Source organism: Lagenorhynchus albirostris, chromosome 6, assembly GCF_949774975.1.
Source record: "Lagenorhynchus albirostris chromosome 6, mLagAlb1.1, whole genome shotgun sequence".
Taxonomy (NCBI): Eukaryota; Metazoa; Chordata; class Mammalia; order Artiodactyla; family Delphinidae; genus Lagenorhynchus; species Lagenorhynchus albirostris.
In genome coordinates this window covers 42,569,343-42,857,700 of record NC_083100.1, presented here as the reverse complement: position 1 = coordinate 42,857,700, position 288,358 = coordinate 42,569,343, and the positions used below count along the sequence as shown (strand labels likewise).

The 288,358-nt window shown below is 39.6% G+C and overlaps 1 protein-coding gene and 1 long non-coding RNA gene across 4 annotated transcripts; both read left to right on the top strand.

The window, feature by feature from the left end:
- The first annotated feature begins 74,613 nt into the window (after nucleotides 1-74,613).
- On the top strand, nucleotides 74,614-173,656 carry NABP1 (nucleic acid binding protein 1). 3 transcript variants are annotated; one of them, XM_060151383.1, is made up of 7 exons: nucleotides 74,614-74,740; nucleotides 79,297-79,378; nucleotides 166,057-166,195; nucleotides 168,817-168,888; nucleotides 170,476-170,551; nucleotides 171,214-171,280; nucleotides 172,257-173,656. In XM_060151383.1, exons 4-7 carry the CDS (start codon nucleotides 168,827-168,829, stop codon nucleotides 172,424-172,426), a joined length of 375 nt encoding a protein of 124 aa, XP_060007366.1. In that variant the 5' UTR covers nucleotides 74,614-74,740; nucleotides 79,297-79,378; nucleotides 166,057-166,195; nucleotides 168,817-168,826; the 3' UTR covers nucleotides 172,427-173,656. The 3 variants fall into 3 exon arrangements, with proteins under 3 accessions (XP_060007366.1, XP_060007365.1, XP_060007367.1); XM_060151382.1 differs by lacking the exons at nucleotides 74,614-74,740; nucleotides 79,297-79,378 and adding an exon at nucleotides 165,214-165,758; XM_060151384.1 differs by lacking the exons at nucleotides 74,614-74,740; nucleotides 79,297-79,378; nucleotides 166,057-166,195 and adding an exon at nucleotides 167,192-167,320.
- Nucleotides 173,657-186,245: 12,589 nt separating this feature from the next.
- On the top strand, nucleotides 186,246-210,943 carry LOC132521714 (uncharacterized). Its single transcript, XR_009540944.1, has 3 exons — nucleotides 186,246-186,418; nucleotides 186,701-186,848; nucleotides 210,845-210,943. It is a non-coding gene; the product is annotated as an uncharacterized LOC132521714 (long non-coding RNA).
- Nucleotides 210,944-288,358: the final 77,415 nt, after the last annotated feature.

Genomic DNA, 288,358 nt, shown 5'->3' with positions numbered 1-288,358 from the left:
CAGGGAAAATCCACATCACCTACAAAACTCAGCAAAATGGAGGAAGGAAATGTAGAAAACAAGCTCAGGTCTATTTATATATAAGAAGGTTATTATACATAAAATATCATTTTAACATGGTAGAAATATATTATACTTCAAAGATCACAGCATCCCTAAGAAGCTGTATTAGTTTTCACAATTCTTTTATGACAATACTAAAATATCCCTAAAGATAAGAAGAGATAAGGTTTGAAAGTACATTCCAAGTACATTTATGCCTTGATTTTTCATGGATAACCCATATAACAAGTGTTTTGCTTATGAATTTGATTATGGAAAAATTACAGGGCATTACAAATGAGAAATAGAACTGTCTAGCTAATTTTTAAACATATGCTGTGATAGTGAGTGCATAGCAGACCACCTTCCAAATCAAGCCCCAAATCAAATGCATTTTTAAATGAAACGAAACATATACAAAATATTCGTTTCATATTGGACAAGAAAATAATACAATTAATCCTTCACCTTTGGTCTTTTTGTCAAGAATACAATTTTTTCCTTTTTCACAAAGGGCTGACAATTGACTTCTTCCATGGTTGAATGCAATTACCAATGAACAAGCCTGTTTGTCATTTAATTCAAGTTTCTCTCTTGCCCATTTAAAGACACATACCAAAAACTTTTCTAAAGAAAGCTTTCAGCTTTTCTTCCCTCAGGATTGCTATTAATAAGCACATCAAAAGCAAGGGAGATTTGAGCTATTTTAAAATATGCAACCCACAGTAATGAATTAATCACCACATAATACTTAAAGCTTTGATTATTCGTACATGAGAGCTTCCATTATTAACGATTGCTTATGAAATTAATCTTCCTAATTTCCATTATGATTCAAATTAACTTGATTTGTTGGTCTCATGATTCACATTTCTATCAACCTCTACTTTTAATTTCTGAAGCATGAAATGACATAAAATGTCTTTGGGGGAAAAACACTTAAAATTAAGATTTTACTTTGATGTACTAAGTAAATGAATTGAGTTAGATGAATAGTAATTGAACTTTGTTTTCATTCACACACTGTCCTCTGGTGTTTAAATGTCTACATTGCACGTTAAAATGAAAACCCAACAATGGAATGCAAAAAGTTAATCTTGCACTTGGGAAGGTACTTTTATCTTTATGTTTGGTCTAATAATTATCTGCCTTATTGAGACTGTAGGTAAATGGATGAAATATTCAAATAACATGATGAAAACTAAGCGCTTTCTAAAAACACAAACTAAAGGCTTATAGAACTCACATTAGTGATGATAGGATTTAGACTATCTTTTTGAGTGCATGTGGAGATTTCTTTTAAAGTAAAATCACTCAGTACTAAATAGTTTGCTTCATTTCCTTCCCTTCCCCTAGATTTTCTCTTTAAGACACTAGTGTTTTGCCTAGAGGTTTTGACAAAGAAGGATTTAGTGATGATCTAGTGCAGGCATGAGGAGCAATTAGGCCTCAATCAAGGTTTTGTGCTTGTTTAGGAATAACGTAATTCTAATAAATATCCCCCAATTGCTTTAACTGAACATTTTTTCCCCCAGTATCTTCTGTCCCTTGATTTGAAGTGAAATCAGGGTTAAAACTTTCTAAATGCTCTTTGTTTCAGTTTATTTTAAATATCTTTTCGGGCTTCCCTGGTGGTGCAGTGGTTAAGAATCCGCCTGCCAATGCAGGGAACACAGGTTCGAGCCCTGGTCCGGGAAGATCCCACATACCGCGGAGCAACTAAGCCCGTGTGCCACAACTACTGAGCCTGCACTCTAGAGCCCAAGAGCCACAACTACTGAGCCCGTGTGCCACAACTACTGAAACCTGCACGCCTAGAGCCCATGCTCCGCAACAAAAAAGCCACTGCAATGAGAAGCCCACGCACCACAATGAAGAGTAGCCCCCTCTCGCCGCAACTAGACAACGCCTGTGTGAGGCAACGAAGACCCAATGCAGCCAAACATAAGTAAGTAAGTAAGTAAGTAAGTAATTGAAAAAAAATCTTTTCAATTGGCTGGAAGCTGGACTTGTGGATTTAATTTTTTTTATTGTTGCCTTTCATTTTTTGAGCAGTCTTTCCCCCCATTTTCTTCTGAATGATGGTTATTATCATGTTGCTTTTTCAAAGGTCATGAATCTAATTTTATTTGTTTGGTAGAGTCGACTGACGAAGCTCAGTGAGGTCCATGACCAAGATATGGGAAATGATTAATGATAAATGTCTGCCTAAGGGAATTTATCTTTTTATTGCAGTATGTTCACGAAAAGCTAGTCATTCCAAGTAATTAGCATGATGCCATCAGGGAAAAGCTACTTTCTGGGAGCAATGTGTTTTGCTGATAAATCTATTTTCCTGAAGCTGGAAGAATACTTCTCAGACATATCAATGGGAGCTTCCCTCCTCAGGAGCAAGGGTGAACCTGATGACCTCTTAAGTGATTGTTGACACTAAGAACCTGTGACTGAGAATGTCCTTTTGTAAACTTCCCACTATAGGGCAGTGATGGATGTTACCCAGCAAAACCCGATCTCCAAAACAGGAGTTTTCTCTTAGAGTGATTTATATTCTGGAGAATTAGGATAACAATCATTTGATGCCATTTCTTGCAGTAACATAAAAGGATTTATACATTTAGAAAGGAGTGCATCTTACAGATCACCTGCTTAGATGTAGCACAGCCCTGCTGGGTACATCCAGGGCACTCCCTTTTTGGAGGCTCATGAGGGCAGGGAGCATGCTTGGCTTTGCTCACTATCAAATCCCCTGCATCTAGTAAATATTTCGCATGTAACAAACATTTAATAAATATTTGTTGGAGGGAATGAATGCGTGAAAGTTGGCATGGTAAAATTCCAAGCAACCAAAGGATAATATTTTTAACATTGTACCATTGAGTGTCTATATCTGTCTATCTATCTACCTATCTATCATCTATCAATCTATCATCTGTCTCTCGTATATGTGATCTATCTATATCTTGTACCGAGGAAAAAGATTACCTTGAAATTTGTCAGGAATTAATATTAATGGCTTAATTTTTGTAAATAAGGAATCTGCTTTAGAGAGAGAGAGTCATCAAAGATGTTTAAGAGGTAAGTCTGCTGACTGGCATGGCATGGTGAGGTCACTATGGTTTGAGGTCTGGTCCTAAGCTTGACAGATTCAGAATCTGGCTAATGTGGCTCAATCACTGATGTAACTACTATCTCAAAAATTACTACTATTACTGCTGCTGCTGCTGCTACTGCTATTAAGTAACATTTATTAAGGGTTAGTCATGTGCCAGGCTCAATGTCTTAAATGCCTCATTTAGTCCTCATAACAACTACCTGATGTCAATACTATCATTGCTCCCATTTTTATAGATGAAGAAACTGACATTCAGAATGGCTAAGTAATTTTCTTTAAATCACACAGCCATAATCTCCTTTGTGAATGGGAAGTCCCAGTCCAGTGACTCCCTCCTGCTCTCCATACCCATTGGTAGGCCATGTGATATGAATCTCTGTCTGGGACGGGGCAGGCCTGCCAAAAATTGAATCTTCCTTTTCTCCTGGACAGTCCCTGGCTTCTTCCCTGCCACTGCTGTAACTTCCCGCCCAGTACTTCTGGGAAGAGCAGGTGGGGAGCCTGTCCTTTAGCAATGCTGTGGAGAATATGAGTTGGATAATTCGGATAATGTGGCTTGCCAGATACTGGGTATCTGACGCCTCAGCTTGGCATCCCCAGTAGGAATGTGGAGTGGCTTAAATCTGGGTCTGCCTCTATCCTCTCTTTGTCTCCTACCACTCAGGAGTCCCCCGGGCATACCCACCCCAGGCCTACTGCATCAGGAGCTCCCCAGGTTCGGGTCCAGAATCTTTAAAAAAAATTCCCCCCAGGTATTCAGGTCAGCTAGATTGTGGAAACACAAGCTAAAGTCCTTGAAATCCAGGCCTGAAAGAATGGGGTCAAGGGAGAGTGGAGGTCTCCTCTGAAATCTCCACCTGGTCTCTGAAATCTCCTTTTGTGATGATGGACACCAGGAGGCTCCACTCCCTTCAGGGAGACCAGGCCTCTCCAGGCTTATTTGGTACAATGCCATTAACATAAACATTGCTTCAGAGGGTACCAATGGTCGCTGAGTACTTACTATGTGCCTGGCACATCTAAGTGTTTACAAGTGTTATCTTAATGAGTCCTACCTAATGCAATAGGCCTGGGGTGAATGTACTTGGGGCACTCCTGAGGGGTAGGGTTCAAAGAGAGGATAAAGGCAGACCCAGATTTAAGTATAGTAGAGTAATTATACTGAGATATAAAGACTATAGATAGGTTTGGTTAAGGAGAGAAATAGTTGTGAGACAATAAATAATGAAACAAAATACTATTGACTTACTTGCTTCTTCTTTAACTTATGCCCCCTGCCCCTCTGACTTTGAGAACTGTCAGGGCAGGGACCATGTCTGTCTTGCTCACTCACGTGCATATTTTAGTGCACAGCACATAAGAGGCTCAAAAATATTTGTCAGATGCATGAATGAAAGGGGAGTGAAATGCTCACTTCCACCGATAAAAGTTTATTTTCTGTGAGAAAATGGGAAGCCAAATTACGTTCAGATTCAGAGCAAAGAGTTATTTGGAAGGCATCGTTGACCGGTGGTACCACACCATGGTGCATTGTCTAGACTATTTCTGCTAAAAGGGATCATGACCCTCTTCCTTGAACAGAAGTGAGTTTTTGTTTTTTTTAAAAAAAATAAGTTTTAGGGACTTTCCTGGCAGTCCAGTGGTTAAGACTCCACGCTTTCACTGCAGGGGGGCACAGGTTCGATCCATGGTCGGGGAATTAAGATCCTACATGCCATGCAGTGTGGCCAGAAAATAGAAAAAAAAAAGAAGTTTTATAGAAACATAATTTACATGTTATAAAATTCACCCCTTCAAAGTGTAAGATTTTAGTAGATTCACAAAGTTGTGCAGCCATCACCATTATTTAATGGTAGAATATTTTCATCACTCGAAAAAAAAATCCCATACTCATCAGCAGTCACCCCTTATTCCCCAGTCCCCTCAGCTTCAGGCAATTACTAATCTACTTTCTGTCTCTATGGATGTGCCTATTTTAGATATTTCATATAAATGAATTGATACATGTGAGCCTTTTTGTCTGACTTCTTTCACTTAGAGCCATGTATTCAAGGTTCATCCATCTTGTGGCATGAATCAGTACTTCATTCCTTTTTATTGCCATATAATATTCCATTGTATGAATATATTGCATAAACATAGCCATTCTTTACTTGTTGGACTTCTGAGTTGTTTCCACTTTTCACCTATTATACATAACACTGCTATGAACATTCATGTATGAGTTTTTGTGTGGACATACATTTTCATTTCTCTTGAGAGTATATCTGAAGGGGAATTATTAGATCATATGGTAACTATGTTTTACTTTTTGAGGAACTACTAGACTATTTTCCAAAATGACTGCAAATTCCTATAATCCCACCAGCAATGTATGAAGCTCCCAATTTCTCCACGTACTCTCTAACACTTATTATTGTCTATCTTTTTAATTTTAGCCATCCTAGTGGTTGTGAAGTGGTATCCATTGTGGTTTTAATTTACATTTCCCTGATGACTAATTATGTTGAGCATTCGTGTGCTTATTGGACATTTGTATCTTTTTGGAAGAATGTCTATTAAGTTCTTTATCCATTTTTCAGTTGCATTATTTGTCTTTTTATTGTTGAGCTGTAAGTGTTCTTTATATATTCTATATACAGGTTCCTTATCAGATATATGATTTACAAATATTTTTTCCCATTTTGTGCATTATCTTTTTACTTCCTGGTGGTAACCTTTGAAGCACAATAGTTCTAAATTTTGATGATGTCCTATTTATCAAGTTTTTCTTCTGTTGCTTGTACTTTGGGGTTATATCTAAGAAACTATTGCCCAATCCAAGGTCATGAAAATTTACACTTGTTTTCTTCAAAGAGTTTTATAGTTTTATCTCATACTTTTAGGTCTATGATCAATTTTAAGTGAATTTTTATATATGGTGTGAACAGAAGTGAGTTAATTCATGGAATTCTTTCTTTTCGAATCTTCTAGGCTCAAAGAAGACCATTCTTTTTAAAAGTTTACATGATCTTTCTTCAGATATTGAGAAGGCTGCAAATCTTTTACACCAAGCCCCAATTGTTCTTTCTGGGACCTGCCCTTCTGGTATGTTGACCAGAGAGGTAGCCTACCTTTTAGAGTGAGGTAGTCTGTCTTTTGCAGATTGATAATCATATTCACCATGTGTTGACTCTTTGAGAAAAACTGTGGGTCAGGTTCTTTGGGGTGGGGTCATCTAACAGAGGTTTCCTATACATTGATCATATAGAATAGATTGTTCTGAACTTCTGGTCATGGTAAGAGTTTATAATTTAGTAAAATATACAGCTTTGCGTGAATTCAATTGAAAATCAAAATAAAGATTTTGGTAGCCCTTTACTTTTCAGGATCTTAGAAGAAAATTTTTTGTTAATGTCAACTCAAGTTTGTGGCTGATAGTTAGGGGTTTAACAGGATAACGTTTACCTTGGCACTTGCAGAAATGTGTGTGCTTTCTAACCAGGTTACAATTTTACTCCTGAGGCTAACTCATGGTGATGTAATTATCTGGTGAAGGCTTCCAGGTCTGGGCTTCCCAAGACCCTTGGTGGCAAAGACGAGGCACATGTTCCTTTTAATTGCTCCCTGAATTACAATCTAAAGAGCTAGAAGACGACAGTTCACGGTAGACAATTCTCATTCGGTAACTGAAGTTTCCCAAGTCAACAAAGCATAAGGTCATTAGTTCTTAGAGGATGGGAAAGGGACATTTTCAAAATGAAATCTTACTTGTTGGGAGTGGGTAGAAATCAGGGACCAAGTTAGCTTGTTTTCTAATTACAGTACTTGACTGATTTACATACACAATGGCATGGTGGTTTTGCCGTTGGACTGAGGATCACTGAGAAGAACAGTTGTCTTCAACTAGGGTTAAAATAGGTTTCTTAAATTTATGAAAGGCCTTCCATCATCATTATTTTATGTTCCAGTATCCATACTAGTGTTCACATTAATAAATCATGTTGTCTTCTCTTATATAAGTAGATACAAATAGACGTCAAAACAGAAGCATGCAACATGATATATGGTTCAGAAAATAGTTCAAAAACACATCTGATGGTTTTCAGACAACCAACTTGTGATTACCTGAGCTAGGGATCGAAGTGGAAATATATCTTAAAAATTCGCAGTCTTTCTTTCAATTAATCACCTGATTTTTTAAAATGTGGCTTGCATGTGGATTTGCCATAAAACTAATGAAACTTAAGTTTTACAGTCCTTCGTTTGCCAGAGCCCTGTCTAGGCCCTGTACCAAATTTGCCTGTGGAATTTCATATTCTTTTCTTTAAAAGGAGTCTCCAAAATGTTTGTTTCAGGTCTTACAAATCTGGATTCACCCTTGTCTAGGTTAGCTATGCCTCCTTTCTTTGTATAGGCTATTTTTTTAGTTGCAAAAACAAATGGCTAAATGCAGGTGATTCCTAAAATGAACTATTTCTTCAAGTCATATAAAGAGATGGCAAAGAGAAAAACCCCAGATTCTTGTATCTTAAAAAATTATCTCTATTTATCCATTGACTTTTATTCTCTTTTGCTTCAAACCCACAATGTATCACTGAGTGAGCAGCTGAGGTCTAATGTGTTTAGTGGTTGAGAAGTTTGGTTCTATTCTTGACTTGGTAGGACTTGTGGAAAAGCCAGTTCTACTTTTCTTGGTGGCTCCACAGATCTGCTGTGTGGGATGCTGCATTAGAGAGATCTGGATTTGGCTTACCTAAATGCCATGTCATGTCTGGCTTGTAGTTTTTATGTGTGTAAAACAGGTATAAATGGCTTTCCTACTTCAGAGATTTCAGATGAAGTTCAAGAGGACAGATGCTATTAAGAAGACAAGATGATTGGAAAATTAAGGGGCTTCTGTGTAAGCTCTGGGAGGGTTGGGCTATATCTGTTTTCTTTATCTTCTAGCCCCCAAATTTAGTACAGGGCCTGGTATATAGTAGGTGCTCAATAAATATTGCAGAATGAATAATTATATGTAGCTGGCCTTGGTTATTTTCATTAATCTCATGCGTTAGTTAAGATACCACTAGCTGTTTCAATAGTAATCCCCCAAATCAATGGCACAACACAGAAAAAGTTTATTTTTTTTTTTATGGAAAAGTCAATGGTGGGAGAAAGAATGATAAGTGGTGGGGGGACTATGAAGGGGCCCAGGGCTTCAACATCCAGCCAGCTGAGGCAGAAAGTGAGAGCACAGAAGGTGTAGTGGGCCAGGTCTGGAAGTAGAGTGCATCCTCTCACATTCAAGATAAGAAGAACTCAAGTCACTTGTCTTCAACTTAGTGCCAGGGAGGTTGGGAAATGAGGTCCCTGACTGGGTAGCTGCTCCTCAGAAACATCTCTGTCCCAGGGAAGAGCACCACAAGGGTGGCTGCTGCACTGTCATAGAGGATCTAATGAGAGAGCGAGGACAGGTGATCCCAGGCAGAAATGATGCGGCATGTGGCCAGAGAGGAACAAGACAAAAAAAGTTCCCAGAACATCAGTTAGAGAGGAGGAATGGAAACACAGTAAGGATACAATTCAAAAATAGAAGCAATTAATGTGAGAAATGTCCTTCGATCCCTTTGTATAAAAACAAAGCAGCATGCTTTAAAACCCCCCTCCATGTATGTGTCTCTCGCCTACATTTTTCTCCTTGGACTAAACCTTCCATTCATTTTCCATGCTTCACTCTGCCAGAGAGACTATGAAAGCCGTTCAAAAGCAGTTTTCGGGCTAAACTTTGAGTAAGAATGCTACACAATACTAAATCTCCAACATTCGACTCATTCCAGTTTCACCTTAGTGATGTTACTCTGAAAAACTTTATGGCTATTAAAAAAAAAATACAAGCACCACTTAGTTTTTTAACAGCTTGTCATCCATTAGCGATAGAATTTTTTTCTTTTTCTGTTACTCTGCCAGTGACCTAGAAGTCTCTGAAATGAAATGAATTCCTAAAGAAGGAGGTCCACACACCAGAGCAAAGGTGGCAGTCTACCTCTTCGAAATCAAATTGTGCTGAAGTAGTTGCGAGTCAACTTCAGCGAGAAACAAACTATTTGAACAATAGACTTAATTGACTTGTGTTTATGTCTTTCATCTCAGCAGGTGTGAAGTCCCAGGGCATCTGCAGATACACCTGAGCTGAGAACCAGACCTGCTTCTAGAAGAGTGTGAAGAATGACTGAAGTGTTAAATAAGGCCATGATGGTACCGGTAGCTCTCCCCTGCTGCCTTCTGGGAAGGCTCCGAAGGGAGGGGAGATATAGGGCTGTCTCCTGAAGCTCTGTCTATTGTATTTCTTTTCATTTTAAAAGAGCATTTAACATTCATAGAAGTGCAGTTTGGGTTGACTTATAAGGAGGACTCTCAGATACATGCTGCTTCTAGATGATACAGGGAATGCCAGGAAGGTGAGGGCAAACTGGTATATACGGAAACCCAAATCAAATCGATCCCTTTCTTATTTCTAAACTGATTGAGAGAAATCCCTGCTCGTACAATAAGGCACATTTGGGAAAATGCTTCAAGAGCTTCTTCTGGTAAACAGAATTAAACACTCTTCTCTCTTCGGTTATGTGTTCGCAGTTGGGCTTACCTTCATTAAATGTCCTTTTTCTCACACTTTTAAAGTGTTTATTGTAATGTGTATTAAATATGACAATAAGATACCTGGGGACAGATACTACAGAGCACAGAAATAACTTTTTTTTTAATATGCCATTTTCTTTCTTTCTTTATTTTTACATCTTTTTTTAAAACTAATTTTTAGACGCAAGAGGGAAGAGATATGGGAACATATGTATATGTATAACTGATTCACTTTGTTATAAAGCAGAAACTAACACACCATTGTAAAGCAATTATACCCCAATAAAGATGTTAAAAAAAAAACAACTAATTTTTATTTATTTATTTATTTTAACATCTTTTTTGGGGTATAATTGCTTTACAATGGTGTGTTATTAGTTTCTGCTTTATAACAAAGTGAATCAGTTATACATATACATATGTTCCCATATCGCTTCCCTCTTGCATCTCCCTCCCTTCCACCCTCCCTATCCCACCCCTCCAGGCAGTCACAAAGCACCGAGCTGATCTCCCTGTGCTATGCAGCTGCTTCCCACTAGCTATCTACCTTACGTTTGGTAGTGTATATATGTCCATGCCTCTCTCCCGCTTTGTCACAGCTTACCCTTCCCCCTCCCCATTACCTCAAGTCCATTCTCTGGTAGGTCTGTGTTTTTATTCCTGTCTTACCCCTAGGTTCTTCATGACACTTTTTTTTCTTAAATTCCATATATATGTGTTAGCATATGGTATTTGACTTTCTCTTTCTGACTTACTTCACTCTGTATGACAGACTCTAGGTCTATCCACCTCATTACAAATAGCTCAATTTCGTTTCTTTTTATGGCTGAGTAATATTCCATTGTATATATGTGCCACATCTTCTTTATCCATTCATCTGACAATGGACACTTAGGTTGTTTCCATCTCCGGGCTATTGTAAATAGAGCTGCAATGAACATTTTGGTACATGACTCTTTTTGAATTATGGTTTTCTCAGGGTATATGCCCAGTAGTGGGATTGCTGGGTCATATGGTAGTTCTATTTGTAGTTTTTTAAGGAACCTCCGTACTGTTCTCCACAGTGGCTGTATCAATTTACATTCCCACCAACAGTGCAAGAGGGTTCCCTTTTCTCCACATCCTCTCCAGCATTTACTGTTTCTAGATTTTTTGATGATGGTCATTCTGACTGGTGTGATATGATATCTCATTGTAGTTTGATTTGCATTTCTCTACTGATTAATGAAGTTGAGCATTCTTTCATGTGTTTGTTGGCAGTCTGTATATCTTCTTTGAAGAAATGTCTATTTAGGTCTTCTGCCCATTTTTGGATTGGGTGGTTTGTTTTTTTTGTTATTGAGCTGCATGAGCTGCTTGTAAATTTTGGAGATTAATCCTTTGTCAGTTGCTTCATTTGCAAATATTTTCTCCCATTCTGAGGGCTGTCTTTTGGTCTTGTTTATGGTTTCCTTTGCTGTGCAAAAGCTTTGAAGTTTCGTTAGGTCCCATTTGTTTATTTTTGTTTTTATTTCCCTTTCTCTAGGAGGTGGGTCAAAAATGATCTTGCTGTGATTTATGTCATAGAGTGTTCTGCCCGTGTTTTCCTCTAAGAGTTTGATAGTTTCTGGCCTTACATTTAGGTCTTTAATCCATTTTGAGCTTATTTTTGTGTGTGGTGTTAGGGAGTGATCTAATCTCATACTTTTACATGTACCTGTCCAGTTTTCCCAGCACCACTTATTGAAAAGGCTGTCCTTTCTCCACTGTACATTCCTGCCTCCTTTATCAAAGATAAGGTGACCATATGTGCGTGGGTTTATCTCTTGGCTTTCTATCCTGTTCCATGGATCGATCTTTCTGTTTTTGTGCCAGTACCATACTGTCTTGATTACTGTAGCTTTGTAGTATAGTCTGAAGTCAGGGAGCCTGATTTCTTCAGCTCCGTTTTTCGTTCTCAAGATTGCTTTGGCTATTCGGGGTCTTTTGTGTTTCCATACAAATTGTGAAATTTTTTGTTCTAGTTCTGTGAAAAATACCAGTGGTAGTTTGATAGGGATTGCATTGAATCTGTAGATTGCTTTGGGTAGTAGAGTCATTTTCACAATGTGGATTCTTCCAATCCAAGAACATGGTATATCTCTCCATCTATTTGTATCATCTTTAATTTCTTTCATCAGTGTCTTATAATTTTCTGCATACAGGTCTTTTGTCTCTTTAGGTAGGTTTATTCCTAGATATTTTATTCTTTTTGTTGCAGTGGTAAATGGGAGTGTTTTCTTGATTTCACTTTCAGATTTTTCATCATTAGTGTATAGGAATGCCAGAGATTTCTGTGCATTAATTTTGTATCCTGCTACCTTTACCAAATTCATTGATTAGCTCTAGTAGTTTTCTGGTAGCATCTTTAGGATTCTCTATGTATAGTGTCATGTCATCTGCAAACAGTGACAGTTTTAGTTCTTCTTTTCCAATTTGGATTCCTTTTATTTCCTTTTCTTCTCTGATTGCTGTGGCTAAAACTTCCAAAACTATGTCGAATAAGAGTGGTGAGAGTGGGCAACCTTGTCCTTTTCCTGATCTTAGTGGAAATGCTTTCAGTTTTTCACCACTGAGGACGATGTTGGCTGTGGGTTTGTCATATATGGCCTTTATTATGTTGAGGAAATTTCCCTCTATGCCTACTTTCTGCAGAGTTTTTATCATAATTGGGTGTTGAATTTTGTTGAAAGCATTCTCTGCATCTATTGAGATGATCATATGGTTTTTCTCCTTCAATTTGTTAATATGGTTTATCACATTGATTGTTTTGCGTATATTGAAGAATCCTTGCATTGCTGGAATAAACCCCACTTGATCATGGTGTATGATCCTTTTAATGTGCTGTTGGATTCTGTTTGCTAGTATTTTGTTGAGGATTTTTGCATCTATGTTCATCAGTGATATTGGCCTGTAGTTTTCTTTCTTTGTGACATCCTTGTCTGGTTTTGGTATCAAGATGATGGTGGCCTTGTAGAATGAGTTTGGGAGTGTTCCTCCCTCTGCTATATTTTGGAAGAGTTTTAGAAGGATAGGTGTTAGCTCTCCTCTAAATGTTTGACAGAATTCGCCTGTGAAGCCATCTGGTCCTGGGATTTTATTTATTGAAGATTTTTAATCACAGTTTCAATTTCAGTGCTTGTGATTGGTCTGTTCATATTTTCTGTTTCTTCCTGATTCAGTCTTGGCACGTTGTGCATTTCTAAGAATTTGTCCATTTCTTCCAGGTTGTCCATTTTATTGGCATAGAATTGCTTGTAGTAATCTCCCATGATCTTTTGTATTTCTGCAGTGTCAGTTGTTACTTCTCCTTTTTCATTTCTAATTCTATTGATTTGAGTCTTCTCCCTTTTTTTCTTGATGAGTCTGGTTAATGGTTTATCAATTTTGTTTATCTTCTCAAAGAACCAGCTTTTAGTTTTATTGATCTTTGCTATCGTTTCTTTCATTTCTTTTTCATTTATTTCTGATTTGATTTTTATGATTTCTTTCCTTCTGCTAACTTTGGGGTTTTTTCGTTCTTCTTTCTCTAATTGCTTTAGGTGCAAGGTTAGGTTGTTTATTCGAGATGTTTCCTGTTTCTTAAGGTAGGATTGTATTGCTATAAACTTCCCTCTTAGAACTGCTTTTGCTGCATCCCATAGATTTTGGGTCGTCGTGTCTCCATTGTCATTTGTTTCTAGGTATTTTTTTATTTCCTCTTCGATTTCTTCAGTGATCACTTCGTTATTAAGTAGTGTATTGTTTAGCCTCCATGTATTTGTATTTTTTACAGATCTTTTCCTGTAATTGATATCTAGTCTCATAGCGTTGTGGTTGGAAAAGATACTTGAAACAATTTCAATTTTCTTAAATTTACCAGGGCTTGACTTGTAACCCAAGATATGATCTATCCTGGAGAATGTTCCATGAACACTTGAGAAGAAAGTGTATTCTGTTGTTTTGGGATGGACTGTCCTATAAATATCAATTAAGTCCATCTTGTTTAATGTATCATTTAAAGCTTGTGTTTCCTTATTTATTTTCATTTTGGATGATCTGTCCATTGGTGAAAGTGGGGTGTTAAAGTCCCCTACTATGAATGTGTTACTGTCGATTTCCCCTTTTATGGCTGTTAGTATTTGCCTTATGTATTGAGGTGCTCCTATGTTGGGTGCATAAATATTTACAATTGTTATATCTTCTTCTTGGATCGATCCCTTGATCATTATGTAGTGTCCTTCTTTGTCTCTTCTAATAGTCTTTATTTTAAAGTCTATTTTGTCTGATATGAGAATTGCTACTCCAGCTTTCTTTTGGTTTCCATTTGCATGAAATATCTTTTTCCATCCCCTTACTTTCAGTCTGTATGTGTCTCTAGGTCTGAAGTGGGTCTCTTGTAGACATCAAATATACGGGTCTTGTTTTTGTATCCATTCAGCCAATCTGTGTCTTTTGGTGGGGGCATTTAGTCCATTTACATTTAAGGTAAGTATCAATATGTATGTTCCTATTCCCATTTTCTTAATTGTTTTGGGTTTGTTATTGTAGATCTTTTCCTTATCTTGTGTTTCTTGCCTAGAGAAGTCCATTTAGCAGTTGTTGTAAAGCTGGTTTGGTGGTGCTGAACTCTCTCAGCTTTTGCTTGTCTGTAAAGGTTTTAATTTCTCCATCAAATCTGAATGAGATCCTTGCTGGATAAAGTAATCTTGGTTGCAGGTTTTTCTCCTTCATCACTTTAAATATGTCCTGCCAGTCCCTTGTGGCTTGCAGAGTTTCTGCTGAGAGATCAGCTGTTAACCTTATGGGGATTCCCTTGTGTGTTGTTGTTTTTCCCTTGCTGCTTTTAATATGTTTTCTTTGTATTTAATTTTTGACAGTTTGATTAATATGTGTCTTGGCATATTTCTCCTTGGATTTATCCTGTATGGGACTCTCTGTGCTTCCTGGACTTGATTAACTATTTCCTTTCCCATATTAGGGAAGTTTTCAACTCTTCAGATATTTTCTCAGTCCCTTTCTTTTTCTCTACTTCTGGAACCCCTATAATTCGAATGTTGGTGTGTTTAATGTTGTCCCAGAGGTCTCTGAGACTCCTCAGTTCTCTTCATTCTTTTTTCTTTATTCTGCTCTGCAGTAGTTATTTCCACTATTTTATCTTCCAGGTCACTTATCCATTCTTCTGCCTCAGTTATTCTGCTAGTGATCCCATCTAGAGTATTTTTAATTTCATTTATTGTGTTGTTCATCGTTGTTTGTTTCATCTTTAGTTCTTCTAGGTCCTTGTTAAAATGTTTCTTGCATTTTGTCCATTCTATTTCCAAGATTTTGGATCATCTTTACTATCATTATTCTGAATTCTTTTTCAGGTAGACTGCCTATTTCCTCTTCATTTGTTAGGTCTGGTGTGTTTTTATCTTGCTCCTTCATCTGCTGTGTGTTTTTCTGTCTTCTCATTTTGCTTATCTTACTGTGTTTGGGGTCTCCTTTTTGCAGGCTGCAGGCTCGTAGTTCCCGTTGTTTTTGGTGTCTGTCCTCAGTGGCTAAGGTTGGTTCAGTGGGTTGTGTAGGCTTCCTGGTGGAGGGGACTAGTGCCTGTGTTCTGGTGGATGAGACTGGATCTTGTCTTTCTGGTGGGCAGGTCCACGTCTGGTGGTGTGTTTTGGGGTGTCTGTGGACTTATTATGATTTTAGGCAGCCTCTCTGCTAATGGGTGTGGTTGTGTTCCTGTCTTGCTAGTTGTTTGGCATAGGGTGTCCAGCACTGTAGCTTGCTGGTCGTTGAGTGAAGCTGGGTGCTGGTGTTGAGATGGAGACCTCTGGGAGATTTTCACCATTTGATATTATGTGGAGCTGGGAGGTCTCTTGTGGACCAGTGTCCTGAAGTTGGCTCTCTCACCTCAGAGGCACAGCACTGACTCCTGGCTGCAGCACCAAGAGCCTTTCATCCACACGGCTCAGAAAAAGAGAGAAAGTAGAAAGAAAGAATTAGTAGAAGAAGAAAGAAAGAAAGAAAGAAAGAAAGAAAGAAAGAAAGAAAGAAAGAAAGAAAGAAAGAAAGAAAGAGAAAGAAAGAAAGGAGGGAGGGAGGGAGGGAGGGAGGAGGGAAGGAAGGAAGGAAGGAGGGAAGGAAGGAAGGAAGGAGGGAAGGAAGGAAAAAAGAAAGATAAAGTAATATAAAATATAATAAAGTTATTAAAATAAAAAATTATTAAGAAAAAAAGAAAAAATATTAAAAACAAACAAACAAAAAACCGGATAGCACCCTAGGACAAATGGTGGAAGCAAAGCTATACAGCATAAATCTTGCTCTCAAAGCCCACCTCCTCAGTTTGGGATGATTCGTTGTCTATTCATGTATTCCACAGACATCAAGTTGATTGTGGAGCTTTAATCCGCTGCTTCTGAGGCTGCTGGGAGAGATTTCCCTTTCTCTTCTTTGTTCTCACAGCTCCCAGGGGCTCAGCTTTGGATTTGGCCCCGCCTCTGCGTGTAGGTCGCCGGAGGGCGTCTGTTCTTCGCTCAGACAGGACGGGGTTAAAGGAGCCGCTGATTCGGGGGCTCTGGCTCACTCAGCTCGGGCCGGGGGGGGGGGGGGTGAGGGAGGGGCACGGAGTGCGGGGCGGGCCTGCGGCGGCAGAGGCCGGCGGGACGTTGCACCAGCCTGAGGCGCGCCGTACGTTCTCCGGAAGTTGTCCCTGGATCCCGGGACCCCGGCAGTGGCGGGCTGCACAGGCTCCCGGAAGGGAGGTGTGGATAGTAACCTGTGCTCGCACACAGGCTTCTTCGTGGCGGCAGCAGCAGCCTTAGCGTCTCATGCCCGTCTCTGAGGTCTGCGCTTTTAGCCGTGGCTCGTGCCCGTCTCTGGCGCTCCTTTAAGCAGCGCTCTTAATGCTCTCTCCTCGCTCACCAGAAAACAAAGAGGTAAGAAAAAGTCTCTTGCCTCTTCGGCAGGTCCAGACTTTTCCCCGGACTCCCTCCGGGCTAGCCGTAGTGCACTAACCCCCTGCAGGGTGTGTTCACGCTGCCAAACCCGGTCGTCTCCCGGCGCTCCGACCGTAGGCGAGACTCAACTCCCAACCCCGCCCGCCGGTGGGTAAGCAGACAAGCCTCTCGGGCTGGTGAGTGCCGGTCGGGCCTGATTCTCAGTGCGGGAATCTCTCCGCTTTGCCCTCCGCACCGCTGTTGCTGTGCTCTCCCCCGTGGCTCTGAAGCTTTCCCCCTCCACCACCCGCAGGCTCCGCCTGCGAAGGGCCTTCCTAGTGTGTGGTAACCTTTCCTCCTTCACAGCTCCCTCCCACCGGTGCAGGTCCCGTCCCTATCCTTTTGTCTCCGTTTATTCTTTTTTCTTTTTCTTTTGCCCTACCCAGGTACGTGGGGGGTTTCTTGCCTTTTGGGAGGTCTGAGGTCTTCTGCCAGCGTTCAGTAGGTGTTCTGTAGGAGTTGTTCCACGTGTAGATGTATATCAGAAATAACTTCTTGTCTAGTTGTGTTTTCAAGCTTGGTTTCATCCACTAATGATTGGGTTGTGAAATTCACTTGGGTTTCCTACACATTAAAAAAAAATCCAATCTACTTATTATTAATCTTACTAATGAGATCAACTGCATTCTAGGTCAATGATGAAACACTCAACTAATAGAGAAATAGCTTCCCCCTCAAATTTTTATTTTCTGTCAGAAATTTTGCTACTAATTTATGATATAGTTTTGGGGAGAAAAATATATTTGATCGGTAGAACTTTTTTTTTTAGTCATCAATTTTATACACATCAGTGTATACATGTCAATCCCAATTGCCCAATTCATCACACCACCATCCCCACCCCACCGCGGTTTTCCCCCCTTGGTGTCCATACGTTTGTTCTCTACATCTGTGTCTCAACTTCTGCCCTGCAAACCGGTTCATCTGTACCATTTTTCTACGTTCCATGTACATGCGTTAATATATGATATTTGTTTTTCTCTTTCTGACTTACTTCACTCTGTATGACAGTCTCTAGATCCATCCACGTCTCAACAAATGACTCTATTTCGTTCTTTTTTATGGCTGAGTAATATTCCATTGTATATATGTACCACATCTTCTTGATCCATTTGTCTGTTGATGGGCATTTAGGTTGTTTCCGTGACCTGGCTATTGCAAATAGTGTGCTGCAATGAACATTGGGGTGCATGTGTCTTTTTGAATTAGGGTCTTCTCTGGGTATATGCCCAGTAGTGGGATTGCTGGATCATATGGTAATTCTAATTTTAGTTTTTTAAGGAACCTCCATACTGTTCTCCATAGTGGCTGTATCAGTTTCCATTCCCACCAACAGTGCAAGAGGGTTCCCTTTTCTCCACACCCTCTCCAGCATTTGTTGTTTGTAGATTTTCTGATGATGCCGATTCTAACTGGTGTGAGGTGATACCTCATTGTAGTTTTGATTTGCATTTCTCTAATAATTAGTGATGTTGAGCAGCTTTTCATGTGCTTCTTGGCCATCTGTATGTCTTCTTTGGAGAAATGTCTGTTTAGGTCTTCTGCCCATTTTTGGATTGGGTTGTTTGTTTCTTTAGTATTGAGCTGCATGAGCTGTTTATATATTTTGGAGATTAATCCTTTGTCCATTGATTCTTTTGCGAATATTTTCTCCCATTCTGAGGGTTGTCTTTTCATCTTGTTTATGGTTTCCTTTGCTGTGCAAAAGCTTTGAAGTTTCATTAGGTCCCATTTGTTTATTTTTGTTTTTATTTCCATTACTGTAGGAGGTGGATCAAAAAAGATCTTGCTGTGATTTATGTCAAGAAGTGTTCTTCCTATGTTTTCCTCTAAGAGTTTTAGAGTGTCCGGTCTTACATTTAGGTCTCTAATCCATTTTGAGTTTATTTTTGTGTATGGTGTTAGGGAGTGTTCTAATTTCATTCTTTTACATGTAGCTGTCCAGTTTTCCCATTGAAGAGATTGTCTTTTCTCCATTGTATATCCTTGCCTCCTTTGTCATAGATTAGTTGACCATAGGTGCGTGGGTTTATCTCTGGGTTTTCTATCTTGTTCCATTGATCTAAGTTTCTGTTTTTGTGCTAGTACCATATTGTCTTCATTACTGTAGCTTTGTAGTATAGTCTGAAGTCAGGGAGTCTGATTCCTCCAGCTCTGTTTTTTTTTTTTGTTTTTTTTTTTGCGGTACGTGGGCCTCTCACCGCTGTGGCCTCTCCTGTTGTGGAGCACAGATTCCGGACGCACAGGCTCAGCGGCCATGGTTCACAGGCCCAGCCGCCCTGCGGCATGTGGGATCCTCCCGGACCAGGGCATGAACCCGCACCCCCTGCATCAGCAGGCAGACTCTCAACCACTGCACCACCAGGGAAGCCCTCCAGCTCCGTTTTTTTCCCTCAAGACTGCTTTGGCTATTCGGGGTCTTTTGTGTCTCCATACAAATTTTAAGATGATTTGTTCTAGTTCTGTAAAAAATGCCATTGGTAATTTGATAGGGATTGCATTCAATGTGTAGATTGCTTTGGGTAGTATAGTCATTTTCACAATATTGATTCTTCCAATCCAGTAACATGGTATATCTCTCCATCTGTTGGTATCACCTTTAATTTCTTTCATCAGTGTCTTATAGTTTTCTGCATACAGGTGTTTTGTCTCCTTAGGTAGGTTTATTCCTAGGTATTTTATTCTTTTTGTTGCAATGGTAAATGGGAGTGTTTTCTTAATTTCTCTTTCAGATTTTTCATCATTAGTGTATAGGAATGCAAGAGATTTCTGTGCATTAATTTTGTATCCTGCAACTTTAAATATTTTTAAATTTCCAGGGAGACAAGGTAACATCTGTCAGATACCCTACAAGCTGTTACTCGTTCCTTGTTTGGACCTAAGTATTTAATAAATGGAACTGGGAGGCAATTTCTTTTGGCTTAGGGAGTGCCATGAAAAGATTACTGAGACTCTGAGGGTGCCATGAACTGAGAAGGCTTGAGGACTTCTGGGCTAGGCCCTCATACCTTGGGACCTCAAGAAGGATATGAGCATGGCTGTCCCTGCCTTGCTCAGTCATTGACTGGGGACACCTGAGAAGAGTGTGACCTCAGTCTGAAGGCTGGATGGTCTCTAGTGAAGCTGGTAGCTGGTAGCTGTCTCACTAACCACAGCTAAGCTCACTCCCCCACAGATGAAATGTTCCACAAATGTTGGAAAAATGAATGACAACCCATCTGCAAGGCCAGGGGAGCATGGTCCCACGCTACACTGAAGGAACCACCCAGAACTGTTGCCCACATGGGCAGGGGCTGTGGGAGTAGTTCCCCAGAGGAAATGGCAATTTTAGAAAAAAGCAACAGTCAGCTGGTTGTTCCAGGCTGGAGGCAATATTGTTGTTCAGTTTGGCTAAGGCTGAACCTTGCCATGGGAGGCGGCCCAGCACCTTTTCCACCAGCCCGGCCATTCAGATGGGATTCAGTTCCTTTGATGCAAGCAGACATGGTCGTCAGAGGAATTGTTAGAGGGCCGCAGTTGGTGTTTCTAAACAATTTTATGGAGAAGGAGGAACCGTTATACAGTTCTAATACCTGTGATCCCCCAGAGCACTCCCATTCTTTAACAAGTCACTTCCCATTCGCAAATGTGTTACGTAGGTCTTAGTGTGACTATTAAGTCACCAGGCCCAGGCTTATGCATAAGCTTCTATGTGCCAAGTATTGTATCCCACTTGTGAACTGCCTCTTATCTAGATGATAAAAAGCAATTTCAGTAGCACTTAATTGGTTTGTGACCAGACAAGGGCCCTGGGTCCCATTTACAGAGCTTGGGCTGTATGCGTTGGCAGTTCTAGAAAGCATGCATCCTATATGTTCAGTCACCACCTTCAGTCACCCATTATTTCTGAGCCTGAAGGTGGGCAAATTCTCTACATGTTAAACAAGGTTTATGGAACTTAATCTAGCAAATAACTGAAAGAAGTTTTAGACAGCCAGAAGGTTGAGCTGTATTTGAAAAAGGTGCCAGATTTCTCATCTGGCCTCCGGTTCTCATATTTTCATTCCCCCTACTTATGGAGCCACATTTATTCATGCTCACACTTGTGCCCTATTCCCAAGCTCCTGTTCGCAAATTTTTCAAAATACTATTCTTTTTTATTAAATAGGCATGTTTCCTTGATTGTCAACTGGTCAGAGGAGGCCTCATCCTTTCTTACTTTTGTGAACTGGGATGTGATAAAAAGAGCCCTTACACACACATTACATCAGCTGTGTCATCAACTCTTGGAAAGTCCCATTCCTCTCTCAGTTTCCTACCTGTAAAATGAGGAGCCAGGAAAGGCCCTTTAAGCTTCTGGGAGTCTGTAAATTCCAGAGCCCTACCCCTGGTGTACTTCCTGCTCCCAGGAGCGTCTTCCTGCCCCTGCCTGGGGCAGGGCTCCCTTCCATGATAAATGCAAACTAGCACAAGGGCCCTCTGCTCAGCTGGTGACACCTGACCGTGTTTTCTGTTGACTCTAGCCAGTGATACTCAAGCTGCCTGTGAAAAAAAATCTATTTTTATCTGAGATGATGGACAGTAAATCATATGCCTGGTTTACAGTAGCTCAAGGCCAAGAGGAACCCTGCCACTTAATAGGAGATATTAACCTAGGGCACACACACCAATCTTTTGAGAGGAAACAACCCATACAAAAGATGGGCAGGGCAGAGTTTGTGACTTTGGTTAGCTTTCACTTGAGGGAGAGACTAATTAACGTAAAAATTAATTTTATGTGGCTATCAACCAGCGCAGAGTTTATATGCTGTAAGAGAATTATGGTAATTAGTGCAGCCAGCACAACAATACAAATATTCAGTGGCATTTGTGATTTCCAGCGGTGCCTTTGCTACCTGGGCATTTCTCCTTCTGAGTATCTGTTTCTCAAGAACATGGTTTTTAATAGCTTTGACTTGACATTTATGTCTTGAGCAAAACTGAAATGGGCAGCTGAAGACTAATTATGCTAAATATTCCAACAAGCATAATTACCAGCAATCCAGCAGGGGGCACCGAAAGCAATGTTTCAGTGTGTCTTTTTTTTTTCTTCTTCTTTTTTATTTATTAATTTTTTTTATCCTCCTCCCCCCCCAGCTCCTTATTTTAGGCTTATTTAATGGAAACTGATTGCCTTATTGTAATGATTCCTTTTTTGCATAATCTACACCACAGTAACCTAGAAGCATTTTTATTTCAGCATAATTTAAAATTTTGGTTTCTGCTCTGTTAGATTCTTTTTTAATTAATTAATTGGCAGTAATTAATTAATTTTTGGCTGCATTGGGTCTTTGTTGCTGCACGCGGGCTTTCTTTAGTTGCAGCAAGCGGGCGCTACTCTTCGTTGCGGTGCGCAGGCTTCTCATTGCGGTGGCTTCTCTGGTTGCGGAGCACGGTCTCTAGGTGTTCGGGCTTCAGTAGCTGTGGCACGCGGGCTCAGTAGCTGTGGCTCACGGGCTCTAGAGCGCAGGCTCAGTAGTTGTGGTGCACGGGCTTCGTTGCTCCACGGCATGTGGGATCTTCCCGGACCACGGCTCGAACCCATGCCTCCTGCATTAGGCAGGCGGATTCTTAACCACTGCGCCACCAGGGAAGCCCTCTGTTAGATTATTTCCAATCACAGAAGAAGCAAAATCTTGGCCTGAGCTCCAGCCTAGGAAGTTTTTGAGCAGAACCTCCTGATTTCATTTTAAGGGCCGCTATGCGGCATGCCACCCGGTGCCTTGCCCGGTACTGGAGTTAATTGCAGAGGGCCTGAGAGGGCGGGCACGCGTACTTGCAAATGTGGTTTCTATTAAGTCAACAGCGAAATTGAGAAACAAGCTTTTCACTAGCAAATGCTAATTATAATGAAAAACTCCTAACGATATACACAGGAGAAAAACATATATAAGTACAGCACTGTAATTTCCTGCAGATCATAGTTGGCAGCATTTGACTGAACAAGTCAAGGACCTTATAAGCAAGATTATCTAGAAAATCCCTTGCTTCGGAAGCCAAAATCCTTTAAGTCTTCAGTATTTAAATGCAGCTGTATTGCTGATTAGATGTCAGAACTAGAGCACACTGAAGTGCCCTGTTTAGTGATTAACTCAATGGACCAATTTTGCTTTCAGATACTTCTACCAAAGGAAAAATTTGCATACAAATTCGGAAACGACTATCATCTTTCTGGGTTATGCATCTTTCTGGCTATGCATCTTTCTGGGACTGGGGGATGCAAAACTTGTGAATGCCACAATAATCCTGTTCCACAAGTGTCTTCTCTCTAATTTAATCTCTTAGTGAATTACCTTTATGACCAAGAGTGTGGCAGAGGAACAGGTGGCTTGCTAGAATCAATTCTTGTTTTTTTCAGTGCTTTATTGATTAGTATCCCCACTCTGCTCTGCAGGAATCAGCGCTCAGAGAATGCTTTCAACTCTGTCATGGATGAAAATCTTAGGCTGTATGTGGGAGTTCCCCAGTAGATATGTATGTGACTTTTTTGCTTTTATGCTTATAACTAATCCACCTAGTGCATCATAAATTGGAGATATAATCTTAGCACTCCTCACCTTACAGGGAAATCCCTGTAAGTCTCAGCTTAAATTCTCCCTCCTTTCTGGATCCCTTGGCACAGGTAGACAGGGCCTCCTTTGCCATCCCACAGCACGTGGGCAGCTGAAGGGCAGGGATGGGGTGTGAAATGGTTTAACTGTGAAGCCCATACTGCGTCAGCCAACACGGGCATTCGTTAGCGACACCAGAACATGTTCCCTTGACTTTGGAGGCTCAGACTCAATTTGGAAACTGCATTTCCCACTAAAAAGACTGAGTTGAAAATAGAAGGAACCAAGAAAGAGACTAAACTCTAAGCTCTAAATCCCTGAATATATAAAAAGCCACAATAAGTGATAAGCAGCAGATGTTTATTAGAGGCATTAGAGGAAGCCAACACAGTTGATAAGGACTATATATAAAATCTGAACTGTGAGCAACTGCAGACACAGAGAATATTCTGGGGTTAGTAAAGAGGGGTCTGATACAAGGAAATAATCACGAGGTACACATAAGGGGTCAGAACGGCAGGTTCCCTCCTAACATTTCTAGGGTCCAGACAAGAGTACAACGGGAAGCTCACATACTAAATATTTTGAAACTATTAATCAGGTTTACAAGTTGATAAATAAAATATGTTATAGCTCCCTACTCTGATAAATAGGAAGGTCAGGTTGAAATCGAGACTTTGCATTGTCCTCAGGCCTATGACCTACTTCCTTTTCTTATTACTCAGGCTCCATCCCGCATAGCAGGAGCCCACCTGTATACACATGGCCAGCTTGCATATCCAAGCTCCAGCCACATCCCCTAACAAGAGTCACCCCTTGACCACACCACTGGCATTGGGGTTGTACACACACCATTAGCAAGGCCCTACCGTGGAGAGGACAGCCCAAGAAAGAAGTTTGTACAGCTTGGAAGTGGGCTCAGGGCAATTAGGAGGGGATTCCAGGGTCCTGGATACTGACAGAGGGACCTAGAAGGAGGCTTGGGCTCCAGATATGCCCCATGAGGTGGATAGGATGGGCTTTTCTAAAGTTCCGAGTCCAAGGCAGGGCCCTTTACCTGGGTCTAAGGCAGCATAGGCACGTAGAAGAGGATCTGTGGATCCCGGTGATGAAAGAACAAGAAGGATGTCTGGGCCAGATAAGAGTAGGGGCAGTTTCCTATGGCTCCAGCAATTCCTGGTGAAAGGAAAATGGAATTTCATGCAGTAATAGTACTCTAAGCTGTGCTGTTTATAAATTGGTATACACGGTTGCACATTAGTTACCTGTATATGGTTCTAATCCATAGGGTGGGTTCAGTAATTTACACTTAATCTTACTTCCTTGAATCAAAGGGTTGGGCAGATAAACTCCAGTTGACAATGGCAGTACACATGCTGGTACCCAAAGTGGGAAGACCAAGTAATCAGTCTTCTCTTGCAGATTTTAAATGTTTAATCCTATCTGGGCATGCTACAATTACCACAATTCTATCACAGTTACGGTGTAGGAGAGGTGGTGGGAACAATAAGGAGACTAAAAAGAGTGATCTATAATACATACTGTCTCTATGCCATGCTCTTTTTTTTATCCCCTCAATAAACCTGAGAGATGAGGTATCATTATATCCACCCTGTCTCAGAGAGTTGGAATAATGCCACACAGCTCATGTCTCTCGTCCTCTATTATGACATTTAAACATTATTGTATTTTTGTTTGTTTGTTTATTATTTTTTCCTTATGGACTTCTTGTATGTGGGGTCCATGTTTCCACCTGGTGCATTAGAGGTACTCCATAAACATTCTTAAATACACATTAGTTTCTGACGTATTTAATATTAATTATGTCAGTTTTTGAAAGCCCAGAAGGTAATGTGGTATAAAGACCAAAGTGTGAGTTAACAGACTGAGGTGTCCAAGAAGTAGGCATGACCAAGGCTTGGGGCTGTTAACAATGTCATTTCTAGTCTCTGGAGTAGTTTGGCAAGTTAGGCTTGCAAAGGGGTTCAGCCCATGCTGTGTTCCTGAAATGCAACTGAACTCTCTTACAGGATGGGCTGCTTGGCACTGATCTGCATGGGACCACAGTAGAGGAGCACATGATATCCAATTCTGTGCCGAATGGCAAACAAAAATGGGCAGAAGCCAGGAGCCTGAGCAGAAGCAATGTTTTAAGTTGACCCAGGAAGACACAGGCATGGATACAGGGTGTGAACTAACATGTGCCCCTCAGCAAGGGGGATGTCCTTTCTCAGCAAAGGGTAAGATGCAGTGGGCCATGTCCTGGCCCATCTGTAGTGAGAGCAGTTACATCAAATTGCACCATTTTGCCTATAAAGGAAAAGGATGTGTTTGTATTTCTTAGCCGTTGTGGCAGTGGACAACCTGTCTTCCTCGGGAGAGACTTCGATGAAAACTATCTGCCTTTTTACAGGTAATGCTGATAAGTAAACAAGTGGAGATCTGTTGCCCAATAGGCTTCTTACCATTTCCTCACTCCAATTATAATTCCCACTCGCTCTGGCAGGCTGGAGGCGCACAGAGTGGCCAAGTAGGAGACAGCAGAGAACGGGCTGCTCCCGAAAGGCTAAATACAGTGCTGGGCATGGTCATTTTCTCCTCCCAAGCTCTCACAGCAGATCTGTCACCTCTTGGGAGCAGTAAGTAGAGGGCAGCAGGACCTGGCACTGCTGGGGAATGGAAAGTTCCCAGCTCCCCCCAGTGGAAATTCCAGCAGTGATCTCTGAGTTATATCTTAACTGAATGACTTGGAAGAAGATTTGAATGCAGTGAGTTAACTAATGGCTTTAAGAAACATGTGTATCTCAGTCTGCCAATTTTTGCTCTGCAAAACAAAATATTTAAGAAGCAATGATCTCTTTCTAATGGGTTGTGTTCCTTATTAATATGATTGTAGGTCTTCTTTTTCATGACATTTCTCCTTCAGCCTCTTACCTCATGAGCTTGACATCATTTTTGCAGCAATTTGGGGCCCACTACCTGCTTCCAAATCTCATGGCATGTGATCAACTGATAGACTAAATAGAAATTACTAACTAAATTCTAAATAAATTTAGAATTTATTCTAAAAAGAATGAAAATATATAGACTCATCACCTAGGTCTTAACCATGAAACTAAATATAGCAGAGGGTACCGAAATAGAACAGAAAGTATCAACCTTGCTTTCCTTTTAAACTCATCACCTATTGCTTTTCACTGAGTGCTAGGGGCCAGCAGGGTCTTCCTGGTTCTCTTGAGATAACGTGCTATCCCTGAAACTCAGCTTGATGGATGAAACACTGTTCATGACATTTATTTTTTGAGAAAGTACTGGGAGAGTTAAAGGGCCCCGTTCCAGGGCAAGCACCCCAATGCTTTGTTAGCTCAATTGATAGTAACCCTTTCCAGTTATTCAGTATTTTCCCACTCTTTCCCCAGGAGCAACACTGCCCGGAGAAGAAACCAATCATTTAGAAGGTAAGAATTCAAGATAAAATATTATCGTTGACTTGTGAAAAGTTGGAATGCATTTCTGCTTGACTTTCTGTCATCAAAAACAGCATGAAAGAAATAAATTTTCCTTCCCAGTTGATCCATAAATATGTTTCTGTTTTTCCTCATAGTGACCAAGGGTCTAGAGAAGACAAATTCTCACTGTGGCAATACTTGGGCTAGTGGTTGAGGCTGAAGGCATTGTTTCTGTTTTAAACTTGGCTTGGGACATTGGTGTGACTGTAGTTAAGTCATAAGATTCCCAGCTTTTATCTTCTTCAGATGTTCAGAAATTTTACACCTCATGCAAATATGTACCCGGGAGGGAAGTTGCTCTCTAGTAAATGTTCCTTTACAGTATTGGATTTGGCTTTGGCTCCCGTGGAGCTGTTTCTACCATCTTTACAAACAGACCAAAGCTCTTTAAGCCTGTGCTGCAGGCTTTTATTCATGATTGTGATGCCTGCCTGCCTCTCCCAAGCAAGCACACCTCTCAGCCCTTCGCTGAGATCCACGGACGATACTCTGTGTTCGTTCCTTCACAGGATCACCAGCTGGTGATGTGCTTGGGGTCCAGTTATGGGCCTTGTGTGCCGAAAACAGGCTTGAACTGAAAACAGTCTCCTTGGTTAGGCAGCGGGTTTTAAGAGGAATATGAGTCAGGCATTCTTCTTTATTTGCTTTACATCATGAGGGATTTCTAACTCAGAAGAGCAGGACGCAAATAGGTCAGTTTACGGATGCAAGATTTTCTCATAGGATGATTTCAGAAGGAGCAGCCGGGTTTGCATGAGCGCTAAAGCCTTCCTTTCGCAGTGGCAGCTGTTGTTTTCCTTCCTGCCCCTCATTCCTTCTCCTCTGTAGGTGTGTGCCCCCATACCTCCCGTTTCCTAGGGGGAACTTCCTCTCCAGGAGGAAGAGTGATGAAGCAGTATCATCTAAGTTCATCCCTGCTCTGTAACTTTGGGCAAGACACTCAACCTGTCCAAGTGTCGGCTTTCTTACTTGTAATGTGAGTAATAATGCAGTTCACGGTGTGATGATGAGGGTCCCATTAACTTAATGCATAAACGGTAGCTCATATGTTAATAAGATTTAGTGTGATAAGCCAGTTTACTAACCTGCTGTTTAGCTGGTATTTGCCTGGAACAGGTGTCAGGAAAGGCCTGAGGAAGCAGGCTGTGTGGTTTCAGGGGTCAGCCTCATTGGCTGAGGGAGGTAGGCGTAGCTCAGGCCTGGGAAACCCGTCGTCGCCTTTCCTGTTGGCGTCTGTGGGGAGTTGCCCTTGGCGGGTCCCTGAACTGGAGCCCATGCCTCCAGGGGCCTTGGTCCTTCAGTGGCTGCCCCTCAGGGTGCTGTCCTCCTTCACTTTTCAATGCCACCCCACGAGCAATGTTTCTTTCTCTTTCTGCAGCAAGGGAACATCATCCTCCCTTGTTGCTCCACTGCTGTCCCACAACTTTTTAAAAAACTCAACTGGGATTCTGACTGTTTAATCTGTTCTTTGGCTGCTCAGGAAAAGGTCGGTCCCTTTTCCTTTCTCCATCTTGCACAGGGCTAGCACAGCTGGCTCCTTTCTTCTCCTTTGCTCTATGTCGTGTCAGCAGTTCTCAAAGTGTGGTCCCAGGACCAGCAGCCTCAGCATCACTTGGGAATTTGTTAAATATGCAAATCCTTGGGCCCCTCCCCACACTCTGTGGATCAGAAACTCTTGGGTGGGGCCCATCAGTCTGGGATTGAACAAGCGCTCCAGGTGATTCCAATGCTCATGTAGTGTGAGAGAACTACTGTTCTACATCTTTAGGTTCAGACTTTGTCTGTAACACACTTCTCAGGGAAGCCCCCAGAGCGACAGATACAAAGTCAGGGACTGTTGGGTCTGCCAAAAGCACCCATTGTTCCGCTCACTAGGCTGAGGTGTAGAATCCCATCTGGTAGGGATTCCCATTGGGCCACCATCTAAACTGGCCGGGACTCTACTTATTTCTGTCCTAACTGGCTTCTTGTCTTCCCTCTGCGTCCTCCCCACCTACATTCCCCCAAATCCCCCCTCTTGGTAACTTCGTCATCTCAAAATGAACCCAGCGATGCTACAAATGGGCTGCAAGGAACTTGCTGGACTTTCCTGATCAAATCTGTCCAGATTTTCTCTACATTCTTGGAACAGATAACCCCAAACATTTTTCCTCCAGTTTTATTGAGATATATCTGGCATACAGCACTGTGTAAGTTGAAGGTATACAGCATAATGACCTGACAGACATATATTGCTGAGTGGTTACCATAGTAAGTTTAGTTAACATCCATTACCTCATATAGTTACAAAATACTTTTTCCATGTGATGAGAGCTTTTGGAATCTAAGACTAGCAACTTTCAAATATACCCTACAGCAGTGCTAACTATAGTCATCATGTTGTACATTCTATCCCCAGTACTTATTTATCTTGTAACTGGAAGTTTGTACCACAACTTCCCCAATCTTTAACATGATATCCCAATTGCTCCAGTTATGGGTACCACCTGAAGCTTTTTTTTTTTTTTTTTTTTGCGGTACGCGGGCCTCTCACTGCTGTGCCCTCTCCCGCTGCAGAGCACAGGCTCCGGACGCACAGGCTCAGCGGCCGTGGCTCATGGGCGCAGCCGCTCCGCGGCATGTGGGATCTTCCGGGACCGGGGCACGAACCCGTGTGCCCTGCACCGGCAGGTGGACTCTCAACCACTGCGCCACCAGGGAAGCCCCACCTGAAGCTTTAAGAGGTTCTTATCGGTATTTTCCTGAGTGCTGAGTCCTTCACTCCTCATTGCTCTGGTCAGCATTGGAAATGTGGCTTCTCTTTCTCTGTTAGAAGTCTTCGGGTCCCAGGGAGCCCTCTTTTCTAGTCCCATCTCTAAGAAGAGTGGGACCTGGGAGCATCTTCCTCTGGCCTTCTTATCTGTCTAGCCTGGCCTCCAAGATCTCATTCTCCTTTTTGCATGTGCCCAAGATGTCAGCCTCCCTCAAAGAAAACAGCACTTTTTCCCCACCCCCTGGCTTGCCTGCCTTCTCTCAGTTTCTTCCCTTCTTTCAGGGCACTGGCCCTGGGAGGAAGTCTGACACGTTTTCTTTCTTTTCTTTTTTTTTTTTTTTTGGCTACGTTGGGTCTTCATTGCTATGCGCGGGCTTTCTCTAGTTGCAGCGAGCAGGGGCTACTCTTTATTGTGGTGCACGGGCTTCTCATTGTGGTGGCTTTTCCTGTTGTGGAGCACAGGCTCTAGGCACGTGGGCTTCAGTAGTTGTGGTTCGCAGCCTCTAGAGCACAGGCTCAGTAGTTGTGGAGCATGGGCTGAGTTGTTTCGCGGCATGTGGGATCTTCCCAGACCAGGGCTTGAACCCGTGTTCCCTGCACTGGTAGGCAGATTCTTAACCACTGTGCCACCAGGGAAGCCCTGACACATGTTTTTTTTATCCCAACTTTTAATTTTAGAAAATTTAAGACCCACGGAAAAGTGGATAGAATGGTACAACAAAAGTTTTTCTACCTCTCCACTGGACTCACCAGTGGCTGACATTTTGCCACACTTACTTTATCCTTTCTCTCTCTCTCTACACACACACACACACACACACACACACACACACACACACACACACACTTTTTTCCCTGAACCATTTGAGTGTGAGATACAGACACCCTGACAGTTTACCCCTAAATATTTCAGCTTGTATTTTCTAAAACAAGGACATTCTCTTACATAACCACAATATCATTATTATATACTATGTAATATATGTAATTATATTATATAGTGCATATATTTTAACTAATATATATATAGTCCCCAGTCAGATTACTCCAAGTATCCTCATAGTTGTATGTCATTGTGTCTCTTTTGTCTCTTTTAGTCTGGAACAATCCCTGTGACTTATTTTTAAATTTTTTCACTTTTCCATATGGTGGCATTTTTGAAGAGTGCAGGCCAGTTGTTTTGTACTGTCTCAGAACTGGGATCGGTCTGATTGTTTCCTCATGATTAGATCCAAGTTAAAGGTTTTGGGTCAGAATATTATATAAGTAATATTGTGTTCTTTTCGTACCCAAACAGTGGTGCAATCTGGTGAAATTCAGGTTACACGCAAATAGGAATGTATATTATGATCCCAGAACTGTAGAGCAGAAAAGAACCTCACAGCCTCATGTAGCTACCTCACGTTTCAAATGAATACACTGAGGCCCAAAGAAGTCACAGGCCCATCGCTGGACTCAGCTGGTGGCAGTTAGCTGTGGCTGGTACACCACGTGCTAAACTCTCCTGAAATGTTAGTCTTCACTTTCTTCGACTTTTCAGGACCCTAGTGCGTGTGAGATGAATCCTGGACATGTGGGGCAGTTGACATTTATACATACACAAGAGAGTGTTATCTCGAAGTGTTTTTCTTTTCCCTGCTTTGAAGTCCGGCAAATTCCCCTAGTGCCCTCTCTGAGATATTCAAGAAGCAACGAATGCCTGTTTTCCACAGGGAAGACAAGTTTTATGTAAAGAGTGGCCTTCTACAAAGCTTCAGAAACGCTTCTAGGTTAAGAGAAGCAGCAGCCCAGCGCTTTGGAGCTATTTGTATCGATTTAAAAGGCAGGTCTCTCCATTGACCTGTTTTCAGTGCTATAATCCCATTACCTTGGCACGATCCTCTGGAGTTGTGCTTTGTTTGGGGATTTTTAATTCCTTTATTTGTAACAGATCAAAAACTATCTGGCATACTTGATGCATTTGCATGCGGGATCTTGCTGCCTTCCTGAATGCACATGTCCGCATATTTCCCAAATAACCACTCCCAGTCTGCCCATCCCTCCCCATTGTATGTGGCAACCCTATTCGCAAGCCTTTCAACTCCTCTCCCTAGGAGATTAACTAATAACTCTGTTAATGGATAAAAAAACCAGGACTTTGTGCGAGACTTACCAGGCTGCTTTACGCCGTTGCGTGGGGCATCTCTAACAGACCCTCCAGTTTGGGTTTCGGCAGAGGTGTTTGGTGCACTGGCATGACAAATAGTTTTGAGTGTCGGGCTGTATCCCATAACCACACCTCCAGCACTGTTCTTCCATGTGGGACAATGGAACAGTCCCCAGGCTGAGAAGTGTGATGGGTAGTTTGAAGGTTCAGAACAGGGTTTGGCAAACCATGGCCTGTGGACCAAATCTGGCTGTTTCCTTTTTTATCCAGATACCCCAGATCTACTCTAACAATGGCTTTTAAATGGTTGGAAAAAAAAAATCAAAAGAAGAATAAATTTCTTGACATGTAAAAATCATGTGAAATTCAAATTTTATTGTCTATAAAGTATTAGAAACACCCATGATTATTCATTTATGTATTGCTTATAGCTGCTTTTGTATTATAAAGGCAGAGTTGAGTAGTTGTGAGAGAGATCATAGGCCCACAGAGCCTAGAATAGAGACCATTCATTCATTCATCAAATAACCACTAGGCACTTTTCATGTGCCAAGGTCTCTGCTAAGCATTGACGGTTGAAAGATGTGAAGAAACATCTCTTCCCTTGGGGAGCTCAATCCTTCAGGTAAAACAAGGTAAACAGAAAAATTACACAGTGATAGAGCTGCTATAGTAGAGATGTATGAAAAATACCACAGGAACACAGAGTAGGCAGCCTTTCTTGGGGGGTGAGGGAATGGGCAAGTAGCTGACATTTTAGCTGCTGGGGTAGAGGTGGGCTGCTCAATATTCCCACCACCTCACATAACCACTACCGTAAACTTTGTGGTATTTCTTACGCATGTTTTGTATGGTTGCATTTATAGCACAAATATCTTGTATTCTACTAACTTGTCACCTGTTATGAGTGGGAAGCAGTACAGGGTTGGCATTAAGCACCAGTGTTGGTATTAAACTGCATGGAAAGTCACTTCACCTCTCTAAGCCTCAATGTCCTCATTTGTAAAATGAAAATACAATGAAAACCTATCTGAGAGGGTTGCTGGGAGGGTTAGTGAGACAAAGCATTGAGTACACTTAACACAGGACCTGGTGGGTGACAGGTGCTCAGTGATGTCAGCTGGGACAGCCCTCCTTTTCAACTGTGTCCCATGGCCTGATGCTTCTCCTTCATGAAGGAATCTGCCAGATTGATGGGAAGTGGGTGGAAGTGAAAGACCAGGGATGGAGGTTAACTTGGTATCCAGCAAATTCAATGGATTTTACAGATTTAGTTATGCATATTTTACTTTATTATCAAAAGATTTGAGTCGGGTTACATATATAAAAACCAAACAATGGGACCAGGATTAAGGAGAGTTGACAAAGATGTTGTATCCCTGTTGTATTCCTGGCAGCAGCTCGCAGCTTTTGATGCTTGGTGAATGTTTTTTACTGAAAACATGGTATGGTGTTTCAGGTAATGGAAGGAGTTTGGCACAAAAAGAGCATGGGAGAAAAATGCTAAAATATTGGGTTTGAGCCCTGTTGTTGCTAAATGTGTGCTTTCTTGAAGGTTCTCCAGTGCCTAATCTGTAGGCAGTGATAAGCCAAAGGATTTGGACACATTTTATTTTAGCAAGAGATTTAAAAAGCATTATGTAGAACAGAAGGGGAAAATCCTGGAATTATGGAGAACCAGGTAGAAAGTTACAGGAATAGCCCAAGTGAGGAATAATGAAGTATAGAAATAGAAAGTGGAAGTAGAGATAGAGAAGATGGATTTGGAAGCAATTCCTTCAGTGGCTGGGCTGGTATGTTGAGCCAGGAAGAAGCTTCCAGACTGAGAAGCTGATGACACAAGAAGGAATTGGTTTTGTGGGCAAAGTGTTACAATCAATTTGGTTGAGTTTGGATTGCTGTGGGATGTGGATCGAGCTGCACTCGTGGACCTGGGACTTGGGAAAGGTCGGCACTGGAGATGTTGAGAGTCATCAGCACATGGGCGGGAGCAGAAACTACAGGAGTGACCTGGGAGAGGATGGAGTGAGAACAGACGAGGTACAGGACAGAACCTGTGAATGTCCACATTTAGGGGGACATGAAGGGATGGGAACTAATGAAGAAAGAATAAAGGAAAGAGAGAGTATCAATCAGATAAAGGAGGGGAGCCCAGAACTGAGGAGGCTCAAAAAGCCATGGGAGGAAGATTTCCAGAGGAAAGAGGGCCACCAGGACCCACAGCAGGAGGGGAGTTAAACAGGATAAGGTCGGAGAAGAAAACTTTGCGTTGTCAATTCATCAGGAACTGTCATGGATGGTCATTTCACCAGACTATTAAGGGCAGGATTCAGTTGATGGTGCTGCAGTGACTGAACAGGTAAGAAGGAAGCAAAACTGTCATCCACCTTCCTCGATTGCAGTGCTGACACATACAGTAATCCCCCTTATACATGGGGGATGTGTTCCAAGACCCCCAGCGGATGCCTAAAACTGCAGATAGTACCGAACCCTAAATATTCTGTAGGGGAGCAAAATTTGCCACCCCCAAATGTGTCTTTGGCATGCAGATTATTTCGAGTTGAAAACAATCAAGGCGCAAAAGACTCAGGAAGAAACTTTGACCTGTCCCCCTAGCTGTCTAAAGAATTCAGATAGAGGACCTATTAAGGGAATAGAGCAACCACCGTAGATAACTACAGTATGAACTAGGTGGGGTACGCAAGAAGGAACCTAGCAAAGTCTATTTGTTAAAATTCCTCTCTGTGTCCCGTTGTCTCTGCCTGGCCCAGCAAACATTGTCAATTGCCTTCCTCTACTTTGAAGTTCCAAACCCTGCACCGACATCCTCTTTGGTCTTTAGCTAAGGATGGTATTTAAAGTGGAGTTTCAGCCATATTAGCGAGTTACTCAGTTTTTCTGGGTCTCTCCCATGTCTACATATTATTAAACTTTGATTTTCTCCTGTTAATCTGTCTCATGTCAATTTAATTCTTAAACCAGCTGGAAGAACCTAGAAGGGCAGAGGAAAATTTCTTCCTCCCTGACAATACTGTTATATATACATACCTATGATAAAGTTTAGTTTATAAGTTAGGCACAGTAAGATCTTAACAATAACTAATAATAAAATAGAACGATTATAACAATATATTGTAATAAAAATTATATGAATGTGGTCTCTCTCTCAAAATATCTTATTGTACAAATTTAATGCCTTTTCCATCTTAACTAAGCACTTATCCCTCACTGTGGCAGTAACTGTTGCAGTTTGAGGTACAACAGCAAAAGTAGCATGAATTTCTGTTTTCTTCTTCACAATTTCACGGATAGGAGATTTGTTCTTACTGTAAATCTTAGCACCCTCAGCATAGGATTTTTTCTTTCCCTTTTAAGTCCAGAACTCTCACCTTTTCACTTAAGGGAAGCACTTTACAGCTTCTCTTTGGCATATCCAAGTTGCCAGCATCACTACTTTTGCACCTTGTGGACATTGTTATATAAAGTAAGGGTTACCTGAACACAAGCATGGAGGTATTGTGACAGTTGATCTGACAGCCAAGATGGCTACTAAGTGACTAACAGGATATGATGGACAAAGGGATGATTCACGACCCGGGCAGGACAGGGCAGGACAGAGCTGGACAGCAAGAGATTTCATCATGTTACTTGGAATGGCGCACAATTAAAAAACTTATGAATTGTTTATTTCTGGAATCTTCTATTTAATATTTTCAGACAGAGGGTGACCTTGGATAACTGAAAACCTCCCAAAGTGAAACCACCCATGAGGGGGGTCCATTAAAAAGTCAGATTTAAATATCAAGATTCACAAATTAGAACGAGCCTTCACCATAGCGCCTTCTTTTGCATCCTTGCTGGTCTGCTTATGCAGGGCTCCAGTTTGCAGTAAATTCCCAAAAGAGAAAAGCTTACTACTATCCTATAATGAAAAACCTAGGCCAAGCTACTTCCAACATAAACCCTATTAATGTATCACATTCCCAACCAGTAGAGGTTACACCATCCACATAAAATAAAGAGAAAACAAATGCTGTGGCTGTTCATGTGTAATTTAGAGTCCCATGTCTTTCTGGCCGTACATAAAGCACCACAAACTAGATACATTCATACTAGAATATCCCAGAGGAATGTTTTTTATTAGTCGGAACAGCAAGAAATAAAGACTGAGATAAATTTAATATTTAGCTCTAAATCTTTAGTTTCCCTCATTAGTCCGACTTGCCCGCAGCCATATTGCTGTAAATTAAACAGCTGAAGCTGGGGTGTTGCCAAAATGCACAGCCAGAGAAATGTTAACAGTTCTCTCCTGTTCTTACACCCGATCAAGTTAAAAACAAAGAAGTTATCTGTTTGCCATCCAGACAGGTCATTAGAAAACTCTCAACTTATTTTTGAAGTTGTCTTCAGCTCTAAGGTGGTCTTTATCGAAAGGGGCTGATGGAGCTAAATAGGGAAACCACTTTTGGTGGGGCCTCATCACTGAAGAGTTTCAGAGAAGATTCCTCCAATCAGAAGGTTGCCAAATTATCACTGCCCAAAGGAGTCAAGAAAATGCCGCTGACTAGTGGAAGTCAATGCAGATGCACTAACACTGTTGTGTGGAATGTCTCAGAAAAGATCCTGGAGGCTAGATGTCTCTGATAGGGGGCGCCGTGCTAGAGCAGAGGGAACGCTCCTTCAGGTGCTTGACCAGAACGAATTTGGTTTGGGGTGGAAATGGGGGTTTGGTCTTCTCTCCCCATTTATCTCATTAGATCGATCTTATTGATCAAGGATAGACAGTTAGCTGCCCTGATGTCTTCCTACCATACTAGTGACAGAAAACAGAGTTCTGGTTGAACAAATATTTATCAAAGAGTACAAACTGTTGATGAAGAATAGAGGAAGAATAGAGGAAGACAACATGTTAGCTCTACTTCGGCTTTCCCGCGGCTACCAGAATAGTGGTGCCAGAGACACACATTCTTTGATCCATCAGCCTCAGCAGCCTGGAGTTTTCAGTCATCATATTCTTAAACTAGGTACTCTTAAACCGAGTTTTCCCAAATGTGACTGCACATTTGAATCACCTGGAGAGCTCTAAAAGCTCCCAGTACGCCGGCCACACCCCAGACCGATTACATTATTATCTGTAGGGGTGTGACCCCGGCATCAGTGGTTTTTAATGCTTCCCAAGTGATTCCAATAAGCAACCAAGTTTGAGAATCACTGCAATTAAATCTCAATCCTGACCGCACAGTAGATTCACCTGGGAACCGGCCCAGGCCAAGCTAATCATCAGAATTTTTTTAAAAAGTTCCCCAGGTGATTTTAACACGCAACCAGGGCTGAGAACTTCTACTTTCAAGCAGTGACTCTCAGAGTGAGGTTACAGAGCCTGCGTTAGGATCAGCTACGTTCCTCATTAAACATGTCATTCCCAGGCCCACCCCAGACCTACCGAATCAGACATGGGGCTGCACCTACTGTACAGGCTCCCCAGGTGATTCATATCCTCACTAATGTTGGAGGCCCGCCCCCTCAAACCTCTTCTCATCTGGCCTGACAATCCCTCAACTTGTAGGAAGAGAGCTTTATTCTTTTTGCCCGAGGAAGACGGTTAAAATTCCTGTTGAAGTGCAAACACCGTGACATAATCTCCAAGATACATTAGGTGAAAGGAGCAAGATGCAGAATAGCCTGTATAGCATTTGCCTTTTAAAAATAAGTAATATTTGTATGAGTATATTTACATATGGGCGGAAAATCTCTGGAAGAGTACAGGTCAAGAGGTGCTTCTGTAGAATGGAAGAGGGTGGTTTGACGGAGGGGAGGACCTTTTGTAATTTGTACCGTGTACATATATAACTCCTCTATTCAAAAACAGTGTAACTAAAAATGTGAACATTCTAGGGGGAGAAGTCTCCTTAAACCTTGTTAGTCACTTATACCCCAGAGTGCATTATTTTATCAGAATTTTTTTTTCTGAACAGATTTTGATATGAGGAAGAACAATAGGGTATATGGCATAAGGACAAGGGAAACCAAAGAAGGTATGGGGAACAGGAAAGAATCTCAGATTCTCAGTCAGTCTTTGCCAACTTTACATATTTGCCCATGGTCAGTCTTGACCTTAACTTCTAATCCAAATGATGGAAACAAACTAGTAAGTATCTCCCTCTTCAGACACTGTGTTTGGAAAATAAACAGGGGCTTTTTGTCTTCACCAAGCTCTAATAGAGTAGGGGTGGGGGCAGGGAGGCCCTTGGCCACTTGGACCTTAGCAAACAAGCTTATACGAAATGCTGCCTCAAATTCCCCTTGTTACCACCAGGTGGCAGCAGCAATCCACTTCTGGTCTAGCCCAGGAGATGCTTAACTAGCATGGTTCTACTTGTTTACTCAGCGTCTGGTCAGGGAACTGTAGAAACTGAAACGCGAAAGAACATTTCTTAAAAGTTCTCCTAATGACCACATGTGCTGAAATGGAGGGAAAAAAGAAGAACAATGTATTAAGAACACTTACTATTCAACACAACAAATTTCATCTGTGAAGGGAAGGGAGCTAAATCATAACATTTCCAGACACCTACCTACTATGTGCCAGGCACTTTACTAAATGCCTTGTATGTTATTTCATTTGATCATCAATACAGACTTGTGAGCTGGATACCAATGCCTCTGTTTTACAGATGGGGAAGCCAAAGTGGGGATAGATTAAGTAACTTGCCTGAAGTTTCAGAGAAGTAAGACAGAGGCAAGGTGTGAACCCAGTTTGATCACATAAATCCATGATTTTTCCATTACTGTATGTCAGACCATCTTCTTTTATTGGGAGTACCAGGCACTGGCCAAAATGGCCTTGGAGGATGGCTTGGAGTTGGACCACAGTATGCTTGGGGAGGGGTGGATTTACCAGCCAAACAGCAGGATTCTGCTAGTGAGAGAATATGATTGTTGTTTGTGTACCCTCTGTTTTATGTCCCAGTACTTGCCCTTGACACAGGAGGTAAGAGATCAACAGTGCTTTCTAAATTTGAGCTGTCTGTATAATCAGGAGGAACCTCTTGGAATCAGAAGAGTCCTGACCTAGAGAGAGAATTATGTTCTAAAGAGGGGATAGAATGCTTTTTTCCCTAGAACAATATGAACCTGAAGTGAATGACAGATTTCATGCATGTCAAGTGGGAATGTTTATTAGTGGGAGGTTCCTCTGTACTTCTTGCCTTTGTAACTAAATAGTATACTTAAATCTCTACTTCCTATCTCTTGACTTATTAGGTAAGACGAAGAAATTATCTCCCTATATGTTCCTATATCTCTCCTTCCTATAAATTTCCCAATTTTGGCTGGTTAAACCCTTATTTTTATGTCCTCAAGGTTAGTAATTTACATTCCGTCCTACAACTGTAACGGAAAGTAACTGTGGTATAATTACATAGAGTATTTACCACAGGACTGAGCAGTGTATGGTCAGTAGGGAATTCTCTATGACTAACCTTGTCTTGAAAGGGGAATTCTCCCATCATCAAGGTCACATGGATTCTCTTCTCTAATGTGTTCAAAATAATACCATGTCTGGTTTAATTGCATCAGGACCACAACTTTCATGTAAATATTTTGTTTTTTTACAGGTTCTATTTGCCGTTTCTTATTTTATTGTTAGAAGAAAATAGGCTTCGTTTGTCATGTCACTAGAATATGGCCCCTTGACCACACCATCAGTTGGATGGTGCAGTGTAGTCCCTTTATGGGTTTGTTCCACATCTGTCACTGTGGGCTTTCTTTGTTGTGTACTGCTTGGCTGGTTTCCCTGTTTGTTAGATCTCAGGTTTCCTCCTTAACTGGATTTGCTTTTGTGTTTTGCTAAAATACATCCTTAATAATTATTTCAGAAATAGTGCATGAGGAATCTATTTTCCAAGGGTTTGCATATCTGGGATGTCTTCTTGTCACTCTTTTTTTTTTTTTTTAAATATTTTATAACTTCTAGGAGAAAGCTCTTTTTTTTTCCTGAGCTTTTAAATAAATTTATTTATTTATTTATTTTTGGCTGTGTTGGGTCTTCGTTTCTGTGCGAGGGCTTCCTCCAGTTGCGGCGAGCGGGGGCCACCCTTCATTGCGGTGCGCGGGCCTCTCACTGTCGCAGCCTCTCTCGTTGAAGAGCACAGGCTCCAGACGCGCAGGCTCAGTAGTTGTGGCTCACGGGCCTAGTTGCTCCGCGGCATGTGGGATCTTCCCAGACCAGGGCTCAAACCCGTGTCCCCTGCATTAGCAGGCAGATTCTCAACCACTGCGCCACCAGGGAAGCCCTTGTCACTCTTTCTTGATTAAAATTTCATAAGAAAAATGTTCTTTGATTTCCCTCTTAACAGTTTTTAGTATTCTGGAATGAATGTTAGTTGTGTCTTATAATTTCTACTGGAATTATTTCAGTACTATCTTAATATTATTTTAACAAAGGAGATTATACGAGTGAATTTTGGTCTTTAATGAGTCTTTGGGGCTGCATCCAGTAAGAAGCAACCACCTCCCATTTCTTTTACACCTTTGTAACACGAACTAGGCTTTTTTTTTTTTCTCTCTCATATGTTCTATTTTGTTACCCTGAAGGCTTCTGGAGGGGTTTCAAAAGCAATATTTCTATCATCATTTTGTGAGTCCCATTTTCACAACTCACTTAGAAGCAAAATATTTTATGAGAAGCTATGTTGGGTCCAGAACAAGTGAAACACTGACTGTCAGGCAAGATTTAGAAAATAGAAGCTTCCCATAAATTTAAGGCTAGAAATCCCATCTGCATAAAGAAAGACCCCTTAGCCCACCAAGAAAATGCCTATGGGCTTCTGAAAACTCCCTTCCTCTACAAAAGAGAGAAAATCATTAAAAGTTTTGATTTATGCCCCAATCTGTTGCTGTTCATAGCATAGAAATCTGTAATTCTCCTGCCAATGGAACTAAAATTGCTCTTAAATGGTTACAGTAAAAAAATGCCCAAACCAAAATATTTGCCGCATTTTTCTTTCTAGTGACCTCAGTAATACCTGAGTGGATATATAATTATTTCTTGGACATTACTTTGTGTTTAAACAATTACTTTGGGATTATCTAAAATTCACTTGACCATGAGTTTTTGACATTATTAGCTAATTACTCATAGACTGCATATCGTAGGCAGGTTTTGAGTAATTCCCTTGAAAACAAATATTCAAAAAGAGTTTTTATGTCCATTTAGGTCTCTTTCTTGAGCTGAAATAAGCAAGGCCAGCTGTGCTTCAGCCTAGAATCATAAAAGTGAAAGAATGTATACTGATACAGCCACTATGGAGAATAGTATGGAGATTCCTTAAAACACTAAAAATAGAACTACCATACGACCCAGCAATCCCGCTACTGGGCATATACCCTGAGAAAACCATAATTCAGAAAGAGTCATGTACCACAAGTTCATTGCAGCTCTATTTACGATAGCCAGGACACAGAAGCAACCTAAGTGTCCATCGACAGATGAATGGATAAAGAAGATGTGGCACATATATACAATGGAATATTACTCAGCCATAAAAAGAAATGAAATTGAGTTATTTGTAGTGAGGTGGATGGACCTAGAGTCTGTCATACAGAGTGAAGTAAGTCAGAAAGAGAAAGACAAATCCCATATGCTAACACATATATATGGAATCAGAAAAAAAAAGGTTCTGAAGAACCTAGGGGCAGGAGAAGAATAAAGACACAGACGTAGAGAATGGACTTGAGGACACGGGGAGGGGGAAGGCTAAACTGGGACGAAGTGAGAGAGTGGCATTGACATATATACACTACCAAATGTAAAATAGCTAGCTAGTGGGAAGCAGCCGCATGGCACAGGGAGATCAGCTCAGTGCTTTGTGACTACCTAGAGGGGTGGGATAGGGAGGGTGGGAGGGAGACACAAGAGGGAGGGGACATGGGGATATATGTATACGTATAGCTGATTCACTTTGTTATAAAGCAGAAACTAACACACCATTGTAAAGCACTTATACTCCAATAAAGATGTTAAAAAATAAATAAAAGTGAAAGATAATGGCTTATCTCAAATGAAGATCCAGCTACAATTGCAGGCCTGACCTGGCCACTCAGCCATGCACGTGTGGAGTTCTCTGTTTGAGACTGTAATGGTCAGCCCTGCTGAACATTGTTGCATCCTGGATGCAAAACAAAAGGGCTGTTAGAAGAAAAGTTACTTTTCTTGAATGTAAATATATCTTTCTCGAGGTTGGAAAATTGGGAATGATCTCAAGATGTCCATCTGACAAAATTTAGCCTGCGAAAGAGCCGCACCAGGCCAACAGGACCTTCAAGTGCATCAGGCACTATTTCTTCCTTGACGTAAAGCACTACTAACTCTTGTTTACCCACAATTTAACCAACCAGAAAGTTAAGGTAATCCCTTCTCCCCAGACTCTGTCTTTAAGAGAAAGTGATAATTAAGGTTGTGTGGTTTTAGGGATACATCAACACAATAGGATCACCTTGACTTAAGCCCGTTCTTCAGATGATGTCAGTTTTGTGTGACATTCCTGGTGGTGCCCCTAAAGCAATGCAGAAACTTGGGGGTACTTATGCCTCCTCAGCGATTAAATTGCAGTGTCAGTTTCCTAGTTGTATTGCACTGCTTTCCTGATTCTAACCGACTCTAATCATTCTGAATAAATTTAAAGCCAGAGACAGATATAGTGAGCCCCTATATACGTTTAAAATAATCTTTAAGAGCGTGAAAACTTTCCCTGATAAAACATGGCTTTTGACTCCTCCCACCTTCCCTACACAACTTACCTGTAGAAAATAGATAGATAAACAGATAAATGCATGAATCAATCGATCTGGCTGTGCATATTAATAAGATATAATGCAAGGAAAAGGTTGATTCAAGAAACCACTGAGATCTTTTTTTTCTTAGTCATCACTACTTTGTGTTTCTAAACTTCTTATGAAAATAACTCAATTTCTAGCAGCAGCTTGTGCTGGTAGAGGCAAGCCCAGATATACGCAGGAACTGCTGAGCCTGTGTTATGATTTGAGGGGTGTGGGAATTAAGTGAGATTTGAAGTGCCTTGCCTATCACTGATACACAGAAGGCATTCCACAAGTATCAATTTCTTCAAAGTCTAGCATTAGAATCAATCTTTGGATTCTTTTTTTTTTTCAGTCCTCTTTAGATATACTCAGCTCATTCTTTCATTCACATCTAGATTCTTTCACCCAGTATTCATTCATGGTTCCCTGTGTGTCAAGGCCTGTGTTGGGCATGGGGTTACAGTGGTGAATAATAAATCCCTGAACTCACAGAGCAACAAGGCTAGTGTCAGTGATACAGCAGAGACTTTTCCTCCGTTAAGAGGAAAAGGGCTTCCCTGGTGGCGTAGTGGTTGGGAGTCCACCTGCCGATGCAGGGGATGTGGGTTCGTGCCCCGGTCCGGGGGGATCCCGCGTGTCGTGGGGCGGCTGGGCCCGTGGGCTGTGGCCGCTGGGCCTGTGCGTCTGGAGCCTGTGCTCCGCGACGCGAGAGGCCACAGCGGTGAGAGGCCCGCGTACTGCAAAGAAAAAAAAAAAGAGGAATGAAGTCAGGAACCTGTATGAGAGAGGGGGAGAGGGTCAGGAAAATGTCCCAGATAAATAAAAGCAATTTTCAAGTCCCTCAAGCTACATCTCATTGTGGTCCAGAGCTGGCCTTGATGCTACCCTTGACTCTGCACCCAAAGACCAAGGTGAGAATGACATCCCTTCCTTAGCTCCGGCTCCAATCCAAGGGTAGTGATGCCAGAGGAATTGCTGCTTTAAAACAAAGAAAAAGAACAAAACAATAACCATAATGACATAAAAGCCTTAAAGCTAAAGAAAAATAAAATGTCATGATTTGTGCATTGTTTCTACAAAACTGATTTGTTCTGTGGTGGAAGATAGAGTCTGTCCTTGATTTCTACAAAACATGCAGTAATCGGTTATGTACTCCAGGGAAAAACTATTCTTAAGGGAGCAGGAACATGATGGATTCACTTCCTTGGTGAGGTTTATAATATGTGGCAGTTTTAGCACAAGCAGGTACTTGGTCTATAAACCGGGAGAGCACGGCATTAGTGGTGGCTTGTTTCGAAATGAAGAAGAATGCAGCTCTTCCTCTCACTCTGCTTGTGAGTCCTTCTGGGGATAAACAGGAAGATTAAGTGTTTTCCTGATGTTGTGTTTGCCTGTCACGGTAATGTGCACACGCCCCATTGCCAGCACCTTTACACAGCCCCACAGACCTGCTATTTTCGTCGGCAGGAGCTGTTCATCGCAGACCCAGGTCTCATTCTGTGTTGAATGGAGTCAGGGTTATTTCCGCTTCTTGTTCCAATGCTCCCTCTCAATTAGATGCTCTACGATTAGCTGCTTCGCAATTAGACACCGGATCCCTTAGTCCGTGAGCATCCAGTTTCTTGGTCCCCGGAGGCCATTTCATGTCCTCACTCCTCAAAGCCTGCTGTTCTGCTTGTTGCCATTTAAATGGTGCTAAAGAGAGCAGCCCTGGCAGCCAGCTGGCTTCCCGGAGGCCTCTGGTGCTGCTGAGCCACCAGAGACCCAAGTCTGGTCCTCAGATGGGTGTGTGGGAACACGAGCTGTCAACTCCAAAAGGGATTTCATTTTACAGGCCTGATTCATGTTAACTCATGTCATAAGAGACTGGCTGATAAGCTAAAATGCCAATTTCTGTATTTACCATTAGAAATGTACTTGCCAAGCAATAAATCTGCGTCAGCCACTCAGTTCGTTATTTGCACACAATTAAAGTCTGTTTGGGAAACCAAATTACGGATCACAAGGTTTCTTGGTGAGGGGAAAATGGACTCTCATACACTGCTCATTGGAGTGTAAATGGAGACAAGTTTTCTGGAAGGCAATGTTTTATTATGTGCAACTTTTACATTGAACAAGCATGATGAGTTCTTTATTTGCGTCTCCTCTCACCCCTTGAAAATTTATTCAGTGGTGGAATCTTGCCCCTGTCACTGTCTAAAAACTTGGCCGACCCCCTGACTTTTCCACTTACTCATATGGAATAGATTGGCCTATGATCAAAGTCACAAACACTGGCTCAATTCAGGAATGAAAACTATACAGTATGAGCTGTTAATCAAACTTTAGTCTTCAGTCTTCAGTCAGACTTTTCCTCCCCTCGCCCAGCTAAGGCCTACGGTTGCTGGGCCACCTATCTTTTGGACAATTATCTTGATCACCTTAGCATTCCTCTCTTCCCTTCTTTTTACTTGCTAATTGCATCTTCTAGCCTCTCAGAGGATGGAACATGGTGGAGGAAGAGGCTATTAAGCCTGAGGTAAGGGTCACCATGCTCCTCCCGCCCCCATCCCCATGATGGGGCCTCACATCACAGCTCAGCTGAAGATTCTTTCGTCATAAATCCACTTCCCCTTCCAAACTTTCAGCCCTTTCTGCCTAAGTGATCCAAGGGAGGAGGAATTGACTTTATTTTCATCCTTTGAAATTTTGTTCAGGCATGTAACTTTGGTGTAGAACATCATTGCAGTTCAGATCCATGTACTTTTAGTTTGTGTGGGTCTGTGTATTTTCTCAGACTGAATGCCTAGAACTGGAAAAGTTGTGCTCGTGGGTGCTAGTAACATGGTGGGTAAGAGCTAGGGTTCTGGAGTCTACTGTTTGCAAGTGTCAGGGTCAAACTTTTAATATCCTGTTACATATGCATTGAAAGCCTTAAAGATGTTCATAATAGTAGCAAACGCTTATTCTGCACCTACTGTATTGCACAGATGATTCCAAGAGCTTTATCTGTACTAAGAAGTTTAGTTTCTCAACAATCCTGTGTTATATATTATCATTATCTCCATTTTGCAGCAAAGAAACCTAGGCAAGGAAAGACTGCACTACTTGCCTCAAGTCATAAAATGATAAATTCCATCCAAACAGTCTGACACCAGAACCCACACTCTTGATCACTCTGCTTACTAATGCTCATGAACACAAGAATTCTAGTTCTAGGCATTTAGTCTCAGGCAATAGACGCACAAAATAACGTAGCTGGATCTTAATTGCAACGTCTCTAATAACTTGAAAAAACTGGGTACAACTCTTGCGTTTGATAGTAGGAGACTGATTAAATAAACAAATATGTTAATATGAACCCAAAGCCTTTAAACATGTATTTTAGAGGAGTATTCACATATAACAATTGCAAAAACTGCACCAGTAGTCAGCGAAATGCAAATGAAAGTAGAGTGGAAAAAATGAGAAGGAGACTTAATGTTCAGTGCTGGCAAGAACAGGCCACTTTCCTTCACTACTGATGAGAGTGGGAATTGTTAGGATATCTTTGCAAAGGAATTTGACCAAAACTTCTAATGTGCGTAAAAATTAGAAACGTGTAACCCTTTGACTAACATTATTATTTATGAGAATCTATATTACAGAAAGTAAAGCATGGACATCAGGCAAAAATCTGGAAATAATTGAATGTCTGTCAATAAGACAATGATTGATTAATTACGGTACATCCATGCTATGTTATATTAATGCAGCTTTTTTTTCTTTCTTTTTTTAATTGAAGTATAGTTGATTTACAATGTTTCAGGTGTACAGCAAGGTGATTCAGTTATACATATAAATATATATATGTATTCCCTTTCAGATTCTTTTCCATTATAGGTTATTACAAAATATTGAATATAGTTTCCTCTGCTATACAGTTAAGTCCTTGTTGTTTATAAAAACATATTCTTTTTATGTAAAGAATTGGAAACAATAAAAAAGAATTGTGACATAATCTAATCTATATAATTCTGCTTTGTACTATTATTTATTTATATTTTTAAACATCTTTATTGGAGTATAATTGCTTTACAATGGTGTGTTAGTTTCTGCTTTATAACAATGTGAATCAGTTATACATTTACATATGTTTCCATATCTCTTCCCTCTTGCATCTCCCTCCCGCCGACCCTCCCTATCCCACCCCTCTAGGTAGTCACAAAGCACCGAGCTGATCTCCCTGTGCTATGTGGCTGCTTCCCACTAGCTATCTATTTTATGTCTGGTAGTGTATATATGTCCATGCCACTCTCTCACTTTGTCACAGCTTACCCTTCCCCCTCTCCATATCCTCAAGTCCATTCTCTAGTAGGTCTGTGTCTTTATTCCCGTCTTACCCCTAGGTTCTTCATGACATTTCTCTTTTCCTTAGATTCCATATATATGTATTAGCATACGGTATTTGTCTTTCTCTTTCTGACTTACTTCACTCTGTATGACAGACTCTAGGTCCATCCAACTCACTACAAATAACTCAATTTCGTTTCTTTTTATGGATGAGTAATATTCCATTGTATATATGTGCCACATCTTCTTTATCCATTCATCCAATGATGGACACTTAGGTTGCTTCCATCTCCTGGCTATTGTAAATAGAGCTGCAATGAACATTTTGGTACATGACTCTTTTTGAATTATGGTTTTCTCAGGGTATATGCCCAGTAGTGGGATTGCTGGGTCATATGGTAGTTCTATTTGTAGTTTTTTAAGGAACCTCCATACTGTTCTCCATAGTGGCTGTACCAATTCACATTCCCACCAGCAGTGCAAGAGTGTTCCCTTTTCTCGACACCCTCTCCAGCATTTATTGTTTCTAGATTTTTTGATGATGGCCATTCTGACTGGTGTGAGATGATATCTCATTGTAGTTTTGATTTGCATTTCTCTAATGAATAATGATGTTGAGCATTCTTTCATGTGTTTGTTGGCGATCTGTATATCTTCTTTGGAGAAATGTCTATTTAGATCTTCTGCCCATTTTTGGATTGGGTTGTTTGTTTTTTTGTTATTGAGCTGCATGAGCTGCTTGTAAATTTTGGAGATTTATCCTTTGTCAGTTGCTTCATTTGCAAATATTTTCTCCCATTCTGAGGGTTGTCTTTTGGTCTTGTTTATGGTTTTCTTTGCTGTGCAAAAGCTTTGAAGTTTCATTAGGTCCCATTTGTTTATTTTTGTTTTTATTTCCCTTTCTCTAGGAGGTGGGTCAAAAAGGATCTTGCTGTGATTTATGTCATAGAGTGTTCTGCCTATGTTTTCCTGTAAGAGTTTGATAGTTTCTGGCCTTACATTTAGGTCTTTAATCCATTTTGAGCTTATTTTTGTGTGTGGTGTTAGGGAGTGTTCTAATCTCATACTTTTACATGTAGCTGTCCAGTTTTCCCAGCACCACGTACTGAAGAGGCTGTCCTTTCTCCACTGTACATTCCTGCCTCCTTTATCAGAGATAAGGTGACCGTATGTGCGTGGGTTTATCTCTGAGCTTTCTTTCCTGTTCCATGGATCGATCTTTCTGTTTTTGTGCCAGTACCATACTGCCTTGATTATTGTAGCTTTGTAGTATAGTCTTTAGTCAGGGAGCCTGATTCCTCCAGCTCCATTTTTTGTTCTCAAGATTGCTTTGGCTATTCGGGGTCTTTTGTGTTTCCGTACAAATTGTGAAATTTTTTGTTCTAGTTCTGTGAAAAATGCCAGTGGAAGTTTGATAGGGATTGCATTGAATCTGTAGATTGCTTTGGGTAGTAGAGTCATTTTCACAATGTGGATTCTTCCAATCCAAGAACGTGGTATATCTCTCCATCTATTTGTATCATCTTTAATTTCTTTCATCAGTGTCTTATAGTTTTCTGCATACAGGTCTTTTGTCTCCTTAGGTAGGTTTATTCCTAGATATTTTATTCTTTTTGTCACAGTGGAAAATGGGAGTGTTTTCTTAATTTCTCTTTCAGATTTTTCATCATTAGTGTATAGGAATGCCAGAGATCCCTGTGCATTAATTTTGTATCCTGCTACTTTACCAAATTCATTGATTAGCTCTAGTAGTTTTCTGGTAGCATCTTTAGGATTCTCTATGTATAGTATCATGTCATCTGCAAACAGTGACAGCTTTACTTCTTCTTTTCTGATTTGGATTCCTTTTATTTCCTTTTCTTCTCTGATTGCTGTGGCTAAAACTTCCAAAACTATGTTGAATAAGAGTGGTGAGAGTGGGCAACCTTGTCTTGTTCCTGATCTTAATGGAAATGCTTTCAGTTTTTCACCATTGAGGACGATGTTGGCCGTGGGTTTGTCATATGTGGCCTTTAATATGTTGAGGAAATTTCCCTCTATGCCTACTCTCTGCAGGATATTTATCATAAATGGGTGTTGAATTTTGTTGAAAGCTTTCTCTGTAATGCAGCTCTTTAAGTAATGAATTCGATCTTTACTTATTGACCTAGAGGAGTGTTCATGATATATTGTGTGAGAAAAGTTGCTTTCATAATGTGTAGAGCAAGACCCCATTTTGTGAAAACACACAATATTCTCTGTGTGTATGAAAGTTTGTGTAAGAGTGGAGAAAGCTCTGAATGGTTACAAATCAGGATATTAACTTTGGCTACCTCAGGTGGGTAGCATAAATGTGTTTGTGTGTGTGTGAGTGTGTGTGTGTGTGTGTGTGTGTGTGTGTGTGTATGCACCTTTGGACTGTTTCATTGGAATTTTTTAATTAAAGAAAAAAGAGTATTAAATGATATGAAAGACATTTATGATCTATTGTCAAATGGAAAGAAAAATATATATAAATCCCATTTTAAAAAGCAATCCAAATGGTATATGTGTTTATTAATGTGGGTGTAGAGAAAAAGACTGAAATGTTAACAGGAGATATTTCTGACTCATGGGATTTTTATTGTCTTTGATCTGTCTGTGTTTTCTGAATATCAAGCAATTAACATATATTAATTATATAAAGAAAAGGCTTTGTTAGAAATAAAATGAGGAACTGGTTTGTAAGGAAAGATAAAGAGTTAGAATTGAGTTTGAAGTGAATTTTTTTTTAAGAGGGTGATTGGTAAAATGGAGTCAGAGCAAAAAGTTGAACGACCTCAAGGATGGTACATTTGAACAGTTCAGTGCCTGAAAACATTTTCTCCATTAGAGGGCAACATCTCCTGTGTCATTAGTCAATAATCTTGTCACAATACATGACCTGCAAAGATTAGCGGAAGACCCAATTTTGAGATTTCTTTTGGCAATATTTTCTATCTAAAATACTCTGGCTTATACCAAACCATCTTTTACCTAGAAGGGGGAAGATAAAGAATTTGGAATAGAACCTTAACAAGAAACAAAGATGAATCCAGGCAGACTTGTGGACGCAGGACATAAATGGAGTGCAGGGGTGGATATGGACCGGTTGATAGCAGAGGAATCCTGACGCAGGGCGCCGCAGTCCTTAGTGTACTGTAGTCGTAAAGCTGTGGAACACATCCATTGAGAACAACAGAGACTAACGTGCATGTTTTGTGTTAAGAACTGGACTTGACTCTTTCCGTCAAAGACACATGGCATTTGTGCAATTCGTCACCTGCCATTTGCAGAACTTTGTAAGGTACATTTGTGGGGGGAGTCGGGGGAGCATATGTGCAACATTCATCAGGCCCTCATAGAATTAGGAGGGAAGGTGGTTTAGTACAAAAAATTCTTTTTATTTCTTCCTCATCTAGGTAATAGCCAAACCAAAGCTTCAGTTATGCAGAACCTCAGATCTGGATTTCTTTTCAGGATAAGGTTAGTACATGGAGAGAAGGGAGAAGAATTATTATAAAATTAGAGAAAGAAATTTAATGACAGGGAAAAATCCTAAGCTTCTTAGCCATTTAAAATTGTGGCTGAAGTAAGCTCTTATTGAGCAGACTGGATCATAAAACTGAAGCTGTGAAAGACCAAAGACGAGAATTCTTGTTTTTCTACAAGGATCCCATTCAGAAAGAAGACTGCAGTGTGAAAGGAGAAATAGATAGCAATTTACTTTTTACTGTCTGTGATGCCAGTTGTACAGTTTTGAACTCCATTGTTGTGGGGAATGTCAATGGTCCCTAAACGGTCCAGCATAACCGGGAGGTGATGGGTTTCGGTTCGGGGCTACAGTGCCGTTTATTGCAGCTATTGAGAGGTAGCGTTTCCGGGAATGAAATAATGGTGAAATGGAATGCCTTTTCTTTTTATGTCCCTTTTGTCTGATACAGTATTTTTAGTTGTTAACTCAAGGTTGAAATAGACCAAAATAAAAACCTGAAAATAAGAGCTTCAAGTAAAAATCTCTGTTTGGCCCATGCCAGATAGAACTGAAACCCAAACTTCTGGCTTTTCAACATCAATTAGAACAAGTGCTATGGAAGATGTTGCTAATTAGGCATTTCTGCAGAAATTTAAGACATGTAATCAAGAAATAATTATAATCCTAGAAGCTGATTTTTAAGGAGTGCTTCCTTGTTTGTGCTTACTCCTTCCCTCCTGTTTTGGAGGATTAGATGTGAATATTCCTTCAAAAGTCACTCCACCACCTCTTCTCCTTTAGCTCATCCTCATGTAGTCCACTGACTTTTATCTCTGGCCTCTCTTTGTCCACCAGGGCCTTTCCTTTTGTCCATAAACACACTCTAGTCTACTTCATCCTTTAAAACCAACCATCCACCCAACCCAAAAAAACCTTCCCTCAATCTCCAATGCTTTGAGCCTCCTATCTAAGTCTAACTTCACTAGAAGTGTAGTCTGAATTTTCCTCTCCCAGTGCTTTGTCTCTCATTCTCCCCTCACTCGTTTCCAAACTAGTGTTCATATTCATCTCCCTACTGAAGGTAAAAGTGACCCTCAATTGACAAATTCTCTTCCTTCCTGGGCTCTAGGGCATTTAAACGTTTCCATCCCTTTGTCTTTCCTGGAATTCTTCTTCCTTGGCTTTTGCAATACCAATCCCATTGCTCTCCCTCAGCGCTTGTTGGTTCAGTCTCATTCTGTTTGTCCTTAGAATCTGATGTTTTCCAGGTTCTGTCCTTCTCTCTTCTCTGGCTTCGGGATAATAAAATGTCATTTATTCATTTCAGGTATCATGATAAAAGGCAGGAATGCAAGATGACTAAAACATCACCACCTACTAGGAATCCTTAGACATAGTATCTATTGATGATAGTATCAATAACATCTCGTAGCCTCAATTTCCAGATGTCATAAATACCTAAGATCCAGATCTTCATTTGCAACCCTTCACTGTGCATCCCTAGCTGAAGCCCAACAAGACCAAAAGCAAACAACTCAACACCCCTCCCTCATTGCATCCTCCCTCAATAGTCCCTCCCATATTTAATGGCGGGAACATTCCTCTGGGATAGGCAAACTAGAAACCTGGGAATCATCCTACATCACTTTCTTTCAACCTCCACTTCTAATAAATCTCCAACTCTATCACTTGTCTAACAGAAAGATTGTTTAAATACCTGCCCTTTCTTCACTGCTTGGCCCAGACCTCCTCCTTTTGCACCTGGAAAATACTACAGAAGCCTTTGCTTTCCTTTTCTCCAAGTTCTGCATCAACCTCCAAATTCATCCTCCACAATGCTGCCAGAGTGCCTATTGTTTTTTTAATATTTTAAAATTATTTTTTATTGGAGTATAGTTGCTTTACAATGTTGTGTTAGTTTCTACTGTACAGCAAAATTAATGAGCTATACATATACATATATCCCCTCTTTTTTGTATTTCCTTCCCATTTAGGTCACCACAGTGCGTTAAGTAGAGTTCCCTGTGCTATATAGTATGTTGTCATTAGTTATGTATTTTATGCATAGTATCAATAGTGTGTACATGTGTCTCAATCCCAATCTCTCAATTCCTCCCCGCCACTTTCCCCTTGGTATCCATACATTTGTTCTCTATGTCTGTGTCTCTGTTTCTGCTTTGCAAATAAGATGATCTATACCATTTTTCTAGATTCCACATATATGCATTAATATACAATATTTGTTTTTCTCTTTCTGACTTACTTCACTCTGTATGACACTCTCTACGTCCATCCACATCTCTACAAATGACCCAATTTTGTTCCTTTGTATGGCTGAGTAATATTCCATTGTATATATGTACCACATCTTCTTTATCCATTCATCTGTTGATGGACATTTAGGTTGCTTTCATGCCTGGCTATTGTAAATAGTGTTGCTATGAACATTGGGGTGCATGTATCTTTTTGAATTATGGTCTTCGCTGGGTATATGCCCAGTAGTGGGCTTGCTGGATCATATGGTATTTCTATTTTTAGTTTTTTAAGGAACCTCCATACTGTTCTCCAGAGTGGCTGTATCAATTTACATTCCCACCAACAGTGTATGAGGGTTCCCTTTTCTCCACACCCTCTCCGACATTTATTGTTTGTAGATTTTTTGATGATGACCATTCTGACCAGTGTGAGGTGATACCTCATTGTAGTTTTGATTTGCATTTCTCTAATAATTAGTGATGCTGAGCATCTTTTCATGTGCCTCTTGCCCATCTATATGTCTTCTTTGCAGATATGTCTATTTAGGTCTTCCGCCCATTTTTGGATTGGGTTGTTTGTTTTTTTGATATTGAACTGCATGAGCTACTTGTATATTTTGGAGATTAATCCTTTGTCAGTTGCTTTGTTTGCAAATATTTTCTCCCATTCTGAGGGCTGTCTTTTTGTCTTGTTTATGGTTCCTTTACTGTACAAAAGCTTAACTATAAGATACTGATGAAAGAAATCAAAGACAATACAAACAGATGGAGAGATATACCATATTCTTGTATTGGAAGAGTCAATATTGTGAAAATGACTATACTACCCAAAGCAATCTACAGATTCAATGCAATCCCTATCAAATTACCAATGGCATTTTTCACAGAACTAGAACAAAAAAATTTACAATTTCTATGTAAACACAAAAGAGCCCAAATAGCTTAAACAATCTTGAGAAAGAAAAACAGAGCTGGAGGAATCAGGCTCCCTGACTTCAGACTATACTACAGAGCTACAGTAATCAAGACAGTATGGTGCTGGCACAAAAAGAGAAATATAGATCAATGAAACAGGATAGAAAGCCCAGAGATAAACCCACGCACATATGGTCACCTTATCTTTGACAAAGGAGGCAAGAACATATAATGGAGAAAAGACAGCCTCTTCAATAAGTGGAGCTGGGAAAACTGGACAGCTATATGTAAAAGAATGAAATTAGAACACTCCCTAACACCATACACAGAAATAAACTCAAAATGGATTAAAGACGTAAATGTAAGGCCAGACACTATAAAACTCTTAGAGGAAAACACAGGCAGAACACTCTTTGACATAAATCGCAGCAAGATCTTTTTTGACCCACCACCTAGAGTAATGGAAATAAAAATAAAAATAAACAAATGGGACCTAATTAAACTTAAAAGCTTTTATACAGCAAAGGAAACCATAAACAAGACCAGAGTGCCTATTTAAAAATACAAATTTGATCACATCTTATCTGCTCTAAAAGACTTCAACAGCTCTCCATTGTCTAAAAGTTAAAGCCCAGGTCATTTGTAAGACCATTCCTATTTTGCCCATAACCTCCTTTCACAGTTTCTTATCTTGCCTTTGCCCTTTACCGAGTCACTCTCATTGCAGCCACGTGTGTTATTAGATGTTCCTGGAGAGGAGAGGTTTCTGTCTTGGTTTATGTTGTTCCCTTTCCTCATGGTGCTTTTCTCCTATTCCCCAACATGGCAACATCCTCCTATGTTTCAAGACAAGGTCCAAAGCCTGCCTCTTCCTGAGGTTTTCTTTGACCCTTCTCAGGAAGAATAAAGCACTCCCTGTTCTCAAGTGCTCACAGAACTTTGTTCCCCTTTCTTTTTGTAGCCTTATCAGGTTGCATTCATAGATGTTTGAAAGTTATCTTATCTGCTTGTGGAGTAAGGACTGCTTCTCAGGCATTTCACCATCCCAATAGCCTATCATGGTCCAGCACTCAGCAAACTTATATTCCATGAAGGGAGGAATGAAAGATGCCTGCCGAATGCCACCAGGTCCAGGGTTACATGGCAAAGCCAGTCTTGTGTGGTGTGAGCATTAAAGCAGTATTTGTTCCTGGTTCCAACAGACCTTAGAAATATTCACCACTGCAACTAATCCTGAACCCTGTGACCCACAGGGTCTGAGGAGCAGAGCCACAAAGACAAGTATTTTGTCCACATGGGAGCAGCACACTCACTTCTGCAATGTGCCAGTGGTGCCTGGGTCTAGCCAGGTTTCTCCCCGTGAGGGTCTGTTTCTAACCGGAACTGCAGACCTCACTTCTTCCTGAGTTGAGTTTCTGAGGATCACGCTAGAAGCTAATTCTCCTTCGCCACCTTTTCCTGGGTTAGAGACCCCCAGACCAATAGTAAAAGGCCTTAATATTACAGTGATTAAAACAAAAAAAGTCCTGCGTGGGGGTTGATCGTAAATTGCTTGTTCCCAAGCACTGGAGTAAATTTAAATCACTCACTGTGTTCCTAAGTAATGAAGAAGCTTCCCCACAGACACAGCACCGTCATGCACCCGGATAGGAAATGCCTTTTTTTGCTGGGTCTCCAGATGTATGTGATGAGCCCTCGGGTTTTATGCTGGTTAAAGACAAGTGGGTGATTACTACCAGACTCATGCATCGTACCCACATCTCTAACGGTAATAGTAATCCTAACTTTTCCACAAGAATTTTCTTTCTGCCACATTCCTACTTTTAGTAGCAGGTAGCCACAGCTGTGACCAATATAACATTCCTTTCCACGTGTTTTTAATAACACCTCTTGAGTTAGTTTGTGAAAAGATTCTCAACTGAGACTTTCTTTTTGTCTTCTAAAGTGTTTACTACTAAAAGATTCAACTTTCAGATTCTCTGAAGACAGAGTCTAATTTAATGTTGCTACCGATTTCTGTATAAGTAGCAGTGAATGTCTATTCTTTAGGAAAGGTGATAAGATTCCACCAAGTTGATTGTTTCTGGATTTCGCAAATGGGGTGTGGTGGTAATGTGGGGAGGGGGAGGAAGGGTGATTATGCAAATACAGCCCTCCCCACAGTGGATGTGGGTCAGGTAAAACATGCACCTGCTGTTCGAGATAAATATTAGGAGCTGAGGAAACAGAAGTAAATGCCTTCTTCAAAAACAGAAAAACCAGACTAGGCGCCATGAGCAGAACTTGTTTCTAATATTTGTACTGTGATCGTCAAAGGTAGTTGGACTGACATCTAAAATGTGACACTAATCTGATCATCTAGGTAGTCTGAGGATAGTCTGAGTTTGGGGGAGCCTCTGTTCTATTTTCAGTGCCCTGAAGGATCTCCAAAATTGTTCAGCTAAATTTAGGTTGTCCGTTTAATTATCCCTTTGCCATCACTACGCCATTACTGCCTCTGAATGATGGCTTTGTGCATTTTTCACTTAAGGGTAATGAACTGCTCTCTTAATCTAGTCCCATCATTCAGCTTTGTTCCAAGGAGGTTCTTTATAGACAATTTCCATTTTAATCAGAAGTGAAAGGGACTATTGCCTTTAAAGTGGACCATCTGTGGGTTTACCAGGAATTTTATCAACTTTGATCTTTATTCAATTTAACTTTCTGCCGGAGCTTCCAGTAAAGCTCTTTTAAGCCTGCAGAAAGCAGAGCTCAGAGCTCAGGATGGAGGCAGTCGCCTGCAGTCCCTGTGCCAGTGTACACGCTCCACTCAAAATGAGGCCCCTTTTTCCTTTTCTGTGGTCCGCGGGCCTCTCCGTGTTGTGCCTCTCCCGTTGCGGAGCACAGGCTCCGGACGCGCAGGCTCAGTGCCATGGCTCACGGGCCCAGCCGCTCCGCGGCATGTGGGATCTTCCCGGGCTGGGGCACGAACCCGTGTCCCCTGCATCGGCAGGTGGACTCTCAACCACTGCGCCACCAGGGAAGCCCCCCACTTGCTTTTTTGAATCCCCATGTTGGAGGGGTGGGGGGAAGCCAGTTGGGAAGGTAAGAGGAGGGAATGTGTGGACACAGACTACAATATTGGTGTCAGTCTAGGTGAAAGTGGGAGCTGGGAACCTTCTTCTGGAAGAGCCTGGAGCAAGTCCTCACCATGACTCCAGTTTGAGACTCCTTTGTGCTAGCAAGGTCATGTTCAGTGGACACTGCTTTCCCTAGAGTCATAGTCTCAAAAGCCCTGAGGCCAGCCTGGGCTGAATGGGATGGACAATGCAGTGACATAACTGTGTGGGCAGGTCCAGGCACTACCCACTCTGAGACAGGACCAGGAGGCACGTGGGGAATATCCATGGTGGCTTTGGTGACTGAGGTCAAAGGGCTGGGCAGCAGGCAGAGTCTTCTGGCGCCCAGCTTGTGCAGGCCACAGCACAGGCCACAGGCTTTGCTCTTAGAGCCTCCAGATGACTTGTCTGGCCCTTGAAGTGGAGCAATTTCAGATGCCTGCAGACCCCTCTGTGTTTAATTAATACCCCCTGCTCTCTGTCCCGGGACAGTTGCTCTTCCTGGCCTCTAACTCATCCATCCTCTACACGTGGACAGGAAATCTTCATGGATGACCAAGCTTCCCCAAGCTCCTAGTCTGTTTCTTTTTTTCTTTTTAAAACAACTTTATTGAAGCAATTGATATACTGCAGACTTAAAGTGTACAATTTCATAAGTTTTGACTTACATATTTACCTGGGAAGCTGTCACTTCAATCAAGATAATAAACATATCTTTCACCATAAAAGTTTCATAGTGCCTCTTGGTAATCCCTCCTTTTTGTCCCCACCCCTAGACAACTACCATGACTATAGATTAGTTTGCATTTCTAGAATTTTCTGTAAGTGGACTCATCTTTTTTTCTTTTTCTTTTGGTCTGGTTTCTTTCACTTAGCATAATTATTTTGAGATTCATCCATGTCATCACATGTATCAATAATCCCTTTTTATTGCTGAGTAGTAACCCATTGTATGGACATATCACAATTTGTTAACCTGTTCAGCAATCATTCCTTTTGTTTTATAAAAATCATAAAGTATTAGAGCTATAAGGGGCTTTCAGATTCCTTAATCTAAGAAAATCATTGTACAGATTAGATAACTGAAGCCAGAACTACTTGAGAGTTTCCTTGGAGATTATTTAAAATTCAGATTCATATCTCTTCCTGCCCTTCAATCCCAGTGATGGGGTAGACCCAGGGTTCTGCATCTTTAACCATATACTCTGGTGATTCTAATCCAGATATGTGGCTAGTAATACTCAAGACAATGAACCACATGATTTAAATAATTTGTTCCAGGTCATAGAAGATTAGGAGCAAAGGCTGGATTTAAATCCAGTTTCTGATTTTTAAGTTCAGGGCCCCTTCCACTATATCATGGCAGCACCAAATCACATCTGACACACGGAAGCCTGACACTGTCTGCTGGCATGAATCACTGCTTTCTAATGAAAGAGAAGGCCACAGCTCTGGGATTCTCAGCTACTCTCATCTGCTTCCAGAAGAGGGCACTGGTAACAAATCCTTTATTTTATGTCTGTCTGCCTGCCTACTGTCCTTCCTTCCTTTCCTTTCTCCCTTCCTTCCTTTCTTCCTTCCCCTCCCCTCCCCTCCCCTCCCCTCCCCTCCCCTCCCCTCCCCTCCCCTCCCCTCCCCTCCCCTCCCCTCCCCTCTTCTCTTCCTTTTTTTTTTTTTTGCGGTACGCAGGCCTCACCGTAGTGGCCTTTCCCGTTTTGGAGCACAGGCTCCAGACGCGCAGGCTCAGCGGCCATGGCTTACAGGCCCAGCCGCTCCGCGGCATGTGGGATCTTCCTGGACTGGGGCACGAACCCGTGTCCCCTGCATCAGCAGGCAGACTCTCAACCACTGTGCCACCAGGGAAGCCCTTTTCTTTTCTTCTTTCATCACCAAAGTTGCAGACATGAAAAGGAATGAAGTGAGAGAACCATGGTATGGGGAATTATTTTGCTTCAATACAAAGATAAGGCCCCTAGAGAAATTTCTTGACTTCACCGCATTTTTTTTTTTTTTTTTTTTTTTTTTTGCCGCACCACATGGCTTGTGGGATCTTAATTCCACGACCAGGGATTGAACCTGGATCATGGCAGTGAAAGCCCAGAATCCTAACCACTAGGGAACTCCCTTCATTGCATTTTAATATAACCTTGCCCATAGATGTTTTCACTTATTTGCTTCTGGTGTCTAATTTTGTGACAGCCCTTTCTCTTAGTGACCGTCTCAAAACTGTAGGGATACACAGGACTGAGTAATATTGCAGAGTCAGGGATGCTGAAAATTTAACCAGAGCTGAAGAAACTTTGACCTTTAGGAACAACAACAATAAAAACTGTCATGCGAGCAGTCTTGCTCCTTACCTCTTTCTCCTGGGTTTCCTAGGGAATAAGCCACAAAGCCTCACTTGGCACATTTTCCCCTTTGGTTATTATAATTTCAGTTACTTTTAGTTACTCCAAACTCTGAAAATCTGAACTGAGAAAGGCCTGAACACTGACTTGATACCTAGTGGCTGAGAATGTTGCTTCTATAATACACAGCTAGCTAAGCAAAGATACCAAAATTGTGAAAAACCAAGCAGTAGCATATCAGCTGAAAGGAAAGGGGAGCGTGACTCAATCTTTCAGAAGAATGTAATTCATCTTTTTTTTTTTTTTTTTTTTTTTTTGCGGTACGTGGGCCTCTCACTGCCATGGCCTCTCCCGCTGTGGAGCACAGGCTCCGGACGCGCAGGCTCAGCGGCCATGGCTCACGGGCCCAGCCGCTCTGCGGCACGTGGGATCTTCCCGGACCAGGGCACGAACCCGTGTCCCCTGCATCGGCAGGCGGACTCCCAACCACTGCGCCACCAGGGAAGCCCAATGTAATTCATCTTTGATAGTGTTGGCATTTTCCTAACAATACTTTTATGATGAATTGGGTAGTTGAAATGTGCTTGCTACTTTTGAAGCCCTAGGATGAAAGTGAGCTTTTTCCTCAGTCAACATGATGAAGCAAGAAAGGGCTTTGAGAACTCAAAAACTTCCTTGGGCAGAATTATGAGAAGGCACACTGTGTTCCCAGGACCCCCCAACTCCATTCCTCCTCTTCGAGAACCTCTTCCTACCCTGTCTTTGTCAGGTATAGACATTCCATTGCTTTCCATATTAGATCCTTAGTGGGAGCTACACAGAGTCTTAAGTATCTTGTGCTGATTACATTTGCATTTGAACATTAATGGTGGGCATGAAGGGCTTTGTCTTTGAGACACAAGGTTTGGTAATGAGACAGAAGATTGGTAATTAGAAGTTCTAATCTGCGTTCATCTATTTATCGCTTGTAAGCCTGTGGGCAAGTCATTTAACCTTTATGAGTCTGTTTTCTCACCTGTAAAATGGTAATGATGATCATAATCTGCACATTTGTGAGTGGCTTTAGAGGTTAGAGATAATATGTAAAGTGCCTGACCCATGAATGGTAGTTAAAGGAATGTCAGACATACAAGTGGCAGACATGCAGGAGATAAAAACTTTTGGACTTTTCCTTTTGACAAAAGGACTTTTCAAGAACAATTGAAACTGGATGACCATCACGGAGAGTAATGGCCATCTACTCAATGAAGGTGCTTTATGTGTTGTGTCCTACTCTTTTATGTCCACCTAATTTGTCTAGATGTTCATTGTAATCATGGAGCTTGAGTGAGAGTCATAAAGCTATCTAGGTGAGTGCTGAATTGAGAAGGGACTCCAACATACTTATGAGTTTATCTATTTCAGTGTTGCATTTGAAACACAGTTATTGAACACAAACACATACAGAATGACAAACGCATTATTCCACGAGTCTGACAAGGAAATGATTCTCGTTACTTTATGGTCACACTTCTATGATGGTACAATTGTATTTTGCCAAAACGTATATCTGTGTTTATGCACATATACATGCTCCTTGATGGTCTATTTCTATACCCAACCCCAAATAAATACAATAAAAACTGTCTCCTTGCAATCCAGTTAGTTATTTCTTGCATGTGTTATGACAGAAGCATTTTCACTGTGATTTCTGTTCTTGGGTAATGAGAAGCTGTGATAGACATTAACAGAAGAGGCTTCAAGTGGAAAGTTCCCCCAGATTTTCTCACCGCCTCCCTCCAAATTTGATAAACTGTGATGTTTTTAGTCTTATTATTCTAGTGTCTGGGTGGAGATGTCGAGAAAGAAAAGATGAAGTGCTGGAATCTAAAAATGAGTAAACAGCTGTCAAAAGAAATTGTGAAGAAGTGTCCTAAAGCTTGGAGAAGGTTTGAAGAATTTATTCTTGGCACCATTGCCTATAATCAGTAATTAGTTACCCATTGAATTGATATTTGTTAAATACCTACATTTTAGATAAAGACAATTGAGACTGCATTAAGCCAGTGGGAAAACATATTGCAATATTCGCTCTAGAATAGATTTCTGTCTCTGGGAGTAGGTAGCCTCCTGAAGCCAAATAGTTCTTGGGAATCAAAAACCTAATTTGCCCCAGGAGACTAGGATCTCTAGACTTAGTAGAATGGTACAGTTGCTGGAACACCTGTCCATGGGCATCCGTCTTAGAGGAGAGGGTTTTTTTTTGTTTTTGTTTTTGCAGGCTTCAAAGCTCAGAAGAATTTGGAGAACAGCTCTCCAGGTACTGAACAACTATTTATCGATATTATGGTTGGACTCATTGCTGTCCCTGCCCTGAAGCTTTTGTTGAAGTCTCCTTCCAGTCAGTCAGCTCAGGGTTTAATCTGGTTAATCCCACTTGAGCACTGGAGTCCTTTTTTTGCTGTAGCTTTTCCAGTCCAAGGAGAAGGGAGACATGTTTAGATTCATGAGAGGTCTGTGTCTTCCAGCACGCTGCAGCAGTATCAGACATACGTGGCAAAAAAGAAGCAAACTGTTTTCCTTCTTCCATGGTTAGATGAGAAATGTTTGTAGTTTCTCCACCTCAGGTAAAGTTAAGCTGTGTATGTTTCTGCTGCGTGGCTTAACTGACTGCCAGGCATGCTAAGGAAGTTCATCAATGATGACAATCAGGTATGTCGTCATTTTCCTGTTTCTAGAAGTGCTCAGTTTGAGTAGATAGTGAGTACAAAGCATAGGGTTTGTAAGACCATGCCCCAATAAAACTCAGATTAGAAGGTTGTCTTTGCCACTACCTGGTAACCTCTTTTCCTATCAATCAAAATATTTGTAGAAATTAATGGTTATTTGAATTGCATTGGTGGCATGAGAGAGAGGTAAAGGGATGGTTTCAAAGATATCCAAAAGGTAGTCTCAAGAGGACTGGTGACTGTAGTCGTTTCCTGGGACTGCCGCCACCAACTTGGTGGCTTAAAACGACAGAAACTGTTTCTCTCACAGATCTGGAGGCCAGAAGTCTGAAATCAAGGTGTTGACAAGACTACATTCCCTCCAAAGGCTTTAGGCAAGAATCCTTCCTTGCCTCTCAGCTTCTGGTGACTTTAGGCATTCCTTGGCTTATGGCTGAATAACTCCAATCTCTGCCTTGTCTTCCCATGGCCTTTTCCTCCTTCTCTACCTTCTATGACAAATCTCCTCTGCCTTTGTCCTTAGAAGGACACTTGTCATTGGATTTAGGGACCGCTGAGATAATTCAGGATGATCTCAAGGCCACGTTCATATGTTTGGGGGTTAGGACATGGACATATCTTTTTGGAGGTCACCATTCAACTTACCATAGTGACCACCTGAATATGTTAGTTTGTTTGTTTGATTGAGGAGGTTCCAGTGAGGATAAATCCCAAGTCCCTGGTCTGGACAGATGGGAAGATTGAGGTAGCAAATACCCAGAGAAGGAAGACTAGAAGAGATGCTGTTTTTGTCATTTAGTTTTGGACACCAAGTTTAAGGTGAAGGATAGAGAAAGTAGAAACTTGACTTCACCATTTTGCCTCATATAAACACAGTCTTGAGATTTCCAATAATGCTGCCAATGTTATTCAATTAGCAGTCAAGAAAATAGATGAAAGGTTACAGTGTTCCTGATTATATTAGAATATTATCTTTGTAAAACTTTACTTTAAAAACACTTCAGGATAAACAGTATGATGTAGGAATGAAATTAATTTTTCATTTATATCCTGGCGGCAATTCGTTAGCATTTGAAGGATCCTGATCAGGAATCCACACTCCAGCCATGATTACCAGGCACTTCAAACATTACTATGGAAATCTGCACATGAGGATTTTCTAATTAGCATAAGAAATGTCAGAAATAATTTTTCACTGCTGAAATGGGTCATATTCAACATACATGTTGACTCTCAATTCCAACCACCCTTGCATGAAAACTTGTGGGAATCTGGCGAGCTCAGCCACCCAGTTCCTTTGGAGAAGCCCTCAGGTGTAGAGCTCATTTAGTCCTGGGTCCCACACTTCACAGAGCTCTGGCACATGATCAGAATGTTGCCATTATCACCATTAGAACATCATGGCGTCCACCTTGGAGGGAACCTTTCCTGTTCCCTCCAAGTGCCTGTTGGCAAGTCTGAGGACAGAGAGTGGGACTTCGCCAAACTTGCCAGATCAGGTTGACTGTTTTTGTGCCTGCTGGCTAAAAAATGTTTGAGTACTTGGCAGATTTTGGCTAAAGACTGATTTTCATCTTAGCCTACCACTTGTTAAGGAGCATGTGGGGAAGCTGAGGTGGACTCATCTACCTCCAATCCCCAGAGGCTATTGACCAAAAAGTTCCATTTACCAAAAGTCTCAGGTGTTTGTTAAATGTACGCCTTAGTTTGGATAATTTTGCAACAGAATCCCTTGGCCTTTGAGCCCAAATCACTGCAAGGACTGTTGACAATACACTCTCCAAGTATCCAAGGAAAGAGAGGGTGCCTTCATACTTGGGTAACGTGATGGGCTGAGTGATCTCTTCATCCATAATCTGATGGCAAGGGTCTGCCTAAAACCAGGTGTTGTATAGTCACTGCATAAAACATGGAACTCAATGACGTCTCTGATTGGACAGGTTGGATCCTCTGAGAGAAGTTCCCAAGTTCCCAGAATTTAAAATGTACTGACTAACAGTGGATTGCAGTGCTATTTACACATTAGGCTCAGTGTTCGATGAATATATGTGTGTATGTGTGTGTACTTGCATTCATGAATAGAAGAGTGGTGCACTCATCTGAGAGATTCTTCAGCCTTAGAAAGATCTTCTATATGTATACACACACACACACAAACACACACACACACACCTGAATGAGAGGAGATAGTCCTTCTGATGCTTTATAACTGATGATTCAACGTTGGAGGACTAATGAACGATTGCTTCTTGATATTTGCTTCTGTAAATGGAAAGTATTCTTGATGATTCAAGTAATAATTATTGCTGGAAAAACAATAACTTAAAAAATTCCATATGTTAAACCCATGTGATTTGAAAGAGTTTCAATGACACTTCAGCAGTTTAGAAACTACAAAAGGGAACAGTTCTAGTAACTTAATAGTGCTGTTGGTTCTGTGTATCATAAAATTGCCACTGAGTTCATACTTCTGAAGGTGTCCATAATTACCACAAACAAACGGGATTTACTGAAGAGAGACCGTGGAAATATTATAAATGTAAATTAAGGGTAAAATCTTTAGCTAAAACATTTTGTGTTTCTAAGAGTAAAATTTGCATATGGAAGAGAAAATAACTTTAATAAATGAGGGAAATACATCAGTTTTAGAGAAGACTGCAAGCAAAAAATTGTGCAATACTAGCTACCTACTTATAACTTTTAGCTACATCTTATTCCCTCTCTATTTTTGGTGAAGAAATTAAAGACTAGGCAGAAACAGGAAATTAACTGAGACTTTTTATTGAAATAATCCTTCTAAAGAAATTTATGCAATAACTTCAGGATAATCATTTGGAATTGGGACTTCTCTTGAAGTACAGCCAGTGAGTGTCACATAGCTACCCAAGTCTTAGGTCTGAAACTAAACAATCCAAGAGGCTCTTGGCCAGAAAGCCTTACTCTGATGGGAAGAGAAGAGGATGATAAGGAAGAGGAAATGGCCAAAGGGAGGATAAAAAGCCAGTGAGAAAACCTGATTCATTCCTTGTAATCATAGATCATAAAATCTTAGCAGCAGAGGTGACCTAGGAGTCACCTAGTTCTGTCCCCTCAACCACATTGCAGGCAGTGGTCACCCTGACCCGCCTCCACTAAGGCAGTGTTTACAATTCACACTGCTCTAACTGTTACAGTACTTTCCCTCATGTTGAGTCCAACTACCTCTCTTTAGATTTGAGGGGTCCTGGTTCTGTCCTCTGGAATACATAGGATAACTCTTCTCCCTCTTTGGCCTGACAACTTTTCAAATATTCAAAGACAGCTGCCATTTCTCTTCCCTGTCTTAAAATAAATAGATAATCAAGGGCAGTTATACATGTCTGAGGTTTTGGATGGCAGGGACATTCTAGGGAATGTCATACCATCCCTATCCAGCGATCTGGAGGCAACAACCTGACAACCCATAGAAGAGTCCCTAAGATAGATTTATTCATCCTCATCTCAGCTTTGTTTGGTCAAAAGACTTAGGAAAAAATAATTCTAATGCTATTTTGAATTCTTTGTTACTAGGTAAAAGTTGAATAAAGTCTGGGAGTCATGCATTGTGATATTATTTTTAAATTGCTATTTTCATTTATTATTAGCCCAGTTTTACACCCTTGGTTTTATGATGCAAACAAAAAATTCAGTGCGAATAAAAGATTAACATGATATTTTGGTAATGCTTAGACCAAACAACAAATGATTATTTTATATTTAATTTTTTTTTTTAAGGAGCCCAGAGACACAGCCTAACAGGGACTTGCAATTCGAATGTAAGATGGCAGGTATAGAAATCACCCAATCAACATTCTTTTGGACACTGACTAGTGTTGTATTTAGTTTCAGTGTACAGTAGTAGCTTCAGAGTACATCCAAGTGATGGTTAGTTACCATTTGAAGTACCCTTATTACAAATACACGACAGGAATGATAATCCAATATTGTAGAGACAGGACGCAGAGATCTGCATTCCCCCAGGAGCTACTCCAACACTTCAGCTAATTTTCTTGCTAATTTTTGATCAACACCAGAGATTTTTTAAATGGTTATATTACTAGAAATATGTGAATGTTTATTAGAAATGATATCTTTATTGATAAAATTAGTAGTGAAAAAGAAATATGGATTTGCTGAAAATATCGTACAGGCAGTCCTGCTCTTGCAGGTACGAGGTATAAGAATCTCACAACCCCAGTAACTGTAGCCTCCAGAAAGGCACTTCTGACTTCTGACTCTGACCCAGTAGGTTCAGATTTGGAAGATTTTGGTTATTTGACATCTATTAAAAATTTAGATAAATCCTGCCCCTATGACAAACCTTTCATTCAAGAGCTATCACAGCACCTAGAAGGGTAGAGATTTTGGACTTTGTCAAGCTCACAGAACAGCTTCTGTGGCTGCTTTTTGTGCCTGCTTGCCTGTAGGTAAGACGGAATTCCATCTGACACTTACTTACGTTGTATCATTCTACTTGGAAGCAAGGATATGGGAGAAAAGACTTATGACCTTCACTCACCTCTAGTTATTGAACATATGTTAGTTGGATTATTGTTCAAAAACCTTCACTCTCTGCCCCTAAACATCCCCACCCCCATGTAAGGAATATACTTTCCCATCCTTTGACACTGGGATGGCCACAGGACATGTTTTAGCCCATGTGATGTTCGCTTATGACCCAAGTACGGGCTTGAAATATACTTGTGCAGGAGGCTTGTCCTATCACATCTCTGCCAAGACCGTGAGAGGAATGTGCCCTAGGTGGCACTCAGGGACAAGGAAGCTGAGAAACACTGGGAGCCAACGGGGTCCCCAGTTGCAGCACAGAGATTGCCCAGTCATCAGCAGAGCAATGGCTGCAGACCCGCAGAGAAACAAGTATTTGTTGTTGCATACCGCTGAGACACTGTTGTGATTTGTTATGTGGCAGCTACTGACTGGCACACAAGGCTACATATATTTATGCACCTCCCCCCCCAAAAAAGCTAATAATCATCAGTGTCCAAATCAGATTAGGTTCTAAGCACTTGACAAATATTGCTTCATATAATTCTCATAACAAATCTGGGAGGTGGGGATTATTTTTCCTATTGTACAGATAAAGTAATCATGGCTAATAGAGATAAAACACCTTGGCCCAAATCACACAACTAGGAGGAACAGAATGGAAGTTAGCTCCAATCCCGACTGTAGAGTCCATCATCTCCCACTGTACTTCATTGCTCACTCTTACCAACTTGCTTAGATTGAACTGAACCTTAACTAAAGATGTATCCATGCACACAGCAAGAGGGACAAAAACTGAACCCATGCACCAGTGAGGGTCATTCACATGCACATTAAGTCATTCAACACTTGTTTGATGAGCACCTACTGTGTGCCAACGCATTGTGGTGTTTCCTGAGGATTTAATGATAAGCATGATAGACACCATCCCTGCCCTCACAGGGCTTACACTCTCATCTTATTATAGATGTGTTTATTAAATACATGCTTAAGGGGTGCTTTTTGTGGTGTAAGGATTATGGCCTCATTTTATACTGTGTGTATAAACAACAGCCCTAGACAAAGGAAACTCCCTATCTTTGACTGTCTGACTTTTAATGTGGTGATCACTAACTAGTTGGAATGCAAGTAACAACTACTCTCAGAAATGTATTCAACTACTAATGGTAAACCTGAGTTGTTGCTATCCAGAGTTCTCAAACGTTACAGGTCAAGGAGTTTGGGAAAAACAAAGTTACTCCTTCTGTTCCACAGGGAGAGGGAAAAAAGCAGTGGGATATTATAATTCTTATTAATAAACTTTATTAAGCTCAGACAATTTCTGAATTTTAGAATAAAAATAATTAATCTACTGAAAGAATGGTAAACCAGGAAAGATTAAAATTATAATTAAAGAATGGGAATAACATTTGGTATCAGAGGCATCTCAGCAGACTATCTGAACAGTACACTAAACAAAGTGAATTATTTCTACCATAATAATGGCATTTACTGTAATACAATGACACACAAGTAATCTAATTGCAACCTGCCAAGGATTTAAAAAAACACAGTTATAATGTAAAAATACAGGAAGAATAGATATGATCTGTATTTTTAAATGCTACTATATGGTTCAATTTTCAGATATCAGGATTTAATATAATAAGAAAAGACAGAGAAAATGAAAATTGGGGAGACTTTTGAATAGGTGCTTTAAGAAGGGGATTTGCAACCAAATGGAAACAGGCTGATTTTGATTATACTTTAATATGAGATCAAGTAAGGATGGGGTAAATCCAAAGTAAAACATAATTATAAGTTTTTGCATAATCCCTGGCAAAAATATTAAAGATTAGATCCCAGAACTGTGTTAGTAGCTCCATACAATTTTACCATTCACAGTTATCCACAGTACAATAAGCACTGTCGCAAAACAGACAAAAATATATTCATAGATGGAAGTAATCATAAAGGTATTTAATAAGATATCTGGATTTTAAAGTTTCACCTTCCTCTGTCTGAAATAGAAAAAAATCATAAATACAACTTATAATAGGAAATAATCTGTATAAACACCAGAGAGAGGGTGAGGAGACAGAATGCTATGAATTCACTTGTCAGTAGAAAAAAAAATTAAGTGCAAACTACTTTTGCTATGAAAAGAATGAACACAGTATGCTTTATACTAACCCTTGATTACTTTTCACAATATCTTTTGCATATATTGACAAATTCCCATGGATGGGAACACAGATAATGTGTCACAGAGATTAACTGACCGAATATTCAGACTAGTGGTCCTAGCTCCACAAAGGGTAAGAAAGATGGGCATCATTCATTCTAACATAAAAATAACCTTCAGTTGTGAACAGAAAAATCAACATTCCTTAACTTAAATGCTGACAATCGATAGATTTGCAGTACTGCACGTAGGTAAGAATAATAGCTTCATTTTAGGCGAGTATCTGAGATTTGGGAATATCTGATTATGAAGAATCTGAGGCTGGCCAACTAAGTGTTGATAGAAACTGATCATGACATGTGGCCACCGTCCATTCTAAACTCTCAGAAACCAACAGTGTGGTAATAAATCTAGTGATTATGGTGTGGTTTCTTTGTCTGTCTTTTTGTCTGTCTACCTCCAATACAGAAGCAGCTGGACTTACAGAAAATAAGCTTCTACTAAAAATCTTGATGGGTGATAAATACCATTTACCAATGGTAGATCAAACATACTTTTAGGGGTTGTATATTGCAGGAGTGGGGAGAGAGAGAGAGAGAGGGAGGGAGAGAGGGAGAGAAAGAAGAAGGAGAAGAAGAAGGAGAAGGAGAAAGAGGAAAGGAAGGAGGAGAAGAGGGAGGGAGGGAGAGAGAGGGCATTAGAATATATTCTTTTTAGAAATGGATTTAGACATTTTTAGAAATGAAATTTTAAAAACAAAAACCAGAAAGCATTGTAGGTAGGGAAATATAAGTAAAAATTGCATTCTTATAGTAATGTCATCTCTGAGGAAATTATTATTATTTTTTTTTATTTTGTGGTACGCGGGCCTCTCACTGTTGTGGCCTCTCCCGTTGCGGAGCACAGGCTCCGGACGCGCAGGCTCAGCGGCCATGGCTCACGGGCCCAGCCACTCCGCGGCATGTGGGATCTTCCCGGACCGGGACACGAACCCGTGTCCCCTGCATCGGCAGGCGGACTCACAATCACTGCACCACCAGGGAAGCCCTGAAGAAATTATTTTAACTTTATCCATTTGAAACTATTTTTCTGGAATATGTAATTAAATAATAATATTCACTTCTCATATTTCATAAAGGAAAAAGATACGTTATTTTATTATTGTTACTTTCCTGAATTCATTTTTAAAGATATTGACATTAAGGTAGAGTACTAGAAAACCTAGATATGGCTGTGAATTGATTATATTTTAGAAGAAGGTGTATTTTATTTCTGATTATAATGTTGTTACATTGTGGGCAGTATGGATCATTAGAATCATAAAAAGAAGAAAGTGACAAACCTATAATCCTTTCACACTGTTTATAGGTGTTACCACTTTGGCATATTTTCTTTCCATCGTTTTACTGCTCTCTTTAAAAAATATATATGTATTATATGTAATATTTGTGTCCTATTTTTCTTAATAGTACATCAGAAACATTTTCCTATGTGATTAAACATTTTAATAAGAATCATTTTTAATTGCTGTGTAATATTCCATTACATAAATGGGCTCTACCTTTAATGTTCTATTTATTTATACATTTATATTTGCTTCTTTCAGTGACCTCAGAATGAACAAACATATTTGCATTTCAGAATATTTGCTTAGCAAAGATCCTTAGAACTGGAATTACTGAGTCAAAGACTAAATGTTTTATACAATGCTATGGCAGACATTGGCTAGCTGTTTGCCAAACTTGTTTGATTTTCCTTCTGGGCACAGAGATAAAGTACATTTCTCAGCCTTCTTTGCAGTGATATGTGCACTTAAGACGGAATTATTTCCAAAGGAACATGAGAAGAAGTGATGAAATGATGTACAATACTTCCAAGTGTGGCCCGTAATCACCTCTCACACAATGCTCAGCCTCTCTCTTCCCTTCTCTGCTGGCTTTTGTTGAAGACAGTAAAGCATCTGTCAGGCTGTTTCTCAAGGACTGTGAAGCAAAATAGCATTTCCACTACCTCTAATTGATATTATATGAGTGAGAAATAAAATTCTATTATGTTAATCTATTAAAATTGGGGGTTTTATTCATTTTACTGCTAGCATAATCTTAACTAATAGGGATGTTGGCATTGGAAATGAGCTGCAACTCTAATAAAAACCTAAAAGATGTGGAATCGGCATTGGGTAGTGAGGAAACTAATATCAGAGGATGGGGAGATGGAGACCCAGGTAATACAGTGGTAAAATATGTGTTAAAACTGTCACTGGAGATAGTTTGAAGGCAGATCAAGCACTTACTAAGCCTGTAGCTCTAGGGGAAGAGACTGGAAAACAGAATTATGTGATGTGTGTTGGTCGTTACTGGCTTCTATCAGGCATATACTAGAAGAAAAAATGAGTCAGAAAATAGCTGAATGATTTTCAAGCAGAAATTTTCAAAAAATACAGAGAGAAAAGAAATTTGGGGCAGCAAAGAGTTGGAAAAGCTGACTGTTTCTAGATCCCAAACAATAGAAAATAAGGTTGAAAATGCTTTTAATTGATGGCCCCATGACAAAGACCAATTTAATTAAGGGCATAGCCTTCTCTGCCAAGACTCCCTTACTCTGTATGACCTCAAAGATGCTGGCAATAAGTTGCATGTATGTGAGAGAGGCATGAGGGTGAGGAAGCAAGGACAGACATGAGAGTTAATAATTATACTTAATAAAGAGTTTTGGGTGGTGCTCCTGGCATGTGAGACTGAGTGGTAAAAACATATTGCCAAAGAAATCATAAACCTGGAGTAAAAAAGCCTTTGGCTTCTTGAGACTTAAAATCGTTCTTGGATCCCCAAACTTGCATGAGCAAGAAATGCGCTGAAAACGCTCTTTGGTCCCACAGGAGGAGGTCTCCCACTTCACAGGAATTATGACCAAGATGGAAATGGACAAGGAAGGATCTCCCAAAGGGCAAATCCAACAACTGTGGAGAAAAATGGACAGAGAAGCTTCCTACGGAAAGTAGAATCAAGGTCAGAACAAAACACTTCTCCACGCTGGACGTAGGAGTTTTCAGTCAGCGTAAGTGCTGTAGAGCAGTGACTCCCATATCCAGAATCTTCCCTTTTCTGAATGAGAGGATTTTTTTTTTTGTAATTATAAAAAATGCTGTTTGGCAATAAAAAGAAATGAAGTACTGATAGTGTTACAGAACGGATGAACTTCAAAAACATTATGCTAAGTGAGGGAAGCCAGACACAAAAGACCACATACTGTATGATTTCATTTCTAGGACGTATGGAAAAAATGCACATCTATTGAGGCAGAAAGTAGATTAGTGTTGCCTAGATGAGATTGAGGTGGGAGTGAGGAATGATTACTAATGGGCCTGAGCAGCCTTTTGGGGGTGCTGGAAATATCCTAAAGCTGGATTGTGGAGATGGTTGTACAATTATTAATGTACTTAAAAGTCATTGAATTTTATACTTAAAACAAGTACATTGTAAGATATGAAAATTTATCTCAGTAAACCATTTTCTTTCATTTGCTGGTGAATATGGAAGAAAATAAGCAACTTAATACATGGTAAGAATGAAATTTGGCATAATCTTTGGAGAGTCATCTGGTAATATATACCAAAACTTCAAAAATTCAAATGTTTGTATTCTTTTACCCAGCAATTCCACTCCTAGGAATTTATTCTAAAGAAATAGTTGGGTACGTGCTGCAAGATTATTTCTTGCAAATTTGTTTACAATATTGAATAACTGAAATTAATTTAATTATAAATTAAATAATTAAATGTCTATCAACAGGGGATTGGTTAAATACATTAGAATATATCCAAACGTTGAAATGCCTACAAGTGTGGTTTTTTTTTTTTTTTTTTTTTTTGCGGTACGCGGGCCTCTCACTGTTGTGGCCTCTCCCGTTGTGGAGCACAGGCTCTGGACGCGCAGGCTCAGCGGCCATGGCTCACGGGCCCAGCCGCTCCGCGGTATGTGGGATCTTCCCGGATCGGGGCACGAACCCGTGTCCCCTGCATCGGCAGGTGGACTCTCAACCACTGCGCCACCAGGGAAGCCCCCACAAGTGTGGTTTTTACCATGGGAATCTTAATGTATTTTTGTGGAAAACTATCCAACAACAAGAAAAATGCAGTTAAAGTATGCTGTTTATGGTATGGACCCATATATGTTGACTAAAACACAGGGGTATAAAGGTGGAGGTTTTTACTTTTCCTGAAATGTGTGAATTTTTTCAGCCATCATACATTATCAGGAAAATAGCAACAAAACATAGATACTTTGGAAATAAGCTTATGTTAAAGAAAAATCTGATTAAAATTTCATGCCTTTGATATGTTTGTATTATAATTTTAATTTGAGTAAATTCAGGAACGTTTCCCCCCCTCCAGTTTGAAAATAGTTCAATTTATGTGCGTGTGTGTAACTCTTTTGGTGTTCAACGACCCATTTGACATACATTTTCATATTTTAATTTCTTTGACATTGATGAAGTAAATCTTATAATTCATTTTTATTTAATTTTTCCTATGGGCTGATTCTAATTAAAAGTACCATAAATAAAATCCGGCCTGTGTTCTGGAGGAGATTCAACTCTGCAATACAACACATAGAATCATTTTAACAAAATGTGCTAAAATAGTCTGATGTGGTTTGAAATGCGGGTCAGTCTTTCAGGTCTTATCCTTCACAATTACCTAAAAAAATACTGAAAAGGGGATGCTTAGAGGCTAGATTCCTACAAGGAAGTAAAGAATTTGTGAATATCCTTTATTTACGAAAGTAAATATTTAAGGAGTTTTTACATCAAATAGCCTGGGAGAAATAGATGTGACTCTAATAGCTCTTTCTTATACAGTAGTATGTTACAAACATATTTGCTTAAGGGATTTATGATATTTGTTGATAGGTGCTAAAATCCAAAGTAAAGTACTTTTCCGCACATCCTGTACAAATCTAGGATAGAATAGAGTAAATATGTCAGATTATGTATCACAGTTTTCTGAATAGATTAGAACTGCTATTTGGGGCACACTACAAAAAAAAAACAAACCCAATTATTTTCAGAGCACCCCTGACATTAAGCAGCAGGTAGCAAGCTGTGTGTTAGAAAGTAGTACTGCCTTGGGACTTCCCTGGTGGCGCAGTGGTTAAAACTCCATGCTCCCAATGCAGGGGCCCAGGTTCGATCCCTGGTTGGGGAACTAGATCCCACATGCATGCCGCATGCCACAAGAGTTCACATGCCGCAACTAAAGGAGCCCATGAGCTGCAACTAAGACCTGGTGCAACCAAATAAATAAATAAAATAAATATTAAAAAACAAAGAATGAAAGTAGTACTGCCTTTCAGGTTACTTCCAAAAGCAGCAAAAATAGTAAATTGGTAGGTATTCTAAGTTCCAGGTCATTGATAGAAAACTATGAATTTAAAACAATAAAACTTGAATTGAGAGGTGAACGACATTGTTTGAAACCAATGAATATTCATGACAATAAAAATAGATTGTGTGTATGAGTGGAAGAGAGAAATATTTGAATATGAAGTATGAAGCACAGGGCATTAACTGCCTGAGAAATAGAAAATACTGGGGCTGTTTGAGAAATAAAGCACTGAACTTTTATTTTACTTAATATAAGAAACTATTCCTTTGATTCTTTCTGTAAAAAGGAGAATTAAGGGCTTTCCTTGCAATTTAATACAAAACTACTTGTAAATTTTTAAACAGACAGTATTTAGAATTGTGTTATCATTTTCAACAGGTTACCATTTTCCCCTAGCTTAAATATCTAATTAGGAATGTCATATATTTTTACTTGGTAGTGTGTTGTAACATCCTATTCTTATTCCTTTAGATCAGAGGCTGTTTTTAAACTTCGACTCTTAAGCAGGAGAAGCATTTGCTTGAGAGAAAATCCTAGGCCCGGGGCAGCCAAAGGGCAAGGCGGCTCATGGTCAGTGTTACTGCCCTGTTTCCTTCACATTTACTTGCTCCCTTTCTTTATTGTTCTTTTGGCTTCTAGGGCAGTGGTTCACAGCTTTGGCTGCACAAAACCAGCATCTTTAATCACCTGGGGTGTTTGAAAACCGTGATGCATGGCCTCACCTCCAGGAAGTCAGACTTAATTGGCTTGGGGTGTGGCTGAGGCATCAGGGCTTGAACAAGTCTCCAGGTGAGGCTGACTTGCAGGCAGTATTGAGAGCCAGCGCTCTAGGCAGCGATTTTCAGACTGTGATCCCAGGACGCGCAGCAGAGCAGCACCAGGGCACATGTGAGAAATGCAAAGTCTTGGGCTCCACTCCAGACCTCCTGAGTCAGAAGCCCTGGGACTGGGGTCCAAACCTTCCAGGTGATCTAATGATGCGCGCTCCAGTTTGAGAACCCCGGCCTAAAGAAACGAACCTTCCACTGGTAAGAGTGAAGCAAGTAAAGAGTGAGTGAGGGAATGTGGCAGTTGTTCACCTATCTTTTTTCATCTTCAAAAGTGGCTGATAATTTAAGAGGATTTTGAAGGCTTTTTCCCAGGGTGGTGTTCCTTCACAAGTTTCACTGTGTAGCTGATGACATCACATTAAGTATGTCTGTTATGAATGTTTTTCCTGATTCTTCCTCTGAATTGAGTATTTTTAGGCTTGTCAGCTATCTGAGAGTAGACACTAATGAGCATGATGTCTTTAGCTGTACACAGTAGATGACCTTCCATATCGTCTGATAAATTGTGAAGACTGAATCTGAAAAGGAAATCTTACTGCTATCAAGCAACTGAGGCTGTTTGGTTTTTTGTTGTTGTTGTTTTGTTTTTTAAGATCCTGGAATTGTTTACTGTGATCATTGTAACTATAGGTCTAATTAAGACCTCTAATCAAAGAAATTGTTTGATAAATATAAATCGTAAGGGAACACTAAATATGCCATCTTTTATGTGGTAGAATCTCCAAATGAGATAAGCTTCATCAGTATTAGCACTGCTTGTCTTGAATTACAATACTTCCCTTTCTATATATTTTACACATTGTATGTTTCCTATTGCTATTATAACAAACGACCACAAATTTGGGTCAGAATCCTGTTATCAGTTTATGCTGGGCTGAAATCAAGGTGTTGGTAGGACTACATTCCTTCAGGAGGCTCTTGGGGAGAATATTCCTTGCCTTTTTCAGCTCCTAAAGCCTACTTGCATTCCTTGGCTTACGGCCCCTCCTCCATCTTCAAAACCAGCATCTTTAAACCTCTGACTCTGCTCCTCCTTTCTCCACTGTAACATCTCTTTTCTGATCCACGAGCCTCTCTCTAATAAGGATCTCTGTGATTACAGTGAGCTCACCTATCTAATCCAAGATAATCACTCATCTCAAAATCCTTAACTTCATAATATCTGTAAAGTCCTTTTTGTCATGTAGGATTCACAGATTCTGGGGATTAGTATGTGAACATCTTTGAGGGGCCATTACTTATGCAACACACATGTCAAGAGACAAAAAAAAAGTTAGGGAACGTGTTTTGATAAGATGCCCTTGGAGACTAGACTGTAGTGGAGAGTAGAAAAGTAGCTCCTTGGGGAGACCCACAAGGCAGTAAATTTCAAATTGTTGCATGCTTAAAAATCACCTGGGGATTTGTAAAAAAATGCATATTTCTGAGCCCTGTCCCCAGAGATTCTGATTCAGTGGTTTAGCCTGGGGATCTGCGCTTTACCCAAGAGCATGCTCACATCTCCCCTCGCCAGCAATGCTCCCAGAGGCAATTTGCTACAGATAATCACAGAACATAGGGAGAAGCTGCCAGCCGGGAGGTGGTGAAAAGCACAGAACCTGAGACAACTCTACAGCAGTAGCATCATTAACTCTGGGTAAACATCAGAATTACTGGGGGAACTGTTAAAAATACAGTTTTCCTGAGCCCCGCTCCAGGAGATTGCTTCCAGAGGTCTGGGAAGGACCAGGACCTGTGTTTTTGAAAAATCCTTCCAGGTGATTCTGACTAAGGACCATTGCCCCCACCTTAGTAGAATTCCTCAGTGTTCTTGGCAGTTCTACCTGATCCAGCTGTAGCCAGAGGAATCTCCTATTTTCCTGTATTCAAAAAACAATCTTACTGGCTAATATTCCTTTTCTTTGTGAGTGATTAAACTATGGTTCATGTTAAGTTTTTATTTTTGTGTCCCCAGTGCCTTTCTTAGAGCCTGGCACACAGTGGGTACCCAGTAAATGTTTTCGGAATAAATCAATGATTCTCAGACTTTACCCTGTACCATAATCACCTGGAGGCTTGTTAAAATACAGATGGCTGGGCCCATCCCCAGAGTTTCCAATTCAGTAGGCCTGGGAGGTGCCCAAGAATGTGCATTTCAAACAAGTTCCCAGGTGATGCTGGTGCTACTGGTCCGGGTACCACACTTTGAGATCACTGGAATAAATAGAATTTGAATTGTTAAAGCTCTAATTCTTCTATTACAATATGAAAATTTTTATATATAGTTGAGAGATTTAAAACTTTTCCCAGTTTTTGAATTGTCCTTAACATTTTTCATCATTTCTATTTTTTCCCTTTAAAAATTTTATCCTCTTGAAATTGAAAAAGAAAATCATATTTCTCCAGTAATAGCTGTCCTGTAATGTTTTATTGTTTATTTCTTTTCTGTATGTGATTTCTCTAGAAACAAAACGAAAATAGTTGAGTTCCTATTGATAAAGAATTTTTTTCAAACTTGGTCTTTAGCATTGTGGATGCATAATCTAACAGTAAATTATCTTTTAATCTGAAGCTTCAGTTTGATTTACACTTTTGCTTGTTTGGTTAGTTGATTTTTTTGGTCATATTCCTCAAATTGTAGGAAAATGTAAAGGAAGATAGTCACATATGCATTACAAGGCCAGTCACCACTGGAAAGACAGCACAATTAAGAAAGATAAGTACTATTGAGTGATTTGTCCGATTTGCCTGAGACTTGACAGTGCATACTTTTTATTATAGGAATAAATATAAAATTCATCCAATATATATTTTCATAAAATTTTATTTCTTTGGAAGAATATATGAATTTTCCCTATATTTATGCAGCTAGAGAACATCCATAGGGGATTGATAGCCCTTATATGTACTTTTTCAACCTAAGAAACCCTTTTTATGGGGCTTCCCTGGTGGCACAGTGGTTAAGAGTCCGCCTGCCAATGCAGGGGACACGGGTTTGAGCCCTGGTCTGGGAAGATCCCACATGCCGCGGAGCGGCTAGGCCCGTGCACCACGACTACTGAGCCTGTGCTCTGGAGCCCGCAAGCCACAACTACTGAGCCCGTGCGCCTGGAGCCCGTGCTCCACAAAAGAGAAGCCCCCGCAGTGAGAAGCCTGCGCACCACAATTAAGAGTAGCCCCGCTCGCTGCAACTAGGGGAAGCCTGCGCGCAGCAACGAAGACCCAACACAGCCAAAAATAAATAAATTTATTAAAAAAAAAATCCTTTTTAGGATTTAAGGATAGCGTTCCTTATTCATACAAAATTGTACCAGTATGCTTTCCTTGTAAAATACTCCCTGAAGGTTGGATCAGCCTTGCAGACAGCCTTATGCCTTTGAATCTGGGTGTACCAAGAGTTTCTGGTGGTGAAGTAATAAAAGGTATTGATTTTATTTATTATACTTGCATGAAAAGGCTGTTTAACCAGATTGATGGGATGGAGGATTACTAAAAATATTTTTATAGGGTTAGGAAATTTGAGTCTTGTATACAATGCTGAATTTAAACATATTGCTGGGCTGAAAGCAGGCATCTTATAAACAAACTCTTGCAATGAACGACTCTTGCGTGGCTATTAGTCGTCAATACATTTTTATTAAGTGGACACCATGTTTGGAGCACTGTGTTAAATCATCTTCTATCTCAAAAGTTTTCTTTTTTTGACTTTTGCATATAAATTGGTAAAAAAAGATTGGTAAAAAATTTTATTATTACCCAAAATAGGTATACTCAAGTTAAAAAATTTAAGATATAATTTGCATACAATGAAAAGCACAGATCATAAATGTTCATGTAGATTATGACAAGGCATGTACTCCTGTAATGCACATCCTTGTCAATCAAGACAGACATTTCCGTCACTAGGAAAATTGCCTCAGATCACTTCCCAATCAGTCCCCTTCCCTCCCATAAATAACCACTGATCTGATTTCTATCACATGCACTCTTGTGTCTGGCTTCTTTCACTGAATACAGTACTTTTGAGATTCATACCTCTTATGTGTATCAGCAATTAGTTCCTTTTAATTGCTGACTAGTATTCCATTGTATGAGGCATGGGCAAATTTCCCATATCCCTCTGTCTTCCCCAGTGGAATGAGAGTACAGACAGAATGTGAGGGCTATCCTTTGTTTCCTCCACTCCGCATACGCATACGTTTAAACCATTTTTCCTGAAAGTTCAAACCTTGCACTTCCTTTGTCAGTATCACTAGGGTGCCACTATGAGATCTGATCTTATTAGATCAGAATGTAAATACAGGGTAGAAGACCTGGTATTTCGAGCAAGCTCTCTCTATGGGATGCTGAACATCCCATATGAACATTAATGACTGACACTATTGCTTTAAGCAAATATTTTGCAAATATAAAGGATTAAGGAAAGGGCTAGAAGAATAAGAAACAGAGTGGCCAAATTGCTCTCAGTAATTCATGTTCATGGATTGAATAAGCAAATTTCCAAGATGATAAGAAGACTGTGGGCGGTGACAGGAGCTGGAGTCTTTCCTCAGGGGTGGGGGTGAGGGAGACCTAGTTAATTAGCATGGAAATAGAGAATGGGACCTAAGCAAGTCACTCCCCCTTTCTGTGCTTGTAAAGATGGGTTTGGGGAAAACAAAAGCGGAAAACGTGAGAAGGGAAGAAAGTGAGACAGTTGGTGGTGTCTCACAGGGAGAAAAAAACAGATTTCAGTTTACCAAAAGAACCAAAGCCTTTCCTTGCTTTCCTTCCAGATCACTCTCCTCCCACCTGCTGCCTCCCTGAGGGCTACCAACCTCACCTGTTTCTTCCTTGTTGTTGCCTCCCAGCAGAAATGTGAGTACAGCTCAAAATTAAATGAGCAAGTGTATCGGTGCCCCTGAATCACTGGTTAAAAAACGCAGCCCAAAGAAATGGGATCTTTTCTCTCAAGGGCAGAGATAAGGTGCTTAAATGCCAACATGATAAGAGCAAGATAAATAATAGCAACAAGCCTTGTGATGCACCCAAAAATGTCAGGCTGGCGCCACATGCTGTCCAATGAAGTGTTTTGGATGATCTAGGGGCTGGGAGGGGACTATATAATTTTCATTCATACAATTTATTCTTTTGAAATGACAAACTACTATGAAATGTTTCTATCACTTCCGTGAAGTGTCTGGCTATCTGGTGCTTGCAGTCTTGGCACAGACACTGTGCATAGATAAACATACGTCTCGTATTTCATCTGTCTTTGTTCAGCGCTGCTTGGGGCATATCTCCTCTGCTGCCAGCAGTCCTGGAGGGTGGGACTCAGAGCTACGCCTATGCCTATCAAGAGGCTAATGCATCCCCACCCTCTACTCACCTTGGGCCTTTTCTCCTCTCCTCCTTCTCAGGACTCAGCGGGGGAGATGAGATAACTGAGGTCATTCTGGCCATTATCCTTGCCAGAACTTTCCTCTTCCTCAAGGGAAAAGCTTTGGCCTAAACTTACATGCCCATTAGGTATTTTAGAACACAGGATGTTAGTGGAATATGGTCGAATAAAAATACAAAGCAATCTTCACTTTCATTATTGTCTTGATGTTAGTAGTAATACTGATATAGTTCATTATACTATATTTTATTGGTATTATTTTGAAGTTATTATGGTTATGAGTAAGTGATTATGTTTTTTTAAATGTTTAAAATTTTGAAATGTTTTAAAATTCAAAATGTTAAAACACCCCAGCTCTGTCCACTGAACAGATCCAGCAGCAATGACAACTCAGTAATAATGACAATGTTAGCACCCAAACTCTGGTCTCTGAATACTGTTTCCTACTGAAAGGAACCAGTGATTCTTGAAGAAATTGCTGATTCCAGATGTGGAATGGCAAACGACAAGCCGAGATTTGATCATCTTGTTATGCTAGAAAGCAAGGAAACTGTCCATTGGCTAAAGGTGGACAATTTTACCATCAAACGGAAGATGACAGCAATTGATTGAAACATACTGATTAAATAAATATGCATGAATTTATGATACTCAAAAGAGAAAGCCAAAGCAACAAGTACAACTCATTTGTCATTATTAGAGGTAGTCAACTCTGTACTCTGAAAATTAGTATTTAAAGGGAAAAAAATTGTCTTGATCTGCCTTTCCTGTGAAAATCTATTTGCAAGTTACAAAATAGCCCCAGTGGATGAGAGAATGTTTTCTTACAGAAGTATTTTAACTAACAAATGTAGAAGGAATGATAGAATAATTCACCATTCTGTAACATCTAATGGAATAATTGATTCAGGCAATAAACATTTATGGATGCTAAAACTAAGAAACTAAATATTAATGAGGAACTGGATATTCCAAGGGAGCCAAAAGGTCACCTTATAACTTTACAACTACCGATCAATCGGCATCTTTAAAAGGAGGACAAAGAGGTATTATGTACTTCCTCATGTAGTTTCACATGAAGTATTGATTCACAGGACCACCTGTGAAGTATCTGTGCCAAAAATGTTAACACTGAATCTAATCAAGTCTTTATAGCTAATTTCCAGTTACAGAAACATAGGTGATAGGAAACAAGTTGAAAAGAATCAGCAAAATCTGGAATGTTTTTCCAGACAAAAAAGAGACTTAAGAGACATATCAACTTAAACAGCAGCAGCAACAAAATTCCCTTATGTTAGTTAATTCTATACCTTGCATTTGCATATATATTGATATGTAAGCAAAGGACTGTGGTTGATTTTTTGACTGGTGTTGTGCTTCTGCTAACCTCTAGTGAAGACTATGGCTGGCGGGTGATTCCTGCACCCCCTCCCAGATTCTCTGCCCTCCCCTTCCTACCTCCATCAAAATCCAGAGGGGACAAGTTCATGAAACTAATAGCAAGTATAGGGGCATAAACAGACATAAATAGTTCTTACTCAAAATGGAGTTTCTCTGAGGCCATCATGGATTGGGGGGAGAGATCACAGAGTCAAATGCTGTAATAAAAACCAGATAATTTTGTGATCAATAAGTTATAATTACATATGTTGAGATAAAAGCAATCAAATCTCATGCTCAATGAATAAATCATTGGGCACTGTGCAGGACTGTGTTGCAGGGTTCTAAAAAGAAATTTCCCCTGAACAGTGTGTAGAATATTAATAGTCGATTAGAGTTCTCTCTTTAAGTGTCAAATATAGGTAGATCTAGTGGGAACAGTGATCCAAAATACAAACCCCATTTAATCAGCCCCCTCTGTTTAAAATTCAGAGCATGTTTTTATACATGTACAGGAGTGTGTGTGTATTTATCCAGTTTCATTGAACTTATGGTCATTCACACTGTTGGAATTATCCGGACTTGTTGTTAAAGATTTTATTTAATTGGATGAGTTTCTTAGTGAATCACAGCTAGATGCTAAACAGTTCCAAGATAGTGGTAGAGATTAAATATCCTTAAAAGGAATATTAGGGTATAGAATAAACTTAATTATGTAATAGACCATAAACTACCTAGATCAGTTATTGTTTCTACTTTTTCTTTTCTTTTCTTTTTTTTGGTCAGATTCGAGAATCTTATGAATATTGAAGATTCTCTTCAGAGAAAGATGTAAACATGTGAAAAATTAGTCCACAATTTCCGAGAGTTCCTGCCAACTCCCCATTGTGGCAGATTGCATTTTCCAGAGATGGCCATAATAATAGCTTCCATCCCACATGCACTTCTGCAGTGTAACTTGCTGCTCTCCCATCAAAAAGTAGAGTCTAATGCATCGCCCCTTGCTTCTATGAAGGCTTGAGTGATTTGCTGAAACAAAAGAATGCAGTGGAAGAAATATTCTGGGGCTTCCAAGGTTAGATCATTGGGAGTCTTGCAGCTTTTCCCTGGGACTTTTGGAACACTCACTCTTGGGAGTGTTCACTCACTCTCAGGACACTCCACCCCCTAGCATAGCCACCATGTGGTAAGGGTCACAAACTACAAGGAGAGGCCACATGTGGCCACTCAGGTTAGCACATTCAACTGAGCTCATAGCCAACAACTACTACCAATTGCCAGTCCTACGGGGGAACCATGTTGGACACTCAGCCCAGTTGAGCTATCAGATGAGTCAGCCCCAGCCAACATCAGATTGCAGTTGCATGAGAGACACCCAGATGGAACTGCCCACCTGAGCACAGCTGACCCACAGAACCATAAGTAATAATAACAAAATGTTGTTCTAAGCTACAAAGTTTTGGAGTGATTTATTACACAGCAGTAGATAACTGTAACACCCACAGACTCCTGTTGAGAACCACCCTTAGTGATTTATTGAGAAAAAGGAATAAAGTTAATAGATTGTAGTTAAAAATTCTTAGGCCCAGTAATTTACTAGCGGTACATTAGTATATCTTATGAAAATTACTACCTAGGATTTGAACAGTTTTTTTTTTTTTTCATTTACAAATCAGTATGCGTATACCTGGCTATTCACAAAGGGTTTTTCTAGTACAACCAGTAATTCTTATATAATACCTGGTATCATTTTACATTGGATTTGGATGATTCTCACATTAAATTTCTTCTCCCTTCTCTTTCCTCTCTCTTCCCTTCTGCTTCTCTCTCTCTCTTATCCACCCTGTTCAAATACATACAAAAACCACACATATTACTATATTCTCGTGTTATATGTGGTCAGTATCTCAAATCCTCATATCCCCAACCAACAGCTTACCATTAACACTCTTGATTTTAATACCAGATTTAATATCAGATAACATTGAGAAGAAAAACATTTTGAAGACAGTTGTTTCTATGCTTTGACCCAGAAATTCCACTTGTAGATATTTTTTTCCTTAAAAATAAATGGTTAATTTAGGTAAAGATTTAGGATGTTTATCACAACATTACATATAATAGGGGGAAAATTGGAAACAACCTAAATGCACATCAATAAGCTGTTCTATGCTACAGAATACTGTGCAACAATTAAATGAGGTAAAACTACTCATATTGACACAGAAAAATGTTTAGGATATACTGCTAAATGTGAAAAAAGCAAATTGCTAAATACTAGGTATAAAATTTTAATAAATAACAATAAAACACATATGTGTATGTATAGAAAAAGCTCTAGAATTACATACCATGCTGTTAACAGAGGATACCTGTAGGTGGTGGGACTATAGGCTGACTTCCACTTTCTATTTTCAACATTTTTGTATTGTATGAATTACTTTTGCAATACTAACAATTTTAAAAGTAATGTTTTATTTAAATGTTATATAAAAGGAAAAATGCATAAAATAAAATAGACTGTAGGCTTACATATTATTTCTAAAAATTTTCTTTCTCAGTGTATGAAGAAAGAATGGGGTAATGGTTCAGTGAATCATGTCCTCATCCATAAAACTTTTTTAAGGAATTGTCCTAATATATTAAACCTTAATAACTTGGCGCCATATCTCCTAACATTCATGACTTTGGACTTTCATTCCTATATATTATTTTTCAAATCTTACTAAATAGTTTTCACATGTATGTATTTTACATCCTCAACTGTATAAACTCCTTGGTTTTTGCCTTTTCTTTCTCTTATACAGTCTTCTATGACCAATAAATGCTAAGGACTTTGCTGGTTAAGGGGCTAATACAGGCGTCATCAAACAATGGCCTGGTGGGTCAGATCTGACCAACTACCTACTTTTGTACAGCCCAAGTGCTAAAAATAGCTGTTACATTTTTGAATGATTAAAAAAAAATCAAAAGAAGAGTAACATTTTGTGGCATGTGAAAGTTATGTGAAATTCAAATTTGTATCCATACACAAAGTTTTACTGGAACACAGACACACTTGTTTGTTTATGTATTTTCTGTGGCTGCTTTCACACTATATCAGAGTTGTAACAAAGACTATATGTCCCCACAAAGCCCCAAATATTTACTAGCTGGTTTTCACAGAAAAAGTTTGCCAGCCCCTGAGTTAACATTATGTGTGTAAGTAGCATCAGTTCTTTTAAAAATATCTGCTATTGTAGAGTGCCTTTAGTAGTATGGTAGATTGCATTGATTTTCTCAATTCTTCTCTGCTGCTTTTTTTTTTTTTTTTGCGGTACGTGGGCCTCTCACTGTTGTGGCCTCTCCCGTTGCGGAGCACAGGCTCCGGACGTGCAGGCTCAGTGGCCATGGTTCACGGGCCCAGCCGCTCCGCGGCATTTGGGATCTTCCCGGAAAGGGGCACGAACCCGTGTCCCCTGCATCGGCAGGCAGACTCTCAACCACTGCGCCACCAGGGAAGCCTTCTGCTGCTTTTGTAATAGGATTATACATCATATCTTTGTGCCCATGACATTGCAATGTCTCTCAGTAAAGTAGACCCATACACCCCTGCCCCAATGTTTTAGGCTTGGTCATGGTATGCTTTGGCCAACGGAATATTAGCAGATGTGATGTGAGCGAGGCTTTATAGGTGCTTGCAGAGTTTGGCCTGGATTCTTGAGTGTCTGTGATCTGCCATGAGGTAGCAGCCATCTGTCTAGGTAACTATTGGGCCCAGAGTGAGAGACTCACAGAACGTACCTGATCTTGAAGCAGAGTCAACTCAGTCAGTGCACAGACCCATGAGTGAGAAATGAATGTTTGCTGTTAAGAGTCGTTGAGGTTTGTGGATTCTTTATTATGTGGAAATCTGACTAATACTGTGGGATTCATCATTCATTAATTACGGTGATGTTTGTGTAGCTCTCCTATGCTAAACATATAGAAACTGGAAATCTCATTAGATTTAGAAAGCAGTGATATAGATTACCCCAGGTAACCAGTAAATGTAATATATTTTTACTGCTTTATGAGTATAGTCATAAGTTTGAGAAAAATCTATTTATCTTTTTCGCCAAGCTGTTCTAACGCCTTGAAATCACATTTTCAGTGGACTTATTGTCCAATATTATGAAAGCTACTTGGTTGATGTTAAAATGAACGAACTGAACGTCTATGGTTCTTTATTCCCCCACTGCTCTTGTTTGATGTATGATGTGACATGCAGTTGTACGCATTTCTGTATGTGATTTCCGAGTCTTGAAATGCAAACATATTTTTACCTATAAAATGGGAATCCTTTGTTGATATAAAATTTTGCTCTATTCTAAGCTCATATTCAAATTTGGTGCTATTTCCCATAAGCATTTAGAATCTGGTTATATTACTGAAGATGTATAATTTCCTTAAAGCAAGGTTTTTTAATAGTAGCACTATTGATGTTTTAGGCTAGAAAATTATTTGTTGTGAGTGGCTGTCCTGTGCACTTGACCACTTTAGTAGCTTCCCCAGCCTCTATACACACTAGATGCCAGTAGTGCCTCTCCAGATCCACTCCCCCCTCCCCACCCTGTGCAGTCATCAATGATCAAACATGTCTTCAGACATTTCTATATGTTTTCTGGGAGGTAAAATCACCCAGATGAGAACTACTGCCTTAAAGAGTGAGTTATAAGGCAGTAGTTTTCATACCTGGTTACATATTATAATAATCTAGTAAGTTTTTTTTAACATCTTGTTTTGAAATAATTTTAAAATTACTGACAAACTGCAATTACAGTACAAAGAACTCTCATGTCCCGCTTGTTAATATATGCCAGATGTGCTTTTTCATTCTTTTTCTACATATATGCATAGATGCTTTTTTCTGGATCATTTGGGAATAAGTTTCAGGCAGGATGCCCTCTTACCCCTTAATGTTAAGTGTGTATTTCCTAGGAATAAGGATATTCTCTTACATAATCACAGTATGAGTAACAAAAACAGGAACTTTAAGATTAATACAATATGAATATTAATCAATCCACAGTCCATATCCAAGTTTTGCCAATTATCCCCCAACATGACTATTTTTTTCACAGTCCAGACTCCAGTGAAGGACACATACTGTAGTTTGTTATCATATTTCTTAGTTTCCTTTAATCTAGAGAAGTTTCTCAGCCTTTCATTGGTTTTTATAACCTCAATATTTTTCAGGAGTACAGACTACTTTTTTTGGTAGAACGGCTCTCAACTTGATTGTGTCTGATGTGTCCTCGTGATTAGATTCAGGTTGTGCAATTTTGGCAGAAACATTATGAGAGTAATGCTGTGAACTTCTCAGTGCATCTCATTAGGAACCACATGATGCAGGTTAATCCCTTTATTGGTGATGTTAACCAGTCATTTTGTTAAGGTGGTGTCTTAGTTTCCTAGGGCCACCATAACAAATCATCACAAATTGGGTGTTTAAAACAACAGAAAAGCTTTCTCTCACAGTATGGAGGCCAGAGTCCAAAATCAAGGTGTCATCAGGGCTGCACTCCTTCTGGAGGGTCTAGGGTATAATCTTCCCTTGCATCTTCCGACTTCTGGTGGCTGTCAGCATTTCTCACGGCTGCCTCATGCCAATCTCTGCCTCTATCTTCACATGGCTTTCTTTTCCTTCTCTATCCCTGCCTTCTCCGCTTCTGGTCTCTTATAAGGACACTTGTCATTGGATTTAGGGCCTGAGTAATCCAAGATGATTTCATCTTGAGATCTTTAACTTAATTATATGTGCAAAGACCCTTTTTCCAAAGAAGGTCACATTCACGTAACCTCCTAATCCTGGGTGTTAGGATGTGGATCTGTCTTTTGGGGGCCACCATTTAAGCCAGTACAGGGGGCACATGCCAGGCTTTTTCACTGTAAAGTTACTATTTTTCTTTTTTCATTAACAAGTAATTAATGGGGAGGTACTTGAGACAATGTAAACGTTCTATTCCTCACCAAACTCTCACCCATTGGTTTTAGCATCTATTGGTGATTCTTGCCCAACTAGAGATTTTCTAATGGCATTATTCCTTCTACATTTATTAGTTGGCATTCTATTGTAAGAGCCTTTCCTTCCTTCCCTTCCTCCTTCCTTCCTTCCTTTTTCATTTCAATATAGACTTATTTTATTAATGGGTTATAATATATTATTGTTATTATTTTATTTTCATGCTCAAAATTTCCCAAAGGTGGCCAGCAAGAGCCCCATTAAGTAGGCTTCTGTGTCCTTGGACATGATCCCCACCATTCCTTGAGCAATTTTCTTTCTGGCACAAGAAAATGTTCTAAGCTCATCTTAAATGTTCTAAGCTCATCAAGCTTTTCTACCTTGGCCCTAGAATCAGCCACTTCACCAAGGATCCTTGGTTTCTTTTGGTGGGGAATAATATTTAAAAACCAAGATCTGGGTGTCTGAGAAGCTTTTTTAAATAAAAAAAATTTGGGCCCTACTTTCAAAGATTGTAATTCACAACAAGTCTTTGAGTAGGACCCAGAAATGTGAGTGTGTGTGTGTAAAGTTTCTGGTAGTTTTGTTGCATAGCAGTGTGTGGGAATTACTGCTCTAATACCTTTAAACCATGATTTAGTTCACACTACATTTTTCAGAGCACATTTTTTATCTAAAAGGACAAATAATTGCTTCATATCTTAATTACTGGATACCAGAAAACTAAGCAAGATAAAACCTACACTATCTGAAAAGAACATGCTAGATGTCAGTGATGAATGTCTGAGATGGAAAATGTGTTCCATAATGTAAAATAATTATTGATTACAAAATCGTCAACTTAGATTCAAGTCTAGATATAATTACAATCTCAATTAAAAACAAAAGTAGACATTTTACTTTTAAACTGCATTCCTCTGACTATAATCTCTCTCTGTCTCATACACACAAAAGAATGCATCACTTTGTGGGAAGGGGTGCAGGGAACACAAGAGTTTTCACAATGGAATAGAAAAATCATTTATTTCAGTATCTGTTGCCTGACTATCTTCAATAATTGATAACTCAGAGAAGGAACAAAATTACTTCAGTGAAGCCAACTGTACTGTTGAATAGTTATATCACATTTTGGTATTGAACATGAAAAAGCATTTTTCCCATATGAAATTTTGGGTTAATCTTTTTTTATTCCTTAAAAAAATAAGAGCATTCCAAGGAGCTAACATTTCTATATTTGAGAAAGAATTTCTTGTTCTATCTACAGGTGATCAGTATATATATTGAGACTTTGGGTCTGTAACTTTGCCTTTGGAAAAAGGAATACAATATACCTCCTCTTTCAGATAGCAGCACTTTCTTCCCCACTGAAAATCACTGAGGTAAATTAGAAGAAAATCCCCCATTGGAGTAAGAATTATAATTCTTATTATCAACAAATAATAATAGTTGTCATTTTTGAGCTTGTATCAGGAATTTTGCATACAATCTCTATTTTACAATAAGGAAAATAAGTATAGGTAAATGAAATAACTTGCCCAAGGCCACATAACTTGCAAATGGCCAAGCCAGGACCCAAGCCCAGTCAGGATAGGCTAGGTTATGTTTAATAACAAACAACCCCCAAATCTCAGCAGCTTATAATAAAAAAGGTGCAGCTCATGCTAAACATGCACCTTGGTTTTTTTGTGGCTCTACTGAGTTTCATCTTCATTCTCTAACCCCGCTGACAGTGAAACCTCTGTTTGGAATATTGCCAGGAGTTGCAGCAGAGGGGAAAGAGAGTATTGTGAACCACACAGTGGCTCTGAACCCTTCTACTTGGCAGAGAAACAGAATGGTTTCAGTGCAGCCAGCTGCAGCATTAAACAGCTATGTCACATTTTGGTTTTGAACATTGATAATTTGTATTTCAATGTCCAGAGCAAGTTATGGCCAAACTTGATGTCAGCGAGGTGGGGGAGTATAATCCTCTCACAGGTAGGGGCAGCAAATCTTTGCGAACTGTAACCAGCTTACCATAGACTGGTGTGCAGATGGCATAATTTAACCGTAAGCCAGTGTAGCAGTCCCCTGGTCTCAGCAATTGGTCCATATTGGTCCAATCAGAAGACTGTTGATTGATGGTTTGGAGAAGAGTTGACCTTGCTCTTTCTCTAATATGGGGCTGCTGCAACCTTTTTTCTGTCACAAGGGAAGAAGTGTGACAAAAAGCTGATATATGCAGCAAGGCAGGGTCAAGAGAAATGGAACCCCAGCACTGAGGACCTCATGAATCTCTGGAACAGCTCACCCTGAGGGTGGTCCAACCTCTGAACTTTCCAATGTTATATCCTAGTAAATTCCCTTAGGTTAAACCAGTTTGAATAAGAACTTCTTTTACTTCTATTTGTAAGTGTTAATATTAAAATCCAAGACCTATCAAAGTCCTAATCTTTGTCTTGGAAGAAGTACGTATGTGTATGTGTATAATATAATTTTGTGTAAAAACAATGTATCAACACTACGAAATTTTTGAACATAAGGAAATTATCCATAATCATACTAACCTAGAACGTGAACTATTAATCAGGTTTGTATGTGTTCTTTCAGTCCCTGTTCCTCCCATGTGCATTTATTTTTATATAAATTGTATTAAAACATACAAATCATTTTGTATCCTTACCTTTTCGGTTAAATGTACATTTGAATTCTTTTCCCACATTGCTACATATTATTATAAAGATCATTGAAATAGCTGCAAAATACCCCAGCAATTGGCTATCATACAGTATAAGTGAAAATGTCCCTAATCTTGGATATTTAGGTTGCTTCCAGTCTTTTACTTTACAGATAGCAGTGCCACACATACAGAAATATATGTGCGTGGAGAAAAATGGGAAGGGCATACACAAAGCATTCTGGCAGTGGATGCTTTTGTATGGGCCTCTGGGCCCTCTGGGCCATCAGGTGATGAAACTCACAGAATTAGGCAGGGAGTGGGCTCTGCCTACTGCATGTAACTGTTGTAGATACCCATGTATGCAGATCTGGTGTTACTGTGCTAAGAAAAAAAAAATGGCATAAACATCTTGAAATTTTTGCTAGAATGAAGAAGTCTGATTTGGAATAGTTGGTTAAAATTCAGAAGATAATAACTTGTAGGTGGAAGCTAGTAGGCTGGGGAGACTTGCAAACGTATTAGTAATAACAAGTTAGAAGTGAATGCTACTGAGATATATCAATAAATATTATAGGCAAAACCAACTTTTTTGTACTGAGGTCCTCTACTGGCCTGAACTACTCATGTAAATATGTCTGGCCAGTGTCCTCTGGGGAGGTTATACTGAACGGGGGCAGTTCCTTAGTGTCCACTAATAGTCTGTATACTGCCCTGAATGGGTCAGGTGGCTCTGCTGGCCTGGCCTGCTCACTGGCCTCTGAGGACTCTCATCTCTGGTCCAGCATCCCCCAGAAACTCCACAGCTCGAGTGCTTTCCAGTGAACTTGCGATGATATTTCCCTTGCTTGCCTGAGATTCATTTATATTTATATCTATCTGTTATAAATAATTAAAAGGGGCGATGTAGTTATTCAAGAGTAGCGTCCAGGCAGTTCTCCAAATCTGTTTATTTTTCTCAGTCTCATTTAGAAACTGGAAGACTGGTGGACCCTTGATTAGATGTTGAACTTTTTGGCTCTGCTTATCTTGGTCTGGAGGTACGGGGCCACAGCTGTAGATCTTGACACCTGTTTCTCAATCCAGGTTCCAAACACGATTTCTTGACAACTATATTAGCAAAAGTATTTAACCTGTGCCCACAGGGCCATTAAAAGCAGAGCTGGATAGTTTGTTTAGTGGATATGATTTCCTAAATTAGGGAATCCTTCTTTGGCAGAGTGCGGGCTGACTCAGGACAAAGCAACGTTACGTAGTGGAGCCATAAACATGTATGTTAGTAACTTCTGAGCAGAGAACAAAAGCAGGGCCTAGATCTTTGAAAGAAACCTAGTAAGAAAGAATCTCCAAACAGTGAAGCTGGTCAAGCAGAGGCTCACAGGGAGAGGCTATGGCATCTCCTCCAAGATGATATGAGTGTAGGTTGACCTAAAAGTGAGGGACCTGTAGTTCCCAGGAAGTGGGGGAAAGAATGAGGACCACCAATAAAAATAAGGCCCTTTTCCTTCTGACAGTCAGACAAAATGCAGTCTCTACCCACAGCCCTTACATAGTCACTGAGTGAATGAGCAACTGGTGTGATCACTGTGGCTGAAGTGACTAATTACTTAACATGTATCTTTGGCTACATTCTTTTCAAAGAATACAGAGAAATAACAATGTATCTTTTATTATGAATCTTTTTTAACATTTTCATTTTCGACCAGTGGCTTTGTACTATTTTAGACAATGCCTTAGAGTCTTTTTTTTTCTTTTTTTGGCTGTGCTGGGTCTTAGTTGTGGCCTATGGGCTTCTTAGTTGCAGCCTGCAGACTCTTAGTTGTGGTATGCATGCAGGATCTAGTTCCCCAACCAGGGATTGAACCTGGACCCCTGCATTGGGAGCCTGGAGTCTTACCCACTGGACCGCCAGGGAAGTCCCAGAGTCTTTTTTTTTTTTTTTTAATAGAACTTTTCTTCCAAAACACTCCAGTATGATGCCAAGTACATTTATCCCCCCACAATTCAAATTTGGGGTTATGCCAAAGCCTATTATAGGCTTTCCTTCTGATACTTGATCCTGAATACCTAATGTAGACCAACATATCTTTATTCTTTTCCAGCAACTGCCAAACCTTCACAGCAGCACCACATAAGCGACTTGTTTGTAAAGGTTTTGCTCCCAGCCTCTCTCAGGCCCTCAGAATGTAAGCTCCCTGAGGGCAGGCCACACCTATAGCATTCACTGGCTTCTCCTCCGTCTTAATAAGCACCGTGCTGGCTCAATGGATAATAAGTGCGAATGGATTTCCTGTATCCTATAGCTATATTTACTGAGAAAAAGGTTAAATGGAAGTAGAATAATAAATAAATGTTATCAGATGAGAGAACTTGAATGAAGTTCCCATTTAGTGAAATATGTGCTTAGCACACCAACAAGATGTGTGGCTGTTTAAAAAAGAGAGAGAAGCAGCAGAAAAGTCTGTAGCATGTTTTCTCTTTTCAGAATTCCCCAACCACAGTATATTATTTTGGATTTTCTTAAGAGTTTTTCTTGCACTCTCTAATTACCCTTTGAGGACCATCACTAAAGGATGAAGCTGGGGGCTTCCCTGGTGGCGCAGTGGTTGAGAGTCCACCTGCCGATGCAGGGAACAAGGGTTCGTGCCCCGGTCCGGGAAGATCCCACGTGCCGCGGAGCGGCTGGGCCCGTGAGCCATGGCCGCTGAGCCTGCGCGTCCGGAGCCTGTGCTCCGCAACGGGAGAGGCCACAACACTGAGAGGCCCGCGTACCGCAAAAAAAAAAAAAAAAAAAAAAAAAGGATGAAGCTGGCACTTCCGCTTTCTGAAATAGCCCTGGTACTTCATGGAGATAATTCTCTGGCTTTCAGTTCCTATTTGTTAACAGCCCCATGCACATCAAGCCTGACAGGCCATTTATAGCTTTTGGCAGTAGAGTGAGGTCTGTGCACAAGAATGGCTGATGAGAGAAACTCCACAGAGGGATTCAGGAGAGAAAGCAGCCTGGATTGTCTGGGAAAGGGCAGCTAAGGGAGCTGGTGCCCCGGATGCTTGCTAACGAGGAGGACAACTCAAAGAGAGCTATTACCAACCCACAGAGGGCCCACTGGCACATCCTCCTCCCGCATTCCTAGGTCCTCAACCCCATTGCCTGCCCAGCAAGTATTCTGTAAAGACAAAGGGCAGACTTGAGAATCATCAAGAATAACTTGGTTTGTGGAGAAAAGCAGTCATCACATAGCAATTACTCAGGGAGCAAAGAGTCTGAGTTTTATTTCTGAATGAAAATTTACTTTACGGTGGAAATATACTAGAACCACATGGAAGGCTTTTAAAATAACAGGCACATACACCTGTATATGTTAATCACTAGGGAATTTCCTTTTTGAAAAACTGTAAGTGATAGAATGTTTTCAACCCTACCAGGTAGCTCTAGTTATGATTAGTGAAATAGTGCTCATATAAATACTGTAAGACTTAGTAATGCCTTGCAGAATCTGATTCATTAGGGAGAAGTACTCTTTGCTATTTTAAGCACTTGAGTACATGTTCTCTGAGCAAGTCTACTGTCAGAGCAACTGATTTACCACAGAAAAGCAAGGAATTGCCTTAAGAAGAGCTTTTCCTTCCCCTTCATTTGGGAAGCTTTCCTTGGCTCTTAGAATTAAGTTGCATGATAATTCTGTGACAGTTAGAAAATTTCTGAAGAGCCAGATTTAAGGGTCATTTAGACGTTATGGTTTAACACCAAAGGTTGGGAGAGCATGCCAGTATGCCAGAAAAATAATGTGACAGATGAATGGGAAGATGAACCCTGTGAGTTTGCATAAATATATCCAGAAAAATTCAGATTGAACAAACCCAGATCAGTCAGAAATTTAAGGCTCATCAGGGTCTCCTTAATTTTAATCACATCATGGTTAATCTGATCCCACACGGAGTTATAAACTGCTTTACACATTCCAAAACAGTCAATCAAACAACCAAACAGTGGCCTGATAAAGCAATTTCCCATATTTAGACACCGCCTAAGGAGGAAAAAAAAAAAGTCCACTGGAGCAAATGTTTTAGTAGCTCACAATCAATGAACAAGGAAGCTATCAGCAAGGGGATAGGGGGTGGGGGACGACTGTAATGACTTCCATATAAAAATTAAGTTTAAAAAGAGCTAAAATTTTAAAAAGTTTAAAATTCACTGTGACACTTGAATTTTCTAAAGTCACAAAGTGTTTGTATAACATGGCCATAGATATTCACCAAGTGGAAGTATTAGATGTCAGAAAACACCTGACACTTAACTCTTTAAAAAAGGATTGGGGTGGGGAAGTAAAAGAAAGGATACACATCTGAAATCACTTATCTGAGACCCTTGGGGTCCAGAAATTTTTGTAATTTAGGACTTTTTTGGACCTTGGATAGGTAAAAATGTAAGTATACCATATCACTGGTAAAACCCTGAGTGTGGTCTGGGCAGCACCCTGTAATAAAACAAATTGACATTTCAGCAGTGAAATGTGTAAACATTCACTCTGATTGCGATCAATGAAGATTACAAATAGCCTCAAGTCAGTTCAGGGCCGGTTTTGTTGCCAAATGAGTTCAGGTCTGTTCAGGCCTTAAGGCCAAGCGAGTTATGAAAAGTCTTTCATTTTTCAACCTCTTTGGACTTCAAAATTGGTGGATAAGCGATGATGAACCTAGACTACTTTATGCAATGATTAACATACTTCTCTCTCTCTCTACACTGAATAAAGCTGAAAGAATGCACTGTTCAAAAAAGAAAATAGGTGAATTTAGGAGTAGTGGAGCTACAAGTTAGTGAAGGAAAATAGTAATATTTGGGAACACCTGCCTTCCAGCAGAATATCCTGTTTATATTTCTGATAAAAACAGGAAGCTGAGTAGATGGAAGAACTGTTCTGAGATGTGTTACAAGGATTCTAGTGTTATGTTGGTACAAATGTGGGCAATTAGGACATACCTTCACACAGTAGTGAGGCAAGAAAGTGAAATAGGAATAATGGGATGTCTAGCAATAATAGGTATGATTCTATGACAGACACATTTGTGGAAAGGCAAAGGGATTTGGCATCAATTAGCAGACTTACTGAGTTCAAACTTGACACCATGACTTGCTTAACTTATCTAAGCCTCAGTTTCCCCATCTGTGAAATGGGGAGAGTAATATCATAGGGTTGTCAGGAGACACCAATAAAATAAAACCTGTAAAACACTTAGCATAATGCCAGGTATATGGATATACCTGTGGTAAAATAAAATAAAATAAAATAAAAAGTTAAAAGTTAACTGTTGTTACTAAAGGTAAAGATACAAATATCTCACCCAGGGTGTTTAGTTAACATCAGTGGTATCACAAGATTACATACAAATACACAATTTTCTCTACTTGCAATATGCCTCTGACGGGGCACTGTTATAAAGAAAAACACTCTTGCATAGGAATCCTGCTTCAGTCATACCTTAACATAAGCAAGAGGCTTTTTTGTTAAAATAACTTACTTCCCCACTGCCCTGAACTTTCCACTTTTTTGTGTGTGATAGTGGCTTTTAAATCAACCAACATTCTAGACCCTAGAATTCTGTCACATCTGGATTCAAAACACTGTCTTTGGGCTTCCCTGGTGGCGCAGTGGTTAAGAGTCCGCCTGCCGATGCGAAGATCCCACATGCCGCGGAGCGGCTGGGACCGTGAGCCATGGCCACTGAGCCTGTCCGGAGCCTGGGCTCCGCAACCAGAGAAGCCACAACAGTGAGAGGCCCACGTACCGCAAAAAAAACTCCAAACAAACACTGTCTTCTTCTGTAGTTTTCTGGATTAGTCTTATTTCTTGGTTGTCATATCTCGTAACTCACAGCTTTCTTAGGTATTGAATTTGGGGCTTTCTCTTCTTTTTCACCATAAAGCTACATATCTGAAACATAGCCAAGAACTTTCCTTTTCTTCCCCTAATTTCCACTGCAAAATGTATTCACATACTTTGCTGATTTTTAAAAAAATCCAAAGCCAAATAACGTAGGGGTGTGTGTGTATGAAGAAAACAAGTAAAAAGGGAAAATTTATCTTGAACTTTCATAATTTCATCACCTGCAACCCACTTTACAGAGATAATTGATGTTAACCATTAGGCCTATGTTCTTCCAAACAACTTTCGAAGTCCATGCAAACATTTATATCCTGCATGTTAGGGAGGAATTTGTTGTGGTTGATTTAGCAAAAATAAACTCATTCTATACATACTACTCTGCAGCTTGCTTTTTTCCTGCTTAACCATGTACCATGGACATCTTCTCATATTGTTATTGTTCCCATTCTTTTGTAATTAGTTGTATTCCTTAAGCATAACTTGTATAGTTATTAACTTATTCCTTTATTCACCGAAGTAATACTTATTGATCATCAAAATGAGGAAAAGATGTGCTAGTTGCTGTAGAAAAGTGCAACTTTGTAAAAGACATAGTTTTTACCCTCTGGATGCTTAGTATAATCTGGGAAGAGAAATAAAACAGGAACATATACAACTACAATATTAAGTAGTACAACATCTAAGTAAACTTAGATTTTAGTACCACTGTACGTCAGAAGAAAGTTAATTCTTACGAAGGATGATCAGGAAGGTTTTTCAAAGAAGATTTTTGATTTATATTGGGTCTGGAAAAACTGATTGGATTTCCACTGGTGTAAAAGAGGGGGAAAAAAATACTTTTAGCCAAATCTCTGAGAGAAGAAAACAGAGGATACGTTTAAAGGAGGGCCATCATCCAAATGCACTGATGTACTTCTTGATTTCAGAGATATTAAAAAGTGGGCAGAAATGTACAACTTAAATTTAAAAAATACAGTATTTGGTCAATTAGACTGGAATGGAAGGTTTCCAGAAGGTAGAATTGATTAAAAAAAAAATTCTAGAAAAGTAAGTAGAAGCCAGATCATGGAGAGTCTTGAATGCCAGGGGACGTCTGAAATCTGCCTGTTTTGACTCTAGCATAGAATTCTCTTCCAGATCTTTCTTTTCTTCTTATCATAAGCTGTTAGAATTTAAGAAGAGACCAGATAAACTAGTCTTGAAGCATGAAAGTCTATATTCTAGAGTCCTTATTCAAATGATGTCTTTAAACCTGTTGGTCCATTTTGACAGGCTCTCCCATTACAGACTGTTTTCTCTTTCCAAAAAGAGATAAACATTTCATATTTAGTTTACTCCTATGCCCAGTACTGTGCTAGGCACCAAGATGTCAGTGGTGAACAAGACAGTCTGATCCTCATGCGCTCGTGGCCTAGTTACTAGAATTTCTAGTGCCTTCTCCCCACTTCCCAGACATCATCAGTGTCAAATTTTGCTGGCCTGTCAACCATCAAAAATATCCATTACCCCGACAGCACATTCTGCTGTCTTGGCATTGTTTCTCGTTTGTGGTTATGATTTCCTGTTTGCCTTGCTGAACTCTGATTTCTTGAAATTCCCGTGCCCTTTCTTAACACCTAGGTGATTTTCCTACTGAGCGTTACTTAAAGCCAAGTTATTTACAAATGAACTTTTTTTTTTTTTACAGCATTTCCATAATTATTTCATCAAAGAAAAAATATATTGGTTTTTGGATTCCCTCGATACTGATGAGGTCAATTATAATGAAGATGATGATGAAGCATAGGTGGACTCAGAAATACGCCAAATATCTCCTACAGAAAGTGCTTATAACAATAAACACAAATGGAGAAAACCTCCATTTGGGTTTTAGAATTAGGCATGAAGCTCAGTATACACATTTAGAATTTTTCATTTTCTTGAGGAGTTGACCCCTTTACTACTATGAAGTGTTCCTCTTTATCTCTGATAATATCCCTTCTTCTGGAATCTGCCTTGTCTGATGTTAATATAGCTATTCTAGTAGCCTTCAAGATGGTTCCCCATGATCCCCCCCCTCATGGTAAACACACCTTTGTGTAGTCCTTCCTCATATGCTACCAAAATTGGTCTGTGTAATTAATGAACTTAGTAAAAGTGAAGTTATTTTACTTCTGAGATTAGATGATAACAGACTGTGGCTTATGTCATAGGCCCTGTCTCTTTCTGGGATCACTTTCTCTGGGAGAAGTCAGGTCATGAGCAGCCCTATGGAGAACCCAAGTGGCAAGGAGCTGAAGACTCCTGCCAACCACCAGGTAAGTGGGCCTGGATGCAGATCCTCTAGACCCAGCCAAGACTGGCACCTAGACTGTGAGAGACCCTGAACAAGAACACCAAGCTAAGCCACCCCAGAATCCCAATGCACAGAAGCAATGAGATAGTAAATGTTTGTTGTTTTAAATTGCTAAATTTGAGGTGATTTGTTATACAGCAATGAATAACCTCTACATCTTCTAGCTTTTTTTTTTTTTTTTTTTTGCGGTACACGGGCCTCTCACTGTTGTGGCCTCTCCCGTTGTGGGGCACAGGCTCTGGACGCGCAGGTTCAGTGGCCATGGCTCACGGGCCCAGCCGCTCTGCGGCATATGGGATCTTCCCGGACTGGGGCACGAACCCATGTCCCCTGCATCGGCAGGCAGACTCTCAACCACTGCGCCACCAGGGAAGCCCCTAGCTTTCTTTTGACTAATATTTTCATGGTGTTTTTAAGGGTCCCAAGACACCCCAATTTTGGTGATTGGCCAGAAGGACTCACAAAACTCAAGAGAAGGTTATACACACAGCTAGAATTTATTATGGCAGAAAATACAGAGTAAAGCAGCAGGAAAGATATTTTCATTGGGTAGAGTCCAGAGAGGTCCAGTACAGGCTTCAGAGTCCTTCATCAGAGGCCACCATCAGGGAACTGTAGGAACATGTGTGAAATGTCCCTACCCAGTGAGTCCTGTTGGAACCCTAGGGTCCAAGGCTTTTTTGGTGTGCTGGTCACATAAGCATATCTTGCTATGCAACCAGCCATGGCAACTGAAACTTGGGATCCCAACAATGAAACCGGGTGCACCTTGTTCATCTTGATATTTGTGCCGAGAAACTTGACAAGGTGATATAGCACAGCACATTGCTCTAGGTGTACATAACCAAATCAACAATCCCTGACATCCAAGGGACATATTCCCAGTGGACGGCCAAGGACCATTCACGGTTCCACGTTCTCTTGGAGATACGCAAGGAATAAGCAACCAGACCTGCTCTGTCAACACTTTGCTCACAAAAGGTGGCCAACAGTTAGCATCAATTGCCAAATATGTAGCTGAACAAGACTTCAGAAAATTCTAGCCCCCAGACTTCAAATCTTCCAGCTTAGGTCCCAAACATTGTGAAGCAGAAACAAGCATTCCCTATTGTGCTCTGTCAGAATTCCTGATTCAGAGAAGTGATAAGAAAGAATAAATGGGACTTCCCTGGTGGCGCAGTGGTTGAGAGTCCGCCTGCCGATGCAGGGGTCACGGGTTCGTGCCCCGGTCCGGGACGATCCCACGTGCCACGAAGCGGCTAGGCCCATGAGCCATGGCCGCTGAGCCTGCGCGTCCGGAACCTGTGCTCTGCAACAGGAGAGGCCACAACAGTGAGAGGCCCGCGTACCGCAAAAAAAAGAAAAAAAAAAAAAAAAAAAGAAAGAATAAATGATCATTGTTTGACGCCACCAAGTTGGGGGTAGTTTGTTATACAGCAATAGACAAATCATACAGGGTAATATTTTCCTAGTTCTTACAACCCAGCAATTTTTATTGGATGAATTTTATGTTTTGGGGCACTGAATTTTGTTGTATTTCATTAAATGGTGTTAGATTTTGTTCACTGTTAGCTATATTACTAGGAATTTGTAGAATCCTTTTAAGGATTGCTTTTAAGTTTGCTAGGGTGGGTCCAGAGAAGCCTTTAGCTGGGGACTAATTTGTCTCCACTACTAAGCTGACTGTATCAGGGACTGACAAACTTTTTTGGTAAGGGGGACACATAGTAAATATCGTAGGCTCTGCAGGCCATATATAGTCTCTGTTCCATATTTTTCTTCATGTGTTTTTATAATCCTTTAAAAATATAAAATCATTCTTAGTTTACAAGCTGTTCAAAAACCAATCTGTGGGCTGGATTTGGCCTGTGGCTGGCTGTAGTTTGCCAACCCTGCCCTATCTGATGTCCTTTGCATGAAGAGGTCTTTCCACTCTGGCTGAAAGGAACATGAACTATTCCCATCCGGGCATGAGTTCCAGAAACTTTATTCTCAGGATTCTTCCCCCAGCCCTGGGTGGTTTCCTCTCATGCATATGTAGATTAGCACTCAGCCAAAGACTTGAAGGGACCTTTCTCCAAATTTCTGCAGCTCCCTCCTCTCTGGCACTCTTCTACAAATCCTAGCTATCATGGCGTCTCTGAACTCCAGTCTCTCTCTCTGCCACTCAGCTAGACTGCAGACTCTGTGTGGGTTCCCCCTTCCTGTGTCACAGCCTGGTAACAGCCTCTAGGAAATATGCTGGTTCAATCGCTGGAGTCACCTTCTTTGTTTCCCTCCTTTCAGGGATCACGGTCCTGTGCTGTTTGTTTATCAATGCTTTCAAAACCATTGTTTCATATGTTTTGTGTTCTAGTTATTTCAGGTGGGAGGTTAAATTTAACCCCTTTAGTCCATCTTGGAAAGAATATTTATTCTTGAATTAAGTTATTATCAGTGGTCATGTTTTTATTTGCTTACATATACTCACTCCCATGTGTTGGCTTCTACTTATATTGAACATAAATTTCTGACAGAAACTATTTAGTTCTATTTAATGTCTTCATTGTTAAACACAGCACCACATCCTCACAAATGTAGATCGTCATCGGTGCCATTATGGTACGTCAGTGACCACAGACTTAACAAGGTTTCTAGTTGAGACAAATCTTAAATGACGTAGCTGATCTCAGTCCATCTCTAACCCTTTGCAGAATTTTCCTCTTTAACTTCCTTGGTAGTAAACATGTACTTTTGAGGAACATATTCTACGGTTTTTTGGGTTTTTTTTTGCTGTACACGGGCCTCTCAATGTTGTGGCCTCTCCCGTTGCGGAGCACAGGCTCCGGACGCGCAGGCTCAGCGGCCATGGCTCACGGGCCCAGCCGCTCCGCGGCATGTGGGATCTTCCCGGACAGGGGCACGAACCTGTGTCCCCTGCATCGGCAGGCGGACTCTCAACCACTGCGCCACCAGGGAAGCCCATATTCTACTTTTTAAGATAGCCTGTTTCATTCTTAGACATCGAATAATTATTGTCAGAAAATGTCCATTATAACGAGCTAAAATGTAATTCCTTATAATGTTGACTTTTTTAGTTCTTATTAAGTTTGTGTTTAACCTAAATCCAGAGGATCTTTTCTTACCAACTCCTTTTAACCCTTGTTGTGCATTCTTGATTCGGTCTACAAATTGGTACCGTGCTAGGCTCTGTGCTGAGCCTGGGGTTTGCAGGGGTGAGAAAAAGAAGGTCATGTCCAGGGCTCAGGCATCGTTCAGTTTGGTGGGGGAGTTAGAGAGTAATCCAAAGAATAAACACGTAAACATGAGTGAAATTACAGTGTCATATGTGCCAGGAAGAAGCATGGTGTGACGATGCTACATAGAGGAGGATTTGACCTGATCGGGGAAGTTAGGGAGGACATTCTGGGGGACATGTGAGTTGAGATCTGAAAGCAAAGTAGGAGATACTCAGACAAAAGGGGTAAGAGTTTCCAGGAAGAGGGAACAACCTGGCCAAAGGTCCTGGGGCAAAAAAAGAGCAAGTGGTGTTAAATCTAAATGTAGGACTTTCAGATAACCCTCTTAAATACTCACTCAATGATTACACCCAATCTCAGAAATATCACTGTATTACAGAAAACATGTTTCTGATATTTCAGGCTTATGTGTAGGGGGGCAAATTTTATTCCAGTGTAAAGATTTGGAATGTTCTTCTCCCCACCTCAGCTTTTGTGGGCCCTGAAGCTTATACATTTTGGGGGGTCCACTTCAAGACAAAAAATACAAGTAATGGATACAAAGTTAGGTACAGGGCTTGGAAGAAGCCTTTGCAAATGAGAAGGCCTGGTGCTGATGCTTCATTAGTTTCAGCATAAGTGTCTACCTTCTGCCTTGAGGTATTTAGACAAAAGGTTCATGATCATTTCTGGGTAATGTTATCGTGGGAGCTCAGATGTTGTGTATAATCTGGACGTGATAGACCACTACGTTTCCTCCAAATGCAGAGATTTTGTTTACTTGGCTTAAGTTTGAGAATTGAATAGGTCAAAGTTTGACTCTTTGTAATCTTCACCCCAAGCTGGTTTATGGAATGAATTGTCTGACAGCCAAACAATACTTCGGTGTTTGGGACTGAGTGGGTGGGTGTGGGTGTTGTATCTTTCAGGTTCTCAGATGAATCTGAAAGTTAAATGTCTGCCTTCAACCCCTAGACAATTGTTTTGTTCTAGCTCTCAAATCTCAAACCACAGAGTCTGAGCTAAAAAGTCTTCAGAATCAACACCTGGGTTTGATTGCCATGCTAACCAATGGCATACACAGAGAACATGTCAGGGATGGCCCAGAGATAGCACCTCCATCCTCCACCCCGACGGTGTATCTCACACCCAATTCCCCTGGTCAGAGGAGGCTTGAGGAGAGGAGATGGGTGTTTTAGTGCACATGCGTCATCCCTGCTGCATACATTGCTTACGTCACTGTCAAAAAAAGAAGGAGGTTCATGACAAAGACTCCCCACCACTGCCCCTAGAACGAACAAAAACAAAAATCAGAACTCTCAGAGTCAGTTATGCTCTGAATCATTATTATAAAACAGGAACAATACTAACAACAACAAAATAACAGCAGCACTGTGACCGAGCCCTTCTGCATTCCCAGGGTAGTTGTCTGGGCAGATCATAAAGCTCTTAGCAAATTTTAATTAGAGCTCAGAGGTAGGTGAGTTACATCGCTAAATTTCCTGCCATGCTGGTCAGAGAAGTAAAATCAGGTGAGGTTAAGTGGTCAAGTTATGGACACGTGGTCATGCTCATCTGATTGCTTTTCCAGTCTGTCAAGTGTTTTGGAATCTAACTTGTTAGCAGGTCTGCCAGCCCCTGTGCCCTTGCTTGCAGGAGCTGGGCTTTGGAGCTAACGTGTTGATGATGTCAGCTCGTTGCCCTAGGGCTCAACCATGAGGAATCTGGACCTGTTGGCTTTTTTTGAATTAAGTCTAAAAGGGACATCTCTGAGCCCAGGAATAACAGTCCTGAAGCCAGGTAGATTCTGTCTGAGCACCTGGCAGGCATGATGTGCAAATAAGGACAGCACTTTTCAATCAATCGGAGATAAATGACTGCGAATGGCTCCAAGTTGGTTTAAGTTTTTTTCTACTTTAGTATTTAGGAACAGTTTAAAACCATGCTTTTGCTGTTTATGTGGTCGCAGAAACTGCCACCACTTCTAAGAAGACAGGAAAATTTTAGGGCTAGTAGGGAAATAAAAAATAAAGTCCCCTTGAAGATATGTGAAGACTCGGAACTTCCCTGTCCTGTGTGTCCCCTACTCACTCAGACTTCTGGGGTGTCTTTGCTTTGTGCCTCGTGAGGACAGAGCAGTTCTGTCTCAGGCAAAGGCTCTGGGATCAATGGTGGGTAAGCGGGTTTGCTCACCCTGGATTCAATTGTGGCTGATTAGAAATTTTCCAAACATCCACAGTTTCCATTAACATTGTCCATCACACATATTTTGATGCACATCTGCTTCACATCTAGGTATCTTTTCTTTGGTACCAACAATTGGGAGAAATTAGCATACTGTCTTTCACTTATTAGGCAAAGAATGCCTTTCATTTATCCTAAAACGACGACTTTTTTTTAATACATCTTTATTGGAGTATAACTGCTTTACAATGTTATGTTAGCTTCTGCTGTATAACAAAGTGAATCAGCTATATGTATACATATATCCCCATATCCCCTCCCTCTTGAGCCTCCCTCCCACCCTCCCTATCCCACCCCACTAGGTGGTCACAAAGCACCGAGCTGGTCTCCCTGTGCCATGTGGCTGCTTCCCACTAGCTATCTATTATACATTTGGTAGTGTATATATGTCCATGCCACTGTCTCACTACATCCCAGCCTCCCCTTCCCCCCACCCCGGTATCCTCAAGTCCGTTCTCAACGTCTGCATCTTTATTCCCGCAGATGAATACTGATGGTATTCATCAGTACCATTTTTCTAGATTCCATATATAAGCGATCCTAAAACAACACTTTTTAAACTCCAAGGGCTTTCATCAGGTCTAGCACCCCGGGGTGTGGAGGACCAGTCCCTGTCCAGCCAGACTTCATGTTCGTAATTTCAAAAACTGTAATTCTATTCCACCTCACTCCCCTTTTCCTGGTTCCATCTGTCCTCATTTCTAAGTCACTTCTTTCCCTTTAAATTTTCATTTTCTTTCTCTGGGCCTTTTCTCTTTCTTCTATGTCTTTCTTAAATTGAAATCAGCATTTCACACACTCATCCATCTTTCACTGTGGTTCTTGATGATACCCTAGTGATTTACTTTTTTAAAAAAATAAATTTATTTATTTTTGGCTGCGTTGGGTCTTCATTGCTGTGCACGGGCTTTCTCTAGCTGCGGTGAGCAGGGACTACTCTTTGTTGCAGTGCACGGGCTTCTCCTTGCGGTGGCTTCTCTTGTTGCGAAGCACGGGCTCCAGGCGCCCGGGCTTCAGTAGTTGTGGCTCACGGGCTCTAGAGCGCAGGCTCAGTAGTTGTGGCGCACGGGCTTCGTTGCCCCGCGACATGTGGGATCTTCCTGGAGCAGGGCTCAAACCCATATCCCCTGCATTGGCAGGCGGATTCCTAACCACTGCACCACCAGGGAAGCCCCCTAATGATTTACTTTCATGGTTTAAAAAAATTTTTTTGTGTATAAAATTTCCCAGTTTATAAGTGGTTTTTTTGTTCTCAGTAGCTATTTGGACTAATATATTTGTTTAGAGAAGAGTTGACAATGACTCCTGGTGCTTTTCTTAGATTTTAACTTGATAGCTCAGAATTTATCTTCCTGTACGTGAAACATTTTTTTCCCTTAAATTCTGCATTATTCATGCATACATAGAAGCTCATTTCTCTTTCTTCCTTCAGTGTCCAGTTATCTTTTCCTTACTGCTTCATGAGTTGACATTGTACTACCTGGAAAATCGATGTTAGCAATAATTTACCAACAGCTTAAAGAGTTGTCCTAAGACATGGGCTTGGCAAGGGGAGCCTTCAAGATAGCCCTTACTAAATTCTACTCCAGGTGTAATATCAGGACACTACACCACAGGGGCAGAAACTTGGTTAGTGTCTTAGTTTGCTAGGGTTGCCGTACAAAGTACCACTGACTGGGTGGCTTAACCAACAGAAATTTATTTTCTAACAATCCTGGAGGCTAGAAGTCCAAGATCAAGGCGTCAGCAGGGTTGGTTTCTCTTGAGGCCTCTTTCCTTAGCTCATAGATGGCCCTTCTCTCCCTGTGTCGTCACATGGCCTCCTCTCTGTATGTGTCTGTGTCCTAATCTCTTTTTATGAAGACACCAGTCATTGGATTAGGGGCCACTCTAATGACTCATTTTAATTATCTCTTTAAAGACCCTATCTCCAAATACAATCACATTCTGAGGTACTGGGGTTTAGGATTTCAGTATATAAATTTAGAGGGGGACACAATTCAGCCCATAACGGTATATTAACAATTCCTCACATAATACCATATTTCCAGCAACAACAATTAGTTCTAAAACACAGCCCCCAAACCTCAAAGTCTGTGTGAAAGTCGGATTATGGAACCCCATTAGGTTCAGATGTCGCAGGCCCCTCTCTCACATTACAGACTCTTCATAACAGATGTAAACAAAGTGCTTATCTGATTCCCCAAACTGCAGCAGCCCAGTGGGTATAGTAACCACCAACCAGAAAAAAGCCACACTGCGAGGGGCAGATGTGCCAACGGCAGCAGGAAGTGACTTCAGCACTGAGAAAGCAGCAGGAAAACCTTAAAAGGGCAAAACTATTGTCAATTGCCGTGTAGTGCCATGAGAGCAGATAATAACAATATTCCTGAATATTGATGTTAGTTTAAAAAACCTATAGAAGGCTGTAGAAAATTTCCCATAAAATATAGTGAAAATTGTTTGGGCATTTAAAAGAGATACAATTCAGTTATTAGAGTAATTCACCTATGCAAAATTAAAATTTCCTAGTTCTACGAGATAGATACTTCTTTCTGTAGAAGATAGACAAGGTCCTGCTTGGAATTCATGAAGGTTTTGCTATAATCCCGAACACAAGCATGTAAAAAAAGGGCTCTGGGGTCAGGGCTTTCTGTCCTGATGGTCCTTACGTTTAGGCTTCACCTCCCAGTGAGACTTAACAGGCAGTCACTGAGATTAGCTAACAGTTTTCAAAGAAGATGTTTATCAGACAACTTTTTTTTTTTTTTTTTTTTTTTTTTTTGCGGTACGCGGGCCTCTCACTGTTGTGGCCTGTCCCGTTGTGGAGCACAGGCTCCGGACGCGCAGACTCAGCGACCATGGCTCACAGGCCCAGCCGCTCCGCGGCATGTGGGATCTTCCCGGACCGGGGCACGAACCCGTGTCCCCTGCATCGGCAGGTGGACTCTCAACCACTGCGCCACCAGGGAAGCCCTATCAGACAACTTTTAATTTAAGCCATCCCCCCCCATAGTGTGCAGTAAATTAATATTTTAATGCTTTTATGAATACTGCAATTATATGGCATTGCATTTAGTGTGTAAGATGTTTAGTGGAAACGTTTAAAATATACTACTATTTTTTTAACCTTGTTTTGGCATTTCTTCATGTTTTGGTATACCAGGAGCCTCAAAGCTGGGAGCAACCCGGCAATTCTTGGCTCTAAGGTCTGCACTGGAACGTGGGGTGTGCTCAGCCTCACCCTCCTCTGAATCATCTCTAGTTTACACTTCATGCTTCTGACCACCTCCTGTCTCCTGTCATAATTATGTATGAAGCTGCTTTATCTGTCTTACAAGATGTGAGCTTAATTTCCAACGGGCATCTCCCCCACCCCATGGTAAGAGTACCCAGTCTTTGTTTTCTACTTAGTAAACCGTTTGAGTCTTTCCCAGTGTATGTTGCAGATGTCTTCCAAAGGTAACCTTCAGGCCCTTCCCTAAGCTCTGAGGAAGATCACCCAGAGTGCTTTGCTAGAGAGTTAGTACAGCTCACCGCAGTGGTATGCTGGTAAATGTTTAACAGCAGGTTCTGAGGTAGGTGGTGAGACGGAAGGCCTGATTGCTAGTGTTTGCTGATTCTAGACCTCACTGAAGGTGTAGTTGGGAAATGTACAAAACTGGCTCCTGCTGGCCAGACTTCAGAAAGTTCCAGCACGTCCGTGGCACACACCTCAGGGAGAGTGAGAAATGCTATTCTGCAGGGAATGGAGAAGCCCACTGAATCCCTCCTCCACCTGCACAAGCAAGCCTGTAGTACCTGTTCATACGACTGTCTCGCTTTCCATGCTTGCCTCCTCTTGCCCCTCCCCAGCCAACTGCACAAGATCTTGACAAACACTGAAATAGCCTTAAAGTCTTGGGCAACGAGTCATAAAATGGATCTCCTCAGCAGTTTCTTCTTCTTCTTCTTCTTTTTTTTTTTGCGGCACGCAGGCCTCTCACTGTTGTGGCCTCTCCCGTTGCGGAGTGCAGGATCATCGGCCATGGCTCACGGGCCCAGCCGCTCCGCGGCATGTGGGATCTTCCTGGACCGGGGCACGAACCCGCGTCCCCTGCATCGGCAAGCAGACTCTCAACCACTGCCCCACCAGGGAAGCCCAGCAGTTTCTTAAGGGTCACTAATAGGATGGCAGTTCACAACTCTCAGAATTAGTAATGTGTACTACAGACTAACTTTGGGGTTATAGTCATTAACCTTCCAAATTAATTTTTTTCAAGTATTTGCTCAACTTCCTAGCCCCCTTTGCACGCATACACACGCACTTCTTAGAACATGCTAAGGTGTCTGTGACTCAGCAGTCTGTGTCAATGACAGTCAATGGTACCACTCCCTCCCCAACCTACCTCCTCTCCCACTTCCATACACCAGAATGAGCAGATTTCAGACTTCTTTTTTTTTTTTTTTTGTGGTACGTGGGCCTCTCACTGTTGTGGCCTCTCCCGTTGCGGAGCACAGGCTCTGGACGCGCAGGGTCAGTGGCCATGGCTCACGGGTCCACCCGTTCCACGGCATGTGGGATCTTCCCGGACCGGGGCACGAACCCATATCCCCTGCATCGGCAGGCGAACTCTCAACCACTGTGCCACCAGGGAAGCCCCGATTTCAGACTTCTTGAATCAAGGATCTTTGGCACTCTTCTATCTCCCAATATAACGTTTTATTCTCAGCAGACAGTCAAAAAAATGTTTAAGTTAAACTGACTCTCATTTTATGTAGTATATGAGAAATACCTTTTATTCACCACACTACAGGCGCTCATAAATGTTCATTAGTTCTTGCATGAACAAGCTGAGACCACTTCTAATCTAAATGAAACTTTCCATTCTTAGAAGAACTGGTTTTCCTGCCTCAGCCAATAAAGGTTGGACAAAGGAAGTGTCTGGCCTTGCTCTACCCCTTCTTTGTTATAATAACAAGCATGTAGTTGTCCATCTCCCACAACCAGACTCTTTCCTAAATTGCCACAGTCTCAAAAGCCTTAGTCAGTTTTGACCCAGATCTTATGCTTAGCCATTGCTGGTTTCTAGGACGTGAGTGGTGAGAAAAATCTGAGTCTTAAAAACAAACTCACTAGAAAGACTATAGTAAAAAAGACAGACAATAACAACTATTGCAGATAAGAATGTGAAATGGTGCAGCCACTTTGGAAAATAGTTTGGCAGTTTCTAAAATTGAAATATAAACTTCCCATATGACCCAGCAATCCTACTCCTAGGTACCTACCCAAGAGAAATGAAAATGTGTGTCTATACAAAGACATGTATGGGAATGTTCATAGCAGGTTTATTTATAATAGCAGCACAGTGGAAAAAATCCAAATGTCTATCAACTGGTGAATGAAAAAACAAAATGTGGTATATTGGGCTTCCCTGGTGGCTTAGTGGTTGAGAGTCCGCCTGCCGATGCAGGGGACACGGGTTCGTGCCCCGGTCCGGGAAGATCCCACATGCCGCGGAGCGGCTGGGCCCGTGAGCCATGGCCGCTGAGACTGCACGTCTGGAGCCTGTGCTCCGCAACAGGAGAGGCCACACAACAGTGAGAGGCCCGCGTACAGCAAAAAAAAGAAAAAAAAAAGTGGTATATCCATAAAGTGAAATACTCCACAATGATAAAAAGTAAAGAAGTACTAATATATGCTACAAAATTGAAGAGCCCCAGTAACGGTAACGTTATGCTAAGTGAAAGAAGCCAGACACACAAAAAAACTACATGTGGTATGACTCCATTTATGTGAAATTTTTGGGAAAGGCCAATCAATGAGAGACAGAAAGCAGAATGGTGGTTGTTTGGGGGCAGGGGCTAGGAATAGGGATTGACTACAAATGGACAAAAGATCTTTCTGGGGTGATAGAAAGTTTGCACATTTTGCACTACTGTAACTATTGTAAAAATCATTAAATTTTATGCTTAAAAATGGGTGAATTATGGTGTATAAATTACAATTCAGTGAAGCTTAAAAAAACCCAACCCAACAAATAAAGGCTTTTGTTAATTCCATTTAGGTGTTTGTTTTCCTTGCCTGATGACAAATCCCAAATCTCGCGGCTACGAGTCACCCAGTCACATCTTTTTCTTAGTAGATGAGGAGAGTGGCTAAATATGTTGCTATGGAGGCAGGGGCTAGCTCAGGTCCAGCAAACCCACAGATGTACTGACAGATTTTTTTCAGCTGTGGGCATACTGGTCACATCATCTGCAGGGGAGGACATGGCTTATTCATTGAGTAACCACCCTTCCTTTCACATGGTTGGCCCTGGGAGGGAATGATGTTCTATGGAGAAGTGTGTGCCCCTGTTGTCAACTGTGTGCTGGGGGAACTGTATTGGATGTAGGGTATTGCACTACCTTGATATCAGGAGACAAAGATACTTCTTGTTAAACTGGAGTTAGTCTTACCTTTTTGGATGAGATCATTTCTTTGACCACCAATCTCTTTCTTACCAAATGTCCTCTCTTTGGGCCACAACAGAATAGGAAGCTCATAGGGAACCTTCCAATTTTAACCTGAGCTTTTGATGTTGCCTTTGAAGAATATCCTGGAAGCTTGTTCCAGAATAGCCATGTATAAGATGGCATTTCCCATAAGGGGACCAGCCAGGAGTTGGGAGAGCAGGAACTTTGGCAAGGAGTCCGTGATATTCCAGGACCAGGCGGAAAACAATACGTTACTTTTTGTCCATAAAACTGGCAAACTGGAAAATTAGGAAGTACATACTGTTCTAATTTGGAGTTCTTAGAAAATAATGGGCCTGTGACTATAGTCTGTGTGGCTTAATTTGCTTCCAGAAATACCTCTAAGTTCTGCCCTGGTGGTCTAGTTCCTCTGCCCTGTGGTCCCAGCTACCTTTTCATTTTTGTGTCCTTTGATTCTCTTGTGTGTAACTGATTTTTTAAGGTGTATTCACCCCTTTAAAAAGAAACTTTAATTTTTTTTATTATGCTATAAAAAACTTTACATGAGATCTACCTTCCTGACAAGTTTTAAGTACACAATACAGTATTGTTAACTATAGGCGTGATGTTGTACAACAGACAGCTAGAACTTTTTCTTTTTGCATAATTGAAACTATACAACCATTGAACAGAAACTTCCCATCTCTCCCTCTCCCAAGGCCCTGGCAACCACCATTCTATTCTGTTTCTATGAATTTACTATTTTAGATACCTCATATAAGTGGAATCATTCAGTATTTTGTGTGTCAGGCTTATTTCACTTAGCGTAATGTCCTCCAGGGTCATCCATGTTGTCGCATACAGCAGGATTTCCTTCTTATTTAAGGCTGAATAATATTCCATCATATGTATATACCACATTTTCTTTATCCATTCATCTGTCATGGACATTTAAGTTGTTTCTGTATCTTGGCTATTGTGAATAATGCCGCAATAAACATGGGAGGGCAGATACCTCTTTGAGATCCTGATTTCAATTATTTTGGACAAATACCCAGGACTGGGGTTGCTGGATTATATTGGAGTTCTATTTTTAATTTTTTGAGGAACCTCCATATTGTTTTCTATGGCAGCTGCATCATTTTACACTCCCACCAGCAGTGCACAAGGGTTCTGTTTCCTCCACACCCTCACCGACAGTTGTTATCTTTTGTTTTCTTGATAATGGCCATCTTAACAGGTGTGAGGTGATAGCTCATTGTGCTTTTGATTTGCATTTCCCTGATGATTTGTATTTACCCTTCTATTCCTAGTGCCTGGCAATGCCTGGAGCATAGCAGATGTTCAATAAATATTTATCCAATGAATGAATTAGTTAAAAGTAAAGTCATCCTCAGTACATGCACAAGTGAAGATTCAGCGTGGGGGGAAGGGGGGGAAGTAGTGTCTATGACACAAAAGCAAAATGCCTCCAGGCTGTTGGGATTCCTTCTCGTTTCATATTAGAAGGCTGCCAAAAATGGCTAGGACCTGGGGACTTGAAAAGTTCACCACAGTGGCAAGAGACAGGTGTTTTTAGAAGGAGCAAAATTTAAATGTTTTGCACAATCTTTTAAAAATCAATATCCTAAATATTTGCATTTTCTGAACGTTTGTGCTCTGGAGCAAAGCCCAGGAATGTTTTTTTTCAATCCTTTCCATCATTCAAGGATTGCCTTAAAGCATCTACCTCCACAGCTGCTTTTCCTGACCTCTCAAAATTTTTTTCAACAAATATTTGTGTTCCCACCTTCTTTTGAATCCCCATAGCTCTTTGCACTCTGCTCACCCACTCACCCTATCTAACCTTCGTCTCCAGTGACAGCTCTCTGCCCTTATATAATCCTCCCCGCTCGATGGCAAGCTCTGTGACAGCAGCAGCTCTTTGTATCCCATACAGAAAACACTAAGGAATTAAACACTTATTTGATTGGACTGATTAATCAAATCATTTGGTTGGTATCAGATTACTTTCTTAGGCAAAGGAGACAACTCTGAAGAAATGGCTTACAGACCCCACATGCTATTTTAAAATAGCGCCTCTTCTAGAAACTGGTGTCTATACATAGGTGTTGTGATCCAATTTTTAAACAGAAAAACAATATTTTTTCCTAAAAAACATCTACCAACTTGACAGATATAGAGGGAATATTTTCAGTTGACCTAGTTTATCAAAACAATGCCTAATTTCGGGAAGGAAGGCAGAACTAGGGGTGAAATTCCACCTCTATATTTGATTGCTGCTATGAAAACATGTAATCAATATTTCACACTAGTGAACAATATTTATGAAATGCTTTGCCCTGTGTGGACATGCCCCTAATTAATATTATTTTATATGGACAAGGCAAGCTTTTTTAAAAAAAGATCAGTTTAGACTTTTATTAGTTTCATAGTATCTGTAAATAGTTCCAATGTAAACCTTTCCTGATATCTTTCCCACACTCTTATTAGCATGGGCATTTCTGGAAAGACCTCAATTTTCCTTTCTGTCTCCATGTGGCATGAGGAAGCCACATCAATTGGGTGATATTTATGTGAGCTGGATTCCAGCTTTGACTCTGGCAATGAATGACTGAGTAAACTGGAATAAGTCACTTGGGATCTCAACTTTCTTATCTGAATCTGAATTATGAGGGAAGTGGACATCAGGATTTGCCATTAGTAGCTTATAGGATTTCCTGTCCCCTCACTTGCTGAGGCTTTTTGGTTCACTTCCTTTTTCTCCCCCCCCATGCAGCTCCACCCAGCCACTCTCAAAAGAGCCAGATTCTTGGGTCTGGAGGCTGAGTGATGGATGATGTGTCCAGGATAGAAAGGCTATGTTGCCATGCTTGGGATGCGCACATGGCGAGGGGGGATGAGGTGAAGAAACCTAAGCACAGACAGGGCAAAGCCTGGAGAAGAAGTTGCAGTAAGAATGGATACTGCATGTGCATCATCTTGGGGCAGAGGGGAAGAGGAGACAAGGGGTGAGGACAGAGGGCACTAGCTGGGCTGGGAGACCTGTGCTTAGGTTGACTAGGCTCCAAGTCCCCGGGTTGTCACTAGGAAGCCTGGGCCCTTAGACAGTACCCCCTCCCTTCCAATCCCTATAAACTCCAGGATAGACTTCTAGCAGCCTCTTTAAGGGCCAATTCTGGTTTACAACCTCCTTCACACTGTAGGATAAGTAAATAGTAATACCAAGCAAGGAGTAGATATCTTGGGGCAAAAGGGCATGAGAACATTGTGAGTCTAAAGTGGGAACAGGCCTATCTCCATCCTCCGCTCACCAGAGGAAGGTCCTATGAATTAAGGAAGCCCATGGGATCTTCTTTCTCTTTCCCAGTTGGAGCTCATGTAAGCCCACCAGTGCCCCATTGGATTCTGCCCCCTTGAAGGTTTACCTCTGCTCCTGGGCTCCACACTTCACAGTGTCCTCATTTTTCTTCACCATTGTAGCCTAAGAGTCCCTCCTCTAGTCAAGGCTGGACCTCAGGAATTCAGGGCTAAATGCTTCCATTCCTTTCTTTAGGCCCATTTGAAACATTCTTTTAAATTGGTGGAGGAGAGAGTTATAAGTAGGAAGCAAATAGAAGACACAGCTTGTGTTACTTTCTGATTTTGCTTGAGATGGGCTGAGCCTCCCAACAAATGGGCTTTTTTTTTTTTTTTTTAAACAGACTAAAGTAAAGAGGCCAACAAACAAACAGTGCAGGCAGCATCTGGTGTCATGGAGTACATCACGTACGTTAAGGAAACATGGTTCTGCTCCATTTGTTCTTAAAACTCATCTGCCTAGAGTCTTGCTTTTCCGCCTTGGCTAATAGCTGTGACTCTTGACTTGTATATATCACGTCTGCTTGTCTTGTCTAGTATTTAATTTATTTTTGAACCTTCCTGACAGGACAGGTATACTAATGTTTCCTGAAAGCATTCTTTACTCCACCCCTCCCCATAATTAGGGTTTTGGTTTTTTTTTCTTTTGAAGAGAAAATTGTTTAGAGTCTATTTGTAATATCTCAAATGACTATTAAAGAAATCTAACTGCTTTTCCCTCTCTGCCTATCAATCCAATCCTACTCCTTCTTCTACAGGACATTGTTTATTTAGAGTTAGGGTGGTGTTGAGAATGTTAACTCCTCCATCACTTTATCCTCACTTTGGAAAAACCTGCAGAAAATTTCTCTTGGACCTAAGTGCAGGAAACCTTTTGCTTCTTCTCTTTAATCAGTACATTTTCATAGATAGTAATGTGATTCTTATAACAATCATGTTTCTTTTTTACTTTGACACTGTTCAACTATAGTAATTGTGTAAAACCCTACAGCATGTCTCCTGTCTACTAATTTTCATATCAGGTCTCATCTTATCACTACCCATCTTTGTGTATGTATTGGGGGGGCTGATTTCTCTTAATTTTGGAAAAAGATTTCTCTCCAATCTATTTATATTTCAAGCTATTTTTTAAACTTTTTATTTTGATCAAATATTAGGCTTACAGAAAAGCTGAAGACATAGAGCAGAGAGTTCCTGTGTACCTTTCACCCATTTCCTCTTACTTTTAATGTTGTTCTATTGGATATATTTGTGAAAGTCACCTAAAATTCTTTTTGGAACAAGGCCCACAGGTGTGTCACTAATTTGGCCATCTGAGGTTGTGTGCCTCTGGTCCAATGGGTTGGAAATGACTGGTGCGGACATCTCTGGCAGCTTTGACATGGGAAGTTAAGCTTTAACTTAAAAATAGACTGCGTCTTCTAATAATTTGCTCAAAGGTGATTTGGCCCCAAGCATATAGGAACTAAAGAATATGATCCAAAGAGAACTGACCAATAGGACAATCTGGTTAAAATTCTGAATTTGTAGAAACTGAATTTTTAAAATATTGGTAATTGATATTAATCATAAGGTTGTTTCATAACCCTACATTTGGCTATAAACATCTGTGTCCACATATCATATCTTCCCCCTACTATTTCGACTTAAGATAATTCCTAACTAGTTTTAGATCAATAGAATATTCGTTAAAATTACTTAGAGATCTAATAATTTGTGGCCTTATATTGGAGGTTATGAAACATAGCATGATCCTACTTTTAAGGACTAGACGTGTGTGTGTGTGTGTGTGTGTCCTGGAAGGAAATAACTCAAGATTTCAAAGTTTCAACTATATAGGTTGAATTTATGTGTTCTTAATATCCCTTTTTGCATGTCTATATGTCCTAATTTTTTTGTATTAACACTGCATTTACATCACTAGAAAATTAACAGAAGAACTTTAATAAAGCATGGAGGAAAGCATATGAAAATTCCATTTTAGTGAATTCCCCTATTAAAGGATATTTAGGTTGTTTTAACCAATCTACTTTTGTCGGCCATTTAGGTTGTTCCACTGTTGTTGAACAGTTCTTTTTTCCAACTTTTCAGTATTGTAAGAAACAAAGAGCATAAGTAATTGGCAACAAGAACAATAACAACAAAAGAACAAAAAAAATTTTTTTTTAAATGTTACTGTTTTTGGGTTTTTTTTGAAATTTATTTATTTAGTTTTTGGCTGCGTTGGGTCTTTGTTGATGCACATGGGCTTCCTCTAGTTGTGGCGAGCGGGGTTACTCTTCATTGCGGTGCGCGAGCTTCTCACTGCGGTGGCTTCTCTTGTTGCGGACCACGGGCTCCAGGCACACAGGCTTCAGTAGTTGTGGCACACGGGCTCAGTAGTTGTGGCTTGTGGGCTCTAGAGCGCAGGCTCAGTAGTTGTGGCGCACAGGCTTAGTTGCTCCGCAGCATGTGGGATCTTCCCGGACCAGGGCTCGAACCCATGTCCCCTGCATGGGCAGGTGGGTTCTTTTTTTTTTTTTTTTTTTAGATGTTGGAGGTAGGAGTTTATTAATTAATTGATTTATTTTTGCTCTGTTGGGTCTTCGTTTCTGTGCGAGGGCTTTCTCTAGTTGCGGCAAGTGGGGGCCACTCTTCATCGCGGTGCGTGGGCATCTCACTATCGCGGCCTCTCTTCTTGTGGAGCACAAGCTCCAGACGCGCAGTCTCAGTAGTTGTGGCTCATGGGCCTAGCTGCTCCGCGGCATGTGGGATCTTCCCAGACCAGGGCTCGAACCCGTGTCCCCTGCATTAGCAGGCAGATTCTCAACCAGTGCGCCACCAGGGAGGCCCGGCAGGCAGATTCTTAACCAGTGCGCCACCAGGGAGGTGCCAAAAGAACCAATTTTAACAGACAAAAATGCAAAGATACACAGAGCCATCTCATGGTACACATACCAAAATTACCAACACTAAAAGAAGCAGTGATTATGATTACTCACTTTCATGTAAGTATTATTTTTATTAATTTTCCTATTGACCAAATTACTTTAAATTAAATACATACAAACTTTATGTTTGGTCAAATTATATTTGGTGAAATTTCATTTAGCCAAATTGTTTTCAGCCAAATTACCTGCTTCAGTTTGTGAAATTTGAAACATCTTGGCATTTCCAGTCAGGGCTTGATGTGCTGATAGTTCATAAGAGTCCCAAAATGTGAGGCAAAAAGGACACTTTCATCAGTCCTGGAGCTGGTTTAGTCTGCCTTCTGGAATGTGCCCACCATTCAATAAGATGGGTCACTCTAATTTTTCAGGCATGAGCAGGAGTTACATTCTGCACTGAGGAATAAATGCTCTAACAGGTTTGTGGCTCTGGTGAATTCCGGTCAAATGGAAAGTGACCCTTCCCTCTTTCATTACTTTAGGTGACTAGTTAGTCTATAATGAGCCTCAGGGCTGTAACTGAGTGAGACTTTCTGCCTGGTTCTAGTCTAAGAAAAGAGTGTGCTATGATCTTACTAAAATCTGAAGTGACACTGGAACTTTGCCATAAAAAATGTTTTATCCTTCAAGATGTTGAGTTTCCAGGAAATTGTCACAAAGCAGTAGTGAATGATGGAGGCATCTAGTGGCTGTTGTCCGCATGTTCACAGCACTTTGCCTTTCGTACATATTGGGATTTGGGGAGGGGAGTAAGGGACAGGCTTAGGAATCAGTCTCCTCAATGGTTGGTAACCAAAGGTGTCTAAGAAAAGAGAATTACAGGTGTTTGTTTCTCATAGGAAGTTTTGAGTGTGTGCGTGCGTGTGTGTGTGTGTGTGTGTGTGTGCGCGCGCGCCACATTGCCATTCTTAAAACCCTACACAGTCTGAGACTGTGATTTCATGGCTCTTTTTGTTTTGTTTTGCCTCTAGTGTCCCCACACTCTACTTGCCCTAGCATAGTTTAGAGCATTTATTTTAAAACAAAAATACCATCCGCATAGACCTAGCAAATTTGTGGATTGGAAAATAGCTCTAACATCTATGATTCTCTTCCTAACTGTGCAGCTAACTTCCTGAGAGGGGCTGGGACAAATCATTAATGGCTTTGCTCTTTAGTTTCCCGATCCATCTATTCATCCATCCTTCTGACAGATAGTCATTAATCACCATGACCCTGTGGGACAAAAATAAGTAGAACCTGCGTCCTTTGTCAAGATACTTGGAATTTAGAGGAAAAGACAAGCAAAAAATCAGAGATTATAATTCAGTGTGGTAAACATGATATTGGAAATGTGCAAAGAGTGCTAAAGGAACAAAGAGAAAGAACATCAGATCACACTTGGAGATGGGGAGGAGAGTCAGGGACCACTTTGAAGAATTCAAAGGTGATATTTTCTTGGAAGCTTGAACTCTATGAAATGAGAGGGGTTTATTAGTTGATCTAAAAGAAACATCCTACTCTATACGCTTATGTTAACTGAAGAAATGCTCATGTGAGCTCCCCACATAGGGAGAAGCTTACCAGAGCTTCAAGGAAGAAACAAAAGATATAAGTGAATTTGCCTAATTTATCCATGACTGCTTACACCCTGACGAGTGGTCTGGGTCTTAATATCTTTTTCCTAATGTGCTCCAAGAAGAAAATATTTGTTCATGGGATTTTCCTGTCACTTAATGGATTTACCTGTAGTCATTTGAAGGGTACCTGACCTTCACGAAAAGCCACAGTCACCTCTATAGCTCCACCTCTCAACAGCTCCTTCCTCCAAACATTTCCTTGTGATAAACTGTGTAGTCTTTTTTTTCTAGGTTGAATCATTCAAGTGCTATAATATTCACAGAGAAGCAACTCCCAAACTTTGTCTCCATTTATGGGTACACACAGCCCCAATATTAGTTTTTCACTAAATATCTCTGGTTACCACTTGATTTTATTTTAAAACAATACCTCGCTTTTCTAAAAGTGATCTGCTCCATATCTGAACTAATTATAGACACAGCGGCAAATCTCTAAAAATTGTTTAAAAAAATCATAAGCAAATGATTTCAATTCCTAGCACACACTGTTTGTTCCCTTCCCAATGTGTACTTTTCCCTCTTCTTTTTCCTAAGAGAATTCCACTTTGGCCCAGGGTGGATGCTAATTAGCCCAAACCCATCATGAGAATTCTATCCCCCTAGTTAGTGGCAAGTTTAGGAAGGGGAAGTCAGCTGGAGTGGGGGTGGGGGGGTTCTGGAAAAGGTTTCCTTCTCCTAAAAGAGACACAGAAGGAGATATTCTCTTTCCTTCCTTGGAACATTGCTGGGTCAGGATGTGCCTCTGGAACCACTGCAGCCATATTGCCACCAGGTGGAGGGTGAAGCCCGGCATGGGAGAAGGCAGAGCTGGTAGAATCACCAGGAGTAAAACAGAGCCTGAAGTATCATGCCTGGACTCCATCCTCCTTGGGCCCTCTTAGTTCTATGAAACAATGAATTGCCTAGCTGTTTGAGCCATGATGAGTCAGGATTTTCCATTATTTGCAGCCCAAACACCCTAACTAATAGGCAAGTACAAACTAAAGTTTGTGCACTCTGTTTATAGAACATTATGTCAGGCATTTAGTTCTAGGAAACAGGCTTATCTGATTTCCCAGTTCATGGCAGATTAAAAACAACAGCCCGTTAAAAGTGGAGAAAGAGCTGTTAGAGACAGGTAGCCGGACAGAGAAGGAAGAGACATCAAGGCAGAAACAAGAACTGAGGAGGTAACAGTGTGGGATTATTTAAAGTTGGAACAAACAAGTCCTCTCACCTGCGTAGGCCCTGTGGCTATCAGAGTACATCTCAATGACTAATCCATAATGATGGCCACGAGTCATCAACGGAAGCTTGCTTTCTGTTTAGTGTATTGTTTTAGAAGGGGGTTGAGGCTGATTAATATTTAAAACTATTTCTTCGTAAACAAGGAAAAGGTTAAATGATTAAAGGGATACGCTTATCTGAAAAGGCACACAGAGAACAACTCTCCCTTGCGGTGCTCAATAAATGAGTGCTGTACATATATGCAAATAGAATCTGTTAGAAGTTAGCTTCATTGAGAGAAAAGGGAGAGGGAAAAATGAAGCAGTATCTTGATTGCTACGTTGAGAGGCTCATTTCAGTTTTGGTCCCCATGAGAAGCCCCAGTAGAAGAGAAGCAAAGCTGGCTATTGAGGACGTGGTGCTGCTCTTCTGAAAGTTACTTTATTTTAGTTCAGTGGCTCCGCAAGCCTGGCTAAGCTGTTTCCTCAGAAGCCTGCCAGCAGGAAGTAAATAAGCTGCTTGACTCTCCTCTTGAGGGGGTTGAACACTCGTAATTAAAATGTAAATAATTGTCAGGACCAACAGCTTGTAAACAAAAATAACTGGAAAGATCATAACTGAAATTGCACCACGCAAAACAGGTTCAAAGTCTTTGTCTACACAAACGCTAAGCCCAATAGTTGATTTAGTCACCTTGGTGAGAAATCATGCAAACCGAGTCATTTGCAAGCATGCACAGGAAACCAGCTGGTTGCTATACGTTGCTGACTCTAAAACTGAGGGAGACTTGTTTACCAAGTTCCCAGGGCATGGACAACTCAGAACACAAGTGTTACGATGAACTCAGGGCTTCTCTGCAATCAGCTGGTGCATCTGTGATCCCACACACCTTCCACTCCCTGGACTGGAAGAGGGGCTTCTTGCTGCACAGCTGCAGGTACAGCTCAGGCCCCACAACCCTGCCCACATCCTGCTGAGGCTGGAGGCACAAGATGAGCTGTCCGCACAGGCCAGCTGTAACTGCACAGTAACACCCAGCAGGTGTTACTTTGGTTTTAAAAATCCCCCTTCATTTGAGGAGGATCCTGAAACTTAAATAATATGCAAATAAAAGCTAAATAAAGTGGGAGAAAACCTAATACCTTTTCTATCAAATTACCAACTAATGTGCATGTGTCTTATACATAGTAGGTACTCATAACTTTTAAAATAAATAACAAAAGATATATTAACCTGAGTATGAGGGAAATATATAAAGAATTAAAGAATTTTATTAAGAATGAAGCTTAAGACTATCAATTAATGGTTTTCAATGGCATTTTTTCCTTTCACACTAGTATATTACCATCTATACTGAGAATGTTACTGGTAAGTTGTTGTTAGCCAATATTTTGGTATTTGCTATATGCTCTACATTCACTATTTCATTCTGTTATCACAACAGCATGTGTACAATTATGAAAACCATTTCACAGATGGAGAAAATGAACCTTAGAGATGTAAAGTAATTTGCCTGGGAACACAGATTGAGGAAACACTTGGATTATCAAAAAGATCCATTCCAATGCTAACGCCCTAACCATACATAGTTATTGACAATAACTATTGTTATTGACAATAGTTACACTGAAGGCTTCTAAGATTTTCTCTAGTGTTTTTAATTAAAGGGACCCAAGAATTTCTCACTTGCATTCTAATATGTTGTTTTGAGGGAGAGATGAGGCTAGAATCATGGCTAATATGTGGAAAATGATGAGAAACTACGATGCTTATGAAATCTTTTGTATGTTTATCACAGTGGAGAAGAGACTGAGACCTGATTTTAGAGTTTCTTATTGGAAATTCTAATTATTGAAACTGAGTTTAGTCCAACAATACAGTACTCTCCAATTCAAGGTTCTAAATACTTTTCCTTCTAGTTTTTCATTCTCCTGAAATGCTTACTTGATTTTTGTTTCATTTAAAAAAAAAACGGATTTAAAGTTTTTTTATACTCTACATTCACTCATATTTTAGATTCATTGTTTCAAATAGTCATCGTTTATTGCCTTGATAATGTCTAAACAATTCCAAGTCTGCAGAAAAAGGTATGGCACCAGCAGCTTGTTTTTTGTTTGTTTGTTTTTTGCGGTACGCGGGCCTCTCACTGTTGTGGCCTCTCCTGTCGTGGAGCACAGGCTCCGGACACGCAGGCTCAGCGGCCATGGCTCACGGGCCCAGCCGCTCCGCGACATGTGGGATCCTCCCGGACCGGGGCACGAACCCATGTCCCCTGCATTGGCAGATGGACTCCCAACCACTGCACCACCAGGGAAGCCCCAACGGCTTGTTTTCACACAGTCTTTCTTGCAAGGTCCCACTTTCCTCCTTGATTATCTGCTTTGGATTCACATGATATACAGGGTTTCGTTTTGGTGATCTCCAAGTGGGTTCTACTTAAACTGCCTTTGGGATATATAGGCTAGTTCAGGTACCTGTATTTTAGTATACTGTTTTTCAATGTTAATTTAAGTATATATATTATAATTTAAATATATAGTTTATATATGTGTATATATATATATATGGCTTTTGTAACATATGTATGTTACAAATATATCCTTGCTGTTCCAGCAGTACATGCTCACTGGAATAACGTATTAAATAACAAGAAGCATGTGAAGTTGAAGTGAAAAATTTTAGAAATTTTACTGCCAAAGATAATCATTTTTTAAAGTTTAGTGTTTACCTTCCGTATTTTGGAGTTAACTATTGATATTTTGTTAAAGTTCCCAACTCTCCTCTACTTTGGTACGAACTTCTTTTCCCTTCATTTTTTTACTGACCCTATTCTGCTCAATTTGATTTCATTTCCAGAAGTTTCTCCTCTGGGTAGTGCCCTGTCCAGGAAGGGAGCTGTTGTCCTCAAATCCACTATTTTGTGGATCTCCTTGTCTCACATCCTCCAGACACCCAGTTGCTTCTCCTCTGCATCCATCTGCACAGACACTGTGGTTTGCTGTCACCTGCTTTTACTCCATGGTCTGTGCACATATCTTGCACCCATTGTGGTTGCATACATTGTTAGTGGATTTTGGGGTTTTTTATTTAGTTGTTCAGTCTGTTTTTATGTAGAATTATAGAAAGATTAAAAAACCATGTCACTATTACTTCTATCTTCCCAGAATCTCCCTGTACTTTCAGGCTTTCTATTTTATAACAAGTTAAACTAGCTACAGAGCAAGATCAATGCATTCTTAATTGTCCCCAGACTTAGAAATAATGTTCTCCATGGGATATGTTTGTCAACTTTGGCTGCACATCAGTAGCACCTTGGGAGCTGTAAAAATGCCAATGCCAGGGTCCCATCCCTGAGATTTAATTGGTCTGGGGTGGTGTGCTTCCCAGGTGATTCCAATGTATAGCCAAAGTTGACAACCAGTAATAATACGAAATAAGGAAAACAATTTTCAAAGCATTTGCAAGGTCTTTAGCAATCTACTGAGACCAAACTAGTTGCTTTCTGCTCAAGCTGCATGTGAGTGTAGTTCCTTCCCCATTCCTATCCCATGTGATTCAGGTTAGGCTGACCCATCCCCCAGCAACTGGAGTAGTCAAGTTACCCAGGTGTGCCCAGTCAGGGTGCTCCATTCCTGTCCTGGGATAGACACATGACCCAAGTCGAACCAATGAAAAAATTTCCCACGATATTTGCTAGGGTTATCATAAAAGAAGCACTCTCTTTTCACAGAAATTGTGAGCTGAAAGATCACTGAATCTTGAACTTCCATAGGCTATCTTTACTCCAAAATCAGGAAAATCTGCCTGAGAATCGAGCATAGAGAGGAAAGCACTGTTGAGAAATGGAAAGAGTAGACAGTATCCTGATAAGTGTTGATGGAGTTTTTAGGGGTCCAAAGTATAATACCCCTCTTTGCCTAAATTCAGAATAATTGAGAGATAGATGGAGAGGTTAGGTAAATGGAGATGAAATCGTTACTGAGAAGCTGACTGAGGTCATGGCTTTGGATTGCTGCCCAAAAGAACTTTCTAAGGCTCTGCTCCTTAGTTAATCGGATTTACAACCAGTCACTGGCATGGCTGAGATCTTTAGACTTTGCCCTCCACTGCAGACTGCACAAGGTAGTAGGGCAGACTGGAAGACAGACCATCTTATCAGAGAAAATGAAGGGCACTGGGAGAGCTGAACCATGCCCATGCCAGATACTTTTTCCAATTCCCCAGCTGAATAACTCTCTCCTAGGCTATGGCTCGTGGTTCGGTGACCTGAGGTTCTGCTATATTTTAGCCCCTACTTGCCCCCATTGCATCAGTGTGCCCACAGATCTAGATCGCTCCTCCTATGAATGAGGAATGAATGAGGAGTTGGAGAGTGCTAGAGCTCTTCTCATGCTTGTTCATCCTCAAAGAGTCACAACTGCTCGAATTCTTGGATCCAGCTACATATAAAGCCACCTGTACTCCTGAATTTCCCAATTGCGATCAAATAAATTCTCTTTCTTTGTTTAAGCCAGTGTGATGTAGGTCTTTGTCATTTACAAACCTGAAGTTTTGATGAATACATTAGCTAATTTTCTTATATTTAATAAAATCAATTTCAAGAAACGTGTATTGAGTGGCTAGAGGGAAATACCATCTTTGCTAGTGCTGTAAATGGGCCTCCTTTGAGGGCACATTAGGTTTAGTATTGGATTTGGATGCGACTGCCCTTTTGGAATCTTTATAACATGGCCTTATCGACAGGCTTTCCACGTTCCTATCACTGCTCCTTCACCCACTCCCTTCCGGTCTGGGGCGGTAAGTTTAGTATTACCGGGCCCTAGCATATTGCACCATCCTTTAGAATTCCTCCACCTGCCCATACCTTTTGTAAACAGTCCTTTGATTAAGCCTCCTTGAGTTATTCTACTTGTTCTTTGACTGTAGCGCCTTTTCCTATTGGCCTCCTGACTGAGAGCAGATCAGTCATTATGTTACATTGACCCAGATGTACCTTCACTGGCACTAAAATGTCCTCAAGAGAGCTGACATAGTCACTTTTAAATATAGCTACTACACAAAGGTCAAAACCTTTGAATGTTTTACCCAAGAGAAACTTTTTACCCACCCCACCTACTCACTCCCCTGTCCTGCAAACAAGGACAACATTTGGCTATCTATTGAAGAAAAATCAATTTTTCAAAAGAAATATTCCCCTCCTTTTTTCCCTGATCAGATTATCAAGAATAAAGCAAACATCCAGATAGGAAAAGTATTTGCTCATCTCAGAATTCTCCAAGTGGTGAGAAGACATTTAAAAATTCACTTAGTTAATTTAAAGTGTAAATATTGTTTTAAAGTATCACATAAGAAAAGGAGCTTGAGAATAAAGCATTTTTTTTGTGGGGGAGGGATAATGTGCTGTGGCTTTTTGTGTACTATTCTCAGATGAGTGAATTATTTCTTTCTACTTTTTCCCCTCTCTTTTTTTCTCTTTAACCAAGGAGGAAAGAATCAAAAATGTCATTTCTAATCTTCAGTTTTTTCTCATTTCTTATCTACTAACTTCATTTGCTATTAAAAGAGCACTATACACAATTAAAATTACCTTTTGGAGGGGTATTTTAAATGGTACTGAAGTGCTGCTGAGGTTCTTTTAGCTACACAGTATAAACAAGTCAGTAGCTTTCACCACATTTCAAAATAACCAATGAGAAAACATTATGGAAAAAAGACATCCCATGCACACAGTATGAAAGGGCATAAAAAATTTATGAGCAGCCTTAACAAGAAATGTGATGACCGATATGAAGACAATTATATTACTTTATTGAATGTATAAAGAAGATGAATAACAATAATAAAAATGAGCATTTCTGTGTACTTTGTGCTAGGGCCTATGCTCCATGTTTTCCCTGTGTCACCTCCTTATCTATGAAGCTGAGAAGCAGCACAGTAGCCGGCACTCTCTTGGGCCTGACTTGGTTTCCTTAACTTCTCTGTGCTTCAGCTCTCCATCTGTAAAACCAGGAGAGGTACAATATATATATCACAGAATTGTTATAAGATTTAAATGTCACTACAAATAAAGTGCTCAGAACGTTGCCTGGCAAATAGCAAGCGACTGCTATAGTTACCGTCACCACTTCTTACAACAGCCTCATGACACGGGCACCATTATTATAATCAGTTACAGAGGAAGAAGCTGATATCAGGGAGGCTAGGGGCTTGCCTAATGTCATCCAGCAAGTAAGTGACTGGGATTCCTGTGCTGGCGTGTCCAACTCAAGAGCTAGGACTCTGTATTTATTACATGTTTGTGTTTCTAGATAAGAAGGCAATGGTATTTGTTTTGTGACTTTGTAGAGTAATTCTAGAGTTCATCTGGTAAAATTAACAATGTGTTAAAAATAGAGAAATAGGAGATTAGTCATAGATGGTTGCATCAAAATTGTAAATATTTCTATGTTAAAATAGAAGATAATTAGGGTGATGGAAACGTTTTCTATCTTCATTGTAGTAGTAGTTACACAACAGTAATCCTTTTAAGTTTAATTAAGTCCCATGTGTTTATTTTTGTTTTTATTCCCATTACTCTAGGAGGTGGGTCATAAAAGATCTTGCTGTGGTTTATGTCAAAGAGTGTTTTTCCTATGTTTTCCTCTAAGAGTTTTATAGTGTCTGGTCTTACATTTAAGTCTTTAATCCATTTGGAGTTTATTTTTGTGTATGGTGTTAGGTAGTATTCTAATATCATTCTTTTACATGTAGCTGTCCAATTTTCCCAGCACCAGTTATTGAAGAGGCTGTATTTTCTCCATTGTATGTCCTTGCCTCCTTTATTGTAAGTCAGGTGACCATATGTGCATGGGTTTATCTCTGGGCATTCTATCCTGTACCATTCATCTATATTTCTGTTTTTGTGACAGTACCATACTATCTTGATTACTGTAGCTTTGCGGTATCGTTTGAAGTCGGGGAGCCTGGTTCCTCCAACTCCATTTTTCTTTCTCAAGATTGCTTTGGCTATTTGGGGTCTTTTGTGTTTCCATACGAACTGTGAAATTTTTTGTTCTAATTCTGTGAAGAATGCCATTGGTAGTTTGATAAGGATTGCATAAAAAGCTTTTGCACAGCAAAGGAAACCATAAATAAGACAAAAAGACAACCCTCAGAATGGGAGAAAATATTTGTAAATGAAACAACAGACAAAGGATTAATCTCCAAAATATACAAACGGCTCATGGAGCTCAGTATCAAAAAAACAAACGATCCAGTTAAAAAATGGGTAGAAGACCTAAAAAGACATTTCACCAAGGAAGACATACAGATGGCCAAGAGGCACATGTAAAGATGCTCAACATCACTGATTATTAGAGAAATGCAAATCAAAACTACAATGAGGTATATCACCTCACACCCGTCAGAATGGCCATTATCAAAATATCTAGGAACAATAAATGCTAGAAAGGGTGTGGTGTAAAGGGAACCGTCCTGTACTGTTGGTGGGAATGTGAATTGATACAACCACTATGGAGAACAGTATGGCGGTTCCTTAAAAATCTAAAAATAGTACTATTGTGTGACCCAGCAATCCCACTACTGGGCATATACCCTGAGAAAACCATAATTCAAACAGAGACATGTACCACAATGTTCAATGCAGCACTATTTACAATAGCCAGGACATGGAACCAACCCAAATGTCCATCAACAGATGAATGGATAAAGAAGATGTGGCACATATATACAATGGAATATTACTCAGTCATAAAAAGAAACAAAATTGAGTTGTTTGCAGTGAGGTGGATGGACCTAGAGTCTGTCATACAGAGTGAAGTTAAGTCAGAAAGAGAAAAACAATTAACATATGCTAACACATATACATGGAATCTAAAAAAAAAAAGAAAAGGTACTGATGAACCTAGTTGCAGGGCAGGAATAAAGAGGTAGACATAGAGAATGGACTTGAGGACATGGGGTGGGAGGGCGAAGCTGGGGTGAAGTGAGAGTAGCATCGACATATACACTACCAAATGTAAAATAGTTGGCTGGTGGGAAGCAGCCGCATAGCACAGGGAGATCGGTTCAGTGCTTTGCGATGACCTAGAGGGGTGGGATAGGGAGGGTGGGAGGGTGGCTCACGAGGGAGGGGATATGGGGACATGTGTATGCATATGGCTGATTCGCTTTGTTGTACAACAGAAACTAACACAGTATTGTGATGCAATTATACTCCAATAAAGATCTATTAAATTTTTTTAAAAAGTGAAAAAAACAAAATCCCCACAGTAATCCTAGCCAAAACTCTTAAACTTTACACTTACAAGGGGTGAATTTTATTTGTGAAAATTATTCTGCAATAAAACTTGGGGAAAAAAAGAAGATAACTCTTGTTTAAAAGGTAAGCAATCAAGTAGGGGGAAATTTACCCAAAGAGAACAAACAGTTAATAAGTTTGCTATAGCACCAACCAAAGCTAGTCAATCATATAACCTATGATGCAGCAATTCCAGTCTTGTGTATATACCCAGAAATGAGTGCTTATATCTGCCAAAAGACATGTAAAGAATGTTCATAGCTGCCTTATTCATGATAATAGCTCCAAACTGCAAACAACCCAAATTTCTATCAACAATAGGATGAGTAAATAAATTGTGTTATATCCATACAGTAGGAAATAACACAGCAATGAAAAAGAATATATGATATTTGCAACATGGATGAATCTCCCAAACACAATGGTGAATGAAAGAAGCCTGACACAAGAGTACACACAGGATGTTTCCATTTATAAAAAGTATAATACAGGCTAAACTTATCTATGATGATAGCGATTAGAACATTTGGGAGTGGTCACTGCTGACTGGGAGGAGATATGGGGGAACTTCTGGGTGCTAAAAATGTTCTATATCTTTATGCACCCAAATGTTCATAGCAGCACTATTTGCAACAGCCAAGATATGGAAGCAACCTAAGTTTCTATCAACAGATGAATGAATAAAGAAGATGTGGGGTGTGTGTGTGTGTGTGTAATGGAATACTACTCAGACATAAAAAAGAATGAAATTTTGCCATTCGCAACAATATGGATGGACTTGGAGGGTATCATGCTTAGTGAAATGTATCAGACAGAGAAAGACAAATACTGTATGTTATAACTTATATATGGAATCTAAAAAATAAAACAAACTAGTGAATATAACAAAAAGAAACAGACACAGATATAGAGAACAAACTAGTGGTTACTGGTGGGGAGAGGGATGAGGGGAGAGGCAAGATAGGGATAGGGGATTAAAAGGTACAAAGTACTATATATAAAATAAATAAGCTAATAAATAAATAAATAAGTTACAAAGATATACTATAGAGCACAGAGAATATAGCCAATATTTTATAATAACTATAAATGGAGTATAACCTTTAAAAATTGTGAATTACTGTGCTGTACATGTGAAACTTATATAATGTTATAAATCAACGATACCACACACAAATGTTCTATATCTTGATCTGGGTGGTGGTTACATGGGTGTGTACATACGTAAAGACTCGTTGGACTGTACACTAAGATTTGTTTACTTTCCTGTATGTAAACTACACCCCCCCAAAAAAAATGTGAATTAATGAAATGGGCAAAGGACTTGAGATCACAAAAGAAATCAACTGACATAACTCTCATGGACACATAGATGCACATTCCATCTGAGTAATCAGGCAAATGCAAATGAAAGTTATTTTTAAGTTAAAATACCTATAGCTGAGCAAGATAGGAAGTTATGAGGAAGATGCTGAGATGGATTTACATGCAAATGATTATCAAGGAAGTTCTTAAATGAGAAGCCAGTAAGGGAGTGGAGGTAGTAGAATAGGGGAGGGGAGCTCTGGAATGTAAATGACACCGCATAGTTTATTCTGTCTCAAGTCAAGTGATCTGGGCTTTCACACTCCTCTACTAGTCAGAAGTTGACTACCTGCTGCCCTGGGGTGAGGGGACAGAACATCAATTCCCCCCATCCCACCCCATTTCTGGCTCCCAGTGCATCCTGCCTAAGGGGCTCCTGTAGCCCAAAGGTAGTTCTCTGAAGAAGGCTGCCAGAAGTTACAATAAAGTTAATTGTGCAGAAGCTGGGGGGATGGGCAGATACAAAAGGGGAATCCAGGGAATCTAGGTGGAGTGTTGATGGTATTTCAACAATTGTCTTGATGTCAGGTTAGCGGGATAGCAGCACGAGGTATCATCTTGCATGAGATTGAAATGACCAATTATGACCAGTTGAGCAAGTAGATAAACACAGCCGGGAATGAATGAATGGTCTTTCCTCAGACTACTCTTTCCAATAAACTTCCCATACTCAGCTCCGGACACGCAGGCTCAGTGGCCATGGCTCACGGGCCCAGCCGCTCCGCGGCATGTGGGATCTTCCCGGACTGGGGCACGAACACGTGTCCCCTGCATCGGCAGGCGGACTCTCAACCACTGCACCACCAGGGGATCCCCCATACTTTTTAAAAAATTTATTTATTTTATTTCTTTATTTTTGGCTGCATTGGGTCTTCGTTGCTACATGCGGGCTTTCTCTAGTTGCGGCGAGCGGGGGCTACTCTTTGTCGCGGTGCGTGGACTTCTCATTGCTGTGGCTTCTCTTATTGCAGAGCACGGGCTCTAGGTGCGCGGGCTTCAGTAGTGTGGCACGTGGGCTCGTAGTTGTGGCTCACGGGCTCTAGAGCACAAGATCAGTAGTTGTGGCGCACAGGCTTAGTTGCTCCACGGCATGTGGGATCTTCCTGGGCCAGGGCTCGAATCCATGTCCCCTGCATTGGCAGGCAGATTCTTAACCACTGTACCACCAGGGAAGCCCCTAAACTTCCCATACTTCTAATATAAAATAGGTGCTTTGTTGCCAGGGTTAGCCAAAGGGAGACAGATGTAGGAGATTTATAGGCAAAGAGGTAAGGAGTTGATTTGTTCAGAAAACTTTGAGATCCCATTGAAGTCTTAAAATTTGACAAGTCATGTATGTGCCGCTTGGGTTCTGAAATTCTGTGTTTATTTTCTCTGGCAGGTCTCTTTGGTCAGGCTCCAGTCTTGTCCTACCTTGTGCGGTCACTTACAGCCCCCCTCTTTGCTAGAGTACGTTGCAGTTTAAGATATTTGACATTAATGACATCCTGTGAGGCAGCAGGGCCATTTGTTTCCCAGATGAGGAAAGTGAGGTTAGACCCTTCTCAAATTTAGCGGCACATCACAGTTACTTGTGAGAGTTATGTAAACTATTGTTTGGAGTGCCTGGAGGTGGGGACCAATCCTTGTCTTTTAAAAAGCTCCCAAGGTAATCCTGAAGTACAGCCAGATTTGGGAACACAGGGATTAAGTGACCTTCCCAGGGTCCTGAGGAAAGTAAGAAAACACACCCAGGCCATTAATTTATTTTTTGTTCATCCACCCACCTATTTATTGAGCATTTACATTATGACAAGTATTCTGCTAAATACTGGAAATGCATCAGAGAAGAGAGTTGTAATTCCCCTGGCCTCATAAAAGATCATGGTCTGGTGTGAGGAGTGTGAGGAGTGTGAGGAGCTGGGTATTGCATCGTACAGTTCCCTGGATACCGTTCAAAGCTGGGCAGACAAAGCCTGCAGTGAACTTGGGGATGAGATAGACATTGAACTAAGAATTCCAAATATGATAAACCTTATAAAATTAGAGCTTTAGTGTATTTAGGGAATGATAATGTCAATCATCTTCACATACAGGAGAGTCACTGGTCATTTGGGGCCACTGGCACTGTCCTGTGAAGACCGTCAAAACTACTAACTGGTTTTATATGTATATATACATCAAGTGCTCTCTTTCATTCAAACATTACAGAAGCCCATGGGTAGGCTGCCCCTGACCTTTTGATCTCAAATTCCACAAACCAGTTTAGACTCCCTACTGTGGGAATTTGTTGTTGTTTTTTTTTTAGTTAACTAAGCCAAAGACAATCCTGCAGAGAACTTGCCTAGAGTCCAAACAGATATACAATTCACCCGTTACTTCCCATCTTTTTCTAATGATTCAGTTGAGGACTGAAGGACGTTTTTAAAGATAAGACAGGCAGACATATGGCATTTGGTGAAGTTGAGCACACAGGTTTTAAGGTTTTAAGCCCTTTAGACAAGCATTCTCCCAAAGCAAGTGTGAGCCATTTGTCTGAGTCCTGCAGCAGAGCACCTGGTGAGGGCAACAGGATGGGATTTCTCTTGCATGAGGATTGGAGAATAAAGGCTTTCCTGGATCAGGGCAGCTCCATGGAGAGTCAAGGGAAGAGATGCAGCATGCTTTCCTTTTACACAGCATCTGCCAACACGTAGACCATTTGCCCCATAAAGTTGGGCTCTCTTGGTGTTTAAAAATATAATCTATTTCTGCGAAGTATCCTTAGCGTATTTTTAGCAAGCCTCAAGATAATTTTAAAGAATGATTTAGTCTTCCTAACGCTATTCTTATAGACTCTTGCTGTTCTGATTTATCGTCAGATTGTCTCTTTTTTCATTTTGTATTCATCAAATTCCTCATGACAATCATGTCAATTTCTTTAAATTCTTCTCCTTTTTATTCCTCTTTGGCATCATTTATGATCTCACTTGGGGCAGAGGGCGGGGTGATTGGTACTACAGGAGTCAGTTAAGTTTTGGATTTCAAAGTATTTCCCTGAACACAGTATAACATCAACAAAGCAAGTAATTAAACTGAGTAGGTGCTGACTGTGGATGAAGCGTATGCCAAGTTGTTAACACAGCAAGTCATTAAGCAAAGTGATTGCTAAACTCAATAAGGCAAGATTTGCCCTGGATAAGCTATCCTGGGATAATACCATAAACGAGTTGACTACATTAGGCAAACTTCCAACCAGGGAAAAGGTTGAAGACAAAAGATAACTTGGCACTAAACAACCTTCCAGAGTTGGAGAACAAGAGGGGACCTCAAAAAATAATCAGGTCTAAGCCCTGTTCTTTTTTTTTTTTTACTTTTTATTGGAGTATAGTTGCTTTACCATGCTGTGTTAGTTTCTACTGTACAGCAAAGTGAATCAGCTATATATATATACATATATCCCCTCTTTTCTGGATTTCCTTCCCATTTAGGTCACCACAGAGCATTGAGTAGAGTTCCCTGTGCTGCCCTGTTCTTAAATACACAATTAACTGACCCCTCTGGGCTGTATTCCTACCCACTCTAGTTTTCAAAGCTAAACAGAATAAACATGCAACTTATTTATTAAAAATAGTTTATTGCAATGTTTAATACTTCTAAATGATTCTTCCTTCTGTCCAAATGAAGGCTCTCCCTCATTTAAGATGTTTTTCTTGGTCAAATTTCTGGCCTCCTGAAAGGAATTGCTCATCACCTTTTTCATTAAAGGGATTAAACCTACAGGCTCTAGAGCCAGACTACCTTTACCCACAGTTAGTTCTTAACCTCTTCCTTAACTTGCCTGAGTTTCTTCAATGGTAAAATGAAAATACTACCAGTTACCTACCTCCGAGAGTTGCTGTGAGGATTAAATGAGATAATGTTTTTAAAGTTCTTGATTACTACTAGTATATGCTAAGTATTCAATAATGATAATAAAGTATATGCTAAGTATTCAATAACGATAATAATAATTGTTATTAAATGATTCCTATATTTGAAGGTGATAATTGAACCAATCTCTTAGTCTTCTAAGCATTAAAAAATTCAAATTCCCTTTAGAAAACTTCAAAATTGCCTCGCTTTTTTTCTGGACAATCAGTCTGAGGCTATTTAACATCATGGTTGATATCCCTACATATTCAAAACACTAAGAAATTTACTATATTACACTACGTGTTTTTATAATGGTGACCTTGAATCTTTAAAGGAAATATTGCATGATATTCAGTATACTGAAATTCTTCTTACTTTGAGGAAGATGTCAACCATGATACATACTAGTTTTTCCTTTTTAAATCAACCCTTAAAAGAAAAATCAGCGATTAGCCATGTCCTGAGAAAAGAGTGATGAAAAGTAATAGACATGCTCTTTGCTCTTATAGTGCTTACAGTCTGGAGGGAGAGGCAGATATTAATAAAACAGTCATAAAAAATGAGGGCCTAATTAATAAGTGCTACGAAGAAATGAAGCATGTTTCTGTGTGCCTATACTAAATAGAAGTCTGACCTCACCAGGTTTCCCTGAGGAAGTAACTCTAGAACCAAGACCTAATGACTCAGTAGGTGAGAACCTGGGACCAAGTGAATGGGGCAGTTAGGCTGTTAGGGGCAGCTGTAGGAGGGAGCTGTTTTGCCTGAAGTGGCCTGTGGTGAGGGGTGGGTAGCAGGGAGAGCATCAGGAAAAAAGAGGATCAGAAAGAAAGGCAGCGTGGCTGGGGAGCTGACAGCAAGGGTGGGGAATACCACTAGATAAGGCCAGAGGAGACAGGCCAGTCCCTGCAGGACCTTACAGGCCTTGCTAAGGATTGCTGTCCTTATCTAAAGAGTCGTGGGAAATCACTGAAGATTTTAAGCAGATCGTATAGAACAAGATCTGACCTGCATTTTGCAAAGGTGACTATGACTACAGTGTGGGAAATGGACAGGTAAGGGGGCTGTAATGGTTGCAGGGAGATCATTTAGGAGACAACGGTAGAAGTGTAAGACATATTTGTACCTTGAACAGGGGTCTTCAGAGTAGAGATGGGAAGAAATGGACTCATGTTATAAATATTTACAGGCAGGACATGGTGATGGGTAGATGTGGGGGCTGAGAAGGAAGTAGGAGTTACAATGACTCCTATGTTTCTGACATGAGTAATTGAAAGAATGAGGTACCACTTACTAAGATGGTGAACACTGTAAGAGAACCTAGTCTGGGTGTTAGATTAGGAATTTTACCTCAGACATATTGAATTTTATATAATTAGAAGATTTCTAGTAAGCATGGAATCCAAACAAAAAAAGGATGGAAAGTCCTGATGGACATTTCGTCCAACTATGGTTATCATGGTTCTTTAGTGACTGTGTTTCTGTTAGCTACATTTAGTATCTGTCTTTCTAGAATAGTTAGAACAAACCTTGCAAACTTTTCTGTAATGTATTGATAGTGCCGTAGGGTCTGGATCAGTCCAGTAAAAGATGTCAGATTGAACATGAGCACTCAAATCCCTCCCTTCCTTCACCCAGCTAAGAAAACAATAGAATAATTTTAATAAAATGCACAAGGACAAAGGGAGTGGGATAGGAAACAACATCAATAAAATTTTAGAAACTAGGAAGCAGAGAGACAAGTACTAACTGAATTAGGATAGTCAATAAAGCTGAATCTTAAACTTGATGATAACCAACCCAATTTACAATACAGAGCCCTAAAAAAACTGGAGCAACAGATACTTTAGGAAGTGAGAATGAGGGTGGGGATTACAACACAGGAGATTTAGTGGAAAGTCTTTTTAAGAAACTAGGAGCTCCCTAATTCCCTACTCCTATTCCTTGCAGGCAGGAGACTGCCTCTGCCTCATTCAGTATGAAACTGAAGGCTTATTCCCATGCCAAGAACTAACAGAGGGACTCTAGATTGAGATCAGGGAAAGGAAGAGGACTACTATTTTGAATACCAGGGATTAAATGTAAATATTTAAATTGTGTGTTGAGACTTCCTCCATCTTTTTCCTCCACTTGGTTCCCAGAACACTGTTAGCCAGGCTTATGTTTTCTTGGCAAAAGGCTGGAAGAATTCTCTGGGTAATCTAATCAGCCTTAGAGAAAAGATACTGACATGGGTCCAGTATGTTGGCCTATGTTACATCATCCTGTAGTAAACTCAATGGAGAATCCCATTCTGCAAGCAGCGCATCCTCTTTTCAGTGCCCCATTCTTAAAATAAAACTAGACAGCCAGTGATCATCAGATATGTGAGGAATGCCTATTAATGCAAACAGAAGGAAGCAACTTGAAGGAAACAAGGTCTGCCAAGAGGAAATTTAGAAAACAAACTATCTTGTCTTTAGAGAGATAAGAGAAGATATGAAACAATAACAGGTTAGCTATAAAAGGAATAGTCAGTAAACTCAAAAGGAACTTAGATATTAAAAACATGACATAGAAATGAGAAATTCAATATAAGGGCTAAAAGATAAAGTTAAGGCAATCTCCCAAGAAGTAGCGTAAAAGACTAGCGTATGGATAGTAGGAGAGAAAAGATGAAAATTAGAGGAGCTGTATAGGAGGTCCAATATCTAATAATAGGATTACTAAAAGAAAAGAACAGAGGATAGTAAATCATAACAAAAAAATTAATGAAAATATCCTACAATCTCAGTTTCCAGAGTGAAGGGCCCACCAACTGCCCAGAACAATGGGTAAAAATAGATGCCCACCTGAGAATCTTATGATAAACTTTCATTGATATAAGCTAGCACCTATAATAATGCCTGGCACATAGTAGGAACACAATAAATTTGTAATGAAGAATAAACAAAAAATCCAGAACAAGAGGGACAAGGAATTCTGACAACTGAATATTAGATATAATGAAAATCACAGTATGACTGTCTTAGTCTGTTCGGGCTGCTGTAACAAAACAGCACAGACTGCGTGGCTTGTAAATAACAGAAATTTATTTCTTACTGTTCTGGAGGCTGGAAAGTCCAAGATGAAGGCACTGGAAGGTTTGGCGTCTGGCGATCGCCCACTTTCTGGTTCATAGATGACGCCTTCTTGCTATAACCTCACATGGCAGAAGGGGCAAGGGATCTCTTTGGGGTCTCTTTTTTTTTTGCGGTACGCGGGCCTCTCACTGTTGTGGCCTCTCCCGTTGTGGAGCACAGGCTCCGGACGTGCAGGCTCAGTGGCCATGGCTCACGGGCCCAGCTGCTCCGCAGCATGTGGGATCTTCCCGGACCGGGGCACAAACCCGTGTACCCTGCATTGGCAGGCGGACTCCCAACCACTGCGCCACCAGGGAAGCCCTGGGGTCTCTTTTATAAGGGCACTACTTCCAGTCTTGAGGGCTCTACCCTCAAGACCTAATCACTTCCTAAAGGCCCCACTTCCAAATATCATCACTTTGGGAATTAAGTTTTAACATATGAATTTTGGAGAGGCACAATCATTTAGTCCACAGCAGACTACATAGAGAGAACAGGCAGAGGGGAAGAGAGCTCATGATGGAAGTGGGGAATGAGGGAGACAGAGGGCTAAATCCTCATCTTCTAGAGTGGAATGACAATAGAGAATGTCTAAAATGTAAAACCCACAAAGAATTAAAACAAGTTGTTTAGCAATATGGAGGTAAATACCTTAAGAATCAGCTGTTTAGGTCTTCCCTGGTGGTGCAGTGATTAAGAATCCACCTGCCAATGCAGGGGACACAGGTTCGAGCCCTGGTTCCGGAAGATCCCACATGCCGCAGAGCAACTAAGTTCGTGTGCCACGACTACTGAGCCTGCACTCTACAGCCTGTGAGCCACAACAACTGAGCCCGCGTGCCACAACTACTGAAGCCCACGCGCCTAGAGCCCATGCTCCGCAACAAGAGAAGCCACAGCAATGAGAAGCCACGCACCGCAACGAAGAGTAGCCCCCTCTCGCCACAACTAGAGAAAGCCCGTGCGCAGTAACGAAGAACCAAAGCAGCCAAAATTAAATAAATAAATTTTTTAAAAAAAGAATCAGCTGTTTAGGTAGGGAATGAAAATAATTACCTCTAGATTGTGAGAAATGGGATAGGGAGGTAGGGACTAGAGACTGTTGTTTTCAAACAAACCTTGAAGAACTCTGACTCTTTAAATTATGTGTATGTGGTGGGACTTCCCTGGCGGTCCAGTGGTTAAGACTCTGTGCTCCCAATGCAGGGGGCCAGGGTTTGATCCCTGGTCAGGGAACTAGATCCCACACACCACAACTAAAGATCCCGCACACAGCAACGAAGATGCCACGTACTGCAACTAAGACCCAGAACAGCCAAATAAATAAATAAATAAATATTTGAAAAAATATATGTGTATGTGTAACTTTAGTAAAAATAAAATATAAATTAGACAAATCAGGCCCTGGAAGTGTACTGCTTGGGTACATTCCAGTTCCTAACACTTATTAATAGCATGATGTTGGGTAAATTATTTAATTTCCTCCACCATCAGTTTCTTCATGTGAAAAATGAAAATAGCAATGGTACCTATTCTGTAGAGTAGTTGAGAGGATTAAATTAAGTAAAGCTTGTAAAGCTTAATCTGGCCCCTTGCCTGGTCTACATTCTGGCATTTGGGGGCTTCCTTTTGCTTTGCTTCTTGCCAATCGTGCTTATTTTATTCACTCAGTTTTTCCTTGGATTATCATATTACCATCACATTTCAGATAAGATTGGCTTCCCAGATATTATACCCAGTTCATTTTGCTTGGAATTCTGAGTGCTCTCAAATACATTGAAAGGTTATACCAATATCTCGCTAAAGGTCAAAAGCATGTATGGCATGATCCCATCCTCATGAATATGAGGAGTTCTTCCAGCATATATCTGGAATGCATTCACCATGCATTTACTCATAATCTGCATTTTCTTCTTTATTTTTTTTTTGCAGTACACGGGCCTCTCACTGTTGTGGCTTCTCCCGTTGCGGAGCACAGGCTCCGGACGCGCAGGCTCAGCGGCCATGGCTCATGGGCCCAGCCGCTCCGTGGCATGTGGGATCCTCCTGGACCGGGGCACGAACCCATGTTCCCTGCATTGGCAGGTGGAATTTAAACCACTGCGCCACCAGGAAAGCCCTTCTTTATTCTTTTTTTTTCTTTTTTCAGTACAATGGACACATGGTACTCTATAAAATCAGGGGAAAAATGGACTTATTTTAAAAACAACTCTTCTGTCATAAGTTTACAATTTCATGTGACTGTGTGAATTTTACTAGTTTGAAAGAGCTAAATTATTTCCAAGTTCCTAGTGGCACCTCCTTGTTCCTACCCATCAAAGCAATATTCACAGCCTGTCTGGGGCATAAATTAACCCCAATTTGCCAATATAAAATTGAGGCTCACTGGCTTGTCTGAAAACCACCACCAGAAAGGGGCAGGGTGAAGACTCAAGTTCAAGTTTTCTCATTCTAAGCTAAGTGTTCTTTCTACCATATGAACTGAGTGCCTATCAATAAGTGACTTAATCTCTCTGGTCTCAAATTCATGACATGAAGGTATGAGGTAGATGACCTTTAAGTTCCTACCAGCTCTAACATTCCATGAATTGCTGAGGTACCTGACAAGAGTTAGCCTGTATCATTAACAATATTTATTTCTGCCACATAGGGACTGCGGATTCCACTAAGTGCCCAAAAGTCCATATGATTATGAAGTCTAGGTTACTTATGTGCAATGTTCACTCCCTGCCTTATTCATATATACCAAGGTACAAAGTAGCTTTGGGTTTTATTTTCACATTTGCAATCACTTGGGAATTTTATCAAGGCTGAGCAAGAGATTTGGAAACTCATAATGCATTTCTGAAGAAGCTGCAAGGGTTGTGAAATTCACCAGGCTCTAATCTTCCTGAGAGAATGGGAGCTGACTGGACAAGACAGCTCATTTCCAGTAATGTTCCTGGGTAATTCTCTGGAAATAATGGAGAGGGCATGGTAATTGCAGCCCAGTTTTATGCTTTCAGTTAGGGCTGTATGCAGTGGAACACCCACAGAATTTTTTTCTCCCTCTGCCCCAGACACTCACCCAGCAAGCTACACTTGGAGCCAGGAGAGGCCATAAATAATACAGCCCAGCCCAGTTCCCTGTGGGAACTCAAAAGATTCAAAAACTAAGTTAATGCCAGCGACTGGATACAGATCAAAGAGATAGAGTGAGATTGCCTTTTGTTTAACTGTTGGCTTAATCCTGTGATTAGCTGCGTGACCCACTTTTTTAGGTATTCCACTGCACTTGCCCACTCCTCACAACAATTAGTCAGAGGTCTTCCTCAGTCTGAGTGGTTTTAAGCCTTGATAAATTATGTCTCTGTGAGAGATAGTCTTCAGTCTGTGCCTAAAGACCCACGATCAACACTTAAGAAAATTATTTTGAAAAAGAAATTGCTATGAAATGAAACTGTTCTTAGAGCTGATTGGGACTAAAGGCATAGTCCCAAACACCCTTCATAAGTACCCATAAGCAACTTCTGAAGATGGTCTAATGCACTGATTAGAAGTTACTGATCCTTGAGCATGTCAATACTTAATGAACCATTAAGTAAAGTTAATTATTATAACAGTGCAGAGTAAAAAAATCCATCCTGGTCTTTGCTTTTCCCATGCATTCATAAGGGAGTGGGGGTTAAAATTGGGAAGGGGCGATGGTGGTGATTATATTCCAGAGACTACTCTGAGGCAGACTGAACTTTTACTGTGTATCAGTGCCTCCCTGTCCGTGGCAGTCTCTCTCCACCTAACAACGCATCCATAGAGCTCTCCCATTAAAATGTTGTCCTGTAAAGAATACGATAAAATCAGGCAAAATGATGTATAAAACCTGGTTCCGTTTACAGTGTTCCCTCTTGCAGGGATATTTTCATTTTAGTAGCTCTTAGGACAAATGAGAGAGTCTGGGATCAGGGTTTACTTTGGGGGAGGGACTAGAAGGGGAAGGAATGAGCTTCTTGTACACCCTTGCTTAAATCTGCAATGGACTGAACTTGAAAACAAGAATGCGTGTAAAGCTCTTAGCATAGTGGTTGGCACATAGTGAATGCTCAATAAATGTTAGCTAGTATTTTTACTGTAATTTTATCATATGGATCCTATCACTTAGCTCCTATTACCTAGGGCATTGACTGAACATTCATTGATAAGGGGGTGATAGAATCCACCTTAAATAAACTGTTTGGGCCTTGCTCAGAGTCTGTTGGCTTCTGCTCTGGGCTGGTAACTAGAAAACAATGCCGTTAGCTTTCTTGACCCTTACTAATGGGATCCTGTGAAATAGCCAGGGGGTTACAATTTTACAAACTCTGACAGGAAAACTTTTCAAAGTTTTGGACACTTACAAGCTTCCCCAGAAGGGCCACAAACCTAGAGACTTTGCTGAGATGTCAACTTGAACTGAAAGGTTTCTGAGGCCAGTAAGTCAGTTGCTGTGCTGATGAACAAGGCCAGAAACTGCCTGGCATGTGTGTCTCAACTTCCTGGTGTTGTTCTCAACTTGTTTCATAGGCAGTCAGTGGTGTTATTATTTTGTGTGTGTGTGTCTCCCAGTTGCTAGTTCTGGCAATACAAGCGAAGCTCTAAGAAAATGATTGTTCTTAGCCAGGCAACAGAGTTTTGGTGTAAGTTAGTATGTGGAATATATAATTTGGAAGTAGTTTCAGTCTATGACATGAATGAGTCTTTTATATCAAACAAACAAGAGATTAAAGTGTTTTAGTGAGCATTCCCGGTGCAAAAATTGTTCATCAAGTGAAAATGAAATTTTGGTGAAAGATGAAAAGGCAGAAATTTATTCAATCGATATCTTCCCACACGTGAGAAATGACATATGTCTCGGCTTACACATTGCAGCATTGTTTGTAATATCAAAAGACTGGAAATAACTCAAATGTCCATCAATAGGGGATTAATCAAATAAATTACAGTACATCCATCAATGGAATATTAAGAAGACCTATAAAAGAATGAGCAAGATATGTATCACATAAAAAGGTCACCAAGATATATTGTAAAGGAAAAAAAGCAATGGGCAGAATATTGTAAAAAAGAGGTGGAGGGAAACAATATATATACATATTTACTTATAAAGGCACAGGTTATCTCTGGAATGATGCAGAAGAAAATGGAAACGGTGGTGGTAGAGGGGAATGGGAAACTGGGTGACTGGGGAACAGACATAGGAAAGAGGTCTCACTAGAGACAATTTACCTTGAATATTTTTAATCATGTGAACATGTTATTTTCTCAAAAATAAACTAGATTAATTTTTTATTTAAAAAGGAATTAAAGAAAAGGCAGTAATTTGTAGGGTGTGATTCTGTGCATAGGAAATGACATGTCTATCAATGGAACAGGAAGAAAGCCAAAAAGCTATTAATATATGAAATTTTTCTGTTTTTCTCAATTTTGCAAATTTCAAAAGTTTCTAGAAATACCCTTTAGAAATGTCAAGCAATGACACTGTATGATGAAAATTTTTGGTCATTTATGATCAGTTAAATCTGTGTGTCAAATGGGAGAATAATAATGACAACTGTACTGTTTAATTAGGATTGTATATTTTTATGCTATATCTTAAAAGACCCTTCATCACAAAATCATGTTTGTAGTGAATATGGTGATTGGTCTGTCAACATACACTTGACTCCACCTTTAAGATTAGCTGTCATATTGGGTGGCCAGTGGTGGCCAAGATTAGTTTAAACCCATCACCATAACCCTATCTCCTTTACCAATGTTTAATTGGTTCAGGGATGGGCAGCCTAAACCAAACTTGAAAAGTTTTTCTGTATGTATTAGTTTTCTATTTCTAGTCTACTAATTTATTGTTAGGTTATGTTTTTATAGCAACTATATTATTTAATGTTTTTCTTCATACGTGTTTTCAGTGATCATGGTACCCAGAGAATGGTCTCTGTAATGGAATTCCTTGATGGACAATAGGTCAGGGCAAGTGGAATTGACTCATTTTATAAAATACTTCCTCCAGGATGGGGCAGAGTCAGCAGATCCCCGCACCTGCCCAGCAGTACAGCTCTCCAAGTGTCTGCCCAACACTGAACCTCTCTCCCTGGGACAGCACTGCATATTGATTGACAAAGGTTCTATTCCAGAGGTTGGCACAGTTTTTCTGAAAAAGGTCAGATAGTAAATATTTTGGGCTCTGCAGACCGTGTGGTCTCTGTCACAACTGCTCAACACTGCCCTTGCTTGGAAGCAACCATTGGCAATGGGTGTGGCGCCATTCCAGCACCTTTTCATTTACCAAAACGAGTTTGGGGTCATAGCTTGCTGACCCCTGTTCTATTCTTTTTTTTTTTTTTTAATTCAGTCTCCAAGCAGAAAATTCCATTTGGGGGATGATATCCAGGATAGGTTACATTTAATTAGAGTCATTTATATGCTGTGATGTGATAACCTGGCCTTCTATATTGGGTGGTAGAGACACAAACTCTGGAGTCAGAGAAACTAGGTTGGAATTTCAGTTCTGCTCTGCACTGTGTGGCCTGCAGCCTCTCTCTCCTACCTTTACTTTCCCAACTATGGACTGTGGATCGGAGTCCTATTTTAGAGGGGGTGTTGTAATGATTAAATGAAAGTGTATGTTAACCGCCTGACACAAAGAAAATAAAAAAATATTAGTTTCCCTTCCACCCCCACAAAAACACATGCAAACCAGGCAATACCCCATCTCATTCACATATATTTGCAAACCCTCTCTTAGATGGCTAATGGTGGAACTTAGAAATCAATTCTAATTACCTTTAGTTTCAGATGATGCTATTTTTTAAAAATCTGACCTTAGTTTCTAGGAATCCATTTTGTTTGGCTCTTGCAACCTCTTGCATGTTAACAGCCAATAACGACATGTCATCAAAGTATTCAAGCAAAGGCCTTCATTCTGATAATTCTGATAACTCCATAGGGAAGTAAAGGAAAGCTATAAAATATACTACTAGATTTTAAAGGGCCACTACTCAAAAGAGATCTTGTGAAAAGACTAACAATTTAGATTTTATTTGATGTTTGCTATGACCATGACTAGGCTTTTAAGAACTGGTTTTATTATTAAATTTCTTAAGGAATTCACTTTCAGTGCCATAAGCAGTGGATTGTAAAAACAATATTTCTTGAAATTATTCCCCTCTGATAAGTTTAATTTGAAAAATATACATGCATATATGAGGCAGTAGTAATAGGAAGTACTTCCATAGCAGGAGAGCAATTCTGTGTGTTTATTTACTTGTATAAACATACTCAGAAACCACAACATTGGGTATATTTTTCACATGCTTTTTTAGTTGGGGAATATTTAAGTCCTCCCATAATTAAAAAATAAAAGTTAAAAAAATTTGCTTCCTCACTAGGGAAATGGTTAGAATCAATGCTAACATGGCTATTTAACATCTATAAAGCAACAGTATCATCAAAGAAATAATGTAGCGCAAAAGCAATATAATTTTGGAAAATAATAAACATCCCAATAGATAAGAGATATTATTGTTTCAAGCATGAGAATTGAGAATAGGAGCTTTGTCCTTGACTTCTGGAATCAGAACTCTTCAATACGTGACTCAACGCATTTGTTTCTTGGTTCATTCATTCATTCATTCACCAACTAAGCATTTATTAAAACATCACCATTTGTGAAGTACTATGCTAGGTACTAGAAACATAATTCATTTCAGAGACAGATGCATAAGGAGTTGATTACAATATGTTTTATAAGTGTTACTACAGAACTATAGACCAATAGCAAAGAGAGCAGTGCAGAGGGAAGAATTCATTTAAAAGACAGTAGACAAGAGTGCGGGGAGAGAAACGGTCAGAGACACTTCATAGAGAATGCAAACAGCATCCAGCAGAGGTATTTTTTTGAGGATGAAAAAACCAGAAATTCTAGACAGAGTGAAGTACATGATGAAAATTTCAAAAGCATAAAAGTCCACTTAGCCTCTGAGTCCAGTTGTGAGTGGTTTGATATGACTGGAACGTGGCTCCATGTGGTGGGAGGAGGGGTGGGGTGGTCCATGCTATATTACAAATCTGGGTCCTTCAACCAGTTGGCCAGTGATCCCTTGGTCACCGTACTAATTTCCTCTCTAAAGTCTATGCTTTGAATGGCTGAAATCCCAGGTATATTAGTGAGGAGGTTTCAGGTTACCAGGAGCCTCCGATTGTAAGCCTCCAGGTTACAGTCATGCCTCCGATCTTGGGTGATGGGAATTTACTATACGACGATACAAGAGGAAATTAGGAGGCAAGTATGGGAAGTCATTTTAATGGAGCAATCAGGCCTCATGGAGAGCACTGTTTATTGGTCTCTGGGATCATCTAGGAATTCTCATGTCCCAAAAGGAATCCCGGGGTGGTCGTCACATAGAAGGATGTTTGTTCTTCCTGCACACGATGTCCTTTTATTCATTTGATTCGGCTTCTTTGCTCTCTGCTTCTTCCTCCTGCTGTTGCTTCTGCCCTCTGGCTACGTCTCAGTTTATTTATCGCATGGATTCTATTTATGAATTGCTTCCACTAACCCATGGAGTCTGCTTAGTCTCTGTTTAGTTTCCTGGCTCATATTCTGCTTTGCTTCATGCATATCTCTCTGTGCTTTTATGTAGAAAAGAGTTAACAACAGGTCCAAGACTGCTATCTTTCTAAGATAGAAAGATCTGCTTGCGAGGTTGGCCCTTGACTGCCATCTGAGAATTTAGGTTTCAGTAGGGTTCTGACCATTTGCTAAATGATAAGCATGGCTCACTGTGCCTAAACTGTTTGTACCAACAATATGGTTTATGCTAAAAACCTGCTTTCCTTCTGACAGTCGGGAATTTGATATGTGCTAGGAAGAGGGTACCTATGTGACCCATCCTCAGTAAAAACCTTGGGCACTGAGTCTGTAATGAGCTCCCTAGTAGAGAGCATTTCATACATGTTGTCACAATCTGTTGCTGGAGGGATTAAGCACCTCCTGTGTGAGTCTACTGGAAGAGGACTCTTGGAAGCTTGCTTCCTCCAGACTTTGCCCTATACACCTTTGCCCTTTGCTGATTTTGCTCTGTATCCTGTTGATGTCATAGCCTTAAGCATGACTATAAGCTGAGTCCTGTGAGTCCTTCTAGCAAATCGCTGAACCTGGGGTGATCTTGAGGAACCTTGACACATCTTTGCTTTCAGACTCCTGAAGAAAGAGTATCTTACTGACAATCCACTACTTGGTCCTTATTATGGTCTGGCCTCTGGCTACCTCTTCATCCTCAATTCCTACCACTCCTCCACTCCTTGTTCTAGTTATGCCTTGCTGTTCCTCAAACATTCCAGGCATGCTCCTGCTTCAAGGCCTTTGTATTTACTGTTCCCTCTGCCTGTGCCTTTTCTTCCAGATATCTGCATGGCTGTCTTCATTCATGTCCTACCTACCTAAAATAGCTATCCTCTCCCACTCACATTTCTTAACTGTCTACCCCTTCATCTAGATGAATTTTTCATATCAGTTATCAATTTTTTACTTTATATTGTTTGTTTATTGCCTATCTTTCCAAACTAGAGTATAACTAAATGAAGGCAGTGACTTTGTCTGTTTTGTTCTCTGCTCTATTTTTAGTAGCTAGAAAGGTGCTTGGCACATAGAAAAGACTCAGTAAATAAATATGTTTGCAGAAGGAATGAATTAATAACGCATATCTGTTGGGCATATTTCTCATACCAGGCCACATTATATGCCCATGGGCAGCATACTGATGTCTGGCTTTAGGCTGAGCACTGTGGCAGAGACTGCTGATTATCCATCAATATCTACTCTTTCCTTCTTCTGTAGTAATAGAACCCCTAATTTTTGGCTGGGCACAGAGCTATCAGAAATAAAGAGTACGGTTCCCAATCCCCTGTGCTGATAGGTATAGCTTTGTAACTAAGTGCAGGCCAATGGGATATGAGTGGAAGTCAGATGTACAACATCTAGGAAGTATCATTATAAGAGTGGATTCTATTTTCCTTCCCTTTTTTCCTTCCTGCTGGGTGAAACAGACTGTAATATTTGGAGTTTTGGCAGCCATTTTGGATCATGAGGCAACCTTGGTGATGGAAGGTACAGTCAATGGAGCAAAACAAGAAAGAAGAGGCCAGAGAATGTGGAGGCCAATACCAATTCTGAAGAACCTACCTCTTGACTTTAACAAGAATCAGAAATAAACTTCTGCTTTAAGTCCAGCCATATGGGGTTTTCTCTCACTTGAAGTTGGCTCTAATCCTAACTAATACAAGCACTAATCTCCAGTCTGACTTGAAGCCAGGTGGCGAGTTGCAAAGTACAAAGCATGATACCATATGAATTATTTACTTTCTTAAAAGGAAGTTGTGGGCATGATAGGAAGGCCAACACACAGAATGTCATCCTGTAGGAAATGTCAGCTGTGGAAAAGCATTATGGTAATGCCCCCCAGTGAATCACACCTTCCTGTGTCCACATACTTTTTTGCAATGTGATGTTGCTATTCCTTCCATGAAGAGGCAGAACCTGTCTCTCCACCCCCCTGAATCTGGGTTGGCCTTGTGACTGACTTGGACCAAAAGAATGTGACAGAAGTAACATAATGCCCGTTCCAGAGTCTAATCTGCAAAAGACTTTGCAGCTTCCACTTTCACCACCTGGAATCCTGAGATCACCAAGCTCTGAAGCCCAGTGTAGCTTACCAGAGGATGTGAAACCTTGTGGAGGGCAACAGAAGCACCCCAGGGCAGAGCCAGCACCAGCTGGCAGACATGTGAATGAGGCCACATGAGTGACTGCAGGCAAGGCAATCAGAAGTTACACCCAGATGGCCAGCCTACAGGATTGTGAAAATGAAATAACTGCTGTTTTAATTCACTAAATTTTGACGAGGTTTGTGATGCAGCAATAAGTACATGAAAACCCAAGTGAATATCTGTTTCTGGCTGCAGAAAGAGCCTACGACAAAGGCAAATATAAGTGAAAAGCACTTAATTAAGTTTGGTAACTTTTTAATTTTTTTTGGCCGTGCTTCACGGCTTGCGGGATCTTGGTTCCCGACCAGGGATCAAACCCCGGCCCTGGCAGTGAAAGTGCCGAGTCCTAACCACTGGACCACCAGGGAATTCCCAAGTTTGGTAACTTTTAAAGAGAAATATGAATGTTAGATGAGAAATTGGTAGAACTGGGCATGATTCTCTTTTCATTAACTAGTTTTATGACCTAGAAAAAGTTGCTTAGCCTCTTGGTGGCTCATTTTTCTCAGGTGTAATATGAAGCCCACCCCACGCTCACTCACTCATTCATTTACGAAACACTGATTACCCTTAACTGTTGGGAGATATTGTCATGAGAAGTGAAGTGATAGGAGACTTTGACTTTCTACTTACACATTTTTGTATGAGTTGATTTAAAAAATATTATATTACTTTTATAATCAACAAAGATCATAAAGGTGTTATGGGCTGAATTTTGCCCCCCAAAATTGATATGCTAAAGTCCTAATCCCCAGTAACTCAGAATGTGACTGTTTTTGAAGATAGGGCCTTTAAAGAGACAAGTTAAAATGTGGTTGTTAGGGTCCTAATCCAGTCTGACTGGTACGAAGCAGGATATTAACCCAATCTGACCAGTGTCCTTATAAGAAGAGGAAATTTGGATGTATGGACACCAGGGATCCATGTGCACAGAGGAAAGACCATGTGAGGACACAGTGAGAAGGCAGCCATCTGGAAGCCAAGGAGAAAGGCCTCAGAAGAAACAAATCCTGCTGACATTTTGATCTTGGGTTTATAGACTCTATAACTGTGAGAAAATAAATTTCTGCTGTTTAAACCACCCAGTCTGTAGTATTTTGTTAGGGTAGCCCTAGCAAATTAATACAGATGTTTTCATCTTGAAAAAGAACTAGTAGCTTCAATGAGCAGATGGTCCTTATTCTTGAGGTGATCATGTTCAAGTTGGAGGAGAGAGACAGTAACTTTTGATACAATGCCATGTGATAAATGCTGCAGTAGAACCATGTAAAGCATACTATGGGAGTCCAGAGGAGGGAGACCTTACTGGTGATGGAGAGGGAGATGATGGCGGGTCCAGAGGGGAGAGTTTAAGAAACCTATTCTGAGGGTGAGATGCCACCTTCAATGTTGAAGGAGGCGTAGGGACTCTACTCCTAACTACTGGCCTTTCTGCTGACCCTCTGTGCTTGGTCTCAGCAATATGATGCATTAGTCTCAGATAAGGATTTCAAGAATCAGTAAAATTTCAACAAACACACACACAGAAGTTGGGGAATGGGTATACTGATAGTAGTTTTGCCAATGTTCTATCTTACTTTTTTTTTTTTAAGACATTTAAAATGCTATGCATAGAAAATAAAAACAAAAAAAGAAAAAAAATGCTATGCATATCATTAAAGATATTTTAACATTATCTCATAATAAAGGACAATCTCCTACGTTGAATACATTTAGCTTTAAGTTTCTTCCATTGTCCTTGGTCTTTGCACTGCACGTGCATTAGTAGTAGTAGACCGGCATCTGACGGCAACTAGAGTTTCAAGACAACTTTTATTACTCAGGTTATGAAAACAATAATTTCTTTCTATGGCAGAAACTAGTTTTTCTCCAAAATCCATACTTCCCTTCTTCCATAGAAATAGAAGTTACACTAGGTACATGGCTACTCAGCTAAAGACTACAGCTTCATCCTCTTTTCACAGTTAGATGTGATTACGTGGCTAAGTTTTGGCTGATGGGATGTAAGTAGAAGTAATGGGTAAATTGAAGTTATATGTAATTTCTGGATCATCTCTACCTTAAAAGATAAGTGACTTGCCTTGAAGTTCCTCTCTTTTCCCTTTTCTCAGGCTGGAACACTGAATATCCCCACAACCTAACTTTGACCATGAAGCAATAAATGAAAGGAATATGGGTCCTTGAATGACTCTGTGGAGCAGAGACTCCCTGCGAAGCTGGACTGTTCACCTTACTGTAACATGAGAAAACATGTTATTTAAGCCTCTGCATATAGATGTATACTTTTTGGTGTCTCTTTTGGGGGACAGCTTAGTCTTTACCCTAATAAGCAAGTCCTGCTTTCTCTTGCTTTTATAGTGATATTTGCCTTCCAATTTCCCCTTCAGAAGTCCCATGCTACTTCATCCCATCCACATGGGATACAGAAACTACTAGATCACCAGAGACAGACATTTACATAATAGTTTCCTATTGAAGTGTGGAATTCCCCCAAAGGAGAAGGCCACTTACCTTCTCACCACTTTTACCTAGTTTCTCGCACACATCTCCACCTTGTTCCTTTGATCTACTTAGACTGCAGTTAAGGGAACCTCTCCCTCGGTAGTTCAGCTGCTCAGCCAATGGACACAGCCCATCTTCAGGACTTTCCATCCTGCCTCTATCACTTCCCTTTTTACCTTCTGAGCACTGTTTCTTTTACTTTCCAGAGAACCAGATAATACGCATTCCCTTTCAAATCATAGACACTTTCAACAAATAGTCATTGAACTGGCACTCTATAAGGTATAAAATGATGAAATAGGGAAAGTATCTGACTTTCCAGTCTAGTTGGAAAAAATAGACAAATAAATAGGCAATTATAAATTCAAATACAAAGTTCTAAATTGGAATAAGTATAGTGTGTCATGGAAAGACTCAGAAGAGTCACCTAAACCAGTGTTTGTACAGGAGGGAGTGTGTTCAACAGCATAGAGTCAAATAAAGGCATGGAAAAGGTCAAGTAAATGTGTACATTGGCTGCATAAAACTCTACCCTGTTAATTAGTAATAAGACATCATTCTAAAACTTCAAATAATTGAGAGTATATAAAATAAAAAGTGAAAGTTCTTCCTTCCACACACATTAATCTTAATCCCCATAGTGATTTGTTAATTTTTGGTTCATGTTCTTCCAGATGTATAGATATGAAAATAGATATATGAATATATACCCATGTAGGGTTTTATTTTTCAAAAAACCTAATCATAGTATACATGTTATGCAGCGTCCTTTTTTCCACATGGACTTATTTCCTTATCATGCATATATATTTACCTAACTTAAAAATAGTTTATAGACTTGCCTACAAAGGATACACTACCATTTAATAAAGCTCTTCCTTTTTGACATTTAGGTTGTTTTCCATTTTTTTCCTTCTAATAGTAGTGTTTCAAGAAACATTCTATCCATTGGACTTAGGGATAACTATTAAGAGAAAAGGATTACAATATCAAAATTCTATACATGCCCAAGATGTGATATGTATATGAGAAAAAAAATTAGACATTTTTGGTACGTAAAGTACCAGAAAGTTACCTTCTGCTTTTCTTTCTGGGGAATTTACTTGAGGACTCACTCTAGTAAAATCAAAATCAAAGCAAAACTATATCTCAGGGGGATTTAAGATGTATAAAAACATGAATGAGTAGTTAATCCAGCAAAATTTAGAAGACCAGTATAGAAGATCACAGTGTGGGTCCTGAATGGGGAACTTGGATATTACAAAGAAATTTATATTTCCCAAACTAATATTTAGGCTTCTTTCGATTCCATACAAACCCTGAGAGGGGCCTATTTTTGAATCATGACAAAATTTTCTAGAAAAATAAGTAAGCAAAAATGGTTAGAGAATGTTTATAAAAGGGGTTGGAGATTGGTACTTGCTTTATCAGATGCTGAAGAATTATAAATATACAATAGTGAAAGCATGTTAAGTTATCTGAGAATAGACAGATAAATCAGTGACCCAGAAGTGATAATGTGGAACTAGAACTTATAAAATATAAAAAGATAATAAGATAATATATTTTAAAGAAGTTACAAACCTAAGGGTAAGGAATTGTTTCTTTAATAATTTATGTAGGGAAAAAGGAACTTTTTGATGACTATTTTATTAAAACTTTGTATCACAGAATACATATGGATAGATTAAAGAGTTAAAAATTCAACCATAAAAAATTAGAGAAGCTATAGAAGTTCATATCATCCCTTTATGAGGAAGGACTCCCTCGAGCCAAAAAGCAATGAAAGAAACCATAGGAAAAGACAATAGATTTTACCATAAAAAAAATATAAAATTTATAAAATTTCCATAGTTCAAAAAATATATAGATAAAAGGAAAAGGCAAATCCCAAACTGGGGAATATTTGTACAACATATGTTGCAGAAACCAGGGTTACTGTCACTTGTCAAAACTCTAATTTTGGTTAAATCCAATTCTTAGTCTAGTCTGTGCCTAAACCTTCACAGGTGAGTGTGCCTGAAGAAAAATACAAAACCACGTGTGCTGGTCTAACTGTAAATTATACTGCTGACTGCTTTCAAGGAAGACTCTAGTCCTGTTCTCTTTTAGTACATGTGTTTATTTATTTATTTATGGCTGCATTGGGTCTTCATTGCTGCGCACGGGCTTTCTCTAGTTGTGATGAGCAGGGGCTACTCTTCGTTGCGGAGCGCGGGCTTCTCATTGCAGTGGCTTCTCTTGTTGCAGAAAATAGGCTCTAGGCGCGCGGGCTTCAGTAGTTGTGGGACGTGGGCTCAGTAGTTTTGGCGCACGGGCAGCCTGTGGGATCTTCCTGGACCAGGGCTAGAACCCGTGTCCCCTGCGTTGGCAGGTGGATACTTAACCACTGCACCACCAGGGAAGTCCCTAGTCTTGTTCTAAAACTGTAATATCAATACATTCCCCTAGCTCACTCACTCTCCCATGTTCCCTAACAACTATTTAGCACTGTCTTCTCACTTTTCATCATCTCCTCCCCATCTTCACTCTAAATTGGTGATCTTGCTTACAGTGGCAATCAGAAGAGAATTTACACACACCACACCACCATACCCACTAGTATTTCCCCTCCTGTCACAGAAAAATCTACCATGCTCCCATTAACCCCTTCACAAGGGCACTTGCTCCCACCCCTCTCAACTATTCAAGGACACGAATTGTCTCCAGAAATTCCCATTTCTCCCTCTCTACTGAAACACTCCCTTCAGCCTCAGTCATGATAGTATTTTTCACATCTTAAAAAAAAAACTCTCTTCTGTCCCACTTTTCCCTCAAGATTTTGCACCATTTCTCTCTGCTTTGCAACATACCTTCTAGAAGGAGCTATATACTTTTTTTTTTTTTTTTTGGCTGTGTTGGGTCTTTGTTGCTGCATGCAGGCTTTCTCTAGTTGCAGCAAGCAAGGGCTACTCTTCGTTGCGGTGCGCAGGCTACTCTTCGTTGTGGTGCGCGGGCTTCTCATTGCGGTGGCTTCTCTTGTTGCAGAGTATGGGCTCTAGGCATGCAGGCTTCAGAAGCTGTGGTGCGCGGGCTCAGTAGTTGTGGCGCATGGGCTTAGTTGCTCCACGGCATGTGGGATCTTCCCGGACCAGGGCTCGAACCCGTGTCCCCTGCACTGGCAGGCGGATTCCTAACCGCTGCGCCACCAGGGAAGTCCAGGAGCTATATACACTTGCTTTAACATTTCCAATTCCTCAACTTCTGTTCTCTCTTGAACTCAACCCATTGAGATTTTTACCCCCACGAACTCTACTGCAACTGCTCTTGTTGACATCACTTATGACCTTCGTTTTTCCAAAAGCCAGTGATCAACTCTCAGTTTTATCTCATGTGATCTATCAGCAGCACTTGACACAACAATCACCCCTTCCCAGAAACATGTGATTCACTTGGCATCCAGAACACCACTCTGCTGACTCTCTTCTTCCTGCCTCCCTGTTTTTCATGTCTAAAATGGCCAGGCTGATCTTCCCACAACCCCCAAAACTGTTCCATCTGTAGTCTTCTCCATTTCAGTGAATGACAACTCTGTCTTTCCAGTTGCTCAGACCGTCAATTTGAAAGTCATATTTAATTCATCTCATTTTATCATACTCCACTTCCAACCAGACTGAACCCGTTGGCTCTGTCTTCAAAATATATCCACATGCTGATCACATTTTACCATTGTCACTGCTGCCACCCTGGTGCAAGCCAGTGCACATCTCCGGGATTAATACATAACCTAACTGATTTTCCTACTTCCACACTTGCTCCTTTTGTTCTCCACCCAGCAGTCAGAGTGATACTGTTAAGTCCAATTAGCACATCAGGTCTTTGCTGAACACGTTCCAAAGCCCTCATGTACGATATGCCCCCTCCTTATCCGCATCTTCTACACTCTCTCCTAGCTCACTCCACTTCAGTCCCAGCAGCCTGCTTACTGTTCCTGGAAAAAGCCAGACAGCTTGAGCATTTTCAATGGCTCCCTTCCCTCCTTTGTAGCTTCAGTCAAATATCATCTTCCTCACCCACTCTTTTTAGCCATTCCTGCTAAATCCCTATGCCCTCCTTTGCTTCATTTTTCACCTTAGTACTCACCGCCTTCTAATGCCCTATATAATTTTACTGATTTATTATGTCTCTTGCCTGTTTACTGACATTAGAATGTAAGCTCTACAAAGTCAGGGATTTTTGTTTGCATTATTTTTTACTGATGCAGTCCCACTGCTGGCACATAGTAGTTGTTCAATAAAGATTTGTTAAATAAATTAATGAATTATGTTCAATGAACATACAAAGGGCAAATGGGAGTGTAAATCTCTTCAAAATTCCTAAAATATAACTGAACAATACTGTTGTCCCTTGGTATCTGCAGAAGATTGGTTCTAGGACCGCACATGGATACCAAAATTTGAGGATACTCGCCCCTTATATAAAATGGCAAATACTATGTCATTTCATATAACCTACGCACACCCCCCCCATATATTTTAAATCATCTCTAGATTACTTATAATACCTAATACCATGTAAATGCTGTGTAAATAGTTGAAAATACAATGTAAATTCTATGCAAATAGTTGCCCTGCACAGTCAATTCAAGTTTTGCTTTTTGGAACTTTCTGGAATTAAAAAGAATATTTTTTACCATCCAAGGTTGGTTGAATCCCTGGATGCAGAACCTGCAAATATGGAAGGCCAACTGTACATATCAGAAGTCTTACTTATATACTGAGTAATTTCACTTTTAGAAATTTATCTCAGTGTAGGATTTCCCAAGCTAGTATAAAGGAAATAGGTACTGTTCCAGAATATTAATGGGTATACAAAAAATAAAGAAAATATTCTGAACAACAACAACAAAAATCTCTTCTAACCTGCTCTGGTTCTCAGACTTGGTTGCACATTATAATTACCTGAGGGGTTTTAAAACATACTGCTGCCTGAATCCCACCTGCAGAGATTCTGATTTAATTAGTTTGGACTTGTTGTCCCTCCTGTCATGATATTAGCAGCCTATGATTAGTACTGAGAACCATTAATTCATTAGAGGCTGTAGATGGTAATCCTGTTCACATCTTTGGGCCTGTATTTTTTCACATACAAAATGAAGGCATTAGAGTACGTTATCTGTAAGCATCCTTCCAACTGGGATACTCTATGTTCATACAGGAAAATCTCTTATTTAGGGCTTATAGGAAATATTTGCTGTCTCTTTCTAGTGATTTATTGGTGTGTGTGTGTATGTGTGTGTGTGTGTGTGTGTGTGTGTGTGTGTGTGTGTGAAAGAAGAGCACATGTATCAGCTTTATAATGCTTGAAATAAGAAAGGTATATATTTTTACTATAGAGAAACCGAGATAATCAAAATTTCATAAAGAGTCATCAAGCCCTCCACTCCAACAGGTGTCAGGCATGATGTTAGGGGAAACTGTCACATACTTATTGTAGGGCCAACTAGAGCAAGAAACAGGACTCTGAAACCAGGAGCGCTGTTTTTTTAAATTGTCATTTGTTTATTTATTTTTATATATGTCTTAGTCTGTCAGGGCTGCTGTAACAGAATACCATAAACTGGTGGCTTATAAACAATAGAAATTGAGAAATATAAATATCTCACAATTCTGGAGGCTGGGAAGTCCAAGATCTAGGCACTGGCAGATTTGGTATCTGGTGAGAGCCCACCTCCTGGTGCAAAGACATCTGTCATTTGCTGTGTCCTTACATGGTGAAAGGGGCAAGGGAGTTCCTTGGGGTCTATTTTATAAGGGCATTAACCCCATTTATGAGGACCCTCTGCCTTCTATTCCTAATCACCTCTCAAAGGCCCCAGCTCCAAATACTAAAACACTGGGGACTAGATTTTAACATACAAGTTCCGGGGGACAGAAACATTCAGTCTATAGCAACATAAGACACTGAGAAACATTAGCAAATATCAAGTAATTCTTTTTAAAGCATCTAGGTATATAGTATGAAAAGGACTTTTGATCCTACAGAAGGCTTCTTATGCTCACTCTGTGCTCATGATTTCTAGTATTTTTTACAATATCCTTTTAAGTATAAGGTGTATGATATATACTCCAGTTAGATAAATCTTCCACCAATAAAGAAATAATTTTGTTTTATTAGTTTTGAGTTTGGTCAGTTGCCAATAATATTTTGTTTTTTCAGCTGAATAAACAATAAATTCAGGCAGCTATTTACATGTGTGGCACACTTGAAAGAAACTTTTTAGAACACAGAAGCCAAAGTCATTCACTCTGTCATTAAAAAGATAATGTGGCTGAGTTGAATTAAGCCATTTAGGGATGCATTTCTTCCCAAGGGAAACTACAAAGCTTATTCCTCACAAGCTAACTTCATTGCCCCCACACAATTAGACACTGAAGATCAGATAAAATGGTACTGCACTTATCACTGTGAACTATAAACCTTCAAAAAAATCCAATTACCCATTTCGATAACCAAAGAAATGCACTTTTTAGAGGGGCCCTGAACCAAGATGGCAGAGTAGAAGGACGTGCTCTCACTCCCTCTTGTGAGAACACCAGAATCACAACTAACTGCTGGACAATCATTGAAAGGAAGACAATGGAACTCACCAAAAAAGATACCTCACATCCAAAGACAAAGGAAAAGCCACAATGAGATGGTAGGAGGGACGCAATCACAGTAAAATCAAATCCCATAACTGCTGGGTGGGTGACTCACAAACTGGAGAACACTTATACCACAGAAGTCCACCCACTGGAGTGAAGGTTCTGAGACCTACTTCAGGCTTCCCAACCTGGGGGTCCAGCAATGGGAGGAGGAATTCCTAGAGAATCAGACTTTGAAGTCTACTGGGATTTGATTGCAGGACTTCGACAGGACTGGGGGAAACAAAGACTCTACTCTTGAAGGGTACACGCAAAATAGTGTGTGCATCGGGACCCAGGGGAAGGAGCAGTGACCCCAGGGGAGACTGAACCAGACCTACGTGCTAGCGTTGGAGGGTTTCCTGCACAGGCCGGGGGTGGGGGGTGGCTGTGGCTCACCATAGGGACAAGGACACTGGCAGCATAAAATCTGGGAAGTCCTCCTTGGTGTTAGCCCTCCCAGAGTCCCTACCAAAGAGTCCAGGTAGTCTCCAGTGTTAGGTTGCCTCAGGCCAAACAACGAGCAGGGAGAGAACCCAGCCCCACCCATCAGCAGTCAAGTGGATTAAAGTTTTACTGAGCTCTGCCCACCAGAGCAACAGTCAGCTCTACCCACCACCAGTCCCTCCCATCAGGAAACTTGCACAAGCCTCCTAGATAGCCTCATCCATCAGAAGGCAGACAGCAGAAGCAAGAAGAACTACAATCCTGCAGCCTGTGGAACAAAAGCCACATTCACAGAAAGACAGACAAGATGAAAAGGCAGAGGGCTATGTACCAGATGAAGGAACAAGATAAAACCTCAGAATAACAACTAAATGAAGTGGAGATAGGCAACCTTCCAGAAAAAGAATTCAGAATAATGATAGTGAAGATGATCCAGGACCTCAGAAAAAGAATGGGGGCAAAGATCGATAAGATGCGAGAAATGTTCAACAAAGACCTAGAAGAATTAAAGAACAAACAAACAGAGAGGAACAATACAATAACTGAAATGAAAACTACACTAGAAGGAATCAATAGCAGAATAACTGAGGCAGAAGAACGGGTAAGTGACCTGGAAGACAGAATGGTGGAATTCACTGCTGTGGAACAGAATAAAGAAAAAAGAATGTAAAGAAATGAAGACGGCCTGAGAGACCTCTGGGACAACATTAAATGTAACAACATTCATATTATAGGGGTCCCAGAAGGAGAAGAGAGAGAGAAGGGACCAGAGAAAATATTTGAAGAGATTATAGTCGAAAACTTCCCTAATATGGGAAAGAAAATAGACACCCAACTCCAGGAAGCACAGAGTCCCATACAGGATAAATCTAAGGAGAAACATGCCGAGACACATAGTAATCAAATTGGTAAAAATTAAAGACAAAGAAAAATTATTGAAAGCAGCAAGAGAAAAACAACAAGTAACATAAAAAGGAACTCCCAAAAGGTTAACAGCTGATTTCTCAGCAGAAACTCTACAAGCCAGAAGGGAGTAGCATGATATACTTAAAGTGATGAAAGGGAGGATCCTACAACCAGGATTACTCTACCCGGCAAGGATCTCATTCAGATTCAATGGAGAAATCAAAAGCTTAACAGACAAGCAAAAGCTAGGAGAATTCAAACCAGCACCAAACCAGCTCTAAAACAAATGTGAAAGGAAATTCTCTAAGTGGGAAACACAAGAGAAGAAAAGGAACTACAAAAACAAACCCAAAACAATTAAGAAAATGGTCATAGGAACATACATATCGATAATTACCTTAAACGTGAATGGATTAAATGCTCCAACCAAAAGACACAGGCTTGCTGAATGGACACATAAACAAGACCCATATATATGTTGTCTACAAAAGACCCACTTCAGACCTAGGGACACATACAGACTGAAAGTGAGGGGATGGAAAAAGATATTCCATGCAAATGGAAATCAAAAGAAAGCTGCAGTAGCAATACTCATTTCAGATAAAATAGACTTTAAAATAAAGAATATTACAAGAGACAAGGAAGGACACTACATAATGATCAGGGTATCAATCCAAGAAGAAAATATAACAATTATATATGCTCCCAACATAGGAGCACATCAATACATAAGGCAACTGCTAACAGCTATAAAAGAAGAAATCGACAGTAACACAGTAATAGTGGGGGGCTTTACCACCTCACTTACACCAATGGACAGATCATCCAAAATGAAAATAAATAAGGAAACATAGGTTTTAAATGACACAATACACGAGATAGATTTAATTGATATTTACAGGACATTCCATCCCAAAACAGCAGATTACACTTTCTTCTCAAGTGTGTATAGAACATTCTCCAGGATAGATCACATCTTGGGTCACAAACCAAGCCTCAGTAAATTTAAGAAAATTGAAATCATATCAAGCATCTTTTCTGACCACAAGGATATGAGATTAGAAATGAATTACAGGGAAAAAAATGTAAAAAACACAAACACATGGAGGCTAGACAATACATTACTAAATAACCAAGATATCACTGAAGAAATCAAAGAGGAAACAACAAAATACCTAGAGACAAATGACAATGAAAACACAATGATCCAAAACCTATGGGATGCAGCAAAAGCAGTTCTAAGAGGAAAGTTTATAGCTATACAAGCCTATCTCAAGAAACAAGAAAAATCTCAAATAAACAATCTAACCTTACACCTAAAGGAACTAGAGAAAGAAGAACAAACAAACCCAAAGTTAGCAGAAGGAAAGAAATCATAAAGATCAGAGCAGAAATAAATGAAATAGAAACAAACAAAACAACAGCAAAGATCAATAAAACTAAAAGCTGGTTCTTTGAGAAGATAAACAAAATTGATAAACCATTAGCCAGACTCATCAAGAAAAAGAAGGAGAGGACTCAAATCAATAAAATTAGAAATGAAAAAGGAGAAGTTACAACAAGCACCGCAGAAATACAAAGCATCCTAAGAGACTACTACAAGCAACTCTGTGCCAATTAAATGGACAACCTGGAAGAAATGGACAAATTCTTAGAAAGCTATAACCTTCCAAGACTGAACCAGGAAGAAACAGAAAATATGAACAGATGAATCACAAGTAATGAAATTGAAACTGTGATTAAAAATCTTCCAACAAACAAAAGTCCAGGACTAGATGGCTTCACAGGTGAATTCCATCAGTCATTTAGAGAAGAGCTAACACCCATCCTTCTCAAACTCTTCAAAAAATTGCAGAGGAAGCAACACTCCCAAACTCATTCTATGAGGTCACCTGGTATCACCCTGGTATCACACCTGGTATCACCCTGATACCAAAACCAGACAAAGATACCTGGTATCACCTGGTATCACCCCTGGTATCACCCTGATACCAAAACCAGACAAAGATACTCCAAAAAAAGAAAATTACAGACCAATATCACTGATGAATATACATGCAAAAATCCTCAACAAAATACTAGCAAACAGAATCCAACAATACATTAAAAGGATCCTATACCACGATCAAGTGGGATTTATCCCAGGGATGCAAGGAATTCTTCAATATACGCAAATAAATCAATGTGATAAACCATATTAACAAACTGAAGAATAAAAACCATATGATCATCTCAATAGATGCAGAAAAAGCTGTTGACAAAATTCAACACCGATTTTTGATAAAATCTCTCCAGAAAGCGGGCATAGAGGGAAACTACCTCAACATAATAAAGGCCATATACGACAAACCTACAGCAAACATCATTCTCAATGTTGAAAAACTGAAAGCATTTCCTCTAAGATCAGGAACAAGACAAGGATGTCCACTCTCACCACTATTATTCAACATAGTTTTGGAAGTCCTAGCCACAGCAATCAGAGAAGAAAAAGAAATAAAAGGAATACAAATTGGAAAAGAAGAAGTAAAACTGTCACTGTTTGCAGATGACATGATACTATACATAGAGAATCCTAAAGATGCCACCAGAAATCTACTAGAGTTAATCAATGAATTTGGTAAAGTTACAGGATACAAAATTAATGCACAGAAATCTCTTGCATTCCTATACACTAATGATGAAAAATCTGAAAGAAATTAAGGAAACACTCCCACTTACCATTGCAACAAAAAGAATAAAATACCTAAGAATAAACCTACCTAGGGATACAAAAGACCTGTATGCAGAAAACTATAAGACACGGATGAAAGAAATTAAAGATGATACCAACAGATGGAGAGATATACCATGTTCTTGGATTGGAAGAATCAATATTGTGAAAATGACTATACTACTGAAAGCAATCTACAGATGCAGTGAAATCCCTATCAAATTACCAATGGCATTTTTTACGGAACTAGAACAAAAAATCTTAAAATTTGTATGGAGACACAAAAGACCCCGAATAGGTAAAGCAATCTTGAGGGAAAAAAACAGAGCTGGAGGAATCAGACTCCCTGCCTTCGGACTATACTACAAAGCTATAGTAATCAAGACAATATGGTACTGGCACAAAAACAGAAACAAAAAGCAATGGAACAAGATAGAAAGCCCAGAGATAAACCCACACACCTATGGTCAACTAATCTATGACAAAGGAGGAAAGTATATACAATGGAGAAAAGACATCTTTTCAGTAAGTGGTGCTGGGAAAACTGGACAGCTACGTGTAAAAGAATGAAATTAGAACACACCCTAACACCATACACAAAAATTAACTCAAAATGGATTAGAGACCTAAATGTAAGACCAGACACTATAAAACTCTTAGAGGGAAACATTGGAAGAACACGCTTGAACATAAATCACAGCAAGATCTTTTTTGATCCACCTCCTAGAGTAATGGAAATAAAAACAAAAATAAACAAATGGGATTTAATGAAACCTCAAAGCTTTTGCTCAGCAAAGGAAACCATAAACACGATGAAAAGACAACCCTCAGAATGGGAGAAAAATATTTGCAAATGAATCAATGGACAAAGGATTAATCTCCAAAATATATAAAGAGCTCATGCAGCTCCATATTAAAAAAACAAACAACCCAATCCAAAAATGGGAAGAAGATCTAAATAGACATTTCTCCAAAGAAGACATACAGATGGCCAAGAAGCACATGAAACGCTGCTCAACATGACTAATTACTAGAGAAATGCAAATCAAAACTACAATGAGGTATCACCTCACACCAGTTAGAATGGGCATCATCAGAAAATCTACAAACAACAAATGCTCGAGAGGGTGTAGAGAAAAGGGAACCCTCTTGCACTGTTGGTGGGAATGTAAATTGATACAGCCACTATGGAGAACAGTATGGAGGTTCCTTAAAAGACTAAAAATAGAATTAACCTATGATCCAGCAATCCCACTACTGGGCATATATCCAGAGAAAACCACAATTCAAAAAGACACATGCACCCCAATGTTCACTGCAGCACTATTTACAATAGCCAGGTCATGGAAGCAACCTAAATGCCCATCGACAGATGGATGGATAAAGAAGGTGTGGTACATATATACAATGGAATATTACTCAGTCATAAAAAGGAACAAAATTGGGTCATTTGTTGAGACATGGATGGATCTAGAGACTGTCATACAGAGTGAAGTAAGTCAGAAAGCGAAAAAAAAATATCGTATATTAACGCATGTATGTGGAACTTAGAAAAATGGTACAGATGAACCGGTTTTCAGGGCAGAAATTGAGACACAGATGTGGAGAACAAATGTATGGACACCAAGGGTGGAAAGCGGCGGGGGGATGGGGGTGGTTGTGTGATGAATTGGGTGATTGGGATTGACATGTATACACTGATCTGTATAAAATGGATAACTAATAAGAACGTGCTGTATAAAAAAATAAATAAAATTCAAAAATTAATAAAAAAAGAAATGCACTTTTTAGGGAAAATAACCTGTTTGGGAAAAAAGGTCATTGTATGTAACAGACAGTTGGTTTTAAATTCCACTTCATAAGTTAGTATATAAAATGAGAAAACCCACTTCACATGAATTATTAAGTAATATATAAATAAGTATACAGTGCTTTTAAGGTAAAATGCCTGATACATAGCAAATCCTCAAGGCATGTCAGCATTTAACATTCTAGGGATGATTTGTGTTTAAATATTACTAAACATTACTTATGAGGCTTTTGATTAAATGTTTTAAAGAAGATTAAGACCTTTTTATTTTTGACCTTGCCAATTATGCTACAAAGTGGATTATCTCTGTAATGTGAGAACACTGTAGTTCTTGTTAATTTTTTTATTGTTAGTTTCACTGCACAATATGTCTAGTATCAAATAGTATTTGGCCAGGTATTTTATTGATGTTGTAATAGTTTAAAATAGACGAATAGTACAAAGAAAGTGAAAATGACCACTGGGGTCCCAGAAACCAGAACCTGGTAGTGAGCACGGGTAGTGGGTGGTGGGCAAACTTATGCACAAGATTCTAATGGATGCCCTTCGGTGTTTTACTGGATCTGACCAAGCAATATCTTCTTTACACGGAGTAGTGGTGTTGAGCTTCTGGGCATAAACCTCTCATCATCTCAGAATAAGTCTATGTTTGGGCTATGAAAGTGTGGAAAGCCCACAAACAGTCTTCGAAGCAAGACCACGAAGTAATCCTGCAAAGACAGTAAAGAAGCAGCAATATAGTCATTACGCTCTAACTGGCTGGGCATTGATGGATCTTTGTTTATTTCACTGAATGGTAATATTAGGAAAGATTATTTGGGTGGCAATAGTTGCTCTTCTAGACATCTCCTTTCTTCTTTTTTTTTAAATTAACCACCACCCTTGAGGAGTGATCAGGGATAGTTTAAACCAACTGACCTGGGTTGAAGAGTTCCTAAACTGCCCACACCATCTTGTTTCTCAAGACTGCCTTTAGTTTTGGTGAATGAGAAAGCACTTGTTGCCATTTCCTTTCTGAGAACTGCTGAGTTAGGAGGAAAGGAAGTGAGAGATGTTCGACTGAATTCTGTCCTGTGGGGGAAGTGCAGGGCTGGGCTGGGCTGTGCCTCTGAGCACAAGCTTCTACTTTTGTGGGGCTGGCTTCCCAAGTGTCTGGTTCCTCTTTCTAAATGTCTGTAAATTGGTTTGAGCAGTCCTACCTAATCCCCTTTCTGGGAACAAATGACCCAGGGTTCAGGGAGTGGCTAACTTTCTTTGCCTAAACTCTGGGCCAGACTGGGAGTCTATGGGAGCCCTGACGTTGGATGTGGTTCTGCCATTAACTCACATGTTTCATCATTGTTTTACTGGATATTGAAATCATGCTTATAATATCATGTTACACCATTTTCCAGCATTACGTCAGTGTCTTTGGCACACTGGACCTTATTTGTCCATGAATTGAAAGCTTCTGCTTCCTTAAGAATGTATTGACTCCCCTGTTAATGTTGTGATTATCGTTGAAACTCATTTCTTGTGCTGTAATATATCTATGCTGTTTGTTTGCAGGTGTTTGGGAAGTGGTGTGGTTGAGCTAAAAATATTCAGAAAGATTCAAAGAAAAAGTCTTCTGCCACACAAATTCTCTGATACTCTTCTCAACGTATCTGTTACCATCTCAAATAGTTAATTACATGATTCTCTAAAGCCCTATAGATATATGTTGCTGCTAATACTTTATTTAGTCTGTTTTTGACTCATAATTCCACTACTGCAATTTAAGTCTAAAAATTACCTTTAGGCCGGAAGGCTCTGGGGTCAAGATTGCCTAGATTCAAAACTCAGTTTGGCCTTCTCCGGCTATGTGGTCTCAGGTGAATTTCATCATCTGTAAAATGGGTATAAAAATTAGCAATCACCAAGTAGAATGTAGAAAAGATTAAGTAATCACAGCTTAAGCTACTATTGTCTCCTTTTCTTTAATCATAGAAAATAGGCAAGGAGAAAATATTTATTGAGTATCTTCTATTTGCTAGGCACTATTATGAGCCCATGCAATCCTCTGTGAGGTAGACATCCTTTTATTTTCAGATGATTAAATTATGACTAGAAAGCTTAATCAACTGTCCTAAAGGTCACACAGCTAGTAAATCGTTCACACCTAGGTTTGCTTCTAAAGCATATGTCTTTTTCACTACACAACATAAAGAAAACTTTATTCATCTTTTCCCTCCCCAGGTTATAATGTTTCAGGGTCTCCCACTGTTGTCACACAATTATTTTGTATGTACGAAAACAACTGCATGACTTGATAGCTCATGAAATGACATGGAGGAAACTTAAATACGTATTACTAAGTGAAAGAAGTCAATATGAAAAGGCTACATACTGTTATGATTTCAACTATATGACATACTGGAAAATGAAGACAGTAAAAATATCAGTAGTTGCCAGGGGTTAGGGGAGACGGAAGGATGAGTAGGTGGCACACAAAAGATTTTCAGGGCAGTGAAACTACTCTGTATGATACTTTATTGGTGAATACATGTTATTATACATTTGTCCAAAACCATAAAATGTACAACACCAAGAACCAACCCTAAGGTAAATTATATGGACTTTGGGTGATGATGTGTTAATGTAAGTTCATCAGCTACAACAAAGGTACCACTCTGGGGGGAATACTGATAATGGGGAGAGGTTATACCTGTGTCGGGGTAGAAAGTATAAGGGAAATCTCCGTACCTTCCTCTCTAACATAAAACTACTCTAAAAAATAGTCTATTAAAAAACAAACAAGCATAAAGAAAAGCAACATGGGTAAGCGATGTAATCTAGAGAAGGGTAAGGAAAAATAATACATTTGCAAAGGAATTTAACTACTTGTCTATCTGCCTAGCATTATAGAGTGAAAAGCACCAAGACTAGGTTGGACAACTTGTGTTGACGCCCTGCTTGCTCACAAAGTTCCTGGGTGACCTTCAGCAAACTACCTCACCTTTCTGGATCTCAATTTTAAATATGCTTAAAATGAGGCCGTTGAGTGGATCTCTAACTTCCTTTCCGGCCCTAAAATTCCTGCCTTACAGCTAAGGACCCATCCCTACCTTTTTTTTCTTTCAACCCAGACCAGCCACCCTAGCCTGAACCTTGTTCTTACTCTACTGCATACTTTTTGGCGTACCCATTGGGTCCTAAAACACAGCAACCGTTCGCAGTGACTGCGAAACTAAAGGGCAGGGGGGCGGGAGGACTGAACTCTGAGGGGAAAAAAAAAAAATGCATGAAAACCCAGAAGACTGACAGCAAGTGATAGAAACCTTTAGATGGAAGACTAGGCAGGGTAGAGCCGACGCTGCGCAGCGACGGCGGAAGCTGGAGGAGGGTGGGGCGGAGCCGAGATCCGATTGGACGGCTGAGGGGGCGGGGCCCGCGCTGACATGCCGGGGAGGAAAGAGGGAGGCTGCGCTGGCGTCGCCTGCCAGTTTCCGCCCCTTGGCTTCCCCGGAGCCTGGAGGGCGGGGCTCGCCATGGGACGTCACAAGAGGCGGGGCGACCCGGGGGTCCAGCCGGCGCGCGGGCGCGTTCCGCAGTCGGTGTTTGGTGCTCTGGGTGCGTGGTAGTTTGGTTTCTGCTCTGCGTTCGCTGTCACAGCCCGTCACTACCCGGAGCCCGGGACAGACAGGGCAACGCCCGTGTGTGTGTGTGAGCGGGACTCAGGGCAGAGGCGTCCTCTCGCTGTCTTTTTTTCTTCCTTTTATCCAAAGAAGGGGGCAGTTCTCGCACTTGCCTTCCTGTCGCCCCGTTGGGAGCGGGGTTGGTGTGCGGAGTGGTTCGTCTTTTTTTCTTTTAAACTTGTGAGCGTTTTTGGTTTTGTTTTTATTTTTTTCCTCCCCTTTTTTTTAGGCTCAGTGCCGTCTGGACTGGTTTCATTGGTCCCTGACTAACCGCTTTCTGCCCCTTCTCTCGCCAACCCCGCCCAAGGTCGCCCCTCTGCCCTCGCCCCTGGCCCGGGGGGTGGGAAGCTTTGTCAGGCTCCCTGCCCACTCGAGTCTCCGCAGCGTAGCAGCACCTGCTTCAGTATGAACGGGGTCAACGACCCCCCTCTTTTTATAAAAGATATTAAGCCCGGACTGAAAAACTTAAATGTCGTCTTTATTGTGCTGGAGATAGGTAAGTGGGGTCCGCAGCCCGCCTCGCCGCCCTGTGTGCGTCCCGGGACAGGAGGGAAGGGCGCCGCCGCCGCGAGCCGGGGGCTCCCGTCCCCCTTTCCTCCCTTTCCTCTCCCCTCCCCCCATCCACGTGGCCCCGTTGGCCCGAGCTGGGGCCGTAGCCTACCTGCGGCGAGAACCCGGGGCTCGACCTCTTCCCACCTTTCAGGTGCATTTTGATCCCGGAGGAGGAGTTAGCTTTTTGGAAGTCCTCATTATCTAATACACCCCTCCCCATTTTGATTTTTAAATCCTCACAGGACGCGTGACCAAAACCAAAGACGGCCATGAAGTGAGATCATGCAAAGTAGCAGATAAAACTGGCAGCATCACTATTTCCGTGTGGGATGAAATCGGAGGTCTTATACAGCCAGGGGATATTATTCGGTTGACCAGAGGGTAGGTGTGCATAAAAGGGTTGGGGGATCAGAGTGCCTCCCAAGTAGGAGTCTGCGGAATCGGAATTGGCTGACGCCCGGGACCTTGGCAAGTTCTAAAATTTCATCTTTTCTGTGGGCCACCCCGAGGATTTTTAAGCCCCTTCAGTGTTAACCTCAGGTGATGGACGGCATTGGGATGTAACACCTTCGCCTTTAAAAGCAGTCAGTTTCAGCCGAATCTAAACAACCCCACCCTCAGTTTACAGATTAAGTAGATTTTTAAATACTGTTCTGGGATTACTGAGTCTTTTTAGTAGATTGTTAAAACTAACATAATCAATACTTCATCTTTTTCATAAACTATTTAATATAGTTGTCACTTAGCTTTTTTTCCAAACTTTTCCCCTTTTTAATGACTTTTGAGATCCTGCCCGTATTTTATTTGTATACTCATTTAGACAGTGTGGACGTAAATCGAGATTGTAGCTGGAGAATTTAGTAGGTTTTGTAGTGTGTCAGATTTGTACTCGGATGTAAAAGTTGAGAGGGGAAGTTTACAATATCTGGAAGTCACGTTCTTGAAAATAATTTCTTGTGCCTACTGCTGTAAGGTCAATGTTGTACAAAAACAAAATGATGTGCAGAAAATGTTTGGCAGAAAGATGTCTATGATACCTCTGTCCAAAAGAGTTAGTTGGCAGATTGGCTTTTAAAAATAATTTAGTACAACCTTTTTTTTTTTGATTAGTAATTAGACTGCCTTTAGAGATTTACCAAGTATTAGGAGGATAAAATGCCAGAAAGGGGTCTTAAAAATAGATTTTGGAAGCTTTGTGGTCAGTAGAATTGTAATAATTCACTGGTGATAACTGTAGGAAAAGTGGGTGGAGATTGACGTTGGCAAAGTACATAGAATCTCAGAAAAGTGTTGGATCACCCTGAAAGTAGGAGCTTAGAGCCCTTTGATAGTATTTTACAGGTCTTACAACATCTTCAGGAAGTGAGGCATAGTATCATCGAAGAAGGAAGTGAGAGTCAGGACATTTTTTTTCTTATACACTGACTCATTATGACACTGGCTATGTCTTTTAAACTTCCACATCTTTAACTTGCACAAAAGAGAATTTCTACCTGGGAGGATATGGTAAGAATTAGAATAATTAAAGTTTTTTGGCTGCCAAAGTATCTCATCCAGTGATTAGAAGTTATTTTATACACTGTAAACGGCATCTCTTTTCAATTATTTCATATTTTGTAGTCACGGAAAATACATAGATGTGTCCATCAAAAAAACTGGAAAAACTAAGTCAGTAGCCTTATAGTATCTATAGGATTTTAAGGAGTATAGTTACCAAGGAGTACAGTTTAAAGGAAAATTCAAAACCAAAGAAACTCTACTGTTACTTCAGTGTAACCTTGACGTTATTACACTTTTCAACTTCCTTTTCTGTAAAATGGGAATATTTATACCTTACTAAAGTAACATATCTAGCAGAGTCTGGCCCATTGTAAGGCCCTTAAATTCTGGTTGAATCTAAGAAAAGTAGCTTTTGAAAAAAGGTATACATCTCAATAATGGTAATTTGAATATTGGGATGCATATCAGAAAACGCTGCAAACATTGATCTCATTCCTGAAATAAGTGAAAGTTAAATGTTTTAGTTGTAGTAACTTCAAATTTTCTCTCAAAATAGGCACTAATTTTTACTTTAGTAAGGTGAAATATTAGTGCACTGTCTCCTAAGTTACTTTTTGTGTAACTTAAAAGTGGTGAATGGAGTCTTTAATAAATAACCTTTACTAAATGAAGAGAAATATATAATGTGAAATGAGAAAAATTTTATTAACCTGTATTAAAAGATGAACTATCATTATACTTAAGCAATATTTGGTTATAATTTATCTTTCTAAATCATGAAGTTACCATAGTAGTTGTACAAAGAACCACTGAAAACCAAGCCTTGGGCTTATTTTATAATATTGATGAATTTACATTTGTCTTAGATTTGTGAATAGGATTATTTTATCTAATGATGCTTCCTGCATTCAAAATTGTTCTCAGTAAATAATCGTTCAGCCAAGTTGTTGCTAAAAACTGGGAATTTGGAAAAGCAGATAAGCGAAAGATTTGTGATCATAGTTTTTTAGCCCCTTGATTAAATTTTACTAAATTTTCAGTAGCTTAGGAATAACACATACTAGCCTATGTGTTTTATGGAGGCAAAGGAAAATATATATCAATATCTGGTAGACCAAGTACATGCGTGTAAAAGTAAACACTAGGGTGTTGATTTTATATGCCCTGTGTTTGAAAAGTAATTCTGCTTGAATCTCTGCAGTTTGAATGTTCTCCCTTTCTTAATTGACTAAAGATGTAATCTTTGGAGTATAACAATGCTTGCTTTGCAAAAAGACTTCTATTTTCTAGGGTTAGTTATCGTTTATATAATTATGTCAAAATTTGGCGATAGAGTTTTCTTTGCATCATTCCTTAGTAAGTAACAAGTTAATCAATGGTAGATACAGGGTTTGAGCCCCACCTGCACCCCAATACAAAAAAAAATAGTATAAAGATTTATTTGATTTAAGTAGAAGGAAATATACATATTTCCATAGAACTGATGTTTCTTTTCTTTCTAGGTATGCATCCATGTGGAAAGGATGTCTGACACTTTATACTGGAAGGGGTGGAGAACTTCAGAAAATTGGGGAGTAAGTATCAAGATGCCTTTCATATAATTGAATAAATTACAAATAATATGTACAGAATAACTGGTAGGTATAAACGATCAACCTATTTGTTGACTTTTTGACTGTAAACTGAATGCTTGCAGCAGCTTAACTTTGCATGTATGTGCTAGTTTAACACCTATCAGTACTGTTTCCTGTGGTTGAGAATGTCAGTTTTTCCTGGCAAAGAGCATTAAGAAGCTGCACTTGAGACAGTCCCCGTGGGACCATTTCTGTAGGCTTTGGGAATGTATATCTTTCAGATGTCACAAATGCCATTTGAAGTAAGTTCTGTATGTAAAAGGACTTGCAGCAATGACAATTGAAGTCCTGTATTTATCCACAGTCTAGGTACCGTACAGGCAGCCACAATGCAAGCTTCTATAAACTACTGCCGTGGTAATCTCCACCCTGACTTGGAGGAACCATCCTCTCTAGGGGTGTAAAGGTAATTCAGCCTCCATGCTGGCCTAGACATTTGGGATGTACTCATAAAGTATGGTGTAGGCAATGAGCCAAATCATAAAATCCATTCTGTTTGGTTAATGCCTGACATCAACTTAATGCCTGTCAAAATAGAGGATATCTAAAGAGAGAAGCCACAAGTGGCACCAAAAATAAATAAATAAATAAAGGAAGGAAGGAAGAATGTGTTCTACACTACAGGAATAAGATACTTTGGGAAAAATAAGCAATCTTGCTAGCTTTTAAAGATCAGAAACTGGTAACACTTTGCTTTCGCTTAGGAAGAAAATTAGGATTCACTTATGTTCGTACTTAGAGTAGTAGTAGAGCAACGTGTTATGAGAGGTCTTAGCATCAATATTACAGAAAGATTGAGGATCCTGTTCTGACTTTCATGTATAGAGAGGTATTTATAATAATGGAGGTCAGTTATGTGAAGAACCACTGGGGGTCACTCAATACATAGTGACTTTGTCAGGGTCAGTCCAGGAGTTACCAAAACTGATTCTGATTTATTTGTGGGTTGAGGAGCTAAGAAAATGCTCGTGCATAATGTTTATCAATATACACCATAGTCAGCTGATAAGAAGCATTGGGATAAACCGTGTCTTGATAGCCAGTTGTCTTTATTCATGCCTGCAAAATCCACTTTTAACCTTGAATGATTATCTTTGCAGATTCACAGTGATTGGTCAAAGAGGGACGGGATGAAAGTGTGTGAGTGGATCAGTGCAAATCCATCACCATTGCTGGAAAAACTCTGGAACCCTAATAAACATGGTTCAGAGGCATCAACCAGCCTATGTGGAAAAACAGGACAAAGATGTGTTTCTGTGTCCTTGATCTTTGATAAGGACAGAAGAAGAATTAAAATACAAAATAGAATGTTTTAAACATTGTAGGCAATCAAATATTTGATTTTTTTTTTAATGAAACATAAGCATTTAGAAAGTTTTTGTTGTAAATGAATAGAGTTAGTTAGCATATTGCTGTTTGGTAATTCATTTGACATCTACGTTCTTTATTCCTGAAAGTTATGCATGTTATGTAAAGAAAGGTTGATTATTTCAGAAGTCATTCAAATTGTCCTTTATTGTCTTTCAGATTTTGTATGGTTTATTCAGAAGTGCCAAATTTCAGTGAACCTAACCCAGATTATCGAGGACAGCAGAACAAAGGGGTAATTAATCCAAATGTATTGTCTGTTTTTATGATTAAGCTAATTTTGACTATGTACTATAAATCTGTGGCTAGGTTGCCAAGCTTTTCATACCCTAAGTATAATGGAGACAATTTTAAAAAGAATCTTTTTAAAGATTCTTTAATGGAATTCTTTTCCGTTTTATATGTTTTGTGAGTGAGTCTGTATAGGTATCTGTAGTATCATATATGAAATGTACAGTCAGCCCTCCATATCCATGGATCATTCAACCAACTGGGATTGCACTGGTTGAATTTGCTGATGCAAAATGTTCCTATACAGAGGGCTGACTACAGTACGCCATATTGCACAAGAAACTTCAACATCTTCAGATTTTGGTATCTGGGGGGTCCTGGAACCAATCCCCCTGAGATACTGAGGGATTACTGTATGTGCCATTTAGCAGTTTAGCACTTTTGAGGAGCAGGGAGTAATTATCAGGAAGGTGTAAGATGTAACAGAAGCTTTGAAAGGTCTGGAAACATTCCTGAATATTTTAACATTGAAAGGACTTGGATAAATCTTTTTAAATTGTTTAAAAACCCTTGAAAGTTTAAAAAAAAACAATGGCTACAACATGTTATAATAATATGGTTTTTTGAAAATCTTCATTTGATTACATTAAGGCATTTTTTTAATAGGCACACAGTGAACAGAAGAATAATTCCATGAATAGTAATATGGGTACAGGTACATTTGGACCAGTGGGTAAGATTTTTTTTTTTTGGTATATTTGTTATCAGGTGTAAGAATTAAGGGAATCTATCTTATGAAAATATAACTGATTTTTCTAGAAAGCAGATTCCCTCTTAAGCTAATTTATTGAGCACATTCTATATTTAAACATTTGGGCCAGTTACTGGGTGAACGTTGGCTAATAATAAATCTAAGTTTTGGTGATTCATTATGTTATTTTCCATTGATTTTTACAAAATTTCTGTAATCTAGTGATTATTGATAATAGATGCAGAATAAGTGGTTATTTTTGTGTACTGAAAGCAGTTTATCTTCAGATTGATGCTCACCTTAGTTTTTCACATGCTCATAGCTGCCTCTTTAAAAGATTGGCCTTTACCCCTCAAATGCTCTCAAAGGTCAGTGGTTGTTACATCCTTGTTAAAGGTCTTTTGAAGCCTTTATTCTTAAAGACCAGAGGAAAAGTCTTTTGTGATTGGAGTTCATTAAGGTGGCTGAAGTTTTATTTGACCTGTTGTCTACATGTTTGAGCACAGCTGATGATCATTATGCTGTGGGACGCTTTGGTTTTTCCTTTAAAACGTTAGAATTACGTGTCTCTTTTAAAACATTGTTAACCTTATTTGAACCAAATGCCAATACTTATATACCATTTTGCTTTTGCTTTTTCCCTTATAATGTAGGTAGTGCATTAACTATGCTTTTTTCCTACTTTATTGATTTCTCATTCTGTTACCCAAGTTGCTCTTTTTTTTCCTCTCCCTAGTAATGCAAGCATCAAGTTAATATATTTACAGTAATTATACATTTGGGAAAACCTAGGACTCAAGCTGAGTTTTTTCCAGTAGTTTAAAAAAATAAAATAAAATAAATAAATAAAGGAGTTTGTTTTCCATAATACTTGTAAGCATTAATAGCATGTGTTACAACTTCAAATAGATGTACTTCTATTTGAAAATGGTGATGATTTTTTTATATTCTTTTTTAGGAAACGGTGTTCAAACTGGCTCAGAAGCAAGAGGATGCCAATTTTCATATGCTGGTAGAAGCAATGGCCGGGGACCTGTAAATCCACAGCTACCAGGAACAGCTAATAATCAAACAGTCATGACCACAATAAGTAATGGCAGGGACCCTCGGAGAGCCTTTAAAAGATGACCTATGCCAAATACACACATGTAGTTTTTAAACTACGTGCCCTACTTGAACACTTACTGCACTTTTATTTATTGTTAACTGTGAAAACTGTCCTTTATCGGTTTCCTTTTATGTTTTTGGTTTGTTAACAAGAGTGGTTTGTTTTTTATAGCAGAACTATTAAGCTGCTCGAGTATCCTATTGAAGAATGGGAACACTGAAGAATAGGGGCATTTATTTTTAGAGCAAAAAGATCTTTGGATATCCTCTAAAATACCTGCACCCATTTCATGGGTGAGTTACTTACGACATCAGCATTTTAGCCTCTATGAGTCTATTTTCTGTACAAACTTTGTAATTTTTAAAATAAGGCTTAGTGGGAGATGTTCTTTTGGCTTAAAAACAGATATGGCCAACTAAAGCAGGCTTAGTGGGAGATGTTCTTTTGTCTTAAAAACAGATATTGCCAGCTAACGCAATAACCACCAAAAAAGCAAAAACATGGTTAATGCTAACAGCAATTTTTGAGTGTTTGTGACTCCAGGAATGATTGACTTCTCCATTGAGTGACTGCCATTAAGATTTTCCAGGGACTGAATCATCCTAAACTCTTGTTCTGTTACCAAAAAACATATTCTTTATCAGAATTATGGAATAGAATGTGATCTGTATTATAACAAGAAATTTTTAGAAGAAAGCTACATTTACTTTATCTTAGGGTAGTCCTGTTAATACTTACCAGCTTCGTGCATTACACTGAATGGAAATTTAAAACTGAGGCCTTGAATGTTTATTTTCTTAAACTACTATGTCAAATATTGAAGTTTAATTTGAGGGAATTATGAAGTCATAATAAACATTGATCTAATTTTTACAAATTATGGTAGATAAATATTATAGTGAAGGCAATTCAAATTGAATTTATGTAGAAAAATGTAATCTTAATTTATGGCGTCCTAGGTACTTGCAGAAACTCAGCCTGGAGTGAAATTCCTAGGTTCTTACTTTATTTGAGGGTATGTGTGTGTGTTTATTGTCAGTTTCTGAACACAATTCACAAAGCCTTATCAGCAAAAGTTAAGAAATGGCTCTCTCAAAGAAGCAAATACAGCTTTATTTAGAAATGTAAAGGTAGAATTTATTTATGTGTTGTAAGTGGTGTCCAGTTCCACTTCTTACTGTATGGTGGATAACTGGTAAATTTTTCCTTTGCTGGAATTAAACTCTTCTTCAACATTATCTCTTGAATAAAACTTGCGTTAATGTTAACAGACCTACCTTATTTTTGCTCTTTTAATGGTTTACAATGGAGAGCCAGTACCTTTTACTGTAATTGTAATGATGACTTCAGCCTGGTGACTGCTTAGCTTTGTATTTGTCACTGTCTTTTTTCCCCACCTCAAATAACAATAATTTAAGTGGACTTTGTTTTCTGAAAGTGCCAAAGCGTTTAAATATAAAAATTTGTGCCAGATATTTGTTTGCTCTAATCCAGTGTGTCTAACAGGTATTTCAGTATGTCACATATTAGGCACTGTGTGGATAGTGTTAAGGGGTAGACGAAATAATGAATAATCTCAAGAAGCTTATTGTTTATAGTATTTCAGTAACTGGGGATTATATGTTATAGAAATAAGTTTTTCCTTTATTCATATACTGATGATTATAGTTAATTTGGCTTTGTGACTAGTATTTTTTTAAGATGTTCACAAAATTACAGATGTTTGGAGTAAAAAAAATTACAAATTAGTACATAATTTTTTTTTTTTTTAAATCTCAGTAGATGTAGGAGCACTAACACTGAGTTATTTGTGGGAGATTAGTGTTAAAGGTCATTTTAAAAGAAAGGATTTTGGAGTTCTGGAAGATTAAAATAATCAAGTATGGATTGCTGAGCTTCCAATCCTGGCCTTATTTTCTCTTCACCTGGGATGTTGGGCAAGTTATTCCACTTGAAACCTCTGTAAGCCAGGTTCCATAACTATAAAAACAAGTAAGTGAGTAATATTACCCCTTTGTATAGTTAAGATTTTCCTGTGTGAATGAGTAGAATGACTTCTGGCTCATAATAAGCAGTCAAATGTTTGTTGTCTAGTCATACCTCGAGAACAGAAGAAAATGCAGGGTTAGGTGTGGAAGTATTGTTACCCTTTATTGTGTTGCGATTAAGTAGAGAAAGACCTTATCTTTTACTCTTGTAATTGACATTTGCCTCAATCATTTAACCTTGTTGTTCTGTATTTTTTTATCATTTATTAACAAATTTCTTTTTTCTTAAGGAAAGCCTTCAAAACCAAAGCAAAGTGAGTTGCAATCCATAATGAACATTTGCCTTCCCAGCCTGCTTGGACAGTACTCATCAAGAAGTTAAGAGGAAGAAAGTTTCCTACCTTCCTCCTTCCTGGTGCTTTCAGCTATCAACTTTTAAATAAGTTTAAACACCTTCCCGAAAACAAAAGCCATTTAGTATAGAAATACACACTGCTAGGTTTGGGTCCCACTTTATTTTTACAAACCAGTTCTAAAGTGGATTGAAGTCTCATTAGGCAGGTGGCCCCTCCTGTCTAGGCAGGTTGTTTGGGAGTTGCTACAGTACAGACATGGAAAGATGAAACCCATAAGCCCAGATGATGATGTGTAATAGTGAAAGCTGCAGTATGCTTTCCCATGGACACTTAGACTGGTTTTCCTATAGTATACCAACTCAATTTTGCTTTGTTCCTGTAGGTTTAGTAATTGCGTTTTAAATTTGAGGACAGTTTAGCTTTAGACTACCCTAAATATTTGTATCACTGAGTATTTGTCACTTGTATTTTTATCATTTAACATTTTAAGGGTGTTTACTTTTCTGGGTTGAGTAATAATGCCAAGGGAGTGATACTAAAAACAGATGTGAGGTTAGTAAAAAAGTAATCTTATGATATATAAAGAACATTTAAAGTATAGGAAGTTTTAAGATAAACTAAAAAGTTTTCTCAGAAGGTGCAAATTGAGAATATTTTACATCAGTCTTAAGACACAGTAGCAGTTGTTAGTTTAAGTTTATGTGGATCTGACATTCCAGTTTGCTTACTGAGGTGACTTCCCTTTTCTTATACCTTAATAATACCATTAAGTATCATAATGTACCATAATGACTGATTGCTCCAAGCACTTTTAGGCTGCCATGACTCTTAAGAGACTTTAATGTATTCACAAAAGTTCTAGAGACAACAAACCAGAAAACCATGTGAAAAGCAGTATCAACATGGAACACTTTTCCACACCAAAGTCTGTTCTTACCTCTAGACTTGTTCTTGGGAAAACTTGCCCTATGGTGGCCTCTTTTTTTTTTTAATCTATTTTTCCTTCTCTTAATTTGTTTTATCCCCTGTCTTATGAAGGTGAACATTTCTAGTAGAAGAGGGTCACAGTCGATCTCTGGTATGGGTTTAATGACAGGGGTAAAAGCAGATATACTTGGCCGTAGTGAAAATCTGTGTATTGAGGTTCCAGCCAATTATTAAGTAAATGGAGTAAACAGCCCACATTTCACAAAGTAGCCATAATGACTAACAGTTAAGTTATGCTTCTGAGGAAATCTAATTGTGACCTTGGCAAAACAGCACTATCGTGAATGATAGTATGTTAGGACCCGAGGGAGAAAAACATTCTACTTTCCAGGTGTATTCAAGTTTTTTCCAAATTCCTCAAGGTTTGCTTTGTTAGGGATGCACAAGAATTTGTCTTCCAGAGCTGTGACCACATTACTCCAGGTTTCTGAACTAAAAGGGTATAATGATGTTTCTTAAAGCACTAATCACAGGCAAGAGAATCAAGTCCAGACTGACAAGCCCCTTATTTAGTATGTTTCCTCATGAAGAACATTATGTCCAAAGATGTTACGAAGAGCTGTTTACCACAATGAGGTAATCAGTATGATGTAAAGAAGATGAACATTTTAACAAGTTTGGCTAGTAGACATTTAATCACTTAAGTCTTTTTAAAGGTCTTGATAGGTAATACACAATCTTACCGTGGCTCCCAAAGTTTTAAAAACGTGCCTCCTGAAAACTTAGGGACTAGATGTTGAATTGTATTAGAGCCCAGGTCTCTTGAGGCTGTTGACACACCACAGTCCTCACTGTCACACCATGTGTGTTGTCTAACAGCCTCAACTGAAGGACCATTGACATGTCCTTAAAATCAGGTCTTTAACCATTTTCAAAAATTTGAGTACATTTAAAAATATTTCACGCCATCAAAATTTATGCTTTTGGACATAGAAGAGAGAGTCCAGTTTTTTGGTCCACAAATTGAATAGATGTTGAATAAAACTTACAAAGAATGGTTTATAAACCTATATGAGATTCTTCCCAGGAACTTGTTAAATGTATGGATTATTTCTCTACCAGGAGGAGAGTTTATAAGTGTAGGTCTGGGAGAGCTGCACTTGAAACAAAGTCCCTGAAAACTTTCGTCCCCTACCCTTGATATCTCCCATTAACAAAGAAATAATTTTGAAGTGTATGTACACACATACATGTACCAGTTTATCTTTGTGAGGCCAGAATATACCAAGGTTCTGTATTATAAAATGTGGAAGAATTGTACTTGGAAGCATATATCTATGAAGGTCAGAATTGATGGGTAAAGCAGAGTAGTTCCCAGCAGAATGGAGTTTTGAGTATGGCCTCTGGATGTGAGCTGAGCACTGAGTTTTGAATTAGGTTCAAATAGAATATTTTAAGGTCAGATTACCCATAGTGGAATTGCCTGACTTCCTTTGGACCTATATAGATCAAAGTGAAAATAAGCCTTTTCACCCTAGGTTTCTGTTAAAAAAAAAAAAAAAGATTTTATTGTTGCTTATTTCAGCAAATCTGTTTGCAGCATCTTCTACCTTCCTCCTATCCCCCAAAGCGTTCCTCAGTTTCCTACTTTGTTATGTAGAGAGATGCTGGTGGGGTTGGAGGCATGATAAATATTACTGAGAATGCCTACAGAACCTACCACTTACAGATCTTAATCCTGTTCTGTTCAGAGAGATGGATACCATAAATACTTTACATAAAGAAGTAATATACCAGGTATGATTTGACTGCCATGTGGGGCTAGTCTTTTGTTTTAAATATTTATAACCCTAGTAGGGAGCTGAGTAAGACCTCTGACCTAAGTCTCTGGATTAATTAAGATAGAAAATCAATAGAAACAGGGTAGTCAGCACAATTAGTGCCATCTACTGGGTGATTACTATATCGTTTCAGTAGTATAGAAATCTGGCTTAATGTGAGGAAAAGGTTCCATTATTTCATTATTGGATAGGAGTTTTTGATGGTTTAAGCATCATATGGAAGATCATTAAGGAGAAGTTGGGCTATCTGTTTAATTCTAGTTTATGAACAGGCAGTACCGACATCAAAAATAAATTCCCCTCAGTTAAGCAGGTTTATTAAACCCTGAACTGCCCCTAAAGCTACGGAAAATATGGGAATAGTTGCCAAGTTTTGTATGCTTGTTACATTTAACAATAATACTGGTGGGACGTGTAAACTGTTAAAAATACCTTTGGGTGGGTGGTGGTTTGGTAAAAACAGTTGAAGTAGAACACGAACTGCCCTTATAAATTTTATTCCTTTACTAGTGGTATTTTGTCAAATCCTGGCCAAGTGACTGCTGTTGTTCTTGGAGCTATGTTAGCTTTGCAGAACATAACCTATTTTAAGTGCCAGGGACAATGTGCTTTGGTGAAAAGAACTGGTTTTGAACTGAGGAGATCTTGGTTTGAGTCCTAGATCTACTATTTACTGGCTCTATAATCATGAGCTTCATTATGAAATGAGGATATTGGGGCTATATGCTGGCAGGGCTATGAGAACTATGTGAGTCAATGTATGCAAAGCATCTGTTCTGTATCTAGGGCTTAACAAATGTTATGTTCTTTCTCCGTGAGCAGTGGAAATAAGAGGCGAATACTGGTCATTTCTCCATGCCATTAGTAGGAGACAATCTTTTCTATAATTTAAAATCTGGAATATTAAGCAATTTATATAACTGCGTTAGGTTTTTTTTAAAAAAAAAACAACAAGATTTTACAGTCTTCTGGGTGCAGAATAGTACGTGTGCTGACAATTTACCATGATTATGAGGATAGCATGTCGGCTTGAGTCTTCATCATGAAGTCTGCCCAATACCTGAGTACCCTGTGCTGTTTTTCCATTCACCTTTGCCCAGAGGGTGAGGGCATGATTATGAAGGTACAGGGGAAGAGGAAGGATGTGTGGGCCAGGGTTTGTGTCAGGGAGGAGGTCAGTGGCCAAGGGGAGAGCAGAGGGTGCTGGAAGGAATTCTATTTTCCCAGTGACAGTCCTCAGGATTGCTGTGTATCCAGAGTTTGCTGGTTTGCTTCTGATAAAGTATTAAGTAAGTTTCCCCAACGTTTTATTATGAAAAATTTCAAACATGTTGAAAGAATTGTAGTGTAAACACCTGTGTACTCACCAGCGTGATTTTACCATTACCATCTATGTTTTTTTTCTTTTTTAAAATTTTATTTATTTATTTAGTTTTGGCTGTGTTGGGTCTTCGTTGCTACGAGCGGGCTTTCTCTAGTTGCAGCGCGCAGGGGCTACTCTTTTGTTGTGGTGCACGGGCTTCTCATTGCGGTGGCTTCTCTTTTGCAGAGCACGTGCTCTAGGCACGCAGGCTTCAGTAGTTGTGGCACCCGGGCTCAGTAGTTGTGGCTCGGGGGCTCTAGCACGCAGGCTCAGTAGCTGTGGCGCACGGGCTCAGCTGCTCCGCGGCATGTGGGATCCCCCCAGACCAGGGCTTGAACCCATGTCCTCTGCATTGGCAGGCGGATTCCTAACCATTGCGCCACCAGGGAAGCCCTATGTTTGTTTTTATTCATCCTATTCTGGACATCCATTAGTCCATTTTTAATACATTTCAAATAAATTGCAGACATCAGTGCACTAAATATTTCTCTATTTCAGCATGCCTGTTCACTAGATTTCAAGGTTTTGCTGTTTTTAGTGTAAAATTTACAAAGAAATGCACAAATCTCAGGTGTACATTTGTGAGTTTTAACAAATGCTTATGCCACCTGTTTAACTCCAGCCCCTATGTAGATATGGAACATTGCCATCACTCCAGAAACTTCCCTCATGCATCTTCCCAAGCAAACCCCCCTCCCCATGGCTCCAGTGGCAGTCACTTTTCTGATATTTTAAAAACCACTCTTAGCTTAAATAAAGGTAAAAGTTTCACGTGTGCCAAGGGCAGCTCTAGATTGCCTCACTGAGCTATGTAACTCCTGTTCCAGCCATGCCAGAGTGCTAACAAACCCAGCACCCTCACACACCTCACAAGTGTAATTCCATGACCTTGGTATTTTTTATTCTGTCTTGTTTCAATTTAGCCCCAGGACTGCCCTTACTAATATCTATTTTTTCCCCCTCAAAATTTACATCTGACATCCTAGATTCTTGGGGTAGAAACTGCTAGAATGAAGACCAGCTGAGTAGGAGGGCTTGCAGTCCCACGGGTGTGGCTGGAAGGAGTTGGCTACCTGGAACATACCATCTGCCCCAAGCAGCTCTGAGTCAGGAGTTGGAAGGGGAACCTCTGGCAGGACATGACATGAAGTCCTCTGGGATGGAGCTCCAGGCATGCAAGAGGCACCTTGGAACTTCAGTGTTTGCAGGTCAAGTGCTCAGCTATTTAGCACATTTTGAATCGAAAACTCTGATTTTCTTAAGGTTTGAGCTGACCAGAAGTGTCTTCTACTCCTTACGGTTTTGCCTTTTCTTCTCACAGGTAGGAATTCAGAGTTATTATACTCAAGAGTGTAAAAGTTCCTTGCCAAGCAAAGAGCCCACCACTCTCATCTATAGGGAAGCATCCCTGGATGAAACACACTAAAGAAAACACAATTGTGTGTTCTTTCCCAGTTTGTGCACACATGTTTATATACACACATGTTAATCGCTGCCAACAAAGCTTTTTCTGCATTAAGCTCCGCATTTCCCAGTCTTAGGTATTTTCCTTTTTTCATTACTTGGTCTTTCCACTTCTCTAATGGGTGACCCATAATTTATTGAGCACTTACTATGTGCCAGTACTATACTAGTGAGTTCCCTACATTATCTCATTGATTCTATTAAATGACCCTGTGAGGGAGGTCTTGTTATCGTCACAGATTACAGATAAAAAGACTAAGATTTAGGAGGATTGACATAATTTGCCTGAGATCACAAACCAGGAATTTGTACTTTCAACTACCTAGCAATATGGAAACTGGGAGGCTCCTGCTGACTCACTGGACAGTGTGGACAGGAGATGGGGTTTGAATTGGTTTTAGAAGGGAGTGTAAATTCAGCTGTAGGTAGAGGCAGAGATGGAGAACAGGAATACAGAATTTGACTAATTCACATTTTCACTTGGAATTAGTCATACTTTAAATGTCAACTGAATATATACCCAATTAGTTAAGGAAATTTAGTTTACAACAGAGGTGGTATCTTGATAGGGAAACTGGAATATTTAGATCCCCTCCTCCCAACACACACAAATATTAGAAGAACATGGGTGAATTCCCCCATTATTTGGGAATGGATAAAACTTATTCTAACAATGGCTCAAAATCCAGAAACAAAGGAAAGATTGCACGATTAAAAAAGCATAAAGACAAATGATAAATTGGGAAAAATATTTAAATTTGTATCACTGACAAAGGGCTAATAGTCCTAATATATACAAAGCTTGTAAAAGTAGAGAAGACCAATCACTCTGTAGCGATTGATAGTGAAAAAATGGACAAGAAATATAGGCAGTTCACAGATAAAATCCAAATGGCTCCTAAGCATATGAAAAGAATGCTCAACCTCACTCATATTGAGAGATGCAGATTAAATTGCCGCTGAGATATCATCACTCACTTTTAGATTGACAAAGATATTAAAGTTTGAAAACATACACTATTGTATGGGCACTGACACTATGAGAAACAGGCACTTTCCTTCATAGTGGGAGGGAATACTAATGGTCTAATCCTTAGGGTTAGGAGGTTGGGGGATTTGGAAATTTTACATTTGAATTTGCCCTGTGACTTAACAACCTTGTCTTTGGAGATCTATCCCTGTGACAGATTGCAAATGACTGCTAGAATACCTCTGCCTGTGTGCATATCTTTGGGTAGTCACCCTCTTCCCCATAACAATGAGCTTGTCTGAATACCCTAGGACAGTAGCAAAGTTAACGCAAGCAGAAGATTGAAAAGTACTTGTGCACTGGGTCTTGTTTTCTCTTGACGTGCTTGGAACCCTGAGAGTGCGACAAGAACGTATAAGTGAGTGCCAGCTAGCCTACCAGAGGGTGAGAGGCCACTCGTGGCTTCTTGGCCAGCAGCTGACCGACCTCCCAACATGTGAGTGAATCTACCTTGGACTCTCCAGTTCCAACTGAGTTGACAGCTGACTTCAGTCACATGAGTGAAAACAGCAGAAGGAAGGACAGGGCTGAGCTCTGCCCAAATTGCTGACCTACAGAATGTTGAGCTAATAAATGATGTTGCTCTATGCCACTAAGTTCTGAGGTAATGTGCTATAGATAGCAAAAGCTAACTGATACAATACCGAAGATACTCTGATACAAAAATGAAAAGACATGTTCACTGAAGCATTGCCTATAATAGCAGAAGACTGGAGACAACTCAGATGTCCACCAGTTCAGGGATGGTTGAATACCGTGCATTCACTCAGGGAATACTAAGCAACTGCAGCAGACGTCTCTACATTTACGAAGTGATTTTCAGGATATACTGTTAAGTGGAAAAAAGCAAGGTACAAAATAGTACATATAGTGTGCTACCTTTTTTAAAGAAAGGGGAATGTGAATATTTTTGCTTTTATCTTTAAAAATGGTAGAATTGACAAATTAATGAAAAATGATTTCTTAAAGGAAAGGGAAGAGGACACGAATGGAAGCTAGACTGCACTAAATGTTCTTTGTTTTGTAGCTATAACTTTAGAATTATGGAAATGTTTTGCATATAGCTGTATACAAACACACACATATATAAAATCATGAGAAGACCCCAGCTGAGCACATGTGAGACTCACTGGGAGGTTGGCTGAGATGCCAGCAGAACTCACCGGGAAGCCACCCGTTTGGGTGCTGCCAAACTCTCTGGGAGGTAAGTGCCCCTATGCGGCTCCTGAGCTGCGGCTGCCTGCGACTATAAGAACAGGCAGGGGAGAGCACAGTGAGGCCTGGAAGAGACACCCCTTCCGCCTCCAGGGTCCCCCTGATGTCCTCTAACGATAAAGCTTAACATCTTGCCAGCTGGCAAAAGAGAAATGTTTCTAGGGTCCAGCTCCAGAATCACACACTGGAACAAAGAAGGGTGGGTTTGGAGCTGCGGAATGTTAAACTGATAACTGGCACGCATACTGAGGTATTTATAGATGAAATAATAGGATGTCTGCAATTTGCTTCAAAATAATTCTGTGGGTGGGGTATAGATGAAGCAAGATTATTCACATGTTGATAACTGTTGAAATTAGGACTGGTTTATAAAGGTTTATTACACTCTTCTCTCTAATTTTTATATATGTTTTTCTCATATATATATGACTATATATATATGACATTTGTTTTCTCATATGTATATCATGTGTATCTCATATATATGAGATAAACGTATCAATGCATATGCATGTATATATGTATGTATAAACGTTTCCTACTCATTTTCATTATAAAACGAGTTTAAAAATGTGAATGCAAACACAGTATCTGTTCCTAGGAAGCCTACACTTTATATTGTAATCTAGTAAGCTAGGACTGCTAGAATTTGGGAGAAGCCAGCTATCGGCCATATGCAATCTGAGTATGCCCTGACTGGGAAGACAGAAATGTCACTCTGGCTGACAATGGGAGAGAAAGGGATTTCCCTCCTATTGGCAAGTTTGGGGTGGGGCTAGGAGGCCAATACAGGTAGCAACATGTTCTTAATATTGAAAGGGGCCAAAACAGTTGCCTTAAATGAGTTAAGATGTGTCAGCACTTAAAACAGTGCTTAGGGTGTTCTAAGTGCTATGTAAGTGTTTGTTGTTGCCATTATTTCTTGTTAATGATTTTCCCATTATCAACTAACCTGAAATATGCCCTTTGCTGACAAGGCCCCCTCCTTCCCTCCTGCGGTAGTATCTTCAAGACTTCATATAACCCAGAAATTCAGACCTTGAACTGTTGAAGGAGAGAGCTGACTAGTACCCAAGAGTGTCTTGGTTTCCTCTTTTTCTTGCTTTTCTAGGAGAGAGGCAGCCAGCAGTACTGGTTACTGCAGCAAATGCAGCAACAACAGAGACTACCAGCAGTGCTGGGGGCAGAAAGGTGGCCACGGCAAAAGTGCAGGTCACAGCGAGGGCAGCAGAGCCTGCAGCACACAGCGGGGCCCTGGACCAGGGCAGGGTACTGATGGGGCCCCGGAGGAACTCAGTGCCCAAAGGGGCATTGTAGGCACCATGTAGGTAACTTCCAGGGCACAAGGAAGTAGATGAGACATCTGGCCACATGGCAAGGGTGGGGTGGGGTTGTAGATGCCAAGGGGTTTAACAGTTAGTGGGACGAAGTTGATTAAACCTTGACTGGAGATTTTGGAGGAGGGTGTTTCATATACTGCCCCCTCAGTGGTGGCGGTATGTGCATGTGTGTGTGTAACGCCCGCATGCATCTGTGCATGTGTATATGGACATCTTTTTGCATGCAACAGTGGCAATAGGAGATTCAATCCCCCGGTAAAAAGGAGTCAAACTTCATATTTAGAGTAAATAGACAAATAAGTGAACATTGCTGGGTAATCAACCCGATACACATTTTTTTTCTCTACAGCGGAGTTGCATTTCATACACACACACATTTAATTTATGGGAATTCAACTAAAAGAGCTTGGCTTAGCAAACCAACAGCCTACACAACAATAAAAAACAAGATAAAAGTGAGAGAAGGACAAAAGTATTTATTTTAATCGTGCATCCACCATGACACCAACAAGTGGTGCTCCCCTGTTGTCTAGCTCTCATGTGAGTCTCAGGAGCGTCTTGCTGCTCCGTGGGATTCTAGCCCTTAAAGGCATGGTTGTGTTTTTTGTTTTATGAGTTTTTTTTTTAATAGAACATGCACTCTAAATGCAAACCAGCTACCTTATTCAGAACTCAATGAAGAATACCAGCTTCTCACTCTCTCTTCTTACAAAATTAAAAAATGTTGAAAATTATATGTTTCGCTTATATTAAGTGGAATCATTTGAAAGTGATATATATTACTGAGTAGGGCTGTATACACAAAATTATGCATTCCAAATTAGTTTAAGGGAATAACAAATTTAGCTGCTACGTGATTTTATTTTACATGCTGACTTTAGACCTATCCCTGCATAAAACATGGCTCCTCTGTATAATTTCTGTTACATATAATGAATCAAAACAAATGTCTCATTTGTAGGTGTTGAATTAGTGTGGCACAGAAGGTGTGTCACAATTCAATGTTTATCATTTTATTTCATACAAAACAACAATAGATCCTCAAGAGCAGGGTGGGTTGGGCATTGAAAAGTGAAGATGAAGTTTAAATGTAGCCTCTAGGGAAGGAAGGGCCAAGGGATGTTGGAAAACAACCCTTTTCATATCCCAAAGGGACTGAACAGTAGCGGGTAGAAATGTGGTAGAGTTGCCTCAAGGACGTGAACTTGGCTATGTAAATTGCAAAACCCAAGTCTGGTTTACCTGGTCTTGTGTGACAATGTGAATATTATAAACTGATTATCATATTTGAGGCATCTGTGCCCACCCCCAGCCCTACATTTTAGCCATGCTAAAATGGCTAAAATGGCTAATGGTCCTTCTTCACAGCAAGTGGACTTGGGCCCAACTCTGAATCCAGAGTAATGGTGTGAAGAATCCAAAGCAATCTTGTGGCCGCCCCTCTGTAGGACTCAAAGTGCCTTTGATTCTGCCTGTTACTGTCCCTGTTCTTTTTATGGAATTATCAATTCTTCTGCAGGTTCAACCTGCCTGGATTTCTTGTTCTCTGGAGGCAGAAGAGCCTCCTGGGAGGTGAACTCAAGCTGGGGCTCAGGAGCATTGGCTCTGGGCAAGCTGGTGAGTCGGCCTGATACTTGTGTTTTGAGGGGGAGAGGAAGGTGGTGGGAAAGGGTAAGAAACTTCCTGGGAGGAAAGGATCTGAGCACATGGAATGTGACCCAGAACAAAGTCTTAGTCATCAGAGCTAAGAGAGGAAGCTCTGAATACAATGCATCAGCCCTCCAGTGTGGGTTAAACTCAATATGAACTCTTTTGGTTTTAACTTTTTCTAGGACTTCAAATTATCTCCTTACATATAGTGTGGAATTATGTGGCTTTATAAAGAGTAGTTTCAAAAGTATGAATGTGAAATAAGTTTATTATGCTCTAAAACTTTAACTTGTCTTATCTGTGGATAATTTAAGCCTCTTGTTATGGGGCAGAAGTATGAGGTTTTGGCTTTCCTGTTGTGTATACTTTAGACTTTGGAATGTTAATAATGTAACTAATTTTTCAAAATAAGAAAATACTTTGGAAGATTGCCCAACACATTTCAAGAATGGTTTGGGAAGAAAGTTTGTTTTCTCAGTTTGTTTTATGTGATTTCCACACAAACTTCCTAAAGCAAAATCAATATGCAATAAATCCTGGAGCTGGTGCTGTCAGTTTCTCACTAATAAGTACATTAGATCGAATCCCCTGTCCTACTCATGTACTCTCCGTACATTCTGTTTCCAGGTACACTTTGAGAAAACCAAACACAAAAATGTCTTGCTGGGGCTTCCCTGGTGGCGCAGTGGTTGAGAGTCGGCCTGCCGATGCAGGGGACGCAGGTTTGTGCCCTGTTCCGGGAGGATCCCGCATGCCGCGGAGCGGCTGGGCCCGTGAGCCATGGCCGCTGAGCCTGCGCATCTGGAGCCTGTGCTCCGTGATGGGAGAGACCACGACGGTGAGAGGCCCGCGTAAAAAAATGTCTTGCTGTGTGATCATTTCTATCTTGCACTATCCTCTTACCTCTTGCAGTTTTTTTTTTCCTGCTTCCAGTAGAAGTTCTACAAAGCTGCATGGTATCTTTTTTTTGTTTAACTTTACAGGAAGGAAGGAGAGAAAGTCAATTTACAAGAATGATTGGCTGCTTTTCCTGATTATAGAGGAGGGAGAGCAAAAGATGTCAGCAAGGAAGGCTCTATCCTCTGTTGTTTAATTCTTACCTCCATTTTCCCTCTTTCAGATTGGTGTCAGGGTTCACCACAGTTCCAGAGGAGGTTGACCTGACCATCAGCAGGGCTACTTAGAGGCCTGGTCCTTCTTCACAGTGAGTGGGCTTGGGCCCAACTCTGAATCCAGCCATGCAAACACTGCCCATGAAGCCCTAGCAGGTCAGTCCACTGGCTTCTCTTTTCCTTTCTTCCACAATCACACACAGAGCCTTGCTTCAAGCTTCTAGGAATTAATAAGGGAAGAGACAAACATTAGCCTACCAAGATTCTAATTAACTTTGATGTGGATTTATGTGTAAAGTTGGATGAGTCACTGATTTTTAATAAACGGGAGAGAAAAATCTTAAAGATTAATGTAATAGCTGAGAACACAGGAGGGAGAACTTTGATGCTTGCTTTATTCTTTTCCCCAACCCACATCATTTGGAGAAAAAAATATCAAAGACCTTTACAAAAGGGGGAAAGGAAAGGGGATTATGGAAATTAAAAGTTCACAGGACTAAATCATTACTCTTGTGCAAATGAGCTTCTCCTTCATGTGCTTTTCAGGAGTGTTTTAGGGCTATATTTGCTGAGGATACATTCCCGAGGATAATGAGAAATGGAGGCATGGTGAAAAAGAGACTGATTATAAATTAACTGATCTTTCTGTGTGTTACAGAGTTCTATATATTGAGTTTTCCCTCTCCTCCCACCTAGTCCAGGCAGCTGTCAGAAACCTAGACCAGTATGGCTACCTTTCCAGCTGTCCTTAGAGTGGTCTAAGCTCTTCATTGGCTTCAGGGCCATTGCTGTCCTGCCCCCTCTTTTGCCCTGATTTGGGGACTAGCGCAGAGCGAAGGTTTCTGACTGCTAACAGAAGCTTCTCACTCTTGGGTGAAATGGTTAAAACCAGCAGGTCTGTGGGTTTCTAGGCCACTCACTTTCCAATTTGATGGAATGTTCCAGTGTTGAGTGTCATCAAGGTTAAATAATTTAGCCTAAAGCTCTCTTTGGCTTGATAATAGACAGCTGCAATGTATAAAGATATATTTTGAGTTGTACAAATTCAGTATCCAACTTTTTCCTAAATGGTAAACTGACATGGTGAGAGATATGAAACAATGCACAAGGCCTTATTGTGTTTGATTAACTGTGGATGTTTCCATAGCTTAGACAGCTGGTTTGAACAAAATTGTAATTTCACAGCCTTACCAAAAAAGTCATTAATCTTTTATCATTTTTATAAAGTAAGAACTTAGTATATATTTACTGATAATGAGAGGAATATGTAGGTTGACATAAGTTATTGAAACTTTATTTCACACTTGAGTTCTGTGGACAAATATTTATAGATAACCTCCTGGGATGTACCTCTTTTCTCACCTGTCATAGTTTTGCTTAGAATAAATTCATGAGACTATATGCCACAGAGACTGCTGAGGGAAGTAACTAATAGTAGTGAAGACTTTGAAGGCTGACTTCTGGCTTTACCTCTTATTAGCTCTGCAACCTTGTTTAAGTCCCTTAACAGCCCAATTTCTTCAGCTCAAAAATAGAGATAATACCACTCCATCCTAGAGTTCTGTATTAAATGAAATAACATCTGCAATGTACACAGGCCAGTGTTGGACATGTAGGAAAACACTTAATAGCAGAGCTATCATTTCTAGAAACGGAGTTGCTGGGTTAAGGGTATGTATATTAAAAATATTGATACAAATTGCTAAAGTTAATCTCAAAATTTGATTATAAAGTTGTGGGACTCATGAATGAATATATGATAATAAGAGATAATAGGGATGCCCATTAATGTAAGAATCTGCCCCTAGTATTCACCTGTTTGTTTTGTATCTGTTCTCGCTTCTTCTGATAACAGCGTTTGATTTTCCTTGGGAGAACTACATTTCCTCCATTCTCAATCCATGTAGTGCAGTGGGGCTGACCCCATCCTGTGGCTTCAGCAGGGAGGAGGAGTACATGAGACAGTCCTGGGTAATCAAGACAATGTATCCCCGTGCCACAATGATTGGTTCAGTAATGGGCATATGACTTGAGCTGGCCCAATAAGAATCCACCGTAGCATATTTATTGATAGTATTGGGAAAGTGACACCATCTTTTTGCTGGGGTTGCTAAGACTGAGCTGCTGGTCGTTCCTTCTATCTGGAAAGAATCTACTGGGGAATAAAGCATGAGGAAATGCAGAGCTGAGATATGTTCATGTTTGAATACTTGAGTATAGCTATGTCACGTTTTGAATTACATGAGTCAAAATATTGCCTTTATTGCTCAAATCACTTTGTGTCGGGTTCTTACTGAAAGGTGACTAAACCCAACAGATCATATTATGTCCCTCAAGGTCACATCCTGCATAAGAAATAAGCAGAGTTTCTATCACATTAAATGCCAGAGACATTTATGTTCCGAGATATTTCTGAATGATGGTAGGTCACAAGTCAATATGAGTTATGCGATGCTTGTCTGAAGCTGTCATTGGATTAAGACCTACATTGGACAGGTTTAGGTTTCCTTCAAAAGCATGACTGCAGCTGCGGATACTCGTTGATTACCTGATAACTAGCCATGGTTCTGTGAAAGTATGTATGTGTCTGTGAAGTTAAATACAGGGAATTTTTTTTTAAGTTGAATGATTTGTTAAAATGAAAATCTGCAAACTGTATCTATTGGTGTTAATTTCTAAGACTTCTTCCTGGTAGGTTTGCATTACAAAACATAAGTACTGTCTGTATTTAACGTTTTCATTTGTCCATAGTGAATATACAAAGCTGAAATGCAGGGTCCTGTTGAGGGGTCACAGAAAGCAAAGCCAAACAGAACATAAAGACCAAACTTGGGAGAACTTTGAGCACTGGTCCAGAGCATTCGCACTTCATTCTTTGTGTCATGAGGGGTCCTTAAATATTTTGAGAAAGTTTCTAGAAGATTAGTAGGCCAATGATATGCAGATGAGAGGAGAAGAGAGGAAACAGGAGGCAAGGAAAGAAATTACTGGACTCGCAGTAATTCAGGTTGAGATTTTTTTTTAAAAAGTGGGGCAGTGAGGGCTTCCCTGGTGGCGCAGTGGTTGAGAGTCCGCCTGCCGATGCAGGGGACACGGGTTCGTGCCCCAGTCCGGGAAGATCCCACATGCCGCGGAGCGGCTGGGCCCGTGAGCCATGGCCGCTGAGCCTGCGCGTCCGGAGCCTGTGCTCCGCAACGGGAGAGGCCACAACAGTGAGAGGCCCGCGTACCGCAAAAAAAAAAAAAAAAGTGGGGCAGTGGGAATGGAAAGCAAACAATGGATGGGGGAGGCATTGAGAAGGAGGAGAAAATAAGACTTGGCCACCTCAAGAAGAGTCAAAGATGAGCTTTATCATTAATTTTTTAAAAAGATAAGTTAGTTTGGGGAACTGATTTGGTTTGGTGGAGGTGCTGTGGGTAAGGTAATTAGTTTGGTTTTATATTTATTTGTACTCTTTTCGATTTGGATTTCGGTTCTCTTAGAAGTTGAACACAGTATGTAGAGTAGGAGGTAACCATGAGGTGGCCCTGGCAGTTGAAAACTGCTCTCCCAGAGCTATATGTAAAGAGGAGTATGAAAAGTAACTTTAAGAGCAATAACCTTTATCCATAGCCTGTGACTGTGTTAACTCATCCAAAGAAAGAATTACTCATTAGAAAGGGGGTTATTTGGTAATGAAATAAATAAAACGGTGAGCCATGAAGATAAAGTTTGGCAGTGTCCAAAAAGCATTGTTTGGAGTGGTCTGAGGCCTTAGGCAGTCTGGTGTGATTGGCAGATATGACCCAGCCTGTTGATGGATGGATGTACCAGGCTATTTTAACCTTATGACACTTAATAATTTGTTCTAATTTTATGCTCACCATATCAACCTTCTAAATATAATTTGGTTCCCCATATGGTTTCTATGCCGGGAGAAAAATGCCTTTTGAGTAGCAGGTCCTTTTTCATTGTCTGTCATTAAATTGATATTCTGGGTAAGAAGCACACATGTCAATCATGAGTTTCCACAGTGTTGAGTCATCATCCTCATGAACTGCGCAACCCTGAGGCACAGGCAAAACTGGGTTTCCCCATCTGTAAGGCGGAGGGCCAGTCTCTGCCTGGTGGAGAGCTACCAGGTCAAACCCTCACGGTAGGTAGGTAGCTGACCATCCCCCTGGTATGTTTTGACATTTCTATGATCTCTTCTCTTCAAGCATATATATTCCCTGACCCAGAAAACACCAGGCAACAGGGAATCAACAGCAAGGCCTTAAATCTGCTAGAAGATCTGCCGCAGGCTGGAAGAATTAATAGCTGGGACATTTTTCCACTTGGGGAATTTTAAGGCACCACCCAAATCCTATTTACTTTGTTTAGTTTTGCATGCGTGTGTGTATGGGGTGTGTGGTGTGTGTGTGTGTGTGTGTGTGTGTGTGAGAGATCATAAAATTTACTCTTAATCATTATAGAAAACAATCATGAGAAAACAAAGATGAATAAAAACAAGTTAACACCCCTTCCCAGAGGCAACTGTGGTTTGCATTCTGGCGTATTTCCACCTAGGCAATTTCTTTTTACTTTTAATTTATACGCAATTTACAAACCTTCATTATTCCACTGTAGATTAGAAGTAGCAATCTAAAGAGAGGGGAGAGAAAGAAAAGTCATAAAAAGTAGATAAAATTTGTTAAAGCTCATGGTGTTCTGGATCATTTCATGGGCCATAGCCATGCACAGCTCAGTAATTCCTGGGGTCAGTCCCTGTACTGTAATCGGTACAATAATAAATTTTCAGCATGATGACCTCAAATCCTCATTAAATGGTTAAGTTATATTCGGTATACTTCTGTTAATAGTAGAAAATATAAAGAATACACTTCTGAACTATGTCCTTCAAGCTGGTTAATATGTATAAGGAATGAAGTAAACCCTTAGCTGTATGGAAACTTGATTATACAGAATTCTTCTTTTTCTATGGGCTCCAAATAGACAAGATGTAGCTAAAACTATTGGTTGCCTCTCTGGCGTCCATTCCACCCTTCTCCCATTAGTTGGCAGCCATACTTTTGGTGGGGCTGACACAATTCTAGCTCTCCAGAGAAAGGCTCTGCTTGGCTCAAACTAGTCATGATAATCACATCCCCTTGCCCCAGTAACTGATTCAGGAAAGAGCCTAGAGCTGTGACCTAAACCAACAGCTCAAAGCATTTCTCTGGCCACAGTGACCATTAAGAGGTAGATGTTGACCCCAATTCATCAGTCAGGATAAAGCCATTAGCTTCTGTTCAGTGGCTGTGGAAGAGAGGCTCTCTTCTCCTGTAATCTGAGATGTACATTTGAGTCCTGGAACTGCGGCAGCCACTCGTTACGATGAGAAAGTCCACCTGAGGAATTTTTTTAAGGCAGCAGAAGAGATGATCTATTGTACACGTGTTACACTCAGCCACACCTGAGAATACAACTAGTCCAGAATGTCACAGAACCAAGAGAGTTTGTTTTGGTGTGTGCAAAGTGGGCCTCTCAGCGGGGACTGTGGCAACAAGATGGCTATGGAAGTTCTAGATCCATTGAAACAAGTTCCAGGCATGCAGTCTAACAACTTGTACCATTGTGCCTGGCTACCTGCCTTCCATATTTTTGCTCTTGTGGCCTCTATGGGTGTTCAAGGTAGTGGTTTACTTGGACCTCTAACTCATCTTTCTTTTTTCTTTTGGGCTTCAGCCTGCACATCTGCTTCTTCCTCCGCTTGGCTCTCATGGCGTGGAGGTTTCTAAGAAGATGGTGCTAATGCCAATAGCCTGCCTGAGCATTAATTCAATCCATGGAAGAGGGCAGAACTGAGACAGAAAAAAGAAGCCAGAATCCTGAAACTCACTCTACACCTGGGCTTGAGCAAATGATTTTAATTTATATTTAAGCTATTTTGATTTGCATATCCAATACTGTGCTTTGTTGGAGGTGAAGGTAGGCCATCAACACATAAATGTCCGGAAGTTCTGTTAGAGGCATTCATCTAATGTTCCAGACACCAGTCAGGGCTGGGCTTGAGTCACAATTACGAAGTGGTTAGAGTAGTCAGAATGGGTCAGGACTCGCTAGGAGTAAAGATAGAGAGTAGAGGTCTGAAGACTCAAACTCCAGTAGGCATAAGGAGGAAAAATTGCAATTAGTGAAGGAGCCACTGAAGAGATAGGGTGAGAGGCAGCATGTTGCCCCATCATTGTGTCTAATAGAAAAAGTTTCCATTAAGAGCTGGTGATCTACAATGTCAAATGTTTCAGAGGTACCAAGATAATCAATGAACAAGATGAACTTGGTAATTTGGAAGTAATTGGCGACTTGGTGAGATGCACAGAAGCAAATACTAAGTGACTTTGAATTTTATTAGATTTGGGATAAATATGGTGTAAACAAAGTTTCCCAGAGACACTGGCCCAACAAAGTACAGCGTCATAGTGACAGACACAAATGGATTTTCTTTGGTTCCGCTTCTATTTTCTTTGTAGAAAAATCCAGAGATTTAAAAATTCTTTCCCCTTTTTTTGGGAACTCCAGGGTGTTTTTTTATGTTTATTACAAACCACTGGTTGCTAAGTGGCATTCACCATTTTCCTACTGTCCTCCTCTGACTCTCTTGGGGGAACAGGTGATATTGGCAAGGGCACTGGGCAAAGAAGAGAAGTGACTTCTAGAAGACCAGCCAGCCACCAACCACTTTCCACAGCTTGTGGCCTTCACTCTGGGAGTTTCACTACCATCAGGGCATAGCTAGTCCTCAGCTCTGGGGCTCAGAAATCTCATTTTTCCAGCACCCCAAGAGAGTGCCATTAACCCGGCTCTCAGAGGCTTGTCTCCTATGCATAAATTTGTCAAGTTTTAGGAAGCATTATAACTGTCAAGAAATGAAAATGCCTGGATTGTTAGAAGATTGGTGAGCAAGGAATCCAAATATTAGGAGGGATTTGATTCAAGAAGTATCCCCCAGCTGGAACAGACTGGGGTACCGTTACCAAGAAGTTCAAAATGTTAGTGTTCAGTCAGAATTCCTTTTCCTCTAGGTAACACTTGCATAGTTATTTGTAAACATTTTCTTCCTCTGGGATCCTGTTTTTTCTCTGCTCATGTGGCTGATCATCTTCTCTTCGTGTGGTTTTTCTTTCAAACATGAGTCTGATATACTTGATTAGGGTTCTACTTACAACCAATTACAGTTCTGCCTCCTTGAGACTGCTCTCCGCCACCTTGATTGGAGTTTTAACTGTTCACAAACATTCCCTTCATACATTTTTAAAGACAGTCTATGAAACTTATTCCCATAGTTGAAAATGTGTATCCAGTGACTTCAATATTTTCTCGTTTGTTCATTCATTCATTGCTCATCCATTTATTCTCGCATCCGTTCCATAAATATTCAACGTATGCCTCCTCTGTGTCAGGTATTGTGGTAGATGCTGGGATAATAACGACTTGTAATAGAGTCACAGTTTGGCCCTTCTCAGCTTCTGACGATGAGTACTGGGAAAGAGTTCACTCTAGGCCCTGGGGATGGTGATAGTTCCTGCTGCTATGGGAGCCCAAACGTCAATGCCTATGGGACTGTCCACTGATGTCCATCAGTGACGGTCACTTTTCCTTGTTGATGGCTCCATTGCCTTAGTACCTAGTATTGGGCACTGCCAGAGATGGTAGTGAGGCCTCTGGGTCTGTCCCTAAGTCTGGGCTCAAGGCAGCCAGGACTGTGAGAGCATGCATAATATACATTGAGGGTGCCATGTTCTGATGCTGCAGAGGCTGATGGATTCAATGCTAATCACTCTGCTGTCTTGAACTTCTGTCTGTTTTAGCATTTCTTACTTTTTCCATTCTCCCCCCAACCCGGTTTTATTGAGATATAATTGACACATTGTGTGAGTTTAAGGTGTATACTGTGATGATTTGATAGATGTATATATTGTGGAGATATATAAGGTTAGTCACAATAAGGTTTGTCAACACATCTTTCACCTCATATAATTACCATTTTGTTGTTGTTGTTGTGAGAACAATTAAAATCTACTTGCATAAAACCTCTCAACTATAAAATATGGTATTGTTAACTGTGGTTACCATGCTATGCATTATTCCTCTCATAACTGGAGGTTTGTATCCTTTGACCAATATCTCCTCATTTCCCTCACCCCCCAGCCCCTGAGAACTACAGTTCTCTTCTCTCTACTTCTATGAATTTGGCTTTATACGATTCCACACATAAGTGAGATCATACAGTATTTTTCTTTCTCTGTCGACTTATTTCACTTAGCATAATGCCCTCAAGGTCCATCCATGTTGTTGCAAATGGTAGGATTTCCTTCTTTTTTACAGCTGAATAATATTTCCATGTCTTGGCTATTGTGACTAATATTGCAATAAACATGGGAGTGCAGATAGCTCTCTGAGACAGTGATTTCATTTTCTTTGGCTATGTAACCAAATGTAGGACTGGTGGATCATATGGTAGTTCTATATTTAATTTTTTGAGGAACCGCCATACTGTTTTCCATGGTGCCTATACCAATTTACATTGCCACCAACAGTGCACAGGTGTCTTCTTTTCTCTGAGTCCTCACCAACCCTTGTATCTTGTCTTTTTGATAATAGTTTTTCTAACACATATGAAGTGATATCTCATTCTGGATTTCATTTGCATTCCCCTGATGATTAGTGGTATTGAACATTTTTCAAGGACCTGTTGGACATTTGGAAGTTTTCTTTGGAAAAATATCTATTCAGGTCCTTTGCCCATTTTTAATTGGATTATTATTATTATTATTTTGCTTTTGAGTTATACGCATTCTATAGATATTTTGGATATTAACCCCTTATCATATATACAGTTTGTAAATATTTTCTCCCATTCCATAGGTTACCTTTTCATTTTGTCAACTGTTTCTTTTGCTGTACAGAAGCTTTCTAGTATGATGTAGTCCCACTTGTTGATATTTGCTTTTGTTTTGTGCTTTTGGTGTCATATCCAAAAAATACTTGTCAAGACTAATGTCAAGGAGTTTTTTGCCTTTATTTTCTTCTAAGGGTTTTATGTTTCAGGTCTTGTGCTTAAGTCCTTAATCTATTTGAAATTAATTTTTGTGAAAGGAGTAAGGTAGGGGTCCAACTTCATTCTTTTGAATGTGAATATCTAGTTTTCCCAGTACCATTTATTGAAGACACTGTCCTTTCCCCATTGAGTATTCGTGACTACCTTTTCAAATATTAGTTGACTGTATGTACATGAGTTTATCTCCAGGCTCTCAATTCTGTTAGATTGGTTGATGTATCGGTTTTTATGCCAGTACAATATTGTTTTGATTACTATAGCTTTGTAATATAGTTTGAAATCAGGAAATGTAATGCCTCTAAGTTTGTTCTTCTTTCTCAATATTGCTTTGACTATTCAGGGTCTTTTGTGATATCATACAAATTTTAGGATTTTTTTTCTATTTCTGTGAAAAATGCCTTTGAAATTCTGATAGGATTGCAGTGAATCTGTAGATTTCTTTGGGTAGTATGGACATTTTAACAGTGTTAACTCTTCTAATCCATGGACATGGATATCTTTCCATTTATTTGTGTCTTCTTCAATTTGTTTCACAATTTCTTATAGTTTTTGGTGTGTAGATCTTTTACTTCCTTAGTTAAATTTATTCTTAAGTATTTTATTGTTTTTGATGCTGTTGTGAATGAAATTTATTTATTTCTTTATTTTTCAGGTAGTTTATTGTTAGTGTATAGAAATAAAACTGTTGTATGTTGATTTTGTATCTTGAAACTTTACTGAACTCATTTATTAGTTCTAACAGCTTTTTGGTGGTATCTTTAGTATTTTCTATATACAGTATTATGTCATCAGCAAACACACAATTTTACTTTTTTCCTTTCTGATTTGGATGCCTTTTATTTCTTTTTCTTGCTTAATTTCTCTGGCTAGGACTTCTAGTACTATGTTGAATAGGAGTGGTGGTAGTGTACATTCTTGTCATGTTCCTGATCTTAGAAGGGAAGCTTTCAACCATTCACCATTGACTATGATGTTAGTTGTGCTTGTCATATGTGGCCTCTATTATGTTGAGGTGTGTTACTTTTATACACATTTTGTTGAGATTTTTTTTTATTATGAAAGGGTATTGAATTTTGTTGAATACTTTTTTTGTATCTATTGAAATGATCATGATATTTAGCTTTCATTTTATAAATGTGATATACCACATGTATTGGTTTACATATGTTGAACCATTCTTACATCCCAGGAATGAATCCACTTGACCTGGTGTATGATCATTTTAATGGGTTATTGAATTAGGTTTGCTAATATTTTGTTGATAATTTTGGCTTCTATATTTATCAGGGATATTGGCCTGTACTTTTCTTTTCCTTTCACTTTCTTATCTGGCTTTATTATTAGGGTAATGCTGGCCTTATAAAATGAGTTCGGAAGCATTCCCTCCTCTTCATTTTTTGGGAAGAGTTTGATAAAGATTGGCATTAATTCTTCTTTAAATGTTTGGTAGAATTCATTCATAAAGCCATTTGGTCCTGGGCTTTCCTTTCTTGGGAGGTTTTTGATTACTGATTCAATCTCCTTGCTCATTATTGGTCTGCTCAGAGTTCCTATTTCTTCATGATTCAATCTTGGTAGGTTGGATGTTTCTAGGAATTGATCCATTTCTTCTAGCTTGTCCAATTTTCTGGTGTATACTTAACTTATTCATAGTAGTCTCACAATACTTTGTATTTCTGTGCTATCAGTTTTAAGGTCTCCTCTTTCATTTATAATATTATTATTTTGAGTCTCCTTTTTTCCTTGGTTACTCTGGCTAAAGTTTTGTTAATTTTGTTTATCTTTTCAAAAAATCAACTTTTAGTTTTGTTGACCTTTTCTATTTGTTTTCTATTTTCTATTTAATTTATTTCTGCTCTGATATTTGTTATCTCCTTTCTTTTGCTAATTTTGCACTTATTTGTTCTTCTTTTTCTAGTTCCTTAAGATGTAAAGTTAGGTTGTTTATTTGAGATCTTTATTTTTTTTTAATGTAGGCATTTATTGCTATAATCTTCCTACCTAAACCTGCTTTTGCTGTGTCCTATAAGTTTTGATATATTATGTGTCCATTTTCATTTGTTTCAAGATATTTTTCATTTCCCCTTTGATTTCTTCTTTGACCCATTCATTGTTTAGGAGTGTGTTGTTTAATTTCCACATATTTGTGAAATTTTTCAGTGTTTCTTTTATTATTGATTTTTACTTTCATACCGTTGTGGTCAGAAAATGTATTCATTATGATGTTAATCTTTTTAAGTTTGCTAAGAAAATGTATTCAGTATGATGTTAATCTTTTTAAGTTTGCTAAGGTTTGTTTTGTGACCTAATATATGATCTGTCCTGGAGAATGTTCAGTGTGTGCTTGAGAAGAATGTGTATTCTGCTGCTGTTGGATGGAATGTTCTGTATATGTCTGTTAGGTTCATTTGGTTTAAAGTATAGTTCAAGTCCAATGCTTCTTATTGATTTTCTGTCTGGATGATGTATCCATTGTGAGGTATTGGAGTCCCCTACTCTTATTCCATTGTTTTCCATTATTCCCTTCAGATATTTTACATATTTGCTTAATATATTTAGGTAATCTGATATTGGTTGCATATATTTATATAATTTATTGTTATAAATTTTTGATAAATTAACCCATTTATCATTATATAATGACCTTCTTTTCTGTTGTCACAGTTTTTTATTTAAAGTCTGTTTTATCTAAGTATAGCTTTTGCTATACTTGCTCTCTTTTGCTTTCTATTTGCACGGAAAATCTTTTTCCATCCCTTCACTTTGAGCCTATGTGTGTCCTTAAAGCTGAAGTGCTGAAATGAGTCTCTTGTGGGCAGCAGATAGTTTGGGTTTTTTTTGTTTGTTTGTTTTTTAATCCGTTCAGCCACTCTATGCCTTCTGATTAAAGAACTTAATTTAGTTTACATTTAAAGTAATTATTGATAGGTAAGGACTTGCTAATGACATCTTGTTAATTTTTTTCTGACTGGTTTTTTAATTATTTTGTACCTTTCTTCCTCTCCTGCTGTCTTCCAGTGTGAATTGATAATTTTCCATAGTGGTATACTTTGATTTCCTTTTCTTTATCTTGTTCATATTGACTACAGGTTTTTGTTTTGCAGTTACCCTGAGGTTTACATGAAACCTCTTACAGGTATAACAATCTATTTAAAGCTGATTGCAACTTCAGTTGTACTAAAAAATTCTACCCTTTTACTCCCTCCTCAACTTTTATGTTTTTGATGTCACAATTTACATGTTCTTCTATTGTGTACCCATTGAGAAATTATTGTAGCTATTTTTAATATTTCCGTCCTTTCACCTTCATACTAGAGTTAAGTGATTAACATACCCCCATATTACAGTATTGCAGTATTCTGAATTTGCTATGTACTTACCATTACCAGTGTGTTTTATATGTTCATATGTTTTCATGTTACTAATTAGCATCCTTTCATTACAACTTACAGAGCTCCTTTCAACATTTCTTGTAAGGTAAGTCTAGTGTGATGAACTCCCTCAGCTTTTGTTTGGGTGTCTTTATCTCTCATTCTGAAGGACAATGTTTGCTGGGAAAAGTGTTTTTGGTTGGAATTTTTTTTTCTTTTAGCACTTTGAATATATCATTTCACTCTTCTGACCTGTAGGGTTTCTGCTGAGAAATTTGCTCATAAACTTATAGGGGTTCTCTTGTAAGTAACAAGCTTATTTTCTCTTGCTACTTTCAAGGTTCTCTCTTTGTCTTTTATTTTAGACAGTTTTATTATAATGTTTCTTGGAGGAAATCATTTTGGGTTTAAATTTATGAGCTTCCTGAACTTGTATGTCCAAATCTCTCCCCAGTTTTGCGAAATTCTCAGCCATTATTTCTTTAAGTAGCTTTCTGTCCCTTTCTCTCTCTCTTCTCCCACTGCCATGCCAGTAATGCACAGATTGTTTCTCTTTATTGTGTTCCATAGATCCCATAGAATCTCTTCATTCCTTTTCATTCTTTTTCCTCTTTCCTCCTCTGACTGGAAAATTTCAAATGGATAATTGTTAAATTGTTTATCTCTGTTCATTTATAGCTCTCTGAACATGTTTATAGCAATTATTTTTAATCTTTTATCAGGAAATTAATATATCTCCATTTTTGGGAGGTCAGTTACTGTAAGTTAACTGTTCCTGTGGTGGTGTCCTGTTTCCCTAATTCTTCATGACGCCTGTAGCCTTGCATAGGTATCTGCACATTTGAAGAAGCAGTCACCTCTTTCAGACGTTATAGACTAACTTTGGTATGGAAAGTACTTCACCTCAGGGTGGGTGCATGTTGTAGCATGCTGCAAACTGGGGTCTAGTGGTATGGGTCACCGAATGTGGGGGCTTGTGGTGGTTCTGGTTCTGGGGGAGGTATAATGTCTTGTTGGCTTAGGCTGCTGAGGTCCATGGCATTGACAACTGTGTGGTCCTCGGCAGGCACTGAAGGAGTTCTGCAGTGGCTGTAAGGCCTGTTTGGGTCTTTAGCAGGGCCTCCAGTTACCAGAACAGGGCATCAGTGGTGGTCAGCACTGGTGGTGTGCATACACTTGACCATGGAGGCTGACTTCAGGTGCCTGTATAGTGGCAGGGGCTGGATACAGACATATACATAGTGGTTGCGGCCGGGGCCAGCAGTAAGTGCTGGGGCCAACTGTGGGCATGCTAGTAGCTGTGGAGGCCCTGGCTGCCAGCGTGCACTCGTATGGCTGTAGGTATCCCCACAGGTATGCATACGGTAGTGAAGGCCAGTGATGGGAGTTGGGCCAGGGGCAAACAGGTGCACAGCCGAAGGGGTTAGCTACAGGTGAGCCAGCAGTGCAGGCCACTGACAGGAGACTGTGTCAGGTCTGGGCCCACAGTCAGCTTTGGAGACCCTGGCTGTCCGTGTGTACTCGTGTAGCTTCAGGGTCTCCCTATGGGCATGTGCATGGCACTGGAAACTGGTGACAGGAATTGGGCCAGGGTCTTGCAGGTGCACAGCTGGAGGGGGTAGTCCTCAAAGCACATACAGTTCTGGGGCCAGCTGCTAGCGTCTAGGCTGGTGTCTCACACTCACACAGTAGCAGAGGCCAGCGCTGGCTACCAGTATGGATCCCATGTTTGTTGGGGAAAGGGGAGGGAAGGGTTGGAGAGAGAGCAAGGAGAGAGCTGGTGTCTGCAAATGGAAAAATCTTTGGGGGAAAACCTCAGTGGTGAGATCTGTAGGGGGCCTGCGGCAGCTGTGTTGCCTTGGTTTCTTCAGCAGTGAAAGCTGCTGGGGTCCTCTGCAGAACCAGTCACTGGGAATCTGCTCTGCATGGCTCCCCCCACTTCATGGTTCCCCCACTTCATGGTTCCCGCTGCATGTCTGATCCTGTTAGCCTCTTCTCTTCTTCCTTGTTTCTAGCCATCTCTACATGTCTCAGCTTTGTTAGTCTCTAGATAGGGCGAGACTGAAGAGGGTCTTTCATGAAGCATCCTGAAAGTCTGGGGAAGTTGGTCACTTACCTTGTTCCCGCTTTCCTGGTGAGGGGCACTCTTTTGAGCCAGAGAGTTCCCTCTTGGTACTGTGCAATGTCAGCCTGGAGGATAGGATGATGTAGGGAAAATGAAGCTATTTTTTCTTCTTTTTGTGTGTGTGTGGTTATTCTCAGAAGGAATTTTCTTCCACTGTGTTGCTGAAGTTTCTTAAGTGGACTTCTAAGCTCTCCCAGAGCTAATTTTGCTCGTGGATAGCTATTTGGGGGTGGAAGCTGGGGTCTCCTACTCACCTGTGATGGTGACATCACCTGCTTTCTCACTCTTTTATTGTAGCCCTTTTTTCTGGGATTCACCACCCTCACTCCTACCACTAAATTGTGCATCTTGACTCTCCCCTTAGAGTGAGTTTTTCTGAGGAAATTCTTTTTTTTTTTTTTTCCCTGCTGCAGATAGACTCTTGATTTACCTGCTCCACCATTCCTAAATCCCCCAGTAAGAAAACCTTAGGGTAAATTGATATACTTCTAACAGATTATGCACCTATAATAGATTCATTAAACTCTATCATACACACACACACACACACGCACACACACACACACACATAGAACAGTAATCCAGGGCCTAGTGAAGGAACTTCAGAGTAAGAAGGAAGGACTAGAGGGAGGGAATAAAAAGGGGAGGGAAATGAAAGGGGAGGAAAACAAAAGAGGAGGAATGGAATAAATAATTCGTTCTGGTACAGAATTCAAGAAATTGAGTACATAATAAATCCTTAATAATTTAAGAGGAATGGATGGAAGTAAGTAACGGTTTTAGAGATTCTGATAAATTTTTTAGAGAGTGTATGTTATATAATCTAGAATGTATAAAAAGAAACACATTATGATGGCCAAGATACAATGTAACTAGAATATGTAGCATGATATTTAAGGCAAAATCCTCAAATACATTTACACATTTACTTCATCGGTCCAGGGGTAGAGATGTCATTTCTTAGGAAATTTCAGGTGACGAGGTTGTGCCAAATTCACGTGAACCGTCTGTGAAATTCGTGGGAAAAAAAGTAGCAGTAGAGAAGTTGCTTATCCACAATGTAAGAAGGCTGCAGCATCAGCTGGAAACCTTGTGTCTGTGACGGGCTTTTCACATCGCTGAGAGGCAGAGCCCCATGCTGTGAGAGGCTGAGGCCCCTGCTGGGACATGCCGTCTGCACATTTGCTGGGTTTCTTGTGTTGCTGGGCTCTTTGTGTTTTGTGGTGCAAGTCAGAAGCAGCGGAATATGTGAACCGGGGACAGGTATATTAAAGATCTCCTGTAGCTTTTGGCCTCATGTATTTCAACTACTTAGAAACAGTAGCTCCAGGTTCATACCTTCTGTCCTTTATGTGTTTAGTCAGTTACAAAGCATGTCTTCGCTTTGTAAAACGAGAGCCGGAAGGCTGATTTTTATGTTCAGAAAAAAGGGATGTGTCAGACTTATTGTTATCAGGAGTCTTATACGTGTGATACAGTGTCCCGTGGCTGTAGAGGGCCAGGCCGTTTCTTCTGGAGCTGAAATCTTTAATATAAGTTTAACTGCATGTCTCTAAGCAAAGACCTTCTTGTCCAGCTATAGAGACAAAGAAGTTTGCAGAGAAAATGATGTGTGTGGACTGCTCTCACTATGTCCTTCTTCTGCCTCAAGACCTTGATCCAGATAAAGTTAGATGAGGGTGACCAAGGTAGAAGGCAGAAATGATCTGATAACAATGGAATCATGTGCTACATGGATTTCCAAAATAATTTTTTAAAGTATTATATTAGTCATGTTGTCTCTTTCAGTTGCATGGGATATAAATTAAACTTGAGGGCTTCCCTGGTGGCACAGTGTTTGAGAGTCCGCCTGCCGATGCAGGGGACACGGGTTCGTGCCCCGGTCCGGGAAGATCCCACGTGCCGCGGAGCGGCTGGGCCCGTGAGCCATGGCCGCTGAGCCTGCGCGTCCGGAGCCTGTGCTCCACAACGGGAGAGGCCACAACAGTGAGAGGCCCGCGTACCGCAAAAAAAAAAAAAAATTAAACTTGAACTGTTTTAAAAAAACTAAATGTATTGACTCCAAGGTACACGATCAGGCAAGGCTGGATCCTGGTGTACAAGGATTGTTGTCAGGAGCCTGGCTCATTCCATCCCTTGACTTGTCTTTTTCTTGGTGTTGGCTTTGTTCTTAGACTCTTTCCAAACAACTGAAGCTTTACGTTCTATCACCTCAGCAACCCCAGCAGACTGTCTCTCTTTCCTTATAGAGGCAGAAACGGTTCTCCAGCTGATGCTCATTGGTCCAGGTCAGGTCATATATCCATTCCTGAACCCAACATTTACTCTGATGGATAGAACCTGGGCCGTGTGCCCGCTCTTTCCCCTCAGTCAGATTAGGCTCAATGCCACCCACACCAATGATCTAAGAGTAAGAGAGGGATGGCTCTGCAAACTGTATGAAAGAAAAAAAACTCCAGGTAACTTAAACAAATGGAAAGATATTCTTTGCTCTTGGATGGAATGGCTTAACCTCATAGAAATGTCAACTCTCTCAAGTTAATATATGTTTAAGGCAAAACCAATAAAGATACCAGTGAACTCTTCCCCTAGAGCTAGACAAATTGAATCTAATTTGAAAAATAAACAAGCAGGAACAAGTAGGCAAACCCTAAAATGAAAAGCAATGAAAGAAATTATATTTTAATATCCCATTAAACTTTCCAATATTACCTATTATAAACAATACAGGAAAGTATATTTTCTACACATCTTCTTGTGCAAATGTGCAAGATTTTTCTTTAAGGTAGCTCCTTAGAAGGGAAATTAGTAGGTTTAGGGTATGTACATTTACCAAATTAGTTCTTAAAAAAATTTTTTTTTAGTTCAAAAGGTTTAGGGACTTCCCTGGCGGCACAGTGGTTAAGAATCCGCCTGCCGGGCTTCCCTGGTGGCGCAGTGGTTAAGAATCTGCCTGCCAATGCAGGAGACACCGGTTCGAGCCCTGGTCCGGGAAGATCTCACATACTGCAGAGCAACTAAGCCTGTGCGCCGAAATTATGGAGCCTGCGCTCTAGAGAGCTGCAAGCCACAACTACTGAGCCCGCGTACCTAGAGCCCATGCTCCACAACAACAGAAGCCACCGCAATGAGAAGCCTGTGTGCTCACTGCAACTACAGAAAGCCTGCATGCAGCAGCGAAGACCCAACGCAGCCAAAAATAAAAAAAAAACATAAATAAGAATCCGCCTGCCAATGCAAGGGACATGGGTTCGAGCCCTGGTCCGGGAAGATCCCACATGCCGCAGAGCAGCTAAGCCCGTGAGCCACAACTACTGATGCCCGTGTGCCACAACTACTGAAGCCTGCATGCCTAGAGCCTGTGCTCCACAACTAGAGAAGCCACCACAACGAGAAGCCCGCGCACCTCAACAAGGAGTAGCCCCCTCTCGCTGCAATTAGAGAAAGCCTGCGCGCAGCAACGAAGACCCAATGCAGCCAAAGATAAATAAATTAATTAAAAAAAATTTTTTTAAGTTTTAAAAGTGTGACATACATATTTCTGTATAAATGTTTTATAATTACAATTTATATCATTATTGGAAATACCAAGACTAATAGGACCCATCCCATGGAATGAGAGTTAATTGAGAGTTGAGTTTACTCAATAATTAGTATTGGGCTTCCCTGGTGGCACAGTGGATAAGAATCTGCCTGCCTATGCAGGGGACATGGGTTCGAGCCCTGGTCCAGGAAGATCCCACATGCTGCAGAGCAACTAGGCCTGTGCACCAGAACTACTGAAGCCTGCACATCTAGAGCCCGTGCTCTGCAACAAGAGAAGCCACTGCAATGAGAAGCCTGCGCACCGCAACGAAGAGTAGCCCCAGCTCACCACAACTAGAGAAAGCCTGCGTGCAGCAACGAAGACCCAACACAGCCAAAAAGAAAAAAACATTTAATATCATAATTATATTAGAGAAAAACCTAAAACTAACAGGCATCGTGATGGTGTTAACTGAACTTCCAATCTCTCTTCAGCAGGGAAGTCACATAACTCTTGGCTGGCCCCTTGTGTTCTTCAGTCATCTTAGTTCTTTGTGACCCCTGATTTTCATTTTGGTTCTCCTCCCATCCTTTTTGAATTGATTAATCCCTTGTATCAATGCCTTTATTACTTAAAAGAGTTTTCAGACTCTGAGTTTTTAAAAATTCACACTTGACTGAGTTTCCTGTTTCAAGCATCTAGCACAGCACTTGACAAATAGAAGACCTTCTGTTCAACCGAAGTCTTTGTCAATTATAGTCTATAGCTCTAACTATCCCTGACCTTATTTGCATAGCTCCATGCAAAGTTCCATACTGGAACTTCCAGTGCATTTTTGGAAATAGTATTGCCAGATGGTTCCAACAAGAATACTAAGATCAATGGAGGGAAAAAATAAATTGACCACAAACCCAAATTACACATGCCATCAGGAGTAGTTTGTTGCTGACAGTCCATATTACCTCTTATGCTTTACATTAGATAGTTTTTAATCAAATCAATGTTTATTTTTCAAAAACACACTTTGTTTTCAAACAAGTGGATGATATAGCCTAAGAAGGCAAATTCTTTTTTTTTTTTTGAGCCAACACTTAATCTGCTATGTTAATTGGTCCATATATTAATCATGACTGCTGCTGATCTTGTAAAAGAACTTCTCTGCAGTACACTCCAGAACATTTTTTTCTCTGAGAATTATGCAAACTGGAGTAGCATTTTACAGCTGAATTTATATTTACCAGTGAATCTTAATGTTCACATATCTTTATATGTCTAATAGTTATCCATTACTGTGTAACAAATTACTCCAAACCTTAGTGGCTTTAAATGGCCGCTAATTTATTTTATTATCACTCATAGTGTTTATTGTTTTTGCCATTCAGGAATTCATGAGTGTCTTGGCTTGGTGGTTCTGGCTCAGGGTTTCTAATGAGGTTGAGTCAGTTGTTAACTGGGGCAGCAGCCATGTGAAGCCCTAACTGGGGCTGGAAGATGCACTTCCAAGGTGGCTCACTCACATGATTGGCAAGTTGGTGCTGGCTGTTGGCTTCTTGCCATGTGAGCATCCCCAAGAAACTGCCTGAGTAATGGTCTGCAGAATCATGACCCCTGTGGCAAGCATACTAGAGTCTCTGTGTAGAATTTTCAAAATATCACTCTTATTCTGGGATTCTGATTATTTACACTGATAAGGATGGTGTGGGAACAATTTAGAACTAATAGTGTACATAATAGGAAGAATTACATCCATGTCATGATTTTCTGAACTCAAAGTCAATGGCATTCTGTCTGCCAAATTTAGGGTGTTATAAGGTCATTTTCAGGACAGTCCAGTGAGGTGGGTATTATTATCACTTCAAATTTACAGATCAGAAAACTGAGAAAGCAACTGCTCAGATAATTGCCCCATGGAGCTAAAATTTGAATTTAGGCATTGGACTCTGAAACCTGTGCTCCTAAAAATCAAGCTATACTGCCTCCTCTTTGGCTCTTTTTTTTTAACAAAATTAAAACTTCATTTTATTATGAGAATTTGAATATACAATAAAGTAGACAAAATATTTCCTGAACATACATGTACTCAGTACCCAGCTCCATTGACTATCAACTTATAGCCATTCATGGCTCATCTACACCTCTCTCTCCCTTATTTATTTTGAAGGAAATTTCAGATATCATGTCATTTCATCCATAAATATTTCAGTATGACTTTCTGAAAGAAAAGGGCTTTTTAAAACATAAACATTATCGGATGAAAAAAACTAACACTAATTCCTTATTATCAAATATTCAGTCAATGTTCAAATTTCCAATTGTTTCATAAATGTCATTCCTTTTTAACAAATATTTTCATTTGAGTCATCATTTGAAAAATGTCCACACATTGTGATTGGTTGACATGTCTTTTAATTTTATCTTTATTTATATACTCCTCTCCATCTTTTTATTTTTTCTTTTTATCAGTGATGAACATGTATTTCCAAGACTTGACTATTATAAACAAAGCTGAAATAAATGTCCTTGTATTTATTTTTCTGGGAACTGATGTTTCATGTTTTTATCTATTTTTATTGGCATATTTAATTTTTTCAAACTGATTTTTAAGAGTTCTCTAAATGTTAAAGAAATTAACTTATTTTCTAATATGTATATTATATTTTTTTCCAGCTTATTTGTATTTTGACTTTTATGGTGTTTTAAAGTTTAAAATTTGTGTGTTGTCAAATTTATCAAGTGTCTGGATGTCTCTCTCTCTCTGTCTCTCTCTCTCTCTCTGTCTCTCTCTCTCTCTCCTGTGATGGTCCCAACCATTTATAATTGATTTCAAGATTTTATAATTTATTAGACGTTGCAAAATTATAATATTCTATAATTATTTCATCCCTTCTTTATTTACTAGCTAGCTGCAATACTTGTATAAAGAGAAACACCCTTCATCTACTATTTGGTTACCCAATGATTCAGTTTATATAAGAAAGAGAGAAAATAAGAAAAATCTCAAACAATATAACATTACACCTAAAGGAACTAGAAAAAGAAGAACAAAAAAAGCCCAAGTTAGTAGAAGGAAATAGTAAAGATCAGAGTGGAAATAAATGATATAGAGACACAAAAAAAAAGAAAGAAAGAAAAATAAGAAAAGGAAAAAAAAGAAAAGATCAACAGCTGAAACTAACAGGTGGTTCTTTGAAAAGATAAACAGAATTAGTAAGCCTTTAGCCAGACTCATGAAGAAAAAAGAGGGCTCAAGTAAATAAAATCAGAAATTAAAAAAAAAAGCAATCAGAGAGAAATTAAGAAAGCAATACCATTTACATTGTATCAAAAAGAATAAAGCACCTAGGAATAAATTTAACCAAGGAAGTAAAAGGCCTGTACTCTAAATCTATAAGGCATTGATGAAAGAAATTGAAGATGACACAAACAAATGGAAAGATACACTGTGCTCATAGGGTGGAAATTAATATTGTTAAAGTGTATGATCCAAAGCAATCTACAGATTCAATGGAATCTCTAACAAAATACCAATGGCATTTTTCACAGAACTAGAACAAATAATCCTAAAGTTTGTGTGGAACCCAAAAAGACCCCAAGTAGCCAGAACAATCTTGAGAAAGAGAAAGTTGGAGATATCACACTCCCTGATTTTAAGTTATATTACAAAGCTATAGTAATCAAAAAGTATGGCACTGGCCCAGAAACAGACACATAGATCAGTGGAACAGAATGGAGAGCCCAGAAATTAACCCATGCTTAACTGGTCAATTAATCAAAGGAGGCAAGAATATACAATGGGGGAAAAGACAGGCTCTTCTATAAGTGGTGTTGGGAAAACTGGGTAGCTACATGCAAAAGAATTAAACTGGACCCCTTTCTCACACCATATACAAAAATAAAGTCAAAATAAATTAAAGACCTAAATATAAAACTTGAAACCATAAAATTACTAGACGAAAGCATGCAGTACACTCTTTGACATTGCAGCAATATTCTTTTTCGATCTGTAAGGTAAGGGCAACAAAAGCAATAGTAAACAAATGCAAAAAAAAAAAAGGAAAAAGAAAAAAAAACCCCACCAAACTAAAAAGCTTTTACACAGTGAAGGAAATCATCAATACAACAAAAAGACAACCTACTGAATGGGAGAAGATATTTGCAAATTGTATGTCTGATAAAGGGTCAATATCCAAAATGTATAAAGAACTCTTACAAATCAATATCAAAAAACAAACAATTTGATTAAAAAATAAGCAGAAGACCTGAATAAACTTTTTCCAAGGAAGACATAAAGATGGAAAATAGACACATGAAAAATTGCTCAAATCACTAATCAACAGGGAAATGCAAATCAAAACCACAATTAGGTATCACTTTGGACCTCTCAGAATGGCTGTTATCAAAAAGACAACAAATAACAAGTGTTGGTGAAGATGTGGAGAAAAGGGAGCCCTCTATTGGTTGGTAGGAATGTAAATTGGTACAGCCACTATGAAAAAAGTATGAGGATTCCTCAAAAAATTGAAAATAGAACTACCATATGATCCAGCAATTCCACTTCTGGAAAAAAAACACTAATTCAAAAAGATATATGTACCCCAATGTTCATGGCAGCGTTATTCACAATAGTCAAGATATAGAAGCAACCTTAGTGTCCACTGATAGATGAATGAATACAGAAGATACGGTATATTTTATTTACACAATGGAATATTATTCAGCCATAAAAATTATGAAATCTTGCCATTTGCGACAAAATAGATGGACCTGGGGGTATTATGCAAAGTGAAATAAGTCGGACAGAAGAAGACAAATACAGTATGATTTCACTTATATGTGGAATCTAAAAAACAACCAACCAACCAAATAAAACAAAACAGAAACAGACCCATAGATACAGAGAACAAACTGGCGGTTGCCAGAAGAAAGGGAGGTGGGGGGGTTGGGTGAAAAAGGTGAAGAAGACTGAGAGCTACAAAATATATAGCTCCAGTTATAAAATAAATGTCTAAAAGTTATAAGATACAGCATAAGGAATATTGTCAATAATATTGTAATAACTTTGTATGGAGACAGATCGTTACTAGACTTATCATGGTGATCAATTAGTAATGTATATAAACGTTGAATCACGTTGTTGTACAACTGAAACTAATATAATATGGTATGTAAACTACAATAAAAAATAAAGACTAAAAATATTGTAATAGATAAAGCAAAAAAAAAAAAAAAGAGAGGGAGGAGAAATGCTAGATTATTTCTATTTATTTACCAGCTTTCGAAATAATGACTTGATATATATCTACAAGATGACCAACTGGATTTTTAAATCATTATTATTAAGACAAGGATTTAAACAAACTGATATGTTTCAATCTATTAAAGATATTATTCTCAACATGCTTAAATGATCCCATCTCTGGCCAATGAGAACCTCCTTAAGCTGGCTCCAGAATCCTTCTGATAAAACTCTAGTAGTTTTTAAGAGTTTTTTTCCTTCCCCCCATGAATATGAGAAAATATTCTAGACTTACCTTGTGCATCTTCTGCCCCAGTCTTGGACTCAGGCATTTTTCCCAAGGGTCTTACACAGAGATGCAGCAGGATATTTTAAACTTTTGAGTGAAACACAGCAAAAATCAACATCTGTTGGATAGGATGTGAACTACCAGCACAAGGTAGATTCCATTTTCAACATTATGTAATGCTGTAATATTTTCAGTGATGGCATATATTTGCAGTCCTAGGTTTTTGGTGGTTGCTGGAATAAAAAGCAGTGCCTCTGAAAATCAGTGTGGAACAGGAAAAGAGGGTGGTGTGTCCAATCTGATTCCAAGGTTTGAGAGGCTCTGCAGACCCCAGCAGGTGCACTTATCCTATTAGTAATTGTCACTGTTAAAGAATGAGATAAATTCTTTTTTCAATTTATGTGTATTACTTTTTTTCAAATGACTACTAAGTTGTTAGGAAGGAAATACTTAAATTCTTCGGACTTAACTACTTAATAAATGAAACTATTGAATTTTTAAACTTTTTTTTTTTTTTTTAATCTAGGGCTACCAAGAAAAAACTACTGAGACATCAAGACATTGTGAATGGAGAATGTTTGGGAGCCTCTGGATTAAACTGTCCTTGCTTTTGTCTGTATGTGGCTAAGAGTTCTCTTGTGGGTCATTGCTGCCATTTTAAAATTTACTTCTGTTTATCTTAGTAGTAGTATCTTTTATCCGTGTTTATACTGTAGCAGCTCCTTTAAGCCACTTGCCCAACAATTGAAGGTTAGTGTAGCTAAAACAAGATAATATACTACAGTTGAAAGTGGTCACAGTGCTAGTTCAGTAAAATATTAGTCTATCCATTTGTTGAGAGTTTGACTCGCTTTCTCTAACACCTTGTATGTGCTGCTGGATTACTTCAGGGGCTGATTTCCTTATTGAAAAGCCACATCGGCAAATTTGATTTCAGATGAGTGTGGCTGCTCTACCAGGCACAGGTTAGCTTTAATATATCATAATATACTGAAGGCAGATGAACAAGAACAGGTGCCACTCTCGATTTCATGAAACTCCCACTCTTGTCTCAAGACCGTTTAGGAATTTAAAGTGCATACAACCACTTAACGTACAGAACTAGGCAAGGTGCCAGGGTCAACTGGTGTATGAGATAATAACAAAGCTAAACTACTTTTATTATTTTTCTTTAGATAAAATGAAATAATAGTTCTAATAATTTTTCTAGAATTCCTCAACTGTACTGGAGACCACTACTCTAGACCACTTAGTTACTGCATGATAACATTTTCCTTGCTATGTCTCTTCCTGAGCTAAACCAATGAAGCCATTTATTGGCCATCATGGCCTTAGGCAAGTCAACTGGGACCAGGTTTGCACCATTTCCTGACACTTGCTTGGTACAAGAGACCCCGTCTGGCTGTCTTGTTCAGAAACAAGTTAGGTGGCCTGCACTTCTGAGTTTTCATAGCAATTGGAGCAGAATATTCTGCATGGCAGAGTAAATTTGGGAACTATCAGGGTGGGTTTTGTTTCTCTTGGTTGGTTCCACCTCCCAAGCATCGACTCCCTCACTGAACTAACACCCTCTGTGGCCTCAGGAGGCGTTCTTTTGTTCCAGGGATGGCCAGACACGGAAGAGTCAGGAAAGAAAATGTTATTTGCACTTCTAAATACATTGAAATATCCATAGTAGACTTCCAAGTCTTGGAAGCCTGGGTGCTTTTGATTTGCAAGAGCTTTCTGAGAGAGAAAAGTTCTTTTTTTGGAATTGTACAAGCTTTACTTTGAATATCAAGAGCCGAAGGTCTTAACAAATATTCGTATGTAAAGTTTATCCATTAACTGTAAGTGTGAGAGAATTGTGCCACCACCTCTACCCACTCCTCCAACACATACTTTTCAAAAGAAATTTAAAAATCTGTCCTGCACTGAAGATGAAGACAAGAATTTTCAAGGGTTAATTATGTCCTTAACACTCCCATCCACCAAGACAAGAGAGGGTGATTACAACTCCACATAAAGTTTGGAGGAAGCTATGGAAAAGATCTGTGATTCATTTTATTTTATTTTTTAAATATTTATTTATTTGTTTTATTTTCGGCTGCATTGGGTCTTCGTTGCTGTGCACGGGCTTTTCTCTAGTTGTGGCAAGTGGGAGCTACTCTTCTTTGTGGTGTGCGGGCTTTTCATTGCGGTGGCTTCTCTTGTTGCAGAGCATGGGCTCTAGGTGCCCGGGCTTCAGTGGTTGTGGCACGCAGGCTCAGTATTTGTGGCTCGCAGGCTCTAGAGCACAGGCTCAGTAGTTGTGGCGCACAGGCTTAGTTGCTCCGCGGCATGTGGGATCTTCCCGGACCAGGGCTCGAGCCCGTGTCCCCTGCATTGGCAGGCAGATTCTTAACCACTGAGCCAACAGGGATGTCCCATGTGATTCATTTTAAAGAATGTAGCCCGAGGAGACTGTTAGCTTCTCCATGAACCCACTGGCTTGTTTGGTGCTAGCATGGTGAATCAGTAGTGAGGCGGGCGTAGACAAATAGGCTGCAGACAGCTTCACAGGTCTCAGACAGCAGAGCATTCCTGATCTCTGAGAAGGTTTGGGCTGGAGGGTGAGAGGACCTGAAGGGACATCACGGTGGGAATGAAGAGGATGCAGAGTTCATGGACCATTCAGTTGGAAATCTTGGTGAATATACAGATTTCATGTCATTTTCTTCTGCTTGCCTTATTACTATCATCGTTAATAACCAAGGACCAGGTGCTCTCCCCCTGCTGCAATGACTCTGCATATGCCCAAGAACAAAGATACAGCCCCCAGGGAAAAGTGAGGGGGTCCCAGAAGCTTGAAATGACTAAGATCCTGAAAAAAAAGATCCTGAAAAAAAGATATTGAAAAAAATAATTTCATTCAACATGTATTTTTGAGTTTCTACAAAGGGGCAGAGATAGTTCCAAGGATTGAGGAAACAGTGATCACCACAGGAGATAACCATTTTGCTTTTAGGCATTCTCAAGGGGTAGCCTAGACAATAAAAAGATAAACAAAATGCATAGCATGTTTGACCATGCGCTATGGAAAAGATTAAATCAGGGAGATGGAATAAGTAGTGTTGAGTAGGAAGGTGATGGGCAGTGATTACGAGGGGAGATTGTAATTTTAAATAAGGTTGCCAAGAAAGTCCTCACTAAGAGAATAACATTTGAGTAAAGACCTGAAGGGGTGAAGAAATGAGCCATGTGGATAAGTGGGGAAAAAGCATTTCAGGCAGAATAAAGAGTAAGTTTACCTAAGGCTGGGGCATGCCTGATGGGCTGATAAATAGCATAGAAGCCAGTGTAGCCAGCACAGAGTGAATGGGGGAGACGGCTAGGAGAAGGACTCAGAGAGTAACAGTGGGAGAGTGTGTGTGTGTGTCTGTGTGTGTGTGTGTGTGTGTGTGTGTGTGTGTGTGTGTACTGAGATGGGACACATATAAAGAGTTTGGAGGAGAAGATACAGACCTTCCTTACAAGAGAATTCTATTTTGTATATATTGATATTCTCCTCTTCAGGAGGTGGACCCTCTCTGCCTTGAAGGTGGGCTAGACTTAGTGACTTAATTCTAAAAAGAGACTATAGGAAGGGAGAAATAGGAACTTTCCAATAGAGAAACCTGGAAAATACTGGAAAGTTGTACCAGGAAATACCAGGAAACTGTCATAGACTAGAGGAGACTAGGGAGATATAATGAGTAAATGAAGTGTGTCACCCTTAGATCCTGGAACAGAAAGAGGATATTATTAGAAAAACTGATGACACCCAAATATTTATTAATATTTAATAATCCAAATTATTATTAACTAGGAGACTAGTTAATAATAATGTATCAAGGTTTTTGTTCTGTTTTGGTTTAGCTTTGACAAATGTTTTATGGTAGTATAAGATATTAGTGATGGGTGAGAGGTATACTGAAACTCTCTGTATCTAGGAGAATGCAAGCATCTCCTCTTATTTAGAAAAAGACATCCCAAGATTGTCTACATTACCTGGAGCCCTGAAGTTATCAAAGAGATTCATTATGGCTGTGAAAATAACCCTGGACAGCACAACAATATGGAATAGGTAACCAGAGCCAATATCAGTTGCCTTGGTTACAGGAGACTTGCTGCTTACAAAGAGAAAAAGTCAAGTAGATTCAAAACCTTGCTACCTGTGAACTACAAAAAGGAAAACACCAGTCCTTCCCAGGGAATAGTACAGCATAGACCTACTGAGCCTGGGAGGCTAGGAGGGGAAGATCCACGTGGCTGGCTAAGGCTACTTACCAATTTCCGCATGTCTGGCTTGATTCTGTGTTTTCCTTGATGTGGGCCCATTTTTTCAGAGCTAGGATTTGAGTAATTTAAGTACTTTTTAAAGCATTTATTTTATATCTTGTACATGTGCTACCAAGATTGTTGTAGTAGTTTATACTCATTAGTTTCTCATTTATTTTACATATAAAATGTTTCCATTCGTTAAAACAACAGTTAAAAACAACAACAAAAAGACTGAACACAGTATGGAAACCTAGGGACTTATTACTAACAGGGCATAGAAATATGTTAGTGAATTCAATTTCTAACTTCAGCATTGACCATCTACATGATTGTGAATTTATTTCTTCAAAGAAGTCTTTATTCTCAGATTATTTTTGTCTTCATTATAAATGATAACTTTAGGGTATGTCATGTTCCCAATGTATTTGCTAAATTTTATTATTAAGCACATTTTTTTTAAACATTGCTTAGATATATAAGGCACATATTCCATTCTAATCTATAATCCCCAAGGGCACGTATATGTTGGGAAAATGTATTATCTCTTGAGATAGCGATATTTCATTCTTTTAGAATTACATAAACATACTTTCATATAATTCCATTAAAAAGTATACAGTGTCTGTTGACAGCAAGGTGAAAGGCAATGATGTCACCACCGACTTTAGAATGTCTCCTTAGGCTTAGATTATCTTTGACATTTCCAGTTTGGGACTTTTCTCTTCATCTATTAAAAACCTTTTTTTTCTTTTTTTTTTTTTTAACCCTTTTATGGATCACCTGTGAAGCTGGATGGACCACCAAAACCTTTTAAGGTAGCATTTTGCTAGCATCTTTCATGCCTTAGGCAAAAAAACATTGTTAATTTCCAGTCCTTTCACATTTCAATCTGTATGAATAGGCACCTGATATAGGAAACTGAAGGAGTATGAGAGAGGAGCAAACATGTTGAAATTATCCCCACTTATCAATTCCCTAGAGTAAGTGAAAACGTGACCTTAGTGACTTTGTATCTGAGTTCTAGTAAGGAATTTTGTTTTTAAAATGATACAAATCCCTCAAGATATAAATTTCTAGTGACTTTAAGGAGGTCTAAAGCGGGGGAAAATGGTCAGCTGGAATACAGACATGATTCAATGGCCAAAGGACATTTTTGAACCTTTCACTTAACGAGTTTCTAGATTTTAGGACCTGGGAATTTCAGCTCCCTCTTTCTCCTAGGCATACACATACATTTAATTCAAATGCTAAAACAAACAAATAAACAAAAAACCAAAACACCAGAATTATTGTCCTTTCATCATATTTTTAGGAACAATTAGACAGTTTGTTTTTTCTAGCAGAATGGAGATGCAGAGGTTTCCCCAGACTTCAGGGGCTGGTTTCTCAGTCACAAAGGATCTCTGCCCTTTGAAGGCTGCAGTTTGTCATGTCAGAGCATGGGGTTGGTGCCTCCAAAACCCCCCATTCTGGTCACTCACTTGTATCAAACTAGTAACACTTCTTTTTAGTATACATTCAGCCAAAGTAGGAGAATATGAAATCATTTGAATGTGGCAAGAACACTATTAGGAAATACTGCTTTGGGCAGCTTAAGATGTCTAAATTTTCTTGAGACCTCTGTTCCGTATTAGGATATATTCATTTATTTTAAAAGGTGAGTGTTTACTAACAACCTTGAGAGAGCTGAATAAGAATATCAGATTCCATTTTAAAAGATTTTTATTCAGTCATTTTGAATGGTATATTTGGAGGATTTTAATAAAATATTATTTTGAATAGTCCAGGTTGGGTAGTAAGTATTAAGCCTCCTATTAGGATTTAAGATAATTATGAGATAATATGGAGCTAAAACTTTAAATATAACTAAGAAGGTGTATTTTTGATATTACAACTATTCTTAAAGTTTTCAGAACTTTGACCGTCCATTTTGGTTATCCTATTTGTCTGACAGTTTTCTCCGTCTCCCTAAATGTAAAAGTGCCATGTTGTATGCACATGTATTTTAAACTAACGTAGATTTGAATTAACTTTAAATTGTGTAAAGACTATTGTTCAGAGTAACTTAGGGATTACAGAATCAAGGCAGGAATTAGCAACCAATTTTGAACACTCATTGAGATTCATCTTGGAATACCAAATCCTTGGTTTTAAGTGAATAATTTTGGTAGGAGAAGAATCAGTATTCCACAAATTCATGATGAAAGACTGTTATTGCTCAAGCATAATTATCATGACTGACATAAGTACTTGAGAGTAAGTAACAAAACTCACTCTCAACGCTACCAGCCCATCCTGTATTCGAAATTCAATTTGTAGATAAGGAGAATTAAAAAGAAGGTGAGTGCCTTCTAATCTGCCATCAAGGTTATTCACTAGTCAAAATCCCTTGTGTTTTTGGTATCAGCATATACTCTTATCTTTTGAAAAACTGATTATTTCACCAATATGGCCTTATTTTCTAAAATGAAAGTGTTTGTCAAGGAGGCAGTTTTCTCTCTGGAAAAACAATTAGAACAAGCGATGGCCAAGTTATGAAAGATGAAATGATGTGACTAGCCAATTTAAATGGCGCTACGTCTAAGCTTTCATCATTTTGTTTTTTGCGGTTGAATTAACCTATTTCTTTTGCTGTGCATCCTACTGGAGAAAGTTACTAATGGTCAGAATGTCCTCACGGTCCTTAAACACGAGCTCCTTGCTATACGGCCTGTTTTCTGGCACAGCAGCATGACTTGAGGGTTAGAGATCATGGTTATAGAGAGACCAACCACAGAAGCTGGAATTTCTACAGCTGTTATAGCCCCATGTGTTTTTCTGCTTTAAGTTTCTCTATGAGCTAAGTTTGAGAGTCACAGGGTGACCTTGGGCAAATTGCTTAACCTTTCTGGACATCATCTGGACATCTGAAATACAGTTGAAATTCTTTGAATACAGAGAATTTTATCAGTCAGACTGAAATATGGGATTCATTCAATCATTAATTAATAAATTATATTCTTGTTTAGAAGAGATATAATTATATTCAAGCAAAATACTCTGTACTAAGATAGGCTGTGATCTGAAGGGATCCTTTTAGCGTTTGAACCAGGAGGGGGTCTCAAAACAGACCATATACACTTTCTAATGGAGTAGAATAGAGTATTTCTCCAAAGGCAGCTTTTCAAGAGAAGGCTCTCCTATGTCAGTTCTGTTAAAAAAAATTATTAAAAATTTGGAAATAAAGCAAAGGGATGGCTGTGTGTCTTTTCAGCATCATAATGTAACATTGTCTAACAGGCCCACCCAAGAATTACTTAATTCTTTAGGAGAACTATCCTTTTGTTTGACATATTATTTTGTATTGATTAGGGCCTGTATTCTGTGATATTACATGTTAATGTATAAAGTTTTATCCGGTAGAGGTGCAAATGATTTCCATTTATAGAAAATATAACCTTGAGATGATGCTTTTACTGCTTTGTAGAATATCAGCCAGTTTTGTATCTAACCTAGCAATCTATTCCAACATTCTTCCTTCAGTTTCTATAACTACTCAGTTCTCCATATCCTCTTGGAGCCAGATTTATCATCCTGCTGGTTCCCTCATGAATGAGTTATGTAAATTTTGACATACTTAATATTTATGAGTCACAATTGTAACATTAAAACATGTTTACTTTGACAGTTCATTGTTGCTTCTGCTGCCTTCCTCCTGCCACCACCTGGAGGAGCAGAGGGTTGCCCAAAGCAGAAAAATGTCTAACTCTACATAGTCCTAACTTTGGATTCCTGTCTCTTTTTCATCTGTGTGCTATCCCCTACTTTAAGGTGTTTGTTGTAATGATTCAATCCAATGACAGTACATCATTGGCACTTGAGTTTTAAAAATTTGTGCTTTTGACTATTTTCAAGCAACTTAACATGTAACGATTTGCAGTTTTGCTGAGGAGTGAATTTTGGTTGTAAGCTTTGCAATACTGATGTGCTAGAATGACTCACAGAAATAGGGAGGCATCCACCACAGCCTCTGAATTTCAACTTGGCTGTGTTCTTTCTCATTAGCATGCACACAAACGCTCCTAAAGTGATAAAACCTTAGTTTCTTTGTGTAAAATGGGCTATAAAAGAAAATAGCGTTGGTGACGGTAGTAAAGAGAAAGAATAGAGGTCTAAGAAAGCAATCATTCTTGGCCACAAAACAGAAGTTTTGGAACTGCAAAATATACCATCAATTCAGTTAATTCAGCAAAAAACATGAAAAATATTTGCCCTAATAATCAAATACTTAATTAAAGTAATATATTTTACTCTCATTAAGTTGTCAAAATTTAACAAATAATATTGGTATTTCAAGGGTTTGAGAAAGGCTTGTTCTTGTCTGGAATGTAGAGCAAGAGAGTGGAAAGGTCACTGAACTTGTAACAATAATGTCTGAGTTCAAGTTTTAGCTCTTCTACTAATTAGCTGTAGAAACTATACCTAAAATCTCTTGGTGGTAAATTCTAGGAGGACATTGTTTATTGATTTATTGAATAGGTTACGTGAAGTTCTAGGTTTAGGATAGATCAGTGACTATTATAAAGATCTCTGCCCTCAAAGAGGTTTCATTTTGCATTGTAGGAGGAAGAGGAAGGAAGAAGGGAAAGATAGTGAATAAAAATAAATAAATAAATAAATTACTAAATACCATAGAATATGACAAATGACAGAAATTTTTTAAAAAATTAATTTATTTATTTTTGGCTGTGTTGGGTCTTTGTGGCTGTGCGCAGGCTTCCTCTAGTTGCAGCGAACAGGGGCTACTCTTTGTTGCAGTTCGCGGGCTTCTCATTGCAGTGGCTTCTCTTGTTGCAGAACACGGGCTCTAGGTGTGCAGGCTTCAGTAGTTGTGACGCGTGGGCTCCGTAGTTGTGACTCACAGGCTCTGGAGCGCAGGCTCAGTAGTTGTGGCACATGGGCTTAGTTGCTGCGAGGCATGTGGGATCTCCCCGGACCAGGGCTCAAACCCCTGTCCCCTGCACTGGCAGGTGGATTCTTAACCACTGCACCACCAGGGAAGTCCCCAGACAATTTTTAAAAAATAAGACAGGGTGAGTGGGCACTGGCAGTGTGTGTGTGTGTGTGTGTGTGCGCGCGCGCGCGCGCGCGCACGTGCACAGTTGTGTCATTGCAGTAATAAATGAGGTGGTAATAAATGAGGTGGTAAAGGTAAGCCTCCATGATATGGTGACATTTGAGCAAAGACATGAAAAAGTTATGGATTTAACCAAGCTGGGAATAACAGCCACACAGAAGGAACAACTAAAGTGTAGCTGCTAAGGTGGGAGCTTGTCTGGTCCATGTTCTAGGAAGAAGAAGGGACTGATGCGACTGGAGCGGAGTGATCAAGGGGAAGAGCAGTTGGAGATGAGGTCAGAGAGGTAAGCAAGATGGTGTTTTCAGTCCTGTAAGGTCTAGTAAGCCATTGTCTTTTACTCTGTGCCAGGAGGAGGACAATTGGGGATTATGAACAGAAGATGGATACAAGAGTGTTTTAAAAGAGTCACTCTAGCCGCCATGTTGAGAGTCTTATAAAGGGGCAAGGGTGGAAGTGGAAGAACTGTTAAGAGGCTATTGCCAGGTGAGAGATGATGGCATACAGCAGGTAGCAGCAGAGAAGGTGGGGAAAAGCATTCAGATTCTGAATATATTTTGAAAGTACAGCAAATAAGATTTGTGGTTGGAATGGATGTGAGCTGTGAGAGAAAGAAGTCAAAGAGGGCTCCAGCATTTTTCATTTGCTGAATAGGAAGGTGGGGTTGTTATTAACTAAGAGAAAGCTGAGGGTAGAGCAGGTTTTGGCAGTAAGATCAGTTCAAATTCGGGCATGTTGTGTTTAAGATGTTTATTTTACATCCCAGGACATACAAATCTGGAGCCTGTGAATGTGTTCTGAGTTGGAGATATACATTTGGAGGTCAGCAGCATATCACTGGTATTTAAAGCCATAATACTGCTGTTTTCACCAAGGGAATCAGTATAGTCAGAGAAAACTGAGCCCTGGGGCATCTCAACATTCAAGGGTCTGAGCAAAAGAGGAAGAACTAACCAAGGAGATTAAAAAGGCGTAGCCAGTGAGATAGGAGAAAAACCAGAGAATGTTGTGTCCTGCAAGCCAAGTGAAAAAGTGTATCAGAAAGGAGGGAGTGATCAACTGTGCCAAATCCTGCTGATAGGCAAGCGAAGGTAGGACCGGGCTGCTGGATTTGGCAACATCATGGATATTGTTCACATTTAGAGTGAACAGTTAAGAGCAGTTTCGTTGGAGGCAAAAATCTGACTAAATTGGTTTTAATGGAGAATGGCAAGAAATAAAATACAGACAGCAGGTATAGGTGTTCTTGGAGGTGTTTTTCTTCAAAAGACAGGGAAGAAATGAGCCAATAGCCAGTGGGTTAAGTGGAATCCAAAGAAGTTATTGTTTTTTGATTTTTGGGTTTTTTTTTGTGGTACGCGGACCTCTCACTGTTGTGGCCTCTCCCGTTGCGGAGCACAGGCTCCGGACATGCAGGCTCAGCGGCCATGGATCACGGGCCCAGCCGCTCCGCGGCATGTGGGATCTTCCCAGACCAGGGCACGAACCCGTGTCCCCTGCATAGGCAGGTGGACTCTCAACCTGTGTGCCACCAGGGAAGCCCAGAAGTTATTTTATTTTTTTTTAATGTTTTTAAAAGATAAGAATGACATCAGTATCTTACTTGCATTTAAATGAAAATGATACAGCAGAGAGTGCTGGAGTGATGTCTTTGAGTAGGCTGTAGGGAATGCCATTTAGTGCCTAAGAAAAGGTGTTGGCTTTAGGTAGGATCATGGATAATAACAGGCAGGAAGACAGAGATGTGATATGTGTACTGGTAGGTGTGTAAATATGGTGGTGGAAGCCTTTGGAAGTTGTCTTCTGATTGCTTTAGTTTTCTCAGTGATGAAGGGTAGTGAAGATAGGAAGGACGTTTGGGTATTTGAGAAGAGTGAAAGTGTGAAAAGGTTATCTAGCAGAGTGGGAAACGGAATGATCTTGGGAAATTAAGTTGTGATATTCCTGTTGTTGTGATATGTGTAAGTAGTATTAAGAGCATATCTGAGGATCCAGCATGAGTTTAAAGTGAGACCATTCAGCAGAACTGTATGTTTTTCTCCAGTCACAGTTGTAGGGTGGAGGTTTGGCACAGGCAGAGAGTTAGATTGTAACCAAGACTCTGGTCTTCCAAGTAAGTATGATAAATCTGAAGAGAGGCAGAAGAGTCAAGGGTATACGTAAGGGAGCAGTTATAAAACTTGATCATGGAATTTAAGCTTGGCAAGTAGGGGGATGATAACATTAAAGGGTGAGGGACAATGGAATAGTGGTAGATCAATGGAGGTCCAGGTGAATTTGAAAGATGATTGAGGATGGGATAGTACAGGGAGTGATTTGGAAAGATTGGAGGTGGTGGTCAGAGGGTGGAAGGCATGAATTTAACATTAAGAAGGGTTGCATTTATTGCTAATAACATGGTCTTAGGGCTATGACCATAGGATTAGCGGCTGTTGACATGATCAATGGAGAAGAGAAAATTTCAAGGAATTGAGAGGCCAGGGTGCAGGCATGATGATCTACTTGTGTGTCCATAGGTTCAAGAATGAAGGCAGGAGTAGCACAGGATAGTACAACTATCGGCCAGGAGCTAGAATCTAGAGAGATGAGGGGATAGCAGAGTCATCAATCAATGTGTGATATATGATGATGTGAGATTCAAGTTGGCGTTTTTAGGGAAGAGGGAGGGAGAAGTGTCTGAAAGCCATGAGGAGCAAGGATGACACCTACTCATCTCCAGGCTCGAAGATCTGAAGGCTACAAAAGGAAAAGCAGTCTCCAATTGGAAGGCTGATAGGGTATTCTCAGGGGAAAGCCAGGTTTTGATGAGAGCAAGAAGGTGAAGGTAGTGTTCAAAGAATGTTTGTGAAAGTAGAGGTATGGCAGCCAGCCACCAAGATGATACCCAGTGATCCTCACCCCCTGGTATGTAAGCCATTTTTTAGTCCCCTCCCTTACTGGATCAGCTGACCTGTGTGACCAATAGAATACTGCAGAAGTGATGATGTGTAATTTCTGAGGCAAGGTCATACTGCAGCTTCTGCTTTGCTCTCTTAGATTACTAGTTCTTGGTGAATCCAGCCACCAGGCCATGAGGACACTCAAGCAGCCCTGTCAAGAGGTCCTTGTGGAGAGGAAAAGAGGCTTCCCCCCCAATAACTACCACCAACTTGCCAGTATGTGTGAACTACATTGAAAGCAGATCCTTCCTCCCCAAACTTTCAGATGACTGCACCCTTGTGAGAGACTCCAAGCTAAAAGTGTCTAACCAAGTCATTACCTGATTTCCAATCTGCAAAAACTATGCTATATAGTAAATGATTGTTTTTATTTTAAGTCACTAATTTTTGGAGTTATTTGGTATGCAGCGAATCTATTGATAATTAATACAAGGTTATTTTGCAAACAATGGACATGAATTTCAGAAAGCACCATGGATGGGTTTTCAGGAGTGGTGGAAGGGAGAGAGAAGATGAAAGAATAGGATATGTAAAGAGTTTTTAAAGGATTAGAGTGTGGGAGATAAGAGGGATTCTAGGAGGGTTTGTGGTAGCTGACATAAATTAGGATAAATGAATAAATGAGATAGTTGTCAAGATAGATAATGGTGGTGAGAACACGTGTTTGGTGGTGAAGAAGGAGGGAGTTTCTGAAAATCTGTTTTCACCTTTGATTATGGAGGTGGAAGGGCTAGGGAGGGTGGTCTTGGCCCCTGGGCGAGTTCACTCTTGGTCACTGGTCTTACATGTGTGTTCTGTGTGGATCTCTGTTAATAGTATGTGTTTATTTCTCATTTGATTTTCATATTATTATCCTTACTTCACAAGTGAGAATGTTGAGACCTAGCGAAGTTAAGTATCTGGTCTGAGGGCACATAGCCAAGTAAGACAGAGTCAGAATTTGAATTTGGGTCTCCTGACTTTAAATTCTGCCCCAATTCCTTATTTTACCTGGAGACAGAAACATTTTAAAACCAAAGTACTTTAATTTTCTAAGGGTAGGATGGAAGTTAGTCATCTCAGACATGGATTTATGGAGTGTGATTATAAATTCTCTTTAAAAAGCCCACATGATACCTCTGCATAATGACATAGAAAAGAATCCAATATGAGAGCCATTTACAGTTGATCAGAGTAATATCAAGTACCTGGAAGACGCCAGCAAATAAAAGAGATAAGAACCAGAAGTACAAAATGGATGTTAAATTCATTGTTTTATTGCCCTTCTCCCCAGTTAGAATGTAAATTCTATGAGGGCAGAACTTTGCCTTGTGCCTGGCACTCAGTAGGTGCTCAATAAATATTTTAGTGTGTGTTAAAAGAATGAAGACATGGGGTTCAGCCAAATGAAACGTCTTTTGGATGAAAACATTCTAAGTAACATGTTCAAGATAAGGGAGTGGGTCAGGACAAGTCGAGGGCAGAGTTATGAGGTTGAAGAAATTTGTCATTAGGACTTGTTCCTTGTCTATCCTGCCTGCCTATCCAGACTCCACGGCAGGTTCACGTTCAGAGACATTTCATCACATCATTCCTGTTGCCGCTGTTCTCCTTTGGGTCCTTAGGAACACTGAGAAACCAATAGTTCTTACCTGGCAACATATTAGATCATCTGGAAACTTAACAAAATAAAAAAATGCAACAAAAAACAGTTTCTGGTTCTCCTCCCCTACGTGGTCTCATTTAACTGGCTTGGGGTTGGACCCAGACATTGGCAGTTTTTTAAAAAAGTCCTCTAGGTGATTTTACTGTGTAGCTAGGATTGAGAAGCAAGCAACAACTCAGTAGTATTACCTTTCTCAGAGAAATCTGAACGTTGAGAGATGTGAGGTTGATAAGAAAGGAATGCAGTTCTAACTAGCACAATTTCAGACATGAATGGGTGGGTGGAGGGGCATCCCCAGAAATCACACCACCTAGATCTAGCATGGCACTTAGACAGGAGGTACTAAAATGTCTGCTGAAGGGATGGATGAATTCATACCAGCTCCTTGCTCTTGCATAAAGGCTGATCTCTCTACCTGAAGAGAAGATTGAGCTATGGAGACTGCTCTGACAATGGAACAATCTGGGAAACAAAAATTCTAGATCAGTTGTGGGAGGGATGCATGGGTGGGCGGATGACTGTAAAGTCATGTGTAGATGAAACATAAATATGTCTTGCATACACATACTACTTCTTTCAAAAGTGTATTCAGAATACCATGGTGAATAAAACAAAGTTTTCTTTTTAAACCTATTATTTAATTCACTGAAGCCTTTTTTATTTTGTATTTTCTTGTTCAGTAGATAACAATTACAATTAATTACAATTATTGTTTTTGAATCTAGACTTTTTTTTAACATTGAAAAGAAGTCTTTATATTTAAAAAGAATGATACCGTCTCATCTAGTCTGGAGGAAAGATGTTTTGGAGGAGTTTAGGACATGCATGAAAGTGAGAGGAACTGGTGGAGGACTATTCTGTGTATACTCAATATATTCCATTTTATTTTGCGCTGAAAGAAGCTGGAGTTAATACGAGCTCTGAGCACACAAGTTTGATGTAAAACAAAGCATTTGCATCCTGCCCTTCTCAAAGGGTGACCCAACATCATTCTTAACTGTTTTAAACAAACATAAAAGGAGACAGTCCCAGAGACCTGTTTGGGGCTTCTGGGGTAGAGAGTTTATCCATGTTCTCTCCAACATAACCATAGCTCTGATTACTGTAAAAAGCAATAACATATCCCTCTTTCATGATGACTAGCAGTCAAAAGAGTCATCCATTACTTTATCAGCTCCAAAGAAGAAGGGGTAAATGATAAAGTAGCATCCTTGCCTAAAATGAATGAATATAATGGCTAAATGCTTATTTTTGTAGTGACTCACTGCTTCAAGCTGACTTCTGAATCAAGTATACACAGGCCACTTGTACATTCTCCATCAAATCATTAAGCAGTGAAATGACAATGACAAACCACTGTCTCTAACATTTATTATATATGAAAAGCATTTAGGAGATGTAAGGACCAGGCAGTTATGAAACAACTATAAAGATGTAAGACCGAAAGCATCAACAGTGACATTCAGCTGCTCAGTAATGCCAGAAAATGGTTAGCGCCCTTTCGTTTGTGACTTTAATTCTCATGTAGGCTCAAGACAGGAAAAGGCCACCAGCATATAACGGCTGAATTAACATTTGATTTGGAGTCATATGTCCTGGTTCTGAGTCACTGCTCTGACAAAACTTGTTGAAACAATTACCCGAGCAAGTCACGTAATCTCCCAGAGTCTTAATTTCCCCATCCTAAATAGGAAATAAGAATTTCTGCTGCACTACTTTAGTAATGGAGGTTTAGTTGACATACTGAGTATTGTAGAAGTATTTTATAAAATAAAAAACATCATGCAGATATTTGCTATTATTATTGCATTAATCATCAATGACCTTATTCAGTCCAAAATAGTGCTGCCTAGATCATGGCTTCATAGTCTGCAAGTTCTGGGTTTAGAGCATCCCATATTCTTATCAGTAGTAAATATTTATTCTAGGGCCCAATAGTAGTCATGTGACTTTAGCTTAAAGGTAATTGTAAATACATTTCTGTGGATATCCATAAACTAGTAGTAGAGAGGAAAATTGTCAAAACTTATCTGGGGAGAGTCAAGTCTACTATTACTTTTTGGGGGGGTATTTTATTTTATTTTTTATTGGAGTATAATTGCTTTACAATGTTGTGTTAGTTTCTGCTGTACAATGAAGTGAATCAGCTATATGTGTACCTATATCCCCTCCCTCTTGGACCTCCCTCCCACCTCACTCCCCCATCCCACCCATCTAGGTCGTCAACAGAGCACTGCACTGAGCTTCCTGTGCTTTATAGCATGTTCCTGCTAGCTATCTATTTTACACATGGTAGTGTATATATGTCATTAATGTGAAAATATTGACTTTTTGGTAAGATCCCTAACAAAGGGTTTTAAAAAGTTCTGGAACGAGGCAGGAGAGTGGGGGGGAGGGAGAGTTGGATGAAGGTAATCAAAAGGTACAAACTTCCAGTTATAAGTACTAGAGATGTAATGTACAACATGACTAATATACTTAACACTGCTGTATGTTATATACGAAAGTTAAGACAGTAAATCCTGAGTTCTCATCACAAGAAAAATATTTTTTTTCTTTTATTTTGTATCTATATGAAATGATGGATGTTCACAAAACTTACTGTGGTAACCATTTCATGAAGTACGTCAGTCAAATCATTATGCTGTATACCTTAAACTAATGTAGTATCATATGTTAATTATATCAGAAAAAAATAAGTAATTTGAATAATGTAAAAAAAGATTAAGGAAAAATGGAGATATTGGAACCTTCAAAGTAGTATAATAATTCTGTAATTTTATCTTTGTGTGTGTGTGTGTGTGTGTGTGTGTGTGGTACGCAGGCCTCTCACTGTTGCGGCCTCTCCCGTTGCGGAGCACAGGCTCCAAACGCGCAGGCTCAGCGGCCATGGCTCACGGGCCTAGCCGCTCCGCGGCATGTGAGATCTTCCCAGACCGGGGCACGAACCCGTGTCCCCTACATCGGCAGGCGGACTCTCAACCACTGCGCCACCAGGGAAACTTGTTTCTAGTATTGACTCCAATCTCTTACCCAATACAATTGCTTTCCTGATGAAGGATCCTGGAAAGTGAGTGGCTGAATAGGTAAAACTTGGAGGAAGCTCTCACTTTTGTCTTTTCAAGGCTAAACAGGACACATGAAAATAAAATAAATAATACAATCATGATTTTTTCCACCTGTACCAAGTAGAATGAAAATAGGCTTACCTCATCAAATATTTTTTTCCGGTAAAGAAACACATGGCCTGACCATATTTCTCCATTTCCTAGGATTAGTAGAGGATTCAAAATTATAGTGAAAGATTGAAGGAGATGATTGTGGGAAGAATCAAAGCCCTAAAGGAGAGGTCGTTCAGCAGACATCTTCATAATGATTCAGAAGACCTTCAGCTTCCAGAGGACTAAAGCTTTACAGTGAACAGAGGGTATTATGCAGACATATCCTGCAGAAGAACTGCTGGACAGATTGGTGTCCATATGAATTCTTTTGGCAAGAGATACTGAAAGTTCTGGATTTGTGAAGTTAAAATCTGGTAACAGATGAGCTTAATGAATCAGAGAAAGGCAAAGTTCAGCTGCACGTGTATAGGTTGTGTCCTATTAACATTGGGTATTACTATTGAGTGATGATACAGCATAAGCACAGCTGAGTCAAACTCTGGTTCCTCTGATCAGGGTAAAATTAGGGTCAAGTAGAACAAAATTCTCTAGTGAGTAAAATGAGCCAAAGGATTCATGGTACCTATTTAAAAAATTATTTCTCTCTCAGTCTTTGTTTCTCTCTTGGGTTTATTTGCATTTCCATAATCCCAGAATGCATTTTTTTTGTAGTATGATAACATTTTTAATATAAAACATTAATTTTTAGAACTGTGGCTTATTAAAAGTTTTTTTTTCCCCCAGATGATAGAGTAGTATGTTAAACTTGATTATGTAGGAGCGTACTTAGGACAGAATGAGTGATTCACACCAGTGAAACAGAATTTCTGCTGCCCCTTTAGTTCCTAACTCCACTGAAATTAAAGAAAACAATAGAATGTGTGCTAATATTTACTCAGTCATTTAATATTTTATAATGAACATCGATAACTTTTAAAGGATGTAGATACAGCAGCATTTCTGTTTGTTTCGTCATGGGTCTGGGATTTTTGTGCAGAATTTTCACGGTTTTCTGGTTTTTAAATAGATTAGTATGACACTGTAGAACATTTCTTGTTAGTGGGGAAAAATTGGCAGCAATAAATGTCTAGCAAATGTAGGGGTATGTGTCCCAAATAGAGTATTCTTAAAGCTCTGGAGACTCAAGGACCATATTCTGTTGGGTCTTACCTTTCTCCTTTGCCCACTCTCACTCCTCAGACCCCTCACTAACCCTGACATCGCACATGTACCAAAACCTGAATTAGACCTAGGTCTTTCTGTCAAATCTAAAAGAAACCCAAGTAAATTATAAAGTTCCTGTACGCTTTTCCTGAGGCACTTTGCAGAGACAGCAAACTGGAATTACGTTGCATGGCACCTGGCAAACATTCCCATTATCCACAGGCTACAGCACTCCCCCGGCCCCAACTCTGTTCGCTCTCCTAAATGGTCAGAACCCCACCTCCTCCTAGCTTTGCCAGCTCCTCTGCCCTTCCCCTACTGCCTCCTTCAGCTTCCAGGTGGATGCCTTTCCTTGGTCTGCAGCTGTCTGCCCTCTTGGTTTTTTCTCTTCAACAAATGTCCCGTATCAGCAATAAAGAAGGCCGTGGAAGTGAAGAGCAACCAAGCCATCTCCTGGAACTGGCAGAGGAAGAAACGTGGTGAACACACTATATTTAGCTCGGTCAAACAGACTCAGACACATTCTAGTATGAACTTAGAACTGAGACCCTGCTTGGGAAATACTGGTTGTTACCAACCGCTCTTCCTTCCTCATGCTTTTTCCTCCACATCTCCTGTTTTGCATGCTTTGCCACGTGCAATTGCCGTGGGGAAAAATGAGAAGTGCTAGAGGCTATTTAGGAGGTAGGGTCCCGACTGACTCTTCAAAGGGAGGAGGCTTAGCTTGACTCTGGGATATGGGGCATGGGCCCAGAAGGACACTGTTGATTGCAGCTCTGTGCAGATGCCTACACTTGGGAGGGCAGCTCCAAGCCCTGTTGCAAAGGGATAAAACGGCCCGGAGGCCGGCGATACTCCGCCTGCGCCTGCGCCGAGTGGGGTGGAGCGCAGCTGCCGTCGATATTGCCTCTTCCCGCCTCCAGGCAGCCGGTCGACTAGGCCGTTGGCCCTCAGGCCGAGCCTCGTCCCTTATTGAATTCTGGGGAGCGCCTGGCCGACGTGAGGGCTGTAGAGACGGACTTCGAGGGCAGAGTGAGTACAAAGCCGCGGGAGACGTCTCGGGCGGCGGCCGGTTGCCGGGGTTTCCCGGGAGGAGCGCTGTCTGGAGGGCGGGGAGGCGTCGAGTCCTGCGGGGCCTGCGGGGAGCAGCCTCCGGAGCGCCCTCGCGGTGGCGTCCTCACATCCCAAGGTAGCTTCTGGGTTCCACTCTTGCCCCAAACACCACGGATGACCCCTTCTCCCCGACTCCTGGGGCCGAGCATCGCAGAGGGTCGCGCGGGGCTGTGGTCCGGGCGGGAAAAGCTGGCGTGGGGCGAGCTGAGGCCGGTGTTTCCCGGGCTCTGGTGCAGTGAGCGGCCGTGTCTCTGTGGGAGCTGGGGTTGTGTCTGTGAAGGCGGAAGCCTTGACTTTGAAGGTGAGACGAGCCTAATGAAGTGCTTACTCGACTGCGGCACCGGCACCGACCCTTCAGCGTTCGGGAGAGGAGAGCCTTGTGGAGGGCCTGGGGGTGGGCTAAGCTAGGAGCCCTTTTACCTGAACTTCCCTTCTACTTTTTTTCACTTCAAAATGAAGGTGGAAATGCTATAAGGCCTTATTTTTCTAATTCCTTGATTTTTTTTTCTTTCCTTCTCTTTATATCTCACCTTCTCATGCTTTTCTTCCTCCGACCTTTCATCTAAAAACTGACCACCCTTTTAGAGGTTTTTACGGGAAAAAAAACCAAAAAAGAGAATCTTCTGTTTTAATCTTACATAACTGAACAAGTTGCGGGGCTCAGTATTTTCACAATAGTCAGTTTATACTATTCTCTTAACTCAAAACGTTACCTGAAAATTACAGGCCCTCTCCCATTTCTCTTCTCAGCCCCTCCCCCAGCAAACAAGGCTCAAAGTTTTTCATTATTTTGGGTCGATGAATATAAACATCATGAAGATACGTTATGATCAGCCTAAATGTCCTAGAACGTTTAGCAATGATTGAGTTATATTTCTAAAATTACCCTCGTCGTAGAGGAAATTGGTGGGAGTGAGTGTAAAACCCTACAAAGAAAACAATCCCCAGGCAGTATGTTCCGGTTCTTGTGTTAGTATTCTAGTCACTAGGGGTAAAATAAAAGAGAAAAAGACAATGCATATTTATTTTGAGAAAGCTTAGACAGAAATTTCTTGAAAGAAATTTCAAGAGGGGAGAAAGCGGACCAAAACTAGAGAGGGTGTCACAATTGAGGTCAGGAGCTCGCAGAGACTGAAGGTGTAAAAGAAGAGACAGTGAAGGTATGCAGGGCGGAAGGGGTGGGCAGTGGAATCAAACACATAGGAAGAAGGTGTTAAAGTTTCATAACACCACGGTTTTATTCTCTTTAAGGAACTTATCCTGTTGTTTTTCTGGTTGTTATTTGTGAACATGGCTTCTCTTTTCTTCTAAACTCCTGAGGCTGGGATCCAGGTTTGTTTGCCCATGCTGTGGAAAAGATGGTAAACCTTGGGCACTCCCAGATGTCCAGCACACATCCAGAGGGCACTGGGTGGTCTCAAATGTTTGCGAGGAGATGAAGGAGCCTAGGTGCTGAGTGAGCAGAGGGGGAAAGACTTAATCAGGATCTTGGAAATTCTGATGACAAATCTAACTCCAGTTTTGTGGTCTTGATATTTTGTTTATTTAAGAATTTATTTAAATACAATTAACAATTTAATTTATTTAAATACAATTAAGTGATAATCTTGACTACCTTCTTTATCTCTTATCTCACCAGATACATATCTCACCAATATATACCATGAATAAATACGTTTAAATTACAATAGTGAGCCATGTTCATTGTGGAAACAAGCATGAAGCAACTATAATTCTTTTCAGACATATCAACAGCTGTAGCTGTAGGTATAGATTTATATGTTTTGGCACCATATAGTATTTGATAAATTGCTATTTTATTTTATAATATAACATGAGTAACTTTCCACATCATTAGATTTCAGTGAGATGTCAACAGATGTTTGAGAGCAAGTTATGTTGGAATAAATCCATACTGTGAATCATTTATTCTGTAACTTGGAAATCAGATGTTTGGAACCAAATGCTATCATTAGTCAGGAAAAGACCAAATTCTTCCTAGGAACTTGAATAATCATGAAATATACAGCTCTTCACTGTAGAGCCCAGTATAGGAAAAAGCCATTTGGAAGACAGGACAAGGGTATGGCTTCTTTTAATAGCATTTTTGCTGTAATCTACAAAGGAATTTAGTAGTGATTAATGAATTAATATTTGTAAAGCATTTCACAATACATTTAATTTTAAAACCATACAAAACATTATCCATAAATATCAATTTAGGGCATGGTTTTGCCCTTTATTTTTTCTACAAAGAAGAAAAAATGTCATTCAGGACAGAAAAATATCTAATGTATTTTCTAGTTCTTAGTTTTGAGCTCATATTCTACTGAAAAACAGATATTCTAGGAAATGATTTAATGTCAGAATTACAATACCTGATTTATTATTCACAGCACAATTTTTTATTAAATACATTTTCAATCCCATTATCATTTTTTAAACTACTTAGCTCCAGTCAAAATGAAAATGCCCATTTCTTCATCTTTATTCATGCCTTTCACATTCCAGTGCCCTAGAAAGAGGTTTTCTGCATTGGTAAATGAAAAATTCTGGGTTACTCAGTATATCTGAAAGATAGAAAGTTGTAGTGGAAATGAATGATGCAAAAGCTCTACAGCAGCAACCGTTTGCTTCATTGTGTGTTTGCTGCCCTAGGATAGTATCTGTTATTTTTGTCATCAGCAAAACCATTTGGTTCCCTTGCCAGTGTCATTTATTCTCCCTGCCTTTTTCTGGGAGTCTAGATGGCTTAGTCAGCTGAGACTTGAGAACATGCTTTTTCCCCTTATGCGTCATAATTGGGGAAAGTTTTTCTCCAAAAGTAGCACTAGGGTGAAAATAAAGTTCTTTAAAAGGCTATAGTAAGAAAACAGAAAAGATGCTTTCTTTCTAATGGATGGAAATGGAAATGTAGTATATGCAATGGGCTCTAAGAAGTCCTAGCTGATTTGTGACATGAAAATATATTTCCTCCAAAAACCATGCTTCTTGGAACTTTACTTTCAAATGACAGACGCCTTAGAGGGAAACATGAAAGGCCTACTACTATTTAAAAAGTCTGGGTTATTAAAAAAATATATATGCATTCCAGATAAGACATAAATTTCAGAAGGACTGTCTTCTAACACAGATTTTGTTTTATTTTTTTACTTGGCATAACAGAATTCAACACCCTATTTCATAGATGCCATCTGTTTTTGGTTGACCTTAATTTTCTGGATGACTGCTTTTCTTCAAATATTTCCAGTTACGACTAAATTTCATTTAATAAGAAATGTTTAGGTTCGTTTGTGATCAAGAAATCAGATGTTCTAAATCCAAACATTTTAACAAACTGATTTGTAATTGTGTTAATGCCAGGACAAAGTCCTTTTTTATTTGGTTCTTTATTTAATTTATTTATTTATTTTTGCGGTATGCGGGCCTCTCACCGCTATGGCCTCTCCCGTTGTGGAGCACAGGCTCCAGACGCACAGGCCCAGCGGCCATGGCCCACAGGCCCAGCTGCTCCGCGGCATGTGGGATCCTCCCGGACCAGGGCACGAACCCCTGTCCCCTGCATCAGCAGGCGGACTCTCAACCGCTGCGCCACCAGGGAAGCCCCTATTTGGCTTTTTAAAGGCCAACAACATATAGGGCCATATTTATTTTAATTCCACTTCATTCTGACATTTCCTTAAACAGTGGTATAATATTTATTATAAAGGCAAATTCTGGCTCATTAATAATGAAAAGCTGATTACAAATTTTTAAACTTTAACTTAAAAATTAGAATTTATGATGGATTGATTCACATTTCAATTGACAAGTTTTATTTTATTTTTGACAAAAAATCAGCATTTCCCAAATTGGTCCTGTTATAAACATTACCGGAATGCTTGTTAAAATACAGACTCCCAGCCCTCTTATTCTGATATAGTCGGTCTGGGGCCTAGGTTTAATCATATCCCCATGTGATTCTTAGGACCCAGCAGAGGCAGGAAACACTGGAACAAAGCTGGTTCTCAACCCTTGCGACATACTCAGTTATCTGGGGGAGTTTTCAAATAACGTCAATGCTCAGGCTTTCCCCCAACACCTATTAAAACAGACTCTCTGGGCACTGGAATATTAAAGTAAAAATTCCACTTCACTAGACATAGGATTCTGTACTATACACTGATGGGAAGTCGATGAAACAGTTATGTGAAAGTTTCTCTGCATATGATAACTAGAATTCTGAGATAGCTAGAATGTCAGCTCCATGATCGCAGGAACCATCTGTGTCTTGTCATCTGTTCCTTTATCCTGAGCACAGTGACGTTCACATATATCATGGATGCACAATAACTATTTATTGATTAAATAGTTTATTTTGGCTAAAATTGTAACCGTCTTCAAATGTTGAGGTCTTGCTACAAATGAACTTGAACAATTGGACACGAAATACAGTTCAACAATGGTTAACATTATGGTAGATAGCTGGTGATGTGAGGGGAAGACTGATTGCAAGGTATCCGAGGTGAGCCAGAGAGGGCTTTCCCCAAGAAGCCCGGAGTGGGTACCTATCTCAGCAGCCATTACTGTCTGTTGATTGGCAGCATATGTAGTAATCACATTTGTGAACCTCTGTCTCCACTCCTAGGAATGGTACAGAGTAGCAGGCAGGCTTTGGGGACTAGGAGGGCAGAATCTCCTACCTCTGCCTCCTAGCCATCCATTCTGCACCTGGTCCTTGTCAAAGCACACACTTCTACGAGTTAATTTTGGCCCAACTCCTCCTGCACACATCTCTTTCCCCTCCTGTTATCGGCCATTGCCAGTGTGAGTTTGGCACTCTGAGACTGTCATTTTGTTGTGTGACCACAGTAGCACCTAGCATGGTGCCAACCACACAGTTGTGGCCAATTCTAATACTTAGAGATGATGAATGTAATAGACAAGAGAGGATGACCAGGAATATACCACCCTTAGATAGACAGGAAAGGAAAAGGTAATTATAAAGGACAGTGAAATGGCAGGAGATTTTAATGTAGTTTTCATTTTTGCCTTTTATATAAATATGAATACTTGGCTAGAACGAGTCTCAGCTGTGAGAGGAGATTGGCCGGCCACCTAGGACTGGGAAAGAAGTAATTAAAGAGTACCTGGAATGCCTGGGTACAGTGGAACTAGCAGGACCAGATGATTGGCAGTGTAATGCAGTGGAAGGAGAATTGGATAAATATTCAGAACACCCGGAATCTAGTCTCAGTTTAACTGCTTACTTACTGAGTGACCTTGGGAAAAGAAGGCCTCTGAATCTTGCTCTCCGTACCTGTAAAATGGAGATAATATTACCTACCTCATAGAATTGTACAGAGTAAGTGAAAAAAATCATGAAGTGCTATTTGAACCTAGGACACACTTAACACTTGCAGATGTCACTGTACAGCTGTCAGCATTTGCTTTTGAGAAATCATGAAGGACAGTTTTCTGCAAGATAGCAAGCATAAATTGTATCAGTTTGCATTGATACATGGGAAATGAGTGGAAAAAAGTCATCAGGCAACTGATTCTCAACAATGTAAAAGAACCAAGAGGTTGGGAAGCAACCCATATGGCTTTAGGAAGATCAAATAGTGTCTTACCAAGTTTGGTATTTACCCTCTATAATTGAGGAAAAGCCCTCAAATATAAGGAAATGACAGTGGAATCCTGCATGACTGTCAAGATATCATTGTAAGCTGAGCTCAAAACTTTTTGATATATGTGTGATTATCATTAATTAACTTGTATTGTGTCCTATATTAAAAGATAATAAGGTAAGGAATCAGCTCAAGGATTTCACATAAAATTGAGTCAGTTTACCAGGATTTCATGAGTTGGTTTGAATATAACATAGACTCTGAAACAGGTGGTATTTCCTAAGATTATCAAGAGTAAGGGAATTCAATCTATTTGTAATCCATTTCCTAGGAGTGGTAGAACTGGAATGTCTGTGTCATTGTCTTACAAAATGCTCGAGTGTGGTAGAAAGTGAAAAAATCTTCCGTGTCTAGCGATTATCCGTTGATCCCGGTGCCCTGAGAGCAGTACTTCTCCAAAGGGTTGCCTACTAATCACCAATAGCAGAATCATCTGAAGAACTTGTTAAAAATGCAAATCTCTAAGTCCCTTGGCAGATTGACTGAATGTGAACTCTGGGTGGAGCTTAGAATGTGAATTTTATCAAACACCCTCCAGATTCTTATGCTCACTGAAGTTTTTAATCTGCAGAGAAGGGTGATATTATTCAACATCCTGTTAAACATTCTTACTATGAGTATGGCTCAGAGAATTGAGAATATCATTGAACATTCAGATGAGTCTAAATATGAAGGGATAGTTACTATTCTGGAAAATTGAAATACAAATCAGTGATTTTGAAAAATTTGGAAGCAAGTCATTCAAGCACCGAATGAATTATTTCAATGATGAAAGCAAGGAGATATAACTGGAAACCAAATCTCTATGTTGTAATAATAGCCATCCTCTTGGATTGGTACTTTTCAGGTCACCTCCTCAGAGAATCTTCACTCCTTTCTAGACTTTTTTTTTCCCCCCTCCAGGTAGAGAATGCCGTTATCAGGTTAATGAACCAAATAGCTGTACTCCCTGGGGCTCAGTAGTTCCGATCCTAGATTACATTTTAGAATAGCCCGGAACAATTTAAAACACTACCAATTCCCAGGCCCTATTCTCAGTTTAATCAGAATTTTTATAGGTGGGGCCCAGGCACTGGTGTTTTTTAAATGCTTCCAAATGATTCTAGGTTGGAGGAGCAGGATTGAGAACCACTGTGTACATAAATGGAGGTGGGGTATAGGAGATAGGAGGAGAGAAAGATGAACACGCTTTCTAACTCAATTATGCTTGTGTACAAAAACAGAATTTTTAAGTGTTTAAGCCAGTATATCTGAATTAGCAATGTTACTAGCCACGTTCAGTGATCACGTCAGTTTTCCCTTTGAAATCTTCTAACATCTGACTCCTTCTTTAGCTTCATTGTCCTTGCCAAATTTAAGGTTTTCATCTTGCCTGGGTACAATTTCAGAAGTCCTGAAGCTGGCCTTCCTGTTTGTTTTGATTATTTGGTCTGCCTGAAACCTAAGATGTGAGGATGTTTCCCTGGGGGTCAATTCATTCTCTGGTGACAGGCTTTGTGGATCTGTCAGGAGAGTTCTATGCATACGTACAACAGATAAGTTACCAATTTTGTCTTTTCCATTCTTTTTTTTTTTTTTTTTTTTTTTTTTTGCGATACGCGGGCCTCTTACTGTTGTGGCCTCTCCCGTTGCGGAGCACAGGCTCCGGACGCCCAGGCTCAGAGGCCATTGCTCACGGGCCCAGCCGCTCCGCGGCATGTGGGATCTTCCCGAACTGGGGCACGAACCCGTGTCCCCTGCATCGGCAGGCAGACTCTCAACCACTGTGCCACCAGGGAAGCCCGCCTTTTCCATTCTTGAGGTTGAGATCAGATGCCTGAATAAGTAGTTGGCATATTGGAAAGGTTTGTTATCCCTAGTTTGGTCATAACTGTGACTGCAGCAAAGTTAGCCTGGTTTCCTCATTATTGATTGATTGATTGTTCATTCACTAAATTTATATTAAACACCTGAAATATTCCAGGCATTTTACTGGGCACTGAGTACAGTCTATCAAGATAATATACTTAATCCTTGTCTGATAAGCAGCTCATTGTTACCTCTTTCTCTCCTGCTTTCTACCCTTCTTCCTCCCACCTCTTTCTTTCCCTCTCCTAAATAGGAGAACCTACTTCTAACATTCATGGAGCCTGGGGCAAGAGTACAAATGAAGTCTATCTACTATATGTCTTAAGTATTTAAAAATTGTGAAACAAACTTACAAGCTGTTAAAATATTTTCTGTCCTCCTACGTTGACAAATATACCCTTGTAATGAGGGAGAAGTGTTCGAATTTAGAATTCTCAGACTCTTCAGAATTTTGAGTTAGAATATGGTAGTTCTGGGAGAGTGCACTCCTGGCACCCTGCACCCAGCTGCCGTTTTTTCTTTTCCCATCTCGTGCTTCTCCAGCTCTTGGAGGGGCCTCCCATACATGCATGTTATAGAGCTTGCAGGTCCAGTCTCTGTCCAAGGCCACTCCCCCACTCCTGCCAGTCAGCTGCCCCTTGGCCACCCTGGAAGTGTGCACACCAGTTTGGTTGGCCCTTGGGAGGGCAGGCCCTGGGGGGAGGCCTAGGCAGGAACTGGCTCAGGGTTATTTAGGCAGGGAATTTTAAGGTCTTCCACTCCCAGAGCATGGTCGGTGTGGGGGGTGGGTACAGACTCCCAGTAGGCATGTCCTCTTGACCCCAAGGGGAGAGATGCAGCTAAAGGACAGCCTGAGTGGGATCCCTGTTGAGTGGGGCATCCTTTAAAGTTGGGGTTCCTCTTACCTGGGCCTAAGAGTGGTTCTGCTTTTACCTGCCTGCTTATTTTGCTAATTTGACATTTATCGAACACCTCCATTAAGTGCAAGGCATAGTAGGTACTATATGTGTTGGTGCAGGAAGGGAGGAATGAGGGAAGGATGGGAAAGACTTGTTTTTCCCTCTTGGTCTCACTTGGTTTCTCCGTTGGTCTCCTTGAACACTGCACATCTCTGGGACCACCACGCCCCCCCCACCACGAGGTGTCCATGTCCTGTCTTTGTCATGAATACAGTGGAGGAAAGGAGGGACAATTACATGTCCTGTCTTGGACTCTGTTGACCAAGGTCTGCTCCTGTTAGGCCAGGAGCAGAAGAGGCTGAGTGAGATTTAAGCTGGCACATGGCACCTACCTGTAAACAGGAGTTAGGCTTCGTACTCAAGATATGATTCCTAATTCTGGGAATCTTTGCGTCCATTTCAGATTATGTTTTAATAAACACAAATAAATTCATCTGGGTAAAAATCAAACTGTATTTTACTCTTCCCTTGCTGATGACTAAAGAGAGTTCAGAGGCCGTTACAACAGTTTACTTCTGAGCCCAATAATAAATATGCAAATGCATGTTAAAGTAGAAATCCAGTTTGAAATAATTCAAGTGAAATTACATAGAGGAGGTTAGCTTAAACAGGGACTTTCTACCTGTCTCTTTCTATCTGGTGCTGTGTAGAGAGTGTTGAATCAAAGCCAAAGATTGGAACTCAGATTATACTGAGCACACACAGGCACTTTCCGAACACCTTGGGCTTTTTCGAGACTGTTGGGGCAGCTGTTAGGATTATGTTGTGCTTGTCTAGGAAGAAGGATACCTGGTAGTAAACCCCTCTAGGTAAACCTGAAATAGGGAAAGATAATTGAGGAAAAATACTAGTAAGTACTCCACGAAGAAGTGTACTTTAAGAATGAGGAAAGGCAGTTGGCAGTGAAAATCCTTGAAAAATTTGCTGTGGGCTTTTGAGAGAGAAAAAGTATGAAAGGAAGCAGAGTTTCTGAAACCAAATCTTAGTGTAAATTGGGTAGGAGATCTCTGGGACTGTGTGCCCTGATTGCTTAACCTTGGTAATTATGCAGAGGGAAAACTTTCCAAGTATTTGTTGTTGAATAATTTAGTTTATCCTGCTGATTGAAAAATATCTAAACCAACACCAAATTGGCTTTAAATTGTTTCCATATTAAGACCAATGAGAAAAAATTTTAAGTTCATTGTGGTTTCCTTTAAATACATTTTAGCTCTTTCCATAAAAATAACTTATGTGGCAATTGAATTAAGTGACTTGATTAAAATGAGTAACATTCAAATAATCAATATAGTAAAAAAAAAAAAAACACAACACTTCATGAGAGTCATAAAAAGCCTACTTGTACACTCCAGTCCTTGGAAATCATTAGCTAATGTTTTGATGATCAAATAATAAATATATAAGTGGATTAAAGAAACATAAATGCAAACTCATCTAAATTTAATTTACTTTAGATAAAATCCACATATATGTTTGAATATTGAATTTTAAAGATGTAAATAGTTTAGGGAGAAGGGAGAAAGCAGGAGTTTGAGAGTAAATACAATAAATTAATTAAAGTTTTTAAGAAGTTATCCCCAGGTACCCTTTACTCTCTCTTTTTTTTTTTTTGGTGGTACGCAGGCCTCTCACCGTTGTGGCCTCTCCCGTTGCGGAGCACAGGCTCCGGACGCGCAGGCCCAGCGGCCATGGCCCATAGGCCCAGCCGCTCCGTGGCATGCGGGATCCTCCCAGACTGGGGCACGAACCCGCATCCCCTGCATCGGCAGGCGGACTCCCAACCACTGCGCCACCAGAGAAGCCCTATCCTTTATTCTTTACTCTTGGCTTTTGGTGGAGTTTGTTGCATAAAAAATAACATTGTAAATCTCTCTCTTTTTGTTTTCTTTATACATTTTTTTCTCTGAGCGGGTAAAACCACGTTAGAAGGTGCACTTCTGCCTGTACGAATCCTCTTCTCCTAGGGCTTATGAATGGAAGAGTTTTGATGAGTGGCCATGGATGGTTTGTGAAGAAGATACTGTCCATGTTCCCTTTTATTCTCTACCTCAAAGATTCAACTTTTCTATTTATATTTTAATTTATAATTTATATATACCTAGTGCTAAGTACAATTTAAGATTACAGTAGAGGGCACATTTACTGGAAGACCATGAACACAGAAGTAGAAAATTAGTGTATGAAGTAGAAAATTAGTGTATGTAGAAAATTAGTGTATGAAGGAGAGAAAAAGCCTACTAAAACTTGGGTTAATACCATTGCAGTATTCACACTGAAGCATGGAATCTAGCCATTCTTTTTCCAGTTTGGTGAATTTGTGGATGTAGGGCTGGCTCTACATTGGGTTAACAAAATAAACATTTTAGTTAAAGTTTTTTGGGGGACAAGTAAATGAAATGTTTTGTGTTTATTTGATTTGCACTGCTTGTACTCACATAAGATCGTATTGTATCTGGAGAACAATTTATGTGCTTATTGAAAGGGATATGCTTGGCCTGGGAGTAGAAAGTCATCTTCACAGGGCACTTTCTCTCTGGTGGTAATACACACTTAAAACTTCAGTTGACTTAAGAAGTTGCTTGATGTTGAATGAAACCAGTAAGAATCTGGTAATGATAATACAATAGTTCCCAAACTCACCTAATAGCTAGAATAGTTAAGGAAAGTGAATACCACCTCCTGCCCTCCAACTCTGATCCCAGTATCATGCAGTAGGTCTAGAAGGAGAGGCCAAATGAGCTTACAGAATTACATATATATCATTAAAATTCACTCAAAATTTATGTTCTATCTCATAATGTAACTGCATTTCTTTTATGTTAATAATATGTTTTAATTTTACATCTAGTAATATTTTAGAAATACACCATTGTTTACCCTGGGGCTCCTCATATCTCCAGAATCACCCTCAATTCCCCTGAGGATATTCATGCAATGATTGGAAAATCATTGTCCTGAAGAGTAGTTCCATCAAGCTGTGATGATTTTGTAAAATGCCCTTCTTAACCCCAGGGATGGTTCTATCCTGGGAAATAATTTTCTAGAAGTACTTGGTGATGTTGGAGACACAAGGAGCCATTTATCTACAGGATCATCTTTTTCAACACTTGTCACTGCAGTTCTTCTGATTACATCATTTTTCTGCTCTTGTCTCAAAAAATTTTACAGTTACTCAACTACAAGTTTATGACTGCTTCAGGGAGAGAGAACTACAGAAACTGACCTTACTTTATACTGTCTTAATCATTTTTTCCCCCTTCAACAACAATAACAATTATTGAGTTTCTTCTATTTCTAGGGCACCCTCCTAGGGAAACAAAGAAGTACAGGCATGATTCCTCTTCTTAACCTACATAATACAGTGGAGAAGACAGATCATTTACATGGAAAGATAAATAATTATAAAAGATAGCAGAACATAAATGATATATTATTTAATTAACTGTTTAAGGCAGTGAATGCATACTAAGTGCCTAGTCTTGATCAGGCATCGGGCAAAGCTGTGGGAGAGATCCAAAGGAGAGTAAAGTGTTCTCACATGTGAACATAAGCTAGTACGACATAATTAATATGGCGATTGATGTACGTGGAACTTGCTGTGGAAGCACGAGAGGGAGGGACTCGCTCTTAGGCAGATCTTGTGAAGCAAGAAGGTTTTCTCCATTTTACCGAGTGCATCTTTTCTATTTTGCTCATCACTTCTTTTATTTTCCAACTCCACAGTCCATCACAGGAATTGTTGTCTCACCAGTTTCTTGGGATTTTGTCCTCTCTTTGGATCAGCTCACCTTTTTTCCTTCTTAGCTCTTAGGACTGGACTATGGAGTGCCCATGTAGATACATGAACTTCAGACTTTGTTCTCCAATCTCTTCAGTACTGCCAGAAGTCCTTTTACACATCCCATGTAAGTTCCCTCTTCTATTCTCAGTAGCAGCTAATACAAACTTTTACTATTCTTCTCAACCCGGCCTCAGCTCCTCTGTCAGTGGATAACTTTCTTTGCTTCACAAAGAAAATTTAGAAACCATTAGTATGCAACACCATCAACTTCTGGTCTTCTTTCTAAATACTAGGCGTGTTCCTACCTCAGAGCCTTTAAACCAGCTGATTTCTTTCCCCGAATCACTCTTCTCCCAGATGTTTTCACGGCAAACCCACTTTTCTTTTCTATGTCTTTGCTTAGTTGTCACCTTCTCAATAAGGCTCACCCTCTTTATCCTTGAATCCCATTCCACTCCCTCTGCAGACATACTCTACTCCCCTTACATGTACATGCTCAATAAATGTTTGTTGAATGAATGTTGAATTCCTATACATTTTAACATCCCTGTCTCCTACCTAATAAAAAAGAGGTCCCTCTGCCTGCTATGGATAGTTCCTCTTACTGCTGTTTCACTTCCTGTTCCCTCCAGATCTTTAGGAATCTAGAATCGGTAATTATCCAATCTCTTCATCTCTCTTAACTGTTCCATCAGCACATACATATTTTTCAGTCTCTCGTAAAAAAAAAAAAAAAATCATCCTTTCCATTATAGATTTTTCCCTCTAGCCATCCAACATGTAAACTTCTTGAAAGAAGAGCCTTCACTTACTGTGTCTACTGCGTCATTTCCTGTTCACTCCTTAATTTCAATCTGACTTCTGACCATCTGTCTGATAGAAGAAATTGTTTCCATAAAAATGAGCCATGGACCCTGTTAGATGAGGCCCTTCTCAGGGCTCTTGTATCATACTCGGCTCCCCTCCATCATACATTCTATTGCATGATAAAGGGCTTTGTTGTTACCTTGCCCATTGGACTTTTTATTTCACATATCCATTTTTTGGGTCACTTATTCCACAAATATCTATTGAATGTTAACATGTACAGACAGTGTTATAGGTCCTGAAGATTTACTGGTAAACTGACACAAAGTTTATGCTCAATGTGGCTTATAGCCTTATGGAAGAAGCAGGCATTAAACAAAGAAGCAAATACACAATTGTAAAATTAAAACTGCCAGATGGTTTTGAAGACTTACATGGTGCTATAAGAGTACTTAAGAAGAGAACTGGACCTTTCCAAAGGCTGGAAGAAGATATTCCTAAGAGAAGAATGTGAGGGCTGAGAAGTAGAGCAGAGCAGGAGTCATACAGTCAAAGATGAATGCATGACAGTAGGAAATGGCATGTGTAACGTCCTGCAGTTGGAGGGAGTGTAGAGAGTTTGAGAATATGAGAGAAAGCTGATGTGGCTGGAGCCCATGGATGTAAGGGAGGAGCGACAGATGGTGATGCTAGTGAGAGTCAGAGGCTGCATGACACGGTGATATTAAAAGAGGTTAAGGATTTGGGTTTTTTATACTAAGAATATGTGGGTGTCTTTAAAATGGAGGTTGTGTCTTCTTCATATCTTAACCCCTAGCCATTAGTTCAGAGCAGGCATCCTCATCAAAGCTCATTAAATGTTTACTGAATGAAGGAAGAAATGGAAATTTGAACTAGTCTCAAAGCAGTATGATTGGGCAGGAAGAAGGGGTGAAGGACATTTCTTTGCTAAGGAATCAGTGTTTAAGAAACGTGGAGGTATGAAAAAGACACATTTTGCTTTGGATAGGGCAAAGGCTTCAATGTAATTGAATGGAGAGTGTGATGGGGAAAGAAAGAGGTTAGAGAGATGAGGGGACACAGGGGAAGGAGAGCAGGGTGGTGGGCTGCTGAAAGAAACGATCCAAGACTTCAAAGGAAGGTGAGAACACCAAGGGTCAGAACGGTCAGGAAAATCATCTCAGAATTGTAGCATTTTGGAGGTTGGATGAGGATCTATATTTTGTTTGGAAGGACAGTTAGACAGGCAGAGAGATATGGGAAAGCATTCTCAACAAGGGAAATGAAATCCATTATGGCTTGGAGGCCAGAATATACTGGAATTCTTCCTTTTCTAGTAAAAGCTGTGTCCCTCTTTAACCTCTATGTATGTTTCATCAATTTTTTTTTCCTGGTCCATTTCCCATAATGAATTGTGTGAAAAAAAAGTCTTTACCAAAAATTTGCCTAAATCTTAAGAAAACATATTTTAAAGAGAGTATTTTACTTTTCCTAGGTGATTTGTTTGACTGAAAGTAACTTACAAAAAATGGGGAAAGTGATCATTGTTTTGTTCATAAATGTAGATTAGCTAATACATTTTGGGCTGCATGGTATTTTGTTTATTAAGCTCACTGTCAGCCTCTTTTGTTGCCAGCTGAAGTACAGTAATATGATTTTGTTCCAAATTTTACACTTTGCCAAAGGTCTGTTTCTCAGCTGCATTTTGGGAACAGCTGTCAGCCCCAAGCAATCTGATTGCTTTTCATGAATGATAAATCACTTCCCTGTACACTGATTTGTTTAGGTACAATAGGAAGAGACATCTTTCTGCCGAGTATGTTAGCAGAGGAACTGGTAGGCTAGGATGGTGGGAGAGAAGTGTGAAAGTTCTAGTGGGCATTTCCTTAGTGCCTAATGTTTAATTAATGATAATTTCATTTTGAGTGGATATAGGAAAGAAATTCTCTTTATTAGTGAGTCTAAAGGCAGTGGGAAAAAGCAATGGTTCTTTCTCTATTAGGAGCCATTATCAATTTACTACTGGGTCATCTGTTGGAAAATAAAAAGAAAAGATTCTTCAGGATCAAACATTCATTTGTTTAAAAAATTGCCCAAAGTTGTAAGGGTTAAATGGGTGTTAGAAGTTAGGAGGAGGGAGCTAAAGTTTCATTAAAGTATTCAATTACTGAGACTCAGCAGTCCATGAAAATATTTATCATATTCCCAGCCCAGCTGAGACCTTATCTGCTCCAATTTTCCTTGCACATAATCATAGAAACCTACATTTGCTGCTTCACATCCAGGGAAACAGGAGAAAGGCTGAAGGGGGTGGGGGCATCTCATCCTTAATATATTATATTTACTGCTTGAATTTTAGTTTTGGAAAAAAAAGTTTTGAGGTGAGAGGTCCTCGAGGGAATTCAAGTCTTTCTATTTCCTTGATGTTTGTTCATGATGGTGTTGTCCCTGTGTCTCTGGTGGGCTACAGTCAGTATCTTTCTCTGAGAGATCCCACCATTCTGTCTGCCTAGCTTCTCTTCTTGAATGTAAAAAAAGGTAATCCTAAATCACAGATTTTCACTAAGAACAGTAAGTGGCCTGCGATGGCATATTCAGTTTTTGGCCCCCAATTTGTAAAAGTGTCACCCTTAACTGTAAGCATAGATAGCCTCGCTATGTACCCCATGCCCTCATCCTGTGCCCTTTCTTTGTGCTCCAGCCTCTGTAGGGACTGTTTGGGGGCTGGCGGCTCCAGCCAAGCTGACTCGTATAATCAAAGCTGAAAACCTATTGGCATCATTCCTCAGCTGGATGTCAGCAGGCAAGGCACTTACTGCAGGGATGCTCTTTTATTTTAATAAGTAATTTATTTAATGAGCCAACAATGGCAAAATGTCAAATACAGAGACTTCAAGGATGAACAACATAATTACAAGGGGCAAGAAGTCTATTGGGGGCTTCCCTGGTGGCGCAGTGGTTGAGAATCTGCCTGCTAATGCAGGGGACACGGGTTCGAGCCCTGGCCTGGGAGGATCCCACATGCCGCGGAGCAACTAGACCCGTGAGCCACAACTACTGAGCCTGCGCGTCTGGAGCCTGTGCTCCGCAACAAGAGAGGCCACGATAGTGAGAGGCCCGCGCAACGCGATGAAGAGTGGCCCCCACTTGCCACAACTAGAGAAAGCCCTTGCACAGAAATGAAGACCCAACATAGCAAAAATAAATAAATAAATTACTAAACTCCTACCCCCAACATCTTCTTAAAAAAAAAAAAAAGTCTATTGGGCTTGCGATATTCAGCATCCTCAGAAATGACGTTCCTTGAACTGATTTCAAAATCACTTGGCAACTGACTTGAAAAAGGATCTCTGCCATTAGTCTTGAGAGAAGTAATGTCACCCATATTAAGGTTTAGAGTTACTAATATGAAAATGGCAAGTCCTGGGTGTAGACAGTGTGGGGTAATATGGTGGGTGGTCATATTTTGTGAGAAGCTTTATAGCTGGCCCAATGGAACATGCCTCCACCTGCCAAGCCAACCGTGTGGCAGCATCTGATGCTTGCACTCAGTGTGGGAACGGGAGAGGAAAGAGCCCTCCACTTTGGTTCTGCTGTCAATTCGAGGTGCGTCCTTGGATGATTCACGTTAGACTTTGAGATTCTGATCTTCCCTTAAAGTAACATTCCGTCCAGTGTACAAGATGTGTTCGTTAATGCCCCAAACCTGGCTCTGGTTGGTTGTGAGTTCAAATCCTATAATATAAAAGTGAAAAACCAGTTAACCTAAATGGAGAATATAAAGATTTATAGTAATTCTCTTGATCCAACCTTAATTTAATAATTATCTGTTGAGTACCTACTAGAAGTCAGGTACTGTTTTAGGGACTGGACATATGGCAATGGACAAAACATCCTTGCTGCCATAAAGCTAACTTTCTATTAGTTTGCTGACAAAGTTATCATCAGGTACCCCTAACTCACTTTGCAATGAGTATTCCTTCTAGGAGCTTGTATCAAAATTAATTTTTTTTTGGTCAAGTGAAAACATGTTGCACTGTGAACTGTTTGATGTGTTTATGTAGCATATTCTTCAGCCATTCCAATTAGTTTCTTCTTCCTACGTTAGAGTTTAATTAAAGCTCATGTTGCTTAAGTCTTCCCTTCTCACTCTGGAGGGCTCTGCAATGGGCCCAGAATCCCTTATAGGCCCAAAGGCAGGGATGAAAATCTGATTTTCCTCAGTGTCTGGGGCTCTGTGCTGCTCCTCTGTTGGCAAGGGTGCATGACTGTGAGATACTGATTTGCCCATTTTGCTGGCTGGCTCTGCTTCTGAAAGGAATAATGTGCATGGCTGGTCTCCGGTTGATGTGTGAGAGCTGCCATTTGGGAGCATGTAACACTTTATTTTCCATCCTACTTAGAATTCTAAGGCTCAGTGTCCAACATCTGTTGTCCCTCACTTTGGAACCTTTAAATTACCTTTTTAAATGATTATAACAGTAAAGTATAATAAAGAAAATAAAAATAACTCATCATCCATTGACTCTGAGTTAACCATTATAAGCCTTCTCTTTGCATATATGTCAAAGTATATGCAGTTGTGTATTCTGTTTATTTTTTGTCAGCAGTATATTGTGAGAATATTTTTAATAGTGAGAATACTATTAAAACTCTTTGGAGATCTAAATTTAATGGCTGCATAATAGTCAGTCATATAGCTTGATCACAATTTATTTAACCAATGCCTTAATGTTGGACATAGTTTCTAATTTATTACTCTTTAAAAATACTGTGGGTAATAGCCTTGTTATGTATTTCAAATATCTACCTAAGTAATTCCTTAAGAAAAATTTCAAGAAATGAAATTATTGGACTAAATGACATGAAGGCTCCAGCCACATATCACCTAACTTTTGTCTAGAATGGTTCAGAAACTATACTCTTGCTAGAATCATGTATTACATTTTAGAAAAATTGGTGTCAATTTGTTAGGCAAAAAAAGTATTTCACTATTGTTTTATTTACTAGTTGTTAGAATACTAGTGAGATTGAATATGTGTTTCACATGTATATTGGGCATTCTTTTTTCTTTAGATATTTCATGTAATGTCTGAAACATTTATATTAACATATTTCCATACAAATAAACCAAGGAAAGTTTAGTATTAGTTGCTTTTTTGGTTTGTTTGTTTGTTTTTTTATACTGCAGGTTCTTATTAGTCATCAATTTTATACACATCAGTGTATACAGGTCAATCCCAATCGCCCAATTCAGCACACCACCAAGCCCACCCCACCGCAGTTTTCCCCCCTTGGTGTCCATATGTTTGTTCTCTACATCTGTGTCTCAACTTCTGCCCTGCAAACGGGTTCATCTGTACCATTTTTCTAGGTTCCACATACATGCGTTAATATACAATATTTGTTTTTCTCTTCCTGACTTACTTCACTCTGTATGACAGCCTCTAGATCCATCCACATCTCAACAGATGAGTCAGTTTCATTCCTTTTTATGGCTGAGTAATATTCCATTGTATATATGTACCACTTCTTCTTTATCCATCCATCTGTCGATGGGCATTTAGGTTTCTTCCATGACCTGGCTATTGTAAATAGTGCTGCAGTGAACATTGGGGTGCATGTGTCTTTTTGAATTATGGTTTTCTCTGGGTATATGCCCAGTAGTGGGATTGCTGGATCATATGGTAATTCTATTTTTAGTTTTTTAAGAAAGCTCCACACTGTTCTCCATAGTGGCTGTATCAATTTACATTCCCACCAACAGTGCAAGAGGGTTCCCTTTTCTCCACACCCTCTCCAGCATTTGTTGTTTGTAGATCTTCTGATGATGCCCATTCTAACTGGTGTGAGGTGATACCTCATTGTAGTTTCGATTTGCATTTCTCTAGTAATTAGTCATGTTGAGCAGCTTTTCATGTGCTTCTTGGCCATCTGTATGTCTTCTTTGGAGAAATGTCTATTTAGGTCTTCTGCCCATTTTTGTTTTTTATTTTTATTTATATTTTTATTTTTTTGCGGTACACGGGCCTCTCACTGTTGTGGCCTCTCCCGTTGTGGAGCACAGGCTCCGGACGCGCAGGCTCACGGGCCCAGCCGCTCCATGGCATGTGGGATCTTCCCGGACTGGGGCACGAACCCATGTTCCCTGCATTGGCAGGCGGACTGTCAACCACTGCGCCACCAGGGAAGCCCTCTTCTGCCCATTTTTGGATTTGGTTGTTTGTTTCTTTAATATTGAGCTGCATGAGCTGTTTATATATTTTGGAGATTAATCCTTTGTCCATTGATTCATTTGCAAATATTTTCTCTCATTCTGAGGGTTGTCTTTTCGTCTTGTTTATGGTTTCCTTTGCTGTGCAAAAGCTTTGAAGTTTCATTAGGTCCCATTTGTTTATTTTTGTTTTTATTTCCATTACTCTAGGAGGTGGATCAAAAAAGATCTTGCTGTGATTTATGTCAAAGAGTGTTCTTCTTATGTTTTCCTCTAAGAGTTGTATACTGTCCAGTGTTGCATTTAGGTCTCTAATCCATTTTGAGTTTATTTTTGTGAATGGGGTTAGGGAGTGTTCTAATTTCATTCTTTTACATGTAGCTGTCCAGTTTTCCCATCACCACTTATTGAAGAGACTGTCTTTTCTCCATTGTGTATCTTTGCCTCCTTTGTCATAGATTAGTTGACCATAGGTGCGTGGGTTTATCTCTGGGCTTTCTATCTTGTTCCATTGATCTATGTTTCTGTTTTTGTGCCGGTACCATATTGTCTTCATTACTGTAGTGCTGTAGTATAGTCTGAAGTCAGGGAGTCTCCTCCAGCTCCGTTTTTTTCCCTCAAGATTGCTTTGGCTATTCGGGGTCTTTTGTGTCTCCATTCAAATTTTAAGATTTTTTGTTCTAGTTCTGTAAAAAATGCCATTGTTAATTTGATAGGGATTGGATTGAATCTGTAGATTGCTTTGGGTAGTATAGTCATTTTCACAAATATTGATTCTTCCAATCCAAGAACATGGTGTATGTCTCCATCTGTTGGTATCATCTTTAATTTCTTTCATCAGTGTCTTATAGTTTTCTACATACAGGTCTTTTGTCTCCCTAGGTAGGTTTATTCTTAGGTATTTTATTCTTTTTGTTGCAATGGTAAATGGGAGTGTTTCTATAATTTCTCTTTCATATTTTTCATCATTAGTGTATAGGAATGCAAGAGATTTCTGTGCATTAATTTTGTATCCTGCAACTTTACCAAATTCATTGATTAGCTCCAGTAGTTTTCTGGTGGCATTTTTAGGATTCTCTATGTATAGTATCATGTCATCTGCAAACAGTGACAGTTTTACTTCTTATTTTGTAATTTGAATTCCTTTTTTTTCTTTTTCTTCTCTAATTGCCATGGCTAGGACTTCCAAAACTATGTTGAATAATAGTGGTGAGAGTGGGCATCCTTGTTTTGCTCCTGATCTTAGAGGAAATGCTTTCAGTTTTTCAACATTGAGAATGATGTTTGCTGTGGGTCTGTCATATATGGCCTTTATTATGTTGAGGTAGGTTCCCTCTATGCCCACTTTCTGGAGAGTTTTTATCATAAATGGGTATCGAATTTTGTTAAAGCTTTTTCTGCATCTGTTGAGATGATCATATGGTTTTTCTTCTTCAATTTGTTAATATGGTGTATCACATTGATTGATTTGCATATATTGAATAATCCTTGCATCCCTGGGATAAATCCCACTTGATCGTGGTGTATGATCCTTTTAATGTGTTGTTGGATTCTGCTTGCTATATTTTGTTGAGGATTTTTGCATGTATATTCATCAGTGATATTGGTCTGTAATTTTCTTTTTTTGTAGTATCTTTGTCTGGTTTTGGTATCAGGGTGATGGTGGCCTCATAGAATGAGTTTGGGAGTGTTCCTTCTTCTGCAATTTTTTGGAAGAGTTTGAGAAGTATGGGTGTTAGCTCTCCTCTAAATGTTTGACGGAATTCACCTGTGAAGCCATCTGATCCTGGACTTCTGTTTGTTGGAAGATTTTTAATCACAGTTTCAATTTCATTACTTGTGATTGATCTGTTCATATTTTCTGTTTCTTCCTGGTTCAGTCGTGGAAGGTTATAGCTTTCTAAGAATTTGTCCATTTCTTCCAGGTTGTCCTTTTTATTGGCACAGAGTTGCTTGTAGTAGTCTCTTAGGATGCTGTGTATTTCTGCGGTGTCTGTTGTAGCTTCTCCTTTTTCATTTCTAATTTTATTGATTTGAGTCATCTCCCTCTTTTTCTTGATGAGTCTGGCTAATAGTTTATCAATTTTGTTTACCTTCTCAAATAACCAGCTTTTAGTTTATTGATCTTTGCTGTTGTTTTGTTTGTTTCTATTTCATTTATTTCTGCTCTGATCTTTATGATTTCTTTCCTTCTGCTAATTTTGGATTTTGTTTGTTCTTCTTTCTCTAGTTCCTTTAGGTGTAAGGTTAGATTGTTTATTTGAGATTTTTCTTGTTTCTTGAGATAGGCTTGTATAGCTATAAACTTTCCTCTTAGAACTGCTTTTGCTGCATCCCACAGGTTTTGGATTGTTGTGTTTTCATTGTCATTTGTCTCTAGGTATTTTTTTATTTCCTCTTTGATTTCTTCAGTGATCTCTTGGTTATTTAGTAACATATTGTTTAGGCTTCATGTGTTTGTGTTTTTTATGTTTTTTTCTCTGTAATTCATTTCTAATCTCATAGTGTTGTGGTCAGAAAAGATGCTTGATATGATTTCACTTTTTTTAACTTTACTGAGGCTTGATTTGTGACCCAAGATGTGATCTATCCTGGAGAATGTTCCGTGCGCACTTGAGAAGAAAGTGTAATCTGCTGTTTTGGGATGGAATGTCCTGTAAATATCAATTAAATCTATCTGGTCTATTGTGTCATTTAAAGCTTCTGTTTCCTTATTTATTTTCATTTTGGATGATCTGTCCATTGGTGTAAGTGAGGTGTTAAAATCTCCCACTGTTATTGTGTTGCTGTAGATTTCCTCTTTTATAGCTGTTTGCAGTTGCCTTATGTATTGAGGTGCTCCTGTGTTGGGTGTATATATATTTATAATTGTTATATCTTCTTCTTGGATTGATCCCTTGATCATTATGTAGTGTCCTTCCTTGTCTCTTGTAACATTCTTTATTTTAAGGTCTATTTTATCTGATATGAGTATTGCTACTTCAGCTTTCTTTTGATTTCCATTTGTGTGGAATATCTTTTCCATCCCCTCACTTTCAGTCTGTATGTGTCCCTAGGTCTGAAGTGGGTCTCTTGTAGACAGCATATATATGGGTCTTGTTTTTGTGTCCATTCAGCACGCCTGTGTCTTTTGGTTGGAGCATTTAATCCATTCACGTTTAAGGTAATTATCGATATGTATGTTCCTATGAACATTTTCTTAATTGTTTTGGGTTTGTTTTTGTAGGTCCTTTTCTTCTCTTGTGCTTCCCACTTAGAGAAGTTCCTTTAGCATTTGTTGTAGAGCTGGTTTGGTGGTGCTGAATTCTCTTAGCTTTTGCTTGTCTGTAAAGCTTTTGATTTCTCCTTTGAATCTGAATGAGATCCTTGCTGGGTAGAGTAATCTTGGTTGTAGGTTCTTCCCTTTCATCACTTTAAGTATATCATGCCACTCCCTTCTGGCTTGTAGAGTTTCTGCTGAGAAATCAGCTATTAGCTTTATGGGAGTTCCCTTGTATGTTATTTGTCATTTTTCCCTTGCTGCTTTCAATAATTTTTCTTTGTTTTTAATTTTTACCAATTTCATTACTATGTGTCTCAGCGTGTTTATCCTGTATGGGACTCACTGCACTTCCTGGACTTGGGTGGCTATTTCCTTTCCCATGTTAGGGAAGTTTTCGACTATAATATCTTCAAATATTTTCTCTGGTCCTTTCTCTCTTCTCGTTCTGTGACTCCTATAATGCGAACGTTTTGCGTTTTGCGTTTTGTGTTTAATGTTGTCCCAGAGGTCTCTTAGGCTGTCTTCATTTCTTTTCATTCTTTTTTCTTTATTCTGTTCCGCAGCAGTGAATTCCACTATTCTGTCTTCTAGGTCACTTATCCGTCCTTCTGCCTCAGTTATTCTGCTATTGATTCCTTCTAGTGTAGTTTTCATGTCAGTTATTGTATTGTTCCTCTCTGTTTGTCTGTTCTTTAATTCTTCTAGTTCTTTGTTAAACATTTCTTGCATCTTCTTGATCTTTGCCTTCATTCTTTTTCCGAGGTCCTGGATCATCTTCACTATCATTTTCTGAATTCTTTTTCTGGAAGGTTGCCTATCTCTGCTTCATTTAGTTGTTTTTCTGGGGTTTTATCTTGTTCCTTCATCTGGTGTATAGCCCTTTGCCTTTTCACCTTGTCTATCTTTTTTTGAATGTGGTTTTTATTCCACAGGCTGCAGGATTGTAGTTCTTCTTGCTTCTGCTGTCTGCCCTTTGGTGGATGAGGCTATCTAAGAGGCTTGATGGGAGGGACTGGTGGTGGGTAGGGCTGACTGTTGCTCTGGTGGGCAGAGGTCAGTAAAACTTTAATCCACTTGACTGTTGATGGGTGGGGCTTGGTTCCCTCCCTGTTGGTTGTTTGGCCTGAGGCAACCCAACACTGGAGCCTACCTGGGCTCTTTGGTGGGGTTAATGACAGACTCTGGAAGGGCTCACGCCAAGGTGTACTTCCCAGAACTGCTGCCGGTGTCCTTGTCCCCACGGTGAGCCACAGCCACTGCCCCCCCCCCCACAGGAGACCTTCCAACACTAGCAAGTAGGTCTAGTTCAGTCTCTCCTGGGGTCACTGCTTCTTCCCCTGGGTCTCAGTGCACTCACTACTTTGTGTGTGCCCTCCAAGAGTGGAGTCTCTGTTTCCTTCAGTCCTGTCGAAGTCCTACAATCAATTCCCACTAGGCTTCAAAGTCTGATCTTCTAGGAATTCCTCCTCTCGTTGCCAGACCCCCAGGTTGGGAAGCTTGATGTGGGGCTCAGAATCTTCACTCCAGTGGGTGGACTTCTGTGGTATAAGTGTTTGCCAGTCTGTGAGTCACCCACCCACCAGTTATGGGATTTGATTTTACTGTGATTGTGCCCCTGCTACCATCTCATTGTGGCTTCTCCTTTGTCTTTGGATGTGGGGTATCTTTTTTGGTGAGTTACAGTGTCTTCCTGTCCATGATTGTCCAGTAGCTAGTTGTGATTCTGGTGTTCTCGCAAGAGGGAGTGAAAGCACGTCCTTCTACTCCACCATCTTGGGTCTTTATTGGGCATTTATTTGTTTTTTATTCTGTATATTGTCTCTTGCTTCTTTATCTGTTTTTCAGATGTGGGGTGTACTGAATAATGGTCTCCCAATGATGTCCATAACCTAATTTCCAAAACATGTGAATATGTTGCCCTACATGGCAGAGGAATTTTGCAGATATTTTAAATTAAGGACCTTGTGTTGGGGAGATTATTTTGGATTATACAGGTGAGGTCATTACAGGAGGAAGACTGAAGGGTTGGAGTGAAAGCAAACATGATGGTGGAAGCAGAGGTCAGAGAAGAGAGAGACCTGAAGATATTACTGTGCAGGCATTGAAAATGGAGGAAAGGGCCACGAGGCAAGGAATGCAGGTGGCCTCTTGAAGCTGGAAGAGGCCTCTTGAAGCTGGAAGAGGCAGGGAAATATTGTAGGGCCCCTCGAAAGAACCAGTACTTAGGGCATCTTGACTTCAACCCAGTGAAACTGACTTGGACTTCTGACCTCCAGATATGTAAGGAAATAAATTTGGATTGTTTTAAGCCGCTAAATTTGTGGTAAACTGTTATGGCAGCAGGAAATGAATACACAGTGTGTTCTTATTTTTCTTAGTGATATGTACATTTTCTTCTGTACAGTAAGGTTATTAACTTATCATATATGTTACAAATATTTTTCCCAGGTTGCAGTTTGTTTTTAAATATTTTTATAGTGTTTTCTGATAAAAAGTTTCATTTTTAACTTTTAAAATATTATTGATATTACATTAGATAAATTTTATGTCAGTGGTATACAAATGTAAAAAATTATGCAGTCAAATCTATGTATCTTTTCCTTGGTGATATATTGGTTTTAAATCAGTTTTATATTCACCAATGTTACTTCCAGCATTTTTATGGTATGTGATTTTTTCATTTATCATTCTTCATTAAGTTTTTATATATTTCTAGTCCTATTTCAGGGCTATCTTGTCTGCCCCATGAATCTGTCAAGTCCTGTGCTATTACCACACCATCTAAATTATTGTAGTTTCATAAAAGTTTTTATATCTAGTTAGCCAAGTCCTCATTCATTACTTTTTGTTAACATTTTTTTAAAGCTGATCTTAACATTTTATTTTTCTAGATGAATCTTAGAATAATTTAGACAAGTCAAAAAATTTCATGGGTATTTAAATTAGAAATTTGCAATAAATCTGTAAGTTAAATTGGAAAGAATGGCATCTTTTTAATATCCGCTCTTATCAGAGAAGAGCATAGTATGTTTTTCCATTTATAAAAACTAAAAAATGTATTTTATAAAGTTTTGTAGATTTATTGATGTAATCTCAGATGTTATTAAATAAGATTAGTTTTAGGCATTTTGTATGTCTTGTTACTATGGGAATTGGAATGTTTTTCCATGGTATTTACTAACTGATTTGAGCTGATGTACTGGAAAGCTCTCTATTTTTGTATATGTATCTTTTGCTTTACTGAACTTTACTAATTATGAGTTTTTCAGTTGATTCTTTTTTCATTTTTAGGTGTATAATTATATCATATGCAAATGCTGGTGATTTTATCTTCTATATCCTAAAAGTTTACCTTTTTTCATGTCTAATTTTTAAATTATTGACCAGTCCTTCTAGAACCATGTTGTATGTTGACATGATGTGTCATCTTATTCATACTTTAAGTGATAATGTCTCAAGTAGTTCACATTCAGTGTGGCTCTGACTATTAGTTTAAAAACAGCCTGATTTTTCATGTTAAAGAAGTATTCTCATCCTAGGCTAAAGCATGGATTGAAAATATTTGTTATCACGTTTCTAACTGAATCGTTTTCTGAATAATAAACTCAATTTGTGTTTCTAGGATACACTCTATTTTGCTTACTGGACATTCCTTGCAATGTACTGTAGAAGTTAGTTGACTAGATTGTTTATTAGGATTATCAAATCTATATTTACAAATAAGACAAGGCTGTAGTTTTAATATTTTCCTCTATCCGATTTGGCATTGGGGTGGCATAGAGTTTCCTAAAATATTTTTGGTGCTGTAAGTTTTTTTCTATTTCCTGAAGCATATATTGCATGGAGATTCGAAAGAACTCACCCATAAATCTAACTGCTTTGGATCATATTGGAGGTCATTTTAAAAGTGTTATTCAATTTCTTTTACGATTTCTTCTAATCAGTTTCTTCTACTTAAGTCATTTTCAGTAATTTATATTTTTTCACAAAGTTTTCCTTTTATTGAAATCTCAATGATTTAGGCTTCCAAAGAATTATTTGGGTGACTATGTTTTCAGTTTTTCCAAAATGGTACATAATTACGACCATTCCATGTTTACAGGAGAGAAGTTAATTCATTATATGCAGTTGATGTCTTAGGGCTTAATTCTCTCCTGGAACTGGTTGAAAAGGGCTGGAATAGAGTTGTATATAATATTTTAAAATAATACTTTAAAATAAAATACTTTAAAATAAAAATTTCCTTATCTGTTTTTATACTCTCTCTCTTCATATATTTACTTAACGTAGGGATTAAATTTCTTTTAGGTTTATATTTTTTTTCCCAAAGAAGCAGCTCTTGAATCTCATTTACAATTTTAATGATTCTGTTTACTAATTTGGTTATATTTGGTTTTGTTTTTATTTTTTCCTACCTTTAGATTGTAGTAGGTTTCTTTTGTTGAGCTATTTCTAATGGTTTGATTTGAGTAGCTAATAGGAACACTCTGAGTAGAGCTAAATTGCTAAGGTAGGGAGGGGAGAGTGCAGGGGTGGGGATAGATAGAGAGCTTGGAAGGTTGGTATAGGTAGAATCAAGGAGGGCATTGAAATGCAAAAACGGATTTTATACTGAATGGCAGAATTGGGTGGTAGTGGTTGTAGAGCTGGGAAAAAGTTATTTACTCTGTGGACAGTTTTACTCAAGTGACTGCCCAGAGCACACTCTCTTGTAAAGACAGTCTGTGCTGATTAACCCATTTCTTGGTTACAAGGTATTTTTGGAGGGTCTACCATGAGTCCTACATATGGAGCACTGTCTTAGGGGCAACACAGACTATGCAAGAGGAGTGTGACATTTTTGAGCATTTTGTTGCAAAAGCAAACTAAGTTTTTGGTACCCATTCAAAGAAGGAAGATCATAATCAGGATCTGGAATAAACAGAGAAGACTTTCTGAAAAGGCAGAATTTGAGCTGGATCTGAAAGAAGGAAACAGTGAAGGGTTCAGCAATAAACCTCACTAGTTTGGAGTGCAGTGTGGAGAGAGCCTAATGGAGATGAGAGTGTGGAGAGTGGATGAGTAGAGAATGGGTTGATAATAGCCAGAACATACTAGGTTTACGGAGAACCCTCACAAGCCAACAGAGTTGGTGTCTTAGTGAGTAAATGGTTGGGAGCCATTGAAGGTTCTTGAATAGGGAATGACCCAATGAAAAGTGTCCTTTTCTTATGATTAGATTGGCAATATTATTTAGGCTGGATCGGAGGGGAGAGACCTGACTCTGACAATCATGGAGGAAGTTACAGGGGTTCATGTACACAAAGTTAAGGGTGTGAATTTAGTGTCTGCTGGAATACAAATGAAAGAATGATTTTGAGTGATGACAAATGGACACTCAGAGAAAGGCAAGGAAAGATTAATGACATCTCTCATTTTGGTTCTTAAGTATTTGAAAGTGGATGGTTGTAAAGGGATTATATTTGAGAAGGAATGTAAGGTATTGCATTTTGGACTTGTTGAGCTTGAGGTCATGGCTGGACATCCACTTGGAGGGTGGCTATAGTTGGAAATATGAAACTAGTGTGCAAAGGACAAGGGGATTAGTCCATTGATGAGTCCATCAAAAGGTTAAATGCAAACAGAGAAAAGCAGAGTACAGAGTCCTGTGGAGCTACAACATAGTTTTGGATATTGCTGGAGAATAAATTCAAGATGTGTAAGCTACAAAGGGTGTGGAAGGTATTATATGGAAATTGAAGCCAGTAGGTATAAAAATAACATGTTAGATTGGTTGGCAGCGAAAAGAGAAACGTGCTACTTGAAAGAAGGGAAACAACGCCAAGTGAACAATAACATTAATGATAAAAATAATAATGCTAGGAAAGATTTTATGTAGTGTAAACATCAGATTATGCTTGAAGGTATGCAGGGAAATGCAGAAAGAAGTTATACAGAAAAAGAGGATTAAGTATAGGAGCAAATTTTAGTCTTTCTCTGAAATATATTAGCTACAGTGACCCAAATACATTAATCAAACTGTATAAAATATAGGTACCTTATTAGAAGTTCAGATAAACTAAACTGGATGTAGTCTAGTCTCAGAAAAGTATGTTCAAGTCAGTGATAAAGAATAAAATACTATTCAGTATTAGTTAGCATATAATATCCAAGAGCAAAGGAATTGACAATTGACAAATATGAACTAAGTTCATCCTAAGAAGTTGTAGGAGAGTTAAAATCAAGGATTAATCTATTAAAGAAAAACTGGATGGTTTTATCAGTACTGCTGACTGTTTGGACCTTCAATAAATGGAATCTGTGTGTCTTTGAAGTTTATAAATCAAAGTGACTTTGATATGAGCTTCTTTGGAATAATTGGAAAAAATACTGTTTTTTTTTTATTTTTCTTTTCTCTTGAGTTGTTAACTTAGAATTTGCACACTTCTCTCAGAGTAATAAAATTTAATCTAAAGTTCAAGGCAGCTATTTATATTTTATTAAACTCTTAAGTTTAAGATAATATTTCTTGGAATAGTGATTTACATATGGCTAAAAACTTTACAGGGGTAGAATCAGTTATGTATTTTTTTTTTTTTTTTGTGAGAGAGAAAGGTAGAAAGCCCTGAGAGTAACAAGTAGAAAATTATTTTTGTTTCTGGATAGGGAAAAGAAGATAAAAATGTATATTTCAAGACATGATTTAAAAGACCTTTCTCTTGCTTATGCTGAAGAGGAAAGAGGGAAGAATCGAGGAGCTGGAGGATTGAAGTTAGAAACAAGGAGAGGATACTTGGAAATGGGGTCACCCAGCAGGAGACCAGTGCAAAGATCAGAGAGTGCTGGGAGGCCTAGATGAAAAGAGAGAAGGGCTGGCAAGGAAGAAAGAGATGGGTCGTAGGGAAAGTCTGCAGGAGCCCCCTGAACTGGTCTGATAGTGTTCTTTTTTGCAGAACTGCCTCTGAAGTCCTAAGGCCTTGTCCTTACCGCCAGCCCTCTATAGAGTTAATAAAGACCCACTGTGTTTAAGTTAGCATCTCTCTCTAGTTGCCAAAGAAACATTTTTTCTTCCAGTAGAAATGTTTCTCTTAAACACAGTATAATTTCTTTTCCTCTGAAAAGCTTTCTAATTAGGCTTAATTTTGCTCTCCGCTCTGGAAAAAGTCTGTGCAGACAAGAATGATTTCCCAGAGAAAACTATAATTCGAAAAGATACATGCACTCCAGTGTTCATAACAGCACTATTTACAATAGCCAAGACATGGAAACAACCTAAATGTCCATCGAAAGATGAATGGATAAAGAAGATGTGGAACATACATACAAGGGAATATTACTCAGCCAAAAACAGAATGAAATAATGCCATTTGCAGCAACATGGATGGATCTGGAGATGATTATACTAAGCAAAGTAAGTCAGAAAGACAAATACAAACAAACACATGAAAGGATGCTCAGCATCACTAATCATTAGAGAAATGCAAATCAAAACTACAATGAGATATCACCTCTCACCAGTCAGAATGGCCATCGTCAAAGTCTAGAAACAATAAATGCTGGAGAGGGTGTGGAGAAAAGGGAACCCTCTTGTACTGTTGGTGGGAATGTAATTGATACAGCCACTATGGAGAACATTATGGAGGTTCCTTAAAAAGCTAAAAGTAGAATTACCATATGATCCAGCAATCCCGCTACTGGGCATATACCCTGAGAAAACCATAATTCAAAAAGAGTCATGTACCACAGTGTTCACTGCAGCTCTATTTACAATAGCCAGGACATGGAAGCAACCTAGGTGTCCATCGACCGGTGAATGGATAAAGAAGATGTGGCACATATATACAATGGATTATTACTCAGCCATAAAAAGAAATGAAATTGAGTTATTTTTAGTGAGGTGGGTGGACCTAGATAGAGTCCGTCATACAGAGTGAAGTAAATCAGAAAGAGAAAAACAAATACCATATGCTAACACATATATATGGAATCTAAAAAAAAAAAAGGGTTCTGAAGAACCTAGAGGCAGGACAGGAATAAAGGCGCAGACATAGAGAATGGACTTGAGGACATGGGGAGGGGGAAGGGTAAGCTGAGACAAAGTGAGAGAGTGGCATGGACATATATACACTACCAAATGTAAAACAGCTAGTAGGAAGCAGCTGCATAGCACAGGGAGATCAACTGGGAGCTTTGTGACTACCTAGAGGGGTGGGATAGGGAGGGTGGAAGGGAGACGCAAGAGGGAGGAGATATGGGGATATATGTATGCATATAGCTGATTTACTTCGTTTTGCAGCAGAAACTAACATACCATTGTAAAGCAATTATACTCCAATAAAGATGCTTAAAAAAAAGACAAATACCATAAGATATCACTTAAATGTGGAATCCAACATAGGACACAAATAAACCTATCTGCGAGTCAGAAACAGACTCACAGACATAGAAAGCCGACTTGTGGTTGTCAAGGAGGAAGGGGGATGGGAGAGGGAGGATTGGGAGTTTGGGATTAGCAGATGCAAACTATTATATATAGGATGGGTAAACAACAAGGTCCTGTAGTGTAGCACAGGGAATTATATTCAATACCTTGTGATAAACCATAATGGAAAAGAATATGAAAAAGAATACATATATGTATAACTGAATCACTTTGCTGTACAGCAGTAATTAACACAGCATTGTAAATCAACTGTACTTCAGTAAAATAAAAAAAAATAGAATGATTTCATTGATCTCCATATATATCTAGACAGACTCTTCCTATTCTGCTGGGAAGATGGCCAGGGTAAGACTGTGCCAGAAACCTGGGACATATGTGCTCTTCCTCTGGTTCTGGGATATTCTCAAGTAAATCAGGGATCTAAGGTTCGCTGCCCTGTGTAGTTCCAATAGGGTCATGAATCAGTAGGGAAAGACATTTTCTACCGCCTGTGGAAATCTACAGAGAACTTCCTTCCATGGATTTAGCCAATCCATTATCCTGACTATGAAAAGAGCTTGGCTTGCTTTAGATGAATAGGATATTTTGGAAAAATTAAAGAACCAACTGGAGAGGAAGGACAGTGGAATGGTTATAGGCATGGACTCTGGAGCCAGAATGATTGGATTTATATCCCAGAGCTACCACCAACCAGCTGCGTGACCTTGGGCAAGGGCTGGGTCTTCCTGTGCCTCATTTCCTCATGCATTAAATGGAAATGATGGTAATGTGATAGTATCTATCTCATAAAGTGATATATGATGATAAACAATAATAATACCTATAGGTTGTTGTACTGATTAAATGAGTCGGTATATGTAAAGGATTTGTAACTGCACCTGGCACATATGAAGTGCTTTGTGATTTAGTTGTTATTATTTTTAAAAAATTTTTATTGGAGTATAGTTGATTTACAATATTGTGTTAGTTTCTGCCCTACAGCAAAGTGAATCAGTTATACATATACATATATCCACTCTTTTTTAGATCCTTTTCCCATATAGGTCATTATAGAGTATTGAGAAGAGTTCCCTGTGCTATACAGTAGGTCCTTATTAGTTATCTGTTTTATATATAGTAGTGTGTATGTCATTCCCAATCTCCCGATTTATGTTGTTATAATTAAACAATGAATTCAGTGTCAGAGACTGATGCTATGTTTTCTATAATATGTAGGTTATGCTTTGAGGTAAAAATTGTCTTATAAAGTATCCTTTCTCCCTAATATTTCATATGTTTTTTTAGAAACCAAATCATACTTTTCCCACTGGAAAATGACAATACTGTTGTTTACTTACCAACTGGGTATTGTGTCCCATATTTTTGTTCTAGTGCCAAATTAAATGAAGATGTTTGACTATTTCAATATAGGTCAATTGACTTAGTTCAGTGAGTTGCTGTTGGCTGCAAGTTTTTCTTTTAATATTGTGATAATTTAATGAGTCGCTATTTTTTTTTGAAAAAGAATTTCTGTATTAGAACTAGAACACAAAACTTGTTGTCTGATAAGGAACTCAAAATTATAAATAACATCAATGATAGAAAAATCTGAAAGGAATTGTTTATATTCTGTCTTCCAAGAATATACCAAGGATTGCCCATTTTTCTAAAAAGGACCTTGAAGTTCGGATTTCTTTTTCATTTCTCAGAGTATATTTCTAGAGGTAGAAATTCACAGATGTGTTATTCATTCATTTAATTTATTTATTATAAAACTTGAGTGTCTACTTCATGTAAGGCAAAGCACTGTCCTAGGTGCTAGAAGTACAAAGATAAATGAGACACAATTCTAGTTCTTTAGCCATTTTGTGGTGGGGATAAGATGATACATGGATAACCAAAATATATGATATAATTTCCTAAATGGCATATCAAAAAGATAAGGGAAATGCCATAAAGATTTAAGTAGCAAAGTTAATTTGAAGGGTTAGCAAAATTTTCATGAATTAAATGATATTTGAGCTAGATATTGAAGTACAGATAGAATCTGACAATAAGAGAAATTGGCAAAGAGAAATTTTGTCTAAGAGAATAGCATGAGTAAATGTGGAGAGATGGGAAAGGGTGGCAGACGTTTTTGAGAGAAAACATATTATCCAGTTTGGTAATAAAGAAATAAGATAATCTAATAGTGAAAGATGCTATAAAATAAAAATAAAGTAATGAAATGACAAGTGACAGGGCTGGGAGGAGAAGTTACTTGAGAGTGGGTGTGGCAGGGAAGACTTCTCTGAAGAGGTAAAATTTGATGTGAGACCAGAATAATGAGAAGGATCCAGGCTTTTGAAGGCCTAGGGAGGGGAACTGCCAGGGTTAGTGATAAAACAAGCTTGTCTGATGAACAAAAAGGCCAGTGTGGCTGGAGAGTCATGACCAGTGGGAAGAATGATACGCGATGAGGTCAGAGAGACAGGCAAGAGCTCAAAGGATCTTAAAGATTATGGCAACTATTTTGAGTTTTATTCCAAATACAATGGGACATTGCACCATTGGAGGATTTCATGCAGAGGAGTGATGTTGTCTAAATTACATTTTAGGAAGAACACTGAAGTTGCTGTGTTAAGAGTGGACTGTGGAATATGGAGGGACAACGTGGAAATTAGGGAGATCTCTTGGAGTTTATTGCAGTAAACAGGCAGCAGATGATGCTGCCTTACACTAGAGTGGTAGCAGGGAGATGAGAGCTCATTCTGGAAAGATAGAGAGAGTCATAGGGGTGAAGCCTTTTGCATTCCCCCAGTCTGAAGATTTGGAATTGATTCTGGAGGTAGAAAGGGGAGTAAAATTATTTACAGATTTAGATTTTTTGAGTATCTACACTTTCATTTATTTTTTCCTGTGAAAGATGCATATTTTTTAAAAACACTCATTAGTAATTGATTAGTACATCATATAATAATTCTATGATACCTTAGTGATTTGACAAATAAGTCTTAAAAAGTTGTCCACTTTATAACTTTTGTAGAATCAGATTTCCTTTTCCTTTGGGAACATTTTCAGGAAGACAGAATAGAGACACAGATTTGTTTTCGTTTTTGTTTTTAAGCGTAATGAGTCCCTATTATACTGTGAAAAGTGGTCAATAGTAACAAAGGTTTGCTGATCTCATTGATGCTGTAGTCTGAGGAGTCCGGAAGTTCTAAGGCAGCAATGCCCAACTCAGATGTTTAAAAGACCGGACGGGAAATGTGAATGATCTAAGTGGGGAGCTGTGTGGAATGGGGAAGACTAAAAAGCTTGTCTTCATCTAAAAGTGAGCAGTGATTCCTCAGTTGTGGTGATGTGGATATTCTAATTTTTAAGGGAAGAATTTGGAAAGTCCCTCATCTTTAAAAGATAACAACTAATGGAAAGAAATTAATACACTGTGCAGGCCAAAGGAAAATGTGTTTGTGGACTTGTTTCAGCCTGGGGGGTCACGACTTTGCAAGCTCTGAAATGAAATCTTCTCCAACCACCGAGGAAGGCTCTGTTTCTGCTAATCTATAATACAGCCAGAAACAAAGGTCAGTGCCTTGAAAACCTGGGACCCAGTGGGGAGGGAATATAGGCAGAAAAGCCTGTGAGAGTTGTGGGAGAGGCTGAGCAGGAAGAGGAGGCAGAAGAATGAAATAAGAATGTTCAGCAAGGTGGATGGTGTGGTCTGATGAAGACAGGATGGAGGAAGCAAAGAAGCATTCTGCATGTGATCATCCAGACCCCATGAGTGTTTGTGATCATCTGACAATAGGAGTGTTTTCTTTCTGGTAACAGGCTGTACCTTCATGTCCTTCCAGACACTGCAGATAAATCTAAGGGATTATATAATCTTGAAGTGATATTGGCCCTTAGAATCTGTGGCTTCATTTTGGGGAATTATAGATACAAGCTTATTTTCAACTTATTTTTTAAAAAGCTTATTTTTTAAAAAATTAGTTTCCCAATTAAAATCTCTTTGGTGAAACTGGGATTCCCACTGGCCTTCTTGCCCATGTGGCTGAGTCACTCCAATTCTTGGGGATCTTCCCATCAGCAGAGTATACAGCCCTGATTACAGATAATATTTAGAAATCAGTCAGTCAGGTACTCATCTATAGCCTCTTTGCATTATTATATATTTGACAACAACAAGTTAACTTTTTTCCATATATTTATCTTCCCAAATACTGAGTAATTTTGAAGGCTGAAGATCTTAGCTTATTGTTTAGTGTTCACCAGAGGGTTAAATATCATGCCTTTATACCCTGTAGGTACCCTCCCCCTAAAAATGTATCCTGTTTCTAAGATAACAAAATACTGAGTTGAAGAGCAGAAAGTAAAAGTTAGCCAACTGCATTTCCATGTGAGATTTAAAAAAAAAAAAACTTTGATTCTTTTTTCCCCACTGTATTGAGACTGATTTTTTAAAAACTTAATTGACAGCTATTTTGTCATTGCACAAGCATAGCTTCTGTGTTATGGAGCCCAAGAATACCTCTATCCAAAGCAGAAGATGGTAACAGTTCATAAACCTGGACTTTACCCAAGTCATTTAATTAGCAAGCATTTACTGAGCATTTTTTGTTTGTTTGTTTGGCCAACCAATCTTTAGAATTGTGGGTGCTTTGTGGCCCAGTGTCTACCATGGTTACAGTATCACCATTTGGATCAAGGATCATCAGAGAAAGACATAGCCGAGGAAATCTGCAGTTGCAGAGCACATTAGAGAAAACGGATATTTTCTTTCTTTCCCCACACTATGGGGAAAGTGGCTGAAGGAATTTCCTTGCAGTCTGGTTAGAGAAGCTATAAAAAACTTCAGTATTTGAAACTAAATATTCATATGATATGGAAAACAATACCAGAAAATTTTAAAAAAACAGGAAATACATGAAGTACCACTTTGTCAAGGTTTTTTTCTAAAGCATTTACTGCAGATTATCAAATATTCCTTGGGAGGGAGCGGAGGGAGAAAGCTTCCAGAAGAAGAAGACCAGATGAGCAATGGTGCAGAGGTAGCAGAGGGCTGGGAACCTGTAAGGATTGTGGACTGTCTTGAATGGCTGGAGGAGAGGAATTCTGCCAGGAGTGTGTTGGGGACAAAAAGTGGAATGTTTGTGGGAATTAAAAGTGGAATAGAACTAGCTGCTTCTTCAGGATTTACTTATGTGTCTGCCTCCCAGGTAGATGAGAACTTCTTCTAAGGAGAGCCATATTTGATTTTTTCCTCTCAAGACCAATACATGCTTAATATTCTTGCTACTTTTCGTAACCTCATTATTTACATAAGTGCCTAGAAAATGAAGCCCCTTGTGAATGCTCAATCTGATAAGCGTGGGACTCAGCTATGTATGGTTTAGAGGAAGTTCAGATTTGGTTCTGTGTGCAATGAGGAGTCTTTGAAACTTTTTGAGAAAGGAAATCATACAGTCAAAGCCATGCTTTCTGAAGATAACACAAGCAGTGGTATGACGGAGAACAATTAGAGAGAGAAAAAACCCAAGGCAAGGAGACCCGTCAGCAGTTGTCAGAAAAATCTAGGTAAGGGGGCCAGAGCCCGAACTGAGGGTTAGAGGCTGTGAGAGTAGAACAGAGAAATGAACTCAGATTTGGCCACATTTTGATGTAGAGAATGCAGAAAATGGAAGCAAGGGCCTGGAATTACAGTTACCTGTCAAACTCAGGTTACTTAAAAACCTTTCAAGTACATGATTCCGTAGGCTGCCTCAGTTCTCTTATTTCGCTCTTGTTGGTGAAGTCTAGCATGAAATGTTGGCCTTCAGAAACAAAAGCTGGACTAAGCCAACAGCTTGATATTATCCCCAAATTATTGTGGCTGATGAAAACTTTGAAGAGCCTTGAATGCAAGAGCCATTTATATAAAAGATGAGGGGCTCCAAAGAAAGGATTAGGGGTTAGTGAACACAGTTGCTGCTGTCAAATTTGTCAGATAAGGGATAAAAGTGTCAGTTTTGCCTCAGAGATTTTGCTTAATGATTTGGAGGCGTCTTCAATATGACAAGTTCATGCAGCTAGATTCAGTTGTTTCTTTAATGCATTTGCCTAGTTGAAGATTGTGGTGATGATGAGGAATATGCTGTCTGTCTGCTTTTGGAACATCCTGTTTTTGTTTTTTTTATTTGAAAAGTTTGTGTGAAATCAATAAAATGTTCTTCACAATAAATTTTTTTTCTAGTGAAGAAATATTTTGGCTGCTTTCTTCAGCATCTTGATATGAACTGAAAGAAAACATTCATAGCAAATGTATGCCATAGCTTGACAAATTGAGACTGGCTTCCAAAGCAATAAATATATAGAAACCCGTGACTTTACCAAGGCTTTCATGTTTGTTCATGAAATGATAAAATTTCAAGAAGGTACCTTCTGACAGGCTTTGAAGACTGTGTGGAATTATTCAGTACCCACAGGTGAGCTACTAGTTAAAGGAATTGCCACACATGTCAACAGCCAAGGCATCAAAACAATACCAATTACCTATGGAGTGTCAGAATCCAGTGATGTCAGAACAAAGGAAGTATGCAATTTACCACTTATAAGGTGGTTTTAAAAAAAAAGGATGGATGTATGAGAAGCAACATGGAGGACTTCTAAAATGAAATATACTATAGCAAAGTAGCAGGCATTATCTAGTAGATAGAGAACAGTATCTATTTCTGAGTTCTCGGTGTTTGCAACCCAAAACAAGGATGAGACCACTCTTGGACTGAATATTGAGTAGACCGTGGAGGAGGAATTGGCATAAAGCTGGTGAGAATCAGTATTCATTAGATAAAAGATGTTTTATTATCAGATAAGCAACAAGAATTAATTCATTTCAAATTACGTTTATTGAACATTTGCTTTGTAAAGTATTAAAATAATACAAAAATTTAAAAGAACGAATGAACTTACCAAGAGTCACCAGTAATAACTAAATCGTTATTGATTAGAATCGGGCCTATCCTTTGGCAAAATTGGGGTGGAATGGCTTTTAATGTCCTTTGTTTCCTGCTTTGTTCCTCTGCTTCTTTCTCCTCTTTTAGTTCCTTCCTTTTCTTGTCCTGCAGCTGCTCCTGTCTGCTTTCCCAGACCTTTCCTGTTCTAGAGGAATGTAAGGGAAAAAGCTAATTCACCCTATGGCAGTGTTCTCAACTCCTGCCCATGTGAGTAGCACAGGGGTGGGTGGGACAGTGCTCCCAGAGATTCTGACTTCATTTTTCCTAGATGAGGTCTGGGCATTTATGGCTTTGATTCAGCATTTTTAAGTTGACATCTAAAATGTTTCAACATAAGTTTAGCTTCAATAATGTACTTTTCTACATATTACAAATGTTGTTATTTTAAAATAAAGCAAGTAAATAATTACATACGTCCAATGAAACCAAGGACTAGGGGATTTGATACCAATCTACCATTATCCATTTAAGAAATAGATGAATAAGCCCTCTTTTAGCCCTTGGACATTTTATATTATTCCTTTTCCTCCTTGAACTCCTACTTCCATTTGAGTTCTCTCACAGAATTTTAGGTTCTTTGATTATTTCATCACATTTCTCTGCAACAAGAACATGTTTACCAGTTGAAATTTAACATTAAAAATTTTTCCATAAAGCTCCAAGTTAAAATTACTCTCTTCCTCAGCTGCATTATCGTTTAAAGTACTGTTAGCATGGACTTGACATATATATATATGACAAATTTTGATAACCAGTAAACTTAATAGGTATAATTTTATTGGAGATGAAATTTTTAGTGAGATATATAGGGCTTTAAAAAATAAGTTAATTTAGTGTTCTTTAACATATTTACCTGGTGGTAAAATAAAACATGGTTCAGCATCAGTAACATCCCATTTTTCATTTTTGTAGGTGCAAATGCTGACAGACTTCATTCACATAAATAGATTGGCATTGGGAAGAACACTGTTATCACAATGTCACTCCGTTCTTTAAAAACTTCTTCTGAATTGTGTGCCAAAAAAATTACTTAGTGATTTCTCCTTAAAAGCATTTAAAAATATCAGTGGAAACCTGGATTTGGTTCTTCCTTCTGTTTTGTTGGAAGCAAAAAAAACTACCTGAGTAACTTGCAAAAGAATTTATCTGTTCATCAAACCACTCACTTTCTCAACACCAACACCAGATGGATCCACTATTAGATATTCCCCCAGCGCCACCCCAGGAAGTGTACCACTGTAATATTTGTATGCTTTTAATTAATTCATTCATTAAAAAAAGATGTGAGAACCCAGAACTGGGTTAACATCTCGACTGCACTTGATCTTGAGCAAATGAATTGTTTTTTAGGAAAGGGAAGAAATGGAAATTGGAGATCTTGGAAAATCTTTTCCCATTCCCAGGTTTTGTATATTTAATATGTTAGTCCTCTCATGAGTATATTTACATAATAAGTTAAGATACTTAAGGAAGATGCGGTTAATTTGAAGACATTAATTCTTGGAGGTAATGAGCTTATGCATGGGAATGTTTTCCCACCAGAATCTCTCAGATCCTATGTCACCTGCAACCACAAATTCTACCTATTTCTTTTAGACTTGCTTGGTTGGTATTTTTAAAAGTTTTTATGAGTTCAAATGAAGTAGATTTACCACATCAAAGAGTAAACCATCAGTGCTATTTAATAGAAATATAGTGAAAACCACATGTGTAATTTTAAATGTTCTAGTAGCTGCACATAAAAGGAAAAAGAAAAAGTGAAATTAATTTTAATAATATTTTATTTAACTCAGTATATCACAGTGCTGTCATTTCAACATGTTATCAATATGAAATTTGTTAATGATATATTTTACATTCTTATTTTTGTACTAAGTCTTTGAAATCCAGTGTGTATTTCATATTTACAGCACATCTCAATTAGCACTAGTCATATGTCATGTACTAAATAGCTACATGTTCCTAGTGGCTACCATATGGGCAGCATGGCTATAGATAGTTGGAAAGTAAATTCTGTGCATTCTCTAATACTGTTTTGCAGATGTACAAAGCAGGAAGAAATGTAAACCCACTAATTAGCATTGTTCTAAGTGACATTCTTTACCCCACATCATACTCCCTATGAAATCTGACACTTTACTGAAGTTCTAATTAACTACTGTTTTTTGCTGTGTGTATCACTTCATGGCAAATGTGCATGGTATAGTACTTATCACACTCTAAATCACATTTGAAGTAGAATAATCAAGTCTATTTTTCATTAGAAAACTGATTTACTCCAGTTTTTTATTAGTTGTATTTGTTCCCTCTATACTGCAAAAATCAATAATTTTAGATGCTTCTCAAGCACTAGGCTCAGTCTGAGTTGAGATCTACTTCTATGGGGATTGGGGCCCCTTCGCTTCTATTTTTCCTCCTCTTTTTCTCCCATTTCCACTCCTCACCTCTGCTCTCCTCTCTTCCCTTTCTGCCATCAGAAGCTCAATTTTAATACAGGCCCCCGCGTGCCCAGTTCCAATGGATGAATAATGATTGGTAAATGATCTAGTTTTCCTTTGCCAGTGATTGGGACAGTGGATCTTAAACCTTAGCATGAATCAGAATCACCTGGAAAACTTGTTATAACCCAGAATTCTGGGCCCTAACCCTGGAGTTTCTGATTCAGTAGGCCTGGGATGGAGCCTGAGAATTTGTATTTTTCACAAGATCCCAGGTGATGCTGCTGCTGCTGCTGGTCTGAGGACCACACTAAGAAGCACTGGTGTGGGGTATAGACGTGTGACTCATGTTGGTCAGTAAGCCGTAAGGACAACTGCGAAAGTTTGTCCTTGCTAATGAGAAACGATCCAGGCAAAAAAGCGTTATTTTTTTCTCTCCCCATCCCCCCCGCCCCCCGCCATCTCCTTGCTTCCTTCTTTGGATGCTGTCATGTAAGGTCAAATTTGTTGGAGCTGCTACAGCTATCCTGTAACAATGAAAGGGAACCGAGAGAATTTAGAGATGCCCTCTACATTCTGACATTAGGAAACTCCTGAAAGACCTACTTCCATGGTCTTGTGTATAAAATAATTTTAAAAGTCTGTATCTTCAAGCCACAATCTGTCTTGTTTTCTGTCGTCTGCAGCCCAAAGCATTCACCACAGATACAGTGACTACTTATCTCAAACCACCGTGCCATCAACTGCATGGTAATGGAATGGTACTGCATGGAATAGGAACGTAGACTCAAAACGATGTCATCATAGAATTGTGGCACTAAAACCATAATGCCTTAAAATAACACCAAGTCTTTTTTTTGATAAACATGCCACTTGTGTGTGTAGTATCTCAGGGCTAGAGTTAGAGGAAGCTATGTAGACTGTCTCTGTGTGTAGGTTGGATCCCAACAAGCTGAAATACAGTATCCAGAGTATTGTTTCATGGATAAAGTATGGGAGATATCCTAATCAAATTAGCTAGGAAGACTAGAGAAAGTGTGTGATGTCCAGGACTTTCTGGAGGGGAAGATGACTGCCTCTCATTTGATCATGATTCTTTGTTTAATGATGATATAACACCCCCCAACCTCCCACCCCAGTAATCATGTCTATCTTGTTAACCTTTGTATGACGCCATAAACAGTAAGCTCTTCAGAAGGACAGTGACAATGCTTCTTTGTTTCCTGTTGAATTCCAGTACCTTCTAAGACAATCATAATTGGCATTCAGTGCATTTTTATTGAATAAATGGACACATGTATGTTCATTATAAATGTTCGTTGTAAATGAAATAACATCTCTTAAGTACAATCTAAATGTGATCCAGGTATACTGGAGGAAGAGGGAACTTTTCCTAACAAGTGGTATTTTGAAAATTTCAAATGTCTAAAATGATTAAAGCTAAAGGGGATTTCAAGGCTGGTATCAGGAAGTTCAATTTGAAGCAAAGCTGCTTCAAACCTTCTCCAGTCCCAGCCGTAGGAAGAGGCAGACAGTTATGAAAGCTTGCAGGCTGGAAGGAAATTCTAATTCCTTGGAATGCCCTGAAGAAGGCTGTAGACTCTGACTATTTTACTGTAAGACCTGATAACCCTGGAAAAAAAAAATAGAAAAAACACATAAAAGAGGCCACGAGCCCGATTAGAGGGCCAACTTGGAGCTGTGTTATCACAGGTCCTCAAGAAATCAGCAGGGCCAGAAATAAGGCAGGCTGCAGGCAATTACAGATTGTCATTAAAGTTAAAAATATGACCCACAGCACTGTTGCTGTATTGCTTTAGACTACTAAACCTCCACGCTGTCAGTTGTGACACGAAGCATGGGAAAGGACAGTCAAAATTCTATGCTATTTCTGCATTTTATTACAAAAGTAAAAATCTGTACATTTTTATACAATTCAAACAGGTAAGCATAGACTGATTTTTATGACATAAAGGCAGAGTAGAAAGGTGGAGAAGAGATGTTCAATATACTTAAAGAAGAGCATTCAAATGGCTGCTTCCTAATTGCTTAGGTTTACGTGGTAATATAATCAGCAACAAGGATGACTGTCCCACTGGTCTTCTTCAACAGTTTTCAAAGTCAAGAATTGCAGACAGTAGACAATATAGGTATTGTGTCTGATGAATTTAAAAAAATGCATGAGGATTATGGCCAAGTAAATAACATTTCAAGTAAGTGTTTAATGTGCTGAAAAAATTCACAACAGTGAAAAGACTTAGATGAAAGAAGATTCAATTCTGAGTAAGGGCACAAGGATTAAGTGACTGTCAAGATGAACTTCCCAGTACGGATCCATTCTTTGTATAACAATTGAACCCCTACTTCACAGCGTGGTAGAGTGTAATTTAACTCAAGAGGGCTAAATGTGCTAAATAGGAATGATTTGGTAAAGAAGGAAGGATTTTTAATGTCAAGGACAAAGCAATTTGTGATTTGGTTTTTAATCTGCAGACAGTAGGTAGTATCAAGTCATCAAACAGTCCAAAGAATAGGCCACTAATTGAAACAGAACATGGAAACATTAATGAAATTGATTAGAAGTCACAAAGCAGCTGGATTTGTCAGCATTTCAGCAGATGGAGTAGATCTGATTGATGAAATGACAAGGCTCTGAAACAAAACTGGAAATTAAATGTACAGCCAGATAGTCCTGGCACCAAAAATGTACAATTGCATAAAATTTGAGGAACAGGCCAGGAAGGGATCTTGAGAAATGCTCCTGAATGGCGTTAGAGAATACAATTGTTTGTCATTTGGCTCCAACCTGCCACTTCTGATGACTGCTAGGAGTCTGAGAGTTGGTATAGTGAAATACTCCATGCTATGGCTTGGGTTTAGGTGGCGATATCACAGGGAACAGGATCGCTTTAGAATATCTTCTTTTCACTCTTATTTTATAACTACTGCTCCATGGGCTTTGTCACATTACACAAATGCAACGTTTTCCCAGCTATGTACCTTGAAGCACTAGGGACCCAATGAGATGCTCATAGACGTTCAGTGAAAAGGTTGCTTGGTCAAATAAGTCTGGAGAAGTCTGTATAATATGATTCATTCTAGAGAGTCCCAACACATATTAGCATAGCAAAGGCAAAGTCCTATAGAAAGTGAGAGTTTGCTAAGCTTTCATGACCGCTGAAATGAATTTTTAAGAAACACCTATACTCTCTCAGAGGGACTATTGCTTTGGAGCTAAGTTTGGAATGTTACCCTGGTGTCCCCAAAGCATTCATAGACCTGGGCCCTTCTAAGTACCTACTTCCTGTTGTCTGGGAAAATGAGGTAACTCCTGAAAAGAGTCTAGCTCACCATGAAATGTTTGCTTAACAGTTAACATCCCATATGTATTTGATTGTATTTGGAAAGATGCTTAATTTTTTGTGCTTATATTTATGTGGGTTATAGACTCAGTTCCTATAGATGATCATAGACAGGCTTCAATTCTGTTATGCTGAGAGTATTTGTCTAGTGCATCATCTTGTTTTAAGGTGTCAATCCTGGGTAAGGAAAGCAAACCTAGTCGTCAGTGATATCAAGTTCTGTGGTACACAAGAGCATCTCTTTAGGTTTTACTTAAATCAACATCTGATTAGATCAAACATTTCTTCTTTCATTGCCTTATTTATTCTTTTAAAAAGTTTAGGCAGTTGTCTAAAGACTCCTTTGAATATTTCCTAGTTCATAGAATATACCCAATTTCAAATTATCTTAATTTAAAAATTAACAATGTATGTGCCACAATGTGTAAAAATGTATGACTTTTTTTAACATCAAAAAATCAATTAGTGTAAAAAACCATATTAATAGACTAAAGGACAAAAACCACATGGAAAGAGGAATGATCAGGAATTGAGGAAGAAGACCAGTTGTTTTCACCAATTCTGTGCCCCAAAGAGGGGGAAAAAGCCCCATACAAACGGAGAATAACATTTCTCACCAGAATTGAACAAAATGAATCAGGCACACATAGTATAAATTGAAGTTACTTATATCTCCTCAAATTTCTATGACCTATTTACATAGGAGAACCCTGAGAGTCATGTTTTTGTGGAATATTTAGCTAAGGGTACAACTTTTACAACTCTTGGGCATTTTAACCATGACTGTTTACAGATGTGTGGCTATAGTTCCACAGAAGATAGTTGCACCGTGTGAGTCCGTGGGGATTTCTGTATTCTGTCTGCTTCAGTCTGATTACAGCATATCTTCTCCTCTTTCTTAGCAAACTCACTCACTGCTCTAGTTTTAGGCATTTCAGCTACAAGTGAACATTATGTTTTTGAAGTGATTCTTTCTCCTAAGGCTTTAATCTCAACAATTAAAATTGAGATTGAAATAGAAGCAATCAGAAGTATACTCTCGAGAAAGACTATCTCCTGAATGGGATTCAGTTAGTGAAATATATTCTTTGGTTTCAATTTTCTTACAAGAAGGAGAGCGTACTTCCTAAAATTCCTATAATTAGCATGGATTCTGTTTTTTTCAAACATGACTGGATATAATGTATAGAATGTCAGCAGTATTCTCATTGGTGGCTTTATGTATTGAAGACACTTACTGACAGAACCAGGAAACATATCTCATCTTAAAGAGGGCTCAGATGGACTACTTCCTGGATAGCCATTTAGAGAGGATAACAGCACTGAAATTTTGGATACTGGTACTGCCGATTTGTTTAAATTTGTGCTCATTTAAACTCTGCCTTTTGGACAGGAAAGGAACAAGCATGGTTTGATCTGTTCCTTAGTTCATTTCCTATTTCTTCTCTCAGAAAAGAGCAAGAAAAAAAGGGAGAGGGAGGTAGGAAAATGCAGATATTTTGCTATTTAAAAAACTCATTTACATGCATTTCCAACAGGTAAATTTATAAAGCTGAGGTGTGATTTACATGTAAATCAGAGTTCAAAACATTTCTTGGCTTCAGGATGTGAAGACTGCCATTGGCTAAAATGGCAAGAGAAATGGGCTCAAGTTAGAATATAATCTGGGATGGGTGATGCTCTGGTGGGCAAGTCCTCACCAGATTTTCCCATGGGCCTAGAACGGCAGTGAATCATTGATTACTGCTTTCAGGTGCTGTGGCATGCTCCTCAGGACCCGATAATTATAGCATGACTTTGGGGAGTGCTTCCAAGGACTGGGAGATGCCCACTACAGTGTTGGTAATTGACTCTTGGGAGATGGTCAGTTGTTTTCATTTGTCTTGAGAAACCACACTTTCTGGATGTCTTCCATAAATAAGAAGATAATACAAAGATCTCAGTAGACTGTATCTCTATAAATACAGTTTTCTGAAACCCAGAACTGAGTAACTTTAAAGTTGTAGGGCATGTCAGGACAGATTCAGTATTTGATGTCCTGAGACTGCCTAAGCAGAGTCATTTCTCTTGGAAAGTGACAAGCTGTCACTAGAAAGTGAACCGCTCTCCTTTATTGGTTTCTAAGAGTTTGGCCTTTCAGAGAGTTTCTATATCTAACTGAACTTGTGGTGACATATTTTATTCTCCCACCAACTCTTCACAGGATGAAATATTAACTAGGTTAGCTGGCCCTTCCATGAGCTAACTCTTACCTTCTGAATACTTTTACCTTAGGGAATGACTGGAATCCAGGAACGTGATTCTGGACTGCTACAGAATGATGAAGAATCCTTGTGTATGCCATAGTCACTATGGGGTTAGTAAAAATAGTGGTTGTGTCCCAAGTGAAAGTTTGAGGCAAGGTGGAGTAGAATAGCATTTTGGGGCTACTTTGGAAGGACTTCGTTTCACTCCATTTCTCTACAAGTCCTCCTCACTTTCTTTAACCGTAAAAACTATGTATTTTAAGATTTGGAAGATTCTTACATCAGCTTACCTGATGAACACTCATTGCCTCTTGGAAAATCCCTTCCTTCTTGCCTGATGACTGAGTCAAGAACTGTTAATAAGGAGGACAATCAAGGAATCCTCCCCCTGTTTTTTTCTCTCTTTCCTTCTTTCATTACTCCTTTGCCTGTGCAAGTCACATTAAATTCTTTTTAGAATTCAATTCTTTAAAGAATTAGAGTTCTTTTTGGGACCATGACTATGAGAGTAGAAAACATTGTTGCTTGGTATACTTTTATCAAGAGGAATTGACAACAGTGAAGACAGATTGTAGAGAAAGGTGAAGGAAGTAGAAGAATCACAGGCATCTAGCCTCAACCTAGAAGAAAGGCAGGGTCACAGACCATGTAGTATAGTTTGGGAGATGAGCCATCGTGGGGGAGAAGATGCTGAGTTTAGTTTTGGACATGTCGTATTGGGGCAAACTGACGTGGAGATGCAAACAGCCTGAAGTTAAAGCCTCAGGTTCATGAAACAAATTTGAGAGGAGTATTAATTTCCTGTAACTGCTGTAAAAAACGATTCCAGAGGCTTGAAACAACACAAATTTATTGTCTTATAGCTCTTGAGATCAGAAGTCTGAAATGGATCTCACTGGTCTCCAGGTCTGCATTCCTTCTGGAGCCATTAGGGGAATAATCTGTTTCCTTGCGTTTTCCAGGTTCTAGAAGCCACCTGCATCCCTTTGTTTGTGCATCTTTCCTCCATATTCAAAGCTAGAAATGTAGCACTTCACTTATCGGGACTCTTGTGATTTCGTTGGGTCCATCCAGAAAATCCACATACCTGAAAAGTCTCTTTGGCCATGTAAAGTAATCAGGTTCCAATGATTAGGGCATGGGCCTCTTTAACAGGGGCATTATTCTGCCTATCACAGGAGGCATTTGTCTGGAGGTATAATTGGATTTACCCTTTTATGTACGGAAGGGAGTATGGGTAGAGAGAGAAGCTGAGAGAAGTGAAGAATAAGACTTTCTCCTCTTAGTTTTCTGTCATCTTCTTTTCCTATACCCTTCGCCTTTCTCTTCTCACTATCAGGAGTAATTCTCTTCCCCTACTTTGTTTTCCTCCCCACACTTTTAACTAGTCTCGGGTCTTCTCAAACAAGGCTTTAACTGTGTTGGCATTTCTCAGGGAAAATAGAGTGACTTTATTTCCTTGTTTATTCTCACCTGTAGCCTTGCAAAGTACTGGAATTTTTTCAAAAGCAAAAGGAGAGCTTATTTTCATTCGTTTAGTCTTAGTAGTCTTTAGTCAATATCTACTTAGAATGAATTTTATAAAATAGCATTATAGCTGTACTACTGCTAAGTGAACCACATGCAGTTCATTCTTTCCCTCCATTTAAATAATGAGGAAATAATTGTGTTTTCAATACTAGGACTAAACTGCTATGCTATTGACAAAGTCTTAATTGATTTGAAATATGAGAAAGCTCATGCCCTTTTCTGATATAATTGGTTTAAACCCTTGGGTACTCTACTGGGATTTAACTACTGAGAATGCTTACTGAATGCTGCCTTCCTGTTGGGCCCTGTGTTCAGTGCTGCCACACTGAGAGGCTGTGTGCTGCAGGCTGAGAAGCCACTTAACCTACAGCAGCAGGGTGTGTGGGCTTTGGTGTCTGCATCCATTCATTTAATCATTGATTTAAAAATATATATTTTATTTATTCATTTGGCTGTGCCGGGTCTTTGTTGCAGCATGTGTGCTCTTAGTTGCGGCATGCAGGATCTAGTTCCCAGACCAGGGATCGAACCCAGGCGCCCTGCATTGGGAGCGTGGAGTCGTAACCACTGGACCACCAGTGAAGTCCCAATAATTGATTTGTTAATTCTGCATTAAACACTGGAGTGCCTCTAGTGTGCAGGCACTGTGTAGACCCTGGGGATAAGTTCTGAATAAACCATAGTCCCTAGCAATTAAGATACTTACAGTCACTGGTTGGGGATGGGAGGAGAAGTCCTACAAGAAGATAGGCAACTATATTATACCATGAAAAGTGCTGTGAGGGTGGTGGGCCTACAGTCCTATGGGAACGCATACGTGTAAGAGGTATTCTAATCCAGACGTGGGGCTTCAGGGAAGGCTGCCTATAGAAACTAGTATCTAAGTTGAGTCCTGAAAGACCAGTAAGAATTATCCAGGCAAATATAGAGATGGGAGGAGGGCATTATGAGCTTTCCTGGGAGAAGTGCTAGCAGGTGCAGAAGATGAGGCAGGAGAGAGCAGGATTGAAGTCCTTACTCAATTCCTTCTCTTTGAGTATCTTTGGGAAATACTTGAACTGTCAGAGTCCCTTCATCTGTAATAATGTGTCAAGGCATTGTCAAGGAAATGAAATGGAAGAGTTGAGAGATAATATGTTTCTTGTTTTTTGTTGTTGTCTTTTGTTTTTCATTAGTTACATGGTAATTAATCAGTGATCCTCCCCACTCCACAAAATAACTAGAAAACAAAATAAAAAAATAAAATCCCAACCTGAATGTGCTCTAGATTTCTTAGCCTGACAGTATCAATGTACTTTAGACATTGATTTTTCTTATTCTGACAGTATCAATGTACTTTAGACTATTAAATGTATCAATGTACTTCAGACTATTAAATGATTCATAATGATTTTAATTTGTCAATCACAGTTGAAGTAGTACTCATCTCCAGCTGTCATATATATATATACACATACATACATACACACATATATATATATATTTTAAACTAAAGCCTTATCCTTTACTTTTCAAAACACTTTGACAAATCAGATTAATGCATGTCCACATTGCTTAAAATAGACCAATCATGAGCCTAAATATAGCATGTGTTTTCCTTGATTTCTGTAATGCATTTTCATAGGAAGTTTTCTTCCAAGGAAACCCTGAGTTTGTTAAGCTGGAGGTGCTCTTTCAGATGTTGGCAATAGTTGGGGACAGTGGGCATGATTAAGAGGGAGTGAAAGCATTATTTTAAGTGAGGACAGTTTAATCATGCTGACTGATGAACGCATCCTGCAATTTGGAACAATTTGTCCTTTCTATGCAAGTCTACATTATCATCATTTGTCATCACTCTTGTTATAAATATATTAAGCACATAGGGATTCTGGGCAATACTTATTTTTTCAGGGCAGGATTTATAAAATTTATTTATTGATCAGTAAACAGGCATCCCAAATTCATAGAAAATTGAGAGACGACATGGCATAGTGAGTCATGGAGTATCAGTGAAGAGGTTAAGTCCAGAGGCTTTTGAATGTCAGAAAGACCTTGGTTTAAATTCAGCCCTCACTTTAAAAAAAAAAAAAATTCAGCCCTTACTACCCTGAAAAACTATCATTGTCTCTATGCCTCAGTTTTCTCATCTGTAAAATGGTGGTATGAACAGTACTTTCCTCAAAGTATACTAAAAAGAATTAAATGGAATGCTCTATTAGAATTAATTATATTTCATACATATCTCTTCATGAGAGGTAAACGTTGTTACGTATCATTATTAGAGTTGTGATTTTTTTTCAAGTTTAGCTCATGTTGCAGTTGCTGAACTGAGGAGTCAAGGGATAGGAGGGAGTCGGTAACCCTGAAAACCCTTTCCAATGAGAGAATCAAAGGAAGGCAGTGAGATGTGGGCCAAGATCTCAAGTGTCAGTTTTTACAGGTTGGCATATCATCATGCATGCATGATAGGTCCTGCATCCACTGTGTGGATAATGATACAGGTAATGGGATGCCAGTGAATCAAGTCAAGGAAGGTCCAAGTTGGAGTGATACGATTGTGAAAGTTGGCCCCCAAAGATTTTGCAAGCTGTTGCCTTTCGAATATAATTTTATCCTAATAAGCTAATTAAATCTAAAAGTGTGAAAGTGAGTCTGAGCATGGACTTACCGTTGACTCTTGCCTTATTTTTTAAATAAGCACAGTACTTTCTATTCCTCTCTCTTGAGATGTATTTCCCAGCTAGAACACTTCAGAATAGATTGCTCGGCCACCTCCATTAACACTGCACCTCTTCCCACTGCAGGTGTGGGCCTGATCTCTCCAGGCCTGGATTAATGGGGCCTCACTCCCAGACACACAGGCAACTTGCTAAGTGGCCTTCATCTCTCCCTCTGCTGTGCAGAGGGCACTGCTCAATGCTTGTGAGTAGGCATGCTTAATTAAGTGGGGGGCCCTTACTTTTAATAACATTCTATTTTTAATTCTGAGATGTTCTTAATTTTAATGACAATTCCACTCTTAAAATGACCTGGACAGCAAGCCAGAAATGCTCTTTGGTGAATTTCTTAGACGTTATTTAGGCTGATAACAATCTGTTTTGTAAATCAGGAGAAATTGAACAATTACCCAGATGTCCCCTGAGCAAGGATCACATTGGATTTGAACAGATTGCTGCCCCCCTTTTCTTTTTCCCTTCAGTACTTCCTATTACCTTTCTTGCCTTTAAGAGTTTGCTTGACGGTAAAAGAGGGACTATAAACATGACTCTATGTGACAATATGCTACATGACCCACATGTAACACACTCTGGCTTTCCTTGAATAAAGGCTTCATGACAAGCCATTGCAGGAAATACTTCAGGGCTTTATAAGCCTAATTAGAATTTCATTAACTGAATCATAAATTACCTCTGGCTCATGTCTGCTTGTTGCCTTTTCCCTCTCAGTTTGGATTTTGACCCATGGGTTTTCCTGTTTAATGTGGCAGCTGCTTAGATCCTATGTGAAGGGTAGCCTTGAAATGCATGCAGTCAAGGGGCTATCCTCAGTCTGTTTGAAGTGCACTTGGAAATTGTAGGCTTAGCAGGAAGAGAAGCTCAAATGCTGACAGACACTGCAGCTTGAAGTGTTAAATGGGCGGCACTCTAAGGGAACGTGGAGACATGATGTCTCTGCACCAAGGGTGCTTTGGTCTTAAAAAATCCAGATCTCATTTGAAAAGACTTCGTGTGGTTTCCTCCCTCGATTTGAGTTTCAGGATTCACTTAGAATTAAAATCAGGCAGTAGTAAAATATCAAAAGTTTAAAATGTCACACACAAACTCATCAGCTTATGGAAATGGAAGAATACTGAGGAAGGTACATCTGGAATGTAGTCCAGTAGCTCTGAGAGTTATGTGCTGCTTAAAGGTGTCAATCCTGTATCACCTAAGACAATCTGCTGGCTGCTCTAAGTCTGGCAGTTCATAGCACATTGTTAATTCACCTGAATCTGATTTATGTACATGCAAACACTGTAATGAGAATTACTATGACTGTTAGTGGTAGATGCTATCTGAATGGACGCCAAGATGTTGGCTGATTGTTGGTGCAATGCCAAGTTTCTGGGTTTTTTCCCTCTGTTATGTGTGTGTATGTGTTTTAATGTGGGTAGATCATTCTGCACTTTAAATTGTTCAGGGTTTTAATTGGCAAGATGTGTGGCATCTTGTTTGGTTTGATCTGGTTTTCTGTGCATCCAGTGGTACTGGAGTTGACTCTCTGATACCAGTACAAGATTGCCTTGATATTTCTCTGTCTATACACCTTAAAAACATTACAATAGTTATTTTTTTTAAAGTTACTGTAACTGAGACAGGCTGGGACCTGGGACCCTCTGCTGCAGTGCTGCAATGCTTGATCCTGGACACACCTCTCCTCCAGCAACAAAATACAAAGAAACTGTATGGGACTAAAAATAACTGTGTGCATGGGGCAGTTGGGGCAAATTCTGGACCCAAAAGATACAAAGAGACCAAAAATTCCAACTCCCACTTCTGAAGAGCCTGGAGCAAAAACAGGGTGTTGGGAGCAAAAGCAGGGTACTGTGCATGCCCCCTGCACACAGCACCACCTAAGGCGTGGGCAAAACACCTAAGCCACCCCTCTGGCCCGACCCCTGGACACCCCTATCCTCACCCCATATAAGAAACAAGGGAACCTGTTGTTTGTTCTCGCTCCCCCCTGCTGCAGCAGGGGCCCCAGTAAAACCTTGCCTGAATTTCTTGTCTGGCCTCTGGTCAATATCTGTTGATTGGGGAAGGCCAAGAACGCTGGTTGGTAACATAACTAGACTCTTTTATAGATTTAAAATTTTTCCTTTAGTGTTCAAATTTTGATGACTTTAATTGGATAATTTCTGCCTCTTTACCCATCTGAAAAATAAAATATCAGGGCCTTAGACCAAGAGTCCTTAAACTATTTAATTTCTGTAGCTCCTGAAGGAAAAGTCCATCTACTTTTACAGTTCTCTGCTGAGGTTTTGGGAATGGATTCTTTGAAAATGAAGATTTTTTCCAGAAGAGCTTTAAACTTTTTGAAAAACATACAGCTTATTTGAACATCGGGCGGCCTGAGGGAAATCTTGCTGAAATCTCGATGCATAACCCAGGCGAAAATGCTGGCAGTTACTTGGCTATCTCCAGACCATTTTCTTTTTTAGGGCCATAAAATTTCCCACTCAAGACGGGAGAGTGTCTACCATTTCTAGTCTTATGAGGCCTGAGATTGCTTCCTGTCATAATTGTACTTAACTAGCATTATACTTTAATATCAGATACTCTCTTTCTTCAATATCACCTTAGCAAGTCCAGCTACACCCAAATGCCAGAAACGTTCCTCTTCTTATAATTTAAGCATACCTAGGAAAGAAGGGCAAAGAACTAGGGATTTCATGTTAGTGGAAGAGAGTCTGGAGACCCCGCCTCCCGTGGGCCAGGCCAGGGAAGGCAATGGCCCCGGAGGGCTGGGGTGTAGAGTTTTTAAGACAAGGTCGTTGATTGACAGTCTTGATTGACAGATGCAGGTTATATAACAAGAGGCTCTGACGCGCATGTCCTTCCCATAATTCAGTCTGTTATAATCAGATGTATGTATTCATTGAATATTTATGAACCTTTAATGACGCTAATGGCCGCCAAAGGTTATCTTTGGACACGATAGCGTGAGGTGTGCGCATATGCCAGAGTGGGGTAAGTCCCTCCAGTCGGCCAGTGGGGGATTTTTCCGGATCCCTGACCATTTTGGAGTACTGATGGGGGCGTGTTTGGGGCGGGGTTGGCAAATAGCTTGGTGGGATTAGGCGGGTATTGGACTTTCAGCCAACGGGGCTGCCTCTCATTGCTCATGGCTAACTTCCTGCCTAACACTTAAGACAAAGAAAAAGAATAATAGGGGAACTGGCATTCTAAATGCAATTAGTACAATAAGGCCAGACCCCATCTTTCAATCAAACATTCAAACCTCAAATTTATACTGAGTGCTTACTACATACATGGTACTATGTGAGGTATTATATTGTCAGGAAAAATTGTGAAATACTGGTATGGGCCCCCCCCCAAAAAAAAAAAAAAAACTGAAGCGTCCTATCTAGCATGACCGACCCTCTGGGTTATCTCTGATTTTCACTGTCTTTTAGCTATTTTATAACTCTCTAAGTTGTAGAGAACCAAGAATAATGCAAACGATTCTAGTCCCTAGAAATGTAAATTAATTGTGTCTGGTGGAATTAAATTGATTATAGCCCTGTGAATAGACCTGTTTGGCATTTAGTTGTAAATTTATTTCAGAATTCCTCATCTGATTATATATGCACGGTATTTTAAATTCTCCTCTGAACAGGTTGTAACATCTTACTGGCCCCCTCTTTAATTATTGAGTTAAATAAAGTCTTGGCATGTTCATTTTATATTTGTTTAAGGGTCATGATTATGCTGTCTTTTAAACACTAATAATTTGGCAGCAAAAAATATGACTCATACTTGCTCTTAAATTGTTTGCTTTTTAATTGGGGAGATAAGACAAATAGCTACAAGTTGACATGCAATTCTGAGCTCTCTTAGTCAGTAGGGTTGGTGTTACTGTATATTTTTAGGGCAGATTTTACTAATCAATAACTCTTTGTACTTATTATTCTTTCAGTTCTTTTAACTAGTTGATTACTTACAAGTGAGAAAATTCATGTAAAAAATAAAATAGTTATCTTTTATAGGCTGCTGTAGCCACAGGGATTAAAAAAAGTCTTTTTTGGATGACATTTTTTCATTATCAAAATAAGAATTTTATTAATATCTAGAAAATAATCATGGAAAATAAGAAAACTTGGATATCATGGAAAATCAAGGAGAATAAAAACAATAACCTACAGCTCTACTAAGTAATGCAAACATTTTGGTATGTTTTCATCTCGATTTTCTAGGCTAAGTTTTGTTGTTGTTTTTGTCTTTAGTTTTGTTTGGTTTTGGTTTGTTTCTTTTGCATAGTATATGTAGACTGAATAATGGTCCCCCCAAAGAGCCACATCTAATCCGTGGAACCCATGAATATGTGAGGTTACATGGTAAAGGGGAAGTAGAGCTGCAGATGGAACTACGGTTGCTAATCAGCTGACCTTAAAATAGGTAGGTAATCCTGGATTATTTAGGTGGGCCCATATAACTACAGTGGTCCTTAAAAGTGGAAAAGGGAGGTGGAAAAGGGAAAGCCCGAAAGATGCCAGCTTGCTGGAGAAGAGGGCCACATGCCAAGGAATGCAGGTGGCCTCTAGAATCTGGGAAAAGCAAGGAGATGGATCTTCTCCTAAAGCATCCAGGAGCGATGCAGTCCTGCCGACACCTTGATTTTAGTCCACTGAGATGCATTTCAGACTTCTGACCTCTAGAACTATGGACTAATACATTTATATTGTTTAAGCTACTAAGTTTGTGGTAATTTTTTTACAGCAGCAATACGAAATGAATACAGTGCACGTACATAGATTTTTAAAACCTATAATATATCATATGCACTTACAAGTTATTTTAAATATTTGCAAACATAATTTGTAATGGACACTTCATAGTTTACTTAATCACTCTTATTATCATCCATTTAGAATGTTTCTATTTTTCTATTAAAATATGTTTCTATTAATATAATTTGGACATAAAGCTTTTGTATATTTTACATTGTTTCCCTAGGATAGATTCACAAAAGTAGAATTATTGCATCAAAAGGTAGAAGCATTTTTAGGGCAAAAAGCTGTGAGGAAAGGCGGAGGAAGATCATAGAATTCATATTTCTGACCAACAGGAGGGTGTATTTTCAGCTCTTAGCAAACCCACTCCAAAGAACTGAGTAACTAATTCCCCTTGCCTCCTTTTCCACCTTCCCTAGTTGCACAGTGCGACACAACCCAAAAAGAAGAACGAGGCAAATTTGAAATATCTGGGTGACAGTCTTACAGACTCAGATACAGAAAGCAGCAGAGTGATATCATTAACCCTGAAATAAGTAACTGGTGAAAGGTACAGAATTTAGCAGAGCTTCTTGAAGAAAAACAATCTCCTTCAAGTACATTTAGAGTGACAATTCTTTGTGCAGTTAGGACTTGTATAAGATGATGATCCTCTTGGGATGGGGCCTCAGAGGGTGATCACAGTTTTCAGAGTACAAGAAGGTATTTTGAGAATGGACAAGAGATGCTTCCTTTGGTACTATGGTTCAGGTGTTTGCTAATTCCTAGTAAGGGGGAAATTAATGTTGGAACCAACTATATTATTTTAACATGTTAGTTATAATCAGCTGCGTGGTAACCCACCTGTAATTCTTACTCTATATAGCAGACTCAGTGATTTCCAATAAATCCTATAATTATTTTCCTAAATAATAACATATCTCTCCAGGTGTTCTCATAGCTAGGTATCTTGGCAAAGTTGACAAACTTGACAACTGTAGTCAGAATTCCTGTATCTCGAGTGTGCAGACCAGGTAAATAATGCCTTCTTCCTTACTCTTCCCCCAGGCTTATATGGAATATTGCCTTTGTCTGGGTATGCTGTACAGCACACTGTCACATCCAGACTTTGTACTTTCAAAGGCTATCCTTGAAGTAGATAAAATGATGCAACCAGTTGGAAAAAAGAATAATGTGGAATCTTTCAGTTAGCTATTTCTTGGATTCCCTAGGTAACTAGCAGAAGAGAGGTTTTAAGCTCTTAAGCCTATCTTAGTGAAATAAAGATTTCATGCCTAGATATGCAGGAAAAAGTGAAACTGGGGAAGAGAAATGAACTGAAAGGTCCAAGCATAATGTTAATTATTATATTTTAATTTTTCTATTTATTAAAAAGTCCTCTGCCACCACTCTATCATCTCTGACTTATTTTACATATAATTTCATTTAACATGCCATGAGAAGGTGAATCAGGATAGGTTGTAGTGTTTATTAGGGGTGTTTGAGGGCTGGGGAGGTGACTTCCTGGGACATATCCCTGTAGGAATGATGCTCAGATTAAACAGCAAGAAGACAGCTGAGTGGAAAATGTGTCATTCCAGGATGGAGTTGGACCTTGACTCTGGTATAAACTGGTATAAAATTAGAAAAGGAGGGCATTAAGTGTTGGCCTAGAACCACAGAAGAAAGGTTATAATTTCACTAGAATAATGTTTCTTTGAACGAGGTAAGTTTTACGTGGGACTGCAAGGAGGATGGGGACTACTACAGATATTTAATTAAACATTTGGGAGAACAGTCTGCCCTCCATATCAACAGCTTCTGCATCCACGGATTCAACTAACCATGGATTGAAAATATTTAGAATAAAAAAATTCCAGAAAGTTCTGAAAAGCAAAACTTGAACTTACATAGAATTTACATTGTATTTACAATAATTTACATAGCATTTACATTGTATTAGGTATTATAAGTAATCTAGAGATGATTTAAAGTATATGGGAGGATGTGCATAGGTTATATGCAAATATTATGCCATTTTATATAAAGGACTTGAGCATCTGTGCATTTTGATATCTGTGCGTGGGTCCTGGAACCAGTCCCCCACGGATACAGAGGGACAACTGTAATAAGGAAAAACGCTGAAAAAAATGGCAACAGTTGCTCAGGAGCCAGCTAGCAGTTCCTCTGTTTTATTTTTCCAGGGTAGAGACATTTGCTTAGAATGTAATGGATTTCGAAATAATCACTTTCATCCTAAATGAGTCTACCCAGGAAGAAAAAGCTATTAAGCCATCAGTGCAGTCGCCTCCCTGTTCCTTACCTAGGTTTTAAAACAAAATGCTTGCAAACCAAGGATCTCATTTTCAAGAGAGGCCTGTAAGTTGACAACATTGCCTATGGAATCTCAATTTGCAAACGTATTCCAAATATTTACCTAAGAACTTAAGTTCCTAAAATATCAATTCTTTGGAGATTAGATATTGAGGACCTATGACGCCATGTAAAGATGTATATTATAAGGCCACTTTGGAGAAGTGTATTTGCAAAAAATATTATCTGAATCTGTAGTTGTTTCAACATTCAATTGTGTGAATTAAGTATTCTGATTCCTAATTCTTGCTTTGCATATGTAAATATGGTATTTTGTACTTGTGGAATTGTTTAGATAATTAGAGAGTTGGATTCTGAGCTCAAAAATCAAATCTTTCAAAGGCACATTTGGCTGAGAAGAGTGGAGCAGTGTTTTTCATCTTTGCTCTTTTGGGTTATGAGAAAAAGAAAGTTCTCATGGTCAACTTAAGTTATGTTGCTGCCAACCTCTCAGAGTGAAATGGCAGTTTGTGGAAATCAGTGAGTCAGGAGAAAAAAAAAATGGTGAGTTTAAAAAAAGAGAGTGAGATTAATGTGGGAAGATTGCAAACGGTGCATAGGTACCAAACGCTTATGCTCCTGGGCAGTTGCAGGGGGCTTTGTGTTCACATATCTATTGAGCATGCAGTAGGTGGTAGGCAGTCTGTTAGGTGCTGGTGATTCAGGAGTGAACAGGCAGAAAAAACCCAGGCCCAATTGGAAAGGACCCAGAGAAAGGATCATGGAAGAGTCTTAAGGCCAGGAGAGTGCCGTTGTAGTGCTGACCATGAGGGAATCACATTTCTCAGTTTCTGCCTCATTGGCTCCCTATTAACCAGGCAAGTGTCTGAAAAAGCCTTTGCAAAATTACCTCACAGGTTCCCTAGACCTTGCAAGGCAAGGGTTGGGGCTTGAGCCACGCTCAGGGAGTTGTCCTTCTGAGTATACTTTGATGATCCAGGTCTGGGTTTTTTCAAGCAGGGTTAAACTATTCATACATATAGTGAACAGATAGTTATTTAGCTTCTCCTATGTTCCAGACACCATAAAGATACAATGGTGACAAAACATTCACAGACTCTGCCTCGTATAGTTTTGAGGCTGGTGAGAGAGACAGACATTAATCAAATAATTTTAAAAAAACAAAAATATGATTGCAAACTGAGATCAGAAGTTCAGGGCTCTGCAAGAATGCAGAATGGGGACCCCCTCAACTGTGCTGGGATTCGAAGGGTGAGTAGAGTTTAGCAGGGGAGTGGGCGTGAGAGGCTTGTTCCAGAAAGAGGCCAGCTTATTAGAATTCCTGGGGTTGGGAAGGAAAAATG

Excerpts from the sequence above, each read along its gene's own strand:
- NABP1 (XM_060151382.1), top strand. The coding sequence starts at position 165,668 with ATGAACGGGGTCAACGACCCCCCTCTTTTTATAAAAGATATTAAGCCC. Across the intron at positions 166,196-168,816 it reads ATTATTCGGTTGACCAGAGG|GTATGCATCCATGTGGAAAG; the intron begins GTAGGTGTGCAT and ends TTTTCTTTCTAG. Across the intron at positions 170,552-171,213 it reads GAGGACAGCAGAACAAAGGG|GCACACAGTGAACAGAAGAA; the intron begins GTAATTAATCCA and ends TTTTTTTAATAG.